Source organism: Ranitomeya variabilis, chromosome 4 (genome assembly GCF_051348905.1).
Source record: "Ranitomeya variabilis isolate aRanVar5 chromosome 4, aRanVar5.hap1, whole genome shotgun sequence".
NCBI classification, from domain to species: Eukaryota; Metazoa; Chordata; class Amphibia; order Anura; family Dendrobatidae; genus Ranitomeya; species Ranitomeya variabilis.
In genome coordinates, this window is record NC_135235.1 from 339,967,600 (window position 1) to 340,255,957 (window position 288,358).

Sequence of the window (288,358 nt, forward strand, 5' to 3'; positions counted from 1 at the left end):
AAGTTGCCTGACACCTTTTCTGGGGACAAAAAATTATTCAGGGTGTTAAAAGAGGGGTGTAAATTGTTTTTCTCTCTGCATTCGCACGCCTCTGGGAATGAAAGCCAGATGGTGGAAATTATTTCTTTATTAAGGGTGGTTCCACAGACTTTGTCTTTTTCTTCCTCCGCTCCAGAACGTACACTACAGTTTAAAAGTTTAGGGTCACCCAGACAATTTTGTGTTTTCCATGAAAACTCATACTTTTATTAATCAAATAAGTTGCCAAATGAATTGAAAATCTAATCCAGACATTGACAAGGTTCGAAAAAAAGATTTTTATTTGAAATAATAATTTTCTTTCAAACTTTGCTTTTGCCAAAGAATGCTCCCTTTGCAGCAATTACAGCATTGCAGACCTTTGGCATTCTAGCAGTTAATTTGCTGAGCTAATCTGGAGAAATTTCACCCCATGCCTACAGAAGCCCCTCCCACAAGTTGGTTCAGCTTGATGGGCACTTTTTGCGTACTATGCGGTCAAGTTGCTCCCACAACAGCTCAGTGGGGTTGAGATCTGGTGACTGCGCTGGCCACTCCATTACAGATAGAATACAAGCTGCCTTCTTCCCTAAATAGTTCTTACATAATTTGGAGGTGTGCTTGGGTCATTGTCCTGTTGTAGGATGAAATTGGCTCCAATCAAGCGCTGTCCACAGGGTATGGCATGGTGTTGCAAAATGGAGTGATAGCCTTCCTTATTCAATATCCCTTTTACCTTGCACAAATCTCCCACTTTACCAGCACCCCCACCCCATCACATTACCTTAACCATGCTTGACAGATGGTGTCAGGCACTCTTCCAGCATCTTTTCAGTTGTTCTGCATCTCACAATTGTTCTTCTGTGTGATCCAAACACCTCAAACTTGGATTATTCTGTCCATACCACTTTTTTCCAATCTTCCTCTGTCCAATGTCTGTATGCCCATATTAAACTTTTCCTTTTATTAGCCAGTCTCACATATAGCTTTTTCTTTGCCACTCTGTCCTGAAGGCCAGCATCCCAGAGTCGCCTCTTCACTGTAGACGTTGACACTGGCGTTTTGCATGTACTATTTAATGAAGCTGCCAGTTGAGGACCTGTGAGGCATCGATTTCTCAAACTACAGACTCTAATGTACTTGTCTTGTTGATCAGTTGTGCAGCGGGGCCTCCCACTTCTCTTTGTACTCTGGTTAGAGCCTGTTTGTGTTCTCCTCTGAAGGCACACACCATTATAGGAAATCTTCAGTTTCTTGGCAATTTCTCGCATGGAATAGCCTTCATTTCTACGAACAAGAATAGACTGTCGAGTAGTGTTGAGCATTCCGATACCGCAAGTATTGGGTATCGGCCGATATTTGTGGTATCGGAATTCCAATACTGAGATCCGATACTTTTGTGATATCGGGAATCAGTATCAGGATCGATATTAATGTGTAAAATAAAGAATAAAAATAAAAAATATTGATATACTCACCTCTCTGACGCAGCCTGGACCTTACTGATGTAACCGGCAGCTTCCGTTCCTAAGAATGAGCGCTTGAAAGACCTTCGATGACGTCGCGGCTTGTGATTGGTCGCGTGAGCAATGCTCCTCTGGGAAATTAAATATGCAAATTGCCTCTTCTGAGTTCCCAGAGGAGCATTGCACGGCGACTAAGCCTCCTTACCTTGACAAGCCAGCTGGTATGTCACTCTCCATAAGGAGAAACATTACCCCTTAGACCCCAGTACAGAGCCTCTCACCTAGCCAAATCAGTTCTCATGCTTCGCACTGACGAGGGCCAACAGCCCGAAACACCGTGTCTGCGAATTGAGATACTGATTTGGCTTTAATCCAAAGTCATATTGCTCGACTCGTTAAAGGGTTGATTGTGACTTGTAGGATTGCTACTTCCAACAGGTGGTGCTATAGAGTTTAAGTCCTCTTTTTCTCAGAAGAGGCAATTTGCATATTTAATTTCCCAGAGGAGCATTGCACGGCGAATAAGCCTCCTTACCTTGACAAGCCAGCTGCTATGTCACTCTCCATAAGGAGAAACGTTACCCCTTAGACCTCTATACACCTATGAAGATATTGCATTACAAATCAGATGTTTGCAGCTAGAATAGTCATTTACCACATTAACAATGTATATAGTGTATTCCTAAATCATTTAATGTTAGCTTCATTGGAAAAACTGTGCTTTTCTTTCAAAAATAAGGAATTTTCTAAGTGACCCTAAACTTTTGAACGGTAGTGTATGTCTGTGGATCTGTTTTTTGAGGCTCTTGTACATATTTATGATGAACCTGATAGAATGTGTCTGGCTGAGGATATGGTGATGAGTGTGACACAGGGGAAGTCATCAGCACAGTGGTTTTGTTCCAAGTTCAGGCTTTGGGCGGTTGAGATATCCTGGAATGATGCGGCCTTAAGAGGGCTTTTCCGCAGAGGCCTGTCCAACCGTTTGCAGGATGCTTTGGCCTTGCATCCTCCCCCGAATACTCTGGAGAACACCATGACCCAGGCTGTCCGCATGGACCATAGGCTCCATACCAGAGGGGTGATGCAGGAGGAAATCCCTTTATACTCCAGGTCAGGAGACACCGCTTCGCCTACAGAACCCATGGAGGTGGGAGCCATCTCAGTCAAAGACAGAGAGAGGAGACGTCGCAGAGATAAACAGCTGTGCTTTTACTGTGGAGCCTCAGGACACTGGAAAAAGGACTGTCCTTCTTGTCCCTCCTCATCTAAGATGTCAGGAAACGCCTAAGTCTGGGTAACAATCGAGGAGGTTGCCCAGACTCCCAGGTACACTTTTCCTCATTTGCTAAAATCCTTTTCCAGGTGGAGATGGAGATTGCTGGTGGTCCCGTTTTGACAACCGCTTTTGTTGACTGTGGATCCACCATCAATTTAATTGACTCTTGTGTTGTGACTCTTTATAAGATAGGGACAGTTAGGCTTGAATCCCACGTCAAGGTGGTGGCTATTGACCCGTCTAGCCAGACCCGTCTAGACCTTTTATCGTGGAGGTCGACGCTTCTGAGGTGGGAGTGGGGGCAGTGTTGTCTAAGAGTCCTGCTACTCTGACCAACCTCACACCTTGTGCCTTATTTTCCAGAAAGTTCTCCTGCTGAGAGAAATTACGATGTGGGTAATAGGCAGGGCCGGACTGGCCATTGGGCAATTCTGGCAAATGCCAGAAGGGCCTGTCTGGGTGTGGGCCGCCTTGTCTGCTACATTGTTAACAGAATCGATGTTCTCAGGACACCCATACTGTTAACAGTTGTGACAAAGCACAAGGTCACTGACTCCGTCACTTACCCCTTGAGGCCACGGGTATCATTTGAAATATTGGCCTTGTGGTAAATCTTTCTTTCCTCCATCCAGGGTAATATTAGTAATATATTCCATCTGGTTCTTGGGGATGGGGACAACATGGGCCTGTGTGATTTCAAATGCCAGGGCTTTTTTTGGAGGGGGCTGTTCATCCGGTCACCGATCATTGATTACAAAAATTTAGCTTATATCGAGTCTGCCAAAAGATTGACCCCCAGACAGGCCCGGTGGTCGCTTATTTTTTCTCGATTTAAATTTTCCATCACCATCCGTCCAGGGTCTTCTCTATGGCATGATCATATTGGCCCCAAAATTATCCCCTGATGAGGACAAAGAAATGCATCGGGAACAAGGGGGGGGGGGGGAAGTATCCACCACCATATTTGGAGCAGAGAGTGTTTGTTAGAACGACATCCATGCGGCTGAGATCTTTCCAATTTGCCATTTATGCTGACTGCTGATGTCATTATAATCCCCTATAGGTTTGTAAGGCGAATAATGGTAGCAATAAAGATGCAATAAGTGAACCTCTTGTAGGAAATGCACCACTGGGGGATTAAACATTGATGACCCTAATTTTGCTGTATTTCTCGTCCTGATGGACATCTGGCTATAGGAGAGGGTCTACGAGTGGCAAACAGACCTGATGTGACTGACTAAAGGTCTATTCTGTAGAGACGGTCAATGGATATTGTGACTAGTCGCATGATGTGGAGGAGTCACTAAAAGGGCGACACTAGGTTGCTTATGATTGCCCATAAAAACTTGATCATATATAGGAGGGCGACACTAGGTTGTTTGTGATTGCCCATAAAAACCTGATCATATAGATGAAGGCTTGTGGAACATATTATATGTTGAACAGAAGTATATTTAAGGATCAGTTTTTTGGCATATAAGGGGTTTATACAGTAAAGCACCCCATTTATTATGTGAACTCCACATTCTTTAGTGTTTTATATCTTATGCACCTTGCACTTGTGTGGTTATTGTTGTTTTTTTGGGGCGTATTTTAGAATATTTACATTAAAAGTTACTTTTTAATCCAAAACGCTGATATAAACTAGTTGATTGGATTATACCACTGGCTAAAATTTCCAACCTAAAACCTTGTGCCTTATTTCAAGAAAGTTTTCCTGCTGAGAGAAATTATGATGTGGGTAATAGGGAACTTCTGGCGGCCAAGTTGGCTTTTGAAGAAAGGAGGCATTTTTTTGGAGGAGGCTGTTCATCTGGTCACCGTGATCATTGATTACAAAAATTTAGCTTATATCGAGTCTGCCAAATGATTGACCCCAGACAGGCCTGGTGGTCCCTTTTTTTTCTCGATTTCAATTTTCCATCACCTTCCGTCCAGGGTCTAAGAATGTTAAGGCATTGTCTCGAAGCTTTGATCCAGTGTCTCCTCCTGAACCCCAGTCCTCCATTCTTCAGCGGTGGTGGCCGAAATCTCATCTGATTTGGAGAGAGAAATTTTTCAGGCCCAGGGTCTGGCTCCCAATAATAAATCTGTGGGAAAATTGTTTGTAGCAGAGCAATTCCATCTTAGACTTCCGCGGGAGTTTCATGAGTCTGTAATGAGTGCTCATCCTGGGATTTTGGCCACTTGGGAGGCAGTTGCTAGGGTTTTCTGGTGGCCCTCTTTGGTTGTTAAAAGGTTTGTGTCTGCATGTGGGGTTTGTGCCCGTTCTAAAAATTCTCATTGCCAGCCGGCCGGGGAATTGGTGCCTTTTATTGATGGGCGAGCACTAAAATGATTGGGTGTTCGTTGCTTGGGTTGAGCAATTTGTAATACTTGGGCACTTGGACAGAACAACTAGCCCAATGTATGTCTATGGGAGACCCGAGCATTTTTACCGCGATCACCCCAGGGGGTCCTTAAGGTCTAAAAACGTCTGAAAATGATTGAAACACTGCTCAAATGACACGGGAACATCATGGCAAATGTCCCTGGAAGCATTTCTGACATCTAGGTCACAGCTGTAAATTATGTTGTCAGAGTTTCATGCTATTTTTACAGGTCTACCAAAAAACATACAAAACTGAAACCAAAATAGATTTTGCTGGGAAATGTGTTAAGGAACATCTTTTCCAGGGTAATGACTTGTATATAAGGTAAAATCATTAACTCCAAACAAAAATATTCCTCCACCACTTTGGCTATGTTCACATGCAGCGTTTTAGATGCATTTTTCAACTTTAGCATTGCTTTCAACCAATACAAATGCATTCACTGGGTATTGTCATTGTAACATTTAACAACCCCAGCTGGCCATGTGATGTGTGAAACATAAACAGACACATCTTGTTTCATTAATGAAGGAAAGACTCTTAGGCCATGTTCACACTTTGCGGTTTTTACCGCGGATATTTTGATGCTGCGGGTCCGCAGCAGTTTCCATAGCGTTTACATTAACATGTAAACCCTATGGAAACCGCTGTGCACATGCTGCGGGAAAAAACGCGCAGAAACGCAGCGGTTTAAAACCCGCAGCATGTTACTTCTTTGTGCAGAATCGCAGCGATTCTGCACCCATAGAAATGCATTGAACCGCTTACTTCCCGCATGGGGCTGTGCCCACGTTGCGGGAAGTAAGCGGATAATGTGCGGGTGGTACCCGGGGTGGAGGAGAGGAGACTCTCCTCCAGGCCCTGGGAACCATAGTGTAAAAAAAAAAAAATAATTAAAACAAAATAAAAACTCTTCAGCGTTTCCAAGTGTTCAAACAGTTGTCTCAGGGCACTCCTCAGCCTCAACTATAATCTAATGACACAATTTGTAGGCCACAGATAGATGAGGCGTGTCACAGAGATTCCAGACTGTTCAATACGTGGCCTGTATTTTTTTATTTTTTACCCCAAAATAGTGTTCAGACCTAGGGTATTAGACAGCCAAAAAAGTGGAATATAGGTCTGAAAAGCAACTATTTGGAGAGCACAGATAGACCAGGAGTCTGACGGAGATAACAGACTGTTCAATATGTGGCCTGTATTTTTTTATTTTTTACTCCAAAATAGTGTATACACCTAGGGTAGCAGACAGCCCAAAAAGTGGAATGTAGGCCTGATTACCAACTATTTGGAGAGCACAGATAGACCAGGTGTCTAACGGAGATAACAGACTGTTACGGCTAGCGGAATGCACCGAATAAATAGAGATGCTTTTATTGATATTGGTGCGTTCGCAGCCCGGGGTCCACCGTGCAGGAGTACCTGCTGCTAGCAACGGCGGCACGATATGGCGGTATGGACTAACTCAGTTACTTCACCGAGTAGTCGTGAAAGAAAAGCACTGTGTCCTGTTAGGCTTCACAGAGGCACAGGCTAACTGCCCACACAGAGAGCAGTCAGTGGTCACGCATGCACACAAAACTCCTCGCCGGAGGTGCCAGCATTCTAGGGGCTTATTTCAGCCGGGTCCCTGAACACACACTCTCGTGACCACACTGGCGCAAAGCACTTAACAAAGAACAATACTAGCGCTTGGCCGTGCGGTCATGCGAACCTTAAATAGCTGCAGCACGTACAGGACCTTCCTAGAAGGACCAATGAGAAGCTACACCAGAGCGTGAGCACCTACAGGACCTTCCTGAAGGAGCCAATGACCTTAGCTGCAGTATCAGATCATGTGACCCTCGATCTCCACTGAGAGATCTTACTCTGGGCATGCTCAGAACGAGCAAAGCAGGACTTAGACCCAGAAGCATCTGCTCGCCGCTGCCCAGCACCGACTTCAATGGCAGAAGCAGGAAAGGCAGCAGTAACTCTTAGCACAGAGTCAGACTGAGCGAGACGCTGGGACCGACGTTTCCACTGAGCAGGCTCCACTGCGGCAGGAGAAGAATCCATTCTTCTAGTGCCAGTTTAATGGCCAACAGTTCTCGACCTCCAATGGTATAATTGCGTTCTGATGCTGAAAACGCTTTACAAAAGAACCCACAAGGAACCATTCGACCCACTGGAGTCTTCTGTGAGAGCACCGCTCCGGCACCCATGGAGGAGGCGTCAACCTCCAGAATGAATGGCTTGTTAATCTCAGGATGGTGCAATACAGGAGGAAAAGGACTGCTTCAGGAGCACAAAGGCATTCTCGGACAAATCTTCGGGTTGGAACCTTTATGAGTGAGAGATGAAAGAGGCTGAATCACAGAGGAGAAATGAGATATGAACTGCCTGTAGTAATTAGTGAATCCAAGAAATCGCTGAATGGCTTCTACCCCATAGGGCCACGGCCAACTGAGAATGGCATTCACTTTCTCAGGGTCCATTAAGTCCCGAATCCGAGATGATGTATACCAGAAAAGGCAGAGAAGTTTGCTTGAAGAGACATTTCTCATACTTAGCATAAAGATGATTCTCTCTCAAACGTTGCAGAACCAAACGAACACTTCTTCTGTGGGTCGGTAAATCTGCCGAAAAGACTAGGATGTCATCTAGATACACCACAACACTGGAGTAGAGAAGGTGTCGGAATATATCATTGATGAATTCTTGGAAGACTGCGGGAGCATTGCAAAGGCCGAACGGTATGACCAAGTATTCATAGTGACCGTCCCGGGCGTTAAAGGCGGTCTTCCATTCATCTCGGCGCGAATATGGACGAGATTGTAAGCACCCCGTAGATCTAGTTTAGTGAAGATTCGAGCCCCTCCAAGCCGATCAAAGCTCCGGAATGAGAGGTAGGGGGTACTTGTTCTTGACCGTGATGTTATTCAGACCTCGGTAGTCTGCAAGGACCAAGTGAACCGTCCTTCTTGACGAAGAAAAATCTCGCACCCGCGGGTGAAGTCGACCTCCGAATGAATCCTTTAGTTAAATTTTCTTGGATGTATTCGGACATAGCCTGAGTCTCCGCGGGAGAAAGCGGATAAATTCTTCCTCTAGGTGGTGTGGAACCGGGAAGAAGCTCGATCGGACAATCATAGGAACGATGCCTTTTTCTTATCAAAGACATCTATGAAGGACCAGTATGGAGAAGGTAACCCGGAAGGGACAGAAACCGCCCGTGGAAGAAAAATAGGACAAACGGACTGTAAGCATTGTTTTTGACAAGTAGATCCCCAACGAAGCACGTCTCCTGAACGCCAGTCAAGGGTAGGTTCATGAATTCGGAGCCACGGTAACCCAAGTAACAGAACATGGGCAAGGTTAGGCAGGATGTAAAAAATGATCTTTTCACAATGTAAAGCCCCGATCCGTAGTTCTACTTCTTCAGTTACCATGGTGATGGAGTCATGCAAAGGTCTCCCATCTACTGAAGCAATCAGACGTGGGGTGTCCAAAGTGAGAACTGGTACGCGAAGCCTCCGAACCGCCTCAAGACTGATAAAATTGCCTGCCACACCAAAATCCACACAGGCGACCTCGGAAAAACGTTTCTGATTAAGAACCTTCAATTCTCCCATTCCCCAAGACCCACAAACAGACCTGGTGGTGGAGTCGGCATACTTTTGTCCCCACAATGCACGTTCCAGGTTATACCCCCAGTTCCATCACTCTCATTCCCTTCTTTTGAGGTCCACACAATCAGGCTCTTCCGTCCCCTCTCCCTCAGAGTAGCGGTCATATACCGGCCCCCAAGCTCACCCACCCACTTCCTGGACCATTTCTCAGCCTGGCTGCCGCACTTCATGTCCTCAGAACTACCAACCCTTATCCTCCCAGGACTTCAACATTCCCATTAACAGCCCCACTTCCACATCTGCATCCCAGCTTCTATCATTAACCACTTCTCTAGGCCTCTCACAGCTCTCAACCTCTGAAACACACAAAGACGGTAACACCCTGGACCTGGTCTTTGTCCGACTCTGTTCAATCTCCTACTTAGATAACTCACCGCTTCCCCTCTCTGACCACAACATTCTCTCCTTCACACTCACAATTCCTCGCCCACCCCAGCACACTCCTGCCTATCACACATTCAGAAATCTACAAGCCATTAACCCTCATACACTTTCAGACTCCTTATACTCATCATTGTCCCCAATCTCTTCTTTTTCCTGTCCTGATCTGGCTGTACATCACTTCAATGACACTCTTAGAAGCACCCTAGACCAAGTAGCTCCCCTCACCCTCAGAACCTCCAAACACAGCGTAAAACAGCCCTGGCTCACATCGCAAACCCAATTTCTCCAGCGATGCTCTAGAAGTGCTGAACGCTTATGGAGGAAAACTCGCACACCAGAAGACTTCACACACTTCAAATTTATGTAAGAACCTATAACTCTGCCCTTCACCTCGCCAAACAGACCTCCTATACCACCCTGATCTCCTCACTATCCAACAACCCCAAGAAACTTTTTAACACCTTTCACTCCCTCCTCAGGCCAAAAGCACAAGACACTATCACAGACATTTGTGCTGATGACCTGGCCTACCACTTTATAGAGAAAATAGACAATATCCGTCAGGAAATCCGCTCCCAGACACCAAGTGCAATGACTCCCATTCCTTCCTGCATCTCCGCTGGCTCACTCTCTACATTCGATCCCATCACAGAAGAAGAAGTCTCCAAGCTCCTCTCCTCGTCCGACTACATGCACCCTGGACCTGGTCTTTGTCCGGCTCTGTTCAATCTCCTACCTAGATAACTCACCGCTTCCTCTCTCTGACCACAACATTCTCTCCTTCACACTCACAATTCCTCGCCCACCCCAGCACACTCCTACCTATCACACATATAGAAATCTACAAGCCATTAACCCTCATACACTTTCAGACTCCTTATACTCATCATTGTCCCCAATCTCTTCTTTTTCCTGTCCTGATCTGGCTGTACATCACTTCAATGACACTCTTAGAAGCACCCTAGACCAAGTAGCTCCTCTCACCCTCAGAACCTCCAAACACAGAGTAAAACAGCCCTGGCTCACATCGCAAACCCGATTTCTCCAGCGATGCTCTAGAAGTGCTGAACGCTTAAGCCATGTGCACACGTTCAGTATTTTTCGCGTTTTTTCGCTATAAAAACGCGAAAAAAACGCTAACATATGCCTCCTATTATTTACAGTGTATTTCGCATTTTTTGTGCAAATGTTGCATTTTTTCCGCGAAAAAAATCGCATCGTGGAAAAAAAAACAACATGTTCATTAAAAATGCGGAATTGCGGGGATTCCGCACACCTAGGAGTGCATTGATCTGCTTACTTCCCGCACAGGGCTGTGCACACCATGCGGGAAGTAAGCAGATTATATGCGGTTGGTACCCAGGGTGGAGGAGAGGAGACTCTCCTCCACGGACTGGGCACCATATAATTGGTCAAAAAAAAAAAGAAGTAAAATAAAAAATAGTCATATACTCACCTTCGATGGCCCCCGGAGTGTTCCCGCCTCTCACCGCTGCATGCTGCCGCTTCGGTTCCTAAAGATGGTGTGGTTCAGGACCTGCGATGACGTCGCTGTCTTGTGATTGGTCGCGCGACCGGTCATGTGACCGCGACGTCATCGAAGGTCCTGAACCACACCATCTATAGGAACGGACGCTGCTGAGGATATCGGCTGTCTGCAGGTGAGTATAACCATTTTTTTTTTATTATTTTTAAACATTCTATCTTCTACTATAGATGCTGCATAAGCAGCATCTATAGTAAAAAGTTGGTCACACTTGTCAAACACTATGTTTGACAAGTGTGACCAACAGTCCGTTTTCCAAGCGATGCTACAGATCGCTTGAAAAACTTTAGCATTTTCTTCAGGAAATTTCTGCAAGAAATCCTGACGTGTGCACATACCCTTATGGAGGAAAACTCGCACACCAGAAGACTTCACACACTTCAAATTTATGTTAAGAACCTATAACTCTGCCCTTCACCTCGCCAAACAGACCTCCTATACCACCCTGATCTCCTCACTATCCAACAACCCCAAGAAACTTTTTAACACCTTTCACTCCCTCCTCAGGCCAAAAGCACAAGACACTATCACAGACATTTGTGCTGATGACCTGTCCTCCCACTTTATAGAGAAAATAGACAATATCCATCAGGAAATCCGCTCCCAGACACCAAGTGCAATGACGCCCATTCCTCCCTGCATCTCCCCTGGCTCACTCTCTACATTCGATCCCATCACAGAAGAAGAAGTCTCCAAGCTCCTCTCCTCTTCCGACTACATGCACCACCGACCCCATTCCCTCACACCTCCTCCAGTCTCTCTCTCCAGTCGTCACAACTCACCTAACTACAATTTTTAATCTCTCCCTCTCCTCTGGCATTTTCCCCTCCTCCTTCAAACACTCTAACATTACTCCATTACTAAAAAAAACCACCCTTGACCCATCATGCACAAACAACTACAGACCGGTCTCCAATCTCCCCTTCATCTCAAAACTCCTGGAGCGCCTGATCTACTCCCGCCTTACCCATTACCTCTCCACTCATTCCCTCCTAGACCCTTCACAGTCCAGTTTCCGCCCCCTACATTCGACAGAAACTGCACTCATCAAGGTGACCAATGACCTTCTGACAGCAAAATGTAATGGTGACCACTCTCTGCTCATTCTCCTCGACCTCTCTGCAGCTTTCAACGCTGTTGACCACCTACTCTCTAGGCTCCAGTCACTAGGCATTAAGGACACTGCTCTCTCCTGGTTCTCCTCCTACCTTTCTGAACGCTCCTTCAGTGTTCTGTTCTCTGGCTCCACTTCATCTCCTCTTCCTCTCACTGTTGGGGTACCTCAGGGCTCAGTCCTTGGCCCCCTTCTCTTCTCCCTCTACACAGCCCCAATTGGAAAGACCATCAGCAGATTTGGCTTTCAGTACCATCTTTACGCTGATGACACACAACTATACACGTCATCCCCTGACCTTACCCCCGCTGTACTACAGAACGCCACTGACTGTCTGCATTCTCCAACATCATGTCCGCTCTCTATCTGAAACTCAACCTCTCCAAAACTGAACTTCTTCTGCTCCTGCCTTCTACTAACCTCCCTAAATCTGACATTTCCCTCTCCGTGGGTGGCACCATAATAACACCCCGGCAGTAGGCGCGCTGTCTGGGTGTTATGTTTGACTCCGATCTCTCCTTCACCTCCCACATACAATCTCTTGCCCGCTCTCCAGAATCCGCCCTTTTCTCAACTTGGAGACAACAAAAACTCTCACTGTCGCCCTAATTCACTCCCGCCTGGACTACTGTAACGCTCTACTAATTGGCCTCCTTGTTACTCGACTTTCCCCTCTCCAGTCTATCCTTAATGCGGCAGCTAGGGTCGTCCATCTGGCTAATCGTTACTCGGACGTGTCCGCTCTTCGCCAGTCGTTACATTGGCTGCCCATTCATTACAGGATACAATTCAAAGTACTTGTTCTCACCCACAAAGCTCTCCACAGTGCAGCACCCCCTTACATCTCCTCCCTCATTTCTGTCTATTGGCCTAGCCGACGACTGCTCTCTGCAAACGACTTTCGACTAACCTCTGCACTAATCCGTACCTCCCACTCACGACTCCAAGACTTCTCCCGTGCTGCGCCAATCCTCTGGAATGCTCTACCCCAAGATATTAGGACCATCCACAACTTGCATAGTTTTAGGCGCTCGCTCAAAACACATTTGCTCAGAGCTGCTTACCACATTAACTAATCAAAGTCATTTTATGTTTGTGTGTGTGTAGCCCATTCACTATCTCCATCTACCCCCCACCCCCTGAAGATGGCTGGACCATCATTGTAAATACACACCTGTACTTTGTATCTCCCCCACCTCATTGTAGCTCACTCGCTCATCACTAGTGCCTTTACCAATTCCGGATAGACCATGGACACATTTGTCCATGGATTTTATCAGTAATCTCCCTCCATCCAGAGGTAACTCCGTTGTGTGGGTGGTGGTGGATAGATTTCCCAAACAAGCTCATTTTGTACCTCTGCCCGCTTTACCGTCTGCTGAAACCTTAGCCAGGATGACTGGTGTGATGCATTACCCATGGAAGAGTTTGCTTTCAACGGTCGTGTGAGTCAGTCCACGGGAATGTCTCCGTCCTGGTCAACTATGGATTTAATCTGCATTTTGGGGAGTTTTCTCGCATGGACTCAGGTTTTCTGGGGGCAGAGAGAACTATGCAATGCTTAAAAGCCCTGTGGGTGGAGGTTTAGCGAAACTTCACCAAGGCCCAGGGAAGGCATACATTTTTTGCGGACAAGAGGAGGGGATCGTGTCCTGCGTTCTGAGTGGGCGAGAAGGTGTGGTTATCCACCTGCAATATTAAGCTTAAGGTCCCCCTGTGGCCTACAGGTTACAGCTTCCCGCCTCCTTCAAAATACCAATGTTTTTAACTGGTCCCTTTTGAAACTATTGGGAGCAGTCATGGAGGACTCCTCGTCCGTTTCTCCTCCTGTGTTGGTGGAAGGTCCTCTGGAGTATGAGGTGGGGCGCATCGTTGATTCTCTGTGGGTACGTTGGAATCTGCACTATTTGGTGCACTGGAAGGGGTATGGTCTGGAGGATCAGTCGTGGGTCTCGGCCGGTTCAGTGCATCGGTTGGTTCGGGCTTTTCATGCCAGGCATCTTGAGAAGTCTGGGGATCCAGTGGCCCCACGTTAAGAGGGGGGTACTGTCATGGTTGTGGACAGGGTTCCTTACCTGACCTCTCGGGGTTAATTTGTATAGCCTCCTTTTGGTTTGGTGAGGGCTATATTTACACGCCTTCGTCTGGGGATCCTTGTCAGTGATACATCTGTCTTAGTTGTGTCTGACCCCCTGGTGTGCTTGCATACGGTTTAGTCCAAATGCTTTCTTGAGTATTACTCGACCTGTTTTTTTTGTTCTGTGCTTTGCCTTGTGACTGTGTGCTTATTGTGTTTCTGGCTTTGACCTTTGACTTTGTTCTCCAACTTCCCTCCTTTCTGCACAGCTATCTTCGGCTCCTCGACCTTTTTGCTACGTCTTGACCATGCTTATGTCTCACCCTTTTGGCACTTCATCGACCTCACGGCTTGACCTCAGCACGCTCAGACTATTCTCCAGCTTCAGTGGTCACCTATGGGAGTGGTTACAGCTACATAATGTGACCAGGGTGTGGGTCACATGGTGAGAGTGTATGGACCTGGAAGGTTCAGAGTGTGAGTCCTGGAATAGCCTGTGTGTTGGATTGTCCTGGGATGGGTTGGATTCCTGAACGCACCTGGTGAGACCATGGACTGATGGCCTGTGTGTTGGAAGTGACTGGGACTGGACTTTCTGAAAAGCGTACGGAGAGGTCGCATCTGCAGAGCCTGTGATGGCTACTGTATTGGGGAAGCTACAGTTCCTTTTTTATCAGCGTTTTGGATTAAAATATAACTTTTACTGTAAATTTACAAAATAAAAAGGTATCAAAGACAATATTTACCACAAAAGTGCAAGGTGTATTGGATATACAACACTAAAAACATGTGGAGTGGAGTGCATATAACTAATGGGGTACTTCTCATATTAACCACTTATATTCAAACAGACTGATCCTTTAATCCACTCCTATATAACATGCAAAATGTTCAGTAATCTTGATTTATACGATCAGATGTATCTGGGCAATCATAAATCAGTTTGTATTACCCTTATTATATCTACTCCACATAATACAGCTATTACAGCATCAATTGAATATTTATACAGAATAGATCCTTTACCAATATTGTCGGGTCCGTTTGCCACACATAGGACCCTCTCCTATAATCAAATGTCGATTATGACTGACGCATAGCAGATTTATAGGGTCATCAAGTGTTAACAATGTTAGATCCCCAGGTAGTGCAGTCTATTAATGCAACAAATCTCTCTAGTGCATCTTTATTGCTCCTACCAATCTCCTTATAGACCTAGAGGGGATTTTATAACGTAAATACTCAACATATATGGCAAATTAGAAGGATATCACCCATATGGATGTCGCTCTAAAAAACGCCCTCCATTCCAAACGTAGCAGTGGATCCTATCCCCCTTTGTTCCCGACGTGTTTCGTTGTCCTCATCAGAGGATATCATTGGGGCCAGTGTGATCATACCATCAGGGAGACGCTGTCATTATGCGTGTATCACCTAGCGTTGACCGGTCTTATAAATGTGCCCTGCATTCAAATGCACACACGTTTCTGGTTCAGGTACTGCGTAGTATCCGGCTTCCGGACCGCAAGCACCAGCCGGATGTATGATCGGTGGAACGCAAGCGTTGACAGAAAATTCAGCGCCCGCGTCCCCGAGCTCATCATAAAGCGCAGGCTCCCAGTCCGCGCATGCGCATAAAGTAATGCACGTTTACCACTCGTCATTGACTGACGGCGGGGTTTCATCAGGTGCCACGCCCCCTACTCAGGGCGATTCAGATTGCGCTTCTATTCCCAGCATTCGTTCTGCTGTGGATGAAGCAACACATCAGAATTCCACTACATTATGTACAGGTTACACCCCACGGGGTACATCATAAAGGACAATTTTGGCCATAAGAGATGGTGACCCATGAAGAAAGAGCCCCTCCCCCACGTATACGCCGTGCTGCACTGTATCTAATTCTATAGTGATGACGAGGTTGAAACAATCCCGGATACGGACACAAAGGGATATAAAAAACACCCGGAGGGGAACAATGTTAAATTTATTAACCCCTTACGCAAACAGACTCAGACCATCCCAGGAGACTGGACGTGCAGAAAAGAAAAATAGAGAATTTAGGGACACGTTGGGGAGGGGCCAAAGCCTATGATCTCCCTAGGTGCCCTATGCTATCTTAACACTACCTAACGCGGAGGTTGGCACCCTAAAACCTGGCGCCCCCACTCATCGATGACTGTCCCTCTCTGCTAACCCTATTGCGTCCTACATTATAGGAAAGAAGAAAAAGAGAGTTGGTCATTAAGACAACTTGGATGTACAGTTTGTAGCCAAAAGATCCATTTACATTCTTTTTGAAGGATCATCTGGTCCCAATTGCCCCCTCTTACTGGGGGGTTAATTCTGTCAATTCCCAAAAGCAAACTCTTCTTTATGTTGCCCTCGTGGTGTCTGTTTACATGATTGGCTATAGAAGTGTCTCTTTTATTAACAATATCTCGAATATGTTCCCCCATTCTCCTACAGAACTCTCTTCTTGTTTTCCCTATATACTCCATACCACATTCACATGTTGCCTTGTATATAACCCCCCCAGTTTGGCAGTTAATAAATTGTCTAATATGATATGTTCTACCCGTGTTATTACTCACAAACGTTTTGCTCGTTTGCAGGGAGCTGCATGCTTTACATTTTCCGCATCTCTAACATCCTGCTGGTTGTGTACTTAACCAAGACTGATTTCTTGGGTTATGATAATGGCTGTGGACTAATCTGTCTCTGAGAGATTTGCCTCTACGAAATGTAATTTGAGGAGAGCAATTAATTGAGTCTTTGATGTCCGTGTCCATATGTAATATCTGCCAATGACGTTGTAGAATGTCTCCAAAATAATCTAGAAAGATTTCAGTTTCATTTAAAGGAACGGAAACATAAATTCTATAATAGGGACCTACTAGAATTTAAAGAGAATAAAGCATACTCCGTGGCTGTGAATCGGAACTTCGAAGTACCAGAGACCGCCATCTCCTCATCTGAAGATGAATTTTCAGATATAGATACGAGGTTTAAACATCAACGGGGAAGAGGAAGAGGTAGAGGGGCATGAGGGGGAGGCAGGGGCGGTAAAAGGTTGACACAGAGGGATTTTTTAGAGCTAAGTTATCCACTCAGGAATCAACAAAACCCGCACAGTGCGCCTTAAAACCTCAAGTCATTAATCTGTCCTCACGACCTATTTCCACAAGCAAGATGTGTGTTGTAAGTAGGGGCTATCCTTCGTATCCACCACGGACTATGATAGTTTTGAGACAATTAAAGACCTTCACTTGCTTGCCCGCAAACTAAGGTGGCAGAAACATTTCATGAAGGAAGAAACAAAGACATCAACTGAGCTGGGAATTCCTGATAACATACTATCAGACGTACTATCAGACAAATGGTCTTAATGACCAACTCTCTTTTTCTTCTTTCCTATAATGTAGGACGTAATAGGGTTAGCAGAGAGGGACAGTCATCGATGAGTGGGGGCTCAAGGTTTTAGGGTGCCAACCTCCGCGTTAGGTAGTGTTAAGATAGCATAGGGCACCCTAGGAAGATCATAGGCTTTGGCCCCTCCACAACGTGTCCCCAAATTCTCTATTTTACTTTTCTGCACGTCCAGTCTCCTGGGATGGTCTGAGTCTGTTTGCGTAAGGGGCTAATAAGTTTAACATTGTTCCCCTCCGGGTATTTTTGTCCGTATCCTGGATTGTTTCAGCCTCGTCATCTCTGTAGAATTAGATACAGTGCAAAGCAAGCAAGGCGTATACATGGGGGAGGGGCTCTTTCTTCATGGGTCACAGTCTCTTATGGCAAAAATTGTCCTTTATGATGTACCCCGTGGGGTGTAACCTGTACATAATGTAGTGGAATTCTGATGTGTTGCTTCATCCACATCAGAACAAATGCTGGGAACAGAAGTGCAATCTGAATCTCCCTGAGTAGGGGGCGTGGCACCTGCTGAAACCCCGCCGTCAGTCAATGACGAGCAGTAAACGTGCATTACTTTATGCGCATGCGCGAACTGGGCGCCTGCACTTTATGATGAGCTCGGGGACGCGCGCGCTGAATTTTCTTTCGGTGCTTGCGTTCCACCGATCATACATCCGGCTGGTGCTTGCGGTCCGGAAGCCGGATACTACGCAGTACCTGAACGGGAAACGTGTGTGTATTTGAATGCAGGGTGCATTTATAAGATCGGTCAATGCTAGGTGATACACGCATAATGATAGCGTCTCCCTGATGGCATGATCACACTGGCCCCAATGTTATACCCTGATGAGGACAACAAAACACGTCGGGAACAAAGGGGGATAGGATCCACCGCTACGTTTGGAATGGAGGGCGTTTTTTAGAGCGACATCCATATGGGTGAGATCCTTCTAATTTGCCATATATGTTGAGTAGTTACGGTATAAAATCCCCTCTAGGTCTATAAGGAGATTGGTAGGAGCAATAAAGATGCACTAGAGAGATTTGTTGCATTAATAGACTGCACTACCTGGGGATCTAACATTGTTAACACTTGATGACCCTATAAATCTGCTATGCGTCAGTCATAATGGACATTTGGTTATAGGAGAGGGTCCTATGTGTGGCAAACAGATGGACCCGACAATATTGGTAAAGGATCTATTCTGTATAAATAATCAATTGACGCTGTAATAGCTGTATTATGTGGAGTAGATATAATAAGGGTAATACAAACTGATTTATGATTGCTCAGATACATCTGATCGTATAAATTAAGATTATTGAACATTTTGCATGTTGTATAGGAGTGGATTAAAGGATCAGTCTTTTTGCATATAAGGGGTTAATACGAGAAGTACCCCATTAGTTATATGCACTCCACATGTTTTTAGTGTTGAATGTCCTATGCACCTTGCACTTTTGTGGTAAATATTGTCTTTGACACCTTTTTATTTAGTGAATTTACATTAAAAGTTATATTTTAAACCAAAACGCTGATAAAAAATTACTGATTGGATTATACCTCTGGCTAAAGCTACAGTTCCTACTGCAGGTCTGGACGATCTGAGGTGCCCTGGTTACAAAGACGGTGACCCCAGTGAGGCAGCTTTTCCCTGGGAACCAGCACTGACAGGAGTCAGTGTGTGGAGCCGGAGCTCCTGTAAGGTAACTCCAGGTAACAGGGGGTTATGGGCAGAGACATATCTGCCATTGGAACAGACTGTCGGTGGTTAATGTGTCCCGTTCATGTATACAATGAACTAATCTGATCAGTTTCTATGAAGAGGTTAGTTCCGGACTGGACCAAGGGAACCCAGTGGATGTAGTGTATATGGACTTTTCAAAGGCTTTTGAAATGGTGCCACACAGAAGGTTGATACATAAAATGAGAATAATGAGGATAGGGGAAAATATGTGTAAGTGGGTTAAGAGCTGGCTCAGGGATAGGAAGCAAAGGGTGGTTATTAATGGAGCACTCTCGGACTGGGTCGCGGTTAGCAGTGGGGTACCACAGGGGTCAGTATTAGGCTGGCTTCTTTTTAACATATTTATTAATGACTTTGTAGGGGGCATACAGAGCAGAATTTCTATATTTGCAGATGACACTAAACTCTGCAGGGTAATCAGTACAGAGGACAGTTTTATATTACAGGAGGATTTATGTAAACCAGAAGCTTGGGCTGTCAAATGGCAAATGAGCTTTAATGGGGATAAATGTAAGGTCATGCACTTGGGCAGAAGTAATAAGATGTATAACTATGTGCTTAATTCTAAAACTCTGGGCAAAACCATCAATGAAAAAGACCTGGGTGTATGGGTGGATGACAAACTCACATTTAGTGGCCAGTGTCAGGCAGCTGCTACAAAAGCAAATAAATAATGGAATGCATTAAAAGAGGCATAGATGCTCATGAGGAGAACATAATTTTACCTCTATACAAGTCACTAGTTCGACCACACTTAGAATACTGTGTACAGTTCTGGGCTCCGGTGTATAAGAAAGACATTGCTGAACTAGAGCAAGTGCAAAGAAGAGCGACCAAGGTTATTAGAGGACTGGGGGGTCTGCAATACCAAGATAGATTATTACATTTGGGGCTATTTAATTTGGAAAAACGAAGGCTAAGGAGTGATCTTATTTTAATGTATAAATATATGAGGGGACAATACAAAGACCTTTCTGATGATCTTTTTAATCATAGACCTGAGACAGGGACAAGGGGGCATCCTCTACGTCTGGAGGAAAGAAGGTTTAAGCCTAATCACAAACGCGGATTCTAAACTATAAGAGCAGTGAGACTATGGAACTCTCTGCCGTATGATGTTGTAATGAGTGATTAATTACTTAAATTTAAGAAGGGACTGGATACCTTTCTTGAAAAGTATAATGTTACAGGTTATATATACTAGATTCCTTGATAGAGCGTTGATCCAGGGAACTAGTCTGATTGCGGTATGTGGAGTCGGGAGCTTACTCTTTGCCACATGGGTTTTTTCTGCCTTCCTCTGGATCAACATGTTAGGGCTTGTTAGGTTAGGCTATGGGTTGAACTAGATGGACTTAAAGTCTTCCTTCAACCTAATGACTATGTTACTATGTTGCTATGTAATGAACTGTTTGTGATGTGGTTTATGACGTTTAATAAACCGGAATAGACTGTTTATGTGGAGAAACTGTGCCTGAGTGCTTTAATCCCGTGCCAAGCAAGTGTCCCCCAACCCACTCAGATAGTGCTGTCACCACAACTGCCCAATGGTCAAAAATTTGGTGAATCACCCTTGGAGTCAACATGCTCACTGCACCCCTTGATGTATTCAATGAAAGATGTAGTTTATAAAATGAGATCACTTATGGGGTTTTTTGCTCTTCTGACAACTCAGGGGCTGTGCTAATGTGACATGGCATCCTGAAACCATTCCTGTAAAATCTGAACTCTTAATATAGTGCATCTTCCCTTCTGAGCTTTGCACTGTGCATCAAACGTAGTTTTCAACTACATATAGGGTATTGGTGTACTCAGGAGAAATTGCAAAACAAATTTTGTGGTCCATTTTCTCCTGTTACCCTTGAGAAAATGCAACATTTGGGGCTAAAAAATATTTTTGTGGGAAAAATGTGATTTATTTTTTTATTTTCATGGCTCAATGTTATAAACTTCTGTGAGGTACCCGGGGGTTGAAGGTGCTCAATACACATCTAGAGGGGTCTAGTTTCCAAATTGGTGTCAATTGTTGGGTGTTTCCACTGATTAGGCACATCAGGGGCTCTCCAAATGCGACATGGCATCTGCTAATTATTCCATCAAATTTCACATTCAAAAAGTCAAATGGTGCTCCTTCCATCCCAAGCGCTACTGTGCACCCAAACAGTAGTTTTCCTCCACATTTGGGGTATCGGTGCACTGAGGAGAAATTCCACAACAAACTGTATGGTGCAATTTCTCCTGTTGTCCTTATGAAAATGCAAAATTTGGAGCTAAAAATCATTTTTGTCTCAATTTTTATTTTTAATTTTCACAACTCAAATTTATATACTTCTGTAAAGCACCTGGGGTTTCAAGGTGCTCATCACACATCTAGATAAGTTTCCTGAGGGGTCTATTTTCCAAAACTGTGTCAGTTGTGGGGGGTTTCTAATTTTTAGGCACATCAGGGGATCTCCAAACATGAAATGGCGTCCTTTAATTATGCCAGCAAATGTTACTTTCGAAAAGTGAAATGCTGCTCCTTCCCTTCCGAGCCCTGCCATGCGCCAAAACAGTGGTTTTCCCTAACATATGTAGTATCTGCATGCTCAGGAGAAAATGCACAACAAATTCTGTGGTCCATTTTCTCATGTTACCCTTGCAAAAGTAAACAAAAATTAGGTCTAAAGGAAAATTTTTATGAAAAAAGTTGAATGTTTATCCCTTCCACATTCCATTAATTCATGTGAAGCACCTGAATGGTTATTAAACTTCTTGAATGTAATTTTGAGCACATTGAAGGGTTCAGTTTTTAGAATGGTGTCACTTTTGGGTATTCTCTGTCATATAGGCCCCTCAAAGTCACTTCAAATGTTAGTCGGTCCCTAAAAAAATGGTTTTGTAAATTTTGTTGTGAAAATGAGAAATCGCTGGTTAAATTTAACCCTTATAACGTCCTAAGAGAAAAATAATGTTTCAAAACTTGTGCTGTTGTAAGGTAGATATGTGGAAATTTTTGTTTATTAACTACTAGCTGTACTACCCGGCTTCGCCCGGGTTAATAACTGCTGTTAGCAAAATAAAATGTGTTAACAAAAATTTATTCTGCACACAAAAACCACAAAACAAAAATAATGGAAATGTAATTATTAAAAGGCAAAAACTCAGCTAGTAGAAACATTTCACAACATATATTTCAACACCAGAGATATCCCACACAGATGTAACAAAAAAAAATTTGTAAAAATAGTTATTAAGGTTGAAGGAAGACTTTAAGGCCATCTAGTTCAACCCATAGCCTAACCTAACATGCCCTAACATGTTGATCCAGAGGAAGGAAAAAAAAACCATGTGGCAAAGAGTAAGCTCCACACTGGGGAAAAAAATTCTTTCCCGACTCCACATACGACAATCAGACTAGTTCCCTAGATCAACACCATAACAAGGAATCTAGTATATATACCCTGCAACATTATACTTTTCAAGAAAGGCATCCAGTCCCCTCTTAAATTTAAGTAATTAATCACTCATTACAACATCATACGGTAGAGAGTTCCATAGTCTCACTGCTCTTACAGTAAAGAACCCGCGTCTGTTATTATGCTTAACCCCTTAATCCCATATGACGTACTATCCCGTTGAGGTGGGGTGGGCCTTAATTCCCACCGACGGGATAGTACGTCATAGTGATCGGCCGCGCTCACAGGGGGAGTGCGGCCGATCGCGGCTGGGTGTCAGCTGACTATCGCAGCTGACATCCGGCACTATGTGCCAGGAGCAGTCACGGACCGCCCCCGGCACATTAACGCCCGGCACACTGCGATCAAACATGATCGCAGTGTTCCGGCGGTATAGGGAAGCATCGCGCAGGGAGGGGGCTCCCTGCGTGCTTCCCTGAGACCCTCGGAGCATCTCTTACCTCCTATCCCTGCAGGCTCCGAATCCAAAATGGCCGCGGGGCTGCATCCGGGTCCTGCAGGGACTACTTCTGGGTCCAGAGCAGGCGCTGGTAAGCCTGCAGCGCTGTAAGTCAGATCGCTGATCTGACAGAGTGCTGTGCAAACTGTCAGATCAGTGATCTGTGATGTCCACCCCGGGACAAAGTAAAAAAGGAAAAAAAAAATTCCACATGAATAAAAAAAAAATAAAAAAAAATTTCTAAATAAAGAAAAAAATATATATATTATTCCCATAAATACATTTCTTTATCTAAATAAAAAAACAAACAATAAAAGTACACATATTTAGTATTGCCGCATCCGTAACGACCCAACCTATAAAACTGTCCCACTAGTAAACCCCTCCAATGAACACTGTAAGGAAAAAAAAAAAAATGAGGCAAAAAACAACGCTTTATTATCATACCGCCGAACAAAAAGTGGAATAACACGCGATCAAAAAGACGGATATAAATTACCATGGTACCGCTGAAAACGGCATCTTGTCCTGCAAAAAACGAGCTGCAATACAGCATCATAAGCAAAAAAATAAAAAAGTTATAGTCCTCAGAATAAAGCGATGCCAAAATAATTATTTTTTCTATAAAATAGCTTTTATCGTATAAAAGCGCCAAAACATAAAAAATGATATAAATGAGATATCGCTGTAATGGTACTGACCCGAAGAATAAAACTGCTTTATCAATTTTACCAAACGTGGAACGGTATAAACGCCTCCCCCATAAGAAATTCATGAATAGCTGGTTTTTGGTCATTCTGCCTCACAAAAATCGGAATAAAAAGCGATCAAAAACTGTCACGTGTCCAAAAATGTTACCAATAAAAACGTCAACTCGTCCCGCAAAAAACAAGACCTCACATGACTCTGTGGACCAAAATATGGAAAAATTATAGGTCTCAAAATGTGAAGACGCAAAAACTTTTTTGCTATAAAAAGCGTCTTTTAGTGTGTGACAGCTGCCAATCATACAAATCCGCTATAAAAAACGCTATAAAAGTAAATTAAACCCCCCTTCATCACCCCCTTAGTTAGGGAAAAATAGTAAAATTAAATTTTTTTTATTTATTTCCATTTTTCCATTAGGGTTAGGGCTTGGGTTAGGGTTAGGGCTAGGGTTAGGGCTAGGGTTAGGGTTAGGGCTAGGGTTAGGGTTAGGGCTAGGGTTAGGGCTCGGGTTAAGGCTTGGCTTAGGGTTGGGGCTAGGGTTGGAGCTAAAGTTAGGGTTGGGGCTAAAGTTAGGGTTAGGGTTGGGGCTAAAGTTAGGGTTAGGGTTGGGGCTAAAGTTAGGGTTAGGGTTTGGATTACATTTACGGTTGGGATTAGGGTTGGGATTAGAGTTAGGGGTGTGACAGTGTTAGGGGTGTGGTTAGGGTACCGTTGAGATTAGAGTTAGGGGTGTGTTTGGATTAGGGTTTCAGGTAGAATTGGGGAGTTTCCACTGTTCAGGCACATCATGGGGCTCTCCAAACGCGACATGGCGTCCGATCTCAATTCCAGCCAATTCTGCGTTGAAAAAGTAAAACAGTGCTCCTTCCCTTCCGAGCTCTCCCGTGCGCCCAAACAGGGGTTTACCCCAACATATGGGGTATCAGCGTACTCGGGAGAAATTGGACAACAAATTTTGGGGTCCAAGTTCTTTTGTTATCCTTGGGAAAATAAAAATTTGGGGGGCTAAAAATAATTTTTGTGGGAAAAAAAGGATTTTTGCAAGCAAGCTGTAGTGAAACACTTGGGGGTTCAAAGTTCTCACAACACATCTAGATAAGTTCCTTGCGAGGTCTAGTTTCCAATATGGGGTCACTTGTGGGGGGCTTCTACTGTTTGGGTACATCAGGGGCTCTGCAAATGCAACGTGACGCCTGCAGACCAATCCATCTAAGTCTGCATTCCAAATGGCGCTCCTTCCCTTCCGAGCTCTGCCATGCGCCCAAACAGTGGTTCCCCCCCACATATGGGGTATCATCGTACTCAGGATAAATTGGACAACAACTTTTGGGGTCCAATTTATCCTGTTACCCTTGTGAAAATACAAAACTGGGGGCTAAAAAATCATTTTTGTGAAAAAAAAAAGAATTTTTATTTTCACGGCTCTGCATTATAAACTGTAGTGAAACACTTGGGGGTTCAAAGTTCTCACAACACATCTAGATAAGTTCCTTGCGAGGTCTAGTTTCCAATAGGTGTCACTTGTGGGGGGGGTTTACTGTTTGGGTACATCAGGGGCTCTGCAAATGCAACGTGACGCCTGCAGACCAATCCATCTAAGTCTGCATTCCAAATGGCACTCCTTCCCTTCCGAGCTCTGCCAGCACCCAAACAGTGGTCCCCCCCCCCACATATGGGGTATTAGCGTACTCAGGACAAATTGGACAACAACTATTGGGGTTCAATTTATCCTGTTACCCTGTTCCTTAGGGGGTCTACTTTCCAAAATGGTGTCACTTGTGGGGGTTTTAATGTTTAGGCACATCAGGGGCCCTCCAAACGCGACATGGTGTCCCATCTCAATTCCAGTCAATTTTGCATTGAAAAGTCAAACGGCGCTTCTTCCCTTCCGAGCTCTGCTATGCGCCCAAACAGTGGTTTACCCCCACATATGGGGTATCGTCGTACTCAGGACAAATTGCGCAACAACTTTTTTGGTCTAATTTCTTCTCTTACCCTTGGGAAAATAAAAAATTGGGGGCGAAAGATCATTTTTGTGAAAAAATATGATTTTTTATTTTTACGGCTCTGCATTATAAACTTCTGTGATGCATTTGTTGGGTCAAAGTGCTCACCACACATCTAGATAAGTTCCTTAAGGGGTGTACTTTTCAAAATGGTGTCACTTATGGGGGGTTTCAATGTTTACGCACATCAGGGCTCTCCAAACGCAACATGGCGTCCCATCTCAATTCCAGTCAATTTTGCATTGAAAAGTCAAATGGCGCTCCTTCCCTTCCGAGCTCTGCCATGCGCCCAAACAGTGCTTTAGACCAACATATGGGGTATCAGTGTACTCAGGACAAATTGCACAACAATTTTTGGGGTGCAATTTCTTCTCTTACCCTTGGGAAAATAAAAAATTGGGGGCGAAAAGATCATTTTTGTGAAAAAATATGATTTTTTTTTTTACGGCTCTGAATTATAAACTTCTGTGAAGCACTTGGTGGGTCAAAGTGCTCACCACACATCTAGATAAGTTCCTTAGGGGCTCTACTTTCCAAAATGGTGTCAGTTGTGGGGGGTTCAATGTTTAGGCACTTCAGGGGCTCTCCAAACGCAACATGGCGTCCCATCTCAATTCCAGCCAATTCTGCGTTGAAAAAGTAAAACAGTGCTCCTTCCCTTCCGAGCTCTCCCGTGCGCCCAAACAGGGGTTTACCCCAACATATGGGGTATCAGCGTACTCGGGAGAAATTGGACAACAAATTTTGGGGTCCAAGTTCTTTTGTTATCCTTGGGAAAATAAAAATTTGGGTGGCTAAAAATAATTTTTGTGGGAAAAAAAGGATTTTTGCAAGCAAGCTGTAGTGAAACACTTGGGGGTTCAAAGTTCTCACAACACATCTAGATAAGTTCCTTGCGAGGTCTAGTTTCCAATATGGGGTCACTTGTGGGGGGCTTCTACTGTTTGGGTACATCAGGGGCTCTGCAAATGCAACGTGACGCCTGCAGACCAATCCATCTAAGTCTGCATTCCAAATGGCGCTCCTTCCCTTCCGAGCTCTGCCATGCGCCCAAACAGTGGTTCCCCCCCACATATGGGGTATCATCGTACTCAGGATAAATTGGACAACAACTTTTGGGGTCCAATTTATCCTGTTACCCTTGTGAAAATACAAAACTGGGGGCTAAAAAATCATTTTTGTGAAAAAAAAAGAATTTTTATTTTCACGGCTCTGAATTATAAACTTCTGTGAAGCACTTGGTGGGTCAAAGTGCTCACCACACATCTAGATAAGTTCTTTAGGGGCTCTACTTTCCAAAATGGTGTCAGTTGTGGGGGGTTCAATGTTTAGGCACTTCAGGGGCTCTCCAAACGCAACATGGCGTCCCATCTCAATTCCAGTCAATTTTGCATTGAAAAGTAAAATGGCGCTCCTTTCCTTCCGAGTTCTGCCATGAGCCCAAACAGTGGTTTACCCCCACATATGGGGTATTAGCGTACTCAGGACAAATTGTACAACAACTTTTGGGTCCATTTTCTCCTTTTACCCTTGGTAAAATAAAACAAATTGGAGCTGAAATAAATGTTGTGTGAAAAAAGTTAAATGTTCATTTTTATTTAAACATTCCAAAAATTCCTTTGAAACACCTGAAGGGTTAATAAACTTCTTGAATGTGGTTTTAAGCACCTTGAGGGGTGCAGTTTTTAGAATGGTGTCATATTTGGGTATTTTCTATCATATAGACCCCTCAAAATGACTTCAAATGAGACGTGGTCCCTAAAAAAAAATGGTGTTGTAAAAATGAGAAATTCCTGGTCAACTTTTAACCCTTATAACTCCCTAACAAAAAAAAATGTTGTTTCCAAAATTGTGCTGATGTAAAGTAGCCATGTGGGAAATGTTATTTATTAAGTATTTTGCGTGACATATCTCTGTGATTTAAGGGCATAAAAATTCAAAGTTGGAAAATTGCAACATTTTCAACATTTTCGCCAAATTTCCGTTTTTTTTCACAAATAAACACAAGTTATATCGAAGAAATTTTACCACTATCATGAAGTACAATATGTCGCGAGAAAACTGTGTCAGAATCGCTAAGATCTGTTGAAGCGTTCCAGAGTTATAACCTCATAAAGGGACAGTGGTCAGAATTGTAAAAATTGGCCCGGTCATTAACGTGCAAAGCACCCTCGGGGCTTAAGGGGTTAAACCTTCTTTCCTCCAGACGTAGAGGATGCCCCCTTGTCCCTGTCTCAGGTCTATGATTAAAAAGATCATCAGAAAGATCTTTGTACTGTCCCCTCATATATTTATACATTAAAATAAGATCACTCCTTAGCCTTCGCTTTTCCAAACTAAATAGCCCCAAGTGTAATAACCTATCTTGGTATTGCAGCCCCCCCAGTCCTCTAATAACCTTGGTTGCTCTTCTTTGCACCCGCTCTAGTTCAGCTATGTCTTTCTTATAAACCGGAGACCAGAACTGTACACAGTATTCTAAGTGTGGTCGAACTAGTGACTTGTATAGAGGTAAAATTATGTTCTCCTCATGAGCATCTATGCCTCTTTTAATGCATCCCATTATTTTTAACTAAATTGGTGTGGTGCGTTTTGAGTATGTGCAAGTTTTGTGTGAGGCAACTTTTGCATGTGTTGCAACTTTTGTGCATGTGGCAATTTTTCCGCGTGTGCAAGTTTTGCGTGTGGCGAGTTTTCCAAGAGGTGAGTTTTGCACGTGTGGCGAGTTTTGCGGGAGCCTAGTTTTGCATGTGGCGAGTTTTGTATGTGGTGAATTTTGCGCGTGGTGAGTTTTGAGTGGCGACTTTTGTGTTTCGACTTTTATGTGGCGAGGTTGGTGTATGTGTGGTGAAATGTGTGCAGAGGGCGGTATATGTGTTCAAACAGGTGGTAGTGTGTGGCGCATTTTTTGTGTGTGTTCATATCCTCGTGTGTGGTGAGTATCCCATGTCGGGGCCCTACCCTAGCAACTAGGTATATACTCTTTGGCGCCATCGCTCTCATTCTTTAAGTTCCCCTTGTTCACATCTGGCAGCTGTCAATTTGCCTCCAACACTTTTCCTTTCACTTTTTGCCCATTATGTAGATAGGGGCAAAATTGGTGAATTGGAACGCGCAGGGTTAAAATTTCGCCTCACAACATAGCCTATGACGCTCTCGGGGTCCAGACGTGTGATTGTGCAAATTTTGTGTCTGTAGTTGCAACGGTGCCGATGCCAATCCCGGACATACACAAATACATACATACATACACACACACATTCAGCTTTATATATTAGACTAGATGGTGGCCCGATTCTAACGCATCAGGTATTCTAAAATATGTATGTATGTACAGTACGTGGTGCTTAGCACAGCCACATAGTATATAGCACAGCCACGTAGTATATAACACAGCCACGTAGTATAAAACACAGCCACGTAGTATATAACACAGACAGACACGTAGTATATAGCAGAGCCACATAGTATATAGCACAGCCACATAGTATATAGGACAGCCACATAGTATATAGCAGCCACATAGTATATAGCACAGCCCACGTAACACAGACAGCCATGTAGTATATAGCACAGCCACATAGTATATAGCACAGCCACGTAGTATATAGCAGCCACATAGTATATAACACAGCCACGTAGTATATAACACAGCCACGTAGTATGTAACACAGCCACGTAGTATAGAGCACAGCCACATAGTATATAGCAGCCACATAGTATAAAGCACAGCCACGTAGTATATAGCAGCCACATAGTATATAGCAGCCACATAGTATATAGCAGCCACATAGTTTATAGCAGCCACATAGTATATAGCACAGCCCACGTAACACAGACAGCCACATAGTATATAGCACAGCCATGTAATATATAGTAGCCACATAGTATATAGCAGCCACATAGTATATAGCAGCTACATAGTATATAGCACAGCCCACGTAACACAGACAGCCACGTAGTATATAGCACAGCCACGTAGTATATAGCAGCCATGTAATATATAGCAGCCACGTAGTATATAACACAGTCCAAGTAATATATAGCACAGCCCACGTAAGTTATAGCACAGCCCATGCAGTATATAACACTGCCCACGTAGTATATAGCAGCCAGGCAGTATATAACACAGCCCATGTAATATATAGCACAGCCTACTTAGTATATAACACAGCCCACGTAGTATATAACACAGGCCACGCAGTATATAACACAGCCCACTGTTGTGAATTCTGCTCTTGGGCTCCCTCCGGTGGTTATAAGTGGTAGCGCTGCTGTCTGTCTTTCACAGCAGTCATCAGGTGTGGCCACTTCAGACTGGGCTATTTAGTCTGGCTTCACCCTTTGGTCAGTGCCAGTTGTCCATTGTTCCTGGAGGATTCACATCCTTTCCTGGTCTCTCCTGCTTGCTGTGCAGTTCATCAAAGATAAGTTCTGGCTTGGCCTTTTGCTGTCCATATGCTGTGGACTTAATAGTTCAGTTCATTTTCATGTTTGTTTTGTCCAGCTTGGTCTGTGCAAGGATTTGTTCAGCCATGCTGGTATCTCTGGAGATGCAGATATACCCTCCATATATTTAGTTAGATGTGGAGCTTTTGTATTTTTCTGTGGTGGATATTTTCTAGTATTTTAATACTGACCGCATAGTACTCTGTTCTTTCCTTTCTATCTAGCTCCTTTGCTAAATCCTGATTTCAGTCTGCGTATATTTTTTCCCTCTCCTCTCACAGTCAATATTTGTGGGGGGCTGTCTATCCTTTGGGGGTTTTCCCTTTTCTTATCTCTAGGGGTATTTAGATCTCCGGCTGTGACGAGGTGTCCAGGGAGTGTTAGATACATCCCACGGCTGCTTCTAGTTGCAGTGTTAAGTTCAGGGTCTGCGGTCAGTACAGGTCCCACCTTCTCCAGAGTGTTCCCCATGCTGCTCCTAGGCCACCATATCATAACAGTACAACTGGCCAACAATGAGTTAACCGCATCTCAGAAGAAGGGAAAGAAAGTGCTGAGACATTTTTTTTTCTGTAGACTGTTGTGTTTTTTTTTCCCTCTTTACCTCTGGGTGGCTCAGGAGTTTGGCGCTGACATGGATGTTCAGGGACTTGCTTCTCGTGTGGATCATCTTGCTGCTAGAGTGCAGGGTATTTCTGATTATATCGTTCAGACTCCAGTTTTAGAGCCTAGAATTCCAACTCCTGATCTGTTTTTTGGGGATAGGTCCAAATTTTTGAGCTTTAAAAATAACTGTAAACTGTTTTTTGCTCTGAAGCCCCGTTCCTCTGGTGATCCCATCCAGCAGGTTAAAATTGTCATATCTCTGCTGCGTGGCGATCCTCAGGATTGGGCGTTTTCACTGGAATCTGGGAATCCGGCCTTGCTTAATGTAGACACCTTTTTTCAGGCGCTTGGGTTATTGTATGATGAACCTAATTCTGTGGATCATGCTGAGAAAACCTTGTTGGCCCTGTGTCAGGGTCAAGTAGCGGCAGAATCGTATTGCCAGAAATTTAGAAAATGGTATGTGCTGACTAAATGGAATGAGGATGCTTTGGCGGCAATTTTCAGAAAGGGTCTTTCTGAATCCGTTAAAGATGTTATGGTGGGGTTCCCCACGCCTGCTGGTCTGAGTGATTCTATGTCTCTGGCCATTCAAATTGATCGGCGCTTGCGTGAGAGCAGAGTTGTGCACACTATGGCGTTGTCTTCCGAGCGGAGTCCTGAGCTTATGCAGTGTGATAGGATTGTGCCTAGAGCTGAACGACAAGGATTCAGACGTCAGAATAGGTTGTGTTTTTACTGCGGCGATTCTGCTCATGTTATTTCTGATTGCCCTAAGCGTGCCAAGAGAATTGCTAATTCCATTACCATCAGTACTGTACAACCTAAATTTCTGTTATCTGTGACCCTGATCTGCTCATTATCATCATTTTCTGTCATGGCATTTGTGGATTCAGGCGCCGCTTTAAATTTAATGGACTTAGAATTTGCCAGACGTTGTGGTTTTCCCTTGCAGCCTTTGCAGAGTCCTATTCCTTTGAGGGGCATTGATGCTACACCATTGGCTAAAAATAAACCTCAGTTTTGGACACAGCTAACCATGTGTATGGCGCCAGCCCATCAGGAAGATTGTCGTTTTCTGGTGTTGCATAATTTGCATGATGCTATTGTGCTGGGGTTTCCATGGTTACAGGTGCATAATCCGGTGTTGGATTGGAAATCTATGTCTGTGACTAGTTGGGGTTGTCAGGGGGTTCATGATGACGTTTCTTTGATGTCAATTTCCACCTCCCCCCCTCGTCTGAAATTCCTGAGTTTTTGTCAGATTTCCAGGATGTATTCGATGAGCCCAAATCCAGTTCCCTTCCACCGCACAGGGACTGTGATTGTGCTATTGACTTGATTCCAGGCTGTAAGTTCCCTAAGGGCCGACTTTTCAACCTGTCTGTGCCAGAACATGTCGCCATGCGGAGTTATGTTAAGGAGTCTTTGGAGAAGGGGCATATTCGGCCATCTTCTCCATTGCAAGCAGGTTTTTTTTTTGTTGCCAAGAAGGATGGCTCCTTGAGACCCTGTATTGATTATCGCCTCTTGAATAAGATCACGGTCAAATTCCAATACCCTTTGCCTTTGCTTTCTGATTTGTTTGCCAGGATTAAGGGGGCTAGTTACTAAGATTGACCTTCGAGGGGCATATAATCTTGTTCGTATTAAGCAGGGTGACGAATGGAAAACTGCGTTTAATACGCCCGAGGGCCATTTTGAATATCTTGTGATGCCATTCGGACTCTTTAATGCTCCATCTGTGTTTCAGTCCTTCATGCATGATATATTTCGGAATTATCTTGATAAATTCATGATTGTATATTTGGATGATATTTTGATTTTTTCAGATGATTGGGAGTCTCATGTGAGACAAGTCAGAATGGTATTCCAGATCCTTCGTGATAATGCCTTGTTTGTGAAGAGGTCTAAGTGCCTCTTTGGAGTACAGAAGGTTTCTTTTTTGGGCTTCATTTTTTCTCCCTCATCTATAGAAATGGATCCGGTTAAGGTTCAGGCCATTCATGATTGGATCCAGCCCACATCCGTGAAGAGCCTTCAGAAATTTTTGGGCTTTGCTAATTTTTATCGCCGTTTCATTGCCAACTTCTCCAGTGTGGTTAAACCCCTGACCAATTTGATGAAGAAAGGCGCTGATGTGACGAATTGGTCCTCTGCGGCTGTTTCTGCCTTTCAGGAGCTTAAACGCCGATTTACTTCTGCCCCTGTGTTGCGTCAGCCGGATGTTTCTCTTCCTTTTCAGGTTGAGGTTGACGCTTCTGAGATTGGGGCAGGGGCCGTTTTGTCTCAGAGGAATTCTGATGGTTCCTTGATGAAACCATGTGCCTTCTTTTCTCGAAAGTTTTCGCCTGCAGAACGTAATTATGATGTCGGCAATCATGAGTTGTTGGCTATGAAGTGGGCATTTGAGGAGTGGCGACATTGGCTTGAGGGGGCCAAGCACCGTATTGTGGTCTTGACCGATCATAAGAATCTGATTTACCTCGAGTCTGCCAAACGGCTGAATCCTAGACAGGCCCGATGGTCCCTGTTTTTCTCCCGTTTCGATTTTGTGATCTCGTATCTTCCGGGTTCTAAGAATGTTAAGGCTGATGCCCTTTCTAGGAGCTTTCTGCCCGATTCTCCTGGGGTCCTTGAGCCGGTCGGTATTTTGAAGGAAGGGGTGATTCTTTCTGCCATCTCCCCTGATTTACGACGGGTTCTTCAGGAATTTCAGGCTGATAAACCTGACCGCTGTCCAGTGGGGAAACTGTTTGTTCCTGACAGATGGACTAGTAAAGTGATTTCTGAGATTCATTGTTCGGTGTTGGCTGGCCATCCTGGGATTTTTGGTACCAGAGAATTGGTTGGTAGGTCCTTTTGGTGGCCTTCTTTGTCATGGAATGTGCGTTCCTTTGTGCAGTCCTGTGGGACTTGTGCGCGGGCCAAGCCTTGCTGCTCCCGCGCCAATGGGTTGCTTTTGCCTTTGCCGGTCCCTGAGAGGCCTTGGATGCATATTTCTATGGATTTTATTTCGGATCTTCCGGTTTCCCAGAGGATGTCGGTTATCTGGGTGGTTTGTGACCGGTTTTCTAAGATGGTTCATTTGGTACCTTTGCCTAAATTGCCTTCCTCTTCTGAGTTGGTTCCGTTGTTTTTTCAGCATGTGGTTCGTTTGCATGGCATTCCGGAGAATATTGTATCCGATAGAGGGTCCCAGTTTGTTTCTAGGTTTTGGCGGGCCTTTTGTGCTAGGCTGGGCATTGATTTGTCTTTTTCGTCCGCATTTCATCCTCAGACAAATGGCCAAACCGAGCGAACTAATCAGACTTTGGAAACTTATTTGAGGTGCTTTGTGTCTGCTGATCAGGATGATTGGGTGGCTTTCTTGCCATTGGCCGAGTTTGCCCTTAATAATCGGGCTAGTTCTGCCACTTTGGTTTCACCCTTCTTTTGTAATTCTGGTTTTCATCCCCGTTTTTCTTCAGGGCAGGCTGAGCCTTCTGATTGTCCCGGGGTGGACTCTGTGGTTGACAGGTTACAGCAAATTTGGGCTCATGTGGTGGACAATTTGGTATTGTCTCAGGAGGAGGCTCAGCGTTTTGCTAACCGTCGTCGGTGTGTTGGTTCCCGGCTTCAGGTTGGAGATCTGGTCTGGTTGTCCTCCCGTCATGTTCCTGTGAAGGTTTCTTCCCCTAAGTTCAAGCCTCGGTTTATTGGTCCTTATAGGATTTCTGAGATTATCAATCCTGTGTCTTTTCGTTTGGCCCTTCCAGCCTCTTTTTCCATCCATAATGTTTTTCACAGATCTTTGTTGCGGAAATATGTGGTGCCCGTGGTTCCCTCTGTTGATCCTCCTGCCCCGGTGTTGATTGATGGAGAGTTGGAGTATGTGGTGGAGAAGATCTTGGATTCTCATTTTTCAAGGCGGAGGCTTCAGTATCTTGTCAAGTGGAAGGGTTATGGCCAGGAGGATAATTCTTGGGTTGTTGCCTCCAATGTTCATGCTGACAATTTGGTTCGTGCCTTCCATTTGGCTCGTCCTGATCGGCCTGGGGGCTCTGGTGAGGGTTCGGTGACCCCTCCTCAAGGGCGGGGTACTGTTGTGAATTCTGCTCTTGGGCTCCCTCCGGTGGTTATAAGTGGTAGCGCTGCTGTCTGTCTTTCACAGCAGTCATCAGGTGTGGCCACTTCGGACTGGGCTATTTAGTCTGGCTTCACCCTTTGGTCAGTGCCAGTTGTCCATTGTTCCTGGAGGATTCACATCCTTTCCTGGTCTCTCCTGCTTGCTGTGCAGTTCATCAAAGATAAGTTCTGGCTTGGCCTTTTGCTGTCCATATGCTGTGGACTTAATAGTTCAGTTCATTTTCATGTTTGTTTTGTCCAGCTTGGTCTGTGCAAGGATTTCTTCAGCCATGCTGGTATCTCTGGAGATGCAGATATACCCTCCATATATTTAGTTAGATGTGGAGCTTTTGTATTTTTCTGTGGTGGATATTTTCTAGTATTTTAATACTGACCGCATAGTACTCTGTTCTTTCCTTTCTATCTAGCTAGTACGGCCTTCTTTGCTAAATCCTGATTTCAGTCTGCGTATGTTTTGTCCCTCTCCTCTCACAGTCAATATTTGTGGGGGGCTGTCTATCCTTTGGGGGTTTTCTCTGAGGCAAGATAGTTTTCCCTTTTCTTATCTCTAGGGGTATTTAGATCTCCGGCTGTGACGAGGTGTCTAGGGAGTGTTAGGTACATCCCACGGCTGCTTCTAGTTGCAGTGTTAAGTTCAGGGTCTGCGGTCAGTACAGGTCCCACCTTCTCCAGAGTGTTCCCCATGCTGCTCCTAGGCCACCGTATCATAACAGCCCACGCAGTATATAACACAGCCTACATAGTATATAGCAGTGTGGGCACCATATCCCTGTTAAAAAAACTAAAATAAAAAATAGTTATATACTCACCCTCCGGCGTCCATCTTCCGCTGTCCCGATGTGCGAGATGCTGCCGCCAGCTTCCGTTCCCAGTGATGCATTGCGAAATTACCCAGATGACTTAGCGGTATCAGACCGCCAAAAAAAAAGTGGAATAACACACGTTCAAAAAGATATAAATAACCATGGTACCGCTGAAAATGTCATCTTGTCCCACAAAAAACGAGCTGCCACACAGCGTCATCAATGAAAAAATAAAAAGTTATAGTCCTCAGAATAAAGCAAAGCAAAAATAATTATTTTTTTATATATAAAAGTTTTTATCGTATAAAAGCGCCAAAACATAAAAAAATATAAATGAGGTATCGCTGTAATTGTACTGACCCGAAGATTAAAACTGCTTCATCAATTTTACCAAACGTGGAACGGTATAAGCGCCCCCTAAAAGAAATTCATGAATAGCTGGTTTTTGTTCATTCTACCTCACAAAAAAACAGAATAAAAAGCGATCAAAAAATGTCACGTGCCCGTATGTGGTACCAATAATCAACTCGTCCCGCAAAAAACAAGACCTCACATGACTCTGTGAACTAAAATATGGAAAAATTATAGCTCTCAAAATGTGGAGACGCAAAAACAATTTTTTGCAATAAAAAACGTCTTTTAGTGTGTGACGGCTGCCAATCATAAAAATCCACCAAAAAAAGCTATAAAAGTAAATCAAACCCCCCTTCATCACCCCCTTAGTTAGGGAAAAATAATAACATTTTAAAAAATGTATTTATTTCTATTTTTCCAATAGGGTTAGGGTTGGGGCTAAAGTTAGGGTTGGGGCTAAATTTAGGGTTAGGGTTGGGGCTAAAGTTAGGGTTGGGGTTAAGGTTAGGAATGGGGTTAGGGTTGGGGCTAAAGTTAGGGTTAGGGTTGGGGCTAAAGTTAGTATTAGGGTTGGGGCTTAAGTTAGGGTTTGGATAACATTTACGTTTGGGATTAGGGTTGGGATTAGGGTTAGGGGTGTGGTTAGGGTTATGGTTGGGATTAGAGTTAGGGGTGTGTTTGAGTTAGGGTTTCAGTTAGAATTGGGGGTTTCCACTGTTTAGGCACATCAGGGGCTCTCCAAACTCGACATGGCGTCCGATCTCAATTCCAGCCAATTCTGCGTTGAAAAAGTAAAACAGTGCTCCTTCCCTTCCGAGCTCTCCCGTGCGCCCAAACAGGGGTTTACCCCAACATATGGGGTATCAGCGTACTCAGTACAAATTGGACAACAACTTTGGGGTTTAATTTCTCCTGTTTCTCCTTGAGAAAATACAAAACCGGGGGCTAAAAAATAATTTTTGTGGAAAAAAAGGATTTGTTTTATTTTCAAGGCTCTGTGTTTTAGTGAAACACTTGGGGGTTCAAAGTTCTCACAAGACATCTAGATAAGTTCCTTGGGGGTTTAGTTTCTAATATGGGGTCACTTGTTGGGGGTTTCTACTGTTTAGGTACATCAGGGGCTCTGCAAATGCAACGTGATGCCTGCAGACCAATCCATCTAAGTCTGCATTCCAAACAGCGCGCTTTCCCTTCCGAGCTCTGCCATTCGCCCAAACGGTGGTTCCCCCCCCACATATGGGGTATCAGCGTACTCAGGACAAATCGAACAACTTTTGGGGTCCAATTTCTCCCCCGTTACTCTCTGGAAAATACAAAACTGGGGGCTAAAATTTAATTTTTGTGGAAAAAAAAAAGAATTTTTATTTTCACGGCTCTGCGTTATAAACTGTAGTGAAACACCTGGAGGTTCAAAGTTTTCACAACACATCTAGATAAGTTCCTTAGGGGGTCTTCTTTCCAAAATGGTGCCACTTGTTGGGGGTTTCAATGTTTAGGCACATCAGGGGCTCTCTAAACGAGACATGGTGTCCCATCTCAATTCCAGTCAATTTTGCATAGAAAAGTCAAATGGCGCTCCTCCTTTTCCGAGCTCTGCCATGCATCCAAACAATGGTTTACCACCACATATGGGGTATCAGCGTACTCTTTTGGGGTCCATTTTCTCCTGTTACCCTTGGTAAAATAAAACAAATTGGAGCTGAAGTAATTTTTTTGTGAAAAAAAGTTAAATGTTCATTTTTTTTTAAACATTCCAAAAATTCCTGTGAAACACCTGAAGGGTTAATAAACTACTTGAATGTGGTTTTGAGTACCTTGAGATGTGCAGTTTTTAGAATGGTGTTACACTTGGGTATTTTTTTTATCATAGAGACCCCTCAAAGTGGCTTCGAATGTGATGTGGTCCCTAAAAAAAAATGGTCTTGTAAAAATTGTGAATTGTTCAAAATTTTTGCCAAATTTCCATTTTTTTCACAAGTAAACGCAGGTAATATCAAAGAAATTTTACAACTATCATGAAGTACAATATGTCACAAGAAAACATTGTCAGAATCATCAGGATGTGTTGAAGCGTTCCAGAGTTATAACCTCATAAAGGGACAGTGGTCAGAATTGTAAAAATTGGCCCTTGTCATGACAGTGCAAATCACCCTTGGGGGTAAAGGGGTTAAATAATAAAAATTGGTAATGTTCTAACATTTACTTGGCAGACAGGAAACTTTCATATAGATTCATCTCTTATGGTATCATGACTTAGAGTTACGTCAGAATGATTGCATAACACATGAGTTCTGCCTCTATAATCGAAGTCCTGGCTCCTGCTACAACAGACATGAGCTTGATAGAGTATGGGAGCTCCATTGCCACTTCTCAACATGATTATGGGCTGAGCCACAGGAGGGCTGAGCCACAGGAGAGCGGGACTGCTCCATCCAATCCCTGCTGCAGTGCAGTATTCTCCCCAGTCACAATCAGGAGCAGCCCAGCCCACTGGTGGTGTGACTGAGCCTGTGTAAAGTGTATGGACTGTGTGATGACAGGTTCCAGTCTAGTCCCTGCAGCAGACGCATTGTCATTGAGTCAGCTGGTGTGCTCTCTGACTGCATCAGCCATACTATTAGCACAGCAGCCGGCTCACCAAGGATGCTGTTATGTCCTGACTCCTGTGTGTCAGCTATAGATCCTGATAAGAGCACAGCACGGTCTGTGCTAGTGACCCCTCCCCCCTCACTTCCTGCAGAGAAACATAGTAACATAGTTAGCAAGGCCGAAAAAATACATTTGTCCATCCAGTTCAGCCTATATTACGTCAGAATAAATACCCAGATCTACATCCTTCTAAAGAACCTAATAACTGTAAGATACAATATTGTAATGCTCCAGGAAGACATACAGGCCTCTCTTGAACCCCTCGACTGAGTTCACCATCACCGTCGCCATCTCCCCAGGCAAGGAATTCCAGATTCTCACTGCCTTAACAGTAAAGAATCCTCTTCTATGTTGGTGGAAAAACCTTCTCTCCTCCACACGCAAAGAATGCCCCCTTGTGACCGTCACCTTCCTTGGTATAAACAGATCCTCGAAGAGATATTTGTATTGTCCCATTATATACTTATACATGGTTATTAGATCGCCCCTCAGTCATCTTTTTTCTATACTAAAGACTCTTAATTTTGCTAATATCTCTGGGTATTGTAGTTCCCCCATCCCCTTTATTAATTTTGTTGCCCTCCTTTGTACTTGCTCTAGTTCCATTATATCCTTCCTGAGAACCGGTGCCCAAAACTGTACACAGTACTCCATGTGTGGTCTAACCAGGGATTTTTACAGAGGCAGTATAATGCTCTCATCATATGTATCCGGACCTCTTTTAATGCACCACATGATCCTGTTTGCCTTGGTAGCCGCTGCCTGGCACTGGCTGCTCCAGGTAAGTTTATCATTAACTAGGATCCCCAAGTCCTTCTCCATGTGAGATTTACCCAGGGGTTTCCCGTTCAGTGTGTAATGGTGATATTGATTCCTTCTTCCCATGTGTATAACCTTACATTTATCGTTGTTCTGTCCACACTAAATGAGGCAGGCTCATGTAGCTATTCAGGCAGCTAAACCGCTATACCAGAATCGAATAAGGAGACTGTGGTTGAATCTGTGTTTTTATTGAACATGTTAGTATATTGGTGCAATGAAACTGTAAAAAATCATATACATACAATCAGTGCATGGTACAGCAGTAATGCATTCTACACATGCTGTACATTATGCATGAACATTTACAAAGCTAGTAACTGACCTAGGGATACAATTGACTAACCTAGGCTAATATTAGAGCAGAAATTGACCATTGAACACATAATACATACCGGCAATGCAATCGCAAGGGAGACTAAAATGGAGATGTTCATTCCTGAAAGCTGAGTGAAGGAGAATGGAGGCTGAGCTACCACAATGCATTGCAAAGGGGAGGAGAATCAGACATAAGAGATAGAAAACAGAAAATAGGACCGCAAACATGACTATGTCCGCTAGAGGGAGCCAAAACGGTACAGACAAATAAAGATTTTGAATATGCAAGTTTCTCTGTACTCATACTAATAACTGCAAAAAAAATAATCAGATATAACAGATTAGATGTCGGAGACAGAGCAATTGTTAAACCGCATCTGCCACCTTTCGGCCCAAGATTCCAACTTATCCAGATCCATCTGTAGCAGAATACTATCTTCTCTTGTATTGACTGCTTTACATAGTTTTGTATCATCTGCAAATATCAATATTTTACTGTGTAAACCTTCCACCACATTGTTAATAAATATGTTGAAGAGAATAGGTCACAACACCGACCCTTGCGGTACCCCACTGGTCACAGCGACCCAGTTAGAGAATATACCATTCATAACCACCCTCTGCTTTCTATCACTAAGCCAGTTACTTACCCATTTACACACATTTTCCCCCAGACCCAGATTTCTCATTTTGTGTACCAACCTCTTGTGTGGCACGGTATCAAGCGCTTTGGGCAAATCAAGATATACCACGTCCAATGACTCACCTTGGTCCAGTCTATAGCTTACCTCTTCATAAAAACTGATTAGATTGGTTTGACAGGAGTGATTCCTCATAAACCCATGCTGATATGGAGTGAAGCAGTTATTCTCATTGAGATAATACAGAATAACATCCCTCAGAAACCCTTCAACTATTTTACTAACAATAGAGGTTAGACTTACTGGCCTATAATTTACAGGTTCACTTTTAGAGCCCTTTTTGAATATTGGTACCACATTTGCTATGCGCCAGTCCTGTGGAACAGACCCTGTCACTAGAGAGTCCCTAAATATAAGAAATAATGGTTTGTCTATTACATTACTTAGTTCTCTTAGTACTCGTGGGTGTATGTTAGGAGTCGAGTTCCCGCTGCTGCACAGGGGGAATCTCGAGCCGTGTCTGCTGCGGTCTCCCATTCTGCATCGGCTGCAGTGAAGCCTGCTCAGCGGAGATGTCGGTCCCAGCGTCTCACTGAGTCTGATACTGTGCAAAGGGTTACTGCTGTCTCTCCAGGCTCTGCTATTGTACCCTGCACTGATCTGCGGCAAGCAGGCTTTTCTGGGACTAAGTCCTGCTTTGCACACACTGAGCATGCCCAGGGTAAGATCTCTCAGTGGAGATCAAGGGTCACATGCTCAGGTACTGCAGCAACTTCCATTGGTCCTCCAGGAAGGTCCTGTACCTGATCAAGTTCTGTGGCAGCCTTCCATTGGTCCTTCTTGGAAGGTCCTGTAGGTGCTGCAGCTATATAAGGTTCTCATGACCGCACGGCCATGCGCTAGTGTCAAATATGTACGAGCTCAGCGCCAGTGTGGTCGTGTGTGTGGTCAGGGACCCGGCTGAAATAAGCCCCTAGAATGCTGGCACCTCTGGCGAGGAGTTTATGTGTGAATTCAGGGCTGGCTAATAGCTGATAGAATTCCGGCTCCACCGGAGAGGAGCTGCGTGTTGGTTGGACTGCATGACCACTGTCAGCTCTACACAATAGCTGTGTCCCCTGTGAGCTACACAGGGCACAGTGTTCTCTTTATTATGGGCTCTGTGAAGTAACAGAGTTCGTTTATTCTAATTTGCTTCGCCGCCTTACTTAGCAGCAGGTTCTTTCCTGCATGGTGGATCCCGGGTTGCGAACACACCTATCCCATCTAATAAATATATTCGGTGCGTTCCGCCAACCCTAACAGTACACTAGTGCCAGGATCTGGCTAAGTAATGGCAGATGAACAGCGATTGCAGGGGTACATCCAGCTGCTGGAGGGCCGGTTGGCGTCTCTTGAGCATGCAACCTCGGCGGTGGATGTTACCGCAATAGCTGTTCAGGCTGCTAGCGTGGCTGCAGCAGCTTTACCCACTGCCACCTCTGTTCCGACTTTATCTCACCTCCCATTGCCTGAGAGATACTCTGGGGACAGTAAGTCCTGTAGGGGTTTCGTGAGCCAGTGTGGTATACACCTCGAGCTCCTGGCTGCACGTTTTCCCACAGAGCGGGCAAAGGTGGGATTCATAATCTCTCTCCTGTCGGACAGAGCGTTGGAGTGGGCTACGCCACTGTGGGAGCGCAACGATCATGTGGTGCGGAGTGTTCCTTGGTTTCTGGACACTCTGAAACAGGTCTTTGTAGGACCTCAAGTCACCCATGATACAGCGCTCCAACTGCTGGCTTTGACTCGGGGTTCAACTATGGTCAGCCATTTTGCCGTTCACTTCCGGACATTAGCGTCTGAGTTGGAATAGTCAGATAAAACCCTCATTCCCGTATTTTGGAGGGGGCTGGCTGACCATGTGAAGGACACTTTGGCCACTAGGGAGATTCCCGCCACACTGGAGGAGCTCATAGCTGTATCAACTCGCATAGACATTAGTTTTCACGAGCGAAGATTGGAGCGAGCCCAGTGTAGGCAGAGGTTTCAGCTGGCTCCCACCTTCGCCAGACCTTTGGAATCTCCAGTCCAGGCGTCCGAGTCACATGAGGCCATAGAAGTGACACGAGCGGGATCCAAGTCCCAGTCCGCTCGTGCACTTAAGGTCTGTCATGTTTGCCGGTAGTCAGGACATCTTGCCTCCAAGTTTCCTCAGCGGTCGGGGAAGCGTCAGCGTCTAGTGGCAGTTGGAGGAGGTACACTAGACACGGCGATGTTTGCCTCTAAGTTGTCCTTCAAGGGGACAATTACCATAGGCCCATCCACTCTTATGGTAGAGCTATGCGTGGACTCTGGGGCGGATGGTAATTTTATGTCATCCGCTTTCGCCCAGCAATACCCCTGGTGATGCTCGCCAAACCAGTAACCGATCGAGTGGTAAATGGGTCGACACTACCCTCACAGATTACCCACCAAACCATTCCTTTCACTCTTTCTGTGTCTCCATCACATCAGGAGATTATCTCCCTATTATTCATTCCTGAGGGAATTGATGAGGTCCTGTTGGGGATACCATGGCTACGCTATCATTCTCCTCATATAGAGTGGTCCTCAGGGAGAATTTTGGGATGGAGTAAATCCTGTGAGGGTAAATGTCAGTGGGAGTGCGTTCAGGTTGCTACTACAGATGTACCCGCAGATCTTTCCTCTCTCCCCAAGCACTATTGGCCCTATGCGGACGTGTTCTCCAAAAGGGCTGCGGAGACCCTTCCGCCTCACCGCCCCTATGACTGTCCTATTGAGCTCCTAGCTGGTGCTGAGCCTCCCCGGGGTCGAGTCCGTTATCTCTCCCGGAGACGGAGGCAATGTCTCAGTACATCCAAGTGAATCTGGCAAGAGGATTCATTAGGAACTCAGTGTCACCTGCAGGGACTGGGTTCTCCTTCGTACAGAAGAAGAGTGGAGACTTACGTCCATGCATAGACAACAGGGGTCTTAACGCCATAACCATTAAGAACAAGTACCCATTACCCCTGATATCTGAGCTTTTTGATAGTCTATGGGGAGCAAGGGTATTTACAAAATTAGATCTGCGGGGTGCTTAAAACCTGATTTGCATCCGTGAGGGGGACGAATGGAAGATGGCTTTTAACACCAGGGATGGGCACTATGAATATCTGGTGATGCCGTTCGGGCTCTGTAATGCCCCAGCCGTTTTCCAAGACTTTGTGAACGACATCTTCCGGGATATTCTCACCACCTCAGTCGTAGTCTATCTGGATGATATTCTCATCTACTCTCCAGATATTGACTCCCATCGGAGAGATGTTCGCAAAGTCTTTGACCTCTTACAGGCAAACTCCCTCTACGCCAAGTTGGAGAAGTGTGTGTATGAAAGTCCTTGCCTTTCCTTGGTTATATCATCTCTGCCCAGGGTTTGGCTATGGATCCTGCCAAGCTACAGGCTGTGATGGACTGGCAGGAACCCCATTCACTTAAAGCGGTGCAGCGCTTTATGGGGTTCATTAATTACTATCGTCAGTTCATCACACACTTCTCAACTTTGGTAGCTCCCTTGGTTGCCCTCACCAAGAAGGGAGCAAATCTCAAGTTGTGGTCAGAGGATGTCTCCAAGGCCTTCCTCTCGGTTAAGTCACACTTCGCTAGCGCTCCCATTCTACATCGCACCGATGTAGATAAGCCATTTATCATGGAGGTGGATGCCTCATCCGTTGGTGTTGGAGCAGTCCTTTTCCAAAAGGATGCTCAAGGTCGGAAGCATCCATGCTTCTTCTTCTCCAAGACCTTCACACCGGCGGAGAGGAATTATTCCATCGGGGACAGGGAGTTGCTAGCCATGAAGTTGGCTTTCTCAGAGTGGAGACATCTCTTGGAGGGAGCTCGCTTTCCCTTCCAGGTTTTCACTGACCACAAAAACTTGGTATATCTACAGATGGCCCAGCGGCTGAATTCTCGCCAGGCTAGATGGTCCCTCTTCTTCTCCCGGTTTCATTTTACTCTTCATTTTCTCTCCGGGGAGAACAACATTCGTGCTGACGCTCTCTCCCGCTCCGTAGTGTCATCTGAGGAGGAGGAGGAGCCTCGGCTTATTGTCCCTTCTGAGAGCCTGAGAACTGTAGCTCCGGTTTTGCTAGAGTCTGTGCCCCCGGGCAAGACTTTCGTGCCAGCGAATTTGCGACCGGAGGTTCTCTCTTGGGCTCACTTGTCCAGAGTGGGTGGGCATTTTGTGACCAAAAGGACATCCGAGCTTTTGGCGAGAACCTACTGGTGGCCTCATATGGCCCGTGATGTCGGGGACTATATTCGGGCGTGCGTTTCCTGCGCCCAGAATCGGTCTCCTCGACAACGGCCTGCTGGGTTGCTTTACCCCCTACCGGTGGCAGACAGGCCTTGGGAAATGGTCGGGATGGACTTCGCGGTGGGCTTACCCAAGTCGCGTAGCCTCACCATTATCTGAGTTGTCACCGATCAATTCTCTAAGATGGTGCACTTGGTGCCGCTTCCACGGTTACCTTTTGCACGGGCCTTGGCGGCGTTATTCATAAAGCACATTTTCCGTTTACATGGAATGCCTGATAAAATTGTCAGCAACCGGGGTCCCCAGTTCGCGTCTCGGTATTGGAGAGAGCTCTGCCGTTTACTCAGCATAAGGCTGAATCTCTCCTCTGCATACCATCCTGAGACGAATGGGTTGGTAGAGAGGACCAACCAGACTCTGGTGACATACTTGCGACATTTTGCCTCTGCTAGGCAGGATGATTGGGCATCTTTGCTACCTAGGGCGGAATTTGCCTTGAACAACGCCGTAGCCGATTCCACTGGGAAGATTCCTTTTCTCCTTAATTACGGCCAGCATCCGCGTGTCCCTGTGCCCATGCCCGTGTCATCCACCGATTCTAGGGTGGCAGACTGGGCGGTGGAGGCAAGTGACATCTGGGCCCGCACACAGGATTCCATCCAGGCCTCCAAGGGGAGAATGAGGGTTTCTGCTGATACACACCGGCGCTCCGCTCCGACCTTTGCTCCTGGCGACTTAGTGTGGCTCTCCGCCCGTAACATCAGGCTGCGAGTTGAGTCCACTAAGTTTGCACCTCACTACATTGGCCCATTTAAGGTTCTGGAACAGGTCAACCTTGTGGTCTACCGTTTGGCTGTGCCTCCACACCTTGGTATCACCGACATTTTTCACGTTTCCCTCTTAAAGCCCGTTCATTTGTCCCGGTTTTCTGAGTTATCTGCTGGGACATCGGGTTCATCCTCGCATGAGTTTGAGGTGAATGCTATAGTGGGGTGCAAGGTGGTATGTGGCAAGAAATTTTATCTGGTGGACTGGAAGGGTCACGGTCCAGAAGATAGAACCTGGGAACCTGTGGAGCGCATTCGGGCTCCGCTGCTCATTGCAGCTTTTGAGCGTAGCAAGGCTCAAGGAGGGGGGGCCCTAGGAGGGGGGATAATGTTAGGAGTCGAGTTCCTGCTGCTGCACAGGGGGAATCTCGAGCCGTGTCTGCTGCAGTCTCCCATTCTGCATCAGCCGCAGTGGAGCTTGCTCAGCGGAGACGTCGGTCCCAGCGTCTCACTGAGTCTGATACTGTGCAAAGGGTTACTGCTGTCTCTCCAGGCTCTGCTATTGTACCCTGCACTGATCTGCGGCGAACAGGCTTTTCTGGGACTAAGTCCTGCTTTGCACACACTGAGCATGCCCAGGGTAAGATCTCTCAGTGGAGATCAAGCGTCACATGCTCAGGTACTGCAGCAACTTCCATTGGTCCTCCAGGAAGGTCCTGTACCTGATCAAGTTCTGTGGCAGCCTTCCATTGGTCCTTCTTGGAAGGTCCTGTAGGTGCTTGTTGTGAATTCCGTTCTCGGGTTCCCTCCTGTGGTCATGAGTGGTACTGTGTGAGTTTGTTCTTGGGCTCCCTCTGGTGGCCTTTAGCGATATGGCTGGTCTGTGGCTGGGCTCAGCTGCTTCATTTCCTGCTATGCTGTTCCTATTTAACTCACCTGGACCTTCACTTGTTGCCTGCTGTCGTTGTATTCAGTCCTGATTCTGATCTCTCCTGGATCTCCCTTGTGACCTGTCTCCTACTAAGAAGCTAAGTCTTGTTGGTTCATTTTGCTCATTATTTCCTTGAAAACGTTTCTTAGTATATATGAGTTCAGTCCAGCTTGCTGTAATGTGATTTTTCGCTTGCTGGTTAGTTCTGGGGTGCAGAGTGCGCCCCTCACATCGTGAGTCGGTGTGGGGGTTCTTGCATTCTCTGCGTGGTTTGTTTTTGATAGTTTTGTACTGACCACACAGATTCCTACCTATCTTCTGTCTGTCTAGTGTTAGCGGGCCTCATTTGCTAAACCTGTTTCATTTCTACGTTTGTATTTTCCCCTTAACTCACCGTTATTATTTGTGGGTGGCTGTCTAAAACTTTGGGGTTATCTCTCTGAGGCAAGTGAGGTCTTTGCTTTCTCTCTAGGGGTAGCCAGTTCCTCAGGCTGTGAAGAGGCGTCTAGGTTTTTAGGTAACGCTCCACGGCTGCCTTTAGTGTGTGTGGATAGGATCAGGATTGTGGTCAGTATAGCTTCCACATCCCCAGAACTTGTCCTAATATTCTGGTTTACAGGTCTGGTCACTTTTGTGATCACTACCACCGGATCATAACAGTACAGCAGGCCACAAAGTGTTAATGCAGCAGAAGAGGGAGAAGAGAAGTCCTGAGGTCATTTTTTTTTTCCTCTACTGTGTGTTTAGCCTCTCTCCTTCCCTTAATCTCTGGGTGGTTCTGAATTCAGCTGCAGATATGGACATTCAGAGTCTGTCTTCTAGTGTGGATCATCTCACTGCAAGGGTACAAGGCATTCAGGATTATGTAGTCCGCAGTCCTATGTCAGAGCCTAAAATACCAATTCCTGAGCTGTTCTCCGGAGATAGATCTAGGTTTTTGAACTTTAAGAATAATTGCAAGTTATTCCTTTCTCTGAGACCCTGTATAGATTATCGCCTTCTACATAAAATCACGGTCAAATTTCAGTACCCCTTGCCACTGTTGTCCGATCTGTTTGCCCGGATTAGGGGGGCCAGTTGGTTCACCAAGATAGATCTTCGAGGAGCGTATAATCTTGTTCGCATAAAGCAGGGCGATGAATGGAAAACAGCATTTAATACACCCGAAGGCCATTTTGAGTACTTGGTGATGCCTTTTGGGCTTTCTAATGCCCCCTCTGTCTTTCAGTCCTTCATGCACGACATCTTCCGAGAGTATCTGGATAGATTTATGCTTGTGTACCTGGATTATATTTTGGTCTTTTCTGATGATTGGGAATCTCATGTGAAGCAGGTCAGGATGGTATTTCAGGTCCTGCGTGCCAATGCCTTGTTTGTGAAGGGCTCTAAATGTCTCTTCGGAGTCCAGAAGGTTTCCTTTTTGGGCTTTATTTTTTCTCCTTCTACTATTGAGATGGATCCAGTCAAGGTCCAGGCTATTCATGACTGGACTCAACCTACATCTGTGAAGAGTCTTCAGAAATTCTTGGGTTTTGCTAATTTTTACCGTCGCTTCATCACTAATTTTTCTAGTGTGTTTAAGCCTTTGACGGATTTGACCAAGAAGGGTTCTGATGTGACGAATTGGTCTCCTGCGGCCGTGGAGGCCTTTCAGGAGCTGAAACGTCGGTTTTCTTCGGCTCCTGTCTTGCGCCAGCCCGATGTCTCTCTTCCCTTTCAGGTCGAGGTTGATGCTTCTGAGATTGGAGCAGGGGCTGTCTTGTCGCAGAGAAGCTCTGATGGCTCTGTGATGAGACCATGTGCTTTCTTTTCAAGAAAGTTTTCGCCAGCCGAGCGGAATTATGATGTTGGTAATCGAGAGTTGTTGGCAATGATGTGGGCATTTGAGGAGTGGCGACATTGGCTTGAGGGAGCCAAGCATCGTGTGGTGGTCTTGACGGATCACAAGAATTTGACTTATCTCGAGTCTGCCAAACGGTTAAATCCTAGACAGGCTCGATGGTCGCTGTTTTTCTCTCGTTTCGATTTCGTGGTGTCATATCTTCCAGGTTCGAAAAACGTGAAGGCTGATGCCCTTTCTAGGAGTTTTGTACCTGACTCCCCGGAAGTTTCTGAACCGGCTGGTGTCCTCAAAGAGGGGGTGATTTTGTCTGCCATCTCTCCTGATCTGCGACAGGTGTTGCAGGAGTTTCAGGCCAATAGACCTCACCGTTGTCCACCGGAGAGACTGTTTGTCCCGGACAGATGGACCAGTAGAGTTATTTCCGAGGTTCATTCTTCGGTGTTGGCGGGTCATCCTGGGATTTTTGGTACCAGGGATTTGGTGGCGAGGTCCTTTTGGTGGCCTTCCTTGTCGCGGGATGTGCGTTCCTTTGTGCAGTCCTGTGGGATTTGTGCTCGGGCCAAGCCTTGCTGTTCTCGTGCCAGTGGATTGCTTTTGCCTTTGCCTGTCCCGAAGAGGCCTTGGACGCATATTTCCATGGATTTTATTTCGGATCTTCCTGTCTCTCAGAGGATGTCTGTCATCTGGGTGGTTTGTGATCGTTTTTCTAAAATGGTCCATTTGGTGCCCTTGCCTAAGCTGCCGTCCTCCTCCGATTTGGTGCCACTGTTTTTTCAGAATGTGGTTCGTTTGCATGGTATTCCGGAGAACATTGTGTCTGACAGAGGATCCCAGTTTGTGTCCAGATTTTGGCGGTCCTTTTGTGCTAAGATGGGCATTGAATTGTCTTTTTCGTCGGCCTTCCATCCTCAGACGAATGGCCAAACCGAACGAACTAATCAGACCTTGGAAACTTATTTGAGATGTTTTGTTTCTGCTGATCAGGATGATTGGGTGACTTTTGTGCCATTGGCTGAGTTCGCCCTCAATAATCGGGCTAGTTCTGCTACTTTGGTTTCACCTTTCTTTTGCAATTCTGGTTTTCATCCTCGTTTTTCCTCGGGTCAGGTTGAGCCCTCTGACTGTCCTGGGGTGGATTCTGTGGTGGATAGGTTGCAGCAGATTTGGAACCACGTGGTGGACAATTTGACGTCACAAGAGAAGGCTCAACGCTTTGCTAACCGCCGTCGCTGTGTGGGTCCCCGACTTCATGTGGGGGATTTGGTATGGTTGTCTTCTCGTTATGTCCCGATGAAGGTTTCCTCTCCTAAGTTCAAGCCTCGGTTCTTCGGTCCTTATAAGATTTTGGAAATCCTCAACCCTGTGTCATTTCGTTTGGACCTCCCAACATCGTTTGCCATTCATAATGTGTTCCATAGGTCATTGTTGCGGAGATATGTGGTGCCTGTGGTCCCTTCTGTTGATCCTCCTGCTCTGGTCTTGGTCGAGGGGGAGTTGGAGTATGTGGTGGAGAAGATATTGGATTCTCGTATTTCGAGACGGAAGCTTCAGTACTTAGTTAAATGGAAGGGTGTTATGACCCCAATGGCGAGGGTCTCAGAGGAACGTGGAAGTCTGCAGAATACAAAAATCCAGCTCATAGGGCAGTGGTAACTGGGTTGACCATATATCTACTCCTAACGCCAACACTAGAAGTAGCCGGGGATCATTCCTACGTTGATTCTAGATGACACGCGCCAGCAGGAGAATCTAGCTACCCCTAGTAGAGGAAAACAAAGACCTTTCTTGCCTCCAGAGAAGGGGACCCCAAAGCTGGATAGAAGCCCCCCACAAATAATAACGGTGAGGTAAGAGGAAATGACAAACACAGAAATGAACCAGGTTTAGCACAGAGAGGCCCGCTTACTGATAGCAGAATAAAGAAAGGTAACTTATATGGTCAGCAAAAACCCTATCAAAATCCACACTGGAAATTCAAGAACCCCCGAACCGTCTAACGGTCCGGGGGGAGAACACCAGCCCCCTAGAGCTTCCAGCAAAGGTCAGGATATAGATTTGGAACAAGCTGGACAAAAATACAAAACCAAAACAAATAGCAAAAAGCAAAAAGCAGACTTAGCTGATATAACTGGAACCAGGATCAGTAGACAAGAGCACAGCAGACTAGCTCTGATAACTACGTTGCCAGGCATTGAACTGAAGGTCCAGGGAGCTTATATAGCAACACCCCTAACTAACGACCCAGGTGCGGATAAAAGGAATGACAGAAAAACCAGAGTCCAAAAAACTAGTAACCACTAGAGGGAGCAAAAAGCGAATTCACAACAGAAGGGCTATGGTAAGGAGGATAATTCCTGGGTTGTCGCCTCCGATGTCTATGCGGCCGATTTGGTTCGTGCCTTTCATTCCGTTCGTCCTGATCGGCCTGGGAGCTCTGGTGAAGGTTCGGTGACCCCTCCTCAAGGGGGGGTACTGTTGTGAATTCCGTTTTTGGGTTCCCTCCTGTGGTCATGAGTGGTACTGTGTGAGTTTGTTCTTGGGCTCCCTCTGGTGGCCTTTAGCGATATGGCTGGTCTGTGGCTGGGCTCAACTGCTTCATTTCCTGCTATGCTGTTCCTATTTAACTCACCTGGACCTTCACTTGTTGCCTGCTGTCGTTGTATTCAGTCCTGATTCTGATCTCTCCTGGATCTCCCTTGTGACCTGTCTCCTACTAAGAAGCTAAGTCTTATTGGTTCATTTTGCTCATTATTTCCTTGAAAACGTTTCTTAGTATATATGAGTTCAGTCCAGCTTGCTTTAATGTGATTTTTCGCTTGCTGGTTAGTTCTGGGGTGCAGAGTGCGCCCCTCACATCGTGAGTCGGTGTGGGGGTTCTTGCATTCTCTGCGTGGTTTGTTTTTGATAGTTTTGTACTGACCGCACAGATTCCTAGCTATCTTCTGTCTGTCTAGTGTTAGCGGGCCTCATTTGCTAAACCTGTTTCATTTCTACATTTGTATTTTCCCCTTAACTCACCGTTATTATTTGTGGGGGGCTGTCTAAAACTTTGGGGCTATCTCTCTGAGGCAAGTGAGGTCTTTGCTTTCTCTCTAGGGGTAGCCAGTTCCTCAGGCTGTGAAGAGGCGTCTAGGTTTTTAGGTAACGCTCCACGGCTGCCTTTAGTGTGTGTGGATAGGATCAGGTGTTGTGAATTTACCTTTTGGCTCCCTCTAGTGGCTACTAGTGATTTTACTCTGGGTATGTCTATCATCCCTTGTATGCTCACCTGGGTCGTTAGGTCAGGGGTGTTGCTATATAAGCTCCCTGGACCTTCAGTTCAATGCCTGGCAACGTTGATATCAGAGCTAATCTGTAGTGCTCTTGTCTACTGATCCTGGTTCCTGCTTGATTAAGCTAAGTCTGCTTTCTTGCTTTTTGCTATTTGTTTTTGTTTGCATTTTTGTCCAGCTTGTACATAATCTGTATCCTATCCTTGCTGGAAGCTCTAGGGAGGCTGGAGTTCTCCGGGCCGTTAGACGGTTTGGGGGTTCTTGAATCTCCAGTGTGGATTTTTGTTAGGGTTTTTGTTGACCATATAAGTTATCTTACTACATTCTGCTATTAGTAAGTGGGCCTCTCTTTGCTAAACCTAGTTCATCTCTGTGTTTGTCATTTCCTCTTACCTCACCGTTATTATTTGTGGGGGGCTTGTATCCTACTTTCGGGGTCTATTCTCTGGAGGCAAGAGAGGTCTTTGTTTTCCTCTTCTAGGGGTAGTTAGTCCTCCGGCTGGCGCGAGACATCTAGCGACCAACGTAGGCATGTTCCCCGGCTACTTCTAGTGTTGGCGTTAGGGAATCTCCATGAATTCCATGGCAGCCCCAACTTGACACTGACATAGCCTTCCAGTCCAAGACTGGATTATGGGTCTGTAACCATGGCAAACCCAAAACAACCAAATCATGCATTTTATGCAGAACAAGAAAACGTATTACCTCCCGATGTTCGGGAGTCATGCACATGGTAACCTGTGTCCAAAACTGCGGTTTATTTTTTGCCAATGGCGTAGAATCAATACCCCTAAGAGGGATAGGATTTTCCAATGGCTCAAGAACAAATCCGCAGCGCTTGGCAAATGACAGATCCATAAGGCTCAGGGCCGCACCTGAGTCCACAAACGCCATGACAGGATACGATGGTAATTTGCAACCTAAATTTATTCTATCTGTAACTTTGATTTGCTCACTGTCATCGTATCCTGTCATGGCGTTTGTGGACTCAGGTGCGGCCCTGAGCCTTATGGATCTGTCATTTGCCAAGCGCTGCGGATTTGTTCTTTAGCCATTGGAAAATCCTATCCCTCTTAGGGGTATTGATTCTACGCCATTGGCAAAAAATAAACCGCAGTTTTGGACACAGGTTACCATGTGCATGACTCCCGAACATCGGGAGGTAATACGTTTTCTTGTTCTGCATAAAATGCATGATTTGGTTGTTTTGGGTTTGCCATGGTTACAGACCCATAATCCAGTCTTGGACTGGAAGGCTATGTCAGTGTCAAGTTGGGGCTGCCATGGAATTCATGGAGATTCCCTGCCCTTGTCTATTGCTTCTTCTACGCCTTCGGAAGTTCCGGCGTATTTGTCTGATTATCAGGATGTCTTCAGCGAGTCTAAGTCCAGTGCACTGCCTCCTCATAGGGAATGTGACTGTGCAATAGATTTGATTCCTGGCAGTAAGTTTCCTAAGGGGAGACTGTTTAATCTGTCGGTACCTGAACATACCGCGATGCGTTCATATATCAAGGAGTCTCTTGAGAAGGGGCATATCCGTCCTTCTTCTTCCCCTCTTGGTGCGGGATTCTTTTTTGTGGCCAAAAAGGACGGATCTTTGAGGCCTTGTATTGACTATCGGCTTTTAAATAAGATCACTGTCAAATTTCAGTATCCTTTGCCGCTGTTGTCAGATTTGTTTGCCCGGATTAAAGGTGCCAAGTGGTTCACCAAAATAGACCTTCGTGGTGCGTACAACCTTGTGCGCATTAGGCAGGGCGATGAATGGAAAACCGCATTCAATACGCCCGAAGGTCATTTTGAGTACTTGGTGATGCCATTTGGGCTCTCTAATGCACCTTCAGTTTTTCAGTCCTTCATGCATGACATTTTCCGGAAGTATCTGGATAAATTTCTGATTGTTTATCTGGATGATATTCTGTTTTTTTCTGATGATTGGGACTCGCATGTGGAGCAGGTCAGGATGGTTTTTGAGATTCTGCGTGAAAATTCTTTGTTTGTGAAAGGCTCAAAGTGTCTCTTTGGTGTACAGAAGGTTCCCTTTTTGGGGTTCATTTTTTCCCCTTCTGGTGTGGAGATGGATCCAGTCAAGGTCCGAGCTATTCATGATTGGACTCAACCCTCGTCAGTTAAGAGTCTTCAGAAGTTCTTGGGTTTTGCTAACTTCTACCGTCGTTTTATCGCAAATTTCTCTAGCGTTGTTAAACCGCTGACGGATATGACCAAGAAAGGCTCTGATGTAGCTAACTGGGCTCCTGCTGCCGTGGAGGCTTTCCAGGAGTTGAAACGCCGGTTTACTTCGGCGCCTGTTTTGTGCCAGCCTGACGTCTCACTTCCCTTTCAGGTTGAGGTGGATGCTTCGGAGATTGGGGCAGGGGCCGTTTTGTCGCAGAGAGGCCCTGGTTGCTCTACTATGAGACCTTGTGCCTTTTTCTCTAGGAAGTTTTCGCCGGCAGAGCGAAATTATGATGTGGGCAATCGGGAGTTGTTGGCCATGAAGTGGGCATTTGAGGAGTGGCGTCATTGGCTCGAGGGTGCTAAGCATTGTGTGGTGGTCTTGACTGATCACAAAAATTTGATGTATCTCGAGTCTGCTAAACGCCTGAATCCTAGACAGGCCCGCTGGTCATTGTTTTTCTCCCGTTTTGACTTTGTGGTCTCGTATTTACCAGGTTCTAAGAATGTGAAGGCCGATGCTCTGTCTTGGAGCTTTGTGCCTGATGCTCCTGGAGTCGCTGAACCTGAGGGTATTCTTAAGGAAGGAGTTATCTTGTCAGCTATTTCTCCAGATCTGCGACGTGTGTTGCAGAGATTTCAGGCTGGTAGGCCTGACTCTTGTCCACCTGACAGATTGTTTGTGCCTGCTAAATGGACCAGCAGAGTCATTTCCGAGGTTCATTCCTCAGTGTTGGCAGGGCACCCGGGAATTTTTGGCACCAGAGATCTGGTGGCCAGGTCCTTTTGGTGGCCTTCCTTGTCAAGGGATGTGCGGTCATTTGTGCAGTCCTGTGGTACTTGTGCTTGAGCTAAGCCTTGCTGTTCTCGTGCCAGCCGGTTGCTCTTGCCCTTGCCTGTCCCGAAGAGACCTTGGACACACATCTCTATGGATTTCATTTCGGATCTTCCGGTGTCTAAGGGCATGTCTGTCATCTGGGTGATATGTGATCGTTTCTCCAAGATGGTCCATCTGGTTCCTTTGCCTAAGCTGCCTTCCTCTTCTGATCTGGTTCCTGTGTTCTTCCAGAACGTGGTTCGTTTGCACGGCATTCCTGAGAATATTGTGTCGGACAGAGGATCCCAGTTTGTTTCCAGGTTCTGGCGATCCTTTTGTGGTAGGATGGGCATTGATTTGTCGTTTTCGTCCGCTTTTCATCCACAGACTAACGGACAAACGGAACGAACTAATCAGACTCTGGAGGCGTATTTGAGGTGTTTTGTCTCTTCTGATCAGGATGATTGGGTGACCTTCTTGCCGTTGGCTGAATTTGCCCTTAATAATCGGGCTAGTTCTGCCACCTTGGTTTCGCCATTTTTCTGCAACTCCGGTTTCCATCCTCGTTTTTCCTCGGGACATGTGGAGCCTTCTGACTGTCCTGGAGTGGATTCTGTGGTGGATAGGTTGCAGCGGATCTGGAATCATGTGGTGGACAACTTGAAGTTGTCACAGGAGAAGGCTCAGCGTTTTGCCAACCGCCGCCGCGGTGTGGGTCCCCGACTTCGTGTTGGGGATTTGGTATGGCTGTCTTCTCGATTTGTTCCTATGAAGGTCTCCTCTCCCAAATTTAAGCCTCGATTCATTGGTCCTTACAAGATATTGGAGATCCTTAATCCTGTATCCTTTCGCCTGGATCTTCCGGTGTCGTTTGCCATTCACAACGTATTTCATAGGTCCTTGTTGCGGCAGTACGTTGTGCCTGTGGTTCCTTCTGCTGAGCCTCCTGCTCCGGTGTTGGTTGAGGGCGAGTTGGAGTACGTGGTGGAGAAGATCTTAGATTCTCGTCTCTCCAGGCGGAGGCTTCAGTACCTGGTCAAGTGGAAGGGCTATGGTCAGGAGGATAATTCCTGGGTGGTCGCCTCTGATGTGCATGCGGCCGATTTAGTTCGTGCCTTTCACGCCGCTCATCCTGATCGCCCTGGTGGTCTTGGTGAGGGTTCGGTGACCCCTCACTAAGGGGGGGGTACTGTTGTGAATTTACCTTTTGGCTCCCTCTAGTGGCTACTAGTGATTTTACTCTGGGTATGTCTATCATCCCTTGTATGCTCACCTGGGTCGTTAGGTCAGGGGTGTTGCTATATAAGCTCCCTGGACCTTCAGTTCAATGCCTGGCAACGTTGATATCAGAGCTAATCTGTAGTGCTCTTGTCTACTGATCCTGGTTCCTGCTTGATTAAGCTAAGTCTGCTTTCTTGCTTTTTGCTATTTGTTTTTGTTTGCATTTTTGTCCAGCTTGTACATAATCTGTATCCTATCCTTGCTGGAAGCTCTAGGGAGGCTGGAGTTCTCCCCCCGGGCCGTTAGACGGTTCGGGGGTTCTTGAATCTCCAGTGTGGATTTTTGTTAGGGTTTTTGTTGACCATATAAGTTATCTTACTACATTCTGCTATTAGTAAGTGGGCCTCTCTTTGCTAAACCTAGTTCATCTCTGTGTTTGTCATTTCCTCTTACCTCACCGTTATTATTTGTGGGGGGCTTGTATCCTACTTTCGGGGTCTATTCTCTGGAGGCAAGAGAGGTCTTTGTTTTCCTCTTCTAGGGGTAGTTAGTCCTCCGGCTGGCGCGAGACATCTAGCGACCAACGTAGGCATGTTCCCCGGCTACTTCTAGTGTTGGCGTTAGGAGTAGATATATGGTCAACCCAGTTACCACTGCCCTATGAGCTGGATTTTTGTACTTCGCAGACTTGCTGATATCTCTGAGACCCTCGCCATTGGGGTCATAACAATCAGGATTGCGGTCAGTATAGCTTCCACATCCCCAGAACTTGTCCTAATATTCTGGTTTACAGGTCAGGTCACTTTTGTGATCCTACCACCGGATCATAACAGGTGCTGCAGCTATATAAGGTTCTCATGACCGCACGGCCATGCGCTAGTGTCAAATATGTACGATCCAAGAAACAAGAGCAAAACATGGCAACACTCACCGGTCCTGTGATGCAAAGCTTGTCTTTATTAAAGCTCATATGAACATGAATCTTCACGGCACGGGGGAGTGTGATGGAGTGAGGGGTGAACAGACGAGGACGACAGCCGTTTCACGCCCGATCGGCACTTCTACAGGTCCATACTGAGAGGAAATTACGCCAGGACTATGAAGGTCAGTAAACACCACCTTCCCCTGCGTCAGACCCAATCAGCATAGCAAAGTGACAGGTGCATTAAAACATACTAAAAACAATGTCGGACAAAATACAAATAAACAATCATCTTTACACATGTCTTTCTATAAATAACGCGCAAAAAAATAAAAATAAAATAAAAATATATCAGAAAACGAAGGAACAGAGCTCAACAACAATCTGTAACCAGCAATCTGACAATCAAGTGCCGCTCTGCGAGATCTAAATTGTTAACCACAGGAGGACCGCTCCTATTAGTCTAATGATAGCTTATTACTCATCGCAGAAAATTTTAATAACATTATAACGATTTAACAACAAACCTACATTCTAGCAAGGATCTACCCAAAATACAATCAAAACGACGTTCAAATACCCCGTTACCTTATCTCAAATTAAATAATTAGCGGAACCAGAGGATCAAACCAGAGAAATGTGAGACCAGTCATAAAAAAACCGACATGTCTATTTTGTCATTCAATCCTGCTGGTCCCGTTGCTCACGTCTTCATAATCCAGATGGCCTCTCTCTGCAGGAGCAATCTCTGTAAATCTCCTCCTCGTTTTGGTAACCTTCTCAATACCCGCAAAGGTTAGTACATCCGGATTATTATCATGACAATCTCTAATGTGCTGAATTAACCTGGGGACCCCTTTTCCTGAGCGGATAGATTTGTAATGTTCTCTGAAAAGTATGAACAGTTTCCGTATCGTCTTTCCAATATAGAATCTCCTGCATGGGCAAAAGATTACATAAACCACATATTCAGTTTTACATGTGATAAGTTGTTTCACATTATGTCTACATGGGCCAATATTTAAAATTGGGTCTCGGATGTGAAAACGGCAATAATTACATTGCCCACAGCGATAGTTCCCTATTGGGGCCGCCTGTTCTAGCCAATTCGTTTTTTCTTTTACTATCTGATTATGTACTAAAATATCTCTCAATCTTCTACCTCGTCTATTAGAAATTAATGGTCCGGCTGCGACTTTATTTCTCAAATCCCTGTCTCTTTCTAAAACATGCCAATGTTTTCTTATAATAGTCCTAATGTCCTCATCCATGGGACTATATTGAAAACAAAAGGCAAAACGCTGTTGAGAACCTTTTAAAGGATCTTTTACCTCCAAATGAGACTGGGAATTAACCTTTTCGACCGCACTATTTAAAATTCCCTCTGGATACCCTCTTTCACGTAGATGCTGGCATAGTTCTTTTGATTGATTCTCAAAACCCTTTCTAGTGTTATTAACCCTTTTAGTTCTTAATAGTTGGCTATAGGGCAATGATTTCTTAATGTGTGGAGGATGAAACTATCAAACCGCAACACCGAATTAACAGCGGTCGGTTTACGGAAAATTGAAGTGCACAATGTACCTTCCTGAATCTCAATCATTACGTCTAAAAATTCAAGTTGCCTATCCCCAAAGTTGTATGTAAAGGACATCCCCATGTTATTAGTTGTATTTAGCAAATCAACAAACTGTATAAACTCCTCCTTAGTGCCATCCCAGATGACAAATAAGTCATCGATATACCTCAAATATAATTTGATATGCTTCAAAAACTTGTTTGCACCAGAGTATACGTAGTCTTCTTCAAATACTGCCATGAAAAGGTTAGCGAAAGTGCATGCAGCTGGGGTCCCCATGGCAGTCCCGGTAGTCTGTCTATACCAGGTATCCAGGAAGGTAAATATATTGTGAGCGAGAATAAACTGAAGACCCTCACAAACAAAATCTCTATAATTCAGACTCTTTCCCGTTGTTTCCAAAATACGTCTGACAGCTCCTATACTTCTATCCTGGGGAATATTGGTATATAGGCTGACAACGTCAATAGATGCCAATGAGAACCCCGGCTGCCAATCAAAGCTACGTACATGGCTCAAGAAGGACTTAGTATCTCTGACATATGATGGTATATCTTTTAACAACGGTTGCAGGAGCCAGTCAATGTACTGGGAAAGGGGCTCAGTCAATGATCCTATCTCAGACACGATTGGTCGTCCTGGAGGGGATGTAATCGATTTGTGCACCTTAGGAAGGTAGTACCAATATGGCTTTGTAGGGAATGGAGGAAGCAATTTTTCTGCTTTTCTTTGAGTAATAATTTTATTCTCCACTGCTTTCCTTAGAAATGTACATAATTCTCCCTTATATTTCTGTGTCAAATCCCCCTGTAATCGCATGTAAGTCGTGGTATCTGATAACTGTCGGTTGGCTTCTGTCAGATATGCCTCTCTGGTTAGCAATACAATTTTACCGCCTTTGTCGGCCGGACGTATGACCACGTCCGTCCAACTAGCCATCTCTTTCAGGGCTTCTCTTTCTTTACCAGTGAGATTCGACGGTGTACTTTTATATATCAGAGCCTCCATGTCCTTCAAAACCAATGCCTCGAACATATCCACCATGTTACCGGGAGATGTAGGAGGCATATACGTAGAGGGTACCCCACCTGTAAACGGGCCAAAATCATTAGACTTAGCACAATCAATATCTACAGGGGAATCAGTAAGACTTAAGAGGAGCATAGCATCTTCACGGCTATCGGCCAGAGCCTCTTTTTGACCATCCGCCATGAATCCTAGAGGTCCTACATGACACGGTTGCTCTCCCTCCAAAGTCATAGGATTTCCAGAATTAGAAAAAAAAGTTTTATAAAGGTGTATCTTCCTCGTCGCTTGGAACAAGTCAATCTGAAAGACGGCAAAATCAAAGTTATCGGGTATGCAGAAGTTAAGACCTTTTGACAATAACGTTAGATGTGCCATATCCAACTGACGTTGGGTCAAATTCAATACATAATCTTGAGAGCTACTATCCACCACCGTTTCTACCTCCAAGACACGAACTTCCTTTTCTGACGCCATCTGGGACCGGTGTCTACCTTTGCCCCTCCGGATCCTCCTCCTAAAGGGATTGAGGAGGTACTCGGGACTTCCAATGCCGTTTCTTCTGAAGAACCCAGGTTATTACTCCCTCCTTCACTTAAACTCGAGTCCGATTCTGTAGTGAAATAATCTTTTCTTACAGATTGTTGGCATCTCTTGAACCTTCGTCTTCTCTGTCTCTGGTTCCCAGTATAAGGGTATGTCCCTTTGTGTTCCTTGTTTCTGTTTTTGTTCCAAGAGAACACGTTACTGGTGTCGTAATCATTTTTATCACGTAAAAACTTGTCTCGTTTCTTTGCTTTAATGTCAGCTTGTATTAGAATGAGTTTAGTATCCATCTTCTTGTTAAATGCTGTCCATTGGCTGTCCGTGAGCCTACTTTTTAACTCTGTCTGTGTTCTGAGTATCTCAGCACTAACTCCTTCATAATTTTGTATATTAGATTTCAGAACCAATTTCAGTAAATCCTGGGAGCATTTAATCAAGATATTCTCCCATTCCAATTTTAACATCAAATGATCATTGAAATGCGACATCTCTTTCCACATGCGTAGTCCTCTAGGGACACGACCATTGTCAATGTATGATTGTAATGAGTTGTTTGTCCAGAACAATCTAATCTCTCTTTCAGAGAGATTAGTCAACTTGTGCTCCAAAGATTTTGTACTGAGCATCTGCACCTCGTCTGTCTGTTCACACTCCTTAAAATAATTGCTGACATCCTCCCGGCCGGCTTGCAAGCTACTTCGCACAGGTGCTGGCTCAGGTTCCATAATGCAGTGCCTAAGTTTCAAAACTTCAGCCTAATTGTGCGTTCACACTACAATCTCAAACAAGGCGTGCATGCCACAAAAGTCCGTGTACCATCAAAAAATAGAAAAAAAGCAAGCAGCACAGTCTATAGAAGACCACATCAATCCATATTCCAGTGTGTCAGGAACCTGGCGCTCACGGGAGGTGCTCGCGTGTAAACCAACAGTGAAAATATCCAAGAAACAAGAGCAAAACACGGCAACGCTCACCGGTCCTGTGATGCAAAGCTTGTCTTTATTAAAGCTCATATGAACATGAATCTTCACGGCACGGGGGAGTGCGATGGAGTGAGGGGTGAACAGATGAGGACGACAGCCGTTTCACGCCCGATCGGCGCTTCTACAGGTCTATACTGAGAGGAAATGACACCAGGACTATGAAGGTCAGTAAACACCACCTTCCCCTGCCTCAGACCCAATCAGCATAGCAAAGTGACAGGTGCATTAAAACATACTAAAATCAATGTCGGACAAAATACAAATAAATAATCATCTTTACACATGTCTTTCTATAATTAACGCGCAAAAAAAAAAAAAAAAAAATATCAGAAAACGAAGGAACAGAGCTCAACAACAATCTGTAACCAGCAATCTGACAATCAAGTGCCGCTCTGCGAGATCTAAATTGTTAATAAGCTATCATTAGAATAATAGGAGCGGTCCTCCTGTGGTTAACAATTTAGATCTCGCAGAGCGGCACTTGATTGTCAGATTGCTGGTTACAGATTGTTGTTGAGCTCTTCGTTTTCTGATATATTTTTTTTTTTGCGCGTTATTTATAGAAAGACATGTGTAAAGATGATTGTTTATTTATATTTTGTCCGACATTGTTTTTAGTATGTTTTAATGCACCTGTCACTTTGCTATGCTGATTGGGTCTGACGCAGGGGAAGGTGGTGTTTACTGACCTTCATAGTCCTGGCGTCATTTCCTCTCAGTATGGACCTGTAGAAGCGCCGATCGGACGTGAAACGGCTGTCGTCCTCGTCTGTTCACCCCTCACTTCATCGCACTCCCCCGTGCCGTGAAGATTCATGTTCATATGAGCTTTAATAAAGACAAGCTTTGCATCACAGGACCGGTGAGTGTTGCCGTGTTTTGCTCTTGTTTCTTGGATGTTTTCACTGTTGGTTTACACGCGAGCACCTCCCGTGAGCGCCAGGTTCCTGACACACTGGCATATGGATTGATGTGGTCTTCTATAGACTGTGCTGCTTGCTTTTTTTCTATTTTTTGATCAAATATGTACGAGCTCAGCGCTAGTGTGGTCGTGTGTGTGGTCAGGGACCCGGCTGAAATAAGCCCCTAGAATGCTGGCACCTCCGGTGAGGAGTTTTGTGTATGCAGTCAGGGACCCGGCTGAAATAAGCCCCTAGAATGCTGGCACCTCCGGCAAGGAGTTTATGTGTGAATTCAGGGCTGGCTAATAGCCGATAGAATTCCGGCTCCACCGGAGAGGAGCTGCGTGTTGGTTGGACTGCATGACCACTGTCGGCTCTACACAATAGCTGTGTCCCCTGTGAGCTAAACAGGGCACAGCGTTCTCTTTACTACGGACTCTGTGAGGTAACAGACTCCGTTTATTCTAGTTTGCTTCGCCGCCTTACTTAGCAGCAGGTTCTTTCCTACACGGTGGATCCCGGGTTGCAAACGCACCTATCCCATCTAATAAATATATTCGCTGCGTTACACCAACCCTAACAGTGTATGCAGTGGCGTAACTACAAAGCTATGGGCCCCGGTGCAAACTTCCAAATGGGCCCCCCCCCACATTCCCCTAGATACGCCTCGGACTGTTGCAGGAATCTCCTGCACTGCAACATGGTGTTGGGTGCCAGCACAGCCCGCACAGTGGTATATCCAGCACAGCCCGCACAGTGGTATATCCAGCACAGCCCGCACAGTGGTATATCCAGCACAGCCCGCACAGTGGTATATAGAGCACAGCCCGCACAGGGGTATATAGAGCACAGCCCGCATAGGGATATATACAGCACAGCCCGCACAGGGATATATACAGCACAGCCCGCACTGGGGTATATAGAGCACAGCCAGCACGGGTATATACAGCACAGCCCACACAGGGATGTATACAGCACAGCCGGCACAGGGGTATATACAGAACAGCCCGCACAGGGGTATATAGAGCACAGCCCACATCTCATCCCACCACCCCCGATAATGGCCCCACAGTCCGGTTAAAAAGAAAAAAAAAAAACACTCTCCTCACCTTTCCTTTTGCCCGCGCTGCTCGTCCCTGCTCCTGTCTCGTGGCTGCAGTCTGCGCAGGACACAGCAGGTGCGCGATGATATGACGTCATCGCGCACCCGCAGTGTACTGTCAGAGGCAGAGCGGGGAATGATGGGAGAGGGAGCGTCAGGAGACGCTCTCTCCGACATCATTGCATTGAACTATACCGGTGTCATAGACGCCGGTATAGTTAAATGCGACGGCGGCACTGGCGGGGGGTGGGGGGGAACAGTACAGCGGGCGGCGCACTACTGGCACCGGCTCTTCTGGCATTTGCCAGAAGTGCCCGATGGCCAGTCCGGCCCCGCAGGTCAGGGGCCGGCCCTGGGCCCCTGACCTGCGGGGCCCGGTCGCAATGGCGACCGCTGCGACCGCGGTAGTTACGCCCCTGAGTGTATGCCATCCGGACCCGGAGATTTATCTATTTTAATCTTATTTAGACAGTTTTGCACCTCTTCTTGGGTTAGATTGGTGACCTTTAATATAGGGTTTTCTTTGCCTCTCGGTATTTTACCTAGCATTTTATTTTCCACCGTGGAGAAGAAGGTCTTTAATATATTAGCTTTTTCCTCGTTATCTACAACCATTATTTCCTCACAATTTTTTAAGGGGCCTACACTTTCACTTATGATTCTTGAAGAACAGTTTGGGATTAGTTTTACTCTCTTTAGCAATGTGCTTCTCTTTTTCCTTTTTGGCAGCTTTAATTAGGTTTTTAGTAGTGTTGAGCATTCCGATACGGCAAATATCGGGTATCGGACGATATTCGCTGTATCGGAATTCCGATACCAAGTTCCGATATTTCTGCGATATCGGAAATCGGAATCGGAAGTCCCCACAGTGCAAAAATCACTATAATGGAATGTGGGTGGTGCGTGGGCGGAGACTGCGTGTCTCTGTGCGGGCGGGGTCTGTGTGAGTGTGCGTGCCTGCCGGGGGGTCTGTGCGGCCTCTCCGGGGTCTGTACTGCCTGCCGGGGGGTCTGTGCGGCCTCTCCGGGGTCTGTACGGCTTGCCGTGGGGTCTGTGCGGCCTCTCCGGGGTCTGTACGACCTGCCGGGGGGTCTGTCCGGCCTCTCCGGGGTCTGTACGGCCTGCCGGAGGGTCTGTACGGCCTCTCCGGGGTCTGTACGACCTGCCGGGAGGTCTGTGCGGCCTCTCCGGGGTCTGTACGGCCTGCCGGGGGGTCTGTGCGGCCTCTCCGTGGTCTGTACGACCTGCCGGGGGGTCTGTGCAGCCTCTCTGGGGTCTGTACGGCCTGCTGGGGGGTCTGTGTGGCCTCTCCGGGGTCTGTACGGCCTGCCGGGGGGTTTGTGTGGACTGCCGGGGGTCTTTGTGTATGTGCAGGCATCGTCCGATGGGACTACAAGTCCCATCGGACTTTGCCTGCTACACTGACAGTGATTGACACATTAGCCAATGATGGGACAGTAGTAGTCCCATCATCCAGCTAATGTGTTGAATGTAAAAAAAAATACATACATACATGCTACATACATACATACATGCTACATACATGCTACATACATACATACATGCTACATACATACATACATGCTACATACATGCTACATACATACATGCTACATACTACATACATACATGCTACATACATACATTCTACATACATACATGCTACATACATACTACATACGTGCTACATACATACTATATACATACATGCTACATACATGCTACATACATACATGCTACATACATACATGCTACATACATACATACCACATACATACATACCACATACATACTACATACATACATACTACATACATGCTACATACATGCTACATACATACATACTACATACATGCTACATACTACATACATACATGCTACATACATACTACATGCTTCATACATGCTACATACTACATACATACTACATACATGCTACATACATGCTACATACATGCTACATACATAAATACTACATACATGCTACATACATACTGCATACATACATCCATACATACCACACACATGCTACATACATACATACAAACTACATACATCCATACATACTACATACATGCTACATACATACTGCATACATACATCCATACATACTACATACATGCTACATACATACATACATACTACATACATCCATACATACTACATACATGCTACATACATACTACATGCATACATACTGCATACATACATACAATACATACATATAGACATACAGTACATTAAACATAGATTACATACTCACCATTACTTGTCACTTTGTTCCCCGAAGCCAGTGTCATCTGTAAAAAATATGAAAAAAACAAACAACCAATATACTCCCTGTCCGCAGAAATCCACGAGTGTCCCACGACGATCTCCCATGGAGAGCAGCAGCAACAGCTGTTGCAACTGCTCTCCAGGGGCCCCAGGAACACAATTACGGGAGGAAGGTATCCTTCCACCACTGTATTCCTCCGCTGCTGTAAAAAAAAAAGTCCCTAGTCTCACTTTATGGCATTGCTGGCCGACAAATTTTCCCAGGCAGCAATTGCCATAAAGTGACACTTTGAACTCAGGTAACCTCAGTGATGCACTGCAGGAGCCATTGTCTCCTGTCAGTGTGTCACTGAGGGTCCTATAGAGCAGTGACATCACCCGATGTCACTGTTCTATAGGGGAGATCGTCGTGGGACACTCGTTATTAATTGCACTACGGCGGGCAGGTAGTATACGGTTTATTATTTTATGTTTTTTGCAGGTGCTGAAGTATGGTAAGTATGGTGAAATGAAGAATATTAAAATACTTTTTTCCTAATGTGTGTGTGTGTTTTATTAACCCTTTTCTTACTATTGGATTAATAACGGATAGGCGTCTTATTGATGCCTCTTCGTTATTAACCCGGCTTAATGTCACCTTACGATAGCTAGGTGACATTAACCCCTTATTACCCCATATCCCACCGCTACACGGGAGTGGGAAGAGAGGAGCTAAGTGCCGGAATTGGCGCATCCTACAGATGCGCCATTTCTGGGGCGGCTGCGGACTGGTATTTGTAGCCGGGGGGGAGGGGGCAATATCCATGGCCCCTCTCTAGGCTATGAATATCAGCCCGCAGCTGTCTGCATAGCCTTTCTGGCTATAAAATATAGGGGGACCCCACGTCATTTTTTTGGGGGGTCCCCCTATTTTAATAGCCAGTAAAGGCTATGCAGACAGCTGCGGGCTGATATTCATAGCAGGCTACAAATATTGGCCCCCGGCCGTCGGCTTTCCCCCTCTGGCGCAGAAAATTGCGTGGGAGCCCACCCCGTTTTTTTCATTTTTTTTTTTTAAATTCAACGCTCATAAAGGCCTCTTTCACACTTGCGTCGGTACGGGTCCGTCGCTATGCCGACGTACCGACGGACGTTGTGAAATTTGTACATAACGTGGGCAGCGGATGCAGTTTTTCAACGCATCCGCTGCCCATTGTGAAGTGCGGGGAGGAGGGGGCAGAGTTTCTGCTGCGCATGCGCGGTAGAAAATGGCGGACGCGACGGACAAAAAAACGTTCACTTGAACGTTTTTTCATGATGACAGTCCACCAAAACACGACGGATCCTTTGCACGACGGACGCGACGTGTGGCCATTCGTCGCGATCCGTCTGTAATACAAGTCTATGGGAAAAAAACGCTTCCTGCGAGCACATTTGCAGGATCTGTTTTTTTCCGCCGGATCCGTTTTTTTCCGTCGGATCCATTTTTTTTCCGCCAGAACTGTTTTTTTTCCACCGGATCCGTTTTTTTCCACCAGATCCGTTTTTTTTTCCGCCAGATCGTTTTTTTTCTGCCAGATCCGTTTTTTTCTGCCAGATCCGTTTTTTTCTCATAGAGTTGTACTAGCGCCGGATTGCGCCTGATGGCCACACGTTTCATCTGTTTTTTGCAGGATCCGTCAAAAAAGCTGTTTCCGCCAGACGGAAAACACATAGGAACGGTTTTTGACCGTTTTTTTCATGCATGTTTCCATTCAAATCATGCACTTTTTCCGTTTATTTATCTTCCAAAAACCTCATCAAAACCTGCATCAAAACTGCACCAAAAACTGCATCAAAAACCGCACCAAAAACCTGCATCAAAAAAGCACTAAAAACTGCATCAAAAACAGCATCAAAAACTGCATCAAAAAGCTACATCAAAAACAGCACCAAAAACTGCATCAAAAACCGCACCAAAAACCTGCACCAAAAACTGCAACAAAAACCGCACCAGAAACCTGCATCAAAAACCGCAGCAAAAACCGCAGCAAAAACCTGCATCAAAAAAGCACCAAAAACTGCATCAAAATCAGCATCAAAAACCGCACCAAAAACCTACATCAAAAACAGCACCAAAAACTGCATCAAAAACTGCACCAAAACTGCACCAAAAACGGCATCAAAAACCGCATCAAAAACCTGCACCAAAAACTGCACCAAAAACCTGCACCAAAAACTTGCATTAAAAACTGCATCAAAAACAGCATCAAAAACCGCATCAAAACTGCACCAGTTTTTTATGCAGGTTTTGATGCAGTTTTTGGTGCGGTTTTTAATGCAGTTTTTGGTGCTGTTTTTGGTGCTGTTTTTGATGTATGTTTTTGGTGCAGTTTTTGGTGCTTTTTTATGCAGGTTTTTGGTGCGGTTTTTGATGCGGTTTTCGATGCAGTTTTTGATGCAGTTTTGATGCAGTTTTTGGTGCAGGTTTTTGGTGTGGTTTTTGAGGCAGTTTTTGGTGCAGTTTTTGGTACAGGTTTGTGGTGCGGTTTTTGATGCAGTTTTTTGGTGCTGTTTTTGATGTAGCTTTTTGGTGCGGTTTTTGATGCTGTTTTTGATGCAGTTTTTGGTGTTTTTTTATGCAGGTTTTTGGTGCGGTTTTTGATGCAGTTTTTGGTGCAGTTTTGATGCAGTTTTTGGTGCAGTTTTGATGCAGGTTTTGATGCGGTTTTTGGAAAAAAATAAACGGAAAATGTGCATGATTTGAATGGAAACATGCATGAAAAACAGATTCAGAGGCCGGATTTATCATTTCACATCTCAGTTTCATACGTTTTTTGCCGGATCCGTCGCTGTGCGTGTTTTCGCCGGATAGAAAAAACGTTCCTCTGTATGTGTTATCCGTCAGGCAGAAACAGCTTTTTTGACGGATCCGGCAAAAAAGCGGATGAAACGTGTGGCCATCAGGCGCAATCCGGCGCTAATACAACGAGAAAAAACAGATCCGGCGGAAAAAAACGGATCTGGCAGAAAAAAACGGATCCGGCGGTAAAACACGGATCCGGTGGAAAAAAATGGATCCTGCAAATGTGCTCGCAGGATGCGTTTTTTACCCATAGACTTGTATTAGCGACGGATCGCGACGGAAGGCCACAAGTCACATCCGTCGTGCAATGGATCCGTCGTGTTTTGTCGGACCGTCGGCACGAAAAAACGTTCAAGTGAACGTTTTTTTGTCCGTCGCATCCACCATTTTCTACCGTGCATGCGCGGCAGAAACTCTGCTACCTCCTCCCCGCACTTCAGAATGGGCAGTGGATGCGTTGAAAAACTGCATCCCCTGCCCACGTCATGTACAAATTTCACAACGTGCGTTGGTACCTCGCCCCGACGCATAGCGATGGACCCGTACGTGTGAAAGAGGCCTCTATGAGCGTTGAATTTAAAAAAAAAAAAAAAAAAAAAAAAACGGCGTGGGCTCCCGCGCAATTTTCTGCGCCAGAGGGGGAAAGCCGACGGCCAGGGGCCAATATTTGTAGCCTGCTATGAATATCAGCCTGCAGCTGTCTGCGTAGCCTTTACTGGCTATTAAAATAGGGGGACCCCCCAAAAAAATGACTTGGGGTCCCCCTATATTTTATAGCCAGAAAGGCTACGCAGACAGCTGCGGGCTGATATTCATAGCCTAGAGAGGGGCCATGGATATTGGCCCCCCCCCCGCTACAAATACCAGTCCGCAGCCGCCCGGAAATGGCGCATCTGTAAGTTGCGCCAATTCCGGCACTTAGCCCCTCTCTTCCCACTCCCGTGTAGCGGTGGGATATGGGGTAATAAGGGGTTAATGTCACCTAGCTATCGTAAGGTGACATTAAGCCGGGTTAATAACGGAGAGGCATCAATAAGACGCCTATCCGTTATTAATACAATAGTAAGAAAAGGGTTAATAAAACACACATTAAGAAAAAAGTATTTTAATATTCTTCATTTCACGATACTTACCATACTTCAGTGCCTGCAAAAAACGTAAAATAATAAACCGTATACTACCTGTCCGCCGTAGTCCAATTAATAACGAGTGTCCCACGACGATCTCCCCTATAGAACAGTGACATCGGGTGATGTCACTGCTCTATAGGACCCTCAGTGACACACTGACAGGAGACAATGGCTCCTGCAGTGCATCACTGAGGTTACCTGAGTTCAAAGTGTCACTTTATGGCAATTGCTGCCTGGGAAAATTTGTCAGCCAGCAATGCCATAAAGTGAGACTAGGGACTTTTTTTTTTTACAGCGGCGGAGGAATACAGTGGCGGAAGGATACCTTCCTCCCGTCATTGTGTTCCTGGGTCCCCTGGAGAGCGGTTGCAACAGCTGTTGCTGCTGCTCTCCACGGGAGATCGTCGTGGGACACTCGTGGATTTCTGCGGACAGGGAGTATATTGGTTGTTTGTTTTTTTCACATTTTTTACAGATGACACTGGCTTCGGGGATCAAAATGACAAGTAATGGTGAGTATGTAATCTATGTTTAATGTACTGTATGTCTGTATGTATTTACTGTATGTATGTATGTATGCAGTATGTATGCATGTAGTATGTATCTAGCATGTATGTAGTATGTATGGATGTATGTAGTATGTATGTATGCATGTAGCATGTATGTAGTATGTATGGATGGATGTATGCAGTATGTATGTAGCATGTATGTATGTATGTAGCAGGTAGCATGTATGTAGCATGTATGTATGTATGTATGTAGCATGTATGTATGTAGCATGTATGTATGTAGTATATAGCATGTATGTATGTATGTAGAATGTATGTATGTAGCATGTATGTATGTAGTATGTAGCATGTATGTATGTAGAATGTATGCATGTAGCATGTATGTAGTATGTAGCATGTATGTATGTAGCATGTATGTATGTAGTATGTATGTATGTAGCATGTATGTATATAGTATGTAGCATGTATGTATTATTATTATTATTTATTGTTATAGCGCCATTTATTCCATGGCGCTTTACAAGTGAGGAGGGGTATACATAATAAAAACAAGTACAATAATCTTGAACAATACAAGTCATAACTGGTACAGGAGGAGTGAGGACCCTGCCCGCGAGGGCTCACAATCTACAAGGGATTGGTGAGAATACAGTAGGTGAGGATAGAGCTGATCGTGCAGCGGTTGGTTGATCGGTGGTTACTGCAGGTTGTAGGCTTGTCGGAAGAGGTGGGTCTTCAGATTCTTTTTGAAGGTTTCGATGGTGGGCGAGAGTCTGATGTGTTGTGGTAGAGGGTTCCAGAGTAGGGGTGATACGCGAGAGAAATCTTGTATACGATTGTGGGAAGAGGAGATAAGAGGGGAGTAGAGAAGGAGATCTTGTGAGGATCGGAGGTTGCGTGTAGGAAAGTATGTAGAATGTATGTATGTAGCATGTATGTAGTATGTAGCATGTATGTATGTAGTATGTAGCATGTATGTATGTAGTATGTATGTAATAATGTATGTATGTATGTAGAATGTATGTATGTAGCATGTATGTATGTAGCATGTATGTATGTATGTATGTAGCATGTATGTATGTATGTATGTAGCATGTATGTATGTATGTAGAATGTATGTATGTAGCATGTATGTATGTATGTAGCATGTATGTATGTATGTAGCATGTATGTATGTATGTAGAATGTATGTATTAGCATGTATGGAGTATTTTTTTTTTTCATTCAACACATTAGCCGGATGATGGGACTACTACTGTCCCATCATTGGCTAATGTGTCAATCACCGTCAGTGTAGCAGGCATAGCCCGATGGGACTTGTAGTCCCATCGGACGATGCCCGCACTGAGACCCCTGCACGCCACACTGAGACCCCCTCACACCGCAGAGACACCCCCCACGCCGCAGAGACACCCCCCACACCGCAGAGACCCCCCCAGCAAGCTGCAGAGACCCCCCACGCTGCAGAGACCCCCCAGCATGCCGCAGAGACCCCCCCACACCGCAGAGATCCCCCCACGCCGCAGAGACCCCCCCCCGCCGCATCGAGCCCTGGCACGCCACATAGAGCCTGGGCAGCCCGGATACAGCGCCACATAGAATTAGATCCCTGGCAGGCCCGCACAGACCCCACCCGCACACACAGACACTCACAGTGGCCGCCCACACACCGCCCACACTCTTCCCCCCTCCAGAACAGCATATAAAAGGACAGAAAGGGCTGATTTACATTCCGATATTTGTGTCCCATTCACTTGTATTGGTATCGGGTATCGGTATCGGCGATATCCGATATTTTTTGGATATCGGCCGATCCAATCCGATACCGATACTTTTGAATATCGGAAGGTATCGCTCAACACTAGTTTTTAGATAAAGTATTTTTCTCCCTATGGTTTTTTAGAGCTTCAACGGTGCCATCCTGCTTTAATAGTTTAAATGCTTTCTTTTTACTGTTAATTACCCCTCTTACTTCTTTGTTTAGCCACACTGGGTTTTTCCCTATTTCTTGTCCTTTTATTCCCACAAGGTATAAACCGCTTACAGTGCCTATTTAGGATGTTCTTAAACATTTCCCCTTTATTATCTGTATTCTTATTTCTGAGGACACTGTCCCAGTCAACCAGATTAAGGGCATCTCTAAGCTGGTCAAACTTTGCCTTCCTAAAGTTCAGTGTATTTGTGACTCCCTGACAAGTCCCCCTAGCGAAAGACAAGTGAAACTGTACAATATTGTGGTTGCTATTTCTTTGGTGCCCAACGACCTGCAGATTTGTTATTCTGTCAGGTCTATTAGATAGTGTTAGGTCTATGAGTGCTGCTCCTTTGGTTGGATTCTGCACCAATTGTGAAAGATAATTTTTCTTGGCTATTAGCAGAAACCTGTTACCTTTATGGGTCTTGCAGGTCTCTGTTTCCCAGTTAATATCCGGGTAGTTAAAGCCCCCCATAACAAGAACCTCATTATGGGTTGCAGCTTCATCTATCTGCCTTAGTAGTAGACTTTCCATATCCAAATATATGTTATATTTTATCCACGATAAAATCCATTGAGATTGATCCCCAAAGCAAGGCCTAGATGGAACTGGAAGAAGTTTAAATCCTAGAGGAGAAAATCGTGGCGTCTTGTTCCGTGCACATGTTAAACAATAAGAAACATGTTTTCTCACATCCTTCCTACAATTAGGCCACCAAAAAAGTAGTAGTTCTTGCATTTTCATTACTCCAGGGTGTCCTACAAGTTTAGAATCATGGAACCGTTTGAGGACTTCAAGTCGAGCAGATTCAGGGACATATATATTTGGTGGTTCTGCATCTAAGATCCCTCCTTAAAGGAAAGATCAATGTCTTTAGAAGGATGGTTAAGAAAGAAATCAGTTTGGTATCTATCTTTAATTTTCCTCAAAAATTCTTTGAAGTCCAGTATTCCACAAAAAATTTTTGGAACGTAGAATGGTACAGTCAGTGCTAGACCTCTTCTGAGGTCCAGGTTCAACAAAAATCCTGGACAGAGCATCAACCTTGCCATTTCTTGAACCAGGCCGATAAGAAATTATAAAATTAAACCTGGAGAAAAATAAGGCCCAACGTGCTTGTCTTGCAGACAACCTCTTAGCTGTATGGATAAATTCTAAATTTTTGTGGTCAGTAAGAACAGTCACCGGATGATTGGCCCCTTCCAAAAGATGTCTCCATTCACAGACGGCAACTTTAATGGCTAAAAGTTCCTTATTCCCAATGTCATAGTTCTTTTGTGCAGCTGACATGGTATGAGAAAGAAATGCACATGGATGAAGCTGCACTTTGTCTCCAACTCGCTGTGATAAAACGGCTCCCACCGCAGAGTCTGAGGCATCTACTTCATCAACAAACAGAAGTTCAGGGTTTGGATGGACAAGTAATGGTGAGGAAGTAAAGAGTCTTTAGTTTGTCAAATGCCATTTGTGCCTCTGGAGACCAAAAAACACTCTGGTTTTCTTTGCGAGTGAAGTAATTGGTAAGATTATCTTTGAAAAGTTTTTAATGAGTCTTCTATAGAAATTTGCAAACCCTATAAAGCGCTGAAAATCTTTTAAATTTCTTGGGGTAGACCAGTCTACTACCCTTCTGATTTTACTGGGATCCATGCTCAGACCTTCTGGGGAGATAATGTATCCCAGAAATTAAGTTCTGGTTTGTTCAAATTCACATTTTTCCAGTTTGATATAGAGATGGTTTTATAGTACATGTTCCAGGACTAACTGGACATGTCTGCGATGCTCCTCCTGGGTATCTGGAAATATAAGAATGTCATGAAGATGAACAACAAAAAACTGATCCAAAAACTCTTGAAAAACATAAATGATGAAGTGCTGAAAAGAAGCTGGGGCATTGCTAAGGCCAAAAGGCAGAACCAGATATTCAAAATGTCCATATCTAGTTCTAAAGGTGGTTTTCCACTTATCTCCAGGGCGGATTTGCTCCTCTTAGGTCGAATTTGGTAAAACGTCTGGCAGAACGCAGTCTCTCCAGCAACTCAGGGATTAAAGGGAGTGGGTAGCGATTCTTAATGGTAATTCCTCATAGATTGTAAGCTTGCGAGCAGTGCCCTCATTTCTCTTGATATCTGTTTTGATCTATGTGTTTATTGTTATGCTGTAATGTTTAATGTCTGTACCAGTCCCCTCTAAAATGTAAAGTGCTGCGGAATATGTTGGTGCTATAGAAATAAAATAATTGTTATTATTATTGATTTCTCTACAATCAATGCACGGCAGCAGGGTTGAGTTCTTCTTTTCTACAAAAAACAAGTGTTCTCCAGGTGGAAGGTTGAATAAAGCTTTTCTCTAAATTTTCGTCTAGGTATTCCATTAATACTTTAAATTCCGGCTCAGAAAGATTGTAAATTCACCCAAATGGAATGGACGCTGCAGGTATCAATTCAATGGGACAGTCATAAGGACGATGAGAATGCAGTTGATCAGCTTTCTTCTTAATGCAGACCTCACTGAACTGCTTGTACTAAGGTGATAGTCTATCAAAATTCTGATGAGAAATCTCAGAAATTTGAATTTGTTTGGAAACAGATACATTAGCATGGCAATTGTTCTTACAGTACTCAGAGGGAAAGGTAATGGTCCTCGATGCCCAGTTGATAGATGGGTTATGAATTGAAAACCAGGGAATTCCTAGAATATCTAGAAATTTTGGAGATCAAGTAAGATTAAAACTAATCATTTCATGATGATTCGGCTCAATACAGATTTCAAGTTCAATTGTCTCATAACGATAAAGGTGATTCATCCACAGTTTCTATATTGATGGGCATGGATTTAGTCCTACTTGCAATGTTATTTTCAAGTGTGAATTGTAAGTCCATGAAATTCCCTCCTGCTCTAGAATCTAACATGGCAGAGCATTGTATTTTTTGGCTCCCAATGATGACCTGTATGGGAACGACAAAATGAGATGATGGTGACTGCTCTTTGCCTTTATCTTGCATTATGGACGAGATGGTCTGCAGAACTGGATCTGGCCATTCCAAGACGTCTAAATCGCTTTCAGTCCTGGCATTTGTAAGGCTATGGTCCTTTTATTAGGACAATTGATGGCAAAATGTCCAGTGCCCCAACAATAGAGACATAGATTCTCTGTATAATGCCCCTCCCTCTCTACTGCAGAGAGAGGTTTATGGTTACATCTTTTTGCATAGGTTCAGGAACAGTATCATTTTCTTGTTGGCTTTTTAATGCTGATTGAGTAAAGGAGTAGTTAGTTAGCGGTGTTTCCAAACACTCACAGCCTTTGCTTTCTTCTTTTTGACTGATCAATTTAGATTCATAGCTGATTAAAGTCCTCCAAATTATCAGGGGTCTGAACCCTTGCAAGTTCATCTTTGATAATCCATGGCGAAATTGACTCCTCAGGGCAGCCAAAATCCATGTGGTGTCTGCGACCCAGCAGCGGAATTCAGAGGTACATTCAGCTCAAGGAAAAAAAAAAGGGTTGTGGTTCCAGCATCTGGTAAAATTAGTTATTTCTTTATTTTAAATCCATTATACCTTGTAAAAATTACAATGGTTGCACAGACAAGGCGGAGGAGCAAGACGAGTTTCAAACACTCACTTGCGTTCTTTATCACAGTTTAGCTACATAATAAAATTTTTTTACTAAAATACTATAGATGTGCCAATGAAGACAGTTGGAACAAGTCACATGACATAATTACATAGTTACATACTGTATTTTCTGGCGTATAAGACTACTTTTTAACCCCTGAAAATCTGCTTAAAAGTCGGGGGTCGTCTTATACGCCGGGTGCCGTCTTGTACGCCGAGTGCAGACACCAATGTGTATATGGTGGGTGGGGGGGGAGTGGTCCCGATGACGAAGAGGGGGCGTCTCACAGGAAAGTGTGAGTGGAGTATCCCCCATTACCTCATTGTAGCTGCAGCATGGGGTCTCTGTGCTGGGGAGAGGCGGCAGCTGCTGCTCCTCTTTGTGCCGCATGGGTGCTGTGCTGTGGGGCGGTGGCCGCCGCCGCTCCCCAGCACCCCACACTGCAGCTACAATGAGGTAATGGGGGATACTCCACTCACACTTTCCTGTGAGATGCCCCCTCTTCGTCATCAGGACCACTCCCCCCCCAAAAGGCACATTAGTCACCGGCCCTATAAGACGACATACGGTGTATAAGAAGACCCCCGACTTTTAAGAAGATTTTATATTTTAACTGGAAAAGTTGGGGGGTCGTCTTATACGCCCAGTCGTCTTATATGCCGGAAAATACGGGTAGTTATTAAGGTTGAAGGAAGACTTTAAGTTCATCTAGTTCAACCCATAGCCTAACCTAACAAGCCCTAACATGTTGATCCAGAGGAAGGCAAAAAAAACCAATGTGGCAAAGAGTAAGCTCCACATTGGGGAAAAAAATTCCTTCCCGACTCCACATACGGCAATCAGACTAATTCCCTGGATCAACGCCCTATCAAGGAATCTATTGTATATACCCTGTAACATTATAATTTTCCAGAAAGGTATCCAGTCCCCTCTTAAATTTAAGTAATGAATCACTCATTACAACATCATACGGTAGAGAGTTCCATAGTTTCACTGCTCTTACAGTAAAGAATCCGCATCTGTTATTATGCTTAAACCTTCTTTCCTCCAGATGTAGAGGATGCCCCCTTGTCCCTGTCTCAGGTCTATGATTAAAAAGATCATCAGAAAGGTCTTTGTACTGTCCCCTCATATATTTATACATTAACATAAGATCACCCCTTAGTCTTCGTTTTTCCAAACTAAATAGCCCCAAGTGTAATAACCTATCTTAGTATTGCAGACCCCCCAGTCCTCTAATAGCCTTGGTCGCTCTTCTCTGCACCCGCTCTAGTTCAGCTATGTCTTTCTTATACACCGGAGACCAGAACTGTGCACAGTATTCTAAGTGTGGTCGAACTAGTGACTTGTATAGAGGTAAAATTATGTTCTCCTCATGAGCATCTATGCCTCTTTTAATGCATCCCATTATTTTATTTGCCTTTGTAGCAGCTGGCTGACACTGGCCACTGAATATGAGTTTGTCATCCACCCATACACCCAGGTCTTTTTCATTGACGGTTTTGCCCAGAGTTTTAGAATTAAGCACATAGTTATACATCTTATTACTTCTACCCAAGTGCATGACCTTACATTTATCCCCATTAAAGCTCATTTGCCATTTATCAGCCCAAGCTTCTAGTTTACATAAATCATCCTGTAATCTAAAATTGTCCTCCCCTGTATTGATTACCCTGCAGAGTTTAGTGTCATCTGCAAATATTGAAATTCTCCTCTGAATGCCCCCTACAAGGTCATTAATAAATATGTTAAAAAGAAGAGGGCCCAATACTGACCCCTGTGGTACCCCACTGCTAACCGCGACCCAGTCCGAGTGTGCTCCACTAATAACCACCCTTTGTTTCCTATCCCTGAGCCAGCTCTCAACCCACTTACACATATTTTCCCCTATCCCCATTATTCTCATTTTATGTATCAACCTTTTGTGTGGCACTGTATCAAAAGCTTTTCAAAAGTCCATATACACTACATCTACTGGGTTCCCTTGGTCCAGTCCGGAACTTACCTCTTCATAGAAGCTGATCAAATTAGTCTGACATGAACGGTCCCGAGTAAACCCGTGCTGATACTGGGTCATGAGGTTATTCCTCTTCAGATACTCCAGTATAGCATCCTTTAGAATGCCCTCCAGGATTTTACCCACAGTAGAGGTTAAGCTTACTGGCCTATAATTACCGAGTTCAGTTTTTGTCCCCTTTTTGAATATTGGCACATTTGCTATACGCCAGTCCTGTGGTACAGACCCTGTTATTATGGACTCTTTAAAGATTAAAAATAATGGTCTATCACTGACTGTACTTAATTCCTGCAGTACTCGGGGGTGTGTCCCATCTTGGCCCGGAGATTTATCAATTTTAGTGATTTTTAGACGCCGCCGTACTTCCTGCTGGGTTAAGCAGGTGACACTTAATGGGGAATTTTTGTTATCACTGATCATATTGTCTGCCATGGGATTTTCTTTTGTAAATACTGATGAAAAAAAGTCATTTAGCATATTGGCTTTTTCCTCATCCTCATCCACCATTTCACCCAGACTATTTTTAAGGGGGCCAACATTATCATTTTTTAGTTTCTTACTATTTATGTAGTTATAAAATATTTTGGGATTATTTTTACTCTCTCTGGCAATGAGTCTCTCTGTCTCAATTTTTGCTGCCTTGATTAGCTTTTTACAGAATTTATTTAATTTTTTGTATTTATTTAATGCCTCCTCACTACCTACTTCCTTTAATTCTCTAAATGCTTTCTTTTTGTCACTTATTGCGCCCCTTACAGCTCTATTTAGCCATATTGGTTTCCTCCTATTTCTAGTATGTTTATTCCCATACGGTATATACTGTGCACATGTCCTGTCCATGATGCTAATAAACGTCTCCCATTTTCTTTGTGTATTTTTATATCGTCCCAGTTAATTGCACCAAGATCATCTTTCATCCGTTGGAAATTTGCCATCCTGAAGTTTAGTGTCCTTGTAACCCCTCTACTACACATCTTATTAAAGGATACATGAAAACTTATTATTTTGTGATCACTATTCCCCAAGTGACCCCCAACCCTTATATTTGATATGCGGTCTGGCCTGTTGGTTAATATTAGGTCTAGCAGTGCCCCCCTTCTTGTTGGGTCCTGAACCAGTTGTGAAAGGTATTGTCTCTCATAGTTGTCAAAAACCGATTACCTTTGCTGGAACTGCAGGTTTCTGTTCCCCAATCTATTTCAGGGTAGTTGAAGTCCCCCATAATAATGACTTCTCCTTGGGTCGCAGCTTCATCTATTTGCTTTATGAGGATATTCTCCATTGATTCCATTACTTTTGGAGATTTATAACAAACCCCTATCAGTAATTTATTATTTTTTTCCCCCTCCCCTTATCTCCACCCACATGGACTCTACATTTTCATTAATTTCACCTATATTATCATGCTGGATGGGTTTTAAGGACGATTTTACATACAGACACACCCCTCCCCCTCGCTTATCTGTACGGTCATTTCTGAAAAGGCTATAGCCCTGTAAGTTAACAGCCCAGTCATGGCTCTCATCCAGCCATGTTTTAGATATCCCCACCATGTCATAATTATGCTCCAACAACATTAATTCTAATTTGTCCATTTTGTTGGCGAGGCTTCTGGCATTAGTATACATGCACTTGATGTTCCTCTCTGTACCTCTATTCTTTCTTAAATTATTAACTGTTCTAACCCCACCCCCCATGCCACCGCCACCCCCAACTTCCTTATTTGTGCCCAGGTCTCTATCTGCACTATCTTCCCCTCCTATAAATTGAATACCCTCCCCCCAATCGCTAGTTTAAACAATCCTCCAACCTTCTAGCCATTTTCTCCCCCAGCACAGCTGCACCTTCCCCATTGAGATGCAGCCCGTTCCTAGCATAGAGCCTGTAGCCAACTGAGAAGTCGGCCCAGTTCTGCAGGAACCCAAACCCCTCCTTCCTACACCAATTCTTGAGCCACTTATTAACCTCCCTAATCTCCCGTTGCCTCTCTGGCGTGGCACATGGTACAGGCAGTATTTCGGGAAAATACCACGTTTGAGGTCCTTGCTTTCAGCTTGCAGCTTAATTCCCTGAAATCATCTTTAAGGACCTTCCACCTACCTCTAACTTTGTCATTTGTGCCAATGTACACCATGACCTCTGGGTCCTCACCAGCCCCTCCCAGTAATCTGTCCACCCGATCAGCGATGTGTCGGACTCGAGCGCCAGGTAGGCAGCACACCGTTCGACAATCCCTGTCTTTGTGACAGATTGCCCTATCTGTTCCCCTAATAATTGAGTCCCCCACTACCAGCACCTGTCTGGCCTGCCCTGCTCTCCTATTTCCCTCCTTACTGGAGCAGTCACTCCTCCGGCTTTCAGAGGACATGCCTGGCTGCAGCAGTGCTACCCCTGTACTGGCACCCCCCTCATCTGCCAACTTAGCAAACTTATTGGGGTTTACCAGATCAGGACTAGCCTCCCTGGCACTCTTCCCTCTACCCCGCTTCCTAAGTGTCACCCAATCAATCAATGAATACATTCATTAAGCAAAAGGTGTATGAAAACAGTCAATAGTGATACATGGTTTCTCTTTTTAGATTAAAACCATTAGGGCTGCTTGAATCCAGATTAAATATCCAATACGCTTCTTTTGTCAATAATTTGCATTTAATATCTCCACGTCTTGCATGTGGAAATAGTTTTTCAATACCTAAAACTTGCAAAGAAGACATGTTACGGTTGGGTTCAATAATAAAATATTTTGCAATAGCAGAGACGTTTCTACTAATGTGATTTGCATTAAGTATAACATTGTAATGTTCATTGAACCTGCTTTTTAATTTACGTGTGGTACAACCTATATGGTGCCATTCATTTTGTATACCACGTTCTCTGAGTCACAATTAATATAGTGCTTAATTTTATACTCCTTTGAATGATCAGAATCATAGAGAACATAACTGCATAATGTGAATGAGCACGTGCAACATCTCTGTGAACCACATTTGAAATGTCCATTTCGCTGCAACCAAGTACTTTTTTTTATTTGTGGGTCAGTAAAAAATGTTGGAGAAAGTGAATTACCTAATGAAGGTGCCTTTTTTGCTACAACATTGCATCTTCAAAAAGTATTGGTAGTTGTTTATTAAACAATTTTTTTTATTTCTGGAAATTGTGCACTGTATTGCAGCGAAATGACAGGTTTATTTTTCAAAAAAGTATTTTTTACTTTAGTATTAGGACCCAAGAGATCAGTTTGTTCTTTGTCAGAAGTTATTTTCTTACCCCTGTCCAATACCCATTGGGGATAACCCCGTTGTTTTAATCTATTTGAGGTTGATATTGTTTCTTTTTTCAACCACTGCGGGATCTGAACAATTTCTGACAATCCTTGTGAACTCACCTACTGGTATAACTTTAGCCACATGCTGTGGTTGGCTGCTGGAAAAATGCATGATGGAGTTACCTGCAGATGGTTTGCGATGAATAGCAGTGGATACAATTTCCCCTGGAATACACATTAGAATCAAATCTAAGAACACCAAAGTTTTAGAATTAGAGGAAACAGTGAAGCGCAAATTAAATGAATTATCATTCAAAACTGTGACAAATCCTGATATGGCAGACTCATCCCCCTAACATATGAATACCTAACATATCATCTATGAATCTACCATACCAGGATAAAATAGAGATGTAAGGATTACTGTCTGAATACAAAAACAATGTTCCCAATATGACATAGTTAAATTTGCAAGAGAAAGTGAAAAACACACATCAAAACACCTTGGGTTTCTAAGCAAAGCATTTTGTCAAAAACAAAATAATTATGATTTAATAAAAAATTGGTTACATCTAATATATATTGTATTACATCAGGATACAGACTGAACGTCTCTAAATGGGATCTCAAAGTGTCTTTGATGTATGCAGGTACACGCTGTACCAAAAGGTTGTAAGACTGAAGCCAACCACTCTCCCAAGCGTTCATTACATGATTCCATTAATCAGTCGCATTGGGGGTGGAAGGATGTCTTTATGCACCTTTGGTACAGCGTGTAATTTAGGTATTACAGGATTTAATGATGTTAAATATTCAGTGATTGTTTTTGTTAAAATGCCTAGTCCTACACCCTCTACTATTAAGATGTTAATTTGTTCTCTAATTTTTTTGGCTGGATTAAATCTTAAGAGGGGATACTGTATGTATTGTCATCAGACAAAAGCTTCAAAATTTGCGCCTTGTAAGTTTTTCAGTGTCTAAAACAACTATCTTGCCACCTTTATCAGCTCTTTTCATTGTGATATATTTGATGGATTTTAACTGATTAAATGCCTATTCAGCTATAGAGCGCCACTCTTGGTTATGCTATTTGGTTTCAGCTGTAGCACAACGATTTGGATCATCAAACACTTGGCCCATAGCAGTGATGAAAGAAACAAAGTCATTTAGGAGGTTAGAGTTTTTCTCCACATAAGGTGAGGCCCATGCAAGAGCCTCATCAGTCAGCAGATTAATGATAAAAAGAACCCTTTTCCTGTCACTGGTAAACGGAGAAGGATGCATCAGGAAATAGATATGGCATTGATTTAGGAATTCACAGTAGTGATAACGATCCTCGCTGAACTTTGCGGGCAGCGGCATGCATGCATTTAGTTCCGGCCAGAGTTGCGCAATTCCAGATGTTACCTCTGCAACTCAATAATTTCCTTTTGCTGACCCAACAACTGTGTCTGCAACTTAGAAAATTTTTCTTGGTAGGTGGTAACAAAAATCTGAAGCTTAGCAACTTGTTGCCTCAGTTGGGCTGCAACGGACTCTATTTTGTGTGTGTGAGTATTCTGTTATGGACTAATCTGGTTGGAGTAGTGATATTGCAACCACTAGTGGCAGCACCGGCAGGTAGCATAGTCTGGGGTAGCCAAGGAGTCAGTACACAGGAACAGCAGTGTTGTTTGAAGGAATAAGCAAGAATCGTAGTCAAACAAACCAGAGGTCGTTACCAGGAGCAGCAGTATTGTTTTAGGGAATAGGCAGGAATCGTAGTCAAGAAAGCCAGAGGTTGTTTACCAGGAGCAGCAGTGTTGTTTGAAGGAATAAGCAGGAATCGTAGTCAAGGAAGCAAGAGGTCGTTTACCAGCAGCGGCAGTGTCATTTGAGAGAATAAGCAGGAATCCTAGTCAAGGAAGCTAGAGGTTGTTACCAGGTTGTTACCAGGAGCAGCAGTGTGATTTGAGGGCATAAGAAGGAATCATAGTCAAGGAAGCCAGAGGTCGTTTACCAGAAGCAGCAGTGTCGTTTGACGGAATAGCAAGTGGAAGGGAGCTTGACTAGAGGCAGGTAGCTCAATAATCCTGGAGGGAAATGAGAGCAAGGCCAGGATTAAATAGGGTGTGCACTCAGGATGAGCCAATCAGAAATTCAGGGTAGTGACCAACAGGAGCTTAGGGTGGAGACATCAGCAACAACACAGGTACAAGTATTTGGGTTAGCACGGAACTGTCCAGCGAGCTAAATTGCTAAGAAGGAAGAGCTGCTGTCTGGTGCACAGGAGTTGCTAGGTTAGAGTCCTGAATATAGCAATGTATGTACTTAAACAATGATTAAAAATTATTAAAAAGCAAAATTATTAAAGCTTGGTGTCCTTTTGTATTTTTACCGTGGCAGCCTAATAAAGTGTAATGGGAGACCTAGGTAGGCAAGAGCTAATAACCCGGGCCCCTGCGATTTCCCTCAGACTAGGGAAACTCTGACTGACCCTCTCCCAGAGTTTACACTGATGGTGCGCATGTCTGGGCCTCCACCCTCACCCTGTCTCCTGTTTCAACCCTAGGCTGAAACCACTACCCACCACCCAGTGAAGAGTCCTCACACCAATACCCACAGGAAGCACAGACAAGGATAACGGAAAAATATGAACCACGCCGCAGTCACACAGGAATACACTATAAGTGCTCAGGGCAAAACAAATACAAATATAGGAAGGAGAAAATACGACAAAGGGAAATACACCACCAGATTAGATACTCCAACTCCTAGCTCACCACTCCAGACCGAGATAACCTAGCACCAGACAGAAGCTATAATCGGCGATGCCCAATGTTCAGAAGAACTATTTAAAGGCAGTGGGCGTGGCCCAGCTTCTAATCCGAGCACCAGCTAAATTAACCCCGGACCAGCTAGATAAAATCTAGCCGACTCCACTGAGCGCATAGTGGACAAAAGCGGAATTACCGCTGTCTGTCGAACGACCTAGTATGAACAGTGTCCGACATGACATTACCCCGCCTTCTACGAGGGACCCCAGGGCCCTCGCGGCTTATAGGACCCGGCTTGTCCGGATGACGGCGATGAAACATTCTGACCAGCCGATCCGCATGAACGTCCGAGGCTGGTACCCAGGACCTTTCCTCAGGCCCATAACCACGCCAGTGTACCAAGTACTGTAAAGTTTGGCGCACTACACGAGAATCTACCACCTTGGAGACTTCAAATTCCAAATTACCATCCACCAAGACTGGAGAAGGCACTGGTGTCGTGTCCACAAGACCCACCACCTTTTTTAGCAACGATCTGTGGAACACGTTGTGTATCTTATACACCGTAGGAAGCTCCAACCGGTACGCTACTGGGTTAATGACAGCGGTGACCCTAAATGGACCAATAAACCGTGGACCCAATTTAAGGGATGGTATTTTGAGTCTTATGTTTTTTGTGGATAACGACACCCAGTCATCCACACTCAGGTCCGGACCTGGCACACGCCTACTGTCAGCCACACGTTTGTACCTAGCACCCACACTCAACAGGCACTGTTTAATTCTCCTCCAGACTGATGATAATTGTGCTCCTAACTGGTCTTCCTCCGGGACACCGGAAGAGCCCCCCTGACTCAAAGTACAAAATTGAGGATGTAGCCCGTAAACACAAAAAAACGGAGACTCCCCAGACGACTCCTGGCGGTGATTATTGATGGCAAACTCAGCCAAAGGAAGGAAAGTCGACCACTCCTCCTGGTTATCAGAAACAAAGCAGCGTAAGTACTGTTCCAAATTTTGGTTCATGCGCTCGGTCTGACCATTAGACTGAGGATGAAATGCCGAAGAATGAGACAACTTGATCCCCAGCCGTGAGCAAAATGCTTTCCAAAATTCTGCCACAAACTGAGACCCCCTATCAGAAACTATGTCAGACGGAACCCCATGAAGTCTGACCACCTCCTGCACAAATACCTGAGCCAGAGTCTTAGCGTTAGGCAACGAAGGCAAAGACACAAAGTGCGACATTTTTGAGAACCGATCAACAATCACCAAGATGACCGTGTTCCCAGCTGAGGAGGGCAAGTCAGTGATAAAATCCATGGAGATTTCCGTCCATGGCTTACTAGGTACCTCGAGAGGAAGTAGTGTGCCAACAGGATGGGAGCAGGGCGTCTTAGCCCTAGCACACGTGGTGCAAGCTGACACGTATGAGACCACGTCCTGTCGGATCTTGGGCCACCAAAACCGACATGACACCAACTACAAGGTACTCCTAAACCCTGGATGGCCAGCCAGGACAGCATCATGATGCTCCGCCAAAACCTTTAAGCGGAGATGAAACGGTACAAACATTTTGTTGATGGGAAGCTCAGATGGTACCTCCTCCTGGGCCTCGGCAATCTCAGCCTCAACCTCGGTAGTGAGAGCCGAAACCACAACACCCTTTTGGAGGATGGGTACTGGATCTTCCCGAGGTTCTCCCCCCGGAAAACACCTGGACAGAGCATCCGCCTTAGTGTTTTTAGACCCAGGTCTGTAAGTGACAACAAAGTTGAACCGCGTGAAAAACAATGCCCAGCGAGCCTGCCTGGGAGACAGACGCTTGGCAGACTCCAAATAAAGCAAATTCTTATGGTCGGTAATAACAGTAACCTGATGAACTGACCCTCCAAGAAGTGTCGCCATTCCTCAAAGGCCAATTTGATTGCCAACAACTCCCTGTTGCCGATATCGTAGTAATTTCGGCGGGCGACAGTTTCTTGGAAAAATAGGCGCATGGACGCAAACCGCTCAAGGATGAGCCTTGTGACAGCACCGCCCCCACACCAACCTCAGATGCATCGACTTCCACAACAAAAGGTTTCGATACGTCTGGCTGTACAAGAATGGGGGCCGAAACAAAACTGTTCTTAAGAAATTCAAATGCGCGCACAGTAGCCTCAGGCCAAACGGAGAAATTGGTACCCTTTTTAGTCATGTCAGTTAGCGGTTTAGCAATGATAGAAAAATCTTTTATAAACTTCCTATAGTAGTTAGAAAACCCAAGGAACCGCTGAAGTGCTTTTAGGTTATCAGGCCGTTCCCAATGCAACACCGCTTGCACCTTAGCGGCATCCATTTTAAAACCAGAAGCAGACACAATATAACCCAAGAAAGGCAACTCCTGAACCGAAAATACACATTTCTCAAGTTTCGCATATAGCTTATTCTCTCTGAGAAGCTGTAACACCTGCCTGACATGGTCTAAATGAGTATCACGGTCGCAAGAATATATGAGAATGTCATCTCGGTACACGATAACGAATTTCCCCAAAACATGCGAGAACACATCATTTATGAAATGTTGAAACACTGCAGGTGCGTTTGTCAACCCAAATGGCATCACCAAATTTTCAAAATGACCCTCAGGGGTATTAAAAGCCGTCTTCCACTCATCACCTTGACGGACTCTTATGAGGTTGTATGCCCCCCTGAGGTCAAGCTTGGTAAACCACTTAGCACCTGCCACCTGATTGAACAAATCCGGTATTAATGGCATAGGGTATGGATCACGAACCGTAATCTGGTTTAACTCCCTGAAATCCAGACACGGGCATAGTCCGCCATCTTTCCTCTTAACAAAGAAGAACCCTGCTGCCACTGGCGAGGATGAAGGTCTGATGTGCCCTTTGCTCAAACTTTCAGCAATGTAATCCTTTAGCGCTTGTCTCTCCGGACCGGAGATGTTAAACATCCTTGCTTTAGGCAATTTGGCCCCTGGTTTAAACCTGATAGTACAGTCATAGGGGCGATGTGGTGGCAACTCTGAACAACCCTTCTCAGAGAACACATCCACAAAATCCAGAAGTGACTCAGGAACGCTTGGAGTCACAGCTGAAACACATGTGGCCAAGCAATTCTCCTGGCAGAATTCACTCCACTGAAAGGTCCTCCAGGTCCACCATAGGATCTGCCTTTGACATGGCCTAATAGTTGGCCTTTCAGCATAATATTGACAGGCAAAAATGCTTTGGAATACTACATTTTCCAAAGCACTAGTTATATACATTAATGTTAATTAAAAAAATATATATAGTTAACTTATTTGTATTGCATATACATCAGATTGAAAATGCTTGCCTGTTTTCCCCATTCTCTTAAAAAAATAAAATAAAATGTGGTCTCTAGATACATTGGAAAAAATATTTTTTCTATAACACTGGTTTCAATACTGGTTTAAATTTAAAAATACACTCGCTTGGCATAGCTGTAAAGTGCAAAAGGACAATAAGTACAAAAAGTACAATTCAAATTCTTTTTACATTTCATGTTTTCCCCTCGGTAAAAATATCAAAGCAGTGTTTTTTTTAATTCTTCTCCAAAAGATTAATGAAAGTTATTCAATGATTATTAAATGTAAAATGGTTGCCATTGGAAAATAAGATGCTGCAAACAAGCGATAATACAGCTAAACAATAGAAATATAGAAAAAACGTTTTTGCTCTTGAAATAAGAAAGTCTAAAGAAAGAGCCAGGAGAGATATTAATTACAAAATTTTAAAACTTACTTTAAATAAATTACATTGTAAATCAGACTAAGACCCATAGAGCAACAAACCATTGAGATGACCTACCTCAATAGCATATTTGTCATTTCAGGATCCTCTACCACATTAGGGCTGTCCCACACGTCCAGATAATTCCGGTACCGGAAAAAATCGGTACCGGAGTTATCCGTGTCCGTGTGCCCGTGAGCTCACGTAGGCCATACGTGCGGCACATGTGTGCCGCCCGTGTGCCGAGTGGGTACCACACGGAGCGTGCAGGAGACAGCGCTAAAGTTTAGCACTGTCCCCTGCATCGTGCTGAAGCCGCAATTCATATCTTCTGTGCAGCAGCGTTTGCTGCATAGAAGATAGGAATAATAGTGTTTAAAAGAAAGATCTATCTGTCCGCCGCCCCCCCACCCCATGTGCTCCCCCCCGCTGTTCTGAAAATACTCACCCGCTTCCCTTGTTGGCTGTCGATGCTTCCTGGTCTGGCCCCATCTTCTCCTGTATGCGGTCACATGGGGCCGCTCATTTACAGTCATGAATAGGCGGCTCCACCCCTATGGGAGGTGGAGCCACATATTCATGACTCTAATCTGCGGCCCCACGTGACCGCATACAGTAGAAGGGGCGGCCAGACCAGGAAGCATCGACAGCCAACGAGGGAAGCGGGTGAGTATTTTCAGAACAGCGGGGGGGCGCACAGGGGGTGGGAGGGCGGCGGACAGATACATCTTTCTTTTAAACACTATTATTCATATCTTCTATGCAGCAAACGCTGCTGCAGGGAAGATATGAATGGCGGCTTCAGCACCATGTGGGTGGGACAGCGCTTACTGTAGCGCTGTCTCCTGCACGCCACACGGACTGCACACAGAGAAGGTCCGTGTGTGGTCCGTGTTTTACACGGACCCATTGACTTTAATGGGTCCGTGTAATACGTGCGCTCCCACGAACACTGACATGTCTCCGTGTTTGGCACACGGAGACACGGTCCGCAAAAAATCAATGACATCTGCACAGATGCATTGATTTTTATGGGTCTACGTGTGTCAGTGGCTCCGGTACGTGAGGAAACTGTCACCTCACGTACCGGAGCCACTGACGTGTGAAACCGGCCTTACATACAGTGGGTACGGAAAGTATTCATACCCCTTTAAATTTTTCACTCTTTGTTTCATTGCAGCTACTTGGTAAATTCAAAAAAGTTCTTTTTTTTCTCATTAGTGTACATTCTGCACCGCATCTTGGCTGAAAAAAACCCCAGAAATGTAGTAATTTTTGCAAATTTATTAAAAAAGAAATACTGAAATATCAAATGGTCATAAGTATTCAGACCCATTGCTCAATATTGATTAGAAGCACCCTTTTGAGCTACTACAGCCATGAGTCTTCTTGGGAATGATGTAACAAGTTTTTTTGTTGGCAGATATGCAACAGATACAGACTTATTTGTGTGCAGGAGGTGTTTACACTTTTATGACAGTAGATGGCGATGTTGTTACTATTATATGCTTAGTTGAATGTAATGCATACTGGGGATCCTCTGCAGATTCTTTGCAGATCCTCTCCAGTTCCGTCAGGTTGGATGCTGAACGTTGGTGAACAGCCATTTTCAGGTCTCTCCAGAGATGCTCAATTGGGTTTAGGTCAGGGCTCTGGCTGAGCCAGTCAAGAATGATCACAAAGTTGTTCTGAAGCCACTTCTTTGTTATTTTAGCTGTGTGTTTAGGATCATTGTCTTGTTGGTAGGCAAACCTTTGGCCAAATCTGAGGTCCAGAGCACTCTGGAAGAGGTTTTTATCCAGGATATCTCTGTACTTGGCCGCATTCATGTTTGCTTCAATGACAACCAGCCGTCCTGTCCCTGCAGCTGAAAAACTCCCCAAACTCCCCATAGCATGATGCTGCCACCACCATGTTTCATTGTTGGGATTGTATTAGTCAGGTGATGAGCAGTGTCTGGTTTTCTCCACACATACCTCTTAGAATTATCACTAAAAAGGTCTATCTTCATCTCATCAGACCAGAGAATCTTATTTCTCATAGTCTGGGAGTCCTTCATGTGTTTTTCAGCAAACTCTATGCAGGCTTTGATATGTCTTGCACTGAGGAGAGGCTTCTGTTGGGCCACTCTGTCATAAAGGCCCGACTGGTGGAGGGCTGCAGTGATAGTTGACTTTGTGGAACTTTCTCTCATCTCCCTACTGCTTCTCTGGAGCTCAGTCACAGTGAACTTCGAGTTCTTCTTTACCTCTCTCATCAAGGCTCTTCTCCCACGATTGCTCAGTTTGGCTGGTGGCCCAAACGTCTTCCATTTAAGGATTATGGAGGCCACTGTGCTCTTAGAAACCTTGAGTACTGCAGAAATTATGTTGTAACCTTGGCCAGATCTGTGCCTTGCCACAATTCTGTCTCTGAGCTCCTTGACCAGTTCCTTTGACCTCATGATTCTCATTTGGTCTGACATGCACTGAGAGCTGTGAGGTCTTATATAGACAGGTGTGCCTTTCCAAATCAAGTCCTATCAGTCTAATTAAACACAGCTGGACTCCAATGAAGGAGTAGAACCATCTCAAGGAGGATCACAAGGAAATGGACAGCATGTGACTTAGGCTAGTTTCACATTTGCGTTTAAATCCGCAGCGTGTAAAACGCATCCGCAAGTGGTGGGAAAAACGAATATATAAAAACGCGTACAAACGCTGCGTTTTTTAGAAGCATGCGGTATCGCATGCGGTTAAAAAAATGCCGTGTTTGTACGCGTTTACATGCGTTTTTTCCTGCGTTTGCGTTTTTGCTGCGCATGTTGTGAAATTTCACAAGAGAAAAATCTAGACAACCAGACACCACCAATGGGACTACAGAGGGCATATATTATGGTATTTCTTTATATAGACCCCAAACAGCTGTAATCTTCAGATTTTGCTCCTGTATCCTGTGTCATGATGGATTTTCGCATGGAGAGCTTTTATTTCAACCTGGATTTAAGCATCAAGCTGTTTCTTGCCTGTGCTTTTGCTTGGGAGCAAGACAGAAATCGCCAAAGATGGAGAAGGAGACAACGTAGGTGTTTTTGGAGACACCCCATTATCGAACTATGTGAGAGCCGTGGAGCCTATCACACGCTGTATGCCGAGCTTAATGCCAACCCGGAGAAATTACATGAATATACAAGGATGTCGCAAGACTCGTTCCGGGATTTGCTTGCTCGTGTCCAAGGAGCCATACGGAGACAGGACACCCAGCTCCATAGAGCGATTCCACCGGAGGAACGTCTGCTGGTTACATTAAGGAACGTTCCAAATCTAAACCAATGACAGTCCAAATTTAGTGTTTTCTGACATGTATGTTTTGGGTATTTTCCTTTCTTTCTTTTGCCTAACCACACCATAAATAGAATAGATTGTAATTTTTTGGGGGTTTGTTTTTCTTACAGATTTCTGGCAACCGGAGAGAGTTTATCATCCCTCCACTTCCAATATCGGCTTGGAATATCCACCCTGTCTGGAATAGTTGCGGACACCTGCCGGGCTTTGTGGAATGTACTCTGGGATGAGTTTATACCCCTACCCACCTTGGACATGTGGCTTGAAATAGCGGAAAAATTCTGGAGTGTGTGTGATTCCCCCAACTGTTTGGGAGCGGTGGATGGAAAGCACATCCACATTATCAAACCTGCCAGAAAAGGATCTGAGTATTTCAGCTATAAAAAATATTTTTCTGCTGTGCTCATGGCAATAGCTGATGCGAACTGTCACTTCATCGCCGTGGACATTGGAGCTTTTGGCCGTGGCAACGATTCCCAGACTTTCAAGAACTCGGATATGGGCCGCCGTGTGTATGGCAAAAATTTCAATTTTCCCCCGCCACAACCTCTCCCCAACACTCAAGGTCCACCGATGCCATTTGTTATGGTTGGGGATGAGGCCTTTCAGATGTGTGAAAACCTACTGAAGCCCTATTCCAGTCGGGACTTGAACCACACTAGAAGGATCTTTAACTACAGACTGAACAGGGCCCGAAGAACAGTAGAGTGTACCTTTGGCGTTCTGGCCTCTAAATGGCGCATTCTTGCATCAGCCATAAATCTAAAAGTGGAAACAGTCGACGAGGTGGTCAAAGCCTGTGTGGTTCTGCACAATTATATAATGGCTAAGGAGCAACCCAACATTGATCTAGATGAACCAGTTGCACACCCACTGCCCGATTTCCAGCACCACCCGCTGCGGTCAACTGCAGCAGTTGGTCACATGCGAGACCAATTTGCTGCCTTTTTTGATTCAGATATTGGATATGTGTCATGGAAGGACAATGTTGTGTAAATGTCCTGTTGTAATTCCATCTGTACCAGTAATTTTCTTAAATAATAATAATATTTCTCTCATTAATAAAATTTAGTTTTGGTTGTGTTGACCGTGTCTCCAATGTTTTTCCTCTACAAACCAAGGCTGTCCTAAAACTAGCAGTATTTGGTCTGTATTTAATATCAGTATTTGTAATCCAAAACCAGGAGTGGGTGATAAAGGCAGAGTTGCAATTAATTATGTTAATATTATAATTTACCTATAATTGTTCCACTCCTTGTTTTGGCATACAATTACTGATATAAAACACTGGCCACATACTGCTAGTGTAATGGCAGCCATGTTGCTTTATTGGTAAGCTTGTTGACGTCATTGCATCCTGATTCTGTTCTGCTGTATCCATTGGACACAGACTGAAGAGACAATGACTGTCACACTAAAGAGATCTATACTCATCAAGTCAGGTGTCAGAAATAATGAATTCATGATGCACATATAACAGCCTCATGAATTCACTATTTCTGACACCTGTGCAGGTGAGCATAGATATGCCGTGTATGACCACCATCATCCCTTCACTTTCTGTGGAACAGATTACATACACAGAAGAGAAAATGGAGGTTATACAAGGCAATTCTCTACTCACCAGGTCAGGTGTCCTAACTAATGAGTTTTTGGACACCTGACCTGGTGAGTATAGTTCTGCATTGTATTGCCGCCATTTTTTCTTCAGACTGCAACACTAGTCACAGACTAAGCAGAAGGAAGAGATTATGGAGATAATACATGAATTAATTTTTTGGCCCACCTCATATCTCTATACCAAAGACACAACAAAGCTGCAGTCTTTTATTTGCTAACTAGTGGAGATATGATGTGGCCAAAAAATATAGTGTGTGGCGAAGTTTATTACTTGGCGCACAGTGTGTGTTGCCGGCAGCGAAAGACACAATAAACCAAACATAATTGGGGCAAAAAAAACTTGTATTTATTTTTTAACAACAAAAATATTTATTTAACTGCGCCGGCTTGGGGTAGAGTGATGTAAACGGGGGGTGTGAAGCACTGAGGCCTGGCTAACCGTGGACGACGCAGAGGTGGCAGGAGAAGGGGCAATGAAACTAGAAGGGTCTGGAAGTTCGGGGATGGGGCTTGACACATGAGAGGCTTGAGACACACTGGAAGGGTGAGACAAACCTGACATTACAGACACATTGGGAGGTGAAGGGGGAGGAATACTAAGAGTCCTCTGTTTTTTTGTTTGTTATTTTGCGTTTGCCGGGTTCTGGGCAGCCTTGGTGGGCTCATATGGCGTGGCGTAGTGGTGGGTGACCTGTCAGGGTCCGGCTGCACCATGACACAGTCCGTAGTGCTCGTAGAGTGTGTAGCCATGCCAGAGTCCATAGTGCTCGTACAGCGTGCAGCCATGCCAGAGTCCATAGTGCTCGTCGTAGAGCATGCAGCCATGCCAGAGTCCATAGTGCTCGTAGAGCGTGCAGCCATGCCAGAGTCCATAGTGCTCGTAGAGCGTGCAGCCATGCCAGAGTCCGTAGCGCTTGTACAGCGTAATGCCATGCCAGGTTCCTGCTGCATCGTGGTAGTGGCGGTACGGAAGGCCATGCCAGGGTCCTGCTGCATCGTGGTGGTGGCGGTACAGAAGGCCATGCCAGGGTCCTGCTGCATCGTGGTGGTGGCGGTATGGAAGGCCATGCCAGGGTCCTGCTGCATCGTGGTGGTGGCGGTACGCAAGGCCATGCCAGGGTCCTGCTGCATCGTGGTGTCAGTGGAGGAGGTCCAAGCAGGAGCAGCGGTTGTCATGGTGGTGGTGGTGGGATGTCCAACTGCACTCGGCATGGTGGTGGTGCTGTAGTGGTGTCCGGCTGTGGAAGGAATTGAGGTGGCCGTGCAGTGGTATACAGCAGAGGTCGGCATTGAGGTCAATCGTGACAGTGAAGGCACAGGTGGATATGCCGACACTGTCTGCTGGAAATACCGACTCTGCTGCATAGCCTGCACGTAAGCAGCATTGCAGGCCTGCATGACGCTCAGCTGGAGATCAGGAGTAAGGTGTTCCGACATGCCCTGCTCAAATTGGTTAAAAAAATGATGTGCTGGCCTCTGGAGGTTGGCTTTCACTTGGTCAAGGCTTTTGCTGACCTCCTGGATACGTGCATTCAAGAGGCTATGTGAAACATCCATTCGGTCACCCACAGCCTTGATTGCTTCATGTAAAACCGAGCTCAAGTGCAAAAACTCGGGCATGAGTGACCTGTCCAAAGCCCTCTGCCGCTGCCGGGAGGAGCCCCCCCAAAAAGAGGCAGTGGAAGAGGACTGCGAAAGGAGAAGACCTGATGGACCAGCTCCCTGGTCTCCAGTTAGTGTGGAAGGCCCACTTGCTGCTGCGCTGCTGGATGGCTGGGACGGGTCCGTGGCTGTCGGATGAAGGACCGCTCCAGAACCTGGGCCAACAGTAGTGCTGTATGTGCTGTGAAAAAAGGAAAAAGAAAATTAATACCCAAAATTAATCAGATGCAAAATCCTGTGGAATATAAAAATACAGATTATGGAAATACAATACAACCAAATGCACGTGATAAATACTTATGTTCTCTGGGCAAGGACCGGTCTTAAAAATGCCAGAACTCGATGGTATTTGTATCTTCTGATCCTTGCTCCTGAACCACTGGGAACACAGCTCTCTTGACGCAGGTCCTTGTTGAAGCGGTCCTTCATCGAACGCCAACGTGTTTTGACTTTGGCCACTGTTAAAAAAAAACATTTGTGGTCAGAAAAAGGACTTTTGGCTGTGCTCACACAACTGTGTGTGATGACAGAAACTCCTGAGAGTTTCTTTCATCACACACAGTCGAGTGAGCATGGCCAAGGTCTCAATTAGACCATCCTCCCGTTGTGAAACCTAAAAATTAAATAAAGTCATTAAAGTTTGCTCAATTAACATAAGGTAAAGAAAGAAAAAAGATGCTGAGAAATGGCATGAATAGGAAAGTCAACATACAAAAGGATTCCAGAAGAAAAAAGTAAAGAAATACGAATGGAAAGAAAGGACGATTCAAGAATATTACACTGAGGATACAGTAAACAGTCAGCCTTGTATACGTACCCGCTGCCGTCTTTCCACCGGACCTTGATTCCGCTGCTCCTGCCCTGTCTCTGCCGCAGTAGAAGAAGAGCTCTATAAAAGAAAAATTCAAATTGTCATGTGTAGATGTGACAGTGAATACTTACCAATCTGACGAGGCAAGTACTCACCTCACTGACATGCTCGACTTCCGACGGCCCAGGAAGAAACTCCTCATGAGAAGAATCTGAAGAAGACATTCTGATGCATGTAGAAAGAAAGAAATCGCAGAAATTAGGACATGTAGAGACAGAAAATAGAAAATAAAGGCATTGGCTAGGATATACTCACATTGTTCAGAGGCTTGTTTTCTCCAAGGTGCTGTGGTCTGTCTGCTCTGCTTGGCTGTCTGCTGGGTAGTGACCTGCAAATGTCCACTACCTCCCTTTATCACCTTGATGGTTGGGGGGTGGCTTATCAGTGTCTAGACATGTTTTTCTCTTGTCAAACGCTTGTGTTCACGAACGCAACCAAACGCATGTGCTTGTGAACGCATGCGTTCATATAGACAGCAATGCGTTTTTTTGTCACAATCCTTGCGCAATCGACCGCATGCATTTCCAGGTGGCAAATTGACGCCTCTAAAAATTACTACATGTTGCATTTCCGCGCCAAGCCGCAAACAACAAAACGACGCATGCATCGTCAAATGCGGCAAAACGCGAAAAATCTAAAACGCATGCGTCCCTAATGTTAAATATAGGAATACACAATGCATGCGGATATATGCGGTACAAACGCTGCGGACACAGCCGCAAATGTGAAACCAGCCTTAAATATGAGTGTCTGAGCTAAAAGGGTAGGAATACTTATGACCATGTGATATTTCAGTTTTTCTTTTTTTTATAAAATTTGCAAAAAAATTCTACATTTCAAGCATACAGCATGCAATACGGAGGGCAGGTGAGACCAAATATATGGCTTGTTATATACATTGTGTACGGCTGTATCAGCCATCATATCAGAGATCCGCTATTTGTATGTATAAATACAATGGAATGATAATAGAGTACATATTGGATAGAGGAATGAAATCAATGGATACTACACCTTTAAATTAAAGCCCAAGATATTACACATCCCAATCCTTAGTTACCTGATATGATATGGCAGCAGTGTCTCCTATGTTCAGTGGGTCTGCCCCTATGCACGTTTCGGATTTCTCCTTCCTCAGGAGTATAGGAAGGAGGGAGCAGACAACCATGATACATGTCAGAGGTGGTCTAGTATTCATGTGTATACAGATATGCATCAGTATGCACAGCTATTCAATAATTATATATAACCATCTTGATTACTTTGGCTGTTACCTCCCCTGACATATCAATGTCGATCATTTATTTATATTATTACCATATTCCAATACAGAAGACTAGTGAATAAAACAAGGAGGTTTTTCTACTTACGACACTTTGATCCTATTTGAAATTACAATCCACAGCATGGGCTGCTGCCAGGAAAGTTTAGGGCTCTGTGTATAATTTCAGAAGCTATTCTTACTTCTATTCTTTGCATGCGAGCATGAAGCACTCATTCCATAATTTTACCTTTTGAACTGTTCCATTTGTAGAATTTCAGCTCCATCAGCATCTCTGTCATGTTCTCCACCTTGTTGTGTAAGTATGTGTTCTCTGTCTGCAGCTCCTTGAGAATATCATGCAGTTGAAAACAGATGGTGGCTCTCCATAGCATGAGGACCGCAAAAAATACAAGCCAGCTCTGCATGCCTCAAATCTGTGCTTGGCTGTATAAGGTTATGGGTAATTCTTGCACAGTTGCAACTTAATTTAACCTGCAATTGTCCACCTCAATTATAAAAAAGGCCAAAATTTATGGCACAAGTTACTCTCCTTGTGTTCAGTAATGGAAGCAATAACAGGAAAAGCCGTTCTCGTGCACACCTAAAAATAATGCCATTGATTTTTCCATGTACAAGGACATTGATAATTATACAAAAGACATGAACTATTCCAGTATCCAGTGAAAGAGGCCTAAGGCACTATTATTCTAAAACGCATAGGCTCACAAACTGCGACACACCCTCCATTAATATTGATGTCCTGCTGTTTTAGTGCCAGTTGTCATGACCAATTCCTCTCAACACACCGCACACTTATTATTCACATTAATTTAACTCTGTTACAGGAACAGAAAATTAACTTGTCATTGACAAGTACAGATGATTTATTAATTTAGTGATGGATTTTTCTAAAGGCATGGGCACTGGGACACGCGGATGCTGACTGTAATTCAGGAGAAAAGGAGACTGCCTCGTAGAATCGGAGGCGGCATTATTTAAAGCAAACTCTGCCCATGGCAGTAGGGACGACCAGTTGTCATGCCTGGCAGACACAAAATGCCGTAGATACATGATCAGTGACTAATTGGTCCTCTCCACCAGCCCATTCATCTCAGGATGATACACCAAAGACAAATTTAACTCTACTGAGCAGGCGACAAAGTTCCCTCCAGAAACGGGATGCGAACTGGGGACCCCGTTCACTGACAATCTTGTTAGGCAACCCATGAAGGTGGAACACGTTTGATAAATAGTACCGCCAGAGCCCGTTCGGATGGTATACGGGGAAGAGGAACCAGGTGTACCATTTTGGAGAAATGATTGGTGATTGCCCAAATTACCTTATTATTATGAGACTTAGGCAGGTCCACAATAAAGTCCATTCCGACCATCTCCCAGGGTCTATCTGCCACAGGCAAGGGATAGAGCAAGCCCGAAGGTGTCTGCCTGGAAGGCCGATTCCTGGCACACTAGACACAGGTTTGCACATAATCCTTGACGTCTCGTGCCAACTGAGGCCACCAATAAGCCCTCTCTAGAAGTTCGGTGGTCCTTTTGATTCTGAAATGACCACCCACTTTGGAGGTGTGTGCCCACGAGAGAAATTCCAGCTGAAGATTAGGTGGTACATAAGATTTGCCTGGAGGTATCTGCTCTAGAGACACCGGTGCCACCATTTGAAGGCTCTCCGAAGAGAATATTAGACGTGGCTAGTCCCCTTCCATGGAGGAGACCACTGAACGGGGCAGAGCATCGGCATGTACATTTTCCCCAGACAAATAATGGATAGTAAAATTGAACCAGGAGAAGAATAAGGACCACCTGGACTGGTGAGAATTCAGCCGTTGGGCAGTCTGGAGATACAGGAGATTTTTATGGTCCATAAAAACCTTAAAGGGATGCCGAGCTCCATCCCGGAAATACCTCCATTCCCAAAAAGGCAATTTCATGGCGAGCAGCTCCCTGTCCCCAATGGAATTATTCCTCTCCGCAGGAGAAAAGGTCTTAGAAGAAAAGAAGCATGGATGTTTCCGACCTTGGGCATCCTTTTGATATAGGACTGCCCCAGCTCCTATGAGGAGGCATCCACATCCAAGATAAAGGGCTTGTCTACATGGGGTCGATGCAGAACTGGCGACCTAGCAAAATGAGACTTCAGGGAGGTAAAGGCCTTGAAGACCTCCTCGGACCACTGCCTACGGTTAGCTCGCTTCTTGGTGAGGGCTACCAATGGAGCTGCTAATGTGGAGAAGTGGGGAATGAACTGGCAGTAATAATTGATTAACCCCATAAAGTGCTGCACCGCTTTAAGGGAATGCGGTTCCTGCCAGTTCAACAGGGTCCATAGCTAAACCCTTGGCCAAAATTATGTACCCAATTTGATTGTGAGCAGAGAAATTTCAGAACACAGAGAAGCGGGATGGTGACGTTATTTATGACATCCATATCCACTCCTGAGGTCTTATGTGTGGAGTCTGAACTGTATACCGATGGCCTTGTTGATGCTGGTAGTCAGCAACTGCCCTCTTCTGCTCACAAATCCTTCCCAACATCTGTAGTGTAGAGTTTTACTTGACAAGCAGATCCGGCAGCTCCAGGTAGGTTTTGAGAAACCGCTCAACCACAAGCATAAGCACATGGGCCAGGCATGGTACGTGTGTGAGCTTTCCTCACCTCAGAGCCACCACCAGGTTCCAGTCATTGTCACACACGACCATGCCTGGCTGTAGGTTCAGCGATGTCAGCCACAGATCTGCCTGCTCTTTCAGAGCTGTCCACAACTCTTCAGCATCGTGCAGTTTGTCACCTAAGCATATTAGCTTCAGCACAGCCTGTTGCTGCTTGGCTAAGGCAGTGCTTCCAGCTTGTGACTGATGTGGTCATTTTGGAGATGGAGGCTGAAGAGGAGGAGGAGGATGACGTGCAAAAGCTGTAGACTGTGGGGGCAATCCTGATTGACCTAGGGCCCGCAATCATCAGTGTCGGGAGGACGTGTTCCATCCCAAGGTCCGACTGGGCCCTGGCTTCCACTATGTTAACCCAGTGTGCAGTCAGCGAGATGTACCGTCCCTGCCCACAAGCACTTGTCCACGTGTCCGTGATTAGGTGGATTTTCCCAGTAACTGCATTGTTGAGGGCATGGCTAATGTTGTGGGACACATGCTGGTGTAATGCGGGGACGGCACACCCAGCTGGGGACTGAGTCCCAAGAATGGCCTCCGCCATCAGGTTGCAAAAAGCTTCCATCTCCATGAGCCTAAAAGGCAAAATTTCGAGTGCAAATAGTCACAGAATGTGGGAATTTAGCAGTGTGGCCTGTGAGGCGTTGGCTGCGTATTTGCACTTGCGTTCCAAGGATTGGGATATGGACAACTGAACACTGAGCTCGGACAAGGACGTGGACATGCTTGCTGATGGTGCTAGTTGAGTGTGTGCAACGAGAGGTGCAGGGCAGGAGGCATCTTCACATTCACCATGAACAGGAGATTGGCTTGAGTGCACAAAAGCGAAAGCAAAGCAGTGGTATCACCCACAGACACTGTTCCTGGACTCTAGGGTTCAGACCACAAAGTCGGGTGCTTTGCTGCCATGTGCCTGATCATGCTGGAGGTGGTCAGGCTGGTAGTTTTGCTACCCCTGCTGGTGCTGGCCTGGCAGGTGGTGCAAATGGCCTTTTTGGGGTTATCTGCAGAGTCTTTAAAAAACAGCCAGACTCGGGAAGACCTAACAGATGGACTGGCATCTTCCATCATGTTGGCATTATGAGAAACGGTTGCCTGCCTTCTGTCTGCAGCCATCACACTGCTTCTTCCTGCCTGTCGGGGGGGGTTCTATGCCTCCTTTACCCTGTGTGCTGCTGTCTTCTCTCTACATGTCCTCCTGCCAGGTTGGGTCAGTTACTACATCATCCACCACCTCGTCTTCCACTTCCACATCCTGGTCCTCTTCCTGACTTTCTGGCAATTGTGTCTCATCATTGTCCACCTCTTGTAACACTTTCCCACCATTGCCTTCCTGTGACTGTGGCTACTCAAATATTTGGCCATCGCTACATGCAATCTCCTCTTGCCCTGCTTGAAGTGGACCAGGCGAGAGGCCCAAATCTATAAATGGAAAAGTGAACAGCTCTTCGGAGTGTCCAAGTGTGAGATCAGTTGTCTCTGGGCACTTGGTATGGTGGGAGGAAGGAAGATTAAGGTGAGGAATATGCGGTCCAGACTCACGGCTACTGAGACTTGACTATGTGGAAGACAGGTTGGTGGTGGCGGCAAAGTGACTGAAAGCATTATCCGCTATCCAACTAACTACCTTTTGAGACTGCTCTGGGTTCAATAGTGGTGTGCTGCGGTCCTCTAGTAATTGGGACAGGAAGGTCGGGTGAGAAGATGTGGGTGTTTGTTGTGGCACAATTTCAGCTTGCCCAGGACCTTGGTCTCTGCATGGACCATCACCATCACGTCCAGTTCCCCGTCCCTTGCCATGCGCCTTGCCCATTTTAAATGGAGGACAATATTTTCCACGTTCACTACAAATGACTGAATTTGGAGTGAACTTATATGTGATCCGTGTGACAGACAAACCACAGTTTGAAATATCTGGCCTGCAGGTAACTATTTTTAACAGCAAACTGGTGTCAATAACTTCGCTTCCACACTCCAACAAAATTTAAATGGAGGCCAGAAATGGCAGAATTTTGAGCGCACTTATATGTGATCCGTGTGATGGACAAACCAAAGTTTTAAATAGATGGATTTTTAGCGCTGTCAATGGGAAGGATCTGGCTGTATTCTGCAGTGCCAACAAGCAAATGGAGCAGAAATACAGTGTTCTCTGGATTGCTTTGTAAGCAAATAATCAGGATTAAGATCCCAAAAAAATATTCCTGGCTCCTGATAAATGGGGCTGTGTCTAGAAATATCTGTAAAGCAGCAGCAGCAGACAGAGATGGAATGGACCTTCTTGCTATATGCATTGCAGTCTGCCACATACACTGCCTGCTTGCCTAGAACTGATATCTATGCAGCTGGATTAGTCCTCAGAAGAACTGTTATTTGAGATGGACATGTGTATAATATACAGTATTGTGGTGTACCTACACTAAGAAACAAGCAAATCTCTCCCTAGCTCAGCAGCACCTCTCTCTACACTGCCTGATTCCGGAGTAGACTGTGAAGAGCATGGCGGTGCCAAGTTTGATATAGACCTGATGATGCTGTGCAGCGAGCCAATCAATGCAATGCCACAACCAACATGGCTGCGGCATTACAGTGTGTGGCAGACAAACCTTGCATGTTCATTGGCTCTCTAAAGAGCGCCAAACATGCAGGGAGGGGACCCGAGCTCCCGCCGAGCAACCCCGGAAATACTCAGTGAGGTCCGAGCATATCGAGCAGTGAGATGCTCGGGCAAGTACCGAGTAGTGGCGAGCATGCTCGCTAATCACTAGTTGCAATGTGTTGGATTGAGTAAATCATGGGATAAGTGTATGAAAGAGGCTGAACCAGCTAATGTGGTGACATGTTTGCAAAGGGTGAAAGTTGAAAGGAACAAGGAATTGAATGCAGTGAGCAGGAGAGGTCAGATTTTGTTACATGCTTATAGGAAGCAGCATGAAGAAGGTATTCAGCTGTTGCAAAAAATGCAAGCATTAGAACAGCAAGTTTGTGAGATGCAGAGTGCTTTGACAGTGGCACAATGCCAGAACAGGCTGCTTATGGATAAATGTGATGGGTATCAACGTGTTGCAGAACAAACAGCCATACGAGTAGCACAGTACAAATATAAAAAGAGACAAGAAAAATTGAATAAGAAAAATGTTGCTTTGGTCATAGCTAAAGCTGGGGTTCAGTGGGATCCTGATCAATGGGATGGTGATGTGTGGGATTCCACTGATTCTGACCCTGATCAGAAGGATGTGTACATCAATGAGGAGAGATTGATCCCCCTACTAACTCAGTGAAAGCGCACCCCATATATCGCAGGTGGATCATATACTGTATACCCCTGTACATACAGGGCCGTATTTGCCACTAGGCACTTGAGGGCACGTGCCTAGGGTGGGATGATGCGGGGGGCGGCACCTGTGCAAGTTTTAAAAAAAATATTATTATTTTTTTTAAGTTCGGGGTCTCCCTGCCCACCCACCTCAGTCCCGGCTGCTGCGAGGGGAGGGGGTCTTGGGCGCAGTGCCACCATCAGGGCATTACTGCCCTGACTACTGTATGGAGCAGAAATGGGTGCTGTACCTTTAAGCAGCAGCAGGCCCAAGTGCATCATGGTCCTGATGCCGGTCATGTGACATGCTGCGTGCTCTTCTTAATGTAGGAGCACTGGAGCAGACTGCAGAGAAGCAGGTCATGTTTGTGGGAGAAGATACTGAAGTCGGCGGTGAGCAGGGAGAGGAGGAGGGCAGTGTGTGAGGACTCAGAGGAAGCTGCAGAGAGGAGTGAGGTGAGAGAGGAGACGGGAGTCTACTGATGTGAGTGAGGAGAGGGGAGGCTGCTAAGGGGAGGAGATGAGAGGCTGCTAAGGAGAGGAGATGAGAGGCTGGAAAGGAGAGGAGATGAGAGGCTGGTAAAGAGGGGAGATGAGAGTCTGGAGAGGAGATGAGAGGCTGGTAAGGAGAGGAGATGAGAGGCTGGAAAAGAGAGGAGATGAGAGGCTGGAAAGGAGAGGAGATGAGAGGCTGGAAAGGAGATGAGAGGCTGGTGAGGGGAGGCTGCTGAGGAGAGGAGATGAGAGGCTGGTAAGGAGATGAGAGGCTGGTAAGGAGAGGAGATGAGAGGCTGGTAAGGAGATGAGAGGCTGGTAAGGAGAGGAGATGAGAGGCTGGTAAGGAGATGAGAGGCTGGTAAGGAGAGGAGATGAGAGGCTGGTAAGGAGAGGAGATGAGAGGCTGGTAAGGAGATGAGAGGCTGGTAAGGAGAGGAGATGAGAGGCTGGTAAGGAGATGAGAGGCTGGTAAGGAGAGGAGATGAGAGGCTGGTAAGGAGAGGAGATGAGAGGCTGGTAAGGAGATGAGAGGCTGGTAAGGAGATGAGAGGCTGGTAAGGAGAGGAGATGAGAGGCTGGTAAGGAGAGGAGATGAGAGGCTGGTAAGGAGAGGAGATGAGAGGCTGGTAAGGAGAGGAGATGAGAGGCTGCTGAGGAGAGGCTGCTGAGGAGAGAAGATGAGAGGCTGGAAAGGAGAGGAGATGAGAGGCTGGAAAGAAGAGATGAGAGGCTGGAAAGAAGAGATGAGAGGCTGGAAAGGAGAGGGGAGGCTGCTGAGGAGAGATGAGAGGCTGGAGAGGAGAGGGGGGGCTGCTGAGGTGAGGAGAGGGGAGGCTGCTAAGGGGAGGAGATGAGAGGCTGCTGAGGAGAGGATATGAGAGGCTGGTGAGGGGAGGCTGCTGAGGAGAGATGAGACGCTGGTGAGGGGAAGCTTCTGAGATGAGAGGCTGGTGAGTAGATGAGAGGCTGCTGATGTGAGTGAGGAGAGGGGAGGCTGCTAAGGGGAGGATATGAGAGGCTGGTGAGGAGAGGGAAGGCTGCTGAGGAGAGGGGATGAGAGGCTGGAGAGGGGAGGCTGCTGAGGAGAGGGGATGAGAGACTGGAGAGGGGAGGCTGCTGAGGAGATGAGAGGCTGGAGAGGGGAGGCTGCTGAGGAGAGGAGATGAGAGGCTGGTCTCATGCTGTATATGGGGAGGCTGTGTGGGGCTCATGCTGTATATGGGGAGGCTGTGTGGGGCTCATGCTGTATATGGGGAGGCTGTGTGGGGCTCATGCTGTATATGGGGAGGCTGTGTGGGGCTCATGCTGTATATAGGGAGGCTCTGTGGGGCTCATGCTGTATATGGGGAGGCTGTGTGGGGCTCATGCAGTATATGGGTAGGCTGTGTGGGGCTCATGCTGTATATTGGGAGGCTGTGTGGGGCTCATGCAGTACATAGGGAGGCTGTGTGGGGCTCATGCAGTATATAGGGAGGCTGTGTGGGGCTCATGCAGTATATAGGGAGGCTGTGTGGGGCTCATGCAGTATATAGGGAGGCTGTGTGGGGCTCATGCAATATATAGGGAGGCTGTGTGGGGCTCATGCAGTATATAGGGAGGCTGTGTGGGGCTCATGCAGTATATAGGGAGGCTGTGTGGGGCTCATGCAGTATATAGGGAGGCTGTGTGGGGCTCATGCTGTATATGGGGAGGCTGTGTGGGGCTCATGCTGTATATAAGGGGCTGTGGGGGGTTTAAAGATACAGTCATATGAAAAAGTTTGGGCACCCCTATTAATCTTAAGCTTAATGTTTTATAAAAATGTTTTTTTTTGCAACAGCTATTTCAGTTTCATATATCTAATAACTGTTGGACACAGTAATGTTTCTGCCTTGAAATGAGGTTTATTGTACTAACAGAAAATGTGCAATCTGCATTCAAACAAAATTTAACAGGTGCATAAGTATGGGCACCCTTATCATTTTCTTGTTTTAAATACTCCTACCTACTTTTTACTGACTTACTAAAGCACGGTCAACTATACAACGCACTTTGCACAAGGAGAAGCTGTATGGGAGAGTGATGCGAAAGATGCCGTTTCTGCAAGCACGCCACAAACAGAGTCGGCTGAGGTATGCAAAAGCACATTTGGAGAAGCCAATTTTTTTGGGGAAGAAGGTCCTGTGGACTCATGAAACCAAGATTGAGTTGTTTGGTAATACAAAAAGGCGTTATGCATGGCGGCAAAAAAACACTGCGTTGTATAGTTGACCGATGCACAGACACCATCTGCAGCAAGTTGATGCTTCAGCTCTCTGGAGATGGTCTGAGGATTGTCCTTGACTGATCTCACCATTCTTCTTCTCTGCCTTTCTGATGTTTTTCTTGGCCTGCCACTTCTGGCCTTAACAAGAACTGTACCTGTGTTCTTCCATTTCCTTACTATGTTCCTCACAGTGGAAATTGACAGGTTAAATCTCTGAGACAGCTTTTTGTTAGCCTTCCCCTGAACAACTATGTTGAATAATCTTTGTTTTCAGATCATTTGACAGTTGTTTTGAGGAGCCCATGATGCCACTCTTCGGAGGAGATTCAAACAGGAGAACAACTTGCAAGTGGCCACTTTAAGTAGCTTTTCTCATGATTGCATACACCTAGCTATGAAGTTCAAAACTCAATGAGGTTACAAAACCAAAAAAAGTGCTTTAGTAAGTCAGTAAAAAGTAGGTAGGAGTATTTAAAACAAGAAAATGATATGGGTGCCCATACTTATGCACCTGTCAAATTTTGTTTGAATGCAGATTGCACATTTTCTGTTAGTACAATAAACCTCATTTCAAGGCAGAAACATTACTGTGTCCAACAGTTATTAGATATATGAAACTGAAATAGCTGTTGCAAAATAAACCATTTTTATAAAACATTAAGCTTAAGATTAATAGGGGTGCCCAAATTTTTTCATATGACTGTATATAGGGGGTGTCAGCATACTTAATTCTGCTCAATATTAAGTGATACAATTAATATTAATTAATATTGAGTAGAATTATTTTCATGCTATTGGTTCGGCCTCCACAACAGTCATGGTCTTTCATCTGGCCCCTCGGGAAAATAAATTGCCCACCCCTGATCTAGAGACATGGAGTGAGAAGCCCACAGACGATAGCAACAGATTAGTCCGTTCTCTCACTAAATTACCCATCCAGCTCTTCATACTATTCCCTCTAAAACATCAGAGCATTCCAGAGATAAACTTCCCTGTTTGCAGCCTGAGTGATGCTGCCCGTGGTTTTGGTAGTATGAATCGACTGAGAGCTTCCCTTTAAAAATCTGTCAGCCAAACCGTGCAACCGTGGCAGAATCAACTGACCATGTACTTTGTATGAGATTCACCATATTCTCACATGACAACTAATGGAAAGGTTTGCTAAGGCTACTTTCACATCAGCGATTTTCTCTGTTCGCGGCAGATACTGCAGTTTTTCCGCATCTGTCGCGTAACATATCACTTACGGGCCGGCAACTCTGCGTTCGGCCTCATTAATTCCCTATGGGACTTGTGGACATGTGCGGCACTTGAGGTGAGACAAAAAAAACACTGCTAGCAGCATTTTTTTTTCCTGTTGCTGCAAGTACCGCATTTGCCGGATCGCAGCAAAACCGCAAGTGCCGCAAGTCCCATAGGGAATGAATGAGGCTGAACACAGTGTTGCCATAAGTGATCCGTTACGGATGCGGAAAAACTGCCGGATCTGCCGCAAATGTCAAAAATCGCTGATGTGAAAGTAGCCTAAGTCACTGCCGATAGTGTCTGCATTAGTCATACTCACCAGTGGGGGAGGCAGCACGAAAAGTGCCTAGGGCAGCAGAAACTCTAAATACGGCCCTGTGTACGTACACAACGGAGAGATGTGATGCAGGATTATAGTCAGCAAAAACTTAATGATCTCCATGATTGTTTTTCTCAAAAAGTCAATGAATCATTGATCACTTGGGCGGTAAGACTGTGGCAGATAGGGGCCCATCGATTACGAGTGGATGTGGTAGATGGTCCCAAGATTGTGCAACTGAGTCATGAACCTGTAGATAAGGAAGCATTCTATACACTGCAGGTTCATTCGCCACATTCGACTTGCAGTATGCTGGATGTTGTTGCTATGGCATTACAGCATAAGTATCCAAAGTATCCATCTGAAGCAGATTGGCCCCTTAATGAGAAGCCATGGTTTACATTAAAACATTGTTCTCAGAGGTTGAAGGAAGAGGTCATGAAAAATTCTATTTCTGCAGGGACCTATGGTGACTACATGGCAGTCCCTGTTAGTGTGTCTGTCAGAAATTGCATAATCAGGGCTGATTTCCCAGCTTATAAACTTAAGGTACCTTCACACGAAGCGACGCTGCAGCGATAGCGACAACGATGCCGATCGCTGCAGCGTCGCTGTTTGATCGCTGGAGAGCTGTCACACAGACCGCTCTCCAGCGACCAACGATGCCGAGGTCCCCGGGTAACCAGGGTAAACATCGGGTTGCTAAGCGCAGGGCCGCGCTTAGTAACCCGATGTTTACCCTGGTTACCAGCGTAAAAGTAAAAAAAAACAAACAGTACATGCTCACCTGCGCGTCCCCCAGCGTCTGCTTCCTGACACTGACTGAGCTCCGTCCCTAACAGCACAGCGGTGACGTCACCGCTGTGCTTTCACTTTAGGGCCGGCGCTCAGTAAGTGTCAGGAAGCAGAAGCTGGGGGACGCGCAGGTGAGCATGTACTGTTTGTTTTTTTTACTTTACGCTGGTAACCAGGGTAAACATCGGGTTACTAAGCGCGGCCCTGCGCTTGGTAACCCGATGTTTACCCTGGTTACCAGTGTAAAACATCGCTGGTATCGTTGCTTTTGCTTTCAAACACAACGATACACAGCGATCGGACGACCAAATAAAGTTCTGGACTTTATTCAGCGACCTGCGACATCACAGCAGGATCCTGATCGCTGCTGCGTGTCAAACGAAACGATATCGCTAGCCAGGACGCTGCAACGTCACAGATCGCTAGCGATGTCGTTTCGTGTGAAGGTACCTTTACTAGATGGTGGCCCAATTCTAACACATCGGGTATTCTAAAATATGTGTAGTAGTATATAGCACAACCCACGCAGTATGTAACACAGCCCACACAGTATATAACCCAGCCACGTAGTATATAACACAGCCTACGTAGTATATAACACAGCCCACATAGTATATACACAGCCCACATAGTATATAACACAGCCCAAATAGTATATAACACAGCCCATGTAGTATATAACACAGCCCACGTAGTATATAACACAGCGCACGTAGTATATAACACAGCGCATGTAGTATATAACACAGCCCACGTAGTATATAACACAGCCCACGTAGTATATAACACAGCCACGTAGTATATAGCACAGCCACGTAGTATATAGCACAGAGACGTAGTATATAACACAGGCCACGCAGTATATAACACAGCCCATGCAGTATATAACACAGCCCAGGTAGTATCTAACACAACCCACATAGTATATAGCAATGTGGGCACCATATCCCTGTTAAAAAAAGAATTAAAATAAAAAATAGTTATATACTCACCTTCGGGCGGCCCCCGGATCCAGCCCAGCCGTTTAGCGATGCTCCTCGCGACGCTCCTGTCCCAAGAATGCATTGCGGCAATAACAAGTGATGATGTAGTGGTCTCGCGAGACCTCTACGTCATCTCCGGTCATTGCCGCAATGGATTCTGACATTGGCGCGGGATTTAAACACTGCTTCGCTGATTGGTCGCGGATGGCCGGCTGCGACCAATCAGCGACATTGGTGCGGGATTTAAACACTGCTTCGCTGATTGGTCGCGGCCAACCGCGACCAATCAGCGACAGACGCAGTCCAGGCGCGAATTGGCATAGGCAGCATCAATAGTAAAAAGTTGGTCACACTTGTCAAACACTATGTTTGACAAGTGTGACCAACCTGTCAATCATTTTTCCAAGCAATGCTACAGATCACTTGAAAAATGCTAGCATTCTGCAAGCTAATTACACTTGCAAAACGCTAGTGTTTAGCGGGAATACGCATGCCAATTCCGCATGCGTTACACCCGTGGTAGGGAGTTGCAGAATTTCCGCAGAAATTTCCGAGGCAATTCTGCAACGTGTGCACATAGCCTTAGGATTTTGGAATACAAAATTACCTGAAGCCGCTCAGCGTTATACTCCCTTTTAATGTCAATTATTGGCATGTTACTGGACATTAATTGATACAGAGCAATTAACAATAGGACATGAGGTAATAATCAGACCAGAGATCCAATCATGCAGTGGATACGCAGCACTCCAAAAAACCATCGCATAGGGCATGCCCAGGACTCATCAGTAACAAAATGGAAATGGTATATTCAGGACCGGGTGAAACCAGGAGTGAGTGGGGTTACATCATTGCATGAGAAAATAGCTAAAGTTCCTATAGGACTTCAGCAGCAAGAGATGGTAGCATGGAGATTTCCTTTTGAACAATTGAGTCCTGAACAGCAAAAACATGCTTGGTTTACTGATGGGTCTGCCAGATGGCAGAGTAATAATCGAGTGTGGAAAGTAGTGGGGTATCAGCCAGCCAGCAACAGGATGCTAGTTACATCTGGTGAGGGAAAGAGTAGCTAACAGAACTTTATGTCCGGATGGCGACGATGAAAGCACCTGACCAGCCGATCCGCATGAATATCCGAGGCTGGTACCCAGGACCTCTCCTCAGGCCCATAACCACGCCAGTGTACCAAATATTGTAAAGTGCGGCGCACCACACGAGAGTCAACCACCCTGGAGACTTCAAATTCTAGGTTACCATCCACCAAGACTGGAGGTGGCATAGGCGCCGCATCCACAGAACCCACCACCTTCTTAAGAAAAGACCTGTGGAACACGTTGTGTATTTTATACACCGTAGGGAGCTCCAGTCGGTACGCTACTGGGTTAATGACGGCGGAGACCCTAAATGGATCAATAAACCGTGGACCCAATTTAAGGGATGGTATCTTGAGTCTTATGTTTTTTGTGGATAACCACACCCAGTCATCCACACTCAGGTCCGGACCTGGCACACGCCTACTGTCAGCCACACGTTTGTACCTAGCACCCACACTCAACAGGCGCTGTTTCACTCTCCTCCAGACTGATGACAATTGTGTTCCTAACTGGTCTTCCTCCGGAACGCCGGAAGAGCCTCTCTGACTCAACGTACAAAACTGAGGATGTAGCCCGTAAACACAAAATAACGGAGACTCCCCAGATGACTCCTGGTGGTGATTAATGATGGCAAACTCAGCCAAAGGAAGAAAGGTAGATCACTCCTCCTGGTTATCAGAGACAAAGCAGCGCAAGTACTGCTCCAAATTTTGGTTCATACGCTCGGTCTGACCATTTGACTGGGGATGAAACGCAGACGAATGAGACAACTTGATCCCCAGCCGTGAGCAAAATGCTTTCCATAATTTTGCTACAAACTGAGTACCCCTATCTGACACGATGTCAGACGGAACTCCATGAAGCCTGACCACCTCCTGCACAAACACCTGAGCAAGAGTCTTAGCATTAGGTAAAGAAGGCAAAGACCACAAAGTGCGACATTTTTGAAAACCGATCCACAATCACCAAAATGACCGTGTTCCCAGCTGATGAGGGCAAATCAGTGATGAAATCCATGGAGATTTCCGTCCATGGCTTACTAGGTACCTCCAGAGGAAGTAGTGAGCCAACAGGACGGGAGCGGGGCGTCTTCGCCCTAGCGCACGTGGTGCAAGCTGACACATATGAGACCATGTCCTGTCGGATTTTGGGCCACCAAAACCGACGTGACACCAACTCCAAAGTACCTCTAACCCCTGGGTGGCCAGCCAGGACAGTATCATGATGCTCCGCCAACACCTTTAGGCGGAGATGAAGCGGTACAAAAGATTTGTTGATGGGAAGCTCAGATGGTACCTCCTCCTGAGCCTCGGCAATCTCAGCCTCAACCTCGGTAGTGAGAGCCGAAACCACAACACCCTTTTGGAGGATGGGTACTGGATCTTCCCACGGTTCTCCCCCCGGAAAACACCTGGACAGAGCATCCGCCTTAGTGTTTTTAGACCCTGGTCTGTAAGTGACAACAAAGTTGAACCGCGTGAAAAACAATGCTCAGCGAGCCTGCCTGGGAGACAGACGCTTGGCAGACTCCAAATACAGCAGATTCTTATGGTCGGTAATAACAGTGACCTGATGTACCGACCCCTCCAAGAAGTGTCGCCATTCCTCAAAGGCCAACTTAATAGCCAACAACTCCCTGTTGCCGATATCGTAGTTACGTTCAGCGGACGACAGTTTTTTGGAGAAATAGGCGCACGGATGCAAACCACTCAAGGATGAGCCTTGAGATAGTACCGCCCCCACACCAACCTCAGACGCATCGACTTCCACGACAAAGGGTCTGAACAACCCTTCTCAGAGAAAACATCCGCATAATCCTGAAGTGACTCAGGAACGCTTGAAGTCACAGCGGACACACATGTGGCCAGGCAATTCTCCTGACAGAAATCACTCCACTGGATTATGTCCTGAGTTTTCCAGTCAATCACCGGGTTGTGTGTAGACAACCATGGAAAACCCAGAACCAATTGTGCCGGAAGACTCTTGAGCACCTTACATGTGACCTGCTCGAAATGAAGAACCCCAATGTGGAGTTTAACCTCAGCCACAAACTCAGTAATCTCCCCCTGTGGAAGAGGAGCAGAATTGATGGTGACCACACGGATAGGATGAGGCAGTTTTTCAATCTTAAAACCAGCAGTGCGCGCAAACTCCTCATCAATGAGATTTGTGGCGGAACCACTATCCACAAAAATAGTGATTGGTATCTCTCTGCCAGCGACAACAACTTTGGCAGGGAACATGCACTGAGAAATCATCATGGAGGATATACATAAGCTCAGATTGGACTCCTCCACACCCTCTGAGCTTAGAAGTTTTCCGCCGTTGCGTTTTTCTTTAACAGCAGAGGACAGATATTAATAAAATGACCAGTTTTACCGCAGAAAAAACAGGCTCCCTGCTTCCTGAGTACAGGGGTACGATTCTTAACATGTGACACCCCTGCGATTTGCATAGATTCCATGGGCTCACCTGCAGCAACCTCACTTGAACCTAAACCTTCACCCACAGGCGGCGTCTCATGATTCCCCTGTCGCAAACGGCGATCAATGCGGACAACAAGACTCATAGTGGAATCTAGTGAAGCAGGAGTCTCGTACATCAGGAGGGCTTTTTTAACCCTATTAGAAACTCCATGAATAAAGTGACTCCGCAATGCTGGCTCATTCCACTGAGTGTCAACCGCCCAGCGGTGAAATTCAGAACAGTAATCCTCTGCTACACGCTCCCACTGGCAAATAGTGCGTAACTTAGATTCTGCTAGAGCCATTCTGTATGGATCGTCGTAAATGTGTCCTAGACCAGAAAAGAAACTCTCCACTGAGTTAAATGCAACAGAATCAGACGGCAACGAAAATGCCCATGCTTGGGGATCCCCGCTCAATAATGACAACACCAGGCCCACACATTGAGCCTCATTACCAGAGGAGATCGGGCGCATACGGAAATACAGTTTGCAAGCTTCACGAAAAGAAACAAATTTACTGCGTTCCCCAGCAAATTTTTCAGGCAAAGGAAACTTGAGCTCATTAACTCCTCCTGTCGCTCCAGCCTGTATATTAGATACTTCTAGTCCCTGTTGCTGCACTGCTCCCTTCAACTCAGTGACCTGTAGGGACAGCGCCTCCAACTGGCGGGTTATGGAAGTCATGGGATCCATGACAAAACACAGAGAAGAGAAAAAAAAAGGAACCCCTTTTTTTTTTTTTTTTTTTGTTAGGCCGATTATAATGTCACGCGGATACAAGGAGGGCGAGAGCTAATAACCCGGGCCCCTGCAATTTCCCTCAGACTAGGGAAACCCTGTCTGACCCTCTACCTGAAGTTTACACTGAAGGTGTGCATGTTCAGGCCTCCACCCTCACCCTGACTCCTGATTCAGCCCTAGACTGAACACCACCGCCCACCACCCAGTGAATGCAATAGACCAATACCCACAGTTATAACAAACAAGGATAAAGGAAAATATACACCACGCCGCAGTCAATCAGGAATACACTATAAAGGTGCAGGGCAAAATAAATACAAATATAGGAAGGAGTAAATAAGACAAAGGAAAATACACCACCAGCAACGATTCTCCAACAACCAGCTCTCCACTCCGGACCGAGATAACTACAGATAAGACAGAAGCTATAATCGGCGACGCCCAAAGATCAGGAGAACCATTTAAAGGAAATGGGCATGGCCCAGCTTCCAATCCGAGGATCAGATAAATTAACCCCGGAGCAGCCAGACGAAAACTAGCCGACGCCAATGAGCAAACAGTGGTCAAACGCGGAATTACCGCTGTCTGTCAGACGACCTGGTCTGGACAGTGTCCGACATGACAAAATGTCGACATCTTGGAGAAAAAGCCACTTATCAATGGGCACAAACCAGAGGGCTGCCCCTCAGGTTAGATGTGATCAAGGAAACAATTATGAAATGTCCAGTGTGTCAACATCCACAACAGAGACCTATTTCCCATGTGGTCAGGAGCCATATAACCCGGGGAAAATATCCTGGACAAATTTGGCAGGTGGATTACATTGGTCCCCTTCCACAAGATGGTGGCTGTGTTGATTTTGTCTATCCAGAAAATGAAGATGATTAAGGGAACAGCCCCCACAGTAATAACGGTCAGAGGACATAAAGGGTTTGGCTCCACTCATTCTTTAAATGATGGTGCAAAGATTTGGGTAAAACAACCTGGGGATAAAGGTCCCCCAGAACCTGCAGACGTGATTGCTAGATGGGCAGACATTGTGCTGATAGTGATGAAAACAGGACAAGAAAAGTGGGAACATGTTCCAACAGGCAGGTGTTATCTCAAAGAATAATTTCAAATTTGGAGATGGTGGCTGATCGGTGTCACAGGTATGGTCCTTTTGGTCTCTGTCATCACCCAACCATTGTATCAACAAAGAGAAGAAGTGCCAGTCAAAGAAAATGTGGCATTGTGAAAAATTAAACAGAACCTATGGAGACCTGGGCACAAATAAGGAAGTTGGGGGTGGCGGTGGCATGGGGGGTGGGGTTAGAACAGTTAGTAATTTAAGAAAGAATAGAGGTACAGAGAGTAACATCAAGTGCATGTATACTAATGCCAGAAGCCTCGCCAACAAAATGGATGAATTAGAACTAATGTTGTTGGAGCATAATTATGACATGGTGGGGATATCTGAAACATGGCTGGATGAGAGCCATGACTGGGCTGTTAACTTGCAGGGCTATAGCCTGTTCAGAAATGACCGTACAGATAAGCGAGGGGGAGGGGTGTGTCTATATGTAAAATCTTCCTTAAAACCCATCCTGCGTGATAATATAGGTGAATTTAATGAAAATGTAGAGTCCCTGTGGGTGGAGATAAGGGGAGGGGGAAAAAATAATAAATTACTGATAGGGGTTTGTTATAAATCTCCAAAACTAATGGAAGCAATGGAGAATATCCTCGTAAAGCAAATAGATGAAGCTGCGACTCAAGGAGAAGTCATTATTATGGGGGACTTCAACTACCCTGAAATAGATTGGGGAACAGAAACCTGCATTTCCAGCAAAGGTAATCGGTTTTTGACAACTATGAGAGACAATTACCTTTCACAACTGGTTCAGGACCCAACAAGGAGGGGGGCACTGCTAGACCTAATATTAACCAACAGGCCAGACCGCATATCAAATATAAGGGTTGGGGGTCACTTGGGGAATAGTGATCACAAAATAATAAGTTTTCATGTCTCCTTTAATAAGATGTGTAGTAGAGGGGTGACAAGGACACTAAACTTCAGGAGGGCAAATTTCCAACGGATGAGAGAGGATCTTGGTGCAATTAACTGGGACGATATCCTGAGACACAAAAATACACAAAGAAAATAGGAGACGTTTATTAGCATCCTGGATAGGACCTGTGCACAGTATATACCGTATGGGAATAAACATACTAGAAATAGGAGGAAACCAATATGGCTAAATAGAGCTGTAAGGGGCGCAATAAGGGACAAAAAGAAAGCATTTAGAGAATTAAAGGAAGTAGGTAGTGAAGAGGCATTAAATAAATACAGAAAATTAAATAAATTCTGTAAAAAGCAAATCAAGGCAGCAAAGATTGAGACAGAGAGACTCATTGCCAGAGAGAGTAAAAATAATCCCAAAATATTCTTTAACTACATAAATAGTAAGAAACTAAAAAATGACAGTGTTGGCCCCCTTAAAAATAGTCTGGGTGAAATGGTGGATGAGGATGAGGAAAAAGCCAATATGCTAAATGACTTTTTTTCATCAGTATTTACAAAAGAAAATCCCGTGGCAGACAAAATGACTAGTGATAAAAATTCCCCATTAAATGTCACCTGCTTAACCCAGCAGGAAGTACAGCGGCGTCTAAAAATAACTAAAATTGACAAATCTCCGGGCCCAGATGGGATACACCCCCGAGTACTGCAGGAACTAAGTACAGTCATTGATAGACCATTATTTTTAATCTTTAAAGACTCCATAATAACAGGGTCTGTACCACAGGACTGGCGTATAGCAAATGTGGTGCCAATATTCAAAAAAGGGGCAAAAACTGAACTTGGTAATTATAGGCCAGTAAGCTTTACCTCTACTGTGGGTAAAATCCTGGAGGGCATTCTAAGGGATACTATACTGGAGTATCTGAAGAGGAATAACCTTATGACCCAGTATCAGCACGGGTTTACTAGGGACCGTTCATGTCAGACTAATTTGATCAGCTTCTATGAAGAGGTAAGTTCCGGACTGGACAAAGGGAACCCAGTGGACGTAGTGTATATGGACTTTTCCAAAGCTTTTGATACGGTGCCACACAAAAGGTTGTTACATAAAATGAGAGTAATGGGGATAGGGGAAAATATGTGTAAGTGGGTTGAGAGCTGGCTCAGGGATAGGAAACAAAGGGTGGTTATTAATGGAGCACACTCGGACTGGGTCGCGGTTAGCAGTGGGGTACCACAGGGGTCAGTATTGGGCCCTCTTCTTTTTAACATATTTATTAATGACCTTGTAGGGGGCATTCAGAGTAGAATTTCAATATTTGCAAATGACACTAAACTCTGCAGGGTAATCAATACAGGGGAGGACAATTTTATATTACAGGATGATTTATGTAAACTAGAAGCTTGGGCTGATAAATGGCAAATGAGCTTTAATGGGGATAAATGTAAGGTCATGCACTTGGGTAGAAGTAATAAGATGTATAACTATATGCTTAATTCTAAAACTCTGGGCAAAACCGTCAATGAAAAAGACCTGGGTGTATGGGTGGATGACAAACTCATATTCAGTGGCCAGTGTCAGGCAGCTGCTACAAAGGCAAATAAAATAATGGGATGTATTAAAAGAGGCATAGATGCTCATGAGGAGAACATAATTTTACCTCTATACAAGTCACTAGTTCGACCACACTTAGAATACTGTGCACAGTTCTGGTCTCCGGTGTATAAGAAAGACATAGCTGAACTGGAGCGGGTGCAGAGAAGAGCGACCAAGGTTATTAGAGGACTGGGGGGTCTGCAATACCAAGATAGGTTATTACACTTGGGGCTATTTAGTTTGGAAAAACGAAGACTAAGGGGTGATCTTATTTTAATGTATAAATATATGAGGGGACAGTACAAAGACCTTTCTGATGATCTTTTTAATCATAGACCTGAGACGGGGACAAGGGGGCATCCTCTACGTCTGGAGGAAAGAAGGTTTAAGCATAATAACAGACGTGGATTCTTTACTGTAAGAGCAGTGAGACTATGGAACTCTCTGCCGTATGATGTTGTAATGAGTGATTCATTAATTTCATTAATTAAATTTAAGAGGGGACTGGATACCTTTCTGGAAAAGTATAATGTTACAGGGTATATATACTAGATTCCTTGATAAGGCGTTGATCCAGGGAACTATTCTGATTGCCGTATGTGGAGTCGGGAAGGAATTTTTTTCCCCATGGTGGAGTTACTCTTTGCCACATGGTTTTTTTTTGCCTTCCTCTGGATCAACATGTTAGGGCATGTTAGGTTAGGCTATGGGTTGAACTAGATGGACTTACAGTCTTCCTTCAACCTAAATAACTATGTAACTATGTAACTATGTTATTTGGCACAATTGATGAACATGAGCCATTTTTGTAGGACAAAGACTGCTACCAATATACTGTACTAGAAACTTGCATGGTCGGTATACCAACACCCTTACAACTGTGGACAAAATTGATAGGGGGGTTGTCCAAGATGAGAAGATTTAAGAAGAAGATGTGATCCAGAATTATACATACAATCCATATTATGCTTGTATAAACTGAACTGGAGAGGATTTTCTTACTGAAGACATGATAACTATAAAGACTCAAAATACTGCATCTGCTGAGTTGTTATCAAATGACTTGTAATCAAAATAATATAGGTAAACGTCATCAAATAAAAATAGACGGTAAAAAAGGCACAATGAAGATAATATCATGCGCTGTTCATGTTCAGAAAAAAATTGTAAGAGAATGAGGGAGCTAAAAAACATGAAGCGTAGGAAAACAGTAATCTCTCCTGAACATATACAACATGTAAAATTGCCCAAGGGATGGATGTTTTCTTGTGGGAATACCACTTATAATTATATTCCAGCTAATATAACAGGTGGGCCATGTATTATTTCTAAATTAGGCCAAATGATGTATCCTTTGTCTCCATCCAATAAAGCTAAATGTCCAAAAAGGGGATTCTCTTGTAATTATAGTGTAAACCTTTTAACTGAATCAGAAATTCTAGGGTTATCCCTTACGATTGTAGGATCTCCTGCCATCGCCACATATGCTGCTAAGGCTGTAGGAAGAATATCTTGTCTTGTGGCTAGATCAATAAATACTACCAGTAGAGCCTTAGAAGATATCTTATTAGATACACAAAGTTACCGAAAAGCTATCTTACAGAATAGAGCAACTTTGTTATTAATTCACCACCATGGATGTCAAGAGTTTGAAGGTATGTGTTGTTTTAACTTTTCAGATCATAGCCAGGATTTGCAGTCTCAGACCAGTTACATGAAGACGTTGATCATATCACACAAAGTAATGGTAAATGGTGGGATTGGTTAATTTCCTGGTTGCCTGATTTGGGTTATTTACGCTATATTTTAGGAGTCATTTTTGCTATAATCTGTGCTTGTATTGCATTATGCTGCTGTATACAATGTATTCCATCTCTCAGATCAATGTGTCGTTCATCTACTGAAGCTATTCCCTTGGGATATGGCATTGCATATAAATGATACATGGCTTCCGGATGGCCATTTTTTTCCTCAGAATTGAGTGACTCTACAATTTTTTCTCTATGCTTGGTTACAAATAGTAACCATTACTGTTTGCCACATTTTTTGTTTTTGATTTCTTTTAGTGTTTCTTAAAGCCAGAAAGCTGCCATTTGAAATAACTTTAGTTTTGTGCCATGTCTGTGATCTGATTTTTTTCTACAAAATTAAACAACTGAATGAACATCCTCCAAGGCCGGTGATTCCATAATTTTTGCCAGGGGTTATATATAATTAATTAGCTAGTCAAACCACAAAAGACCCCGGACCAGCAGCAGAATTACAGGTTTGCTATGAGCGCCGACCACAGGGTACAGCGTACACAGTCAGCCGAGTGATTCACTGCGCCTGCGCGCAATTTGCATAATTATAATAGATCAGCGATTTATGTTATTTCAGTGGAAAATTCAGAATCTACCACTGTGTTACAAAGGTTTTGTCCCTCGGACAATATTGAGTTTTCCTGATAGTTTTTTTCATGCTGATTTCAGAAATGACTTCAGATTTTTTCTATCACGTAAAGTTTTTGAGAAATGATACGAAACATAATATTCTGTTATAATTCTAAAAATTCATATATGAACTTTTTCTGAAACAGTAGATTCTGAATTTTCCACTGAAATAACATAAATCGCTGATCTATTATAATTATGCGAATTGCGCGCAGGCGCAGTGAATCATTCGGTTGACCATGTATGGTGCACCCTGTGATCGGCGTTCATAGCAAGCCTGTAATTTTGCTGCATGGAGGCGATCTGAGCATCACCTCTATGTAGCAGAGGTGATCGAGTAGTGGGTGCTTCTAGTCTCCCATGGAGGCTATTGAAACATGCCAAAAGTTTTTAAAAAAGTGTTTAAAAATCTAGAAAAACATAAAGGTTTAAATCACCCCCCTTTTGCCCCAATCAAAATAAAACAATTAAAAAAAAGTCAACCCTACACATATTTGGTATCGCCGCGTTCAGAATCGCCCGATCAATAAAAAAAAATTAACCTGATCGCTGAAAGGTGTAGTAAGAAAAAAAATCAAAATGCCAGAATTAATTTTTTTCTGGTTGCCGCGACATTGCATTAACCTCTTTACCCCTAAGGGTGGTTTGCACGTTAATGACCGGGCCAATTTTTACAATTCTGACCACTGTCCCTTTATGGGGTTATAACTCTGGAACGCTTCAACGGATCTTGGCGATTCTGACAATGTTTTCTCGTGACATATTGCACTTCACGATAGTGGTAAAATTTCTTCGATATAACTTGCGTTTACTTGTGAAAAAAACGGGAATTTGGCGAAAATTTTGAAAATTTCACAATTTTCCAACTTTGAATTTTTATGCCCTTAAATCACAGAGATATGTCACACAAAATACTTAACAGGTAACATTTCCCACATGTCTACTTTACATCAGCACAATTTAGGAACCAAAATTTTTTCGTTAGGGAGTTATAAGGGTTAAAAGTTGACCAGCAATTTCTCATTTTTACAACACCATTTTTTTTAGGGACCAAATCTCATTTGAAGTCATTTTGAGGGGTCTATATGATAGAAAATACCCAAGTGTGACACCATTCTAAAAACTGCAACCCCTCAAGGTGCTCAAAACCACATTCAATAAGTTTATTAACCCTTCAGGTGTTTCACAGGAATTTTTGGAATGTTTAAATAAAAATGAACATTTAACTTTTTTTTACACAAAATTTATTTCAGCTCCAATTTGTTTTATTTTACCAAGGGTAACAAGAGAAAATGGACCCCAAAAGTTGTTGTACAATTTGTGCTGAGTACGCTGATATGTGGGTGTAAGCCAATGTTTGGGCGCATGGCAGAGCTCGGAAGGGAAGGAGCACCATTTGAATTTTCAATGCAAAATTGACTGGAATTGAGATGGAACGCCATGTTGCGTTTGGAGAGCCCCTGATGTGCCTAAACATTGAAACCCCCCACAAGTGACACCATTTTGGAAAGTAGACCCCCTAAGGAACTTATCTAGATGTGTGGTGAGCACTTTGACCCACCAAGTGCTTCACAGAAGTTTATAATGCAGAGCCGTAAAAATAAAAAATCATATTTTTTCACAAAAATTATCTTTTCGCCCCCAATTTTTTATTTTACCAAGGGTAAGAGAAGAAATTGGACCCCAAAAGTTGTGCAATTTGTCCTGAGTACGCCGATACCCCATATGTGGGGGTAAACCACTGTTTGGGCGCATAGCAGAGCTCGGAAGGGAAGGAGCGCCATTTGACTTTTCAATGCAAAATTGACTGGAATTAAGATGGGACGCCATGTTGCGTTTGGAGAGCCCCTGATGTGCCTAAACATTGAAACCCTCCACACGTGACACCATTTTGGAAAGTAGACCCCTTAAGGAACTTATCTAGATGTGTGGTGAACACTTTGACCCAACAAGTGCTTCACAGAAGTTTATAATGCAGAGCCGTAAAAATAAAAAATCATATTTTTTCACAAAAATGATCTTTTCACCCCCAATTTTTTATTTTTCCAAGGGTAAGAGAAGAAATTGGACCCCAAAAGTTGTTGTGCAATTTGTCCTGAGTACGCTGATACCCCATATGTGGGGGTAAACCACTGTTTGGGTGCATGGCAGAGCTTGGAAGGGAAGGAGCGCCGTTTGACTTTTCAATGCAAAATTGACTGGAATTGAGATGGGACACCATGTCGCATTTGGAGAGCCCCTGATGTGCCTAAACATTAAACTCCCCACAAGTGACACCATTTTGGAAAGTAGACCCCCTAAGGAACTTATCTAGATGTGTTTCGAGAGCTTTGATCCCTCAAGTGTTTCACTACAGTTTATAACGTAGAGCCGTAAAAATAAAAATTCTTTTTTTTTCACAAAAATGATTTTTTAGCCCCCAGTTTTGTATTTTCACAAGGGTAACAGGATAAATTGGACCCCAAAAGTTGTTGTGCAATTTGTCCTGAGTACGCTGATACCCCATATGTGGGGGGAACCACTGTCTGGGCGCATGGCAGAGCTCGGGAGGGAAGGAGCGCCATTTGGAATGCAGACTTAGATGGATTGGTTTGCAGGCATCACGTTGCATTTGCAGAGCCCCTGATGTACCCAAACAGTAGAAACCCCCACAAGTGCCCCCATATTGGAAACTAGACCTCCCAAGGAACTTATCTGCATGTGTTGTGAGAACTTTGAACCCCCAAGTGTTTCACTACAGTTTATAACGCAGAGCCGTGAAAATAATTTTTTTTTTCCACAAAAAATATTTTTTAGCCCCCAGTTTTGTATTTTCCCAAGGGTAACAGGAGAAATTTGACCCCAAAAGTTGTTGTCCAATTTGTCCTGAGTATGCTGATACCCCATATGTGGGGGGGGGACCACTGTTTTGGCGCATGGCAGACCTCGGAAGGGAAGGAGCGCCATTTGGAATGCAGCGTTAGATGGATTGGTCTGCAGGCGTCATGTTGCATTTGCAGAGCCGCTGATGTACCCAAACAGTAGAAACCCCCCACAAGTGACCCCATATTGGAAACTAGACCTCTTGAACCCCCAAGTGTTTCACTACAGTTTACAACGCAGAGCCGTGAAAATAAAAAATCCTTTTTTTTCCCACAAAAATTATTTTTATCCCCCTAAATTTATATTTTCCCAAGGGTAACAAGAGAACTTGGACCCCAAAAGTTGTTGGCCAATTTGTTCCGAGTACGCTGATGCCCCATATGTTGGGTTAAACCCCTGTTTGGGCGCACGGGAGAGCTCGGAAAGGAAGGAGCACTGTTTTACTTTTTCAATGCAGAATTGGCTGGAATTGAGATCGGACGCCATGTCGCGTTTGGAGAGCCCCTGATGTGCCTAAACAGTGGAAACTCCCCAATTCTAACTGAAATCCTAATCCAAACACACCCCTAACCCTAATCCCAAAGGTAACCCTAACCACACCCCTAACTCTAATCCCAACCGTAAATGTAATCCAAACCCTAACCCTAACTTTAGCCCCAACCCTAACCCTAACTTTAGCTTCAACCCTACCCCCAACCCTAGCCCTAACCCTAGCCCTAACCCTAACCCTAGCCCTAACCCTAGCCCTAACCCTAGCCCTAATCCTAACCCTAATGGGAAAATGGAAATAAATACATTTTTTAAATTTTATTATTTTTCCCTAACTAAGGGGGTGATGAAGGGGGGTTTGATTTACTTTTATAGCATTTTTTATAGCGGATTTTTATGATTGGCAGCCGTCACACACTAAAAGACGCTTTTTATAGCAAAAATGTTTTTGCGTCTCCACATTTTGAGACCTATAATTCATGTGAGGTTTTTTTTTTTTTGCGGGACGAGTTGTCGTTTTTATTGGTACCATTTTCTGACACGTGATCGCTTTTTATTCCGATTTTTGTGAGGCAGAATGACAAAAAAACAGCTATTCATGAATTTGTTTTGGAGAGGCGTTTATACCATTCCACGTTTGGTAAAATTGATAAAGCAGTTTTATTCTTCGGGTCAGTACGATTACAGCGATACCTCATTTATATCATTTTTTTATGTTTTGGCACTTTTATACGATAAAAACTATTTTATAGAATAAATAATTATTTGGCATCGCTTTATTCTGAGGACTATAACTTTTTTCTTTTTTCTTTAATGATGCTGTATGGCAGCTCGTTTTTTGCAGGACAAGATGAAGTTTTCAGCGGTACCATGGTTATTTATATCCGTCTTTTTGATCGCGTGTTATTCCACTTTTTGTTCGGCGGTATGATAATAAAGCGTTGTTTTTTTGCCTCGTTTTTGTTTTTTTTTCCTACGGTGTTCACTGAAGGGGTTAACTAGTGGGACAGTTTTATAGGTTGGGTCGTTACGGACGCGGCGATGCTAAATATTTGTACTTTTATTGTTTTTTTTTATTTAGATAAATAAATGTATTTATGGGAATAATATATATATATTTTTTTTCTTTATTTAGGAATTTTTTTTTTTTTTTTACACATGTGGAAATTTTTTTTTTTACATTTTTACTTTGTCCCAGGGGGAGACATCACAGATCGCTGATCTGACAGTTTGCACAGCACTCTGTCAGATCGGCGATCTGACTTACAGTGCTGCAGGCTTACCAGCGCCTGCTCTGAGCAGGCACTTGGTAAGCCACCTCCCTCCCTGCAGGACCCGGATGCCGCGGCCATTTTGGATCTGGGGACTGCAGGGAGAGGAGGTAAGAGACCCTTGGAGCAACGCGATCACATCGCGTTGCTCCAGGGGTCTCAGGGAAGCACGCAGGGAGCCCCCTCCCTGCGCGATGCTTCCCTTTACCGCCAGCACACAGTGATCATGTTTGATCGCGGTGTGCCGGGGGTTAATGTGCCGGGGGCGGTCCGTGACCGCTCCTGGCACATAGTGCCGGATGTCAGCTGCGATAGTCAGCTGACACCCGGCCGCGATCGGCCGCGCTCCCCCCCGTGAGCACGGCTGACCGCATATGACGTACTATCCCGTCGGTGGTCATACGGGCCCACCCCACCTCGACGGGATAGTACGTCCAATGTCAGAAAGGGGTTAAAATGCAATAACAGGCAATCAAAAGATCATATCTGCACAAAAGTGGTATCATTAAAAATGCCAGCTCGGCACTCAAAAAATAAGCCCTCACCCGACCCCAGATCACGAAAAATAGAGACGCTACGGGTATCAGAAAATGGTGCCATTTTTTTTTCTAGCAAATTTTGGATTTTTTTTTCACCACTTAGATAAAAGAGAACCTAGGCATGTTTGGTGTCTATGAACTTAATAATTAATAATAGTAATTAATAATAAGAATCTTTATTTATATAGCACCAACATATTCCGCAGCGCTTTACAGTTTCAAACAACAATCATAGGTAACAATGTTAACAATAATAAAGTAAAATAAGACGACCCTACTCGTGAAAGCTTACAATCTACAATGAGGTGGGGGAGATACAAAGTACAGGTGTGTATTTACAATGACCTGGAGAATCATAATGGCAGGTCAGTTTTAGCATTTAGTGAAGCTAGCAAAAAAGCCAAACAAAAAAACAAGTGCGGGATTCCACTTTTTTTGCAATTTCATAGCACTTAGAATTTTTTTCCCCTTTACACGACATGCTAAAAAGGGGTTAAAAACCTTATGTGATACAGACTCTTGGAGCACGGATTCACTGTATATTGTATATACTATTGTATACACTGTATATCATGAGCAAAACAGAATTCATCATCTTTCCCCCATCTCACGCGACCCCCCCAACGAACCTATCCATTACAGTGCATGGCTGCCCACTCTCCCCAGTTCCACAAGCTCGCTGCCTCGGGGTAATCCTTGACGCTGATCTCTCCTTCAAACCACATATCCAAGCCCTTTCCACTTCCTGCCGACTTCAACTCAAAAATATTTAACAAATCTGTACATTCCTTAACCAAGAATCTGCAAAAACCCTAGTCCATGCCCTCATCATCTCTCGCCTTGACTACTGCAACCTCCTGCTCTGTGGTCTCCCCTCTAACACTCTTGCACCCCTCCAATCTATTCTAAACTCTGCTGCCCGACTAATCCACCTGTCCCCCCGCTATTCCCCGGCCTCTCCCCTCTGTCAATCTCTTCACTGGCTCCCCATTGCCCAGAGACTCCAGTACAAAACCCTAACCATGACGTACAAAGCCATCCACAACCTGTCTCCTCCATACATCTGTGACCTCGTCTCCCGGTACTTGCCTGCACACAACCTCCGATCCTCACAAGATCTCCTTCTCTACTCCCCTCTTATCTCCTCTTCCCACAATCGTATACAAGATTTCTCTCGCGCATCACCCCTACTCTGGAACCCTCTACCACAACACATCAGACTCTCGCCTACCATCGAAACCTTCAAAAAGAGCCTGAAGACCCACCACTTCCGACAAGCCTACAACCTGCAGTACCCACTGATCAACCAGCATGACCAGCTCTATCCTCACCTACTGTATTCTCACCCATCCCTTGTAGATTGTGAGCCTTCGCGGGCAGGGTCCTCTCTCCGGGACATACTAAAAAGAATGAAGAAAAGGAATAAATAAAAAGAATGAATATAACTTATAGCTCCAAAGAGATGGATAGGTGTTATAGATTTCTTATGCATCTTGTAGATGAAATGAACATGAATTATATGTAGACAATTAGGAAATCAACATAGATTCCATATAAACAGGTGTATACTATATTTTCTGTGCTATATAGGTGGGGAATGAAGATGGAATACTTGTAGATAATAGAGAAATGAACACATATCCCATATAAACAGGTGTATATTATATTCCCTGTGCCTCATAGGTGGGGAATGAACATGAAATATATATTGAGAATAGGAGAGTGAACACAAATCCCATATAAACAGGTGTATACTATATTCCCTGAGCCTGATAGGTGGGGAATGAACATGAAATATATGTAGATAATAGAGGAATGAACACATATCCCATATAAACAGGTGTATATTATACTGTATTCCCTGTGCCTCATAGGTGGGGAATGAACATGAAATATATGTAGAGAATAGGAGAGTGAACACAAATCCCATATAAACAGGTGTATACTATATTCCCTGTGCCTGATAGGTGGGGAATGAAGATGAAATATATGGAGAAAATAGGGGAATGATCACATATCCCATATAAACAGGTGTATACTATATTCCCTGTGCGTGATAGGTGGGGAATGAAGATGAAATATATGTAGATAATAGGAGAATGATCACATATCTAATATAAACAGGTGTGTATTATATTCCCTGTACCTGATAGGTGGGGAATGAAGATGAAATATATGTAGAGAATAGGAGAATGAACATATATCCCATATAAACAGGTGTATATTATATTCCGTGTGCCTGATAGGTGGGGAATGAACATGAAATATATGTAGAGAATAGGAGAATGAACACATATCCCATATAAACAGGTGTATATTATATTCCCTGTGCCTGATAGGTGGGGAATGAACAGGAAATATATGTAGAGAATAGGAGAATGAACACATATCCCATATAAACAGGTGTATATTATATTCCCTGTGCCTGATAGGTGTGGAATGAACATGAAATATATGTAGAGAATAGGAGAATGAACACATATCCCATATAAACAGATGTATATTATATTCCCTGAGCCTGATAGGTGGGGAATGAACATGAAATGTATGTAGAGAATAGGAGAATGAACACATATACCATATAAACAGGTGTATATTATATTCCCTTTGCCTGATAGGTGGGGAATGAACAGGAAATATATGTAGATAATAGAGGAATGAACACATATCCCATATAAACAGGTGTATATTATATTCCCTGTGCCTGATAGGTGGGGAATGAACAGGAAATATATGTAGAGAATAGGAGAATGAACACATATCTCATATAAACAGGTGTATATTATATTCCCTGTGCCTGATAGGTGTGGAATGAACATGAAATATATGTAGAGAATAGGAGAATGAACACATATCTCATATAAACAGGTGTATATTATATTCCCTGTGCGTGATAGGTGGGGAATGAAAATGAAATATATGTAGATAATAGGAGAATGATCACATATCCCATATAAACAGGTGTATATTATATTCCCTGTGCCTGATAGGTGGGGAATGAACATGAAATATATGTAGCTAATAGAGGAATGAACACATATCCCATATAAACAGGTGTATATTATATTCCCTGTGCCTGATAGGTGGGGAATGAAGATGAAATATATGTAGAGAATAGGAGAATGAACACATATCCCATATAAACAGGTGTATATTATATTCCCTGTGCCTGATAGGTGGGGAATGAAGATGAAATATATGTAGAGAATAGGAGAATGAACACATATCCCATATAAACAGGTGTATATTATATTCCCTGTGCCTGATAGGTGGGGAATGAACATGAAATATATGTAGGTAATAGAGGAATGAACACATATCCCATATAAACAGGTGTATATTATATTCCCTGTGCCTGATAGGTGGGGAATGAAGATGAAATATATGTAGAGAATAGAGGAATGAACACATATCCCATATAAACAGGTGTATATTATATTCCCTGTACCTGATAGGTGGGAAATGAAGATGAAATATACGTAGAGAATAGGAGAATGAACACATATCCCATATAAACAGGTGTATATTATATTCCCTGTGCCTGATAGGTGGGGAATGAACATGAAATATATGTAGGTAATAGGAGAATGATCACATATCCCATATAAACAGGTGTATATTATATTCCCTGTACCTGATAGGTGGGGAATGAAGATGAAATATATGTAGATAATAGAGGAATTAACACATATCCCATATAAACAGGTGTATATTATATTCCCTGAGCCTAATAGGTGTGGAATGAACATGGAATATATGTAGATAATAGGAGAATGAACACATATCACATATAAACAGGTGAATATTATATTCCCTGTGCCTGATAGGTGCAGAATGAACATGGAATATATGTAGATAATAGGAGAATGAACACATATCACATATAAACAGGTGAATATTATATTCCTTGTGCCTGATAGGTGGGGAATGAACATGAAATATATGTAGAGAATAGAGGAATGAACACATCTAATATATAAAGCTGAATGTGTGTGTGTGTGTATGTATGTATGTATGTATGTATGTCCGGGATTGGCATCTGAACCGTAGCAGCTACAGCCACAAAATTTTGCACAGTCACACGTCTGGACCCCGAGAGCGTCATAGGCTATGTTGTGAGGTGAAATTTTAACCCCGCGCTTTCCAATTCACCAAACAATTTTGCCCCTATCTACATAATGGGGAAAAAGTGAAAGGAAAAGTGTTGGAGGCGTCGCAGCTACAGGCACAAAATTTTGCACAGTCACACGTCTGGACCCTGAGAGCGTCAAAGCTATATTGTGAGGTGAAATTTTAACCCCGCGCTTTCCAATTCACCAAACAATTTTGCCCCTATCTACATAATGGGGAAAAAATGAAAGGAAAAGTGTTGGAGGCAAATTAACAGCTGCCAGATGTGAACAAGGGGGACTTAAAGAATGACAGCGATGGCACCAAAGAGTATATACTGTACAGTTGCTAAGGTGGGGCCCCAACATGGGATAATCACACCACCACGGGGATATGAACACACACACAAAATGCGCCACACACTACCACGTGCTCGAACACATATACCACCCTCAGTGCACATTTCACCACACATACACCAACCTCGCCACATAAAAGTAGAAACACAAAAGTCGCCGCTCAAAACTCGCCACGCGCAAAACTCTCCACATGCAAAACTCGCCACACGTGCAAAACTCGCCACACGCAAAACTTGCACACGCAGAAAAATTGCCACACGCAGAAAAATTGCCACATGCACAAAAGTTGCAACACATGCAAAAGTTGCCTCACACAAAACTTGCACATACTCAAAAGGCACCACACATAAAACTCGCCACGCGCAAAACTCGCCATGCGCAAAACTTGCTGCACACAACTTGCTACACTAACCTGTCACATGCAACTCGACACACAAAAAGTTGCTACACGCATGTCGCCACACAAAACTCATCTCACAAAAGTCCCTACATGCATGTCGCCACACGCAACTCAACACACACAACTTGACACACGAAACTCGCCCTAAAACACACACAAGTCTGGTATCCTTCAAAAATAAAAATCTGATTAATAAGCAGACAAACTACAAGAGCAACAAATGTACCATATAGGAATCCGGCAGCTGTCAGTCACATGACCAGTCTATTATGTGTATGTGTGAGCTAATATATACTGCCAGGGGGTGGGCTTACTGTTGGCTGGGGATTTATCAGGCTGCCATTTTAGCTTACAAATACTGAGGTAAAAATACTGACCAAATAACGTGTGAACGAGGGCTAATACAGGAGGAGATGACATACAGCTATATACTATATACAGGAGATGACACACAGGTATATACTATTTACAGGGGAGATGACACACAGGTATATACTATATACAGGAGGAGATGACACACAGATATATACTATATACAGGAGAGATGACACACAGGTATATACTATATAGAGGAGGAGATGACATACAGGTACATACTACATACAGGAGGAGATGACATACAGGTATATACTATATACAGGAGGAGATGACACACAGGTATATACTATATACAGGAGCAGATTACCTACAGGTATATAGTATATACAGGAGGAGATGACACAGGTATATGCTATGTATAGGAGGAGATGACATACAGGTATATACTATATACAGGAGATGACACACAGATATATACTATATATAGGTGAGATGACACACAGGTATATACTATATACAGGAGATTACATACAGGTATATCTAATATATAAAGCTGAATGTGTGTATGTATGTGTGTATGTCCGGGATTGGCATCTGTACCGTCGCAGCTACAGCCACAAAATTTTGCACAGTCACACGTCTGGACCCCGAGAGCGTCATAGGCTATGTTGTGAGGTGAAATTTTAACCCCGCGCGTTCCAATTCACCAAACAATTTTGCTCCTATCTACATAATGGGGAAAAAGTGAAGGGATAAGTGTTGGAGGAAAATTGACAGCTGCCAGATGTGAACAATGAGGACTTAAAGAATGAGAGCGATGGCGACAAAGAGTATATACCGTACAGTTGCTAAGGTGGGGCCCCGACATGGGATACTCACCACACACGGGGATATGAACACAAACACAAAATGCGCCACACACTACCACGTGCTTGAACACATATACCACCCTCAGCACACATTTCACCACACACACACACCAACCTCGCCACATAAAAGTCGAAACACAAAAGTCACCACTCAAAACTCGCTACATGCAAAACTCGCCATATGCAAAACTAGGCTCACGCAAAACTCGCCACACGTGCAAAACTCACCTCATGGAAAACTCACCTCATGCAAAACTTGCACACACAGAAAAATTGCCACATGTACAAAAGTTGCACCACATGCAAAAGTTGCCTCACACAAAACTTGCACATACTCAAAATGCACCACACATAAAACTCGCCACGCGCAAAACTCGCCATGCACAAATCTTGCTGCACACAACTTGCTACACTAACCTGTCACATGCAACTCAACACACAAAATGTTGCTACACGCATGTCGCCACACAAAACTCATCTCACAAAAGTCGCTACATGCATGTCGCCACACGCAACTCAACACACACAACTTGACACATAAAACTCGCCCTAAAACACACACAAGTCTGGTATTGTCCTTCAAAAATAAAAATCTGATTAATAAGCAAACTACAAGAGCAACAAATGTACCATATAGGAAATACGGCAGCTGTCAGTCACATGACCTGTCTATTATGTGTATGTGTGAGCTAATATATACTGCCAGGGGGGAGGGCTTCCTGTTGGCTGGGGATTTATCAGGCTGCCAATAGCAACCAATCACAGCTCAGCTTCTATTTTGCTACAGTTAATTAACCTGAGCTCTGATTGGTTAATATAGGCAACAAAGACATTCTCAGTATAACAAAGCTAATATATGTTGTGAAATGCTTCTATTTGCTTAGTTTTTGCCTTTTAATAATTACATTTCTATCTATTTGTTTTGTGGTTTTTGTGTGCAGAATAAATTTTTGTTAACACATTCTATTTTGCTAACAGCAGTCATTAACCCGGGCGAAGCCGGGTAGTACAGCTAGTATCCTATATAAACAGGTGTATGCTATATTCCCTGTGCCTGATAGATGGGGAATGAACATGAAATATATGTAGAGAATAGGAAAATGATCACATATCCCATATAAACAGGTGTATATTATATTCCCTGAGCCTGATAGGTGGGGAATGAACATGAAATATATGTAGATAATAGGAGAATGAACACATACCCATATAAACAGGTGTATATTATATTCCCTGAGCCTGATAGGTGGGGAATGAACATGAAATATATGTAGAGAATAGGAGAATGAACACATATCCCATATAAACAGGTGTATGCTACATTCCCTGAGCCTGATAGGTGGGGAATGAACATGAAATATATGTAGATAATAGAGGAATGAACACATATCCCAAATTAACATGTGTATATTACCAAATTAATATGCAAATTATATTTTTCTCGGATTTTCCTAAATGGTTGGTGCAAATGACAGTCAGTTTAATAAAAGTCATTGCCCGTTAGATTATACATCGAATTTTATTGAAGAAACCTCCCAATGATAACAGTATAATCTCCAAAATGAATAAAAACTCAAAATGCAAATTATTAGGCACAGTAAAATTTCTAAACATTTGATATGTTTGAACCCCCTTCCTGACATGCGCCGTACTAGTACTGCTCCGCGGGAACTGCGTTCCCACAAACCACAGTACTAGTACGGCGGCACGATCACGCGGTCTCGTGGTGAGCACCGCGGCGATCACTTGCGGGTGTCAGCTGTATGTGATAGCTGACACACCGCAGCAATGCCCACGATCAGTGCTAGCGCCGATTGTTTGCATTTAACCCCTCTGATGCCGCTGTCAGTAGTGACAGCAGCACAGAGAACAATCGCGCAGAGAGTGGGCTCCCTGCGCTCTCCCTTAACAAAGTGATGCAATCGCGTTGTTCTGGTGGTCTCCATGGAGACCTTGGATGCAAAATGGCCACGGGGCTCCTTCCCGGTCCTTCACTGAGGTGGCTTGCCGTCGCCTGCAGTGCCTGTCAGATCGCTGATCTGACACAGTGCTATGCAAAGTGTCAGATCAGTGACATGACTTTATATAGTAATGTCCCAACCTGGGACAATGTTATAACGTTAAAAAAAATAGAATGTATAAAAAAAAATCCCAAAATAAAGAAAAAATAAATAAATAAATGTTTTCCAAAAAATCCATTTATTTATGTAAATAAAAAAAATAATAAAGTACACATATTTAGCATCGCCATGTCCGTAATGACCCACTTTATAAAACTATCCCACTAGTTAACCCCTTCAGTGAGCACCGTAAAAAGAATAAATTAAAAATGAGGCAAAAAACAACGCTTTATCATCATACTGCCGAACAAAAAGTGCAAAAACGCGATCAAAAAGACGGATATAAATAAACATGGTACCGCTGAAAATGTCATCTTGTCCCACAAAAAAAAGGCACCATACAATATCATCAGCAGAAAAATAAAAAAGTTATAGCTCTCAGGATAAAGCGATGCAAAAACAATTATTTTTTATAAAAAATAGTTTTTATTGTGTAAAAGCGCCAAAACATAAAAAAAGATATAAATGAGTTATCGTACTGACCCAAAGAATAAAACGGCTTTATCAATTTTACCACACGCTGAACGGTATTAACGCCCCCCTAATAGAAATTCAGGAATTGCTGGTTTTTATTCATTTTGCCTCCCAAAAATCAGAATAAAAAGCGATCAAAAAATGTTATGTGCTCGAAAATGGTACCAATAAAAACGTCAACTCATCCCGCAAAAAACAAGACCTCACATGACTGTGGGCCAAAATATGGATAAATTATAGCTCTCAAAATGTGGAGATGCAAAAACTATTTTTTGCAATAAAGAGTGTCTTTTAGCATGTGACAACTGCCAAACATGAAAACACATTATAAAAACCCGCTATAAATAGTAAATCAAATCCCCTTTATCACGCCCTTAGTTAGGGAAAAGTAATAAAACTAAAAAAATGTATTTATTTCCATTTTCCCATTAGGGTTAGTGTTAGGGTTCGGGCTAAAGTTAGGGTTAGGGTTGGGGCTAAAGTTAGGGTTAGGGCTAAAGTTGGAGTTAGGGTTTGTATTATGTTTACGGTTGGGGATAGGGTTGGGATTTGGGTTAGGGATGTGTTAGAGTTAGGGGTGTGGTTAGGGTTATGTTAGGTTTGAGATTAGGGCTGGGATTAGGGTCAGTGTTATGATCCGGTGACCTTGGAGCCGCATGAAACTTTCTCTGGAGTAGGTGGAAACTGTACTGACCGCAGATCCTGAACTAACACCGCAATTAGAGGTAGCCGTGGGGTGTGCCTAACAAACCCTAGACACCTCGACACAGCCGGAGGACTAAATACCCCTATAGATGGAAATAGGAATACTACCTTGCCTCAGAGCAGAACCCCAAAGGATAGGCAGCCCCCACGGATATTGACTGTGAGTAGGAGAAGAAAAGACACACGCAGGCAGAAAACAAGATTTAGCAAAAGAGGCCACTCTAGCTAAATAGGAAAGGAAAGGACAGAATACTAGGCGGTCAGTATTAAAACCCTTCAAAAAATATCCACAGCAGATAATACAAAAAATTCCACAATCTAACTAAAGACGTGGAGTGAATATCTGCAACCCCAGAGAATCCAACAAGACTGAGAAAATACTGACACAATCTAAGCTGGACAAGAAAACACAAAAGAATAGCACTGAATTATGAAGCACACAGCATGTGTGCCACAGAAACAAAACCAGACACTTATCTTTGCTGATTTGGCAGAAAGGCAGGAGGAACCAGGCAGAGGTCCAACACCTCCCAACAACAATTGACAACTGGCAAGGACTAATGAATCCTGCACACCTAAATACCCCAATCAGAACTGCAATCAGCAGATACACCTGACCAGGACTGCAACTCAGGGACAACTGCATTACCACCTACAACCACCGGAGGGAGCCCAAAAGCAGAATTCACAACAGTACCCCCCCTTGAGGAGGGGTCACCGAACCCTCACCAGCGCCCCCAGGCCGATCAGGACGAGCCAGATGAAAGGCACCGACCAAATCAGCAGCATGGACATCAGAAGCAAAAACCCAAGAATTATCCTCCTGGCCATAACCCTTCCATTTGACAAGGTACTGAAGCCTCCGCCTCGAAAAACGAGAATCCAAAATCTTCTCAACCACCTACTCCAACTCCCCATCAACCAACACAGGGGCCGGAGGATCAACAGAGGGAACAATGGGCAACACATATTTCCGCAACAAAGATCTATGGAAGACATTATGGATAGCAAAAGAGGCAGGAAGCGCCAATCGAAAAGACACCGGATTAACAATCCCAGAAATCCTATAAGGACAAATAAACCGAGGCTTAAACTTAGGGGAAGAAAACTTCATAGGAACATGACGGGAAGACAACCAAACCAGATCCCCAACCCGAAGCCAGGAACCAACACACTGACGACGGTTAGCAAAACGTTGAGCCTCCTCCTGAGACAACACCAAATTGTCCACCACATGAGCCCAAATCTGCTGCAACCTGTCAACCACAGAATCCACACCAGGACAGTCAGAAGGCTCAACCTGCCCAGAAGAAAAACAAGGATGAAAACCAAAATTACAAAAGAATGGCGAAACCAAAGTAGCTGAACTAGCCCGATTATTAAGGGCAAACTCGGCCAATGGCAAAAAGGCCACCCAATCATCCTGATCAGCAGACACAAAGCATCTCAAATAGGTCTCCAAAGTCTGATTAGTTTGCTCGGTCTGGCCATTTGTCTGAGGATGAAATGCAGAAGAAAAAGACAAATCAATGCCCAGCCTAGCACAAAAGGCCCGCCAAAACCTAGAAACAAACTGGGAACCTCTGTCGGACACAATATTCTCCGGAATACCATTCAAACGAACCACATGCTGAAAAAACAACGGAACCAAATCTGAAGAGGAAGGCAATTTAGGCAAAGGCACCAAATGAACCATCTTAGAAAACCGGTCACAAACAACCCAGATAACCGACATCCTCTGGGAAACCGGAAGATCAGAAATAAAATCCATAGAAATATGCGTCCAGGGCCTCTCAGGGACTGGCAATGGCAAAAGTAACCCACTAGCATGGGAACAACAAGGCTTGGCCTGCGCACAAGTCCCACAGGACTGCACAAAAGAACGCACATCACGTGACAAGGAAGGCCACCAAAAGGACCTACCAACCAAATCTCTGGTACCAAAAATACCAGAATGACCAGCCAACACAGTGAACCTCAGAAATCACTCTACTAGTCCATCTGTCAGGAACAAACAATTTCCCCACAGGACAGCGGTCAGTTCTGTCAGCCTGAAATTCCTGAAGAACCCGCCGTAAATCAGGGGAAATGGCAGAAAGGACCACCCCTTCTTTCAAAATGCCGACCGGTTCAAGGACCTCAGGAGAATCAGGCAAAAAACTCCTAGAAAGGGCATCAGCCTTAATATTCTTAGAACCCGGAAGATACGAAACCACGAAATCAAAACGGGAAAAAAACAAGGACCATCGAGCCTGTCTAGGACTCAGCCGTTTGGCAGACTCGAGGTAAATCAGATTCTTATGATCGGTCAGGATCACAATACGGTGCTTAGCTCCCTCAAGCCAATGTCGCCACTCCTCAAACGCCCACTTCATAGCCAACAACTCCCGATTGCCGACATCATAATTGCATTCAGCAGGCGAAAACTTGCAGGAGAAGAAGGCACACGGTTTCATCAAGGAACCAACAGAATCCCTCTGAGACAAAACGGCCCCTGCCCCAATCTCAGAGGAGTCAATCTCAACCTGAACCGGAAGAGAAACATCCGGTTGGCGCAACACCGGAGCAGAAGTAAATCGGCGTTTAAGCTCCTGAAAGGCAGAGACAGCCGCAGAGGACCAATTCGCCACATCAGCGCCTTTCTTCGTCAAATCGGTCAAGGGTTTAACCACGCTGGAGAAATTAGCAATGAAACAGCGATAAAAATTTGCAAAACCCAAAAATTTCTGAAGGCTCTTCACGGATGTGGGTTGAATCCAATCATAAATGGCCTGAACCTTAACTGGATCCATCTCCATAGATGAGGGAGAAAAAATGAAGCCCAAAAAAGAAACCTTCTGCACCCCAAAGAGGCACTTAGACCCCTTCACAAACAAAGCATTGTCACGAAGGATCTGAAATACCATCCTGACCTGTTCCACATGAGACTCCCAATCATCGGAAAAAATCTAAATATCGTCCAAATATACAATCAAGAATTTATCAATATAAGTCCGGAAGATATCATGCATGAAGGATTGAAAAACCGATGGAGCATTAGTGAGCCCGAATGGCATCACAAGGTATTCAAAATGGCCTTCGGGCGTATTAAACGCAGTTTTCAATTCATCACCCTGTTTAATACGAACAAGATTATATGCCCCCCGAAGGTCAATCTTAGTAAACCAACTAGCCCCCTTAATCCTAGCAAACAAATCAGAAAGCAAAGGTAAAGGGTATTGAAACTTGACCGTGATCTTATTCAAGAGGCGATAATCAATACAAGGTCTCAAGGAGCCATCCTTCTTAGCAACAAAAAAAAATCCCGCTCCCAACGGTGAAGAAGATGGCCGAATATGCCCTTTCTCCAAAGACTCCTTAACATAACTCCGCATGGCGGTATGTTCAGGCACAGACAGATTGAAAAGTCGGCCCTTAGGAAACTTACTGCCTGGAATCAAGTCAATCGCACAATCACAGTCCCTGTGCGGTGGAAGCGAACTGGCCTTGGGCTCATCGAATACATCCTGAAAATCAGACAAAAACTCTGGAATTTCAGAAGAGGAAGAAGAGGAGATTGACATCAAAGGAACATCATTATGAACCCCCTGACAACCCCAACTAGTCACAGACATAGACTTCCAATCCAACACAGGATTATGTACCTGCAACCACGGAAAACCCAGCACGATAACATCATGCAAATTAAGCAACACCAGAAATCGACAATCTTCCTGATGGGCTGGCGCCATGTGCATGGTCACCTGTGTCCAAAACTGAGGCTTATTGTTAGCCAAAGGTGTAGCATCAATCCCCCTTAAAGGAATAGGGTTCTGCAAAGGCTGCAAGGGAAAACCACAACGCCTGGCAAACTCAAAATCCATTAAGTTCAAGGCGGCCAGTTGTACTGTTATGATCCGGTGACCTTGGAGCCGCATGAAACTTTCTCTGGAGTAGGTGGAAACTGTACTGACCGCAGATCCTGAACTAACACCGCAATTAGAAGTAGCCGTGGGGTGTGCCTAACAAACCCTAGACACCTCGAAACAGCCGGAGGACTAAATACCCCTATAGATGGAAATAGGAATACTACCTTGCCTCAGAGCAGAACCCCAAAGGATAGGCAGCCCCCACGAATATTGACTGTGAGTAGGAGAAGAAAAGACACACGCAGGCAGAAAACAAGATTTAGCAAAAGAGGCCACTCTAGCTAAATAGGAAAGGAAAGGACAGAATACTAGGCGGTCAGTATTAAAACCCTTCAAAAAATATCCACAGCAGATAATACAAAAAATTCCACAATCTAACTAAAGACGTGGAGTGAATATCTGCAACCCCAGAGAATCCAACAAGACTGAGAAAATACTGACACAATCTAAGCTGGACAAGAAAACACAAAAGAATAGCACTGAATTATGAAGCACACAGCATGTGTGCCACAGAAACAAAACCAGACACTTATCTTTGCTGATTTGGCAGAAAGGCAGGAGGAACCAGGCAGGGGTCCAACAGCTCCCAACAACAATTGACAACTGGCAAGGACTAATGAATCCTGCACACCTAAATACCCCAGTCAGAACTGCAATCAGCAGATACACCTGACCAGGACTGCAACTCAGGGACAACTGCATTACCACCTACAACCACCGGAGGGAGCCCAAAAGCAGAATTCACAACAGGTCAGGGCTATGGTTAGGGTTGGGATTAGAGTTAGGGGTGTGTTCGGGTTAGGGGTGTAGTTAGGGTCATGGTTGGGATTAGGGTTAGGGGTGTGTTGGAGTTAGGGTTGGAGTTAGAATTGGGGGGTTTCCACTGTTTAGGCACATCAGGGGCTCTCCAAACGTGACACGGCGTCCGATCTCAATTCCAGCCAATTCTATGTTGAAAAATTAAAACGGCGCTCCTTCCCTTCCGAACTCTGCCATGCGCCCAAACAGTGGACCCCCCCACATATGGGGTATCAGCGTACTCAGGACAGATAGGACAACAACTTTTGCAGTCCAATTTCTCCTGTTACCCTTGTGAAAATAAAAATTTTGGGGCTAAAAATCATTTTCGCGAAAAAAAAAATTATTTTCACGGCTCTGCGTTGTAAACTTTAGTGAAACACTTGGGGGTTCAAAATTCTCACAACACATCTAGATAAGTTGCTTGGGGGGTGTAGTTTCCAAAGTAATTTCACTTGTGTTTTTTTTTTACTGTTTAGGCACATCAGGGGCTCTGCAAACGGAGCATGACACCCGCAGACCATTCCATCAAAGTCTGCATTCCAAAACGTCTCTACTTCCCTTTCGAGCCCCGATGTGTGCCCAAACAGTAGTTTTCTCCCACATATGAGGTATCAGCATACTCAGGATTAATTGGACAACAACTTTTAGGGTCCAATTTCGCCTGTCACCCTTGGGAAAAATACTAAATTGGGGGCTAAATATCATTTTTGTGGAAAAAAAAATATTTTTTATTTTCCCGGCATTATAAACTTGAAAAGTGAAAAACTAGGGGGTTTAAATTTCTCACAACACATGTAGATAATTTTCTTGGAGGTTATAGATTCCAATATGGGGTCACTTGTGGGGGTTTCTACTGTTTAGGTACATCAGGGCTCTGCAAACGCAACGTGATTCCCGCAGACCATTCAACCAAAGTCTGCATTCCAAAACGGCACTCCTTCCCTTCCAAGCTCTGCCATGCGCCCAAACGGTGGTTCCCCCCAACATATGGAGTATCAGCATACTCAGGACAAATTGGACAACAACTTTTGGGGTCAAATGTTGCCTGTTACCCTTGGAAAAATACATATATTTTCACGGCTATACATTATAAACTTTAGTGAAACACTTGGGGGTTCAAAGTTCTCACCACACATCTATATAAGTTCCTTGGGTAGTTTAGTTTCCAATATGAGGTCACTTGTGGGGGTTTCTACTGTTTAGGTACATCAGGAGCTCTGCAAATGTTACGTGACGCCCGCAGACCATTCCATTAAAGTCTGCATTCCAAAACGGTGCTCCTTCCCTTCCGAGCTCGGCCATGCGCCCAAACGGTGGTTCCCCCCCACATATGGGGTATCAGCATACTCAGGACATAGTAACATAGTAACATAGTTAGTAAGGCCGAAAAAAGACATTTGTCCATCCAGTTCAGCCTATATTCCATCATAATAAATCCCTAGATCTACGTCCTTCTACAGAACCTAATAATTGTATGATACAATATTGTTCTGCTCCAGGAAGACATCCAGGCCTCTCTTGAACCCCTCGACTGAGTTCCCCATCACCACCTCCTCAGGCAAGCAATTCCAGATTCTCACTGCCCTAACAGTAAAGAATCCTCTTCTATGTTGGTGGAAAAACCTTCTCTCCTCCAGACACAAAGAATGCCCCCTTGTGCCTGTCACCTTCCTTGGTATAAACAGATCCTCAGCGAGATATTTGTATTGTCCCCTTATATACTTATACATGGTTATTAGATCGCCCCTCAGTCGTCTTTTTTCTAGACTAAATAATCCTAATTTTGCTAATCTATCTGGGTATTGTAGGTCTCCCATCCCCTTTATTAATTTTGTTGCCCTCCTTTGTACTTTCTCTATTTCCATTATATCCTTTCTGAGCACCGGTTCCCAAAACTGGACACAGTACTCCATGTGCGGTCTAACTAGGGATTTGTACAGAGGCAGTATAATGCTCTCATCATGTGTATCCAGACCTCTTTTAATGCACCCCATGATCCTTTTTGCCTGCCTGGCACTGGCTGCTCCAGGTAAGTTTATCATTAACTAGGATCCCCAAGTCCTTCTCCCTGTTAGATTTACCCAGTGGTTTCCCATTCAGTGTGTAATGGTGATATTGATTCCTTCTTCCCATGTGTATAACCTTACATTTATCTTTGTTAAACCTCTCTGCCACCTTTCAGCCCAAGTTTCCAACTTATCCAGATCCATCTGTAGCAGAATACTATCTTCTCTTGTATTAACTGCTTTACATAGTTTTGTATCATCTGCAAATATCATTATTTTACTGTGTAAACCTTCTACCAGATCATTAATGAATATGTTGAAGAGAACAGGTCCCAATACCGACCCCTGCGGTACCCCACTGGTCACAGCGACCCAGTTAGAGACTATACCATTTATAACCACCCTCTGCTTTTTATCACTAAGCCAGTTACTAACCCATTTACACACATTTTCCCCCAGACCAGGCATTCTCATTTTGTGTACCAACCTCTTGTGCGGCACGGTATCAAACGCTTTGTAAAAATCGAGATATACTACGTCCAATGACTCACCGTGGTCCAGCCTATAGCTTACCTCTTCATAAAAACTGATTAGATTGGTTTGACAGGAGCGATTTCTCATAAACCCATGCTGATATGGAGTTAAACAGTTATTCTCAGTGAGATAATCCAGAATAACATCCTTCAGAAACCCTTCAAATATTTTACCAACAGTAGAGGTTAGACTTACTGGCCTATAATTTCCAGGTTCACTTTTAGAGCCCTTTTTGAATATTGGCACCACATTTGCTATGCGTCAGTCCTGCGGAACAGACCCCGTCGCTATAGAGTCCCTAAAAATAAGAAATAATGGTTTATCTATTACATTACTTAGTTCTCTTAGTACTCGTGGGTGTATGCCATCCGGACCCGGAGATTTATCTATTTTAATCTTATTTAGCCGGTTTCGCACCTCTTCTTGGGTTAGATTGGTGACCCTTAATATAGGGTTTTCATTGTTTCTTGGGATTTCACCTAGCATTTCATTTTCCACCGTGAATACCGTGGAGAAGAAGGTGTTTAATATGTTAGCTTTTTCCTCGTCATCTACAACCATTCTTTCCTCACTATTTTTTAAGGGGCCTACATTTTCAGTTTTTATTCTTTTACTATTGATATAGTTGAAGAACAGTTTGGGATTAGTTTTACTCTCCTTAGCAATGTGCTTCTCTGTTTCCTTTTTGGCAGCTTTAATTAGTTTTTTAGATAAAGTATTTTTCTCCCTATAGTTTTTTAGAGCTTCAATGGTGCCATCCTGCTTTAGTAGTGCAAATGCTTTCTTTTTACTGTTAATTGCCTGTCTTACTTCTTTGTTTAGCCACATTGGGTTTTTCCTATTTCTAGTCCTTTTATTCCCACAAGGTATAAACCGCTTACAGTGCCTATTTAGGATGTTCTTAAACATTTTCCATTTATTATCTGTATTCTTATTTCTGAGGATATTGTCCCAGTCTACCAGATTAAGGGCATCTCTAAGCTGGTCAAACTTTGCCTTCCTAAAGTTCAGAGTTTTTGTGACTCCCTGACAAGTCCCCCTAGTGAAAGACAGGTGAAACTGTACAATATTGTGGTCGCTATTTCCTAGCTGCCCGACCACCTGCAGATTTGTTATTGTGTCAGGTCTATTAGATAGTATTAGGTCTAAAAGTGCTGCTCCTCTGGTTGGATTCTGCACCAATTGTGAAAGATAATTTTTCTTGGTTATTAGCAGAAACCTGTTGCCTTTATGGGTTTCACAGGTTTCTGTTTCCCAGTTAATATCCGGGTAGTTAAAGTCCCCCATAACCAGGACCTCATTATGGGTTGCAGCTTCATCTATCTACCTTAGTAGTAGACTTTCCATGATCTCTGTTATATTTGGGGGTTTGTAACAGATATTGTACTATATGCGGCACTTTTTGCACTATGTCACTTTATTTCACTTACACTGCCATAATATATAAGCTGCTCCCGGTTGTAGTTTTGCACATCGTTGGGCCCTGTGCGCATGACCGTGACGTTGGTGTTACGGTGCGTCGCTGCTGGCGTCCATTGGGCTGTGCGTCTGAGTCAGGGTTGCCATGGTTATGGCTCCCTGGCCTCTCGTCCGTCCCGGAGTGCCCGCAGCGACGCTAGTTCCGGCGCTGACGTCACGCGCGCATGCGCCGTATATGGAGTCCTATTATGATTAGCCTCAGGTGCTGAAGTCCTATAAAGTAACGTTTGTTTGGCACACACAGTACGGCCCCCGGAAGAAGCCCACGCGAAACGCGCGTAGGGGCTGGCGCACTCCACACAGACACCACGGCTTATATGGGTAAGGTGCAGTCATGGACTTTGTGTTTATGCTGACTCTGAATGGGTCCCTTATATGGTAGATAGTGTCTTACTACTGATTGAGACTATCACTAGTGCCTGTACTAAATTAATGAATCTGCATCCTTGAGCTGTACTATTTTTTGGTGATGTGTGGGGTATTTTTGTTACCCGTATCCATGTTAGACTTAAGTTTTAATAATTGTTAAACCAGTTTTGATAGTTAAATAATCTGTTGTTATCTAATAAACATTTACCTTTTTACTATAATACAAGTGACAGCTGTTTGACTCCTTTTTCCGCATGTTTACATATTGTATGGGAGTTTGGTCTGTCCAGATGTGGACATATATGTGGCTCTGCTCTAATTTATTATATTCTGTGCCTCTCAGTAGTGAGTCTCCCACCACCACCACTCTTCGTTGCTTCTTGGCTGTACTTTTTGCTGTCACTTGTTGCTGTGTACCCTTTTCTTTTTTGCTTGCTGGTAGTGCTTCATCCTTAGGTGTGCCATCTTCATCCTCTACAAAGATTTGATATCGGTTCTTCAGTTGTGTGGTTGGCGATTTCTCCATGGTCTTCTTGCTTCTTTTGGTCACATGCTTCCACTCATCTGTTTTTGGAGGTTCTCTGACACTTTTTTCACCTTCTGTGACCAGTAGAGATGCTTCTGTTCTGTCTAGGAAGTCTTCATTCTCTTTGAGTTTCAAAGTTGCTATTCTTTCTTCCAGACCCCGCACCTTTTCTTCTAAAAGGGCCACTAGTCTACACTTCTGACAGGTGAAATTGGATTCTTCTTCTGGTCGATCTGTGAACATGTAGCACATGCTGCAGCTCACCATGTAGGTTGTCACATCTGCCATGCTGCTCCTAGATCCTGCTGACTTGCTGTGTGTTTTCCATCTTGTGTAATCTACTCAGCCAAGCTTTCTTGCAATAATGTCCTACAGGCAAAAATTTGTTTGGTGATGCTTTCCAAGCAGCTGGTCCCGGCTGTACCCAACGATCTTCTTCCTGAGGGAGACTCTTCGCTTTTCCCAGAAGGCACCTGGAATATGCAAATTATCCTCCTCAAGCTTGAATCCCTGGTTTGGTGATGCTTTCCAAGCAGCTGGTCCCGGCTGTACCCAACGATCTTCTTGCTGAGGGAGACTCTTCGCTTTTCCCAGAAGGCACCTGGAATATGCAAATTATCCTCCTCAAGCTTGAATCCCTGGTTTGGTGATGCTTTCCAAGCAGCTGGTCCCGGCTGTACCCAACGATCTTCTTGCTGAGGGAGACTCTTCGCTTTTCCCAGAAGGCACCTGGAATATGCAAATTATCCTTCTCAAGCTTGAATCCCTGGTTTCAAGACAAATTGCACAAAAAGGACAAATTGCACAACAACGTTTGGGGTCCAATTTCACCTTTTATCCTTTGGAAAATAAAAAATTTGGGGCAAAAAAAATCATTTTTGTGAAAAAAATATGATTTTTTATCTTTACGGCTCTACATTAAAAACTTCTGTGAAGCACTTGGGAGTGCAAAGTGCTCACCACTAGTGTTGAGCGATACCTTCCGATATCAGAAAGTATCGGTATCGGAAAGTATCGGCTGATACCGGCAAAATATCGGATCTCGCCGATACCGATACCCGATACCAATGCAAGTCAATGGGATGAAAATATTGGAATTAAAATAAACCTTTTCTTTCCTTGTAGGTTCATTCTACATGAAGGAAAACAACTAAGAATAATGTAGGATGTATTGGGGGAGGTGGCGGAGACATTAAAGGCATAGAGGTTTAGCCCAATCAAATAGAATAGCAGGAATTTTAATTTTTTTTAAAGACGTTCGGACTTACAAAGATATTGACTATGTTAAGATTTTTTTTATTTTGTCAGATATTGATGTTTCACTACTTCCACGCCCTTCACCCTCTTTTTTACTTCTCCCACACTTTCTTCTTCATCATCATCAGCATCTTTGACATCAAGTTCTTCTTCACCTTATTCATCTTCTTCTTCATCTTCTACCTATAATTTTTTTTTGTTACATTGTTCATATTCTTTTTATTTAACTATTATTCTTCTTCATATTCAACTTCTTCATCATATTCTTATTTGTGACAGGCATTCCCGTAGTTGTTATCTATAAAAGTTTGAAGATTACACCATCCGTTCTGGCTGTCACAAAACAGATAGATTTGTCCGCGTTCAGTTTGACCTGCAGCATCAGGCTTTATCCAGGGGCACCACGAGGAGGAACGGACTCACCCCCATACACTGCTTAGTCTTCTTCTGCTTATAATTTAGATAATATCTTTTGCTCTGATATTTAGTGTTATGCTTAATGTTCTTCTGCTCTTTGTTCTGCAGCCTCTTGTTCTTCTGCTTCTCGGTCTCCCATGTCGTCGTCGTCTCCAGGGTCGTCGTCATCTCAGTGGTTGTCGTCTCTGGTGTCGTCATCATCTTAGTGGTGGTCTTCCGGGTCATCGTCTTTAGGGTCTTGAACTTGGAAATGTAGCAGAAGGTACAAGAAGGCTGAGAAAATGCCGAGAAACAGCTGATGGAACTGGAACTCGGATGGCTACCCAAAGGTCCAAGAGCCAATGGAACTACCGAGGACCAGCTGACGTTACTGGAACCCGGTTACTAAGCAGGAGGTACCCGTGCCTGAAAGCACTACCAAGGACCACCTGACGTTGGTGGAACTCGGATACCCAGAGGGGGGCACCTAAGCCAAAGGCTCTGCCCGGAACCAGCTGACGGTACTGGAACCAGGATGGGGAACAGAAGGTACAAGAGCAAAAGACACTGCCGAGAACCAGCTGATGGTACTGGAACCCGGATGGGTAGCCAAAGGTCCAAGAGCCAATGGAACTACCGAGGACCAGCTGACGTTACTGGAACCCGGTTACTAAGCAGGAGGTACCCGTGCCTGAAAGCACTACCAAGGACCACCTGACGTTGGTGGAACTCGGATACCCAGAGGGAGGCACCTAAGCCACAGGCTCTGCCCGGAACCAGCTGACGGTACTGGAACCAGGATGGGGACCTATTTAAGCTTGTCTTCTTACAGCCGCAACTAGTGGGGTTGGAGCAAAGGGTCAGCAGGGGGAGCAGAGTGTAGGCCGAAGCCTGCACTGGAGGCATTTGGAGGTCTGTTGTGTCTGCGTGGCATTTGCAGGACACGATGCCGGCTACACAGCAGGGGAACAGCTGGCGTTGCTGAACCCCACTGACACATTGGCGGGTGTTTTTCTCTATGCAGCTAGCACTTCCGGGCACCAACTGGCGGTGTTAGAGCCCAGGGACAGCAGGAGGAGAGGGAGCAGAGTGTAGGCCGAAGCCTAATTGAACCAATTTTAAAGGTAACCTTTAATCCCCCCTCAGGTGTTACAAACTGGAAGAGCCACACCTTGTGCAGCTGTAATGCTGCACAAGTCAAAGGTTGCTCTTTAAGTTTTGAATCTTGCAGATGCTGAATGAAACACGTATAACATTTAGCCCCTTATACAGTCAAACTGTCTTGGAGGCGTGACTTTCCTTCTTAATGAGACGCAGCACAGCTGTCAAAAAACCCACCTTGGTGCTGGGCGCAGTCTCCTGAGCGTCGTTATTAGCTGTACAGGAGTCTGCGCTGTTGTGTTATCCCTTGGCCATGCGCTGTTAGTGCTGCCCGTCTTGTGACATCATTTCATGTCGGCTGGTGCGGTTTGCGATGCCCATGAATCCCAGCCCCGCAGTGTCTTTTCAATAATTCACACTGCGGGGCTGGGATTCATGGCCTTGCGCAGTCAATATGTTCGCCTCTCACTCGTGTCCTTACACCTGCTACAGACTGTGCGGCGTCAGCTGATCCCTTATCGCATGCCACGGCCATGAAGCAGTACAGTCTGAAGAAGGCGGAAGGAGATGAGTGACAACAGGCAAAGATATTCACTGCTCATGCCCGTCAATCACACCCTCGCAGTCAAAATAAATAAGACACCGAGGGACGTTGTGTCGGGCAGGGCGGCCGCAGAGGCGCAGCCAGCCAAACAATGATGTCAGAAGACGGGCAGCGCTACCAAGGGGGGTGCAGCGTGTCATTACAAAGGAAAGTCACACCTCAGGGACGGTTTAATGGTCTCAGGAGACACATTTTAGACGTGTTGCGTTCGGCGTGTGCAAGGAGAGTAACTTAATGAGCCACCTTGTACAAATACAGCATTACTGCAGTACAAGGTGGCTGTTATACACGCCAACGCCTGGGGGGGACAGGTTCCCTTCAATTTCAGTTCTTGTGTCTGCGTGGCATTTGCAGGACACGATGCCGGCTACACAGCAGGGGAACAGCTGGCATTGCTGAACCCCACTGACACATTGGCTGGTGTTTTTCTCTGTGCAGCTAGCACTTCCGGGCACCAACTAGCGGTGTTAGAGCCCAGGGTCAGCAGGAGGAGCAGATAGGAGGTATTGCAGCACACACAGCAGGGGAGCAGCTGACGTTACTGAACCCCAATAACACGGCAGCAAGTGTTAACTGTGCAGCCAGCACTTCCAGGCACCAACTGGCGGTGTTAGAGCCCAGGGACAGCAGGAGGAGAGGGAGCAGGGTGTAGGCCAAAGCCTGCACTCGAGGCAGTTTTAGGTCTGTTGTGTCTGCGTGGCATTTGCAGGACACGATGCCGGCTACACAGCAGGGGAACAGCTGGCGTTGCTGAACCCCACTGACACATTGGCTGGTGTTTTTCTCTGTGCAGCTAGCACTTCCGGGCGCCAACTGGCGGTGTTAGAGCACGGGGTCAGCAGGAGGAGCAGAGTGTAGGCTGAAGCCTGCACTGGAGCAAGTTGAAAGGGAACCTTTAACCCCCACCCCAGGCGTTTGTTGCTGAAAGAGCCATCTTGTACAGCACTAATGATGCAAAAGGAAAAGGTGGCTCTTTTAATTATGCTCCTTTCAAAGGCTGAACTAGACACTTATGAAATGTGTCCCCTCACACCGTTAAACCGTCCCGGAGGTGGGACTTTCCTTTGTAATGTGACGCAGCCCAGCCATCATTCCTACCCCCTTGGCGCCGTGCGCTGCCTCCTCAGCGTTGTTTGATTCTGTCCCGGAGCCTGCGCTGTTATGTTATCCCTTGGCCAGGCACACTTAGCGCTGCCCATCTTCTGACATCATTTGGAGTCAGGCTGGCTGCGCCTGTGCGGCCGCGCTGGCCGAGATCCCGCCTCGCAGTGTCGTCTAATGTAATCCCACCGCAGGCCTGGGATCCGTGGCCATGCGCAGTGCATATCCTCGCCTCTCACTCCCCTCCCTCCGGCTTCTTCAGTGCGGTGCGGTGTCACGGCCGTGGCATGCTATTAGGGATCAGCTGACGGCGCACAGTCTGAAGAAGGTGGAGGGAGATCAGTGAGAGGCGGAGGTGAAGATATGCACTGCGCATGCCCATGGATCCAAGGCCCACAGTGCGATTAAATCAGAAGACACTGCGAGGCGGGATCTCGTCCAGCGCGGCTGCACAGGCGCAGCCAGCCTGACACCAAATAATGTCAGAAGACGGGCAGCGCTAAGTGTCTTGCCAAGGGATAAAATAACAGCGCAGGCCCCGGGACAGAATCAAAAAATGCTGAGGAGGCGGCGCACGGCGCCAAGGGGGTAGGAATGACGGCTGGGCTGCGTCACATTACAAAGGAAAGTCCCACCTCCGGGATTGTTAAACGGTGTGAGGAGACACATTTCATAAGTGTGTTGTTCAGCCTTTGAAAGGAGCATAATTAAAAGAGCCACATTTTCCTTCTGCAGCATTACTGCTGCACAAGGTGGCTCTTTCAGTAACAAATGCCTGGGGGGGTGGGGGTGGGCAGGTTCCCTTAATTTTGAGTTGTGCCAGCGTGGCGGTCGCATGACACGTTGCCGGATACACAGCAGGGGAGCAGCTGACGTTACTGAACCCCACTAACACATTGGCGAGGTGTTTGGCTCTGTGCAAACAGCACTTCCGGGCAGCAACCAGCAGTGTTGGAGCCCAGGGACAGCCGGAGGAGCAGAGTGTAGGCCGAAGCCTGCACTGGAGGCATGTAAATGTCTGTTAGTTATGCCAGCGTGGCGGTCGCATGACACATTGCCGGATACACAGCAGGGGAGCAGCTGACGTTACTGAACCCCAATAACATGGCAGCAAGTGATAACTGTGCATCCAGCACTTTCAGGCACCAACTGGCGGTGTTAGAGCCCAGGGACAGCAGGAGGAGCAGATAGGAGGTATTGCAGCACACACAGCAGGGGAGCAGCTGACGTTACTGAACCCCAATAACAGAGGAGCGACTGTTGACTGTGCGGACAGCACTTCCAGGCACCAACTAGCGGTGTTGGAGCCCAGGGACAGCAGGAGGAGCAGATAGGAGGTATTGCAGCACACACAGCAGGGGAGCAGCTGACGTTACTGAACCCCAATAACAGAGGAGCGACTGTTGACTGTGCGGACAGCACTTCCAGGCACCAACTAGCGGTGTTAGAGCCCAGGGACAGCAGGAGGAGCAGATAGGAGGTATTGCAGCACACAAGGCAGGGGAGCAGCTGACGTTACTGAACCCCTATAACAGAGGAGCGACTGTTGACTGTGCGGACAGCACTTCCAGGCACCAACTAGCGGTGTTGGAGCCCAGGGACAGCAGGAGGAGCAGATTGGAGGTATTGTAGCACACACAGCAGGGGAGCAGCTGACGTTACTGAACCCCTATAACAGAGGAGCGACTGTTGACTGTGCGGACAGCACTTCCAGGCACCAACTAGCGGTGTTGGAGCCCAGGGATAGCAGGAATTGCAGAGGAACACCGTTTAGGCCGAAGCCTGATTGGAGCAAGTCGAAAGGGAACCTTTAACCCCCACCCCAAAAGGCGTTTGTAGCTGAAAGAGCCAGCTTTTACATCACAAAGTGTGTCCACTGATACCGTAAAACCATCTCGGAGGTGGGACTTTCCTTAGTAATGTGACGCAGCCCAGCCATCATTCCTACCCCCTTGGTGCCATGCGCCGCCTCCTCAGCGTTGTTTGATTCCGTCCCGGAGCCTGTGCTGTTATGTTATCCCTTGGCCAGGCGCACTTTGCGGCGCCCGTCTTCTGACATCATTTTGTGTCAGGCTGGCTGCGCCTGTGCGGCCGCGCTGGCCGAGATCCCACCTCGCAGTGTCGTCTAATGTAATCCCACCGCGGGCCTGGGATCCATGGCCATGCGCAGTGCATATCCTCGCCTCTCACTCCCCTCCCTCCGGCTTCTTCAGACTGTGCGGTGTCACGGCCGTGGCATGCTATTAGGGATCAGCTGACGGCGCACAGTCTGAAGAAGGTGGAGGGAGATCAGTGAGAGGCGGAGGTGAAGATATGCACTGCGCATGCCCATGGATCCCAGGCCCGCAGTGCGATTAAATCAGAAGACACTGCGAGGCGGGATCTCGTCCAGCGTGGCTGGCTATGTCAGAAGACGGGCACCGCAAAGTGTGCCTGGTCAAGGGATAACATAACAGCGCTGGCTCCGGGACAGAATTAAACAACGCGGAGGAGGCGGCGCACGTTGCCAAGGGGGTAGGAATGACGGGTGTGCTGCGTCACATTACAAAGGAAAGTCCCACCTCTGGGATGGTTTTATGGTATCAGTGGACACACTTTAAAAGTGTTAAGTTCTGCGTGTGCAAGGAGCTAAACAAAAATAGTTACCTTTTCCTTGTGCAGCATAACTGCTGCACAAGGTGGCTATTTCAGTAACAAACGCCTGGGGGGGGGACAGGTTCCCTTACATTTCAGTTGTTGTGTCAGCGTGGCGGTCGCAGGACACATTGCCAGCTACACAGCTGGGGATCAGCTGACGTTACTGACACCCAATAACACTGGGTCGTATGTTTTGACTGTGCAGACGGCACTTCTGAGCCTCAACTGGCGGTGTTGGAGCCCAGGAATTACAGTTCAGGTGGTAGAAAGATGAACACAACAGGAGACCTGGATACTGTAGACAGTCACCTAATTATTTAATAAGGAAGAGGAGTGGCAAATTCCTGCGAGATCCAGGCCTGGTTCATTTTCAGGAAAGTAAGCCGGTCAACGTTATCGGAGGATAGTCGCATGCGACGGTCAGTTAGTACACCACCTGCAGCACTAAAGACGCGTTCCGATAATACACTAGCCGCAGGGCAAGCCAGCACCTCCAATGCATACTGGCTTAGCTCGGGCCATGTATCCAGCTTAGAGACCCAAAACTTGAAAGGGGAAGAGCGGTCTGGGAGTACAGCAAGAGGGCAAGACATGTAGTCTGTCACCATCTGACGGAACTGTTGCCTCCTGCTGACTGGAGCCGTCTGTGATGGTGTAGACATTTGTGGCGGGCACACAAAACTGTGCCACAGTTGGGTCATACTGGTCTTGCCTTTTGCAGAGGCACTGCTTCTGCTCCCTCTTTGTGCAGAGCCTCCTCCACTGCCTGGACGCACTGAGCTGCATTGTAAAGCACTAGCAGCACTTCTCTCAGTTGGACTGGAGAAGATGATGGAATTCACCAGTGTGTCTTGGTACTCCCGCATTTTACGCTCCCGGTTCAACGGTGTGATGAGGCTTTGTACGTTGTCCCGGTAGCGAGGATTGAGGAGGGTGAACACCCAATAATCAGACATGTTGAGAATGTGGGCGATGCGGCGGTCGTTTCTCAGGCACTGCAGCATGTAATCAACCATGTGCTGCAGACTGCCAAATGGCCAAGAACCGCTGTCCCCTGCTTGAGGCGTGATCTGTGATCTCTGCCCGCTCGTCATCACCCCACCCTCGCTGTACACACTGACTACTGGACAATTGTGTAACTCCCTCCTCTGGACGGATGTCTTCCTCCTCCATTGGCTCCTCCTCATCCTCCTCACAAAGTGTCCCCTGCCTACGCGTTTGTGAGGAACCACGTGGCGCTGGCTGTCCAGAAGATGATGGAAATGGTGAATCCTCATCCTCCACCTCTTCCACAACATCATCCCTTAGCGCTTGCAGTGATTTTTCAAGCAAGCAGATAAGGGGGACAGTCATGCTGACTAGTGCATCATCTGCACTCGCCATCCGCGTGGAATAATCGAAAGGACGCAAAACCTGGCAGACGTCCTTCATAGTGGCCCACTCTGTAGTTGTGAAGTCTGAACGGCGCGGAGTGCGACTTCTTTGCGCCTGATGCAGCTGGTACTCCATTACTGCTTGCTGCTGCTCACACAACCGCTCCAACATATGTAACGTGGAATTCCACCTGGTAGGTAGGTCACATATGATGCGATGTTCCGGAAGGCGGAATCGGCGCTGCAGAGCCGCAATGCGCGATTTTGCCGTGCTGGAACGCCGCAAGTGAGCACACTCTAGGCGGACCTTGTGCAGCAGTGCATCAATATCCGGATAGTCCTTCAAAAAACTCTGCACGACCAAGTTGAGCACTTGTGCCAGACATGGGATGTGAGTGAGGTTGCCGAGGCCCAGAGCTGCCACCAGATTTCGGCCATTATCACACACTACCATGTCTGGCTGGAGATTCGCTGCCACAAACCACACATCGCTCTCCTGCTTGATGGCATTCCAGAGCTCCTGCGCTGTGTGGCTTCGATTTCCCAAAGAAATTAATTTCAAGACGGCCTGTTGACGTTTGGCCACGGCTGTGCTCATGTCGGTCGTAACAGGTAAACGTTCACGGGTCCATGTGGAGGTGGACTGTGGCGGCTCCTGCAGCGATGATTCTGAGGAACTTGTGTAAGAGGAGGAGTCAATGCATACAGACTGGATTCCTGCAATCCTTGGAGTGGGCAGGACACGTCCTGCGCCACTCGCACGATCTGTACCCAGCTCAACAACATTAACCCAATGGGCAGAGAGGGAAAGGTATCGCCCCTGTCCATGTTGACTGGTCCACGCATCGGTGGTGAGGTGGACCTTGCTACTGACGGCATTCAGTAGCGCGTGTTTTATGTGTCCCTCCACATGCTTGTGCAGGGCAGGGACGGCTTGCCTGCTGAAATAAAAGCGGCTGGGCACATTGTACTGTGGGACTGCCAATGACATCAAGTCACGGAAGCTGTCAGTCTCCACCAGCCTTAATGACAGCATTTCCAGTGACAGAAGTTTGGCAATGCCTGCAGTCAGAGCCTGTGCTCGTGGGTGGTTTGCCGAGAAAGGCCGCCTTTTCTCCCACGCCTGTACTACCGATGGCTGTAGACTGGGCTGGGAGTGTGAGGATGACTGGGAACGTGGTGCTGCGGGTGGAATTAGAGTGGGTCTCTGGACAACAGTGCCAGAGGTTCTTCCATGGCGATCCTGGGAGGAAGCCGAACCAGCTGTGTGTGAGCTGGAGGAAGAGGCAACACGAGCTGAAGAGGTGGTAGCTGCCGCTGTTGGTTGGCCTAGCTCTTCAGTGTGTTTCTGTAACTCCGCCGCGTGCCTGGTCCGCACATGTTTCCACAGGTTGGAGGTATTGAGGTTGCTGACATTTCTCCCTCTTTTGACTTTGTGATGACACACCTTGCATTTGACATAGCAAATGTCATCTGCAACTGTGTCAAAAAAGGACCAGGCACTGCAAGTCTTGGGAGCGCCCTTTTTGGCTGTTGGAAGAGACACGCTCCTAACGGGTGCCAAAGTGGAGGCTACAGGATCTGCAGTCTTCCCCCTCCCTCTCCCTCTTTGGCCCGTTCGGGGAATCTCTTCCTCAGAGCTGCTCCCACCACCTTCCTGTCCCTCACGCAACGATGGGTCAAGGACCTCATCATCTACACTACCATCTGCCACCAACTGCTCCTCCTGGGTAGTCTCAGCAGCAGAGCACGCACCAGACAGTGGCACCTGAGTGTCATCAGCGGATGCGTTCTGCGGTGTGGTGACCGGAGGCACTGGCCCACCCGCCTCTTCAGACTCAGAGAGAAAAAGCTGTTGGGCATCACTGCACACTGCCTCTTCTTCCATTTCTCCAATGCTGCTTGGCTGGCCCCCTGTTTCCAAGCCAAGAGATTCACAGAACAGAAGTAGAGACGGCTCCTGTCCTGGGCTCTCTGTCTGCCTGGGCAATTTGGCAGGTGGCACTAATTGAAGTCGATGCGTTAGCTGCCATCCATCCGACAACGGCTTCAATTTGGTCTTCACGCAGCAGCGGTGTACGGCGCTCTCCGACAAAGCTGCGCATGAAGGACTGTTCCCTGCTGAAACTGGGTGATGATGAGTCACTGGTGCCCGCAGCAGGCACAGAATCCCCACGTCCTCTCCCTGCTCCGCGCCCACGCCCACGTGCCTTACTCCCTGCCTTCTTCATCTTGGTTGACTGATAAAGATAAGCAGAAAAGTACTAACGGCTTAGTGTGCTTATTCCTGAACAGCTCCTAACAGGTATAAGAAACACTAATTTTCTAAAGTGTGGACTAGACTTTAATATGAGCTAATGTGGCCTACACAACTGTAAAGTGGTGTGTTTGGTGAACTTTATTATTTATTTATTTTTGGGGGGCTGAACTGACAACAGGGAGAGCTGCACTCACACGGAGACCGTGCAGGCAGCCGTAAACGGCGCTGCAAGGCCCCAAAAACCTCCTCTACGTTATCCTATGTAGTGTTTTTCCACAATTTAGCTGGATACGGGTGGAAAGCCACTAATAGGAATTATTTGAAAAAATGTGCAGCGGGCTGCACTATTTGCAAAAAAGGACAATGGAATGGATAGAACTGTATGAGTCAGTGAACCACCCTGAGCTGGATACAACCGGCTGTGGCTGCACACAGACTACAGGGCGAGCTGCACTCACACGGAGACCGTGCAGACAGCCGTAAACGGCGCTGCAAGGCCCAAAAAAACTACTCTAGGTTATCCTATGTAGTGTTTTTCCACAATTTAGCTGGATACGGGTGGAAAGTCCCTAATAGGAATTATTTGAAAAAAATGTGCAGCAGCCTGCACTACTTGCAAAAAAGGACAATGGAAAGGATAGAACAGTATGAGGCAGTGAACCACCCTGACCTGAATACAACCAGCTATGGCTGCACACAGACTAGAGAGTGGGCTGCACTCACACACACACAGAGACCTTGCAGATCGCTGTGAAAACAGCGCTGCAAGGCAAAAGCGGTTGCTAAATTAGCCTGGGAAAAGCACAAGGAACCAAATCGCTATCTCAACTGGCCCTCAGTCCGAACACAGCGTCCTGTCACTAACTGAATTCACAGCAGAGTGAGCCAGAAAGGGCAGCAGCGTTTTTTATAGTGCATCATGACATCATTTCAGCAGCCAATCACAGCCTTGCCAGTAGTTACATGCCCACCATGCTGAACAGGATGTGCCCACACTTGGAATCTTTCCTCATTGGCTGAATTCGTGCAGTTTGAATCCTGGGAACTTCCGATTCCGGTATCCGATATGCAGCAAGTATCGGATCTCGGTATCGGAATTCCGATACCGCAAGTATCGGCCGATACCCGATACTTGCGGTATCGGAATGATCAACACCACTCACCACACTTCTAGATAAGTTCCTTAGGTGGTCTACTTTCCAAAATGGTGTCACTTGCATGGGGTTTCCACTGTTTAGGCACATCAGGGGCTCTCAATAGACGACATGGCGTCCGATCTCAATTCCAGCCAATTTTGCATTGAAAAGTCAAATGGCGCTCCTTCCCTTCCAAGCTCTGCCATGCGCCCAAACAGTGGTTTACAAAACTTTTAAACAGTTAACTTTTAACTATTTGCAGTCATATTCTTCTTATTCACTTTGGCTGTCTCCAAGGCAATATTTGGCATTGGTTGCTTCCTGGCCTGGGAACAGCTTGAGTTAATGTTACGCCTGCTGCCAAGTAAGCGTCATGTGTTTGATCCTCATGTACAGTCAAGTCATGTCCTGCAATAAGAGTCTGCGTAGCCTGGGTACGCGTGATGATTGGTGAGGTTGCCACTGCTGTTTCAGTGGTGGTTATTGTGCACACTGTTGTTTTAGTGATGGCTTTAGAGGCTGGTGTCACAGTAGGAGTAGTAGTGGTTGCGGCTACTTTGGCACTAGGTGGCGCTACTGGTTTCTTTGGTCTGGTTTCCTTTACTTTTGGAACAGTGTCTCTGAGTTTTCTGACGTTTAAGGCGTACCACTCTTTGTCACCAAAATCCCTGGTGTAAGTCACAGTATCCCCTGGGTACAGGTCCCTGTCCGGGTGTCCTTCTATGAGATGGGATTCCACGTCTCTCATATTGACAGCCATTATTTTCACGCCGTGCAACTAGTCCCCGCCCACGATGGTGCACTTTTCCAGTGCTCCTTGTGGTGCTATAATGGTGGCAGTTTTGGCTGCAATTCACAAGTAACAGTCTCTCAGCACAACATAGTCTCTTAGGCGCACATGACCCGATTCTCAGGGTCGGTCCATCCTGTTCGTGACGCCAAGATGAGTTGCCCGCCAGGGCCGTGGGGTACCCGGTACCGGGTCCGGTGTTCACAGGGGGATGTCATGGTGGTGACCCGGTCCGTGGCCCTGGGCGCCCATGTAAAAGGGAAATTGAATAAAGTTTATGTTCGTGACGCCATCTGTGGTGTTCGGCCAGTGGGGACCGACACTGCTTTAAGGGGTCCTCTGGGGTGATGTTATGGCAGCTAGATGGTATACCTTCCCACAGGTTAAGTATATCCCCAGGGCTCCCGGTGTGTAGATGGAAGATGGTGAATGGCGCAGTAAAGAACGAGGACACAGGTTTGCAGTCTCTTTACCTGGTTTACTGTAGGCTTCAGGTAACTGCTGTCCAGGGCACCAGATCACAGGTACAGGCAGGGTCCGGCCAGCTTGGAAGCGAATCCAGAGTCCCCTTTACCAGGCGGAGTTAAAAGCCTTCCTCTAGCGTGGTGGTGTTGTAGTCCCTTACTGCCTATGGCGTCTGATAAGGTCCTCACAGCTCTTCTCTGTCCCCTATATAGGATTTGGACAATATCTGTACGACAGTTAACTCAAGCCTTTTTACAGGGACTCTATCACGCCCCGGGCTCTATGTGTTACTGTGTCTTCAGGTGTGTGTTGCGGACAGGTAACTTGCAGTTCAGCTGTCCTGCCGGTCTCTGCCGTAAGTCGTACAGTCCCTTACAACCTCGGTGTTCCGGCTACCGTTATCTGCGCCTCAGAGGGAGGCAGCCCGTTCACAGCTGGTCTCCCCTGATATCACTCTCTTGTGCTTCGCTCTCCTTCACTCTCGCTACAATCTGTTCTGCTTTCGGTATTACCTCTGTCCAGGAGCTGCAGCACTTTCTCGTGGCTGCACAGCTCCTCATATGTTCTCCCTGCCTCAGACTGCTCCAGTCTGCTTCGTTGCACTTTCTGACTGAAAACTGCCTTTTCTTTCCCTCCAAACCACAATATATATAGGGGAGTTACCTAGGAATAGGATCAAAAGCTCCCCCTTGTGGCCTGTAGTGTGAACATGTTGTGTGCATTGTGGTTACCTGATAAAGGGATATCCTCCATCGCTTCCAAGCGTAACAGCACTCTCCCCGTGAGGAAAGCAATGTCACTGTGATGACCAGGACCCTGGGGCGCCACACTTCCAAATTATATAGTGCACCCTTCCATAATCCTCAATACAGTGTAATGTGCCCACCATAGTCCTCCATACAGTATAATGCACAGCCCATAGTAATCCATGTAGTATAATGCACAGCCCATAGTCTTCCATATACTATAATACACAGCCCATAGTCATCCATATAGTATAATGCACAGCTCATCCTGGTATATGTTCTTCATCCTGGCCCCATCCTGGTATATGTTCCCCATCATGGTATATGTTCCCCATTCTGTTATATGTCCCCATCCAACAATATGACCCCCATACTGGTATTTGTCCCCATCCAACAATATGGCCCTCATCCTAGTGTATGTCCACATACTATAATGCACAGCCCATAGTGTTACATGTAGTATAATGTACAGCACAGTCATTAATATAGTATAATGCACAGCTCATCCTGGTATACATGCTTCATCCTGGCCCCCATCCTGGTATATGTCCCCATCCTACAATATGGCCCTTATACTGCTATTTGTCCACATCCAACCATATGGACCTCATTCTAGTATATGTCCACATCCTGTTATATGGCCATCATCCTGGTATATTTGCCTCAACCTGGTATATTGCCCTCATCCTGGGTCTCATCCTGGTGTATGTCCCCAATGTAGGTATATGGCCCTCATCCTGGGCCCCATCCTGGTGCACATCCCCATCCTGGTATATGGCCCCGCTGTTGTTCCAAACACAGAAAAAAACACTCCTACTCACCTTCCCAGTTCTCCCATGCCACGTGGCGTCCACTTCTGAAGCCAGCAGCTGACTTTCGCTTGCGACATCACTGTCATGTGCCCCCGGTCACGTGCACGCTGATGTCAGTTGCCGGCCTCTGATTGTATTGTGATGTACGGACCTGATGGGTCTGTCCGCTGCAATACACTTCAGATGAATGTGCATCCATACACTGGACGAAGAAGACGGGTATCGTTGTCGCAGTCTGTTTTTTCTTAGCTGGTTATTAAAAATAGGGGTGACTCCACAACATTTTTTTTCTTGAAAATACACATTACACATTGCGCTAATTAGATATCTCACGGACATCTTTCTATTTAGCTATCTATTATCCATCCATCTGTCTTTGCACATCTAAAGGTACCGTCACATCTAGACAACGATGCCGATCGCTGGAGTGTCGCTGTTTCGTCGTTGTGTGGTCGCTGGAGAGCTGTCACACAGACAGCTCTCCAGCGACCAACGATGCCGAAGTCCCCGGGTAACCAGGGTAAACATCGGGTTACTAAGCGCAGGGCCGCGCTTAGTAACCCGATGTTTACCCTGGTTACCAGTGTAAATGTAAAAAAAAAAAAACACTACATACTTACATTCCGGTGTCTGTCGCTTCCCCCGGCGTTCTGCTTCCCTGCACTGTAAGCGCCGGCCCTAAAGCAGAGCGGTGACGTCACTGCTGTGCTTTGCTTCACGGCCGGCCGGCACTGACACAGTGCAGGGAAGCAGAACGCCGGGGGAAGTGACAGACACCGGAATGTAAGTATGTAGTGTTTTTTTTTTTTTTACATTTACACTGGTAACCAGGGTAAATATCGGGTTACTAAGCGCGGCCCTGCGCTTAGTAACCCGATGTTTACCCTGGTTACCAGTGAAGACATCGCTGAATCCGCGTCACACACACCGATTCAGCGATGTCTGCGGGAGATCCAGCGACGAAATAAGGTGCTGGCCTTCTAGCTCCGACCAACAATGTCACAGCAGGATCCTGATCGCTGCTGCGTGTCAAACACAAAGGATATCGCTATCCAGGACCCTGCAACGTCACGGATCGCTAGCGATATCGTTGTTAAGTTGTTCAGTGTGAAGGTACCTTAACACCTAAACATCTGTAATTTCTATTCTGCATTCTATTCCAGTACAAGTCACACGGACGGCCCACGGATGACGCATTTATGTAATTCGTGTGTGGAACGTATTGGCGTCCGTTCTGCTGAAAAATATGGACAGGTGTGGGTCACACAGACACACTGTCCGTGTGAACACACGGATATATGTGCAGCCCTATAGATTTAAAAGGGTCTACATTTGTATTTAAATCATATAAAAGAAGAAAAAGGCAGCAACACTTCCGTTGTGTGATGATCAAATGCTATATTGAGTTACTTACTGGTAAAATGGGGATCCTTTTACTTGCACTGACCCAGCTCGCATTACCTTGTCCATGAATATGTATCGGAAATAAAGGAATCTCAGTGCCATTCACTTTTTCTTCTTCTTTGGACCTACATTTGTATTTAACTCATTCTATCTCATGCATTGAATCGTGCATGTATCCAGCTTTACTAGCCATTTTAGCAAGCATATGTTATGGTATATAGCCATTTCAACTTACTCTGCTTGTCCCCTTATGCTGTCAGGTCATGTAACTTTGTTCAAAGAGGTTTATGATCCATGTAGGCCTGGACACTTGTTTATCTGTTCACTACATTTATTGTGTCCTGCTGTCTCAACTTAGTTTTGATTGATTGCTAACTAGGTAAATTAGTGAGAGATCTTAGAGCTACCCTCCTATATTTTGAGACATAGTCTGGGGAAGCATTTATGCAGGGGGGCATTTATGCACATTTAATCTAAGTACATTTTATCAAAGTACTGGCAGTTATTCCATGGCAGTTAGACAGGACAGGAGACAGGTAAGACAATTAAACAAACCTTTTCCCAGTACATTTGGAATGCAACAAATATTCACCATATGCATCATATGCATTTGTATCATTTATACCCTGGTTGCTGCATTCATTCACATCCACCATCCTTGCATTAACTCTTTTAATACATCTATATCGGCCCATCACTCCTCTCCTATGTATAGCAATCATGCTCTTTTCACATTGCTAAACTGCACAGATCCACTCAGTCCCACCATCCAACTCAAGAGACGTTTTCACAAAACACTTATCCATCTGCTCACTCTTTCTATCCTCCTTCTCCGATTCGCAGGAGATATCTCTCCCAACCTTGGCCCACCATGTTATAGCAAGTCCAACCACCCAACTGCTACACTCTGAAACTCCTCTAACCTTATTAAAACTCCCTGCACACCTTCTGTCTCTTTTAATTGTGCCCTTTGGAATTCTCGCACAGTATGTAATAAACTCTCCTTCATCCATGACTTCTTCCTTTCTAATTCGCTTAACCTCCTGACTAGTGTTGAGCGATACTTTCCGATATTCAAAAGTATCGGTATCGGATTGGATCGGCCGATAATCAAAAAATATCGGATATCGCCAATACCGATACCCGATACCAATGCAAGTCAATGGGACAATAATATTGGAATTAAAATAAACCCTTTCTTTCCTTGTAGGTTAATTCTACATGAAGGAAAACAACTAAGAATAATGTAGGATGTATTGGGGGAGGTGGAGGAGACATTAAAGGCATAGAGGTTTAGGCAAATCAAATGGAATAGCAGGATTTTTTTATAAACATTCGGAGTTACAAAGATATTGACTATGTTAAGATTTTTTATATTTTGTCAGATATTTATGTTTCACTAATTCCATGCTCTTCACCTTCTTTTTTACTTCTCCCACACTTTCTTCTTCATCATCCTCAGCAGCAGCATATTTTTCATCAACTTCTTCTTCACCTTATTCATCTTCTTCTTCTTCACCTTCTTCCTATTCTTTTTTTTTTACATTCTTCATATTCTTTTTATTCAACTATTATTCTTCTTCATATTCTACTTCTTCATCTTCTTCATATTCTTCTTCTTCATCATATTCTTATTTGTGACAGGCATTCCTGTAGTTGTTATCTATAAAAGTTTGAAGATTACACCTGTTCTGCCTGTCACAAAAGATTTACAACAGGATTTGTCCGCGTTCAGTTTGGCCTGCAGCAGCAGGTCTTTTCCAGGGGCACCACGAGGAGGAACGGACTCACCCCCATACACTGCTTAGTCTTCTTCTGCTTATAATTTAGATAATATCTTTTGCTCTGATTTTTAGTCTTATGCTTAATGTTCTTCTGCTTTTTGTCTGCAGCTTCTTGTTCTTCTGCTTCTCGGTCTTCAGGAACGTCGTCTCCGGCGTCGTCATCTTCTTCAGGGTGGTCTTCAGGGTCATCGTCTCCAGGGTCGTCGTCTCAGGGGTCGTCGTCATCTACGGGGTGGTCTTCAGGGTCATCGTCTTTAGGGTCTTGAATTTGGAAATGTAGCAGAAGGTACAAGAAGGCTGAGGAACTGCCGAGAAACAGCTGACAGTACTGGAACCCGGATGGCTAGCCGAAGGTACAAGAGCCAATGGAACTACTGAGGACCAGCTGATGGTACTGGAACCCGGTTACTAAGCAGGATGTACCCGTGCCAGAAAGCACTACCAAGGACCACCAGACGTTGGTGAAACTCGGATACCCAGAAGGAGGCACCTAAGCCAAAGGCTCTGCCCAGACCCAGTTGACGGTACTGGAACCCAGGGGGACCTTTTCAAGATTGACTTCTAAAGAACCAGCTAATGGTGCTGGAACTCAGATATTCAGCAGAAGGTCCACATGAACAAAAAATTGCAAGGCCGCGAGCCGGCCAGAGTTACCGAAACCCACAGTCCTGCAGGGGGTGCTTGTCCTATTGGCACTACGGAACCAGCCTTCATTGCCAGATACCGCAGCCCACATAAGAAACACCTAAACTGCAGGCACCATAGAGTCGGCGAACCTGACCGCAACATGACAGGACAACGGATTGGTGGCAAACTGACTTGGACACTGCCCGGAAACAGCTGGCGTGCTGGAACCAGGCTGGGCAAGAGGGAGTACCCGTGCCAAAGACACTTCTGAGCAGCAACTGGCGGTGTTGGAGCCCAGGGATTACATGAGAAACAGAGTGTAGGCTGAGGCCTAATTGGAGCAAGTTGAAAGGGAACCTTTAACCCCCCCAGGCGTTTGCAACTAAAAGAGCCACCTTGTGCAGTACTAATGCTGCACAAGGAAAAGGTGGCTCTTTTAATTATGCTCCTTGCACATGCTGAAGTTAACACTTATAAAATGTGTCCCCTCATACTGTGAAACCGTCCCGGAGGCGGGACTTTCCTTCTTAATGAGATGCAGCACAGCCGTCATTCGTACCCCCTTGGTGCCATGCGCCGCCTCCTCAGCATTGTTTGAATCTGTCCCGGAGCCTGCGCTCTTATGTTATCCCTTGGCCATGCGCAGTTAGCGCTGCCCGTCCTCAGACATCATTTGTTGTCAGGCTGTCTAAGCCTATGCGGCCACCCTGCCCAGGATCCCGCCCCGCAGTGTCTTCAGATTTATTCACACTGCGGGGCTGGGATTCTGGGGCATGCGCAGTGCATATCTTGGACTCTCACTCATCTCCTTCCGCCTTCTTCAGACTGTGCGATGTCAGCTGATCCCTAATCACATGCCACGGCCGTGACGCGGCACAGTCTGAAGAAGGCGGAAGGAGATGAGTGAGAGGCCAAGAAATGCACTGCGCATGACCAGGAATCCCAGCCCCGCAGTGTCTTCAGATTTATTCACACTGCGGGGCTGGGATTCCGGGGCATGCGCAGTGCATATCTTGGACTCTCACTCATCTCCTTCCGCCTTCTTCAGACTGTGTGGTGTCAGCTGATCCCTAATCACATGCCACGGCCGTGACGCGGCACAGTCTGAAGAAGGCGGAAGGAGATGAGTGAGAGTCCAAGGTATGCACTGCACATGGCCAGGAATCACAGCCCCGCAGTGTGAATAAATCTGAAGACACTGTGGGGCAGGATCTCGGGCAGGGCAGCCGCACAGGCTCAGCCAGCCTGACAACAAATGATGTCAGAAGACGGGCAGCACAAACCGTGCATGGCTAAGGGATAACATAACAGCGCAGGCTCCAGGACAGATTCAAACAACGCTGAGGAGGAGGCGCCCGATGCCAAGGGGGTATGAATGATGGCTGTGCTGCGTCTCATAAAGAAGGAAAGTCCTGCCTCCGGGATGGTTTCACGGTATGAGGGGACACATTTTATAAGTGTTAACTTCAGCGTGTGCAAGGAGAATAACTAAAAGAGCCACCTTGTCCAAATGCAGCATTAGTGCTGCACAAGCTGGCTCTTTTAGTTACAAATGCCTGGGAGGGGGGGACAGGTTCCCTTTAATTTCTGTAGTAGTGTGAGTGTGGAGGGAACAGGAGCAAATGCCGGATACACAGCAGGGGATCATCTGACGTTACTGAAACCCTATATCACTGGGTCATGTGTTGACTGTGCAGACGGCATTTCTGAGCAGCAACTGGCGGTGTTGGAGCCCAGGGATTGCAGTTCAGGTGGTAGAAACATGAACACAACAGGAGACCTGGATTCTGTTGCCAACCAATTATTTAATCTGGAAGAGGAGTGGCAAATTCCTGCGAGATCCAGGCCTTGTTTATTTTCAGAAAAGTAAGCCGGTCAACTTTATCGGAGGATAGTCACATGCGACGGTCTGTTAGTACACCACCTGCGGCACTAAAGAGGCGTTCCGATAATACACTAGCAGCAGGGCAAGCCAGCACCTCCAATGCATACTGGCTAAGCTCTGGCCATGTATCCAGCTTAGAGACCCAAAACTTGAAGGGGGAAGAGCCATCTGGGAGTACACTGAGAGGGCAAGACATGTAGTCTGTCACCATCTGACGGAAACATTGCCTCCTGCTGACTGGAGCCATCTGTGATGGTGTAGACATTTGTGGCGGGCACACAAAACTTTGCCACTGTTGGGCCATACTGGTCTTGCCTTGTGCTGAGGCACTGCTTCTGCTCCCTCTTTGTTCAGAGCTTCCTCCACTGCCTCGACACACTGAGCTGCTTTGTAATGCACTAGCAGCACTGCTCTCGATTGGACTGGAGAAGATGATGGACTGCACCAGTGTGTCTTGGTACTCCCGCATTTTACGCTCCCGGTTCAACGCTGTTATGAGGCTTTCACAGTTATCCCGGTAGCAAGGATCTAGGAGGGTGTACACCCAATAATCAGCCGTGTTGAGAATGTGGGCGATGCGGCGGTTGTTTCTCAGGCACTGCAGCATGAAATCAACCATGTGCTGCAGACTGCCAACTGGCCAAGAAACACTGTCCCCTCCTTGAGGTGTGATCTCTGCCTGCTCTGCATCATCCCACCCTCGTTCTACATACTGACTACTGTAGATTTGTGTAACTTCCTCCTCTGGACGGATGTCTTCCTCCTCCATTGACTCCTCCTCATCCTCCTCACAAACTGTCCCCTGCCTAGGCCTTTGTGAGGAACCACGTAGCGCAGACTGTCCAAAAGCAGATGGCGTTTGTGACTCCTCATCCTCCACCTCTTCCACAACCTCATCCCTTAGTTCTTTCAAGCAGGCAGATGAGGGGGATAGTCATGCTGACTAGTGCATCATCTGCACTCGCCATCCGCGTGGAATCATCGAAGGCACGCACAACCTGGCAGATGTCCTTCATAGTGGCTCACTCAGTGGTTGTGAAGTCTGAACGGCGCACAGTGCGACTTCTTTGCGCCTGATGCAGCTGGTACTCCATTACTGCTGGCTGCTGCTCACACAACCGCTCCAACATATGTAACGTAGAATTCCACCTGGTGGGTAGGTCACATATGATGCGATGTTCCGGAAGGCGGAATCAGCGCTGCAGAGCTGCAATGCGCGATCTGGCAATGCTGGACCGCCGCAAGTGAGCACACTCTAGGCGGACCTTGTGCAGCAGTGAATCAAAATCCGAATAATCCCTCAAAAAACTCTGCACGACCAAGTGGAGCACATGTGCCAGACATGAGATGTGAGTGAGTTTGCCTAGGGCCAGAGCTGCCACAAGATTTCGGCCATTGTCACACACTACCATGCCTGGCTGGAGATTCGCTGAAACAAACCACATGTCGCTCTCCTGCTTGATGGCATTCCAGAGCTCCTGCGCTGTGTGGCTTCAATTCCCCAAAGAAATTAATTTCAATATGGCCTGTTGACGTTTGGCCACAGCTGTGCTCATATCGGTCTTAACAGGTAAGCATTCACGGGTCCATGTGGAGGTGGACTGTGACGGCTCCTGCAGCGCTGATTCAGAGGAACTTGAGTATGAGGAGGAGTCACTGTGTACAGACTGGATTACTGTAATCCTTGGAGTTGGCAGAACACGCCCAGCGCCACTGTCACGATCTGTACCCGGCTCCACAACATTTACCCAATGGGCAGTGAGGGAAAGGTATCGTCCCTGTCCATGGTGACTGGTCCACGCATGGGTGGTGAGGTGGACCTGGCTACTGATGGCGTTTAGTAGCGCATGTTTAATGTTTCCCTCCACATGCTTTTGCAGGGCAGGGACGGCTTGCTTGCTGAAATAAAAGTGGCTGGGCACACTGTATTGTGGGACTGCCAATGTCATCATGTTACGGAAGCTATCAGTCTCCACCAGCCTGAATGACAGCATTTCAAGGGACAGCAGTTTTGCAATGCCAGCATTCAGAGCCTGTGCTCGGGGGTGGTTTGCCAAGAATGGCTGCCTTTTCTCCCATGCCTGTGCTACCGATGGCTGTAGACTGGGCTGGGAGTGTGAGGATGACTGGGCACGTGGTGCTGTGGGTGGAATTACACTGAGTCTCTGGACAACAGTGCCAGAGGTTCTTCCATGGCGATCCTGTGAGGAAGCCGAACCAGCTGTGTGTGAGCTGGAAGAAGAGGCTACAACACGAGCTGAAGAGGTGGTAGGTGCTGCTGTAGGTTGGCCTAGGTCTTCAGTGTGTTTTTGTAACTCCACCGCGTGCTTGGTCCGCACATGTTTCCACATATTTGTGGTATTGAGGTTGCTGATACTTTTCCCTCTTTTGACTTTCTGATGACACACCTTGCATTTGACATAGCAAATGTCATCTGCAACTGTGTCAAAAAAGGACCAGGCACTGCAAGTCTTGGGAGCGCCCGTTTTGGCTTTTGGAAGAGGCATGCTCCTAATGGGTGCCGAAGTGGAGGCTACAGGCAACGCAGTCTTCCCCCTCCCTCTCCCTCTTTGGGCCGTTCAGGGAATCTCTTCCTCAGAGCTGCTCCCACCACCTTCCTGTCCCTCACGAAATGATGGGTCAATGACCTCATCATCTACACTACCCTCTTCCACCAACTGCTTCTCCTGGGTAGTATCGACAGCACAGTACGCACCAGAAAGTGGCACCTGAGTCTCACCATCATCAGATGCGTACTGAGGTGTGCTGACCAGAGGCACTGGCCCACCCGCCTCCTCAGATTCAGAGAGACAAAGCAGTTGGGCATCACTGCATACTGGCTCTTCTTCCATTTCTCGAATGCTGCTTGGCTGGCCCCCACTTTCCAAGCCAAGAGATTCAGAGAACAAAAGTAGAGATGGCTCCTGTCCTGGGCTCTCTTTCGCAGGTGGTGAAGAGACAGATGGGTGCTCTGTGCCTGAGAGGATGTGGCACTAATTGAAGTCGATGCGTTAGCTGCCATCCATCCAACAACGGCTTCAATTTGTTTGTCCGGCAGCAGCGGGGTTCGGTGAGCTCCAACAAAGCTGCGCATGAAGGACTGTTCCCTGCTAAAACTGGTGGATGATGAGTCACCGGTTCTCGCAGCAGGCCCAGAATCCCCACATCCTCTCCCTGCTCCACCTCCATGCCCACGTGCCTTACTCCCTGCCTTCTTCATCTTGGTAGACTGATAAAGATAGGCAGAAAAGTACTAAGGGCTTAGCGTGCTTATTCCTGAACAGCTACTAACAGGTATAAGAAACACTAATTTTATCAAGTGTGGACTAGACTTTAATATGAACTAATGTGGCCTACACAACAGTAAAGTGGAGTGTTTGGTGAACTTTATAAACTTTTTGTTTTTTTTCCCAGAACAGACCACAGAGTGAGCTTCACTCACACAGAGACCGTGCAGACAGCCATGAACGGCGCTGTAAGGCCAAAAAAAGCTCCTCTATGTAATCCTATATAGTGTTTTTCCACAATCTAGCAGGATACAGATGGAAAGCCACTAATAGGATAAATTTGAAAAAATGTGCAGCAGGCTGCACTAATTGCTAAAAGGACAATGGAACGGTATGAGGCAGTGATGCACCCTGAGCTGGCTACAACCAGCAGTTGCTGCAGACCAGACTACAGAGTGAGCTGCACTCACACAGACACCTTGCAGACAGCCGTGAACAGCACTGCAAGGCAAAAAAAAGGTTCTCACACAGCGGTTGCTAAATTAGCCTGGGTAAAGCACAATGAAGCAAATCGCTATCTCTAAACTGGCCCTCAGTCAGAACACAGCATCCTGTCCCTAACTGAATTCACAGCAGAGTGAACCCAAAATGGCGGCGGAGACTTTTATAATGCATCATGACATCATTTCAGCAGCCAATCACAGCCATGCCAGTAGTTACATGCCTAACATGCAGAACAGGATGTGCCCACACTTCTAATGATTCCTCATTGGCTGAATTCTGGCTCTTTGAATTATGGGAACTTCCAATTCCGGTATCCGATATACTGAAAGTATCGGAACTCGGTATCGGAATTCCGATACCGCAAATATCGGCCGATACCAGATACTTGCGGTATCGGAATGCTCAACACTACTCCTGACTCTTACTGAAACTTGGATCCAGCAGTCAGACACCACCGCTGCTGCTGCTCTTTCATATGGTGGACTATACTTCTCTCATACCCCAAGATCGGAAAACAGAGCAGGTGGAGGTCTGCTCTTATCACCCAAAAGTACTTTCCAGGTTATCCCTCAAGTACCCTCACTTGTTTTCGCTTCTTTTGAGGTCCATGCTGTCAGACTCTTCATCCCCTTCTCCATTCGAGTGGCAGTGGTGTGTCGTCCGCAAGGCTCCTCCCATCAGTTCCTGGATCATTTTGCCACCTGGCATCCACACTTTCTCTCCTGTGATATCCCCACCCTCATCACGGGTGATTTCAACATCCCCATTGCTTTTCCCTTCTCCCCATCTGCTACTCACCTTTTATCTGTAACCTCCTCCTTCAGCCTTTCGCAGCTTACTAAGTCTCCAACGCATGAAGACAGAAAGTCCCTCAACTTGGTCTTCTCTCGGCTTTGCTCATTGGATGATTTCACAAACTCCCCTCTCCCGCTCTCTGACCACAACCTTCTTTCATTCTCCATCAATAACTGCCATCCTGCTCAGGTCACCCCTAATTTCCAGACATATAGAAATATACAGGGCATTAACACCCATAAACTCATGAAGAACTTGCAGTTATCACTGGCCCCTATCTCATCCCTCTCATGTCCTGATTCTACACTGAAGCATTACAATGAAACACTGCAACATGCCCTGGATGAAGCTGCACCTCTTATACATAGAACATCAAAGCACAGATGCCAACAACCCTGGCACATGCTGCAAACAGGTTTCCTGCAGCGGTGTTCTAGGTGCACCGAATGTCTGTGGAGAAAGTCCAATCTACCCAAAGATTTCATCCATTATAAGTTTATGCTTAAAACATACAACACTGCCCTTCACCTCTCCAAACAAACCTATTTCAACACCCTCATCACCTCAATATCCAATAACCCGAAATGTCTCTTTGACTCTTTTCATTCCCTACTCAAACCAAGAGTGCAGGCCCCAACCACGGATCTCAGCGCTGATGATCTGGCCAATCATTTCATAGAAAAAATTTATCATATCCGACAGGAAATTATCTCCCAATCCCCTCATACCATGCACTGTCCTCCCTCCCCAACTGCATCTAGCTTACTCTCTGACTTTGAACCAGTCGCAGGAGAAGAAGTAATCAGGCTCCTTGCATCTTCTCGCCCAACCACTTGCACCAATGAGCTCATTCCGTCACATCTCCTCCAGTCCCTTTCTCCCTGCTGTCACCACTCATTCAACAAAAATATTCAACCTCTCTCTCTTCGGGTATCTTTCCCTCCTCATTTAAGCATGCCATCATACATCCATTACTTAAAAAAACATCCCTCGACCAAAACTGTGCCGCTAACTATAGACCTGTCTCTAATCTTCCCTTTATCTCTAAACTCCTGGAACGCCTTGTCCAGTCCCATCTTATCTGCTCTGTCTCAGATAACTCTCTTCTCGACCCTCTACAATCTGGTTTCCGCTCTTTACACTCTAGAGTCTTGAATAATCTACTAACAGCTAAATCTAATGGTCACTACTCCATGCTAATTCTCCTGGATCTCTGCTGCATTCAACACTGTGGATCATCAGCTCCTCCTCACTATGTTCCGTTCCATCGGCCTCAAGGACACCGTTCTCTCCTGGTTCTCCTCCTATCTATCTGACCGCTCCTTAACTGTATCTTTTGCTGGCTCCTCTTCCTCTTACCTTCCCCTTACTGTTGGGGCTCCTCAAGGATCGGTTCTAGGCCTCCTCCTCTTCTCTTTGTATACTGCCCCTTTTGGTCAAACAATCAGTAGATTTGGTTTCCAGTACCATCTCTATGCTGATGACACCCAATTATACACTTCTTCTCTTGATATCACACCTGCCTTTTTAGAAAACACCAGTAATTGTCTTTTCACAGTCTCTAACATCATGTCCTCCCTTTATCTGAAACTGAACCTGTCAAAAACTGAACTCCTTGTGTTTCCTCCCTCTACTAATGTACCTACGCAAGACATTGCAATTTCCGTGTGTGGTTCCACCATTACTCCCGGTCACGAATCCCACTGGATATGTCAGGGATCCCACCAATATGTCACAGATCATGGGGAAGATACCTTTATCATACCCACCACTCACACCAATTTGTCATGAACCGGGGTTGTTTGATTGCCCCTGGTTCTTTCTGAAGGGGATTTATCTACTGTATATCCCACTTCCCAGTTCCGGTTTGGAACTTGCAGCTCTCTGGGCCCCCCTTACCCTCAGGTCAGTCAGGGTACTGCACCAAGGATAATTAGTCACCAGAAAGGCTGCCTGCTATGTACTGGCGATTGGGCACGCTGCAGCGAGGGCGATATAACTACTCCCACTCAGGTGGGAACAATGATTATCAGCGCCGCCGGTCACTGCAAAGACTCCCAAGTGCACAGGACAAATTCTGCTGCCACCAGCTCCGATTCTCTTAATTGTTAACGGGTCTGGAGCCAACCCAAATCAGTAGCGTAATTCACCTCAGAGGATGTGACAGTTCGTTATAGAACAAGGAGAGACAAGCTAGTAATTTTATATTTTACACCACAAAAAGGTAGGCAGTGTTTACAGAGGTATAAAAAGATATTATAAAGGAGACAAATCATATGTACAATACAATTACAAATAAAAAAAAGGATTAAAATTGAAAAGAACAGTTACAGGTCGTTATGTCATTTCATCATCATGGCTGGCCGTGTGCTGAGGAGGAGGGGCTACATCTAGATGCTTCACACATCTGTAAAGCAGCTAGACTCCAGACAAAAGACACGTGAAGACTGTTTGCTTCACTACTTATTTCCTAGCCTAAAACCCAGGCACTCCCCCTGTGGTGACCTCATTTAGAGGCTGAAAATCTCCCCTTTTACTTAGTGTTATGGCAATCAGTTTTCTACCTAGCTCGCTGTATGAATCTCGTATACAAAATACACCAGGATCACAAGGTGCACCACGTCGGGGTGATTCTTTTTAGCATAAATACGGCATAGTTACATGACCCGCTTACAGAGAAACCAGCACTTTGCACTCTTTGGGTTTAGCTTCTAGCTATTTCAGGGAGTTATAGATCCCTCGATGGACATCCGAAATATATAATTCTTATATCTCTAGCCCGGATCGGTGCCCCTATATATCACTTTAATAGACCAAAGAATTTCATGCTTTCTATACTAGTTTTGGCCAGTACCAGGTGGGAGAGGGAATGAGTAGTGTTCACAGAGTCTGGTATTTGCAGCATAGAGCTATATAAATTCTTGTGGGAGGAGGGAAACTGAGGGGTTTTGAATTACACACACAGGCAGCAGGCAGAGAAGAGGGGGGGGGGGTCGGAATGGCCCACAGCGTGTGTTTGCCATGGAACCTTCTAGAACTAAACTCACAATATATGGCACAATATGGCATTTTTGCTTTCATTCACCCCCACATCCAATCACTGGCTCGCTCTTGTTATCTGCACCTCAAAAACATTTCTAGAATTCTACCCTTTCTTACTTTCGATTCTGCAAAAACTCTCACTGTTACTCTTATTCATTCTCATCTGGACTATAGTAACTCTCCACTATTTGGCTCCCTCTTACCAAACTCTCCCCTCTCCAATCTGTCTTGAATGCTGCAGCCAGGATCATATTCCTCACCAATCGTTACACCGATGCCTCTACCTTGTGCCAGTCATTATACTGGTTACCCATCCACTCCAGAATCCAGTACAAACTTATTACCCTCACCCACAGAGCACTCCATGGCTCAGCACCACCCTACATCTCCTCTCTGGTCTCAGTCTACCACCCTACCCGTGCTCTCCGTTCTGCTAATGACCTGAGGTTAGCAATAATCAATAATTAGAACCTCCCACTCCCGTCTCCAAGACTTTTCACGTGCTGCGCCAATTATTTGGAATGCACTACTCAGATGCATATGATTAATCCCCACAGTTTTAAGCGTGCCCTAAAAATGCACTTGTTCAGACTGGCCTACCATCTGAAAGCATTAACCTAACTATCCCTGTGTTGCCCATTCAAAATTTTTACCATTACCAGATTTCTTGCATCATGTTCTCACATACTTTATGCATTTAATAGCCCTCTGTGTCTGTACTGTTACATACTAGGCTGATAACCAGTTCATGCAGCTTTACATGAACACCTGGTTCTTACACTTTGGCTGTTCCGAACAACGAAAGCAATTGGTACCATCCACCTTTTGTGTATCCCCTTTTCCTCACAGATTGTAAGCTTGTGAGCAGGTCCCTCATTCCTCTTAGAGTCTGTTTTGATCTATGTGTTTGTTGTCATGCTGTAATGTCTATTGTACGTACAAGTCCCCTCTAAAATGTAAAGTGCTGCGGAATATGTTGGCGCTATAGAAATAAATTTATTATTATTATTATTATTATTATTATTATTATTATTATGTGTAAGTGTCTCAAGTAGGCATGCAAACTGTTACCATATGTACTGGAGACACTGATATATGAAGAGGACCATAGAATAGGAGTGCATGACATTTTGTGGACCATGGGCCACATTTTCATACTGAACCAATTTAAAGGGGTTCTTACATGAATATATCAACAGAACCACCATCAGTACATTAATAATACACCACCAGAAGTTTTGAGTATTTGAGGATGATTTGAAGAGTTTCTGCTACAAAAAAGTTTTTTGAGCAGACATTGAGCAGAATTTCACCAAATTCTTCTACAAATCTTTATAATAATTAATAAGTTTTGAGGTTTTTTAAAGTTTTAGCACAGCCATTATGTGATTTATTTTACTCACTTACAGTAGTGTTCAAAATTAGAGATAAGTGAATATTTCAATGTTCGGTTCAGATTACGTTTGCAGAATTTGCAATATTCGCCAATTAATTCAAATATCAGTTTTCTAGACTATCATTGTCAGAAAAATTTAAGGATAGTAACATGGGTAGTTATGTCCAAGGATGTGGAGGCCTGACGGTCTCGGAGGCCTACTGCTACAGGCAACACGCATGACGGAGACCCAACCATGAGTGTTCACATTTCCAAAAATTATTGGCAGACACCACTCAGCTGTGTGCCTCTATGTTCACGCCAACTGGGATTTAACACCTCATCATCATCATCCTGTGTGTTATCACATTCCTTGCCATTGAAGTCACCCTCCTCTTCTTGCCCTGACAGCACAGTACAGTCCGTGTGAGCCTCAGATATTTGAGTCTCATCAGGATCACCCGCCCCCCCAGGAGTTAACGTCTGATGACGAGGGTCAGGATGCTGTTTGCACCATACATCTTCCTGCCCCGGATCCAAGCTAAAAATATTTTAGGCATCGGTGCAGATTTCCTCCTCTTGACTCTGTGAAGCTTTTGCGTACACTTATGATGAACATGACTTAGAATGTGTGAACAGCTCTTCAGACTCACCCATCTGTGGTTCCGTACAGTCAGTTGAACGTTTGGATAATTGGGACGCTGGGGAAGCAAGGGGAATTTGGGTGCCACCACAGTGGCCTGTACTGGGTGTGAAGTTGAGGTGGAGGAAGAGGAAAGGCCACTTGAAGCTGCACTTGCCATCCACTCGAGTACATGCTGTTTTGGGGCATCATCAACAAGGCGTACCACTGTGTGTCTGCCAAAGAAAGGTAGTGGTGTAGCCTGTCCAGTAACATAAGTTGTCAGTTGTCTTTGCATAGAACGTGATGTTGCTTCACTAGTGCTTTCACAAACATTATCACCTACCCCACGAACACCTTGAACACCTAGCCTAATTCCCCTTCCACCACGACCTTGCTTTTTCCCAGTCATGTTGCTCAGATAGTGTGGTTGGAGCTCAGTATTAATAATCAAAAATTAGATTTTAAAGTCTTCACCACCTCTGCAAGCAGCTGAATTTCAGCGACAGTAAATTCAAAGTTGAAATATGGCATGCTGTATTGTGTTAGTCACAGAAAAAATATTTTATTTTAGGACAAATGATCAGGGCTCTATAACACACTAGATGCTACAAACTATTTTTAAACTCATGTCCCTTACTGTAGGACATTAATAACAGAAGAATTTGTTTGTGGAATATGTATCAGGCCTCTATAACACACTAAATGCTACAAACTAATTTTCAAGTCAGGTCCCTTACTGTATGACGTTAATAACAGAAAAATTTGCTTGTGGCCTATGTATTAGGCCTCTAGAACACACTAGATGCTAAAAGTATTTTTCAAATCAGATCCCTTACTGTATGACATTAGTAACACAAGAATTTTTTGTGGCCTCTGTATCAGGCCTCTAGAACACACTAGATGCTACAAACTATTTTTAGACTCAGGTCCATTACTGTATGAGATTAATAGCAGAATAATTTGTTTTTGGCCTTGAAATTGTGTGGTACAGCGGGTTGTCTAACTTTTTGTAACTGAAAATTTTTTTTAATGTGCCTTAGGTCTGCAGACCGTTTCATATCAATGCCACAAAATGACTACGTGGGATACAGCAGGTTGTTTCACATTTAGCCACTGAAAAAATTGTAACTTTTTTTTTTTAATGTGCCTTAGGTCTACAGACAGTTTAATTTCATTCTCCTATTCTCTACATATATTTCATGCTCATTCCCCACCTATCAGGCACAGGGAATATAATATACACCTGTTTATATGAGATATGTGTTCATTCTCCTATTATCTACATATATTCTATGTCCATTCCCCACCTATCAGGCACAGGGAATATAATATACACCTGTTTATATGGGATATTTGTTCATTCCCCTATTATCTACATATATTTCATGTTCATTCCCCACCTATCAGGCACAGGGAATATAATATACACCTGTTTATATGTGTTCATTCCCCTATTATCTACATATATTTCCTGTTCATTCCCCACCTATCAGGCACAGGGAATATAATATACACCTGTTTATATGGGATATGTGTTAATTCTCCTATTATCTACATATATTCTATGTTCATTCCCCACCTATCAGGCACAGGGAATATAGTATACACCTGTTTATATGGGATATGTGTTCATTCCCCTATTCTCTACATATATTTCATGTTCATTCACCAACTATCAGGCTCAGGGAATATAATATACACCTGTTTATATAGGATATGTGTTCATTCTCCTATTATCTACATATATTTCATGTTCATTCCCCTCCTATAAAGCTCAGGGAATATAATATACACCTGTTTATATGGGATATGTGTTCATTCCTCTATTACCTACATATATTGCATGTTCATTCCCCACCTATCAGGCTCAGGGAATATAATATACACCTGTTTATATGGGATATGTGTTCATTCTCCTGTTCTCTACATATATTTCATGTTCATTCCCCACCTATAAAGCACAGGGAATATAGTATACACCTGTTTATATGGGATATGTGTTCATTCCCCTATTATCTACATATATTTCCTGTTCATTCCCCACCTATCAGGCACAGGGAATATAATATACACCTGGTTATATGGGATATGTGTTCATTCTCCTATTCTCTACATATATATTTCATGTTCATTCCCCACCTATCAGGTTCAGGGAATATAGTATACACCTGTTTATATGGGATATGTGTTCATTCCTCTATTACCTACATATATTTCATGTTCATTCCCCACCTATCAGGCACAGGGAATATAGTATACACCTGTTTATATGGGATATGTGGTCATTCTTCTATTCTCTACATATATTTCATGTTCATTCCCCACCTATCAGGCTCAGGGAATATAATATACACCTGTTTATATGGGATATGTGTTCATTCCTCTATTATCTACATATATTTCATGTTCATTCACCACCTATCAGGCTCAGGGAATATAGTAAACACCTGTTTATATGGGATATGTGTTCATTCCTCTATTATCTACATATATTTCATGTTCATTCACCACCTATCAGGCTCAGGGAATATAATATACACCTGTTTATATGGGATATGTGATCATTCTCCTATTCTCTACATATATTTCATGTTCATTCCCCACCTATCAGGCACAGGGAATATAATATACACCTGTTTATATGGGATATGTGTTCATTCTCCTATTATCTACATATATTTCATGTTCATTCCCCACCTATCAAGTACAGGGAATATAATATACACCTGTTTATATGGGATATGTGTTCATTCTCCTATTATCTACATATATTTCATGTTCATTCCCCACCTATCAGGCACAGGGAATATAATATACACCTGTTTATATGGGATATGTGTTCATTCCTCTATTATCTACATATATTTCATGTTCATTCCCCTCCTATAAAGCTCAAGTAATATAACACACACCTGTTTATATGGGATATGTGTTCATTCCTCTATTATCTACATATATTTCATGTTCATTCCCCACCTATAAAGCACAGAGAATATAATATACACCTGTTTATATGGGATATGTGTTCATTCCCCTATTATCTACATATATCTCATGTTCATTCCCCACCTATCAGGCACAGGGAATATAATATACACCTGTTTATATGGGATATGTGTTCATTCCTCTATTATCTACATATATTTCCTGTTCATTCCCCACCTATCAGGCACAGGGAATATAATATACTACTATTATTATTATTATTTATTTATATAGCATCATTGATTCCATGGTGCTGTACATGAGAAGGGGTAACATACAAATTACAGATATCACTAACAGTAAGCAAACTAACAATTACAGATTGATACAGAGGGGCGAGGAACCTGCCCTTGCGGGCTTACATTCTACAGGGTTATGGGGAAGGAGACAGTAGGTTGGGGGTTGCGGGAGCTCCGGTGTTGGTGAGGCGGTAGCTTCGGTAGTGATGATATACACCTGTTTATATGGGATATGTGTTGATTTTGTAATTGTCTACATACAATTCATGTTCAGATTATATCCAAGATGCATAAGAAATCTGTAACACCTCTCCATCTCTTTGGAGCTATCAGTTATGATGTTCATTCTTTTTATTTATTCCTTTTCTTCATTCTTTTTAGTATGTCCCCGTCTCCTCCTGTACCAGTTATGACTTGTATTGTTTAAGATTATTGTACCTGTCTTTATTATGTATACCCCTCCTCACATGTAAAGCGCCATGGAATAAATGGCGCTATAATAATAAATAATAATAATATATCGCGCCGGGACCTGGCAGCGGATCCTACCACTGTGCGGGGAGGCTAATTAGAGGCTCATACCATTATACAGGCTGCGGGGGGGACCTACTGGCGGATCCTACCACTGTACAGTGTGCGGAGTACAGCGGAGGGAGCTTATCAAATGTCCGTACACTCTGAGCTCAATAATGACGTAATACCCAATGAGGGTTCGTTACGGACAGGAAATAAGCCACGACTCCGCCCCTTTCTCTCCCTTTCCTTCCTGTGGCTCGGCGGAGAAAGGTAACGTGGTGCGGCCGCTGCTGTGATACCGGCTATAATTTGCCTCAATTGGGGGGGAAAACGGCGCCGGAGTTTCCCCGTGCCCGCGCTGTGCGGCTCCAGGGGTGGATGGCGCGTTCTCACGGTGTCTCCCACGTGGGATGTAGACGCTGAGGCCGCATGTCCGAGGCTCGGGTTTGGCCCCGGTGCCGCCGCAGTGCTGCTACTTTGTGTCAGGGACACTGCGCGCACAGCTGGACGCCCCTGGTGTTACACCCGCCTGTGGTGCACGGGTGCGCCGGTGATTGCGGCCTGTTCCCGCAGCGGTCAGCCATTCCTCTGACCGGGTATAGAGGCGGGACAGTCCTGTATAGGAACCGACTGTGATCACCACATAACCTGATGCGACTGTGACACTTGTCTGTGATTGCAGCAGGAGGTGTGCGGCCCCGGTGTATGCGGCCCCGGTGTATCCTGCCTGTGTGTATGTAGCGTGTTCTAACTGTATGTAGGGTGCCGTGTCGTGTCTGCCCGGGTGTATGTAGGGTGCCGTGTCGTGTCTGCCCGGGTGTATGTAGGGTGCCGTGTCGTGTCTGCCCGGGTGTATGTAGGGTGCCGTGTCGTGTCTGCCCGGGTGTATGTAGGGTGCCGTGTCGTGTCTGCCCGGGTGTATGTAGGGTGCCGTGTCGTGTCTGCCCGGGTGTATGTAGGGTGCCGTGTCGTGTCTGCCCGGGTGTATGTAGGGTGCCGTGTCGTGTCTGCCCGGGTGTATGTAGGGTGCCGTGTCGTGTCTGCCCGGGTGTATGTAGGGTGCCGTGTCGTGTCTGCCCGGGTGTATGTAGGGTGCCGTGTCGTGTCTGCCCGGGTGTATGTAGGGTGCCGTGTCGTGTCTGCCCGGGTGTATGTAGGGTGCCGTGTCGTGTCTGCCCGGGTGTATGTAGGGTGCCGTGTCGTGTCTGCCCGGGTGTATGTAGGGTGCCGTGTCGTGTCTGCCTGGGTGTATGTAGGGTGCCGTGTCGTGTCTGCCCGGGTGTATGTAGGGTGTCGTGTCTGCCCGGGTGTATGTAGGGTGTCGTGTCTGCCCGGGTGTATGTAGGGTGCCATGTCGTGTCTGCCCGGGTGTATGTAGGGTGCCGTGTCGTGTCTGCCCGGGTGTATGTAGGGTGCCGTGTCGTGTCTGCCCGGGTGTATGTAGGGTGCCGTGTCGTGTCTGCCCGGGTGTATGTAGGGTGCCGTGTCGTGTCTGCCCGGGTGTATGTAGGGTGCCGTGTCGTGTCTGCCCGGGTGTATGTAGGGTGCCGTGTCGTGTCTGCCCGGGTGTATGTAGGGTGCCGTGTCGTGTCTGCCCGGGTGTATGTAGGGTGCCGTGTCGTGTCTGCCCGGGTGTATGTAGGGTGCCGTGTCGTGTCTGCCCGGGTGTATGTAGGGTGCCGTGTCGTGTCTGCCCGGGTGTATGTAGGGTGCCGTGTCGTGTCTGCCCGGGTGTATGTAGGGTGCCGTGTCGGGTCTGCCCGAGTGTATGTAGGGTGCCGTGTCGTGTCTGCCCGGGTGTATGTAGGGTGCCGTGTCGTGTCTGCCCGGGTGTATGTAGGGTGCCGTGTCGGGTCTGCCCGAGTGTATGTAGGGTGCCGTGTCGTGTCTGCCCGGGTGTATGTAGGGTGTCGTGTCTGCCCGGGTGTATGTAGGGTGCCGTGTCGTGTCTGCCCGGGTGTATGTAGGGTGCCGTGTCGTGTCTGCCCGGGTGTATGTAGGGTGTCGTGTCTGCCCGGGTGTATGTAGGGTGTCGTGTCTGCCCGGGTGTATGTAGGGTGCCGTGTCGTGTCTGCCCGGGTGTATGTAGGGTGCCGTGTCGTGTCTGCCCGGGTGTATGTAGGGTGCCGTGTCGTGTCTGCCCGGGTGTATGTAGGGTGCCGTGTCGTGTCTGCCCGGGTGTATGTAGGGTGCCGTGTCGTGTCTGCCCGGGTGTATGTAGGGTGCCGTGTCGTGTCTGCCCGGGTGTATGTAGGGTGCCGTGTCGTGTCTGCCCGGGTGTATGTAGGGTGCCGTGTCGTGTCTGCCCGGGTGTATGTAGGGTGCCGTGTCGTGTCTGCCCGGGTGTATGTAGGGTGCCGTGTCGTGTCTGCCCGGGTGTATGTAGGGTGCCGTGTCGTGTCTGCCCGGGTGTATGTAGGGTGCCGTGTCGTGTCTGCCCGGGTGTATGTAGGGTGCCGTGTCGTGTCTGCCCGGGTGTATGTAGGGTGTCGTGTCTGCCCGGGTGTATGTAGGGTGTCGTGTCTGCCCGGGTGTATGTAGGGTGTCGTGTCTGCCCGGGTGTATGTAGGGTGCCGTGTCGTGTCTGCCCGGGTGTATGTAGGGTGCCGTGTCGTGTCTGCCCGGGTGTATGTAGGGTGCCGTGTCGTGTCTGCCCGGGTGTATGTAGGGTGTCGTGTCTGCCCGGGTGTATGTAGGGTGTCGTGTCTGCCCGGGTGTATGTAGGGTGTCGTGTCTGCCCGGGTGTATGTAGGGTGCCGTGTCGTGTCTGCCCGGGTGTATGTAGGGTGCCGTGTCGTGTCTGCCCGGGTGTATGTAGGGTGCCGTGTCGTGTCTGCCTGGGTGTATGTAGGGTGCCGTGTCGTGTCTGCCCGGGTGTATGTAGGGTGTCGTGTCTGCCCGGGTGTATGTAGGGTGTCGTGTCTGCCCGGGTGTATGTAGGGTGTCGTGTCTGCCCGGGTGTATGTAGGGTGTCGTGTCTGCCCGGGTGTATGTAGGGTGCCGTGTCGTGTCTGCCCGGGTGTATGTAGGGTGCCGTGTCGTGTCTGCCCGGGTGTATGTAGGGTGCCGTGTCGTGTCTGCCCGGGTGTATGTAGGGTGCCGTGTCGTGTCTGCCCGGGTGTATGTAGGGTGCCGTGTCGTGTCTGCCCGGGTGTATGTAGGGTGCCGTGTCGTGTCTGCCCGGGTGTATGTAGGGTGCCGTGCCGTGTCGTGTCTGCCCGGGTGTATGTAGGGTGCCGTGTCGTGTCTGCCCGGGTGTATGTAGGGTGCCGTGTCGTGTCTGCCCGGGTGTATGTAGGGTGCCGTGTCGTGTCTGCCCGGGTGTATGTAGGGTGCCGTGTCGGGTCTGCCCGGGTGTATGTAGGGTGCCGTGTCGGGTCTGCCCGGGTGTATGTAGGGTGCCGTGTCGGGTCTGCCCGGGTGTATGTAGGGTGCCGTGTCGGGTCTGCCCGGGTGTATGTAGGGTGCCGTGTCGGGTCTGCCCGGGTGTATGTAGGGTGCCGTGTCGGGTCTGCCCGGGTGTATGTAGGGTGCCGTGTCGGGTCTGCCCGGGTGTATGTAGGGTGCCGTGTCGGGTCTGCCCGGGTGTATGTAGGGTGCCGTGTCGGGTCTGCCCGGGTGTATGTAGGGTGCCGTGTCGGGTCTGCCCGGGTGTATGTAGGGTGCCGTGTCGGGTCTGCCCGGGTGTATGTAGGGTGCCGTGTCGGGTCTGCCCGGGTGTATGTAGGGTGCCGTGTCGGGTCTGCCCGGGTGTATGTAGGGTGCCGTGTCGGGTCTGCCCGGGTGTATGTAGGGTGCCGTGTCGGGTCTGCCCGGGTGTATGTAGGGTGCCGTGTCGGGTCTGCCCGGTCACTACTGAGCCTGTACATAAAGTGCAGCACAGACTCAGATCAGGAACAGAACAGTCATTTATAGGACATTTCATAACTCCAACCCCACAGCACTGGTCACTACTGAGCCTGTATATAAAGTGCACCACAGTTTTTCCGTGTTCGTTTTTCGCTCCCCTCCTTCCCAATGCCGTAACTTTTTTATTTTTCCGTCACTTTGGCAATGTGAGGGCTTATTTTTTGCGGGACGAGTTGTACTTTTGAACGACATCATTGGTTTTACCATGTCGTGTACTAGAAAACGGGAAAAAAATTCCAAGTGCGGTGAAATCGCAAAAAAAGTGCAGTCCCACACTGGTTTTTTGTTTGGCTTTTTTGCTAGGTTCACTAAATGCTAAAACTGACCAGCCATTATGATTCTCCAGGTCAGTACGAGTTCATAGACACCTAACATGACTAGGATATTTTTTATCTAAGTGGTGAAAAAAAATTCCAAACTTTGCTAAAGAAAAAAAAAATTGCCCCATTTTCCGATACTCGTAGCATCTCCATTTTTCATGATCTGGGGTCGGTTGAGGGCTTATTTTTTGCGTGCCGAGCTGACGTTTTTAATGATAGCATTTTGGTGCAGATATGTTCTTTTGATCGCCCGTTATTGCATTTTAATGCAGTGTCGTGGCGACCAAAATAACGTAATTCTGGCGTTTAGATTTTTTTCTCGCTACGTTGTTTAGCAATCAGGTTAATGCTTTTTTTTTATTGATAGATCGGGCGATTCTGAACGCGGCGATACCAAATATGTGTAGGTTTGATTTTTTTTTTTTTTTTTTTATTTTTTTTTTTTATTTGGGGCGAAAGGGGGGTGATTTAACCCCTTCACCCCGAAGCCTGTTTTCACCTAACTGACACGGCCAATTTTTACAATTCTGACCACTGTCACTTTATGAGGTCATAACTCTGAAACGCTTCAACGGATCTTGGTGATTCTGAGATTGTTTTCTCGTGACATATTGTACTTTATGATAGTGGTAAAACTTCTTCGATATGACTTGCATTTATTTGTGAAAAAAACAGAAATTTGTCAAATTATGAAAATTTCGCAATTTTCAAATTTTTCGTTTTTATGCCCTTAAATTAGAGAGTTATATCACATAATGTAGTTAATAAACAACATTTCCCACATGTCTGCTTTACATCAGCACAATTTTGGAAACATAATTTTTTTTTGTTAGGGAGTTATAAGGGTTAAAAGTTGAAAAGCGATTTCTCATTTTTGCAACAAAATTTGCAAAACCATTTTTTTTACGGACCACATCACACTTGAAGTGACTTTGAGGGGTCTATATGACAGAAAATGCCCAAAAGTGACACCATTCTAAAAACTGCACCCCTCAAGGTACTCAAAACCACATTAAAAAAGTTTATTAACCCTTCAGGTGCTTCACAGGAATTTTTGGAATGTTTAAAAAAAATTGAACATTTAACTTTTTTTTCACAAAATTTTTACTTCAGATCCAATTTGTTTTATTTTACCAAGGGTAACAGGAGAAATTGGACCAAAAAAGTCGTTGTACAATTTGTCCTGAGTACACCGATACCCCACATGTTGGGGTAAACCATTGATTGGGCACATGGCAGAGCTCGGAAGGGAAGGAGCGCCATTTGACTTTTCAATGCAAAATTGGCTGGAATTGAGATCGGAACCCATGTCGTGTTTGGAGAGCCCCTGACGTGCCTAAACAGTGGAAACCCCCACAAGTGACACCGTTTTGGAAAGTAGACCCTCTAAGGAACTAATCTAGATGTGTGGTGAGCACTTTGAACCTCCAAGTGCTTCACAGAAGTTTATAATGTAGAGCCGTAAAAAAAAATTAATATTAATTTTCACAAAAAATTATCTTTTTGCCCCCAATTTTTTATTTTCCCAGGGGTAGCAGGATAAATTGGACCCCAAAAGTTGTTGTGCAATTTGTCCTGAGTACGCAGATACTTCATATATGGGGATAAACCACTGTTTGGGCGCATGGCAGAGCTCGGAAGGGAAGGAGCGCCATTTCACTTTTCAATGCAAAATTGTCTGGAATTGAGATCGGAACCCATGTCGTGTTTGGAGAGCCCCTGACGTGCCTAAACAGTGGAAACCCCCACAAGTGACACCATTTTGGAAAGTAGACCCTCTAAGGAACTAATCTAGATGTGTGGTGAGCACTTTTAACCCCCAATTGTTTCACTAAAGTTTAGAATGTAGTGCTATGAAAATTAAAAAAAATTTTCTTTCCACTAAATGATGTTTTAGCCCGCAATTTTTTTCCCCCAAGGGTAACAGGAGAAATTGGACCACAAAAGTTATTGTCCAATTTGTCCTGAGTACGCTGATACCCCATATGTGGGTGGGAACCACTGTTTGTGCGCACGGCAGAGCTCGGAAGGGAAGGAGCGCCGTTTGAAATGCAGACTTAGATGGATTGGTCTGCAGGTGTCTTGTTGCATTTGCAGAGCCCCTGATGTACCTAAAAAGTAGAAACCCCCCACAAGTGACCCCATATTGGAAACTAGACCCCCCACGGAACTTATCTAGATGTGTTGTGAGAACTTTGAACCCCCAAGTGTTTCACTACAGTTTATAACGCAAAGCCGCGAAAATAAAAAATATATTTTTTTCCACGAAAATTATATTTTAGCCCCCACGTTTTTATTTTCCCAAGGGTAAGGCTGGTTTCACACTTGCGTTTTTATCTAAATGCGTTTTTTTAAAAACGCATGTAAACGCAGTAAAACGCATGCGTTTTTATAGAAAAACACAAGAAAACGAGAAAAAAACAAAAAACCCTAACCCTACCCCTAACCTGAAATACGTGGCACTGAAATGCGTGGCACTGAAATACGTTTATATACGTATATAAGTGCCACGTATATAAGTGCCACGTATATAAGTGCCACGTATATAAGTGCCACGTATATAAGTGCCACGTATATAAGTGCCACGTATATAAGTGCCACGTATATAAGTGCCACGTATATAAGTGCCACGTATATAAGTGCCACGTATATAAGTGCCACGTATATAAGTGCCACGTATATAAGTGCCACGTATATAAGTGCCACGTATATAAGTGCCACGTATATAAGTGCCACGTATATAAGTGCCACGTATATAAGTGCCACGTATATAAGTGCCACGTATATAAGTGCCACGTATATAAGTGCCACGTATATAAGTGCCACGTATATAAGTGCCACGTATATAAGTGCCACGTATATAAGTGCCACGTATATAAGTGCCACGTATATAAGTGCCACGTATATAAGTGCCACGTATATAAGTGCCACGTATATAAGTGCCACGTATATAAGTGCCACGTATATAAGTGCCACGTATATAAGTGCCACGTATATAAGTGCCACGTATATAAGTGCCACGTATATAAGTGCCACGTATATAAGTGCCACGTTATTTCAGTGCCACGAATATAAGGTAAATGCCACGATATTTCAGTGCCACGTATATAAGGTAAATGCCACGATATTTCAGTGCCACGTATATAAGGTAAATGCCACGATATTTCAGTGCCACGTATATAAGGTAAATGCCACGATATTTCAGTGCCACGTATATAAGGTAAATGCCACGATATTTCAGTGCCACGTATATAAGGTAAATGCCACGATATTTCAGTGCCACGTATATCACTGAAATGACGTGGCACTGAAGTGACGTGGCACTGAAGTGACGTGGCACTGAAATGACGTGGCACTGAAGTGACGTGGCACTGAAGTGACGTGGCACTGAAGTGACGTGGCACTGAAGTGACGTGGCACTGAAATGACGTGGCACTATGACTGTCAGAAAATGTTCATTAAACGGTTAGGGGTGAGTTTAGGGGTAGGGGTAGGGTTAGGGTTTGGATCCCTTTATCACCTTGGTGGTGGGTGACTTCAGTGTGTGTTCTGTTTTTTTTCTATAAAAACGCATGCGTTTTTAACGCAAACAAACGCGTTGAGATCGGACGCCATGTCGCGTTTGGAGAGCCCCTGATGTGCCTAAACAGTGAAAACTCCCCAATTCTAACTGAAACCCCAACCCTAACCCTAGTCCTAACCCTAGCGCTACTTTCACACTAGCGTTTTTTTGCATACGTCGCAATGCGTCGTTTTGGCGAAAAAATGCATCCTGCAAAGTCATCTGCAGGATGCGTTTTTTCCCCATAGACTAACATTAGCGACATATTGACACACGTTGCAAGCGTCGTGCGACGGTTGCGTCGTGTTGTGGCGGACCGCCGGCAGCAACAAACGTTACATGTAACTTTTTTTGTGCCGACGGTCCACCATTTCCGACCGCGCATGCGCGGCTGGAACTCCGCCCCCACCTCCCCGCACCTCACAATGGGGCAGCGGATGCGTGGAAAAACAGCATCCGCTGCCCCCGTTGTGCGGCGCTTGCACAGTATGCGTCGGTATGTCGGGCCGACGCAGCGCGACGGCCCCGTACTGACGCTAGTGTGAAAGTAGCCTAACGGGAAAATGGAAATAAATATATTTTTTTAAATTGTATTATTTTTCCCTAACTAAGGGGGTGATGAAGGGGGATTTGATTTACTTTTATAGCGGGTTTATTAGCGGATTTTTATGATTGGCAGCCGTCACACACTAAAAGACGCTTTTTATTGCAAAAAATAGTTTTTGCATCACCACATTTTGAGAGCTATAATTTTTCCAGATTTTGGTCCACAGAGTCATGTGAGATCTTGTTTTTTGCGGGACGAGTTGACGTTTTTATTGGTACCATTTTCGGGTACATGACATTTTTTGATCGCTTTTTATTCCGATTTTTGGGAGGCGGAATGAACAAAAATCAGCAATTCCTGAAATTCTTTTAGGGGGGGCGTTTATACCGTTCCGCGTTTGGTAAAAAGGATAAAGCAGTTTTATTCTTCGGGTCAGTACGATTACAGCGATACCTCATTTATGTAATTTTTTTATGTTTTGGCGCTTTTACACAATAAAAACTATTTTATATAAAAAAATAATTTTTTGCATCGCTTTATTCTGAGAGCTATAACTTTTTTTTTCTCTAGTAGCCTTCCACGACAGCCACCAGGAGGTTGTCTCCATACCCTAATGGGGGACAGGAAGCACGAGAGGTTAAAAGCCCCTCCCACCTCCCATTAACCAGTGTCTTTCCTGTCCCCCATGGGGCATGGAGAGGTTTCTGGTGCGCTGCAGCGGCGGCTCTGAGCAGTGTACCTGGTTATTATGATGCCGGGCACTAATGGTCGGGTCCCTCGGGGCTTCCTCCTACGCTGTGCCTCCCGTCTCCTCCGGATTCTGGGACCGCGTTCCCGGTCCTCCTGCGTCCTCTTGCGGGGACAAAGCTGGCTGGTGTGTGCCCCCCAGAGGCCTCCCTGAGCTCTCCGGCGTCTCCCCCTCCTGATGCACGCTGTTCGGCGACCCGGAAGTCAGGTGATCCTCCACTTCCGGGTCGGCGCTCCTGCACAGGAGCGATACAGACCAGATCTGTGGATTACCGAACGGCGTGCGAGGCACGCTGCATCCTCGCACGCCTGCCTGGGACTACGGAGGGGGAGGGGCAGCGAAATGCCTCGCGCTGGTGCAGGCTTATTTTCTATATAAGCTGCGAAGACGTCTCAGGTAAGCTGCTGTAAGCATGGATTCGTCTTGCCCTGCAGCTGCAGAGCCCAGCGCTCCTCAAGCCCTAGTAAGTGTGGCAGAGATGGGTCCCATTCAACGGTAGTACCTTATACACCTTCTTATACTGCTCCCTCTCTCTTTGCAGGCAGTGAAATCTGGCCCTAAAAACATTTCCAAGCGCAAGTGTGCTACTTGTAATGTAAAAATGCCGCTAGATTGGGAGAAAAAGCTGTGCCAGCCGTGTACAGATAAAATTGTCCGGGCGGAACACCCTTCATTAATTGAGGAGATCCGCTCCCTGGTTAGGCAGGAGGTTCAGACCTCTCTGGCCACGCTCGCCCCACCTCCACCGCCACCACCATCCTCACCTGGTCCATCACTCCCCAAAAAGAGAAAAATCCAGGAGTATTCTGAGTCAGAGTCTGAGGGATCTTATACGTCCTCTTCTGTCAAATGGGAGGATGTGTTACCCCACAAATCTGCGGGAATTAGAAAATATCTTTTTTCCTCTGAATACATTGAGGAATTGGTATCTGCAGTGAGGAACACAATGGGGCTAAAAAAGGAATCAGTTCCTCAGTCTATACAGGACGAACTTTTTGGTATACCTACTGAAAAACATCCTGGGTTTCCCGTCCATAGAAGCATAATAGACATGATCAATAGTGAATGGGAATTGCCGGAGAAACGTCTAACAACTCCTCCAGACTTCAAACATCGGTTTCCTCTTGATGAGGACGCAATAAAATGGAACATTCCAAAAATTGATGTTCAGGTGGCTAGAGTGGCTAAAAAAACGGCTTTGCCGTTCGAGGATTCCTCCCAGTTGAAGGACCCCTTAGATAGAAAGATTGAGAGTCTTCTCAAAAAATCCTGGGAGACGTCTACCTCAGCCCTCAGATTCAACATCGCATCCACCTGTGTGGCCCGCTCCCTCTTCCGCTGGATAGAAGAGCTAGAAAATCACATCTCTCAGGGTACCCCGAGAGAAGAGGTTCTGGACTCCCTGCCTATTTTGCACAGAGCGACCGGTTTCCTCGCGGACACCTCACTAGAAACTATCCGGGTAGCGGCCAGGTCCTTGGTCCAGACAAACTCAGCCAGAAGAGCTCTCTGGTTAAAAATGTGGTGCGGAGATGTCACTTCCAAAATAAAACTGTGTTCTATTCCCTTTAAGGGTGACTATGTGTTTGGGCCCTCATTAGATGACATCTTAGAGAAAGCCACAGACAGAAAGAAAACTCTTCCTGAACAGAGGCCTCCCAGGAAGCGTTTTTTTCGAGCCTCCCAGTCCCAGCCCTCCCAGGGTAGAGGAAAAGGGAAAACCGGGAGGTGGAGTTATGCTAAGGGGAAGCCTAAAAACATCCTTATTCCCCAGCAAGCTCAACAAGAAAAGCAATGACTCCGATCCGGTGGGGGGGAGGCTTTCGAACTTTGTTCACAGTTGGCAGAATATCTCCAACAGCCCCTGGGTGGTCAGTGTTATACAACAGGGGCTTCTGATAGAGTTCGATGCACCTCCCCCCAGGATCGTAAGAGTCACCTCCCCGTCATCTCGGGAGACTCAGAAACTGATGATGGCTGGAATTCAGGACTTGCTAGACTCGAGAGCTATCTCCCCGGTCCCGGTGAACGAGCAAGGGAAAGGGCACTATTCCCGTATCTTCATAATAAAAAAGCCTTCCGGGCAATCTCGGATTATAATAAATCTGAAAGCTCTCAACAAAGTTATAACCTACCGCAAGTTCAAGATGGAGTCCGTAAAAACAGCCATCCCTCTAATAGCTCCTCAATCATATATGGCAACAATAGACCTCAAAGATGCCTATTTCCATATTCCAATGCATCCTCATCACAGGAAATATTTAAGATTTGCGGTCCAATTCAATCAAAAAATCTTACATTTCCAATACAATGTTCTCCCCTTCGGGATCTCCTCAGCCCCAAGGGTGTTTTCCAGAGTTATGGCGGAAGCAGTAGCCCATATCAGGAGCCAAGACATCGCTATAGTGCCATACTTGGACGACCTTCTAATAATTGGTCCTTCCGCCGAAATTCTCAATCAGAGAATTTCCAAAACTCTAAACATTTTACAAAATTTGGGTTGGATACCAAATCTAAAAAAGTCTCAGCTGTCGCCATCAAAGGTGAGGAAATTCCTCGGGGTCCTCTTGGATTCGGAGAATCAGAAATCTTTCCTACCAGAGGAACACCGAATGAACCTGGTTTCCAAAGTCTCAGACTTCAGAAAACAACGTTCTCCGACTCTACGGACTGCAATGTCTCTCCTGGGGTCGATGACTGCCTGTATACAATCAGTCCGGTGGGCTCAGAGCCACTCAAGAGTACTGCAGGCACACATCTTAGGGAACTGGAACGGGAATCCAAATTCCCTGAACAGGAGAGTGTACACTCCTGGGAAGGTAACGGTCTCGTTAACCTGGTGGGCGACACAATCAAACCTGCTAAAAGGAGTAGACTGGGTACAGGATCCTCTAATCACGGTGACAACAGATGCCAGTCAGAAAGGTTGGGGGGAGCAGTGGTGTCGCAGATCCCATTCCAGGGTCACTGGAACCAAAGAGAAAGTTCCAGTTCTTCCAACTCCAGAGAATTGATGGCAGTGGAGAAAGCCCTCCTGGCGGCCAGCAGTCTCATTATAGGTCAACATGTCAGAATTTATTCGGACAATATGACGACTGTTGCGCATCTAAAACACCAGGGAAGTCCAAAGTTCAACCAGCTGAGAGCAATATCAAACAGAATATTTTGCTGGGCAGAGAAACATCTCCTCTCACTATCGGCGATACACCTCAGAGGGTCAGTGAACATTCATGCAGATCTCCTAAGTCGTCACGACTTACATCCAGGAGAGTGGAGCCTGAAGGCGGACATTTTCAGAATGTTGACAGACAGATGGGGACTTCCCGATATAGACCTTCTAGCATCAAGTCACAATGCACAGGTCGAGAACTACTTCTCCCTGAACCCCAAAGACAGGTCTCAAGGAGTAGATGCCTTCGCTCACACATGGAGGTTTCATCTAGCGTACGCATTCCCTCCAATACCGTTACTGGCGAAGACCCTCCGGAAGATCCGGGACGATCAAGTCCAAACTATCTTAGTAGCACCGACATGGCCGAAAAGAAGCTGGTACCACCTCATAAAGGAACTGAAGGTGGATGGTCCAGTTTTTCTTCAAGCAGAAGATCTTCTCCGCCAGGGCCCCTTTTATCATCCGGAACCACAAAGGTTCAATCTGGCAGCTTGGCTATTGAAGCCCAGGTACTAAGGGCTAAAGACCTTTCGCAGTCGGTAATTTCTACCCTACAGAAATCTAGAAAACCTATCACCAATGCCATATATGGAAGAATTTGGAATAAATTCTCATCATGGTGTCACCCTCATAATCCTGACCCTTTCTATCCTAATATCTCCCAGATATTAGATTTTTTACAAAAAGGTTTGGAGTTAGGGCTGAAGCCAAGTACCTTGAAAGTCCAAGTGTCAGCCTTGAGCTCTGTCTTCGATCAAGACCTTGCAAATCATCGGTGGATAAAGAGGTTTATGGTCGCAGCATCAAGGCATTGTCCAAGAAAACAAATTTTTGTACCACCATGGGACTTAAACATAGTTCTAAAGGGCCTTATGGCTCCTCCGTTTGAGCCATTGTCATCTTGTTCCTCGCAACTTCTGTCCTGCAAAGCGGCCTTCTTGGTTGCAATTTCTACTGCAAGACGAGTGGGAGAAATAGAAGCCCTTTCAGTTAGAGAGCCTTATCTTACCATAAGAGATGACTCCATCGTGTTCCGGCCTGATCCATGCTTTCTCCCGAAGGTAGTGTCAGAATTTCATCGATCACAGGATACAGTCCTCCCATCATTCTGTCACAATCCTTCAAATCCGGAGGAACACAGATTTCATACTTTGGATGTACGACGTATAGTGTTGTACTATTTGGAACATACTAAATCGTTCAGGATTGACAAAAATCTCTTCGTTCATCTTTCTGGCAAAAACAAGGGCAAGAAGGTAGCGAAGAGTACCATCGCCAACTGGATAAAGAAAGCCATTACTGAAGCATACCTAACTCAGAATATTGCTATTCCTGCGGGCCTAAAAGCTCATTCCACCAGATCTACGTCTGTCTCTTGGGCTGAAAGGGCTGGTGCTTCAACAGAGCAGATTTGCAGGGCAGCAACATGGTCTTCCTTGCACACTTTTACTAAGCATTACAGATTGGACTTCTGGTCCAACCGGGATCTTGCCTTTGGCCGAAAGGTTCTTCAGGCTGTAGTCCCCCCCCCTAAAATACAGAATTGGTTGGCATTCCTCCTGGTGGCTGTCGTGGAAGGCTACTAGAGAAAATAGAATTATTCTTACCGTTAATTCGGTTTCTAGGAGCCTTCCACGACAGCATTAATTCCCTCCCGATGTTCTTGGATACATTTTTTCTGAGAACCTAAAAGGTAACCGGTGCTATGGGTTCAGTTGTAAGTCACTGGTTAATGGGAGGTGGGAGGGGCTTTTAACCTCTCGTGCTTCCTGTCCCCCATTATGGTATGGAGACAACCTCCTGGTGGCTGTCGTGGAAGGCTCCTAGAAACCGAATTAACGGTAAGAATAATTCTATTTTTCTGCTGATGACGCTGTATGGCGGCTTTTTTTTTGCGGGACAAGATGACGTTTTCAGCGGTACCATGCTTGTTTATATCCGTCTTTCCAGGACGTCATCCTGACAGCACTATGGAGGACGTCCTCCTCCCCCTTGCTGGGACAGGAAACACACGAGAGTTCAAAAGGTCCGGTCCCACCCCCATTCCTCAGTGTTTTTCCTGTCCCTGCAAGGGACACATGAGAGAAAGCTGCACTGCTTACCGGAGCTCAGGGGGATCATGCGGCTCGTCCAGATCCTTCCCCCTGTCAAGAGGCTCAGGGCCGAAACCCTCCAGAGGGGGGTCCCTCGGTCCCAAAGACCAGCGGCCGCTCCCCCCGGTGGGGGGGCTCTCGGCTGCGGACGCGGTCCCTGAGGTCAGCAGCCTCCATGCGGCGTGAACGCCGGGCTCTGACTCTTCCAACGGAAGTTCCGGGGACCGCGTCACTTCCGGTTTGCGCCATTCGTTGCCGGCACTTCCGGTAACGCCGGAGATTACAGGGGAGGCGTGCGCTCCAGCGAGAACTCAGGAATTACAGCGCTCAGGCAGACGCTGACAGCCGCAGGGAGCACCAGTACTCCGGAGCTATGGAAAGCATGCCATGTCTGAGATGAGGTCCTTAATAAGAGAAGAGGTCCAAGCATCTCTGGCCACTTTGACGGAAAAGTCCAGCCCTATGCCCAGCAGGAAAAGGGCCAGACGGGAGGTGGATTATAGTTCGGACGACAGGTCCGATTCTGAAGAGCCTATCTCTGAGGAAGAGGGCGAGCTTCCATCTGGAAGCCAGGACCATCAGAGGAAGTACCTTTTCCAGGCGGAGGACACAAACGAGCTGGTGCAGGCTGTAAGGTGCACCATGCAAGTGGAGGAGGCATCTAAGCCGCAGTCCAGGCAGGACCTGATGTTTGGGGGACTTATGTCGCGTCGGCAGACCGTCTTCCCAGTTAGTGAACATATCAAGGCTATGGTGCTTGAAGAATGGAAGGAGGCAGAACGACGGCTGACTCTGTCTAAAGAATTCAAAGCACGCCTACCCTTTGAGCCGGATGACGTGAAACTTTGGGACGAGATACCCAAGGTGGATGTCCCGGTGGCGAAGGTCGCAAAAAAGACTGCTATCCCTTTCGAGGACTCATCAAGCTTGCGCGATCCGATGGACAGAAAGGCGGATATATTGCTAAAAAGAGCCTGGGAGTCTTCTGCGGCTCTAATTAAGACCAACATCGCAGCTACCTCAGTTGCCAGGTCTATGCACCTCTGGATGGGTCAATTAGAGGAGCACCTCTCTAATAAGACCCCAAGATCAGAGATCCTAAACTCTCTCCCAATAATGAGATCGGCTACTGCCTTTCTATCTGACATGACTGCCGAGTCAGTAAGATTTTCAGCCAGAAATGGTTCATTGTCTAATGCGGCTAGAAGGGCAGTCTGGCTAAGGTCTTGGTCGGGTGATTAATGCGTCCAAGACAAAATTGTGTTCAATCCCCTTCTCAGGCGCAAGGGTGTTTGGTCCTTCCCTCGACACTATATTAGAGTCAGCTTCGGACAAGAAAAAAGGCTTCCCAGAGGACAAGCCTAAAAGGCCTCAGTCCTTTCGGAGAGGGTTTCCCTTTAGGAGACAGTCTGACTACAGGTCCAACTTCCGAGGGGGAAGGTCCAATAGAGGCTTTAATAGGGGTTCCCGTGGTCACAGCAGTAAGAACAGGAGTTTCTTCTTCAGCCCCTCCTCTAAGTCCAAATCACAATGACGCCACTCTTATAGGGGGGAGGCTTCGCCATTTCGCGGTAAACTGGAGCAGAGTCACGCAGAATCAATGGGTCCTCCGCACTGTATCAGAGGGCTACAGTATAGAGTGCTACTCCCCTCCTCCAGACAGGTACATCGTACCCACGGTGGTTATGCAGGACTCTCCCATGCTAAAAGACTTAATGGACATGCTGTCCTCAAGAGTCATAATACCAGTACCACCGCTAGAGCTAGGACAGGGACACTACTCTTCCCTGTTCTCCATAACAAAACCGTCCGGCGACTCACGCACAATCGTAAACCTGAAGCCTCTAAATGCCTGGGTCAGGTACAAGAGGTTTCGTATGGAGTCCATCCGTTCTGCAATCCTCCTTATAGATCAGAACGCGGTAATGTGCACTCTCGATTTGAAGAGTGCCTATTATCAGGTTCCTGTCCACCATCTATCTCAGAGGCTTCTGAGGTTCGCGGTAGTCCTGCCGTCCGGGACCTGTCATTACCAGTTTCAGTGCCTGCCGTTTGGTCTTGCCTCAGCACCTCGTGTATTCACAAAGCTGGTGTCGGAGATTGTAGCGTTCCTAAGAAATCAGGGGATTGTTATAGTCCCGTATCTCGACGACTTTCTCCTGATAGCAAGAACACCAGATATCCTGTTGGACCACAGGAACCGAACCATCGCGGTATTGGAGCACTTGGGATGGATTATAAACTGGCAAAAATCAGACCTAATTCCGGAGCACAAGAAGGTCTTCCTGGGTGTCTGTCTAGATTCTGCAAACAGAATATCCTTACTACCCGAATCCAAGCTGGAGGCAATTCAGATCAGACTCCTACTAGAACGCAGAGTCTCGATAAGGATGGCTATGAGAGTGCTTGGCCTAATGACGGCATGCATACCATGCGTAAGATGGGCGCAGTTCCACTCAAGATCTCTACAGAACCTAATCCTCTCCAAGTGGGACCGTCGTCAGTCTTCTCTAGACAATACTTTACATCTACCAGATCCGGTACGAAGTTCCCTCCTGTGGTGGACAGACCCGGAGAAGCTAAGAACAGGAGTTCTATGGACTACCGACCCTTATGTAGTAGTTACTACAGATGCCAGCGCCTGGGGCTGGGGAGCTCACTTAGAAGGAAGGATCCTCCAGGGAAGGTGGCCTCCAGACGTCGCTCGCAACTCATCCAACTTCAGAGAGCTGTATGCCGTCTGGGAAGCCCTGAGAAGGAATCGTTGCATTCTAAAGAATCGTCACGTCAGAGTATTGTCCGACAACGTGACAACTGTCTCCTTCCTAAAACACCAAGGAGGCCCAAGACACCATCTTCTCCAAGAGCTGGCAGGGAGAATATTTCGCTGGGCAGAGAGGTCGATCCTTTCCATCTCGGCAATCCACCCAGAGGGCTCCCAGAACGTTGTAGCGGATTACCTGAGCAGAAGAAGAGTGTTTGCAACAGAGTGGGAACTCAACCAGGACATCTTTCAGGAGCTGTGCCGGCGTTGGGGCACTCCCAGTATAGACCTCTTCGCAAACAGGAGAAACTCGAAGGTCTCAAGGTTCTTCTCGCTGAACCCTCAAGATCTGCCGGAAGGGATAGATGGTCTAAGCCAGAGGTGGACGGAGCCCCTCTCGTATGCTTTCCCTCCTCTAGCTCTAATCCCGGCTGTTCTCAGGAAAATCAAGGAAGAACAGGCCCGAGTGATGTTGATAGTTCCATACTGGCCAAGAAGGAGTTGGTTCTCCCTACTGGTAGACCTGGCGATAGAAAGTCCAGTGGAGCTCCCTCTCAGACCAGATGTAATCCACCAGGGCCCAGTGTACCATCCGGACCCAGAGAAGCTACATCTCTCAGCCTGGATCCTGAAAGGAACATCTTGAAGGCAAGAGGTTTGTCTGACCAGGTCATATCCACTATCAAGGCTAGCAGGAAGCCAGTCACGTCAGCAATCTACCTGAAGATTTGGAGGCGTTTCTGTCTGGAGGGCGGCAGGTCCGAGGTTGCGGCAGGCACTCCCGACTTACCCAGAATTCTGGATTTTCTGCAAGCTGGGTTTGATAAAGGGCTTAGACCGAGTACATTGAAGGTGCAGATCTCGGCACTTAGCTCCTTTCTAGACTATCCCCTGGCAACACACCCTTGGATAGTTAGGTTTATCAGAGCCACCCAGAGGTTGCGTCCAACTATCAGACAATTATCTCCTCCTTGGGACCTTAACCTTGTCCTGAGATTCCTCTGCAAAAACAATTACGCCTCGGCAGATAACGTGTCCATTTCAACCCTGACGCGTAAAACGGCATTCCTAGTGGCGATCACCACGGCTAAGAGGGTGGGGGAAATTCAAGCCCTGTGCACTCGGGACCCGTACCTTCAAATTAGAGATGATAGTGTGGTCCTCAAATTAGATCCTTCATTTGTTCCAAAAGTGGGTACTCTAAAAAATAGGAATCAGGAGATAGTGCTTCCATCCTTTTGCGGTAACCCTTCCAATTCTAAAGAGGAAGCTCTGCATTCCTTGGATGTCAGACAGGCGGTCATCGACTACCTGTCAGCCACCAACCCATGGCGCATCGACCCAAACCTGTTTATTTTGTTCGCCGGTAAAAATAAGGGAAAAAAGGCCTCGAAGGCCTCCATTGCTCGCTGGATCACTTCTGTGATCTCTGAGGCTTATCAGTCGGAGGGCATCCCTCCTCCAAAAGGTCTTCATGCACACTCCACTAGAGGGATGGCTACTTCCTGGGCCGAGAGGGCGGGCGCCTCTCTAGAGCAGATTTGTAAGGCCGCTACATGGGCTAGTGCGAATACCTTTTGCAAACATTATAAACTCGATGTTTTGTCCGGTCAACATACTGCATTCGGGAGAAAAGTTCTCCAAGCGGTAATCCCACCCTGAGGAGGTGCTTTGGTACTCTCCATAGTGCTGTCAGGATGACGTCCTGGAAAATAGGTATTAAGCTTACCGTTAATTATGTTTCCAGGAGTCCATCCTGACAGCACGGGTAATTCCCTCCCTGTTAATATAACTATGTTTGATAACATGAGCCTGACATGTCTGTAGTATGTTCCTAACATATGATGTAATATGTTCATAATATATGTGGTTATGTTCTTTACTATTAAATATTATTTTTTGCATCTCCCTTGAGGCGGTTCTTGTTACAACACTGAGAAATGGGGGTGGGACCGGACCTTTTGAACTCTCGTGTGTTTCCTGTCCCAGCAAGGGGGAGGAGGACGTCCTCCATAGTGCTGTCAGGATGGACTCCTGGAAACATAATTAACGGTAAGCTTAATACCTATTTTTTCAGCGTGTTATTCCACTTTTTGTTTGGCGGTATGAGAATAAAGCGTTGTTTTTTTTTTTGTTTTTTTTACGGTGTTCACTGAAGGGGTTAACTAGTGATACAGTTTTATAGGTGGGGTCGTTACGGGCGCGGCGATACCAAATATGTGTACTTTTATTGTGTGATTTTTTTTTTTTTTATTTAGATAAAGAAATGTATTTATGGGAATTTTTTTTTTCTTTTTTTTCTTTATTTAGGAATTTTTTTAAATTTTTTTTTTACACATGTGGAAATTTTTTTTTTTAACTTTGTCCCAGGAGGGGACATCACAGATCGGTGATCAGACAGTGTGCACAGCACTCTGATCACCGATGTGACAGGCACGTTCCACAGGCTTGCCGGCGCCTGCTATGAGGATTCTCAGCAGATGCCGGCAAGCAGGGTCATCTCATGACCCGGAAGGAGTCCCGCGGCCATCTTGGATCCGGGGACTCCTTCCAGGTCACCGGAGCAGCGCGATCTCATCGCGTTGCTCCGGTGGGAGAGCGCAGGGAGCCCCCGTCCCTGCGCGAACCCCCTCTATGCCGCTGTCACTATTGACAGCGGCATCAGAGGGGTTAAATGCCCGCGATCGGCGACAGCGCCGATCGTGGGCATTGCTGCGGGGTGTCAGCTGTCATATACAGCTGACACCCGCAACCGATCACCGCGGCGCTCAGCGCGAGACCGCAGTGATCGAGTCAGTAATGCAGTGCCGGCAGCGCAGTACTAGTACGGTGCATGTCGGGAAGGGGTTAAACTTTCAGATTTTTTTTTATTTATTTTTTTCACTTTTTTTTTTACTTTTGCCATGCTTCTATAGCCTCTATGGGAGGCTAGAAGCTGGCACCACTCGATCGGCTCTGCTACATAGCAGCGATCTGATGTTCGCTGCTATGTAGCAGAAATGCAGGTGTGCTGTGAGCGCCGACCACAGGGTGGCGCTCACAGCTGCCGGGATCAGTAGCCATAGAGGTCTCAAGGACCTCTATGGTTACAATGCTGAAGCATTGCCGACCTCCGATCATGTGACGGGGGTCGGCGATGCGATCATTTCCGGCCGCCCGGGCCGGAAGCGGTAGTTAAATGCCGCTGTCTGCGTTTGACAGCGGCATTTAACTAGTTAATAGGCGCGGGCAGATCGCGATTCTGCCCGCGCCTATTACGGGCACATGTCAGCTGTTCAAAACAGCTGACATGTCCTGGTTTTGATGCGGGCTCACCGCTGGAGCCCGCATCAAAGCGGGGCTTCTGACCTCGGACGTACTATCCCGTCCGAGGTCAGAAAGGGGTTAAGAACAGGACAGACAATTATAGGACATTTCATAACTTTCCCAAATTATTCTGAAAACATTTACAGCACATCCTGCATTGTACTACTGCATCCAATGTATGATATATTTTAGGAGTCTGTCCGTTTTATAGTGACTGCGGCTCCATAGTCCTGCTCCTAAGGATGGCAGGAGCAGCGGGCAGTAGCTAGATGCTCTTTTCTCATGATAGATGAAGGATGATTCCTGGCATTTTATCTACCATGCTGGTAAGATTCCTGTGGACCTTTGCATTGTGTTTAGCGCTTCCGGTAGGTTCTTTGCCACACCAGAGCACTATGAACCTTATACCTGCATCATCCGCTGCTGCTCTTCTGATTAGTCGGCCCCTCATTGTCATTACATTGTGGCACAATGTCTTCTGGCCCTTGTAATCAGAAGAGGTGAAGGGCTCTGGTGTGGTGGCCACAGACTGCTGACATGGCCTCTGGACCAGTTATATGCATATCTTTGTGTTCAGCTGTTATCTGTCCTGTTTTATGTACACGTTCACAAATGCCCACTTGTTATGGAAACTCTGGTTTGTATATTGACATGTAATGTTTGTGTTGTAGGTACTTAACAATGTCGGCTCACTTGCAGTGGATGGTTATAAGGAACTGCTCCAGTTTCCTAATTAAGAGAAACAAGCAAGTGTACAGCACTGTGAGTATGACAGAGGGGGGGGCACTAATGAACCAGCATGCGCCAATACTAATATGAAGGGAAGCTATCCCAAGCCATTATCTAATCAGGGGGGCTCTAAAGGGAATCGGTCATCTAATTTTACAATACTTGCTTGCGCTATATGTTAGCCCTAATTCAGATGTCCGTGATATTTCTCGTAAATACATGTTTTGATTCCTCTTTTCATCGGTGTTAAGGCAATTTTTGCCATCAGTGTTTCTGAAAAATCAGTGATTTTTATGTTTGGGGAAAAAGACAAAGCGTCTCCTATCCATTGTATGCCAATCACGGACTCCATCCATTTGATGACAGTGACTTGCATCAGTCACATCTCTATGGCATTTTTGTGGCTCACTCTGTCCACAAACAACCCCATAGCTTGAGTGGGTACATGTTCTGTTCATGGAATTTAAGGATAGTACACGTATGTGACCACGGACATCTGGTAACTGGAGTGTAAACCTGCTGATACTGGTGTACTGAGTGTGATACTTGATATTAGATTGACTGCATATTCCTGAAATAAATGGCATTTTATAAGTCACAGAAAGCTCTCATACAGGATTCTTAATATATTCTTGGACTGATCAAGTAAGTGCACCAGGATCATCAAGTCTGTAAGCTACCGTATATACTCGAGTATAAGCCGAGATTTTCAGCCCAAATTTTTGGGCTGAAAGTGCCCCTCTCTGCTTATACTCGAGTCATGATCGGTGGTGGGGTCGGCGGGTGAGGGGGAGAGAGGACTGTCATATACTCACCTAGTCCCTGCGCTCCTGTCGCTGTCCCTGCCTGTCACACGGTCTTCGGGTGCCGCAGCTCTTCCTCTGTCAGCGGTCATGTGGTACCGCTCATTAAAGTTATGAATATGGACTCCACTCCCATAGGGGTGGAGCCGCATATTCATTCCTTGTAATGTGCGGTAACGGTGACCGCTGATAGAGGAAGAGGCTGCGGCACCCGGAGACCATCTGTCCGGGAGAAGGAGCCAGGGACTGCACCGGAGCAGGTAAGTATGTCATATTTACCTGTCCACGTTCCACACGCCGGGCGCCGCTCCGTCTTCTTGCTCTCCGACCTCTTGCTCTGACTGTGCAGGTCAGAGGGCGCGATGACGTACTAGTGTGCACGCCGCCCTCTGCCTGAACAGTCAGTGCGGAGAAACGGGACGCTGAGGAGCAGCGGGCAGCAAGAGAGGCGAGTATGTGTTTTTTTTTTTTTTTTTTTTTTTTTTATTACAGCAGCAGCATTATATATGGCACAGCTTGAAATTGAGTATCTTATGGGGCAATAATGAACGGTGCAAAGCATTCTATATGGCACAGCTTGAAATGGAGCATCTTACGGGGGAATAATGATCGTTATAGAGCATTCTATATGTCACAGCTTGAAATGGAGCATCTTATGGGGCAATAATGATCGCTATAGAGCATTATATATGGCACAGCTTGAAATGGAGCATCTTATGGGGCAATAATGATCGCTATAGAGCATTCTATATGGCACCGCTTGAAATGGAGCATCTTATGGGGCAATAATGATCGCTATAGAGCATTATATATGGCACAGCTTGAAATGGAGCATCTATGGGGGTAGCTGCTGCATTTCCTACCCTAGGCTTATACTCGAGTCAATAAGTTTTCCCAGTTTTTTGTGGCAAAATTAGGGGGGTCGGCTTATACTCGGGTCGGCTTATACTCGAGTATACACAGTATATATTATATGTATTGTGAAATCTGGTGACAGACCATGTTGCCATGTACAAAGACTCCATTTATTTTTGGTTTGCACCAAATATGCAATAGCCGTCTGTTTATTGCACTTTGCAGCACTTTTTGGTCAGTTTTGAGGCATTTTTTTCTTTTAGAGTATATGCAGTTTTTAACTTTTCAGGAACTCCATAAGTCTGGAGAGTGAAAAATGCACATTTCAATAGTGTCTTTAAACACAGTTGTCATGGAATCGCATCCACTTTGTATAAATGACATAAGACATGCATTTACGTGTGAACATGGCCTTACAAAAGGCGTTCACAGTTCTCAGAGGATTTGGTCCCATTCTGGGCACTAAATATACTCTTCCCGTCTGCAGAACCTAGGATTGATGAATGTTGTTTGTAGTCTTAAGATTATTCACTTACCCTCTCCTATTTTCTTGTCTTTCTTGGCTTTTATAGGAGCCCAACAATCTGAAGTCCAAAAATTCTTTTCGTTACAATGGACTTATCCACAGAAAAACAGTCGGTATTGAGCCTGCTTCTGATGGAAAGGGTATTGTTGTCGTCTTGAAGAAGCGTGCAGGTAAGTTGCTGGAGGGATCAGTATGAGTTAATGGGTTGTATTTGTGGTGTTAGTATTTACATGAGTATTACTGATCTGCACTAAAATCCTGCTTGCAACTGTGTTTTACAGCTAGGTGACTCTCATTTTAATGTCCACTTTAATTATTCCATCTACCGTTGTGTTGTATAACGTAGATTTATATATTTCATATTTAAGTCTGTTATTTTTATTTTATAGGGCAACGTAAACCTGCTACATCATATGAAAAAATCACCATCAATAAGAACTCACGTGCCACACTTAATAGTGTGCGCCACCTTATCGGCAAGAATAAGTACAGGAAAGACCTCCGTATGGTAGGTGAATCACATTGCTTGCTATTATGTCATCTTGACTGTAAGGGGTTCTTCAGTCCCTTTCTCCTGCTTGTTTTGACATTGTGCATGAGGTGGATCTGCGGCCACAAGACCGGATCACTTACAAGAAAACTGTCCAATTTGCAGCGAATGTTATACCTGTCCTATCAGTTCAAATTAGTTTGTGAGGTCAGCAATTGTCCTGGGTTTGCATTCAGTAATCTTTTGTGTGATTCTTCTTAGGCTGCACTTCGTCGTGCTAGCGCCATCTTGAAGAGTCAGAAGCCAGTTGTGGTGAAGAAGAAACGTACCCGGGCTGCCAAGAATGCATAAAGCTTCCTGCAGACTGTTTAATAAAAGAACTGAACACACACTAGTATCCATTTTAGTATTTTATTTTCATGTTGATCAGTTTTGTAAACTGGGTAGAACAAGAGCTTCTTTATAAGAAAATATTAGCACCTTGGCTGTCTCGTCTGCTTTGGCCAAATGGAAAGTGACATCCCTTCCATGTAGAAATCTGAATTATTAGGTGATTGGAAACCACCAATGTGGGTGGGGTTATTTCTTTTCTGCTCACAGTGCCCAATCATTTTCTGTCAGTTTGGCTTTTTACCCTTGGGATATAGATACTCAAAGTCTCATCATTCACTTCAAAAAATTACTGGCTCTGGATGGTGACAGAACTCTGTTCTAGAGCTGACTAATTTTTGTATGACCTGATGTCTCAGCTGTGGTCAGGACTCGTGCGGCAGAAGTGAGGGGCCAAAGATATCTTGGTAGCATTCTGAAATCATCAGGCAGTGACGAGATGGGATCCATCTTGTCTCCAGTTAATATCAGTTTGGGAATGCTTGGTTGATAAAGTGCATGAAAGGCCCAGGCCTGTGCAGCGAAGTGGGAGATTCTCTTCCGCAGTTCATTTTAAGCCTAGTTAAGCTCTGATCGCTGAACACAGGAACAAGCTGCCGTGCTCACTGGAGACCATCGGAGAAGCGGGGACTTGCAGAGACTGTGCCGGGAGGGTGAGCCATGCGATATTCATCTGTCCCCCATTCCACCGTCGGGGCTCCATCTTCCGCGTCCTCTGGCTGTGACGTTCAGGTCGGAGGGCGCGATGACGTGGGTAGTGTGGGCCTTCTGCCTGAACAGTCACTGCAGAGAGACGGAAGTGGAATGGGGATAGGTGAATATCGCAAATGCCGGGGGCCTGAGCCAGTGGCGACACCGGCACCTCGCTCCCAGTGATGAGAGGTGAGTGTCTTTTTTTTTTTTTTTTTAATCGCAGCAGCTTATGTGGTTATATTATTGTGTGGAGCAGCATATGGGGTTATTCTATGGAACATCTTATGGGGGCCATCAACCTATATGGGGCATATTATTCTATGGAGTACCTTATGGGGCCATCATTAACCTTTTATGCAGCATTACATGGGGCATATTAGTCTATGGGGCATCTTATGGGGCCATAATTAACCTTTTATGCAGCATTATATGGAGCATATTTTGTATGGAGCATCTTATGGGGCCCCATCTGCATTATATGGGGCTCCTGATTCAATATACAGTTATATGAAAAAGTTTGGGCACCCCTATTAATCTTAAGCTTAATGTGTTTTAAAAAATAGTTTTTTTTGCAACAGCTATTTCAGTTTCATATATCTAATAACTGTTGAACACAGTAATGTTTCTGCCTTGAAATGAGGTTTATTGTGCTAACAGAAAATGTTCAATCTGCATTCAAACAAAATTTGACAGGTGCATAAGTATGGGCACCTCACCAGAAAAGTGACATTAATATTTAGTAGATCCTCCTTTTGCAAAAATAACAGCCTCTAGTCGCTTCCTGTAGCTTTTAATGAGTTCCTGGATGAAGGTATTATTGACCATTCCTCTTTACAAAACAATTCCAGTTCAGTTAAGTTTGATGGTCGCCGAGCATGGACAGCCCTCTTCAAATGATCCCACAGATGTTCAATGATATTCAGGTCTGGGGACTGGGATGGCCATTCCAGAACAGTGTAATTGTTCCTCTGCATGAATGCCTGAGTAGATTTGGAGCGGTGTTTTGGATCATTGTCTTGCTGAAAGATCCATCCCCTGCGTAACTTCAACATTGTCAAGAATCTGCTGATACTGAGAGGAATCCATGCGTCCCTCAACTTTTAACAAGATTCCCGGTGCCGGCATTGGCCACACAGCCCCAAAGCATGATGGAACCTCCACCAAATTGTACTGTGTGTAGCAAGTGTTTTTCTTGGAATGCTGTTTTTTTTTTTGCCGCCATGCATAACGCCTTTTTGTATGACCAAACAACTCAATCTTGGTTTCATCAGTCCACAGGACCTTCTTCCAAAAAGCAAATTGTCTTCTCCAAATGTGCTTTTGCATACCTCAGCCGACTGTTTGTGGCGTGCTTGCAGAAACTGTTTCTTTCTCATCACTCTCCCATGTATCTTCTCCTTGTGCAAAGTGTGTTGTATAGTTGACCGATGTTCAGTGACACCATCTGCAGCAAGTTGATGCTGCAGCTCTCTGGAGGTGGTCTGAGGATTGTCCTTGACTGATCTCACCATTCTTCTTCTCTGCCTTTCTGATGTTTTTCTTGGCCTGCCACTTCTTGCCTTAACAAGAACTGTACCTGTGTTCTTCCATTTCCTTACTATGTTCCTCACAGTGGAAATTGACAGGTTAAATCTCTGAGACAGCTTTTTGTATCCTTCCCCTGAACAACTATTTTGAATAATCTTTGTTTTCAGATCATTTGACAGTTGTTTTGAGGAGCCCATGATGCCACTCTTCAGAGGAGATTCAAACAGGAGAACAACTTGCAAGTGGCCACGTTAAGTAGCTTTTCTCATGATTGCATACACCTGGCTATGAAGTTCAAAGCTCAGTGAGGTTACAAAACCCAAAAAAGTGCTTTAGTAAGTCAGTAAAAAGTAGGTAGGAGTATTTAAAACAAGAAAATAAGGGTGCCCATACTTATGCACCTGTCAAATTTTGTTTGAATGCAGATTGCACGTTTTCTGTTAGTACAATAAACCTCATTTCAAGGCAGAAACATTACTGTGTCCAACAGTTATTAGATATATGAAACTGAAATATCTGTTGCAAAAAAAAACAATTTGTATAAAACATTAAGCTTAAGATTAATAGTATTGCCCAAACTTTTTCATATAACTGTAGATATTCAAAAACACTTGACCTACTGCTATCTCAATTAATTTTACTTTTATTGGTACCTATTTTTATTTTTGAAATCTACCAGTAGCTGCTGCATTTCCCACCCTAGGCTTATACGCGAGTCAATACGTTTTCTCAGTGTTTTGTGGCAAAATTAGGTGCCTCGGCTTATAGTCGAGTATATACGGTGTATATATATTTATACATACATACTATACATAGTTACATAGTCTAAAAAAGGCAGGGATCAAATTCAACCTTCAATCAATTATGCATAAAAGTATTTAGAGCCCACAGTGCCATATGTTATGAAAGGTCTCCAGGAAAAATAAATGTTAACCCCTTCACTAATGGAGCCGTACATATACAGCAGCATGGGAACTGCGTTCCCGTGAACAGTCTTTCATGTATGGGACAATAATCCCATCGGCTTACTTGAAGAGACATTACAATCATCAATGGATGTTGGCGATATATTTATTATAGCGCCATTTATTCCATAGTGCTTTACATGTGAGGAGGGGTATACATAATAAAAAAACAAGTACAATAAACAGGAGGAGAGAGAACCCTGCCCGCGTGGGCTCACAATCTACAAGGGATGGGGGGATGCAGTAGGTGAGGGTAGAGCTGGTCATGTAATGGTTTGGTGGATCGGTGGTTACTGCAGGTTGTAGGCTTGTCGGAAGAGATAAGTCTTCAGGTTCTTTTTGAAGGTTTCCACGTGATATCATAGTTGACACCCTGCAGTAACTCCCATCAATCTTGGCTAGTGCTAATTGCGAGTGTTTAACCCCTGTGATGCCGTTGTTAAAGGCAACAATGGCATCAGTCTGCTTACAGAGGAAAGAAGCTCACTCTGCTCCAATTGGCACAGTGATGATCCCAGGCTGAAAGATGGCAGCAGAGTCACGCGGGACTGCAGGACCTGACATGTCTCCTGTGTTTGACACCCTTAATGTCCTTAACTTTTAATCCAAAAAGCTAGTAAAAACCATAACCACGTGTAGTCCAGCTGGACAAAAAGTGCAGAAAATAGTGCAAGATGTAAACAGCAATAACCCCTGTACATGTGATATCAGTACTGACCAACATATTGGACTCTTAAATCCTGGCAGGAAACAAATAATGACACCATGTAAGCAAAATATTAGCCGACCTGGTCAGATAGCAATGTGTCATAAATCGTTCTTGGTAATCACAATTACTCATTGATTGACTGGCAATCTGACCTAATAGTCATGCAAAGATCGGCATGTATTAAACAAGGACACAACACGAAATGCTCTCACCCGTTCAGGTGACATGTGCTGTCAGTTATCCATTGGGGATGTGAAGCAAAATAACGTGCGCTCCTCCCAACATCTTTCCTTTGGTGGTGAAAGGCTGAACTTGATGGACCTAGGTCTTTTTTCAACCTATTTAACTAGAGAGAAAAAATGCTTGGCGACATTTCACACATGCTGCACACTCTGAGCGGGCTAAAGATGTCTGGCATAGCAGCGTGGGCTTCTCCATAGCACACTTCAGCAATTCAGTCACATGGTATAGCAAAGCCAATCGGGCTAAAACAGTATAAAACTTAGGGATCCACCAAGGAACACCATTTTGTGCCTGTACTGTGTAGGGATAGGAGAGCTCATAGCATACAGGATACGGAGAGATAAAAACCTAATGCAACTGTGATGTACTACTTAAGTGCTGATGTCTCAGATTGACAATGGGAATGATAGTCTCATTCAGAATAGATACCAAAGATACAAGTGATGTAAGGTGAACTGTTGTAGCATCGCATCATCACCACTCAGTGTAACTGGGAATAATCTATTATAATTATACAGTAGTATAATAGCTGTTTTTTTCACAGTGACAGCGAGCAAGGGTGGTATTAACCCTTTAATGACCTTTGACGTACCCATACGTCATGGTCGGACACGGCTTCCCAAACTTTGATGTATGGGTACATCATGACGATAAGCTGAACTCCTGTGCCATGCATTATGTGACAGCTGAGACCTGGCTGTCACTGCCAGGAGCATTGTCCGCACCACCCCTGGCTGTTAATCCCGTACGTGCCACGACTGGTATTGATAGAGGCATTTGTGAGGCTAGGAGAGGGAGGGTGCTCTCCCGTCCGATTGGTGCCCCCGTGAAGTCATTGAAAGGGCCCAGTGGTTGTTATGGCAATCTGAGGTCTGCCAGTGATGATGGCCTGCTTAGACTTTTTCTAAGAGGCTACTGTCAGTGACATATTGATGGGTATAATGCAATAAAAGTTTAAGTCCCATAGAGGGACTTAATAAAAAAAAGTTAACAAAACACATATAAAAAAAATAAAATTATAGCAATAAATAGGTATATTTATATAAAAATTAAAAAGGTACACACATTTGCTATTGACACATCCGGAATGACCCGACCTATAAAAATGTCATATCAGTTAACCCCTTCAGTGAACACAGAGTCAAATAGCTCTTCATCCTTCCCGAGTCTTGCCATGTGGCTAAAGGTACTTTCACACTTCCGTCTTTTTTGGTCCGTCGCAATCTGTTGTTATGGGCAAAAACCGGATCCTGCAAATGTGCTTGCAGGATGCATTTTTTGCCCATAGACTTGAATAAGCGACAGATGGGCACACGTCGCATCCGTCGTGCGACGGATGCGTCGTGTTTTGGAGGACGCGACGCACAAAAAAAGTTCAATGTAACTTTTTTTTGTCCGTCTGTTCCGCTCTTTCCGACCGCACATGCGCAGCCGGAACTCCACCCGCCCCGCTCATCACACTGGGCAGCGGATGCGTCGTAAGACCACCACATATGGGGTATCAGTGTACTGAGGAGAAATTGCACAGCAAATTGTAATATCCTTTTTTGCCTTTTATTCCTATGAAAATGAAAAATTCGCTAAAGCAACATTTTTGTGGGAAAAATTAGATTTTTAATTTTTACATCTCACCGTTGTAAAATTCTGTGAAGCACTTGCAGGTTCATGGTGCTCACCACACCTCCAGATAAATTCCTTTTGGGGTGTAGTTGCCAAAATGTGGTCACTTGTGGAGAGTTTCCACTGTTTAGGCACATCAGGCTCTTTAAACAGGACATGGTGTCCGCTCTCGATTCCAGCCAATTTTGCTTTCCGACAGTTGAATGGTGCTCCATCCCCTTCTGAGCCCTGCTGTGTTCCCAAACAGCCCATATGTAGTACAAAACTACTATCTGTACCAATATTTTTTGTGGCAAAAAAGTAAGAATTTCATTTTTTGCTTCCACGTTGCTTTAATTCTGTTGAAGCCCCTAAAAGGTTAATAAACTTGAATGTGGTTTTGAGTACTTTGAGGGGTGTAGTTTTTAAAATAGTGTCACTTTTACGTATTGTCTGTCGCTGTCATGAACCGGGGATGTTTGGTTGCCCCAGTTCTTCAGGGATTTATTTATAGCCTACTTCCCAGTTCCGGTTTGGAACTTGTAGCTCTCTGGTGCCCCCCCTTACCCTCAGGTCAGTCAGGAAACTGCACCTAGGATAAATAGTCATCAGAAAGGGAGGGGCTGGTGAGGACCCAGCGGTCATGGTGTACATTGGCACAAATGACAAAGTTAGAGGTAGGTGGAAGGTCCTTAAAGATGATTTCAGGGAATAAGGCTGCAAGCTGAAAGCAAGGACCTCCAACGTGGTATTTTCCGAAATACTGCCTGTACCACGTGCCACGCCAGAGAGGCAACGGGAGATTAGGGAGGTTAATAAGTGGCTCAAGAATTGGTGTAGGAAGGAGGGGTTTGGGTTCCTGCAGAACTGGGCCGACTTCTCAGTTGGCTACAGGCTCTACGCTAGGGACGGGCTGCACCTCAATGGGGAAGGTGCAGCTGTGCTGGGGGAGAAAATGGCTAGAAGGTTGGAGGAGTGTTTAAACTAGGGATTGGGGGGGAGGGTATTCATTTTATAGGAGGGGAAGATAGTGCAGATAGAGACCTGGGCACAAATAAGGAAGTTGGGGGTGGGGGTGGCATGGGGGGTGGGGTTAGAACAGTTAGTAATTTAAGAAAGAATAGAGGTACAGAGAGGAACATCAAGTGCATGTATACTAATGCCAGAAGCCTCGCCAACAAAATGGACGAATTAGAATTAATGTTGTTGGAGCATAATTATGACATGGTGGGGATATCTGAAACATGGCTGAATGAGAGCCATGACTGGGCTGTTAACTTGCAGGGCTATAGCCTTTTCAGAAATGACCGTACAGATAAGCGAGGGGGTGGGGTGTGTCTATATGTAAAATCGACCTTAAAACCCATCCTGCGTGATAATATAGGTGAATCTAATGAAAATGTAGAGTCCCTGTGGGTGGAGATAAGGGGAGGGGGAAAAAATAATAAATTACTGATAGGGGTTTGTTATAAATCTCCAAAAATAATGGAAGCAATGGAGAATATCCTCGTAAAGCAAATAGATGAAGCTGCGACTCAAGGAGAAGTCATTATTATGGGGGACTTCAACTACCCTGAAATAGATTGGGGAACAGAAACCTGCAGTTCCAGTAAAGGTAATCGTTTTTTGACAACTATGAGAGACAATTACCTTTCACAACTGGTTCAGGACCCAACAAGGAGGGGGGCACTGCTAGACCTAATATTAACCAACAGGCCAGACCACATATCAAATATAAGGGTTGGGGGTCACTTGGGGAATAGTGATCACAAAATAATAAGTTTTCATGTCTCCTTTAGGCTACGTTCACATTCGCGGCGGGCGCCGCAGCATCGGGCGCCGCAGCGGCGCCGCATGCGTCATGCGCCCCTATATTTAACATGGGGGCGCATGGACATGCGGTGCACTTGCTTTTTGCGCCGCATGCGTCCCTGCGGCGCCCGCGTCGGGGCGCAGAGGACGCAGCAAGTTGCATTTTTGCTGCGTCCAAAATCAATGGGAAAAAGGACGCATGCGGCGCAAAAAGCAGCGTTGTGCATGTGTTCACATTTGCGCTGTGCGTTGCGGCGGCGACGCTGCGGCGCACACCGCAAATGTGAACGTAGCCTTAATAAGATGTGTAGTAGAGGGGTGACAAGGACACTAAACTTCAGGAGGGCACATTTCCAACGGATGAGAGAGGATCTTGGTGCAATTAACTGGGACGATATCCTGAGGCATAAAAGTACACAAAGAAAATGGGAGACGTTTATTAGCATCATGGATAGGACCTGTGCACAGTATATACCGTATGGGAATAAACATACTAGAAATAGGAGAAAACCAATATGGCTAAATAGAGCTGTAAGGGGCGCAATAAGGGACAAAAAGAAAGCATTTAGAGAATTAAAGGAAGTAGGTAGTGAGGAGGCATTAAATAAATACAAAAAATTAAATAAATTCTGTAAAAAGCAAATCAAGGCAGCAAAGATTGAGACAGAGAGACTCATTGCCAGAGAGAGCAAAAATAATCCCAAAATATTCTATTAACTACATAAATAGTAAGAAACTAAAAAATGATAGTGTTGGCCCCCTTAAAAATAGTCTGGGTGAAATGGTGGATGAGGATGAGGAAAAAGCCAATATGCTAAATGACTTTTTTTCATCAGTATTTACAAAAGAAAATCCCATGGCAGCCAATATGACTAGTGATAAAAATTCCCAAATAAAGGTTACCTGCTTAACCCAGCAGGAAGTACGGCGGCGTCTAAAAATCACTAAAATTGACAAATCTCCGGGCCCAGGTGGGATACACCCTCGAGTACTGCAGGAATTAAGTACAGTCATTGATAGACCATTATTTTTAATCTTTAAAGACTCCATAATAACAGGGGCTGTACCACAGGACTGGCGTATAGCAAATGTGGTGCCAATATTTAAAAAGGGAACAAAAACTGAACTCGGAAATTATAGGCCAGTAAGTTTAACCTTTACTGTGGGTAAAATCCTGGAGGGAATTCTAAGGGATGCTATACTGGAGTATCTGAAGAGGAATAACCTCATGACCCAGTATCAGCACGGGTTTACTAGGGACCGTTCATGTCAGACTAATTTGATCAGCTTCTATGAAGAGGTAAGTTCCGGACTGAACCAAGGGAGCCCAGTGGATGTAGTGTATATGGACTTTTCAAAAGCTTTTGATACGGTGCCACACAAAAGGTTGTTACATAAAATGAGAATAATGGGGATAGGGGAAAATATGAGTAAGTGGATTGAGAGCTGGCTTAGGGATAGGAAACAAAGGGTGGTTATTAATGGAGCACATTCGGACTGGGTCGCGGTTAGCAGTGGGGTACCACAGGGGTCAGTATTAGGCCCTCTTCTTTTTAACATATTTATTATTGACCTTGTAGGGGGCATTCAGAGTAGAATTTCAATATTTGCAGATGACCCTAAACTGCAGGGTAATCAATACAGAGGAGGACAATTTTATATTACAGGATGATTTATGTAAACTAGAAGCTTGGGCTGATAAATGGCAAATGAGCTTTAATGGGGATAAATGTAAGGTCATGCACTTGGGTAGAAGTAATAAGATGTATAACTATGTGCTTAATTCTAAAACTCTGGGCAAAACCGTCAATGAAAGACCTGGGTGTATGGGTGGATGACAAACTCATATTCAGTTGCCAGTGTCAGGCAGCTGCTACAAAGGCAAATAAAATAATGGGATGCATTAAAAGAGGAATAGATGCTCATGAGGAGAACATAATTTTACCTCTATACAAGTCACTAGTTCGACCACACTTAGAATACTGTGCACAGTTCTGGTCTCCGGTGTATAAGAAAGACGTAGCTGAACTGGAGCGGGTGCAGAGAAGAGCGACCAAGGTTATTAGAGGACTGGGGGGTCTGCAATACCAAGATAGGTTATTACACTTGGGGCTATTTAGTTTGGAAAAACGAAGGCTAAGGGGTGATCTTATGTTAATGTATAAATATATGAGGGGACAGTACAAAGACCTTTCTGATGATCTTTTTAATCATAGACCGGTGACAGGGACAAGGGGGCATCCTCTACGTCTGGAGGAAAAAAGGTTTAAGCATAACAGACGCGGATTCTTTACTGTAAGAGCAGTGAGACTATGGAACTCTCTGCCGTATGATGTTGTAATGAGTGATTCATTACTTAAATTTAAGAGGGGACTGGATACCTTCCTGGAAAAGTATAATGTTACAGGGTATATATATTAGATTCTTTGATAGGGCGTTAATCCAGGGAACTAGTCTGATTGCCATATGTGGGGTCGGGAAGGAATTTTTTTCCCCATGGTGGAGCTTACTCTTAACACATGGGGTTTTTTTGCCTTCCCCTGGATCAACATGTTAGGGCATGTTAGGCTATGGGTTGAACTAGATGGACTTAAAGTCTTCCTTCAACCTTAATAACTATGTAACTATGAAAGGTTGCCCGGTTGTGTTCTGGCTATTAGGCATGCTGTCTTGAGGGTGATGTAACTATTCCCAGCCGCAGCCAGACAATACTCTTTTAAACCCCTTTCCGTCACTGCCGGCTATACCAAACTGCCGTACAAACTGCGCCCGCAAAGTGCATCATGACGTAATCTTTCATTGCATGCACTTCAGTAGTGAACACTGTGTGTGCTAATTGAGCAAGAATAAATTCATGACCTGGTTGTAATCAAAATACAGCTCTCTGCCCAAGAATGCGGTCCATGATAATCTGCTCGGGGGCCTAATAAAAGGTCATCGAAGGCCATAAATGGCCCTGGGGCCTGAGGTTCCCCAACACTGACTTAGAGCAAGGAAAACAAAGCTATTAAATATAACTTACTCCAAAAAGATAAGGCAATGTTTACAAAAGCAAAAAAACGATATTGCAAGATGAGACAATCTAGTATGTACAGACCAATCACAAAATAAATGGGATTAAAGTTAAAAATAAACTTACATTTGTCTTATATCATGGCTGGCCATGCAGCTGGGGGCAGTGTTTACAAAAAGCATAAAAAACGATATTGCAAGATGAGACAATCTAGTATGTACAGACCAATTACAAAATGAATGGGATTAAAGTTGAAAATAAACTTACATTTGTCTTATATCATGGCTGGCCATGCAGATGGGGGAAGGGCGATATATCCCAATGCATCAGATCAGATTGCACAGTTTCTGTTAGCTGGCAAAGACCCACTCATATCTCAGCAGGTTTAAGATATACCCTCTGGTCGTGACATCACTGAGTGGGCTGAGTTATGAAATGCACGCCTCTTTTCTCAGAGGGACTGAAGCGTACTGAAAATTCCTAACCGTTGTAGCTCAGGGATGGCACCCCATATAGGGACAACGGAACTACCATTCTTCTGGGCATGAGCTGGGCATTAATTTGAGCAGAAACATGATGTACCTGAATTACCCGGTAAAGTAGCAATCCATTTCTCGGAATCTGCTGGTACAGGAAACCAGAAAACGCATTGGTGTGTAGCACCATTTCTGCACATCCCAAATATGCAACCTTCCCACCTATACCACTACTTGGGGTTGAGTTATTCCATCTTGAATAACTCATACGCAAATGGAAGCACATGGCTACAAACAAAGAACTGGTCTCTGATCACTCACGCATTCTTGAGGGAGGGGGAAGAAGCACAGGATTGCACAGGAAGGCAGGGTGAGAAGGAGAGCTTTGTGTCTAAAACAGCAACCCTAATGGATGTAGCAGAGCTCAGTGTGCATGATAATAAAGAACCAAATACGTCATATTTCCTGACAGTCGCATAGGCTTCTCAAAGTCACTTCAAATGGAATGTGGTCCATAAAATTTTTTTTTATATTTTCATAAATAAACCCAAGTCATATCAACCAAAATTTACCACTAGCATGAAGTACAATATGTCACGAAAAAACTGTGTCAGAAGTACTGGGTTATGTTGAAGCATTCCACAGTTATAGCCTCATTCATAAACTTGGCCTGGTCAGGAAGGTGAAAACAGGATGGAGGTTTAAAGGATTAAACTACTCATTGCAGATTCTGCAACTAAATCCAAATTCTGAATTCAAAGATTGTTTCTGTTTTTAAATGAAAGCACTATCCCTGTGTTTTGAGATCTCTGTTTTTCTGAAACTTAAACACAAGTTACCTACAACCATTATTGTCACGTATTATCGGTCATAAACCTACATTTCACACCAACTACTCAGTAAACTAACTTTGCCCTGTTCGCTCCCTCCAAATATTACTCTGAATCTGCACCCTACTATTCATCTGTCTCCACACCCTCCATGCACACGATTAACTGCACTTGATACTTGACTATTGCACTTAAACACACGGGCTGATGACCGGATCATGCAGCTTTGTATGAAAATCCCTATGTATTATAATTGCCAGACCTGAAATAACAAGCACTTTTCACCTATTGTGTCCCCCCATTTCCTTGTAGATTGTAAGCTTGCAAGCAGGGACCTCACTCCTAATGTCACTGTTTAAATTGTCCTAACTCGTACCGAATTTATTGTTTGTACATGTCCCCGCTTAATTGTAAAGTGCTGCGGAATATGTTGGCGCTATATAAATAAAAATTATTATTATTATTTCACAACTGAACATTTTAGGTTTCAAGCACCACTCCAGCAATTTTATTGACCCCCGGAGTGATATCACTTATGAAAGTTCCCTGCTTCTAGTAGTATAATTACCAACTGCCACCTTCTGCTCTCGGCACCACTCCAGTCATTTTCTGCAGTTTGTGACCTGCTAGATCGCTCCAGTGTTTGGGGAAGCCGGAGGTCACTTCTCAATGTAAATATACAGTTACGTCCATATATATTTGGACAGAGGCAACATTTTTCGAATTTTGGTTATAGACATTACCACAATGAATTTTAAACAAAGCAATTCAGATGCAGATGAAGTTCAGACTTTCAGCTTTCATTTGAGGGTATCCACATTACAATTGGATGAAGGGTTTAGGAGTTTCAGCTCCTTAACATGTGCCACCCTGTTTTTAAAGGGACCAAAAGTAATTGGACAGTTGACTCCAAGGCTATTTCATGGACAGGTATGGACAATCCCTTAGTTATGTCATTCTCCATTAAGTAGATAAAAGGCTTGGAGTTGATTTGAGGTCTGGTGCTTGCATTTGGAAGGTTTTGCTGTGAAGTAAACATGTGGTCAAAAGAGCTCTCCATGCAGGTGAAACAAGCCATCCTTAAGCTGCGAAAGCAGAAAAAACCCATCCAAGAAATTGCTACAATATTAGGAGTGGCAAAATCTACAGTTTGGTACATCCTGAGAAAGAAAGAAAGCACTGGTGAACTCATCAATGCAAAAAGACCTGGGCGCCCACGGAAGACAACAGTGGTGGATGACCGCAGAATAATCTCCATGGTGAAGAGAAACCCCTTCCCAACAGCCAACCAAGTGAACAACACTCTCCAGGAGGTCGGCATATCAATATCCAAATCTACCATAAAGAGAAGACTGCATGAAAGTAAATACAGAGGGTTCACTACACGGTGCAAGTCACTCATAAGCATCAAGAATAAAAAGGCTAGACTGGACTTTGCTAAAAAAAAAAACATCTAAAAAAGCCAGCACAGTTCTGGAACAACATTCTTTGGACAGATGAAACCAAGATCAACCTCTATCAGAATGATGGAAAGAGAAAAGTATGGTGAAGTTGTGGTACCACTCATGATCCAAAGCATGCCACATCATCTACACGGCAGAGGCAGTGTGATGGCTTGGGCATGCATGGCTGCCAGTGGCACTGGGTCACTAGTGTTTATTGATGATGTGACACAGGACAGAAGCAGCCAAATTCTGAGCTATTCAGAGACATACTGTGTGCTCAGATACAGCCAAATACAGCAAAACTGATTGGTAGTCGTTTCATACTACAGATGGACAATGACCCAAAACATAAAGCCAAAGCAACCCAGGAGTTTATTAAAGCAAAGAAGTGGAATATTCTTGAATGGCCAAGTCAGTCACCTGAACTCAACCAAATTGAGCATGCATTTCACTTGTTACAGACTAAACTTCAGACAGGCCCACAAACATGCAGCAACTGAAAACCACCGCAGTGAAGGCCTGGCAGAGCATCAAAAAGGAGGAAACACAGCGTCTGGTGATGTCCATGAGTTCAAGACTTCAGGCAGTCATTGCCAACAAAGGGTTTTGAACCAAGTACTAAAAATGAATATTTTATTTAAAATTATTGAATCTGTCCAATTACTTTGGGTCCTTTTAAAAACAGGGTGGCACATGGTATGGAGCTGAAACGCCTAAACCCTTCATCCAATTTTAATGTGGATACCCTCAAATGAAAGTCTGAACTTCAACTGCATCTGAATTGTTTTGTTTAAAATTCATTGTGGTAATGTCTATAACCAAAATTAGAAAAATGTTGTCTCTGTCCAAATATAAATGGACGGAACTGTATGAAAGCCAGAATGATGATGTCATATGATTACATTGAGAGATTGTGAGCGTTACCTCTGACTCCCGGTCAGTCAGAAGCTGCGGTAACAATATGGTGGATTGGGACCAGAGCGGTGTCGGGAAAAGTAGAAGACGGAAGCTTTATATATTTCTAATGGCAGGGAATATAGATTAGTGATACCACGCCAGTGGTGAAATATGAGAGGGTAAGGTTTGCAAATGTTTGATTAGTCACATTTGGCAATTATAGGTGCCACAGAAATACCACTGGCTGTTGCAAATTACGTTCCATACCTTTACTTACGTAGCGACCTCTTTATTCAGAGTTAAGCTTTTTTTTTCTATCAAGGGTGGGAGCATTTTAAACCCCAAATTGGTTAAACTTATTAACAAAGTTTCTAAACAAATTAAACATTATACCTTTGTCCAAAATCCAAGCATAGCACAGGTGACACACTTGGCAGGGCGATAGCAAAAAAGCTAAATATCACAGATAAGAATGTAGCTGCCACTAGTAACAGCTCCAACTCCACTTGTTGTGCTGGTAGCAACTGTTCTAGCAGTAGTAGTACTAAACAAGTCACATTTGGTCTTCTTTGGAATCTCTGTCATGTGTATGAGCGGGGATGAAACAGGTTGTAATGAAGTACTGTATATGTCCCATCACTGATCTCAAGCACAGCAGATGGATGTAACCCCTGACAGCAGCACCATCAGGTGCAGTCAATGTTCTGCTCAGTCCACTTCCTCTGCCGATATAACAGTTAATGCTGTACAGAGCAGAATTTACAATCCATCAATGACACCTGTTTCTATTCTGCCCAAATTCCCCTACCCCCCAGCACCCTGGGGCTAAGGAACATCACCAGAAAAATATCTTCCAATAGATATTTTGGAAGACATGAACAGTCAGTCTTTGTTCTCAGAAGACGTGCCAGAGGAGATGGAATTTAATGCCAGTCTGTATTGCAGATTCTGTGAGCCTAGTTGATAGGACCTCTTGTCTGTGGTAATAGCAATCTGAGCCAGGGAAAATCGCACAGTGCGAATAAGGAAGGGTGGCAAGGAGCGATAGCCATTTCACACCAATGCCACCTGTCAGCCGAATTATGGATGACGATGAAGATTATAATGATACTGTTACATAGTTACATAGTTATTAAGGTTGAAGGAAGACTTTAAGTCCATCTAGTTCAACCCATAGCCTAACCTAACATGCCCTAACATGTTGATCCAGAGGAAGGCAAAAAAAACCCATGTGGCAAAGAGTAAGCTCCACATTGGGGAAAAAAATTCCTTCCCGACTCCACCTACGGCAATCAGACTAGTTCCCTGGATCAACGCCCTATCAAGGAATCTAGTGTATATACTCTGTAACATTATACTTTTCAAGAAAGGCATCCAGTCCCCTCTTAAATTTAAGTAACGAATCACTCATTACAACATCATATGGCAGAGAGTTCCATAGTCTCACTGCTCTTACAGTAAAGAATCCGCATCTATTATTATGCTTAAACCTTCTTTCCTCCAGACGTAGAGGATGCCCCCTTGTCCCCGTCTCAGGTCTATGATTAAAAAGATCATCAGAAAGGTCTATTGTACTGTCCCCTCATATATTTATACATTAAAATAAGATCACCCCTTAGTCTTTGTTTTTCCAAACTAAACAGCCCCAAGTGTAATAACCTATCTTGGTATTGCAGACCCCCCAGTCCTCTAATAACCTTGGTCACTCTTCTCTGCACCCGCTCCAGTTCAGCTATGTCTTTCTTATACATCGGAGACCAGAACTGTGCACAGTATTCTAAGTGTGGTCGAACTAGTGACTTGTATAGATGTAAAATTATGTTCTCCTCATGAGCATCTATGCCTCTTTTAATACATCCCATTATTTTATTTGCCTTTGTAGGAGCTGCCTGTCACTGTTACTGTGTTGAAAAAAACCTGGGAACTAGATGGGTAATGGAAAATTTAGGTAATTAGAGGAGGAGGATGCTAGTATTGGCGATACACAGCAAGAGCGATGTGCGTCAAAAACATCCTCTGGGGCCAAATCAACTTTTTAGTGCAGTCAGCATCTGGAGCAAGTAATGCCAAACATCCTGTTGGTGGAGAAGGCTGTACAACATCACCGATGCACCCAATTATCTGCTGGTTTGCCAGCTAAACTCGCATCTTGTCAAGTTGCTGTGTGGACATTACACGTGTGCTGTGGGCCACCATGTGCATATACGTATATCTACTATATAATTGTCTAAGGGTCACTTCAGTCTGTCTGTCATGGATATTCATTGGTCGCGGCCTCTGTCATGGAAATCCAAGTCGCTGATTGGTTGCGGCAAAACGGCCACGACCAATCAGCGACGGGCACAGTCTGACGGCAAAATGGCCGCTCCTTACTCCCTGCAGTCAGTGCCCGCTCCATACTCCCCTCCAGTCAGCGCTCACACAGGGTTAATGGCAGCGCTAATGGACCGCGTTATGCCGCGGGTAACACACTCCGTTACTGCTGCTATTAACCCTGTGTGACCAACTTTTTACTATTGATGCTGCCTATGCGGCATCAATAGTTAAAATATCTAATGTTAAAAAAAAAAAAAAAAATTTTATATACTCACCGTCCATTGGCCCCTCGGATCCAGAACCGGCCTTTCCCGCTCCTCGCGACGCCCCGGTGACTCCTCCATGCATTGTGGTCTGGCGAGATGATGACGTAGTGGTCTCGTGAGACCGCTACCTCATCATCTCGCAAGATCGCAATGTACTCTTGGGACCGGAGCGCGCGAGGAGCGTCGGTAACCGCGTCGCCTGGATCTGGGGCCAACGGAAGGTGAGTATATAACTATTTTTATTTTAATTTTTTTTAATGGATATGATGCCCACATTGCTATATACTGCGTGGGCTGTACAATATACTACGTGGGCTGTGCAATGTACTACATAGGCTGTGCAATATACTACGTGGGCTGTGCAATATACTACGTGGGCTGTGCAATATACTACGTGGGCTGTGCAATATAATATGTGGGCTGTGCTATATACTACATCGCTGTGCAATATACTACGTGGGCTGTGCAATATACTACGTGGGCTGTGCAATGTAATACGTGGGCTGTGCAATATAATACGTGGGCTGTGCAATATAGTACGTGGGCTGTGCTATATAGTACGTGGGCTGTGATATATACTATGTGGGCTGTGCAATTTACCACGTGGGCTGTGCAATGTACTACGTGGGCTGTGCAATGTACTACGTGGGCTGTGCAATGTACTACGTGGGCTGTGCAATATACTATGTGGGCTGTGCTATATACTACGTGGGCTGTGCAATATACTATGTGGGCTGTGTTGTACACTGCGTGGGCTGTGTTATACACTACATGGCCTGTGTTATAGACTATGTGGCTGTGTTATACACTACGTGGGCTGTGTTATATACTGCGTGCGTGGGCTTTTATGTACTACGTGAGCTGTGTTATGCTACGTGGGCTGTTATAAACTACGTGGCTGTGTTATATGCTATGTGGGCTGTTATACACTCCATGGGCTATGCTTTATACTCCATGGGCTGTGCTATATACTATGTGGCTGTGCTATATACTACTAGGCTGTGCTATATACTACGTGGCTGTGCAATATACTATGTGGCTGTGCTATTTACTTCGTGGGCTGTTATATACTACACTCCGTGGGCTGTGCTATATACTCAATGGGCTGTGCTATATACTACGTGGCTGTGCTATATACTACGTGGCTGTGCTATATACTACGTGGCTGTGCAATATACTACGTGGCTGTGCTATTTACTACGTGGGCTGTTAAATACTACATGGCCGGCCGCGAACAATCAGCGACAGGCACAGTCCGGCCTCGAATTGGCGCGGAATTTGAACCACGCTTCGCTAATTGGTCGCGGCTGGCCGACTCCTGTGTATTCAATGTACTATTCTAAAATCGTCATAAATAAACAACATACATATTCTAGAATATCCAATGCGTTAGAATCGGGCTACCATCTAATATAAATATATATATATGTATGTATGTATGTATGTATATATATATATATATATATATATAAAGCTGTCAGGTCATCATACTGTATATAGAGAGCTGTGTGGGCCCCATAATGTATGAATAGTATTGCAGGGGCCATTTTACTGTGGTTATGTGGCTATGGGGTGATCATGCTGTATACAGGGAGCTGTGGTGGATATCATGCTGTATATAGAAAGCTGTGGGAGCGCACTTCTGTATATAGGTGGCTGGGGGAGGCATACTGTATGTAGTGCACTCTGGCATCCCTCATGCTGTTTATGAGAAGCTGTGCATGCCCCACACTGTATAAAGGGAGTTGTGAGGGCCATTTTACTGTGTTTGTGGTACTGTTGGGGCCATCATGCTGTACATAGGGAGCTGTGGTGGATATCACACTATATATAGAAGCTGTGAGGGGTCCAATGCTGTATACAGGTAACTGGGAAGACAGCTTACTGTATATAGTAGACTTTAGGGTCCCATACTCCCAATACTGTATATAGGGAGCAGTGGGGACATTATATACTGTATATGGTGGATGTGTGAGTCCTATCTCTTGGGTCTATTATACTGTGTATATAGGGCTGTGAGGGCCATTGTATTTTATACAGAGATGTGGTAGACCTATAACTGTTTGAGCCATATACTGTATATTAAGCTTTGAGGATCATTAAACTGTGTACAGGTGCATGTGGGGCTATCATACTGTATATACAAGATCAAAAAAAAAGTTCCAGCAACAGACATCCAAAATCAGTTTATTGAGTGGACGTTAAAAACTTAATTTTCCTATCGCCATGACAGCACTCACTACGAGAGAGGGGATTCGCCCACCATCAGGACATGAACCTACAGGTTAAAAAGGGGCGGTCCCCCTCGCCTCTCCAGTTTGGGTTCCTGCCCTGCACGGGAGCCTGCAGGTTGAAGAAACTCACCCAGGTCCATCAAGCCTCTGCGTGGTCTCTGCAGGAACGACAGAGTCGGGGGCACTGGAAGCAGTGTCAGGGGTGTACTGCTCGCAGACCCCCCTCGTCTGGGCATATGGATGTCACGATCCCAGGGGTCGAGGAATGCCGCCCTGGGTCGCGTGAGCGCGGCGCTACTCAGGCGCTCATCCCGAGAATATAAGCGCTCGTGACCCGGAAGTAGTTGCAGTACTTCTGGGGGAGGCTGGGAGGAGGCGAGCGGCACTTTCTTAAAACAGCCGCAGCAGGTGAGCAGTGTGCGGCAAGATGTCCTCTGTGAGGAACGCAGAGCACCTTCAGGCGGAGGTGCCCGAGCAGCACAGAAAGCGGTAGTAGCCGTTCAAGGAGCAGCAGCGTTGTGGTACGGGGGCGGCAGAGTTCAAACACCCTGGCGTCACGTGGCAATTCGCTTCCTCCGGAACCGGTACTCCTTTGACCAGCCTTGGGTGAGTGTGTGATCTACACCTGGTAGCTGATGTGTTTCGTTTTCTTGTGTTTTGTTTTAGGTTAAAAAAAACAGCAAAAACTAAACACAAGCAATGTGCATTATGCACAGTACCCCTGCCAGACAGCTATGTTAAAAAGCTGTGTCAGGCGTGTATTTGCCGTACTTTAGAGGAAGAAGCTCCCCTCCGTACATCGGACTTAAGAGCGGATATCAGGAAAGAAATCAAATGTTCCCTTAAAAACAGACGGCATGAAAAACCTAGTATGGACATATTGTCTGATTCCAGCCCGTGTCTACAGGAAGGTGAATGTTCAGACTCTTCATTACCATCCTCGGATGAGGAGGGAAGACCATGCTTCTCTGTAGAGAATATGGATACGTTAGTAAAGGCAATTCGCACGACTATGGGAGTCGCAGATAATAAAGAACCTAGGTCCACCCAAGATATTATGTTTGCAGGGTTATGTCAGAAAAATCGCAAATCCTTCCCCGTGGTGGACACAGTTAAAGATCTTGTTAGGCGTGAATGAGATAAACAGAATAAGGGGTTTTTACCATCATCCGCAAAAAGGAGATACCCCTTTGATGATGAACTTTTGTCTCAGTGTGTTAAAGTCCCTAAAGTAGACGCAGCTGTGGCTTCTACATCAAGGTCAGCCACTCTACCACTGGAGGATGTAGGCCTTAAGGACCCATCTGACAGAAAAGCAGACATGTTCTTAAAGAAGGTTTGGGAATCGTCATCTGGAGCATTTAAGACTGCGATTGCCAGTACCTGTACTGCCAGATCTATTATGGTCTGGGTAAGTCAGCTGGAGGACCAACTTAAAACTAAGGTTCCTAGAGATAAACTGCTAGACTCTCTAGCTCAGATTCATGAGGGGGTAGCCTACCTGGCAGATGCATCGGTAGACTCTTTGAAGTTAGCAGCCAGATCGGCAGGTCTTTCGAATGCTGCCCGGCGAGCGCTCTGGCTAAAAACCTGGAAAGGTGATGCTCAAGCTAGAGCAAAATTGTGTACTATTCCATGCAGGGGTGAGTACCTATTTGGCCCTGTGCTGGATGATATCCTTGCAAAGGCAGAGGATAGGAAAAAAGGATTTCCTAAGGTATTTAATCCGACTTTACAGAAATGCCTTCAGAGGATGAATGCCTTTCGGAGATCTCATTCAGACCGCGATTGGGAACCAACGGAGCAAAAGAAAAAAGGTGCATACTTCGGGGGCTCGTCATCATCATCAAGACACAAACGCAACTATAGATAAGACTGATCTCCCAGTAGGGGGTAGATTGAAATATTTCTTTAACCAATGGGCCAAAATAACATTTAGTAGCTGGATCTCAGGTATAGTTGCATCAGGGTTGAAACTGGAGTTTGAGAAAATGCCTCCAATTCATTATGTATTGACTACTCTTGATTCTTCGGACCAACAGCAGGCCTTAGAAATAGAAATTCAGCAGTTGAGAAAGAAGCACGTTATTGTAGAAGTTCCAAAGGATCAAGAAAGGGAAGGGTTTTACTCTCTATTTTTGATTTCCAAGCCTGATGGATCCTTTAGGACCATCATAAATTTGCAGAAATTAAATAAATTTCTACAATATCATGCCTTTAAGATGGAGTTCATTAAGTCGACGACTAAACTTCTATTTCCCAGGTGTTACATGTCTGTGCTGGATCTAAAAGATGTGTACTATCATCTACCCATTTACAGGGATCACCAGCAGTTCCTCAGGATGGCGGTGCAGCTAAACGATCAGGTTAGGCATTTTCAGTTTGCAGCAATGTCTTTTGGCCTGTCCATGGCCCCGAGGGTATTTACTAAGATAATTGTGGAAGTAATGGCCTATGTTAGAGAAAAGGATACCCTCGTTGTACTCTTCTTGGACGATTTCCTGATAGCTGGAAATTTGGTGGTCCAATGTAAGGCCCGCTTAAACTGTATAATATCATCTCTACAGGACCTTGGTTGGTTGATCAACCTAAAGTCAAAACTAGAACCCTCAACGTGTCAAGTTTTCCTCGGTATTCTTCTAAACTCGGAGGATCAGTCATGTTTTCTGCCAGAAGACAAAAAACAAAGGATTATTCACAAAGTCAGGGTAGTGAGGAAAAATCCAGATCTAACATTAAGAGATGCAATGTCCCTGCTGGGGTCATTGACATCATGCATACTGGCTGTTCAATGGGCTCAATCCCATACTTGGGTACTGCAATCCAAGATCCTCAAGGCAGAAAGAAAGCTTCAAGTTCGCCTAAGTGGAAAACTCAGGCTATCAACTGCTACTCTCTGCGACCTAAAGTGGTGGCTGGACATGTACCATTTGTCAAAGGGGGTTCAATGGGGAATCATACCGGACAATGTAGTCATGACCGATGCGAGCCCATTTGGTTGGGGAGCTCACATGGGGGATGTTGTGGCCCAAGAGTGATGGTCAATCCTAGAATCCCAAAGTTCCTCAAACCTGAAAGAACTCGCAGCAGTCAGATATGCGCTCCTTCACTTGCTACCGTACTTGCGGGGTTCACATGTACAGGTGCAGACCGACAATATGACAGTAGTGGCCTACCTCAACCATGGACAAGATCTCAATCCCTAATGTCCACCACTGCAGAGATACTCACTTTAGCCGAAGCTCACTTCCTTTCCTTTTCAGCAGTTCACATAAAAGGGGAACTCAATGTGGAAGCAGATTATCTCAGCCGACATTGTCTACACCAGGGGGAATGGTCTCTGGACCGGCAGATATTCAAACAAATAGTCAGGATCTGGGGTTTACCAGTTATAGATCTGTTTGCTACAGGGAGAAACAGACAGGTCAGAAAGTTTGCATCACTTCAGGTAGCAGACAGACCATGCATAGTAGACTCCCTTCAGGTCCGTTGGGATTTTCCCCTAGCATATGCGTTTCCCCCAATGTGCTTGATTCCTCTAGTTCTCAGGGAGGAGAAGGCGAGAGTAATTCTAATTGTCCCCTTCTGGCCCAAGAGACCATGGTTTTCTCTACTCAGAGCGATGTCAGTAACCGATCCTTGGGTGTTACCTGTGAGTCCGGTGCTCCTTTCTCAAGGTCCATTTCATCATCCCAATATGGAGAGTCTTCATTGGACGGCGTGGAACTTGACAGGGAGTTACTAAAACAGAGAGGATTTTCAGAAGCCTTAATATCTACCTTGTTAAATAGCCGAAAGGAGGTTACAACAAAAATTTATTCTAAGGTCTGGAACTAATTTCTTGCATTTCATCAGCATCCCCAGACAGACCATGTTCCAATTCCGGCTCTTCTGGAATTCTTGCAGAAAGGCTGAGAATTGGGTTTGGCAGTTAATACTCTTAGGGTTCAAGTGTCAGCTTTAGGAGCCCTATATAACAGCAATGTGGCAAGAAATAGACGGATTTCTAGGCTTATTAAAGCTACTGAGTGTAGTAACCCAGTTCATATTGCTAAATTGCCGCCATGGGATCTAAACTTGGTGTTAGATGCGTTAACACAACTCCCTTTCGAACCATTAGATTGTGCCTCAATTAAGATTCTAACCCTGAAGACAGCTCTTCTGTTAGCCTTAACTTCTGCTAGATGGGTGTTATGACCTGGTGGTTAAGGAGCAACACTGATATGACCTGGTGGTTAATAAGCAACATGGGACAAGCTCTGAGGAGGTGGTATCTTTACTGACCGCAGTTCCTAATCCTAACACCAACACTAGTAATAGCCGTGGGATGTTCCTGTCACTCCCTAGACACCTCGTCACAGCCTGAGAACTAACTACCCCTAAAGATGGAAGCAGAAAGCTATCTTGCCTCAGACAAATTCCCAAAATGAAAGATAGCCCCCCACAAATATTGACTGTGAGTGGAGAGGGAAATGACATACACAGAAATGAAAACAGATTTTAGCAAAGGCGGCCAATACTAATCTAGATAGACAGAATAGGAAAGGATACTGTGCGGTCAGTATTAAAAACTAAAAATCCACGCAGAGTTTACAAAAATAATCTCCACACCGACTCACGATGTGGAGGGATAAATCTGCTTCCCCAGAGCTTCCAGCTGGCCTGAATATATCATAATGACAAGCTGGACAAAAAGAAACATAACATGAGCTGAGCAATAAAGTCCAAAAGAAATAGACAACCAAAAGAACTAGCAATGACTTATCTTTTGCTGAAATGGACAGGCCATCAGAGAAATACAAGGAGAGATCTGAATCCAACCCAGAAACATTGACAGCTGGCATGAACTGAAGACCAGAGCCAGGTTAAATAGCAAGGTCAGGAGAGACGATCAGTGAAAGCAGCTGCTAAAGCTAAACTCAAGGAGCAGCAGTTCCACTCGAAACCACCAGAAGGAGCCCAAGGGCAGAACTCACAAAAGTACCATTCACAACCACAGGAGGGAGCCCAAAAACGGAATTCACAACAGTACCCCCCCTTGAGGAGGGGTCACCGAACCCTCACCAGAGCCCCCAGGCTGATCAGGGTGAGCCAAGTGAAAAGCACGAACCAAATCAGCAGCATGGACATCGGAGGCAACAACCCAAGAATTATCCTCCTGGCCATAACCCTTCCACTTGACCAGATACTGAAGCTTCCGCCTTGAAAGACGAGAATCCAAAATCTTCTCCACCACATATTCCAACTCCTCCTCAACCAACACCGGAGCAGGAGGATCAACAGAGGGAACCATGGGCACCACATATCTCCGCAACAAAGATCTATGGAAAACATTATGGATGGAAAAAGAAGCTGGAAGAGCCAAACGAAAAGACACCGGACTGATAATTTCAGAAATCTTATAAGGACTAATAAAGCGAGGCTTGAACTTAGGGGAAGAAACCTTCATAGGAACATGACGAGAAGACAACCAGACCAAATCCCCAACACGAAGCCGGGGACCAACACACCGACGACGGTTAGCAAAACGTTGAGCCTTTTCCTGAGACAACATTAAATTGTCCACCACATGAGTCCAAATCTGCTGCAACCTGTCCACCACAGAATCCACACCAGGACAGTCAGAAGGCTCAACCTGCCCTGAAGAAAAACGAGGATGAAAACCAAAGTTACAAAAGAAAGGCGAAACCAAGGTAGCCGAACTAGCCCGATTATTAAGGGCAAACTCGGCCAATGGCAAGAAGGTCACCCAATCATCCTGATCAGCAGACACAAAGCATCTCAAATAGGTTTCCAAAGTCTGATTGGTTCGCTCCGTTTGGCCATTTGTCTGAGGATGAAATGCTGAAGAAAAAGACAAATCAATGCCCATTCTAGCACAAAAGGACCGCCAAAACCTAGAAACAAACTGGGAACCTCTGTCAGACACAATATTCTCCGGAATGCCATGCAAATGAACCACATGCTGAAAAAATAATGGAACCAAATCAGAGGAGGAAGGCAACTTAGGCAAAGGTACCAAATGGACCATCTTAGAAAACCGGTCACAAACCACCCAGATGACAGACATCTTCTGAGAAACAGGAAGATCAGAAATAAAATCCATGGAAATATACGTCCAGGGCCTCTCAGGGACCGGCAAAGGGAAAAGCAACCCACTAGCATGGGAACAGCAAGGCTTAGCCCGGGCACAAGTCCCACAGGACTGCACAAAAGAACACACATCCCTCGACAAGGAAGGCCACCAAAAGGACCTAGCAACCAACTCTCTGGTACCAAAAATCCCAGGATGACCAGCCAATACTGAACAATGAACCTCAGAAATTACCTTACTAGTCCATCTATCAGGAACAAACAGTTTCCCCACTGGACAGCGGTCAGGTTTATCAGCCTGAAACTCCCGAAGCACCCGCCATAAATCAGGAGAGATGGCAGAAAGAATCACCCCCTCCTTGAGAATACCAGCCGGCTCAAGGACTCCCGGAGAATCAGCCAAAAAACTCCTAGAGAGGGCATCAGCCTTCACATTCTTAGATCCCGGAAGATACGAGATTACAAAATCAAAACGGGAGAAAAACAGAGACCATCGAGCTTGTGTAGGATTCAACCGCTTGGCAGACTCAAGGTAAATCAGATTCTTATGATCGGTCAAGACCACAACGCGATGCTTGGCTCCTTCAAGCCAATGTCGCCACTCCTCGAATGCCCACTTCATAGCCAATAACTCCCAATTGCCGACATCATAATTACGCTCAGCAGGCGAAAACTTTCTGGAGAAGAAAGCACACGGCTTCATCAAAGAGCCATCAGAACTTCTCTGAGACAAAACGGCCCCTGCCCCAATCTCAGAAGCGTCAACCTCAACCTGAAAAGGGAGAGAAACATCTGGCTGACGCAACACAGGGGCAGAAGTAAAACGACGTTTAAGCTCCTGAAAGGCCTCAACAGCCGCAGAGGACCAATTCATCACATCAGCGCCTTTCTTCGTCAAATCGGTCAGAGGCTTAACCACACTGGAAAAATTAGCAATGAAGCGGCGATAAAAATTAGCAAAGCCCAAAAATTTCTGAAGACTCTTCACAGATGTGGGTTGAGTCCAATCATGAATAGCCTGGACCTTAACAGGGTCCATTTCAATAGCCAAGGGAGAAAAAATGAACCCCAAAAAAGAAACCTTCTGAACTCCAAAGAGGCACTTAGACCCCTTCACAAACAACGCATTAGCACGAAGGATATGAAATACCATCCTGACCTGCTTCACATGAGACTCCCAATCATCGGAAAAAAAACAAAATATCATCCAAATATACAATCATGAATTTATCCATATAATTCCGGAAGATATCATGCATAAAGGACTGAAACACAGATGGAGCATTAGAGAGCCCGAATGGCATCACAAGGTATTCAAAATGGCCTTCGGGCGTATTAAATGCTGTTTTCCATTCATCACCCTGTTTAATACGAACCAGATTATACGCCCCTCGAAGGTCGATCTTGGTAAACCAACTAGCCCCCTTAATCCGAGCAAATAAATCAGAAAGCAAAGGTAAAGGGTACTGGAATTTGACCGTGATCTTATTGAGAAGGCGATAATCTATACAGGGCCTCAAGGAGCCATCCTTCTTGGCAACAAAAAAGAACCCCGCTCCCAATGGTGACGAAGAGAGGCGAATATGCCCCTTCTCCAAAGACTCCTTTACATAACTCCGCATAGCGGCATGCTCTGGCACAGACAGATTGAAAAGTCGGCCCTTAGGGAACTTACAGCCAGGAATCAAGTTAATAGCACAATCGCAGTCCCTATGAGGAGGTAGGGAACTGGACTTGGGCTCATCAAATATATCCTGGAAATCCGACAAAAACTCAGGAACTTCAGAAGAGGGGGAAGAGGAAATTGACATCAAAGGAATATCACTATGTATCCCTTGACAACCCCAACTAGTCACAGACATAGATTTCCAATCCAGCACTGGATTATGTACCTGTAACCATGGAAAACCCAGCACAACAACATCATGCAAATTATGCAACACCAAAAAGCGAATATTTTCCTGATGTGCTGGAGCCATGTACATGGTCAACTGTGTCCAGTACTGAGGTTTATTCTTGGTCAATGGCGTAGCATCAATCCCCCTTAAGGGAATAGGGCTCTGCAAAGGCTCCAAGGAAAAACCACAGCGTTTGGCAAATTCTAAGTCCATTAAGTTCAGGGCAGCGCCTGAATCTACAAATGCCATAACAGAAAAGGACGACAATGAGCAAATCAGAGTAACAGACAAGAGAAATTTAGGCTGTACAGTACTAATGGTAACAGACCTAGCGACCCTCTTAGTACGCTTCGGGCAATCAGAAATAGCATGAGTAGAGTCACCACAGTAAAAACACAGCCCATTCTGACGTCTGAATTCCTGCCGTTCTGCTCTAGTCAAAATCCTATCACACTGCACAGGCTCAGGACTCAGCCCAGAGGACACCGCCATATGGTGCACCACCTTGCGCTCGCGCAGGCGCCGATCGATCTGAATGGCCAAAGACATTGATTCGTTCAGACCAGCAGGAGTGGGGAACCCCACCATAACATCTTTTAGGGCTTCAGAAAGACCCTTTCTGAAAATTGCTGCCAGGGCATACTCATTCCATTTTGTGAGCACAGACCACTTTCTAAACTTCTGGCAGTATACTTCTGCCGCTTCCTGACCCTGACACAGAGCCAGCAAGGTTTTTTCTGCCTGATCCACAGAATTAGGTTCATCATACAGCAATCCGAGAGCTTGAAAAAATGCGTCTACATTGAGCAATACAGGATTCCCTGGCTCAAGGGAGAATGCCCAGTCCTGCGGGTCTCCACGTAGCAGAGAAATGACAATCTTCACCTGCTGAATGGGGTCACCAGAGGAACGGGGTCTGAGAGCAAAAAACAATCTGCAGTTATTTTTAAAGTTCAAAAATGTAGATCTATCCCCAGAAAACAAATCAGGAATAGGAATTCTAGGCTCTAAAACCGGAGTCTGAACAACATAATCTTGGATACTCTGTACCCTTGCAGCGAGTTGATCCACATGTGAGGACAGACCCTGAACCTCCATGTCAGCACCAGAATCCTGAACCACCCAGAGATTAAGGGGAAAAAAAAGACAAAACAGGCTACAAAGAAAAAGAAAAAAATGGCTCAGAACTTTTTTTCCCCTCTTTTGAGATGCATTCAACACATTGCGAGCCAGCTGTACTGTTATGACCTGGTGGTTAAGGAGCAACACTGATATGACCTGGTGGTTAATAAGCAACATGGGACAAGCTCTGAGGAGGTGGTATCTTTACTGACCGCAGTTCCTAATCCTAACACCAACACTAGTAATAGCCGTGGGATGTTCCTGTCACTCCCTAGACACCTCGTCACAGCCTGAGAACTAACTACCCCTAAAGATGGAAACAGAAAGCTATCTTGCCTCAGACAAATTCCCAAAATGAAAGATAGCCCCCCACAAATATTGACTGTGAGTGGAGAGGGAAATGACATACACAGAAATGAAAACAGATTTTAGCAAAGGCGGCCAATACTAATCTAGATAGACAGAATAGGAAAGGATACTGTGCGGTCAGTATTAAAAACTAAAAATCCACGCAGAGTTTACAAAAATAATCTCCACACCGACTCACGATGTGGAGGGATAAATCTGCTTCCCCAAAGCTTCCAGCTAGCCTGAATATATCATAATGACAAGCTGGACAAAAAGAAACATAACATGAGCTGAGCAATAAAGTCCAAAACAAATGGACAACCAAAAGAACTAGCAATGACTTATCTTTTGCTGAAATGGACAGGCCATCAGAGAAATACAAGGAGAGATCTGAATCCAACCCAGAAACATTGACAGCTGGCATGAACTGAAGACCAGAGCCAGGTTAAGTAGCAAGGCCAGGAGAGACGATCAGTGAAAGCAGCTGCTACAGCTAAACTCAAGGAGCAGCAGTTAGACTCGAAACCACCAGAGGGAGCCCAAGGGCAGAACTCACAAAAGTACCATTCACAACCACAGGAGGGAGCCCAAAAACGGAATTCACAACAGACGGGTTAGAGATATTCAAGCATTATCAGTGGATCCTCCCTATCTAATGGTCTTTCAGGATAAAATTGTTTCGAAACCAGACCCAGCATACTTACCAAAGGTAGCTTCTAGGTTTCATAGGAGTCAGGAGATATATTTACCATCCTTTTACGATAATCCAGTCACAGCAGAAGAGCAGAAATGTCATACTCTAGATGTTAAAAGAGCAGTATTAGAGTATTTAAATAGGACACAAAGCTGGAGGCAGGGTAGGGCTCTGTTTGTTTCTTTCCAGAGTCAAAAGAAAGGTTGGAGTGTCACAAAAGGTTCGATCGCCAGATGGATCAGGTATGCAATATGTCTTGCCTATTCCGCGAAAGGGGAAACACCACCAAAAGGCATCAAGGCCCACTCCACTCGAGCTATGGCCTCATCCTGGGCAGAGAAGGCGGAAGTTCCCATTGATATATGTAAGGCAGCAACGTGGTCATCTCCTTCCACCTTTTATAAACACTATCGCCTTGATCTATCAGCCAATCCAGCCTAGACTTTGGGCGTTCAGTACTTAGTGCTGTAGTCCCTCCCTGATAAATTTTCTCTGAAAGTCTCTCGTAGTGGGTGCTGTCGTGGCGATAGGAAAACCGGTTGTTACTTACCGGTAATAGGATTTTACAGAGTTAACGACAGCACCCGCACATTCCTCCCGTAGTTATTCACTAGTTTCCTGCACTCTTTGGAAGGTGTGTGGTTCAGTTTTTCACTCTGTAGAGGTGATGGTATTTAGTGTTGTTTAAGGAATGATGATCATGTACTAATTCATTGGCGGTATCCCTTGTACACTGGAACACAAACTGGAGAGGCGAAGGGGACCGCCCCTTTTTAACCTGTAGGTTCCTGTCCTGATGGTGGGTGGATCCCCCCCTCTCGTAGTGGGTGCTGTTGTGGACTCTGTAAAATCCTATTACCGGTAAGTAACAACCGGTTTTATTGCAATGCCTTTAAAAACATGCTGTTAAAATAGTGAGTGATGGATTACGCATTTAGAACGAAAGTGTTATTAATCACAACCAAGATCATGTTTATGATTAAGAACCCTTCCCTGGGGCAGAATGAAGATATGAAGCAGAGTGGAGAGACAGGGGGCTTGATGGAGACATAGGGGGCAGGAGGGAGACATAGGGGCAGAATGGAGACACGGGGCAAGATGGAGACAAGGGGCATAATGGAGACATCACCTTCCACGACAGCATCATCGTAGGATGTCTCCCTGCCCTAATGGGGGACAGGAAACAGAAGAGGTGAAACACCCCTCCCCTTCCTACAACCTCCAGTGTTTTTCCTGTCCCCTATGGGGCATGAAAAGGTTATTGATGGTGCTGCCGTGACCAGCGATCTGGAGCACCCCACTTTACCTTTCAGTGCTGATCAGCTGAGGTCGGGGGCTCCGCTCTCCTCCTGTGATGGCTGCTCTCATCTCCACGTGCCCCGTGTGACTCGGGACCTTCCCACCCCTCCTGCACTCCCTCGAGCAGTAAAGTGGGGTGGAAATGTGCGGCCGGGGTCCTCCTTTAGCTCCGCGACATCCTTCTCCTTCGTGCTTCTGATCCCAAAGTTCGCATGCACCGAAATTGACATGAACCCGAACTTCCGGTCCACTTCCTGTGCATTCCATGCTGGAGTGCACGCACGCGCCTGCGGTAGGGTTGAGCAAAACGGATTGGACAAATTGAAAAATCGCCAACTTTTGGCAAAGTCGGGTTTCATGAAACCCAACCAGATCCCAATGTGGGATCGTCCACGCTGTCGGCGATCTTCGCGCCAAAGTCGCGTTTCCTATGACGCTTTCAGCGCCATTTCTCAGCCAATGAAGGAGGACGCAGAGTGTGGGCAGCGTGATGACATAGGTCTCGGTCCCCACCATCTTAGAGAAGGGCATGACAGTGATTGGCTTGCTTTCTGCGGTGTCACAGGGGCTATAAAGGGGCGTGCACACCGACCGCCATCTTCTGCCGATCTGAGCATAGGGAGAGGTTGCTGCAGCTTTGTCAGAAGCGGGGATATACTTAGGGAGGGAAGATTTCTTCAGGGACAATGGAGGCTAGATTTTTGTGCATCAGCTCTGTAGCTTATTAGGCTGCCTTGTAAGGCTCCCTGATAGCTGCATTGCTGTTTGTACGCCGCTGTGCAAACCAACTGCTTTTTTAAAAGCAAAAATCCTGTTGCTCCTTTCTGCATAGTTCTATTGTTTATTTGTCCACACTTTTGTGTGCAGCAGTCCTTTTTATTGCTGGCTGCCATACTTGTCCTGAGATCATTGTAGGGAGATTGTTATTGTAGTACAGTCCCTTTTTTTAAAATATATATCTTCCAGCCACGTTCTGCCACTTACATTGTGTAGTGTAATACACTGGGCATGATTGTTGCAGCAGCCTCCCACACAAAAAAGGGAGATTTAAATTGCCACTAAGTGGATCTGCGTCAGTTCTGTTTGTGGCATATCTGCCAGCCACTTTCTGCCACTTACATTGTGTAGTGTAATACAGTGGGCCTGATTTTTGCAGCAGTCTCCCACACAAAAAAGGAGATTTAAATTGCCACTAAGTGGATCTGCGTCAGTTCTGTTTGTCGTATATCTGCCAGCCACGTTCTGCAACTTACATTGTGTAGTGTAATACAGTGGGCCTGATTTTTGCAGCAGTCTCCCACACAAAAAAGAGAGATTTAAATTGCCACTAAGTGGATCTGCGTCATTTTTATTTGTCGTATATCTGCCAGCCACGTTCTGCCACTTACATTGTGTAGTGTAATACAGTGGGCCTGATTATTGCAGCAGTCTCCCACAAAAAAATGGGAGATTTAAATTGCCACTAAGTGGATCTGCGTCAGTTCTGTTTGTCGTATATCTGCCAGCCACGTTCTGCCACTTACATTGTGTAGTGTAATACAGTTGGCCTGATTTTTGCAGCAGTCTCCCACACAAAAAAGGGAGATTTAAATTGCCACTAAGTAGATCTATGTCAGTTCTGTTTGTCGTATATCTGCCAGCCACGTTATGCCACTTACAATGTGTAGTGTAATACAGTGGGCCTGATTTTTGCAGCAGTCTCCCACACAAAAAAGGGAGATTTAAATTGCCAACAAGTTTATATACACCTTCTACCTTGTTTTACAGTACCATATAACGGTTGTTAGTTTGGTTACAATTTCACAAAAATGAGGAAGTCTGGTGGACGAGGCCGTGGGCAGTCATTGCCAGCTGGTAATGATGGTGGTGGTGGTGGTGGAGCATCTGGTGGTAGTGGGAAAAGCAAAATAGCACCTAAGGCTCAAGTTGTTCAGACAGCGTCATCGTCTGGCTACACAAGGCCTCGAAGGCTACCTTATCTGGGAGTAGGAAAACCGCTTTTAAAGCCGGAGCAGCAGGAACAAGTTTTGGCTTTCATTGCTGACTCAGCCTCTAGCTCTTTCGCCTCCTCTTCAGAAAGTTTGAAATATAAAAGCAGCGAGTCGTCAGTGGATGCTCCCGGTCAGGAACAAGTTGCTTCCTTCTGTCCTTCACCCAAAGCAAAAGTGAAGGATGCTACAGGCGACACTACAGTTTACTCCATGGAGCTCTTTACACATACCGTGCCAGGGTGAGAAAGGGAAATAGTTCACAGCCACAGCTAGATTATTATGCTGTTCCATTGACTCAGATCAATACATTGCCCTCGCAGTGTACTGAGCCAGAATCTGACCCTGTTGAGACTATGATGCCCCGTCCCGAACGCTATAACACCTTACACGGTGACACAGAGGAAGGTGCACATGACATTGAAGAGGAGGTGATAGATGACCCAGTTGTTGACCCAGATTGGCAGCCATTGGGGGAACAGGGTGCCGCTGGCAGAAGCTCTGAAGCGGAGGAGGATGATCCGCAGCAGGCATCAACATTGCAACAGCTTTCATCTGGCAGGCCCGTATCAGGCCAAAAACGTGTGTCTAAAACAAAAACAGTTTTAGGACAGCGTGGCCATCCGGTGAAAGTAGCATGGCGTGCAATGCCTGAAAAGGTATTCAATAGTAGGAAGAGTGCAGTGTGGGAATTTTTTAACCAAGATCCGAATGATCAGTGCAAAATTATCTGTAAGATGCTGAAAGACCTTTAGTAGAGGGAAGAATCCCCTAAATTTAAATACAATGTGCATGCGTAGACATTTAACCAGCATGCACTTGCAAGCCTGGACTAACTACCAAACGTCCCTTAACGTTGGTGCACCCGCTCAGAATGAAGGTAGTCAGCAACGCTACATTGCTTCCCTCACTGTAAGCACACCGTTTAGGACACCACCTGCAGCAAATGTGGAGGTATCGTCGCAAGGCCAAGGCAGTCAGGGAATCACCAGGTTCTTGGTAGGAAACACTGTATGTAGGCCAACATCAAGAATACCATCACCAACCCTCTCTCAATCTGCCATGTCCACCACCACCCCTGCTAGTTCCACCATATGCAGCTCTCCAGTCCAGCTCACCCTACAAGAGACTCTCGTTAGGCAAAGGAAGTACTCATCCTCTCATCCGCGTACACAGGGTTTGAACGCCCACATTGCTAGACTAATCTCGTTAGAGATGATGCCCTACCGGGTGGTTGAAAGTGAAGCTTTCAAAGCCCTGATGGCCTACGCAGTACCACGCTATGACCTACCCAGTCCGCACTTTGAGAGAAAAGCCATCCCAGCCCTCCACCAGCATGTCAAAGACCGCATTGTCCATGCACTGAGGCAATCAGTCAGTAGAAAGGTGCACCTCACAACAGATGCATGGCCAAGGACGTTATGTGTCCATCACGGCACACTGGGTTAATGTGGTGGATGCAGGGGACAGCCATAGTGGGACAGTTCTGCCTAGCCCATGGTCTAGGAAACAGTTGGCAGTAGGCATTCGACACCCCTCCTCCTCCAGAAGCGAAAGCTCGTCCACAGAGCGCAGTCGCCCTATCACTCCATCCGCAGCTGCCAGTGTTGCACACGAGGTGTCCCATTATGGAACAGCTAGTGGTAAGCGTCAGCAGGCTGTGTTAGAAATGAAGTGTTTGGGCGACAACAGAGGAAACCAATATGGCTAAATAGAGCTGTAAGGGGCGCAATAAGGGACAAAAAGAAAGCATTTAGAGAATTAAAGGAAGTAGGTAGTGAGGAGGCATTAAATAAATACAGAAAATTAAATAAATTCTGTAAAAAGCAAATCAAGGCAGCAAAGATTGAGACAGAGAGACTCCTTGCCAGAGAGAGTAAAAATAATCCCAAAATATTCTTTAACTATATAAATAGTAAGAAACTAAAAAATGACAGTGTTGGCCCCCTTAAAAATAGTCTGGGTGAAATGGTGGATGAGGATGAGGAAAAAGCCAATATGCTAAATGACTTTTTTTCATCAGTATTTACAAAAGAAAATCCCATGGCAGACAAAATGACTAGTGATAAAAATTCCCCATTAAATGTCACCTGCTTAACCCAGCAGGAAGTACAGCGGCGTCTAAAAATAACTAAAATTGATAAATCTCCGGGCCCGGATGGGATACACCCCCGAGTACTGCAGGAACTAAGTACAGTCATTGATAGACCATTATTTTTAATCTTTAAAGACTCCATAATAACAGGGTCTGTACCACAGGACTGGCGTATAGCAAATGTGGTGCCAATATTCAAAAAAGGGGCAAAAACTGAACTCGGTAATTATAGGCCAATAAGCTTAACCTCTACTGTGGGTAAAATCCTGGAGGGCATTCTAAGGGATGCTATGCTGGAGTATCTGAAGAGGAATAACCTCATGACCCAGTATCAGCACGGGTTTACTAGGGACCGTTCATGTCAGACTAATTTGATCAGCTTCTATGAAGAGGTAAGTTCCGGACTGGACCAAGGGAACCCAGTGGACGTAGTATATATGGACTTTTCCAAAGCTTTTGATACGGTGCCACACAAAAGGTTGTTACATAAAATGAGAGTAATGGGGATAGGGGAAAATATGTGTAAGTGGGTTGAGAGCTGGCTCAGGGATAGGAAACAAAGGGTGGTTATTAATGGAGCACACTCGGACTGGGTCACGGTTAGCAGTGGGGTACCACAGGGGTCAGTATTGGGCCCTCTTCTTTTTAACATATTTATTAATGACCTTGTAGGGGGCATTCAGAGTAGAATTTCAATATTTGCAGATGACACTAAACTCTGCAGGGTAATCAATACAGGGGAGGACAATTTTATATTACAGGATGATTTATGTAAACTAGAAGCTTGGGCTGATAAATGGCAAATGAGCTTTAATGGGGATAAATGTAAGGTCATGCACTTGGGTAGAAGTAATAAGATGTATAACTATGTGCTTAATTCTAAAACTCTGGGCAAAACCGTCAATGAAAAAGACCTGGGTGTATGGGTGGATGACAAACTCATATTCAGTGGCCAGTGTCAGGCAGCTGCTACAAAGGCAAATAAAATAATGGGATGTATTAAAAGAGGCATAGATGCTCATGAGGAGAACATAATTTTACCTCTATACAAGTCACTAGTTCGACCACACTTAGAATACTGTGCACAGTTCTGGTCTCCGGTGTATAAGAAAGACATAGCTGAACTAGAGCGGGTGCAGAGAAGAGCGACCAAGGTTATTAGAGGACTGGGGGGTCTGCAATACCAAGATAGGTTATTACACTTGGGGCTATTTAGTTTGGAAAAACGAAGACTAAGGGGTGATCTTATTTTAATGTATAAATATATGAGGGGACAGTACAAAGACCTTTCTGGTGATCTTTTTAATCATAGACCTGAGACAGGGACAAGGGGGCATCCTCTACGTCTGGAGGAAAGAAGGTTTAAGCATAATAACAGACGCGGATTCTTTACTGTAAGAGCAGTGAGACTATGGAACTCTCTGCCGTATGATGTTGTAATGAGTGATTCATTAATTAAATTTAAGAGGGGACTGGATACCTTTCTGGAAAAGTATAATGTTACAGGGTATATACACTAGATTCCTTGATAAGGCGTTGATCCAGGGAACTAGTCTGATTGCCGTATGTGGAGTCAGGAAGGAATTTTTTTCCCCATGGTGGAGTTACTCTTTGCCACATGGGTTTTTTTTGCCTTCCTCTGGATCAACATGTTAGGGCATGTTAGGTTAGGCTATGGGTTGAACTAGATGGACTTACAGTCTTCCTTCAACCTTAATAATAACTATGTAACTATGACACACCGCGGAAGTACTGGCAGAGTACTTGCAGCAAGAAACTCAGTCATGGCTGGGCAGTGTACATCTTGAGGCAGGCAAGGTAGTCAGTGATAACGGAAGGAATTTTATGGCTGCCATAGCCCTTTCAGAACTGAAACACATACCTTGCCTGGCTCACACCTTGAACCTGGTGGTGCAGTGCTTCCTGAAAATTTATCCGGGGTTACCAGCCCTGCTCCTGAAGGTGCAAAGACTTTGCTCGTACATCCGCCTGTCGCCTGTACACTCCAGCCGTATGCAGAACCATAAGCGATCGCTGAAGCTTCCCCAGCACTGCCTAATAATCGACGTTGCAACAAGGTGGAACTCCACACTGCACATGCTTCAGAGGCTGTGCGAACAGAGGCATGCTGTAATGTATTTGTGGGAGGATACACATACACGGGCAGGCAGTTGGATGGCAGACATGGAGTTGTCAGGTGTGCAGTGGTCGAAGCTACAAGACCTCTGTCAAGTCCTTCAGTGTTTTGAGGAATGCACATGGCTGGTAAGTGCAGACGACGCCATCATAAGCATGAGCATCCCACTAATGCGTCTGCTGATGCAAAGTTTGACGCACATTAAGGAGCAGGCGTCTACAGCTGAGGATGAGGGAAGCCTTGATGACAGTCAGCCATTGTCTGCTCAGGGAGCTCTCCTGGACGAGGTGGCGGACGAAGTGGAGGAGGATGATGGGGATGAATATTTATGGGAGGAGAATGCTTCTCAGGGGGCAATAGAAACTGTTGGCATTGCAAGGTCAGATACAGGGTTTTTGCGGGAGACAAGTGATGTTGATTTGCAAGAAAGTGCTCCTCAACCCAGCACAAGCAATGAATTGACACCTGGAACATTGGCCCACATGGCTGATTATGCCTTGCGTATCCTAAAAAGGGACCCCCGTATTATAAAAATGATGACCGATGACGATTATTGGTTGGCCTGCCTCCTGGATCCACGCTACAAAGGGAAATTACAAAATATCATGCAACATGAGAGCCTTAAGCAAATATTGGCTACCAAACAAGCAACTCTTGTAGACCGTTTGGTTCAGGCATTCCCAGCACACAGCGGCGGTGATGATTCTCACACGAGCTGCAGGGGGTAACATGGAAGAGGTGTTAGAGGTGCACAAATCAGAAGTGGCGTTGGACAGAGGGGTTTTATGACCAGGTTGTGGAGTGATTTCGCAATGACCGCAGACACGACAGGTACTGCTGCTGAATTCAAAGTGACAGGAGACAACATTTGTCCAGTATGGTTACGAACTATTTTTCCTCCCTTATCGATGTTCTCCCTCACACGTCATTCCCCTTTGATTACTGGGCATCTAAAATAGACACCTGGCCTGAATTGGCAGAATATGCATTACAGGAGCTCGCTTTCCCAGCTGCTAGTGTGCTATCAGAAAGAGTGTTCAGTGCTGCTGGTTCAATACTGACCGAAAAAAGGACTCGTCTGGCTACTGAAAATGTTGATGATCTAACCTTCATTAAAATGAACCAATCATGGATTTCAAATTATTTTGCCCCACCTTCCCCTGCTGACACATAGCTTGCCTGAAAAATGTCTTGCTTTTGGCCTCCTCTTACTGACTGCTCCAATTCCTCCATTTGCAGCTGCTAATGTCCACCATAGGCCATTTTTTTACCTCCCTAAATGGGCTGACTCCCCCCACAGGGCCGTGGTCACCACCTAGCGCAAGCACCCGTGCGAGTGCCGTTTGCCTGGACAGGTGGGTGTGCCCACTCTTGGGCAACGGCACTGGCACAGGGTCCCTCATAGTACAATGAAGTGTCTCTGACGGTGGTGGTGCCCAACCAACGTCAGACACACCGCCGTAATATGAGGGGCCCTGTGCCAGTACTGCCGCCTACGAGAGTGTTCCCCCCCCGGTCGAACAGTGCTCTACCACTTGCAATACTTACCTCTCCCTGCTCCACCACTGTGTAGTCTGTGCTATAAATCCTTCAATGGCACTGCCAATACAAATTTGTTGAAATAATAGATGATAGTTAAAATATACAGGGGCCCTGGCCTCCATTTAGACCATTTAATACTTTGCGCCAACTACCACTGTCTGCTACTCAGCAGAGGAGCCCACCCCTGTACGTAGCTATGCCACCTGTTTATTTTTGAAATTTTTTTTGGCAGACATTTACCTCACTTTATTATTTTGGCCTACTAACTGTGTCAGCCACTCCTTACGGTTGTCCTCCACTGAACAAAGCTATGCCGCCAGTTTACTGCTGTTACCAATTTTGAACTGCATTTAGCCTACTTATTTTTTTGGGCCTACTAACTGTGTCTGCCACTCCTTACAATTGTCCTCCGCTGAACAACGCTATGCCGCCAGTTCACTCCTGTAACCAATTTTAAACTGCATTGACCCTACTTTTTTATTTTAGGCCTACTACCTGTGTCTATCTGCGCCACTCCTTACAATTGTCCGCTGAACAACTCTATGCCGCCTGTGTATCCCTGTAACCAATTTTAAACTGCATTGAGCCTACTTTTTTGTTTTAGGCCTACTAAGTCTGTCTGCGCCACTCATTACAATCGTCCTCCGCCGAACAACGCTATGCCACCTGTGTACCCCTGTAACCAATTTTAAACTGCATTTGGCCTACTTATTTGGTTGGGCCTACTAATGGTGTCTGCCGCTTCTTGTTGTTCTCCTCCACTGAACAAAGCTGAGCTTCAATTTTCAGCCTATATCAAATATTAAACTGCATTTGGCCTACTTGTTTGGTTGGGCCTACTAGCGGCGTCTGCCGCTGCTTGTTGTTCTCCTCCACTGAACAAAGCTTAGCTTCAATTTTCAGCCTATATCAAATATGAAACTGCATTTGGCCTACTTGTTTGGTTGGGCCTACTAACGGTGTCTGCCGCTCCTTGCTTTTCTCCTCCACTGAACAAAGCTTAGCTTCAATTTTCAGCCTATATCACATATTAAACTGCATTTGGCCTACTAGTTTGTTTGGGCCTACTAACGGTGTCTGCCGCTCCTTGCTTTTCTCCTCCACTGGACAAAGCTTAGCTTCAATTTTCAGCCTATATCACATATTAAAATTCATTTGGCCTACTTGTTTGGTTGGGCGTACTAACGGTGTCTGCCGCTGCTTGTTGTTGTCCACTGAACAAAGCTGAGCTTCAATTTTCAGCCTATATCAAATATTAAACTGCATTTGGCCTACTTGTTTGGTTGGGTCTACTAACGGTGTCTGCCGCTCCTTGCTTTTCTCCTCCACTGAGCAAAGCTGAGCTTAAATTTTCAGCCTATATCAAATATTAAACTGCATTTGGCCTACTTGTTTGGTTGGGCCTACTAACGGCGTCTGCCGCTGCTTGTTGTTCTCCTCCACTGAAGAAAGCTGAGCTTCAGTTTTCAGCCTATATCAAATATTAAACTGCATTTGGCCTACTTGTTTGGTTGGGCCTACTAACGGTGTCTGCCGCTGCTTGTTGTTCTCCACTGAACAAAGCTGAGCTTCAATTTTCAGCCTATATCAAATATTAAACTGCATTTGGCCTACTTGTTTGGTTGGGTCTACTAACGGTGTCTGCCGCTCCTTGCTTTTCTCCTCCACTGAACAAAGCTGAGCTTAAATTTTCATAATATATCAAATATTAAACTGCATTTGGCCTACTTGTTTGGTTGGGCCTACTAACGGTGTCTGCTGCTCCTTACTTTTCTCCTCCACTGAACAAAGCTGAGCTTCAATTTTCAGCCTATATCACATATTAAACTGCATTTGGCCCACTTTATTACTTGGCCCTACTAACTGTGTCTGCCACTCCTTACAGTTGTACTCCGCTGAACACAGCTATGCCGCCAGTTTAGTCCTGTTACCAATTTTGAACTGCATTTAGCCTACATACTTTTTTGGGCCTTCTAACTGTGTCTGCCACTCCTTACAATTGTCCTCCGCTGAACAAAGCTATGCTGCCAGTTTACTCCTGTTACCAATTTTGAACTGCATTTAGCCTACATACTTTTTTGGGCCTACTAACTGTGTCTGCCACTCCTTACAATTGTCCTCCGCTGAACAAAGCTATGCTGCCAGTTTACTCCTGTTACCAATTTTGAACTGCATTTAGCCCACTTTATTATTTGGGCCTATATCTGTGTTTCCTCCTCATCCTGCCCATTGCCCAGCCACTGCTAGATGAGTTTGCTGGTACATTGACCCAGACCACTACATTCCCCTTGCATTCTACACAGTCAGAATCTGACCCTGCTGAGAGTCAGGTTCCCCTTCCCGCATACTATACCACCTTACACGGGGACAAACGGGAAGGTGCAGATGAAAGTGCAGGTTCCTTCATCAGGTGGGGGGGCATACTCATTGGCAACGTCACTGGCACAGGGCTGTTATGATCCTTAGTGGTTGAGGATCACAAATTACTCCAGCTAAGTAACAAACAAGCTCTAGGGAGGTGGCAAACTGGACTGACTGCAAATCTGAACCTATCCAAACACACTAGAAGTAGCCGGTGAACGTGCCTAAAAATCCTAGACGTCTCGAGCCAGCCTGAGGAACTAACTACCCCTAGAGAGAAAGAAAGACCTCTCTTGCCTCCAGAGAAATAATCCCCAAGATATAGAAGCCCCCAACAGATAATAACGGTGAGGTAAGAGGAAGGCACATACACAGGGGTGAAAGCAGATTCAGCAAATGAGGCCCACTAATACTAGATAGCAGAAAATAGAAAAGGGAATCTATGTGGTCAGTAAAAAACCCTTACAAAATATCCACTCTGAGATTTCAAGAACCCCCACACCAACTAACGGTGTGGGGGGAGAAACTCAGTCCCCTAGAGCAACCAGCAAGCGAGGAAATCACATTTTAGCGAGCTGGACTAAAAACATAATGAACACTGATAATCAAAAAATGATCAAACAAAAACTTAGCTTGTCTTAGAGAGACTGGGAGCAAGGTAGCCACAAGGAATCTGAAGAGCACTGAATACATTGATAGCAGGCAAGGAACTGAGTCTCCAGGTGAGCTAAATAGGAAACCAACCAAGGATAACGAACCAGCTGATGCAGCCAACCTGCAGAAAGACAACACTACACAGTACTGCTTGTGACCACTAGAGGGAGCCCAAAATAGAATTCAAAACAGTACCCCCCCCCTTGAGGAGGGGTCACCGAACCCTCATCATGACCCCCAGGGCAATCAGGATGAGCCGCGTGGAAGGCACGAACCAAATCGGCCGCATGAACATCAGAGACGACAACCCAGGAATTATCCTCCTGACCATAGCCCTTCCACTTAACCAAATACTGAAGCCTCCGTCTAGAGATACGAGAATCCAAAATCTTCTCCACCACGTACTCCAATTCGCCCTCGACCAGCACCGGAGCAGGAGGCTCAACAGAAGGAACCACAGGTACCACATACCTCCGCAACAAAGACCTATGGAACACATTATGAATGGCAAACGATGCTGGGAGATCCAAACGAAAAGACACCGGGTTAAGGATTTCCAAGATCTTATAAGGACCGATGAAGCAAGGCTTGAATTTAGGAGAGGAGACCTTCATAGGAACACACCGAGAAGACAGCCACACCAAATCCCCAACACGAAGTCGGGGACCCACATCGCGGCGGCGGTTGGCAAAGCGCTGAGCCTTCTCCTGTGACAACCTCAAATTGTCCACCACATGGTTCCAAATCTGCTGCAACCTATCCACCACAGAATCCACCCCAGGACAGTCAGAAGACTCAACCTGACCCGAGGAAAAACGAGGATGGAAACCAGAATTGCAGAAAAAAGGTGAAACCAAAGTAGCAGAACTAGCCCGATTATTAAGGGTAAACTCGGCCAAAGGCAAAAAAGTCACCCAATCATCCTGATCAGCAGAAACAAAACATCTCAAATAAGTTTCCAACGTCTGATTAGTTCGTTCGGTTTGGCCAATAGTCTGAGGATGGAAGGCCGACGAAAAAGACAAATCAATGCCCATCTTAGCACAAAAAGTCCGCCAAAACCTGGACACAAACTGGGATCCTCTATCAGACACAATATTTTCAGGAATGCCGTGCAAGCGAACCACATTCTGAAAAAATAGAGGAACCAAATCGGAGGAAGAAGGGAACTTAGGCAAGGGCACCAAATGGACCATCTTGGAAAAACGATCACACACCACCCAGATGACAGACATTTTCTGAGATACTGGAAGATCCGAAATAAAATCCATGGAAATGTGTGTCCAAGGCCTTTTCGGAACAGGCAAAGGCAAAAGCAAACCGCTGGCACAAGAACAGCAAGGCTTAGCCCGAGCACAAATCCCACAAGACTGCACAAAGGAACGCACATCCTGCGACAAGGAAGGCCACCAGAAGGACCTAGCCACCAAATCTCTGGTACCAAAAATCCCAGGATGACCCGCCAACACCGAAGAATGAACCTCGGAAATAACTCTGCTGGTCCATCTATCCGGGACAAACAGTCTCTCTGGTGGACAACGGTCAGGTCTATCTGCCTGAAATTTCTGCAGCACTCGTCGCAAATCTGGGGAAATGGCAGACAAAATCACTCCCTCTCTGAGAATACCAGCCGACTCAGAAACTCCAGGAGAGTCAGGCACAAAACTCCTAGAAAGTGCATCAGCTTTCACGTTCTTCGGACCAGGCAGGTATGAGACCACGAAGTTGAAACGGGAGAAAAACAATGACCAACGAGCCTGTCTAGGATTCAGGCGCTTGGCAGATTCAAGGTAAATCAGATTTTTGTGATCAGTCAAGACCACCACACGATGTTTAGCTCCTTCGAGCCAATGTCGCCACTCCTCAAATGCCCACTTCATAGCCAACAACTCCCGATTACCAACATCATAATTCCGCTCAGCAGGCGAAAACTTTCTTGAAAAGAAAGCACATGGCTTCATCACAGAGCCATCAGAGCTTCTCTGTGACAAAACAGCCCCTGCTCCAATCTCAGAAGCATCAACCTCGACCTGGAAGGGGAGAGAGACATCTGGCTGACATAAGACTGGAGCTGAAGAAAACCCTTGCTTCAGCTCCCGAAAGGCCTCCAGGGCCGCAGGAGACCAATTAGTCACATCAGAACCCTTCTTGGTCAAATCCGTCAAAGGTTTAACCACGCTAGAAAAATTAGCGATGAAACGACGGTAAAAATTAGCAAACCCCAAGAACTTCTGAAGACTCTTAACAGACGTGGGCTGAGTCCAGTCATGAATAGCCTGGACCTTGACTGGGTCCATCTCCACAGTAGAAGGAGAAAAAATAAAACCCAAAAAGGAGACCTTCTGTACTCCGAAGAGGCATTTTGAGCCCTTCACAAATAAAGCATTAGCACGCAGGACCTGAAACACCATCCTGACCTGCTTCACATGGGACTCCCAATCATCAGAAAAGACCAAAATATCATCCAAATAAACAATCATAAATTTATCCAGATATTCTCGGAAGATGTCATGCATGAAGGACTGAAGCACAGAAGGAGCATTAGAGAGTCCAAAAGGCATCACTAAGTACTCAAAATGGCCTTCGGGCGTATTAAATGCTGTTTTCCATTCATCTCCCTGCTTAATGCGCACAAGGTTATACGCACCACGGAGATCTATCTTGGTGAACCAACTGGCACCCTTAATCCGAGCAAACAAATCAGACAATAGTGGCAAAGGATACTGAAATTTGACTGTAATTTTATTCAGAAGACGATAATCTATACAAGGTCTCAAAGAACCGTCCTTCTTGGCCACAAAAAAAAATCCTGCACCAAGAGGGGAAGAGGATGGGCGAATATGTCCCTTCTCCAAAGACTCCTTTATATAACTCCGCATCGCGGCATGCTCTGGTATAGACAAATTAAAAAGTCATCCCTTAGGGAATTTACTACCAGGAATTAAATTTATAGCACAGTCACAATCCCTATGAGGGGGCAGGGCACTGGACCTGGGCTCATCAAATACATCCTGGTAGTCAGACAAAAACTCAGGGACCTCAGAAGGAGTGGAAGAAGCAATAGACACCAATGGAGTATCGCCATGAATTCCCTGACAACCCCAACTTGACAAAGACATAGCTTTCCAATCTAAAACTGGATTATGAGCTTGCAGCCATGGCAGACCCAAAACGACAACATCATGCAAATTATGCAGAACGAGAAAGCGAATCACCTCCTGATGTACAGGAGTCATGCACATGGTCATTTGCGTCCAATACTGAGGCTTATTCTCAGCCAATGGCGTAGCATCAATTCCCCTCAGAGGAATAGGAAATTCCAAAGGCTCCAGGACAAAACCACAGCACCTGGCAAACGACAAATCCATCAGATTCAGGGCAGCACCCGAATCCACAAAAGCCATAACCGGGTAGGACGACAAAGAACAAATCAAAGTAACAGACAAAATAAATTTAGGCTGTATAGTACCAATGGTGACAGGTTTAGCGATTTTTTTTTAAGCGTTTAGAGCATGCTGAGATAACATGAGTAGAATCACCACAGTAGAAGCACAACCCATTTTGACGTCTATGACTTTGTCGCTCAATTCTGGTCAGAGTTCGGTCACATTGCATAGACTCAGGTCTCTGTCCAGAAAATACCGCCAAAGGATGAGCAGATTTGCGCTCCCGCAAACGCCGATCAACCTGAATGGCTAAAGCCATAGAATCACTCAGACTTGTAGGGGTGGGAAACCCCACCATAACATTCTTAACGGCCTCAGAAAGACCTTCTCTGAAATTTGCAGCCAGGGCACACTCATTCCACTGAGTAAGCACCGACCATTTCCGAAATTTTTGACAATACACCTCTGCTTCATCCTGACCTTGAGAGATAGCCAGCAACGCTTTTTCTGCCTGATTCTCAAGATTAGGCTCCTCATAAAGCAGTCCAAGAGCCAGAAAAAATGCATCTACATTAAGCAAAGCAGGATCTCCTGGCGCCAGAGAGAAAGCCCAATCTTGAGGGTCGCCACGCAACAAGGAGATAACAATTTTAACTTGCTGAGCGGAATCACCAGAGGAACGAGGTCTCAGAGATAGAAATAACTTACAATTATTCTTAAAATTTTGAAACCTAGATCTATCTCCAGAAAACAACTCAGGAATGGGTATCTTTGGTTCTGACATAGGGCTACGAATAACAAAATCCTGAATACTTTGCACCCGTGCAGTAAGATGATCCACACTAGAAGTCAGAGTCTGAACATTCATGTCTGCAGCTGAGCTCAAAACCACCCAGAGTTCAAGGGGATGAAAGAAGCTAAACAGACTGCAGCAAAGGAAAAGCGGGAGGAAAAAAAAAAAAATGTACTCAGGTCTTCTTTTTATCCCACTTCTGCGATGCATTAAACACTTTTTGGCCTGCTATACTGTTATGATTCTTAGTGGTTGAGGATCACAAATTACTCCAGCTAAGTAACAAACATAGGACAAGCTCTAGGGAGGTGGCAAACTGGACTGACCGCAAATCTGAACCTATCCAAACACACTAGAAGTAGCCGGTGAACGTGCCTAAAAATCCTAGACGTCTCGAGCCAGCCTGAGGAACTAACTACCCCTAGAGAGAAAGAAAGACCTCTCTTGCCTCCAGAGAAATAAAATTCCCAAGATATAGAAGCCCCCAACAGATAATAACGGTGAGGTAAGAGGAAGGCACATACACAGGGGTGAAAGCAGATTCAGCAAATGAGGCCCACTAATACTAGATAGCAGAAAATAGAAAAGGGAATCTATGCGGTCAGTAAAAAACCCTTACAAAATATCCACTCTGAGATTTCAAGAACCCCCACACCAACTAACGGTGTGGGGGGAGAAACTCAGTCCCCTAGAGCAACCAGCAAGCGAGGAAATCACATTTTAGCGAGCTGGACTAAAAACATAATGAACACTGATAATCAAAAAATGATCAAACAAAAACTTAGCTTGTCTTGGAGAGACTGGGAGCAAGGTAGCCACAAGGAATCTGAAGAGCACTGAATACATTGATAGCAGGCAAGGAACTGAGTCTCCAGGTGAGCTAAATAGGAAACCAACCAAGGATAACGAACCAGCTGATGCAGCCAACCTGCAGAAAGACAACACTACACAGTACCGCTTGTGACCACTAGAGGGAGCCCTGTTGTGAAATTGGTTTCTGGGCTCCCCCGGTGGTCACTGGTGGTACTGAACTTGTGTGCTTCATCCCCTCTGTTCACCTGTTTCCATCAGGATGTGGGAGTTTTCTATTTAGCCTTGCTGCTCAGTCATTTCTATGCCGGCCAACAATGTTACCAGAAGCCTTTCTGTTGCATGTTCCTGCTCCTAGACTACTATCAGCTAAGTTGGACTTTTAGTCCTAAGTTTGTTTTGCATTTTTGTTCCAGTTCTCTGTGATTGAATATTTCTGAGGCTGGAAGCTCTTGTGAGCTGAAATTGCCACTCTGGTGTCATGAGTTGATATTAGAGTCTTAAAGTAATTTCAGGATGGTGTTTTGAAAGGGTTTTCAGCTGACTGTGTAGTTCCCTTTTCTGTCTTCCTACTATCTAGTAAGCGGACCTCAATTTGCTAAACCTATCTTCATACTTCGTATGTCAATTTCCTCTAAAATCACCAACAATATATGTGGGGGCTACTGTCTGCCTTTTGGGGAAAATTTCTCTAGAGGTAAGCCAGGTCTGTATTTTCCTCTGCTAGGGTCAGTCAGTCCTCCGGCTGGCGCTGGGCGTCTAGGGATAAAACGTAGGCACGCTACCCGGCCACTGTTAGTTGTGCGGTAGGTTTAGCTCACAGTCAGCTCGAGTTCCCATCTTCCAAGAGCTAGTCATTTTGTATGCTTTACTACGTTCTCTTGCCATTGAGAGCCATGACAGTTTGGCCGGCCAAGGGTTAAAATAATTGGCAGAAGAAAGGAGAGAAAAGAAGTCTGCAGAGAATTTTTTTTTTTTTTTTCTGAGTTTGCTCATTAGTTGATTCACTTGCATCTCTGCTTACTGCAGCCTTCGTCTCTCTCTCCTTCTAATCCTTGAATGGTTCTGATTTCACCTGATTAAAATGGATCCTCAGAGTTTAGTTACAGGTTTGAATAATCTCGCTATGAAGGTTCAAAGTTTACAGGATTTTGTAATTCATGCTCCTATATCTGAACCTAGAATTCCTTTACCTGAATTTTTCTCCGGGGATAGATCTCGCTTCCAGAATTTCAAACATAATTGTAAATTATTTTTGTCTCTGAGATCTCGCTCCGCTGGAGATCCTGCATAGCAGGTCAGGATTGTAATTTCCTTGCTCCGGGGCGACCCTCAGGATTGGGCATTTGCTTTGGCACCAGGGGATCCTGCGTTGCTCAATGTGGATGCGTTTTTCCTGGCTTTGGGGTTGCTTTATGAGGAACCTCATTTAGAGATTCAGGCTGAAGAAGCCTTGATGGCCCTGTCTCAGGGGCAAGATGAGGCTGAAATATACTGCCAAAAATTTCGTAAGTGGTCTGTGCTTACTCAGTGGAATGAGTGCGCCCTGGCGGCGAATTTCAGAGAGGGTCTCTCTGATGCCATTAAAGATGTTATGGTGGGGTTCCCTGTGCCTACAGGTCTGAATGAGTCCATGACAATGGCTATTCAGATTGATCGGCGTTTGCGGGAGCGCAAACCTGTGCACCATTTGGCGGTGTCTACTGAGAAGGCGCCAGAGATTATGCAATGTGATAGAATTCTGTCCAGAAGCGAACGACAGAATTTTAGGCGAAAAAATGGGTTATGCTTCTATTGTGGCGATTCAACTCATGTTATCTCAGCATGCTCTAAACGTACTAAGAAGGTTGATAAGTCTGTTTCAATTGGCACTTTACAGTCTAAGTTTATTCTATCTGTGACCCTGATTTGCTCTTTATCGTCTATTACCGCGGACGCCTATGTCGACTCTGGCGCCGCTTTGAGTCTTATGGATTGGTCCTTTGCCAAACGCTGTGGGTTTAATTTAGAGCCTCTGGAAGTTCCTATACCTCTGAAGGGTATTGACTCCACGCCATTGGCTAGTAATAAACCACAATACTGGACACAAGTAACTATGCGTATTAATCCGGATCACCAGGAGATTATTCGCTTCCTTGTGTTGTATAATCTACATGATGTGTTGGTGCTTGGATTGCCATGGCTGCAATCTCATAACCCAGTCCTCGACTGGAAAGCAATGTCTGTGTTAAGCTGGGGATGTCAGGGGACTCATGGGGACGTACCTTTGGTTTCCATTTCGTCATCTATTCCCTCTGAGATTACGGAATTTTTGTCTGATTATCGTGACGTTTTTGAGGAGCCTAAACTTGGTTCACTACCTCCGCACAGAGATTGCGATTGTACTATAGATCTGATTCCGGGCAGTAAGTTTCCAAAGGGTCGTTTATTTAATCTATCTGTGCCTGAACATGCTGCTATGCGGGAATATATTAAGGAGTCCTTGGAAAAGGGACATATTCGTCCTTCGTCATCTCCCTTAGGAGCCGTTTTTTTCTTTGTATCTAAAAAAGATGGCTCTTTGAGGCCGTGTATTGATTATCGGCTTTTGAATAAAATCACGGTTAAATATCAGTATCCTTTGCCACTGCTTACTGATTTGTTTGCTCGAATAAAGGGGGCCAAGTGGTTCTCTAAGATTGATCTTCGTGGGGCGTATAATTTAGTGCGAATTAAGCAGGGGGATGAGTGGAAAACCGCATTTAATATGCCTGAGGGGCATTTTGAGTATTTGGTAATGCCTTTTGGTCTTTCAAATGCCCCTTCAGTCTTTCAGTCTTTTATGCATGACATTTTCCGTGAATATTTGGATACATTTATGATTGTGTATCTGGATGATATTTTGATTTTTTCGGATGACTGGGACTCTCATGTCCAACAGGTCAGGAGGGTTTTTCAGGTTTTGCGGTCTAATTCCTTGTGTGTAAAGGGTTCTAAGTGTGTTTTTGGGGTTCAAAAGATTTCGTTTTTGGGGTACATTTTTTCCCCCTCTTCCATTGAGATGGACCCTGTCAAGGTTCAGGCTATTTGTGATTGGACGCAACCCTCTTCTCTTAAGAGCCTTCAGAAGTTTTTGGGCTTTGCTAATTTTTATCGTCGATTTATAACTGGTTTTTCTGATGTTGCTAAGCCGTTGACTGATTTGACTAAGAAGGGTGCTGATGTTGCTGATTGGTCCCCTGCTGCTGTGGAGGCCTTTCGGGAGCTTAAGCGCCGCTTTTCTTCCGCCCCTGTATTGCGTCAGCCTGATGTTACTCTTCCTTTTCAGGTTGAGGTCGACGCTTCAGAAATCGGAGCTGGGGCGGTTTTGTCGCAGAAAAGTTCCGACTGCTCCGTGATGAGACCTTGCGCGTTCTTTTCTCGTAAATTTTCGCCCGCTGAGCGAAATTATGATATTGGTAATCGGGAGCTCTTGGCTATGAAGTGGGCTTTTGAGGAGTGGCGTCATTGGCTTGAGGGGGCTAGACATCAGGTGGTGGTATTGACCGACCACAAGAATTTGATTTATCTTGAGTCTGCCAGGCGCCTGAATCCTAGACAGGCGCGCTGGTTGTTATTTTTCTCTCGGTTTAATTTTGTGGTTTCTTACCTGCCGGGTTCTAAAAATGTGAAGGCGGATGCCCTTTCTAGGAGTTTTGAGCCTGATTCCCCTGGTAATTCTGAACCTACAGGTATCCTTAAGGATGGAGTGATATTATCTGCTGTTTCCCCAGACTTGCGACGGGTCTTGCAGGAGTTTCAGGCGGATAGACCTGATCGTTGCCCGCCTGGTAGACTGTTTGTTCCGGATGATTGGACCAGTAGAGTCATCTCGGAGGTCCATTCTTCTGCGTTGGCTGGTCATCCTGGAATCTTTGGTACCAGGGATTTGGTGGCTAGGTCCTTCTGGTGGCCTTCCCTGTCGCGAGATGTGCGAGGTTTTGTGCAGTCTTGTGATGTTTGTGCTCGGGCCAAGCCTTGTTGTTCTCGGGCTAGTGGATTGTTGTTATCTTTGCCTATTCCGAAGAGGCCTTGGACTCATATCTCCATGGATTTTATTTCTGATCTCCCTGTTTCTCAGAAGATGTCTGTCATCTGGGTGGTGTGTGACCGTTTCTCTAAGATGGTCCATTTGGTCCCCTTGCCTAAATTGCCTTCCTCATCCGAGCTGGTTCCTCTGTTTTTTCAAAATGTGGTTCGCTTGCATGGTATTCCGGAGAATATCGTTTCTGACAGGGGAACCCAATTCGTGTCTAGATTTTGGCGAGCATTCTGTGCTAGGATGGGCATTGATTTGTCTTTTTCGTCTGCTTTCCATCCTCAGACTAATGGCCAGACCGAGCGAACTAATCAGACCTTGGAGACTTATTTGAGGTGTTTTGTGTCTGCGGATCAGGATGATTGGGTTGCCTTTTTGCCCTTGGCGGAGTTTGCCCTCAATAATCGGGCTAGTTCTGCCACCTTGGTTTCTCCTTTCTTCTGTAATTCGGGGTTTCATCCTCGTTTCTCTTCCGGTCAGGTGGAGTCTTCGGATTGTCCTGGAGTGGATGCTGTGGTGGAGAGGTTGCATCGGGTTTGGGGGCATGTGGTGGACAATTTGAAGTTGTCCCAGGAGAAGACTCAGCAGTTTGCCAACCGCCGTCGTCGTGTTGGTCCTCGTCTTTGTGTTGGGGACTTGGTGTGGTTGTCTTCTCGTTTTGTCCCTATGAAGGTTTCTTCTCCTAAGTTTAAGCGTCGGTTCATCGGCCCGTACAAGATATTGGAGATTCTTAACCCTGTGTCCTTTCGTTTGGACCTCCCTGCATCTTTTTCTATTCATAATGTCTTCCATCGGTCATTGTTGCGCAGGTATGAGGTACCGGTTGTGCCTTCCGTTGAGCCTCCTGCTCCGGTGTTGGTTGAGGGTGAGTTGGAGTACATTGTCGAGAAGATCTTGGACTCCCGTGTTTCCAGACGGAGACTTCAGTATCTGGTCAAGTGGAAGGGCTACGGTCAGGAGGATAATTCTTGGGTGACAGCCTCTGATGTTCATGCCTCCGATTTGGTCCGTGCCTTTCATAGGGCTCATCCTGATCGCCCTGGTGGTTCTGGTGAGGGTTCGGTGCCCCCTCCTTGAGGGGGGGGTACTGTTGTGAAATTGGTTTCTGGGCTCCCCCGGTGGTCACTGGTGGTACTGAACTTGTGTGCTTCATCCCCTCTGTTCACCTGTTTCCATCAGGATGTGGGAGTTTTCTATTTAGCCTTGCTGCTCAGTCATTTCTATGCCGGCCAACAATGTTACCAGAAGCCTTTCTGTTGCATGTTCCTGCTCCTAGACTACTATCAGCTAAGTTGGACTTTTAGTCCTAAGTTTGTTTTGCATTTTTGTTCCAGTTCTCTGTGATTGAATATTTCTGAGGCTGGAAGCTCTTGTGAGCTGAAATTGCCACTCTGGTGTCATGAGTTGATATTAGAGTCTTAAAGTAATTTCAGGATGGTGTTTTGAAAGGGTTTTCAGCTGACTGTGTAGTTCCCTTTTCTGTCTTCCTACTATCTAGTAAGCGGACCTCAATTTGCTAAACCTATCTTCATACTTCGTATGTCAATTTCCTCTAAAATCACCGACAATATATGTGGGGGCTACTGTCTGCCTTTTGGGGAAAATTTCTCTAGAGGTAAGCCAGGTCTGTATTTTCCTCTGCTAGGGTCAGTCAGTCCTCCGGCTGGCGCTGGGCGTCTAGGGATAAAACGTAGGCACGCTACCCGGCCACTGTTAGTTGTGCGGTAGGTTTAGCTCACAGTCAGCTCGAGTTCCCATCTTCCAAGAGCTAGTCATTTTGTATGCTTTACTACGTTCTCTTGCCATTGAGAGCCATGACAGAGCCCAAAAATAGAATTCACAACACAGGGCCCCTCATAGTATGCAAAAGTGTCTCCGCCGGTGGGAGGCGCCCCTGCCATCAAACACACCGCCGTACACACCAAGGGGCCCTGTGCCAGTGCCAATGCGAACGAGTGGGCCTCCCTGCTTGCTCAGGATCACAGCACTTGCAAAGTTGAAATACTTACCTCTCACTGCTCCACCGCTGTGACGTAGTCCGCGTTTCCTGGGCCCACTAAAAACCAGCCCTACCCCCCCACAACTTTAGCCAAATGACCCCCAATTTTCAATTCCTAACTATTATTATAAAGTAAATTAAGATTGACAAGCTTCAGTAATAAGAATTGATATTTTTGGCATTAAAATAGACACTGTAGGTGTTTTCCTGTCCTCCACTCTCTGCCGACTTTGATTCCCCGTTGACTTGCATTGGGTTTCATGTTTCAGTCGGCCGCCGGCTTTTCGCAATAATCGGCCGATTTCACCCGACCCGACTTTTGACAAAGTCGGGTTTCGCGAAACCCGACTCGATCCTAAAAAAGTAAAAGTCACTCAACTCTAGCCTGCGGGTACCGAGTCCTGGGGATCAACGGCCATATTGGGGCAAACCCTTTGTCGTTACCCCCACTAGACCTGGGGGTAGGAGCACAGAATTACACTGGGACCTCAATTTTTCTTAAAATCCTGGTCGAGGATGCTGCCAGGTAAGTCTCTTTGTCTATGTACCCTGTGACTGTGGACACACTGACATGGACAGCTGTCATGATCTCTGCAGGCAGAGATCATAGCAAGCCTATAGAGGGACAAGCTCTCGGAAGATGGAACTATACTGACCATGAACTAAGCCTGCCGCGCAACTAGAAATAGCCAGGTAGCATTTCCTATTTATCGCTAGATGCCCAGCTCTGGCCTAAGACCTAAATAGCTAGCAGAGGGAAATATAAGACCTGGCTCACCTCTAGAGAAATATTCCAAAGAAGACAGTAGCCCCCCACATATAATGACGGTGAGTTCAGATGAAACAACAAACGCAGCAGGAAAATAGTCTTAGCAAATTTGAGGTCCGCTTACTAGATAGCAGAAGACAGATAGTATACTTTCATGGTCAGCAGAAAAACACTAACAAAACACCATCCAGAGATTACCTTAAACTCTGGCATTAACTCATAACGCCAGAGTAGCAATCCCTGATCAACGAGAGCTTTCCAGACACAGTAACAAAACTTCAGCTGTGAACTGGAACAAATAGGCAAAACAAAACATGGACAAAAGTCCAACTTATCTAGTAGTAGTCTAGAAGCAGGAACAAGCACTGAGAGGCATCAGATAACATTGTTGACCGGCAAGAAACCACCAGAGAAATGAGCTTAAATAGCGACACCCACTACTGATGGAACCAGGTGAAACAGGAAAGAGGATGACAAGTCCAATTCCACAAGCGGCCACCGGGGGAGCCCAGAATCCAAATTCACAACAGTACCCCCCCCTCAAGGAGGGGGCACCGAACCCTCACCAGATCCACCAGGGCGACCAGGATGAGCCCTATGGAAGGCACGAACAAGATCAGAAGCATGAACATCAGATGCATTGACCCAAGAATTATCCTCCTGGCCGTAACCCTTCCAGTTGACCAGATACTGGAGTCTCCGTCTGGAAACACGAGAGTCCAAAATTTTCTCCACAACGTACTCCAACTCACCCTCAACCAACACCGGAGCAGGAGGCTCAACTGAAGGTACCACAGGTACCTCATACCTGCGCAATAACGACCGATGAAAAACGTTATGAATGGAAAAGGACGCAGGGAGGTCCAAACGGAAAGAAACAGGATTAAGAATCTCCAATATTCTATAAGGGCCGATGAACCGAGGTTTAAACTTAGGAGAAGAGACCCTCATAGGGACAAAACGAGAAGACAACCACACCAAATCTCCAACACAAAGCCGAGAACCAACACGACGATGACGGTTGGCAAAACGCTGAGTCTTCTCCTGGGACAACTTCAAATTGTCCATAACCTGCCCCCAGATGTGATGCAATCTCTCCACCACCGCATCCACTCCAGGACAATCCGAGGATTCCACCTGACCGGAGGAAAATCGAGGGTGAAACCCCGAATTACAGAAAAACGGGGACACCAAGGTGGAAGAGCTGGCCCGATTATTGAGGGCGAACTCTGCCAATGGCAAAAAAGCAACCCAATCATCCTGGTCAGCAGAGACAAAACACCTCAGATATGTCTCCAGGGTCTGATTAGTCCGCTCGGTCTGGCCATTAGTCTGAGGGTGAAAAGCAGATGAAAAAGACAAATCTATGCCCATCCTAGCACAGAATGCCCGCCAAAATCTAGACACAAATTGGGTACCTCTGTCAGAAACAATATTCTCAGGAATACCGTGCAATCGGACAACATTCTGAAAAAACAGAGGAACCAACTCAGAAGAAGAAGGCAACTTGGGCAGAGGAACCAAATGGACCATTTTAGAGAAACGGTCACAGACCACCCAGATGACAGACATCTTCTGGGAAACAGGCAGATCTGAAATAAAATCCATCGAGATGTGTGTCCAAGGCCTCTTAGGAATAGGCAAGGGCAACAGCAGTCCGCTAGCCCGAGAACTACAAGACTTGGCCCGAGCACAAACGTCACATGACTGCACAAAGACTCGCACATCTCGTGACAGGGAAGGCCACCAGAAGGATCTTGCCACCAAATCCCTGGTACCAAAAATTCCGGGATGACCTGCCAATGCAGAAGAATGTACCTCAGAGATGACTCTGCTGGTCCAATCATCCGGAACAAACAGTCTATCAGGCGGACAACGATCCGGTCTATCCGCCTGAAACTCTTGCAAGGACCGCCGCAGATCAGGAGAAACGGCCGACAAAATTACTCCCTCCCTAAGGATACCTGTGGGTTCAGAATTACCAGGAGAGTCCGGGTCAAAACTCCTAGAAAGGGCATCTGCCTTAACATTCTTAGAACCCGGTAGGTATGACACCACAAAATTAAAGCGAGAAAAAAATAAAGACCAGCGCGCCTGTCTAGGATTCAGGCGTCTGGCAGTCTCAAGATAAATCAAATTTTTGTGGTCAGTCAATACCACCACCTGATGCCTAGCCCCCTCGAGCCAATGGCGCCACTCCTCAAACGCCCACTTCATGGCCAAAAGCTCCCGATTCCCAACATCATAATTCCGCTCTGCGGGCGAAAATTTGCGAGAAAAGAAGGCACAAGGCCTAATGACGGAGCAGTCGGAACCTTTCTGCGACAACACTGCCCCAGCTCCGATCTCCGAAGCGTCAACCTCAACCTGAAAAGGCAGATTCACATCAGGCTGACGCAACACAGGGGCAGAGGCAAAACGGCGCTTAAGCTCCTGAAAGGCCTCTACAGCATGAGGGGACCAATTAGCAACATCAGCGCCTTGTCTGGTCAAATCAGTCAGTGGTTTAACGACATCCGAAAAACCAGCAATAAATCGGCGGTAAAAGTTGGCAAAGCCCAAAAATCTCTGAAGACCCTTAAGAGAGGAGGGCTGAGTCCAGTCACAAATAGCTTGCACCTTGACGGGATCCATCTCAATGGAAGAGGGAGAAAAAATATACCCCAAAAAGGAAATTTTCTGGACCCCAAAAACGCACTTAGACCCCTTCACACATAAAGAATTAGACCGCAGAACCTGAAAAACTCTCCTGACCTGCTGGACATGAGAGTCCCAGTCATCAGAAAAAATCAGAATATCATCCAGATATATTATCATAAATTTATCCAGAAAATCGCGGAAAATATCATGCATAAAAGACTGGAAAACTGAAGGGGCATTAGAAAGACCAAAAGGCATGACCAAATACTCAAAGTGGCCCTCGGGCGTATTAAATGCGGTCTTCCACTCATCCCCCTGCCTGATCCGCACCAAATTATACGCCCCACGAAGATCAATTTTAGAGAACCACTTAGCACCCTCTATACGAGCAAACAAATCAGTAAGCAATGGCAATGGGTATTGATACTTAACAGTGATCTTATTCAGAAGCCGATAATCAATACATGGTCTCAAAGAGCCGTCTTTTTTTGAGACAAAGAAAAACCCAGCTCCCAAGGGAGAAGAAGATGGACGAATATGTCCCTTTTCCAAAGACTCCTTTATATATTCCCGCATAGCAGCATGTTCCGGCACAGACAGATTAAACAAACGACCCTTTGGATATTTACAACCCGGTATCAAATCTATGGCACAATCGCACTCACGGTGCGGAGGTAACGACCCAAGCTTGGGTTCGTCAAAGACGTCTTGATAATCAGAGAGGAACTCAGGGACTTCAGAGGGAATGGACGACGAAATAGAAACCAAAGGTAAGTCCCCATGAATACCCTTACATCCCCAGCTCAACACAGACATTGCTCTCCAGTCCAAGACTGGGTTGTGAGACTGCAACCATGGCAATCCCAGTACCAAATCGTCATGTAAATTATACAGCACCAGGAAACGAATAATCTCCTGGTGATCCGGATTGATACGCATGGTTACTTGTGTCCAGTATTGTGGTTTATTATTAGCCAATGGGGTGGAGTCAATCCCCTTCAGAGGAATAAGAGTCTCCAAAGGCTCTAAATCAAAACCACAACGATTGGCAAAGGACCAATCCATAAGACTCAGAGCGGCGCCAGAGTCAACATAGGCGTCCGTGGCAATGGATGACAAAGAGCAAATCAGGGTTACAGACAAAATAAACTTAGACTGAATGGTGCCAATGGAAACAGACTTATCAAGCTTCTTTGTACGCCTAGAGCATGCTGATATAACATGAGTAGAATCCCCACAATAGAAACACAATCCATTCTTCCGTCTAAAATTCTGTCGCTCGCTCCTGGACAGAATTCTATCACACTGCATACTTTCTGGCGTCTTTTCCATAGACACCGCCAGATGGTGCACCGGTTTGCGCTCCCGCAGACGCCTATCAATCTGAATAGCCATTGTCATGGACTCATTCAGACCTGCAGGCACAGGGAACCCCACCATAACATCCTTAACGGCATCAGAGAGACCTTCTCTGAAAGTTGCCGCCAAGGCGCACTCATTCCACTGAGTAAGCACAGACCATTTACGGAATTTTTGGCAGAAAACTTCAGCTTCGTCTTGCCCCTGAGATAGTGCCATCAAAGTTTTTTCTGCCTGAAGTTCCAAATGAGGTTCCTCATAAAGCAAGCCCAAGGCCAGAAAAAACGCATCCACATCGCGTAACGCAGGATCCCCTGCTGGCAATGAGAAGGCCCAATCTTGAGGGTCACCCCTGAGCAAGGAAATCACAATCCTAACCTGCTGAGCAGGGTCTCCAGCTGAACGAGACTTCAGGGACAAATAAAGCTTACAATTATTTCGGAAATTCTGGAAGCTAGCTCTATTCCCTGTGAAGAACTCCGGCAAAGGAATTCTCGGCTCAGATACCGGAGCATGTACCACAAAATCTTGTAAATTTTGTACTTTCGTGATGAGATTATTCAAACCCGCAGTTACACTCTGGAGATCCATTATTGTCAGGTGCACACAGAGCCATACAGAGATTAGGAGGAGAGAGAGAAAAAAGACTGCAGCAAGGCAGACTGGAGGAAAAAAAAAAAAAAAAATTCCAGCAGACTTCTTATAACTCTCCTTTCTCAACCTGGGTCTTTAACACTTTATTGGCCGGTCAAACTGTCATGATCTCTGCAGGCAGAGATCATAGCAAGCCTATAGAGGGACAAGCTCTCGGAAGATGGAACTATACTGACCATGAACTAAGCCTGCCGCGCAACTAGAAATAGCCAGGTAGCATTTCCTATTTATCGCTAGATGCCCAGCTCTGGCCTAAGACCTAAATAGCTAGCAGAGGGAAATATAAGACCTGGCTCACCTCTAGAGAAATATTCCAAAGAAGACAGTAGCCCCCCACATATAATGACGGTGAGTTCAGATGAAACAACAAACGCAGCAGGAAAATAGTCTTAGCAAATTTGAGGTCCGCTTACTAGATAGCAGAAGACAGATAGTATACTTTCATGGTCAGCAGAAAAACACTAACAAAACACCATCCAGAGATTACCTTAAACTCTGGCATTAACTCATAACGCCAGAGTAGCAATCCCTGATCAACGAGAGCTTTCCAGACACAGTAACAAAACTTCAGCTGTGAACTGGAACAAATAGGCAAAACAAAACATGGACAAAAGTCCAACTTATCTAGTAGTAGTCTAGAAGCAGGAACAAGCACTGAGAGGCATCAGATAACATTGTTGACCGGCAAGAAACCACCAGAGAAATGAGCTTAAATAGCGACACCCACTACTGATGGAACCAGGTGAAACAGGAAAGAGGATGACAAGTCCAATTCCACAAGCGGCCACCGGGGGAGCCCAGAATCCAAATTCACAACAGACAGCGACAAACACTCCCTATCTGCATCTGAAGAACCCAGCATTCCCCCTCCTACTGTAAGAAGTGGGTGATGGTCCCCTGCTATCCAGGTACTTGTAGCCCATGGGTTACTTATTATACCCTCTCTCTCTTGTTAGGGAGAAAAGATCCCTGCCCTGAAGAAGAATAAGATGAGCCGCAAATGTGGTATATGCGCCTCCAAGCTCTCTTCCACACATAAGAACAATCTTTGTCAGCTGTGCACGAATGAGGTGTTACTGTCATGCCGTCAGCCGCAGGCCCGGTCTCCACTGCGCAGGGAGACCGGCGTCTATCACACTGCCTTACCCTGTCCATGGCTCCAGATGATCAATGGCTCCTTTCTCTGCTAAGAACCTGCATCCTCTTGGCAGGTCTCCTGGAAATGCTCTTAGGAGCCGGGCCCCGCCTCCTGCACATACTTAAAACAGCAGAGCACCTGTTCTCTATTAGGGCTGTCTGTGCTATGATGGTCTGCATAAAAAGCATCCTCCCCTTAAGGGAGGTGCCTGGGCAAGGTGTTCATTCTCTGGTATTGTTGCCTTAGCTTCAGGCCATGCTCTTCTGTGCTCTGCAGTATTCTTACATCTCTATTTTCACAGAGTCCTCTTCTGGCGATTGCTACCTTGGATTCCTCTGTTCTCTCCGGTTCCCACTCCAAGTTGGCTTAGCCTCTCCTCACGGAACCCTCCAGATACTGCTACTGGTGGGATCAACCTTTCTTGGATTTCATGGAGCTTCCGGGATTCTCTCCACCAGCAGAGCCAAATATTCCACAGTGTTTCTAGTCTGTCAATACGGGTCATCCTCGTCCTGGATTCACGGCATTCAGGCCTCCTGGTGTTGTGATGGGGGAATCTCTGTATAGGGGTACACTTTGCCCGGCTCTCCACTACATGGTACAGTGTCCTGATCCAGAAGTTCTTTCCCTCTGATACCTTTTCCCTTTTTGTTTAACCTTGTTAATAAATATCTTTTGATTTATGATATCCACTCTCCTGTCTTTTGAGTATCGGGTATACAGCCGCCACTGTATGAGTAAGTAAGAAAAAAAATCCAGCTCCGGATTAAAAGTCATCAATTTTATTTCCACATATTTAACCCCTTTACCCCCAAGGGTGGTTTGCACGTTCATGACCGGGCCAATTTTTACAATTCTGACCACTGTCCCTTTATGAGGTTATAACTCTGAAAATCTTTAATGGACCCTGATGATTCTGACAATGTTTTCTCGTGACATATTGTACTTCATGATAGTGGTAAAATTTCTTTGATATTACCTGCATTTATTTGTGAAAAAAATGGAAATTTGGCGAAAATTTGGAAAATTTCGCAATTTTCCAACTTTGAATTTTTATACAAATAAATCAGAGATATGTCACACAAAATACTTAATAAGTAACATTTACCACATGTCTACTTTACATCAGCACTATTTTGGAACCAACATTTTTTTTTGTTAGGGAGTTATAAGGGTTGAAAGTTGACCAGCAATTTCTCATTTTTACAACACCATTTTTTTTTAGGGACCACATCTCATTTCAAGTCATTTTGAAGGGTCTATATGATGGAAAATACCCAAGTGTGACACCATTCTAAAAACTGCACCCCGCAAGGTGCTCAAAACCACATTCAAGAAGTTTATTAACCATTCAGGTGTTTCACAGGAATTTTTGGAATGTTTAAATAAAAATGAACATTTAACTTTTTTACACAAAAAATTTACTTCAGCTCCAATTTGTTTTATTTTACCAAGGGTAACAGGAGAAAATGGACCCCAAAAGTTGTTGTACAATTTGTACTGAGTACGCCGATACCCCATATGTGGGGGTAAACCACTGTTTGGGCGCATGGCAGAGCTTGGAAGTGAAGGCCCGCCATTTGACTTTTCAATGGAGAGCCCCTGATGTGCCTAATCATTGAAACCCCCCACAAGTGACACCATTTTGGAAAGTGGACCCCCTAAGGAACTTATCTAGATGTGTGGTGAGCACTTTGACTCATTAAGTGATTCACAGAAGTTTTCAATGCAGAGCCGTAAAAATAAAAAATAATATTTTTTCACAAAAATGATATTTTCGCCCCCAATTTTTTATTTTCCCAAGAGTAAGAGAAGAAATTGGACCCCAAAAGTTGTTGTCCAGTTTGTGCTGAGTAAGCTGATACCTCATATGTGGGGGTAAACCACTGTTTGGGCGCATGGCAGAGCTCGGAAGGGAAGGAGCGCCATTTGACTTTTAATAATAATAATAATAATAATAATAATTTTTATTTATATAGCGCCAACATATTCCGCAGCGCTTTACAACTTATAGAGGGGACTTGTACAGACAATAGACATTACAGCATAACAGAAATCACAGTTCAAAATAGATACCAGGAGGAATGAGGGCCCTGCTCGCAAGCTTACAAACTATGAGGAAAAGGGGAGACACGAGAGGTGGATGGTAACAATTGCTTTAATTATTTGGACCAGCCATAGTGTAAGGCTCGGGTGTTCACGTAAAGCTGCATGAACCAGTTAACAGCCTAAGTATGTAGCAGTACAGACACAGAGGGCTATTAACTGCATAAAGTGTATGAGAACACGATGCAAGGAACCCGATTATGTGTTTTGTTTTTGTTTTTTTCTATTTTTAATAGGCCACACAGGGATGGTTAGGTTAATGCGTTGAGGTGGTAGGCCAGTGTGAACAAATGCGTTTTTAGGGCACGCTTAAAACTGTGGGGATTGAGGATTAATCGTATTAACCTAGGTAGTGCATTCCAAAGAATCGGCGCAGCATGTGTAAAGTCTTGGAGACGGGAGTGGGAGGTTCTGATTATTGAGGATGCTAACCTGAGGTCATTAGCGGAGCGGAGGGCACGGGTAGGGTGGTAGACTGAGACCAGAGAGGAGATGTAGGGTGGTGCTGAGCCATGGAGTGCTTTGTGGATGAGTTTAGTAGTTTTGTACTGGATTCTGGAGTGGATGGGTAGCCAGTGTAATGACTGGCACAAGGTAGAGGCATCGGTGTAACGGTTGGTGAGGAATATGATCCTGGCAGCAGCATTCAGGACAGATTGGAGCGGGGAGAGTTTGGTAAGAGGGAGGCCAATTAGTAGAGAGTTACAATAGTCCAGACGGGAATGAATAAGAGAAACAGTAAGAGTTTTTGCAGAGTCGAAAGTAAGAAAAGGGCGAATTCTAGAAATGTTTTTGAGATGCAGATAAGAAGAGCGAGCCAGTGATCGGATGTGGGGGGTGAATGAAAGCTCGGAATCAAGGATGACCCCAAGGCAGCGGGCATGTTGCTTTGGAGTAATGATTGAACCGCACACGGAGATGGCAATGTCAGGCAAAGGTAGGTTAGTAGAGGGAGAGAACATGAGGAGTTCAGTTTTTGACAGGTTCAGTTTCAGATAGAGGGAGGACATGATGTTAGAGACAGCGGTAAGACAATCACTGGTGTTTTCTAAGAAGGTCGGAGTGAAAGCAGGAGAAGAGGTGTATAATTGGGTGTCATCAGCATAGAGATGGTACTGTTAACCAAATCTACTGATTGTTTGTCCAATAGGGGCAGTGTACAAAGAGAAGAGGAGGGGGCCTAGGACTGATCCTTGAGGAACCCCAACAAAAAGGGGAAGGTGAGAGGAGGAGGAACCAGCAAAACATACAGTGAAGGATCGGTCAGAGAGATAGGAGGAGAACCAAGAGAGAACGGTGTCCTTGATGCCGATGGAGCGGAGCATTGTGAGGAGGAGCTGATGATCCACAGTGTCGAATGCTGCGGAAAGATCCAATAGAATTAGCATGGAGTAGTGACCATTAGATTTAGCTGTTAGTAGGTCATTAGAGACTTTAGTGAGGGCAGTTTCAGTAGAGTGTAAAGAGCGGAAGCCAGATTGAAGAGGGTCGAGAAGAGAGTTATCTGAGAGATAGCGGGTAAGACGGGAGTGGACCAGGCGTTCCAGGAGTTTAGAGATGAAGGGAAGATTAGAGACAGGTCTATAATTAGCGGCACAGTTTTGGTCGAGGGAGGGTTTTTTAAGTAATGGATGTATGATGGCATGCTTAAATGAGGAGGGAAAAATACCGGAAGTGAGGGAAAGGTTGAATATTTTTGTTATGTGAGAGGTGACAGCTGGGGAAAGGGACTGGAGGAGATGTGACGGAATGGGGTCACTGGTGCAAGTGGTCGGGCGAGAAGATGCAAGGAGCCTGCTTACTTCTTCTTCAGTAACTGGTTCAAAGTCAGAGAGTGAACTAGATGCAGTGGGGGAGGGAGGACAGTGCCTGGTATGAAGAGATTGGGAGATGATTTCCTGTCGAATGTGGTCAATTTTTTCTTTGAAGTAATTGGCCAGATCGTCAGCGCGGAGATCTGTGGTTGGGGCCTGCTCTCTTGGGTTGAGTAGGGACTGGAAAGTGTCGAAGAGACGTTTAGGGTTATTGGACAGTGAGGTGATGAGGGTGTTGAAATAGGTTTGTTTGGAGAGGTGAAGGGCAGAGTTGTATGTTTTTAGCATGAACTTATAATGGATGAAATCTTCGGGTAGATTAGATTTTCTCCACAGATGTTCGGCGCACCTGGAGCATCGCTGCAGGAAGCGTGTTTGCAGCGTGTGCCACGGTTGTCGCCGTCTGTGTCGAGTTGCTCTATGTATAGGAGGAGCAGCTTCATCCAAGGCACTTTTCAATGCAAAATTGACTGGAATTGAGATGGGACGCCATGTTGCATTTGGAGAGCCACTGATGTGCCTAAGCTTTGAAACCCCCCACAAGTGACACCATTTTGGAAAGTAGACCCCCTAAGGAACTCATCTAGATGTGTTGTGAGAGCTTTGAACCCCCAAGTGTTTCACTACAGTTTATAACGCGGAGCCGTGAAAATAAAGAATCCTTTTTTTTCCACAAAAACTATTTTTAGCCCCCAGTTTTGTACTTTCCCAAGGGTAACAGCAGAAATGGGACCCCAAACTTTGTTGTCCTTATTTGTCCTGAGTACGCTGATACCCCATATGTGGGGGGGAACCACCGTTTGGGCGCATGGGAGAGCTCGGAAGGGAAGGAGCGCCAATTGGAATGCAGACTTAGATGGATTGGTCTGCAGGCATCATGTTGCATTTGCAGAGCCCCTGATGTAACTAAACAGTAGAAACCCCCCACAAGTGACCCCATATTGGAAACTAGACCCCCCAAGGAACTTATCTAGATGTGTTGTGAGAACTTTGAACCCCCAACTGTTTCACTACAGTTTATAATGCAGAGCCGTGAAAATAAAAGATATTCTTTTTACACAAAAATTATTTTTTAGCCCCCAGTTTTGTATTTTCCCAATGGTAACAGGAGAAATTGGACCCCAAAAGTTGTCCAATGTGTCCTGAGTACGCTGATACCCCATATGTTGGGGTAAACCCCTGTTTGTGCGCACGGGAGAGCTCGTAAGGGAAGGAACACTGTTTAACTTTTTCAACGCAGAATTGGCTGGAATTGAGATCGGACGCAATTGGAGAGCCCATGATGTGCCTAAACAGTGGAAACCCCCAATTCTAACTGAAACCCTAATCCAAACACACCTCTAACCCTAATCTCAACTGTAACCCTAACCACACCCCTAACCCTGACACACCCCTAACCCTAATCCCAACCCTATTCCCAACCATAAATGTAATCCTAAGCCTAACTTTAGCCCCAACCCTAATTTTAGCCCCAACCCTAACCCTAACTGTAGCCCAAACCCTAACCCTAACCCTAGCCCTAACCGTAACCCTAACCCTTGCCCTAACCCTAGCCCTAACCCTAGCCCTAACCGTAACCCTAGCCCTAACCCTAACCCTAATGGGAAAATGGAAATAAATACATTTTTAAATTTTTTTTAATTTTTCGTAACTAAGGGGGTGATGAAGGGGGGTTTGATTTACTATTTATAGTGCATTTTCTAGCGGATTTTTGATTGGCAGCCGTCACACACTAAAAGACGCTTTTTATTTCAAAAAATGTTTTTTGCATAACCACATTTTGAGAGCTATAATTTTTACATATTTTGGTCCACAGAGTCATTTGAGGTCTTGTTTTTTGCGGGACGAGTTGACATTTTTATTGGTAACATTTTCGGGCATGTGACATTTTTTGATCGCTTTTTATTCCGATTTTTGTGAGGCAGAATGACCAAAAACCAGCTATTCATGAATTTCTTTTGGGGGGGACGTTTATACCGTTCGGCGTTTGGTAAAATAGATAAAGCAGTTTTATTCTTCGGGTGAGTACGATTACAGCGATACCTCATTTATATCATTTTTTTATGTTTTGGCGCTTTTATATGATAAAAACTATTTTATAGAAAAAATAATTATTTTTGCATCGCTTTATTCTGAGGACTATAACTTTTTTATTTTTTTGCTGATGATGCTGTATGGCAGCTCCTTTTTTACGGGACAAGATGACATTTTCAGCGGTACCATGGTTATTTATTTCCGTCTTTTTGATCGCATGTTATTCCACTTTTTGTTCGGCGGTATGATAATAAAGCGTTGCTTTTTGCCTCGTTTTTTTTTTTTTTTTTTTTTCCGGTGTTCACTGAAGGGGTTAACTAGTGGGACAGTTTTATAGGGCGGGTCGTTACAGATGCGGCGATACTAAATATGTTTACTTTTATTGTTTTGTTTTTTTTATTTCGCTAAAGGAATGTATTTATTTGAACAATAAATTTATTTTTTATTATTATTTATTTAGGAATTTTTTTTTTTTTTTTTGCACGTGATTTTTTTTTTTTTTTTTTTACTTTGCCCCGGGAGGGCATCACAGTAAAGTGACAGATCGCCAATCTGACACTTTACTATGCACTGTGTCAGATCGGCGATCTGACGTGCACAGCAGGGAGGCTCTGAGCAGGTGCTGTGACGTCACCTCCCTGCAGGACCCGGATGCAGCCCCGCGGCCATTTTGGATCCGGGGACTGCAGGGAGGAGATGCTCGGTACAAGGTGAGCACATCGCCTTGTACCGATAGTCTCAGGGAAGCCCGCAGGGAGCCTCCTCCCTGCGCGATGCTTCCCGGTACCGCCGGTACACTGCAATCATGTTTGATCGCAGTGTGCCGGGGGTTAATGTGCCAGGGGTGGTCCGTGACCGCTCCTGGCACATAGTGCCGGATGTCAGCTGCGATAGTCAGCTGACACCCGGCCGCGATCGGCCACGCTCCCCCCGTGAGCGCGGCTGATCGCGCTGGACGTACTATTCCGTCCTTGGGAATTAGGGCCCACCCCACATGGACGGAATAGTACGTCCAATGACAGAAAGGGGTTAAAATTCGGAAAAAGCTGCTTGCAAATAACTGCACAACTATTCCAGAAAATCAGCCATAAGTTAGCTGAACGCGTTTCGAGCACGCATGGTGCTCTTTGTCCACAGCATAAGCTTGAATAGCCGCCACTGCACCATCAGTGGTCTAGTGAGTCCACTATACTTTGTCACGTCCTGTGGCATAACAGTTACGTTCGGAGCAGCCCTCCCTCCTGGATAGCATCAAGACCCAAATAAAACAGGAGGTCCAATCCTCTATGGCTACTTTTTCCCAGGCCCCAGTACCACATCCCCCTCCTCCTAAGAAAAGGAAGATGGCACCTGTGGAATCAGACTCGGGTGAAATCCATACCTCGGGTTTGGAGGATATTTTGGAGAATGAGGGTTCCACTTCAACTCCTCAGTCAGAAAACAAGAAATATTACTTTTCTTCCAAAGATATGGAAGAACGGATTAGTATGGTAAGAGGCACCATGGGGGTTGAGGAGAAGGAAGTAAGACACTCTGTACAAGACTAAATGTTGGGGGGCTGAAACCCAAAGATCAGAAGGGGTTTCCTATACACGAGAATGTGCAGAACCTTATCCTTCAGGAGTGGGGCCTCCCTGAAAAAGGTCTTAGTGTCCCTTTGGAGCTAAAAAAATCATTTTCCCCTGGACTGGGATAGTTCCTTATAGGAAATCCCTAAATTGGACATGCAGGTGTCTAGGGTAGCCAAAATGATTGCTCTTCCCTTTGAGGATTCTTCCCAGCTCAAAGATTCTATGGACCGGAAAATCGAGAGCTTGTTAAGGAAATCCTGGTACACCTCCACCAATCTGCTTAAAACAAACGTGACCTCAACATGTGTTGCCAGATCTTTATTCCTCTGGCTACAGATGTTGGAAATTCACCTTACTCAAAGTACATCTAGAGAGGAGATCCTGAACTCCCTTCCCCTCCTTCAGAAGGCCACCCAGACAGACTCAGCAGAAGCGTCAGCCAGGAACGCTGTTGTTCCTGGCTGATGCTTCTGCTGAGTCCGTCCGGGTGGCAGCGAGATCTGCCATCCTCTACAATTCATCTTGGTGAGCACTATGGCTAAAGTCTTGGGGGGGGGCACTTTACTTCCACATCTAAACTGTGCACTATTCCCTTTGAAGCCCACTATGTGTTTGGCCCAGTCCTGGATGATATCCTAGATAAGGCTATGCATAAAAAGAAATCCCTTCCCAAGCAGAAAAATTCTAGGAAATGTTTTCTCACCCCCGGGACCAACCCTCGCAGAGGGAGTTCAGGGGGAAGGGCAAAACAGGGCAATGGAGTTACTTCAAGGGTGGCAAAGGCAAGAGCATTCTGATCGGGGGTCAACTCTCGCATTTCCTCATCTAGTGGCAATCCATCTCCACAAACCAATGGGTTCTCCATACCATATGGGACGGACTGAAGTCAAAATTCTAGAGTCCTCCCCCTCAATGCCTGAATATTATCTCCTTGCAGTCTCCACATCTCCAAGAATCCCTGCTGTCAGATTTGCAGGACCTCCTTCAGACGGAGTGATCTCTCAGGTTTCACAGCAGGAGATAGGCAGAGGCCATTATTGTCTATTTTTCATAACGAAACCCTTGGGGAAACACGGTTATCATAAATCTTAAACCCTTGAATTAAGTGGTCAGATATAGATGATTCAAAATGGAATCAATCAGGTCAGCAATCCCACTCATCAGATGGAATTGGGTAATGGCTAGTGTTGAGCATTCCGATACCGCAAGTATCGGGTATCGGCCGATACTTGCGGGTATCGGAATTCCGATACCGAGATCCGATACTTTTGTGGTATCGGGAATCGGTATCGGGATTAATATCAATGTGTAAAATAAAGAATTAAAATAAAAAATAGGGATATACTCACCTCTCCGGCGGCTCCTGGACTTTACCGCCGTAACCGGGAGCCGTTGTACCTAAGAATGCGCGCTTGAAGGGCCTTAGATGAGGTCACTGCGCTCTTATTGGTCCGTAGCGGTTGCGTGACCGCTACCCAACCAATCACAAAGCAGTGACGTCACCTAAGGTCTTTCAAGCGCTTGAAATACCTTAGAAGACGTCACTGCTTTGTGATTGGTCGCGTAGCGGTCACGTGACTGCTACGCGACCAATCAGAAGCTGCGGACGTCTTCTAAGGTATTTCAAGCGCTTGAAAGACCTTAGGTGACGTCACTGCTTTGTGATTGGTCGCGTAGCGGTCACGCGACCGCTACGGACCAATCAGAGCGCAGTGACCTCATCTAAGGCCCTTCAAGTGCGCATTCTTAGGTACAACGGCTCCTGGTTACGGCGGTAAAGTCCAGGCTGCGTCGGAGGGTGAGTATATCCCTATTTTTTATTTTAATTCTTTCTTTTACACATTGATATGGATCCCAGGGCCTGAAGGAGAGTTTCCTCTCCTTCAGACCCTGGGAACCATACAGGATACCGTCCGATACTTGGTGTCCCATTGACTTGTATTGGTATCGGGTATCGGTATCGGATTAGATCCGATACTTTGCCGGTATCGGCCGATACTTTCCGACACCGATACTTTCCAGTATCGGACGGTATCGCTCAACACTAGTAATGGCTACACTAGATCTGAAGAATGCATACTATCATGTGCCTATCCATCCGGACCACAGAAAGTTCCTCAGATTTGTGGTTTCCCACTGTCATCGGGTCAGCCATTTCCAGTTCAATGTCCTACCCTTCGGCATTCCTTCAGCGCCGCCGGTGTTTACCAAGATCATGGCGGAGGCAATGATCTTCATCCGATGCCAGGGAGTGTGCATTATCTCATATCTAGATGACTTTCATATAGTTGCACCATCTGTCCCTCATCTGAATCTAGATGTAGCAAAGACCCTGGAAATCCTGAAATCCCTAGGCTGGATTCCGAATTTGGGAAAATCAGATCTTTGACCTTCCACAAGGAAAAAGTTTCTGTGAATCCTTTTGGATTCAGAGAAGAGGACATCCTTCCTACCCAGGGATCGTCAACTTGACCTCGTCCAAAAAAATTACAGAATTAGAGATCAGAGGTCACCAACCTTAAGGGATTCAAAGTCCGTCCTGGGATCCCTGACTGCGTGTACCAAGGCGGTATCCTGGGCTCAAGCTCATACACGATTCCTTCAATCTCACTGTCAGGACTCTGAACATTTTTTACCTTTTGTGCATTACTGCCCTTTTCCAAGATGGCGTCTTTAGTCTCATGTGCACTGTGTCTTCCTGCTATAAAACTCCACCCCAGCCTTCAGTCTGTTCTAGAGTATTCTGCCTTGCATCCAGCTCCTGACCTCTAATTACTCCCTGGCTATACACCTGCTCCTGTGAACCTGTGTTGTGATCCTGCTACTCAGCTCTGAGTTCCTGCTGCATACACAAGTTTCCAGTAATCCTCCTTCATCTGCTGTTCGTGTTTACTTCCATCTGCATTTTCTGGACATGTAAGCTGTTTCTGCTTTGCAATAACCTCAGACTATTAACCAGGCCTCCCTGGTTGAGCTAAGATATGATTTGAACTGCCTAATAAGCATATCTATCTGTGCCTGGACTAAGACAAGGATTTATACGTGTCAAGTATCCTCAAGAATAACTGCTTCATAGACTTTCTGTTTGATTGCATTTTCCTCTGAAGTTTCCTATAGACTGCTGAGCTGCGTTTCTTATTTGCACCAAGTGTTGTGGACTTGAGTTCTCTCTGCACCTGTTCGAATCACTGTGTGATAATATAGACATTACCACTTATAAAACTGTGTCCCGTAGTTGTCTTGTTCCACACAAAGAATCTCTTGAGTTATCCCCTATAATTATTACAGGATACTCTAGCCTAAAAAAAAAAAAAAAAGGAGACTGCTGGAACAATGACTGCAGAAAGCAAATTAGAGCAGGAGTTTTCCATAATTAGATCACAGTAGAAAGATGTGGAAGGCCTGCAAAAGAAGTTTGGAAGCTTTGAACACAATCGACAGGTGCTTGGACAAACTTTGCAGGACTTGAGCAACCGGATGGCAGCCCAGGAAAACAAATTTGCTGGCATAGAGTCCCAGTATGGACGGGCTTTTCCGGACATAAGCACGCAAATAGCTGCACAAATGACTTTACCCTCTGTGCAACCGCCACCAGCTGGCCCACCTAAGTTGCCCCCATTCAGATTTAATGGTGATCGCGACAAATTTCGTGGCTTTGTGAATCAATGTATGCTATATTTTGATGTGCATGCTGACCGTTTCCTACTGATAGATCCAAAGTATTGTGTGTAATAATGCTACTGACCTCACGAGTGCTCGCCTGGGCAAATCCGATGATTGAGTCTCGTGACCCACGGTTAAATGACTTGGATGATTTCTTGGCCGCTATGGCATTGATGTTTGATGACCCTAATCGCCGTGCAACCGCTGAATCTGCTTTGTTGTCTTTAAGCCAGGCTAAACGTTCTGTTATTGAGTATGCCACTGAATTCAGGAGATTGGCGGTAGATACCAATTGGGACAGTTGTGCACAATTGCCTATTTTTGAAAGGGGTCTGTCTAGTATTGTAAAAGATGAACTAGCCCGCTCTGAGTCACCACAAGAGCTAGAGACATTTATACAGCATTGTGTGCGCATAGACATTCGCCTTACTGAGCGTAGGCAGGAGAAATTTGCTGCATATAGCCATGTTTCTAACTTTTCCCTTCCTTCCAAAGAGCCTGCAGGTAAAACCTCTCGGGAGGTGGAGGAGGTGCCCATGCAAATTGATTCTGTTCAGAGGCGCGAGATCAATGAGCGCCGGGAGCATCGCCTTCATGAAAGTCTATGTTTCTACTGCGGCCAGTCTGACCACTTCTTGATCAATTGTCCTAAGTGTCCTAGACGGCCTAACAAGGTGCTAGCAGCAGTAGGGGAGTATGACAACTGTGATGATGAATCTGGCATCTCTGAATGTAGCCTGCCTTTAAACGCTGTATTCCATTCACTTTTTATGACTTCACCCCCCAAGGAGCTGAAGGAAAAGAACTCTCACTGTTCTCTCCCTATTAAGATCCTGTGTTCAGGACAGTGGATTTCCAATTCAGCTATGATTGACTCTGGTGCAGGTGGCAATTTCATGGATGTCGCATTTGCCAAGGAACATGGTATTAAAATTCAGCAAAGAGCCTCTCCAATTACCATGGAAACAGTGGATGGGTCACCGTTAATCTCTGGGCCTGTGGATCAGGAGACCGTACCCCTTGAAATTTTGTTGGAGCCTAATCATCAGGAGCAACTTTCTTTCTTGCTAATTTCTTCTCCTCATTTTCCTGTGATCTTAGGCATTCCTTGGTTGTGTTCTCAGAACCTATTATCAACTGGGAGACCAAGGAGATTATCTTCACAACAAGGAGCAACTCAGCGTTAACAGAAGCTGTCCCTGAGTCTACGGCTACGGAACCACATGTACAGGTATTTTCTTTACCTCCAGCTTATAAAGAGTTCTCTGACATCTGTGACAAGAAGAATGCAGATCAGCTTCCTCCACACAGGACTAAGTCAAGGATTTATTCATGTTAAGTATCCTCAAGAATAACTGTGCTTCATAGACTTTCTGCTTGATTGCATTTTCCTCTGAAGTTTCCTATAGACTGCTGAGCTGCGTTTATTATTTGCACCAAGTGTTGTGGACTTGAGTTCTCTCTGCACCTGTTTGAATCACCGTGTGATAATATAGACTTTACCACTTATAAAACTGTGTCCTGTAGTTGTCTTGTTCCACGCAAAGAGTCTCCTGAGTTATCCCCTATAATTATTACACTCACGTACTTCTATATTCAAGAAAATATCAGGGTCCATTGAGCAAGAGAATTCCACTTCTCAGCCATGTGAAATCAGCCCTGTTGTGGTGGCTGGACTACCAAAACCTTCAGCTGGGAATTAGCTGGGATCAGCTTCCCCAGAAGTTACTCCGTTCAGGTGCCAGTCAGAGAGGCTGAGGTGCAGTAGTAGAAGGATCTATTCAGACAACATGACCACAGTGGCCTACCTCTGAAACCCGGGGGGCACGAAATATGCCAAACTAAACTCAATCACGGCAAGGATTTTTTCTTGGGCAGAAAAACATCTGTTGTCCATATCGGCAGTACATTTAAAAGGATCAGACAATATTCAGGCAGACATCCTCAGCAGGAAAAACAACTATCTGGGGGAGTGGTGCCTGGACCAAGTGGTGTTCTTGTCCATGATCTCGAGATGGGGGAGTCCCGATGTAGACCTGTTTGTCAGTAGCCAGAATGCAAAAATGAAGACGTTCTTTTCCCTCTGTCCTGCAGGCAGTTCGAAAGGGATAGATGCCTTCTCCCATCCTTGGAACTTTAACCTGGCATATGCATTCCCACCAATACCAATGCTAGCGAGAACACTACAGAAGATTCGAGCAGATCGAGGTCCTAGGATCTTAATTGCTCCAATGTGGACAGGGAGCAGCTGGTACGGTACCTTGCTGGACATGGCTCAGGAGGGTCCTTTGCTACTGCCTCAGAAGATCGACCTCCTTCACCAGGGTCCCCTTCTATATCCGGACCTAGGCAAATTGAGCCTTGCGGCCTGGCTACTGAAACCAAAATCTTAAAGGCTAAAGGACTCTCGGATAAAGTAATCCAAACTCTTCAGAAAAGTAGAAAGCCAGTAACTAATGCCATCTACGGCAATGTCTGGAAGTGATTCTCATCTTGGTTCTTCCCAAACACTCCTGATCCCTTCCATCCCAATATAGTGCAGATTTTAGAATTTCTGCAAAAGTGGTTGGAGCTAGGATTACACCCAGGACACTGAAAGTGCAGGTATCAGCTCTTAGCTCTTTCTTTGATCAAGACTTAGCTGGCCACCGCTGGGTTAAACGCTTTATGGCCTCTGCAACTAGAATTCGTCCTAGGCTCTGTAATCAGATTCCCCTTGGGATTTTAATATACAGTAGCTCTTAATAGTCTACCTCGAGATCCATTCGAACTTCTATCATCCATAATCTTAAAGAACCTGACCCTCAAAACCATCTTCTTAGTTGCGATCACTACCGCCAGGTGCATAGGAGAATTACAAACCCTGTCAATACAGGAACCTTTTCTAACTGTCACTACAGACAGTGTTATCCTTAGGTTAGATCCCTCCTTTATGCCTAAGGTAGTCTCAGACTTTCACAGAGGTCAGGATATTGTGCTACCCTCATTCTGCCCAAATCCTGCTAACACAAAGGAAGAAATCCTTCACACCCTTGATGTCTGCAGGGTGGTTCTATATTACCTCCAACAAACTGAAGATTGGAGGATTGACTAAATCTTATTCATTTTGTTCGCGGGACGGATCAAAGGCAAGAAGGCGGCAAAGAATACGATTGCTAACTGGATCAAGCAAGCTATCTGCCTGGCATATTCAACACAGAATCTTTCTCCTCCTGCTTCACTAAAGGTGCATTCTATGCGTGCAGTTTCTACATCATGGGCAGAGAGAGGGAAGGCATCTTCTGAGCAGATATGCAGAGCCGCTACCTGGTCATCTGTCCATCTGTCCACACGTTCACCAGACACTATAGACTAAATTTCAATAGGGATCCCTCCCTAAGAAATGAGTTGGTGGTATTACTCCAATGATGCTGTTGTGGAAGGTGACTGGAGAAAATAGAATTAGTCTTAACGGTAATTCGGTTTCTAGGAACCTTCCATGACCGCACTAATTTCCCTCCCTATCTGATGTACTTATTGGATGATTCCTTCACCTTGATGGTAACTATACATGCTGGGGTATTCAGAAAAAACACTGAAAGTTGTAGGAAGGGGAGGGATATTTAAACTCTTTTGTGTTTTCTGTCCCCCATTAGGATGGGGAGACATCCTCCGATGATGCTATTGTGGAAGGTTCCTAGAAACCGAATTACCGGTAAGACTAATTCTATTTTTTTTCTTCATCTGGTGTAGTGTTGAAGTTGGGGGAAAAAAGTTATATGTTCTGAAAGTGGTGCTCTAGACAACTGTGTTATTTTCTGTAGAGACAAGCCCTGGCTGGAAGAAGTGATGGCGGTCTGTGCTGGATGAAGGTGAAAAGTGAAGATGGAAAACTTCACCTAGTGACGTCAGTGGTGAGTCAGTGTGTTACCTGTACACTGACAATATACACTGTATACTATATACAGAGGTCCTGTGTACAGTGTCACCAGTGATCACTGTATTACCTTTACACTGACACTATATACAGAGGTCCTGTATACAATGTCACCAGTGATCACTGTATTACTTTTACATTCACACTATATAGAGAGCTCCGGTGTATAATGTCATTGATTACTGTATAACCTGTGCACTGATACTCTATACAGAGCTCCTGTGTATAATGTCACTGGTAATCACCGTATTACCTGTACAGTATACACTATATACAGAGCTCCTGTGTATAATGTCACCGTTAATCACTGTATTACCTTTACCAGGACACTGCATACTAAGTACAGATCTCCTGTGTATAATGACACTTATAGTGATATTAGTATTGTTTTTTTTAATTAATGATCAGTATTGTAGGTTCAGTCACTATGTGGAGGTAATATGCTGTCTGGCCATGGTGTGGCGATATTTGTTCCTTGAATGTGCTGTTATTTGGTCACTATGCAGTGGTAATATGTGGTCTGGTCATGGTGTGGTGGTATTTGTCCCTTGTATGTGCTATTATTTGGTCACTGTGGTAGTAATATGTGGTATGGTCATGGTGTGGTGGTATTTGTTCTTTGTATGTGATATTATCTGGTCACTGTGGTGGTAATATGTGATCTGGTCAAGGTGCAATGGTATTTGTCCCTTGTATGTGATATTATTGGTCATTTTAAAAATTGAAAGATAAATAAAAATATACCTTAATTGTTTTGCATATTTTAACAAATATTTAATAGGATAGAGTAGAGTAGGGCCCAGCCAAAAGAGTCTACCTTGTTGTGGTGGCAGCTTAAAAAATCTTTTGGCCAAAACAAAAGCTGCTGGCTATATGTGTGATCTAGTGATGTGAACTGTTAATGTGTGAATTGGTGAGGACGTGGTGCAGATGTAGAGTTTTTCTATGAGTGGGCGGTGGGACTGTGGAAGGTTTGAGGGGTGGAGGCGGGGCTGGGGTGGAGCTTGGGCGGAGTCTCATGTAAATAACATGGGGTACTTAGATGAGACTATTTTGACCAAAAGAGTATAAAAGCCATCCCACTACAACAAAGTGTACCCAATCAGGATGGTCCTGAACTCTAGTATCTATCCTTGCTGTGCCAGCAGCCCTCAAAATAGACGGGCGGCAGAGCAGGACCCAGTCCTGACTGTTTGGTATCTACCTGCGGAAAGCTAAATATAGAGGGTGCACAGTCAAAAGGGGAATAGGACCTTCCTCAATCGTACCTTGTTTCATTGGTATTTTGCAGACAGCATAATGTTTGCAATTTTTAGTTTGCAATGGGGAAGTTATGAATAATTTTGATTGCCAATTTACTTATAGAGTTGTGTTTAGTTACTTAAGATTTGTTATCAGACTATTGAAAATCAAGTAGGACAGTGAACATATTGTAAGCAACAGACTTGTATTATCCTGAGCACATGTCTTAATAGGTTTATACAGTACATGCTGTGCTACTTTGGAGGTCATTCCATATTAAGCACAAGCTTCTTACATAAGGTTCTCTTCACCCCATTGAGAGGCAGATTATATCCATTAACTAACTGGATTTTAAAAGCCCAGCTAATTGTGAGTACACATACATATCCTATTTTAGATCTCAATCCAATAATGCAGTGTCTTAACTGTTGCTAATAGTTACTGGAATGATCTTTTTTCAAGTCAGGTTTACGTTTGCTGTTTTTATTGCATTCACAATTTTTATGTACAATGTACAGTTGTGTTCAAAAGTTTATGAAGCGACCCCCAGACGCAGGACAACGGGGTACTCGGTACCGGATCTCTCGGTTCTGAGAATGTCACAGTTGCCTGACCCGGTCCGTGATCCTGCTAAGGGGCGCCCAATAAAAGGTGTAGGTGGTGGTGTAGGTCGCAGTAAATAACGAGGACACAGGGTTGCAGTCTCTTTACCTCTTTACTGAAGGCTTCGACATCCGCAATCCAGAGCACTGCTAACAGGGCTGGCTGAGACCGGCCGGTCTGAAGGCACATCCAGAGTTCCCTTTGCAGGTGGAAATCAGTGCCTACCTACTAGCGCCTGGGTGTTGTAGTACTTCCCTGCTGAGCACCACGGGATAGTCCTCACAACTGTGGTGTATGTTTCTGTTCTTTCTCTCCGTCCCCCAGATGATATGGATAGGACGCACCCGTATGACGGGGTAGGCCTGGAGTTATTTTATAGGGACCCTAGAGACGCCCCTCTCCCACAATTGCCTCCGTTGTCTTCATTAGGTGATTTAGGTGAGGCAGCCAACCTAAAATTAACTGCCCTGCCCTTGGTTTGAAGTAATGCGTAGAGCCCAATACTTCCTCGGCGATCCGGCCACCGGCTATGCGCCTCAGTAGGATGTTGCCGATCTCGGGGCACGACTCCTACTGGTTCTTTCGCCTTTGTGCAGTGATCTCGTTTCTCACTTCTCCACAATAAACCTCGCTTCTTATCCTTTCTTAAGAAGCCGCCGCAATGAAGTGCAGGTGCGGCTCCGTAACGATCTGTCTTTTCGCTAGGCCTCTGTCAGGATCCCACCCCTGACAGGGACCCCCCTGAATCTTGCCAAGCAACCTCTTCTCTCACTAGGTGTTGCCTGGGCAAAACCCAGTCAGCTTCTTCCTAACTTCCTATCCAGACCCCAGTTTTACCAAAGTGTGAGGAGTGGCCAAATACATAGAACCCTTTGCTCCCCCTGGTGGCCAGAGTGTGAAGTGTAGTGTGTGACTGTGATACCTGGTCAGGTGAACTCCTTAAGTGCCATCAGACGTACCAACACTCCCATTAGTGGCGGAGCGACAGTACTGCAACGACCAGGACTCTGGGGCGCTGCACTCCCCCCCCCCCCCCGGTTAAATCCAGTACTCCCGGACTGGGAAAGAAGAACAACAATACATGTCAGCAAAAAGACATACAAAATTTTGAAATGCAATAAACAAGTAAATTTAACAGTGCTTCCCTTTTATGGGAGGTGAGGACACTTGAACGTTACAAACTAAAACATATTTACATAGTGCTTAAGATTTTAAATAACACTTATTAAGTTACTGACTTTAAATAACCATTATTACCCAGCCGAGCATTCTATCTACTAAGTGCAAATTCTGAACAATAATTTAACTTTTCCTTTAAGGGCGTAAGGCAGGTACCCACTAAAGGCATACTACAAGACTAAAAGTGCAAATCAACATTTTCCTGAGCTATCTTTCTCCTATGCAGGACTCTTTAGTCTACCCCCACGGGCCTACTGCATCTTTCCATGGCTCTCTATCATTAGTTCCGATAATCACTTTAACTTCAATTTTATTCACATGTCATTATCAACATTTCTATTCTTTATCACTATCTCTCTATCTACATACTACTACTATATAAAACATTATTACTGTCTAACCAACTACATACTATTCCTATGTAACATTATATTTTGGCTAAGTGCAACAGTAAACAACCCCTTTAAGAGGGACATTCCAAGTCTCTTTGAGGCAGTGCAAATCTTAAGTTGCAAGTCTGCAATAAACAAGAGCTTCGGTGCTGTATCCAGGAACAGTCTCTTCAAAAAGCTCTTTTCCTTTGTAAAACCAGTAGGGGGCACCTTTAAGAAGGTGCAACTATTTACAGCAACAGTTTGTGAATCATTCACCGTCCATGATTCGGCAGTCTTTTTAAAACACTGATGAACAAAAATTTAAAACAATAGGGATCCCGGGTAAACAAAGGGATCCCTTTAAGAACTAACCCTGGTCGGGTTTAAAGCAGCATGGAAAACACACAGTTAACTATTTACAGTTTCGTTGTTCCAAGGTTTATCCTCATAGTAGGTTGCAAGACACCAGCCGGTAGCGAACACTTCCTGACCGGGGAAGCTCCGGTTCCCTGTTCTCGGCTGATGCGGTGTCAGTATCAGTGATTCGTCTCTCAGGTGCGGTCAGGTCACCCGGTGTCTGGATTCGAATGTCAGCTTTGGTTGCAAGTTCAGTAGCAGCAATAATGCACACAGTGGTGATAGTAGTAGAATTTGTCAGGTCCGAGTTAGTCGTAGTCAAGGCAGCAGGTGGCGCCACTGCAGGCTCGCAACGCTGGACGTTCCGAGTGCACCATCCTTGCGCACTCCGATGGCGAGTGTAGCTCACCTGGTCTCCTTTACATAGTAGTGGATCGTCACATCTGTTGCGGAACGAGGTCTTCACATTGTAGCTGGTTAAGAAGATTTCAGTCGGCAGTCCCGCTTCTTGTATAGAGCCCTAACCCCGTTTCGGGTGAAAGGCTAGTACAGTCCCCTGTTTCGCCAAGTTCCTCTTACCACGTTCAGTCTTTGGGTTTTGTACTTTCGGTGGGTCATTTTGCTCAGTCTCTTTTCGGTTTTTCCAGTGTAGGATTAAGCATTGTTTATATTGTTCCCAGGTGAGCACAGCAATGCTGAGGCCCTCCTGCCTGGCCCCGTCTGGCCCAGTCCTTGGGGTATCCCATTGAAAGATCACCCCCTCCGAGCTCACATCTAGTGGTTCCCCCATAGTTGTCGGTAACGGAGGCACCAGCTTCTCCATAGTGTCGGGGGTTACCACTACCAGCTCAGCGGAGAGGAATCGGTCACTGTCGGGACGGGGAGCCGTCGCGGGAGCAGGATCGGTCGGGAGAGCAGGGGCACTTTCCATACCTGCATCTGATGTGGTTCCATCGATGCCGATCGGTTCCACTGACGAGGACACTGGAGTCGGCAGCAGCTCGGACCACGGTTCTTCCAAGGCGTCCCTCCGGCACGGCTCCGACATCCATTGCTTCACATCTGCTCTGTCATGATCTCTGCAGGCAGAGATCATAGCAAGCCTATAGAGGGACAAGCTCTCGGAAGATGGAACTATACTGACCATGAACTAAGCCTGCCGCGCAACTAGAAATAGCCAGGTAGCATTTCCTATTTATCGCTAGATGCCCAGCTCTGGCCTAAGACCTAAATAGCTAGCAGAGGGAAATATAAGACCTGGCTCACCTCTAGAGAAATATTCCAAAGAAGACAGTAGCCCCCCACATATAATGACGGTGAGTTCAGATGAAACAACAAACGCAGCAGGAAAATAGTCTTAGCAAATTTGAGGTCCGCTTACTAGATAGCAGAAGACAGATAGTATACTTTCATGGTCAGCAGAAAAACACTAACAAAACACCATCCAGAGATTACCTTAAACTCTGGCATTAACTCATAACGCCAGAGTAGCAATCCCTGATCAACGAGAGCTTTCCAGACACAGTAACAAAACTTCAGCTGTGAACTGGAACAAATAGGCAAAACGAAACATGGACAAAAGTCCAACTTATCTAGTAGTTGTCTAGAAGCAGGAACAAGCACTGAGAGGCATCAGATAACATTGTTGACCGGCAAGAAACCACCAGAGAAATGAGCTTAAATAGCGACACCCACTACTGATGGAACCAGGTGAAACAGGAAAGAGGATGACAAGTCCAATTCCACAAGCGGCCACCGGGGGAGCCCAGAATCCAAATTCACAACAGTACCCCCCCCTCAAGGAGGGGGCACCGAACCCTCACCAGATCCACCAGGGCGACCAGGATGAGCCCTATGGAAGGCACGAACAAGATCAGAAGCATGAACATCAGATGCATTGACCCAAGAATTATCCTCCTGGCCGTAACCCTTCCAGTTGACCAGATACTGGAGTCTCCGTCTGGAAACACGAGAGTCCAAAATTTTCTCCACAACGTACTCCAACTCACCCTCAATCAACACCGGAGCAGGAGGCTCAACTGAAGGTACAACAGGTACCTCATACCTGCGCAATAACGACCGATGAAAAACGTTATGAATGGAAAAGGACGCAGGGAGGTCCAAACGGAAAGAAACAGGATTAAGAATCTCCAATATTCTATAAGGGCCGATGAACCGAGGTTTAAACTTAGGAGAAGAGACCCTCATAGGGACAAAACGAGAAGACAACCACACCAAATCTCCAACACAAAGCCGAGAACCAACACGACGATGACGGTTGGCAAAACGCTGAGTCTTCTCCTGGGACAACTTCAAATTGTCCATAACCTGCCCCCAGATGTGATGCAATCTCTCCACCACCGCATCCACTCCAGGACAATCCGAGGATTCCACCTGACCGGAGGAAAATCGAGGGTGAAACCCCGAATTACAGAAAAACGGGGACACCAAGGTGGAAGAGCTGGCCCGATTATTGAGGGCGAACTCTGCCAATGGCAAAAAAGCAACCCAATCATCCTGGTCAGCAGAGACAAAACACCTCAGATATGTCTCCAGGGTCTGATTAGTCCGCTCGGTCTGGCCATTAGTCTGAGGGTGAAAAGCAGATGAAAAAGACAAATCTATGCCCATCCTAGCACAGAATGCCCGCCAAAATCTAGACACAAATTGGGTACCTCTGTCAGAAACAATATTCTCAGGAATACCGTGCAATCGGACAACATTCTGAAAAAACAGAGGAACCAACTCAGAAGAAGAAGGCAACTTGGGCAGAGGAACCAAATGGACCATTTTAGAGAAACGGTCACAGACCACCCAGATGACAGACATCTTCTGGGAAACAGGCAGATCTGAAATAAAATCCATCGAGATGTGTGTCCAAGGCCTCTTAGGAATAGGCAAGGGCAACAGCAGTCCGCTAGCCCGAGAACTACAAGACTTGGCCCGAGCACAAACGTCACATGACTGCACAAAGACTCGCACATCTCGTGACAGGGAAGGCCACCAGAAGGATCTTGCCACCAAATCCCTGGTACCAAAAATTCCGGGATGACCTGCCAATGCAGAAGAATGTACCTCAGAGATGACTCTGCTGGTCCAATCATCCGGAACAAACAGTCTATCAGGCGGGCAACGATCCGGTCTATCCGCCTGAAACTCTTGCAAGGACCGCCGCAGATCAGGAGAAACGGCCGACAAAATTACTCCCTCCCTAAGGATACCTGTGGGTTCAGAATTACCAGGAGAGTCCGGGTCAAAACTCCTAGAAAGGGCATCTGCCTTAACATTCTTAGAACCCGGTAGGTATGACACCACAAAATTAAAGCGAGAAAAAAATAAAGACCAGCGCGCCTGTCTAGGATTCAGGCGTCTGGCAGTCTCAAGATAAATCAAATTTTTGTGGTCAGTCAATACCACCACCTGATGCCTAGCCCCCTCGAGCCAATGGCGCCACTCCTCAAACGCCCACTTCATGGCCAAAAGCTCCCGATTCCCAACATCATAATTCCGCTCTGCGGGCGAAAATTTGCGAGAAAAGAAGGCACAAGGCCTAATGACGGAGCAGTCGGAACCTTTCTGCGACAACACTGCCCCAGCTCCGATCTCCGAAGCGTCAACCTCAACCTGAAAAGGCAGATTCACATCAGGCTGACGCAACACAGGGGCAGAGGCAAAACGGCGCTTAAGCTCCTGAAAGGCCTCTACAGCATGAGGGGACCAATTAGCAACATCAGCGCCTTGTCTGGTCAAATCAGTCAGTGGTTTAACGACATCCGAAAAACCAGCAATAAATCGGCGGTAAAAGTTGGCAAAGCCCAAAAATCTCTGAAGACCCTTAAGAGAGGAGGGCTGAGTCCAGTCACAAATAGCTTGCACCTTGACGGGATCCATCTCAATGGAAGAGGGAGAAAAAATATACCCCAAAAAGGAAATTTTCTGGACCCCAAAAACGCACTTAGACCCCTTCACACATAAAGAATTAGACCGCAGAACCTGAAAAACTCTCCTGACCTGCTGGACATGAGAGTCCCAGTCATCAGAAAAAATCAGAATATCATCCAGATATATTATCATAAATTTATCCAGAAAATCGCGGAAAATATCATGCATAAAAGACTGGAAAACTGAAGGGGCATTAGAAAGACCAAAAGGCATGACCAAATACTCAAAGTGGCCCTCGGGCGTATTAAATGCGGTCTTCCACTCATCCCCCTGCCTGATCCGCACCAAATTATACGCCCCACGAAGATCAATTTTAGAGAACCACTTAGCACCCTCTATACGAGCAAACAAATCAGTAAGCAATGGCAATGGGTATTGATACTTAACAGTGATCTTATTCAGAAGCCGATAATCAATACATGGTCTCAAAGAGCCGTCTTTTTTTGAGACAAAGAAAAACCCAGCTCCCAAGGGAGAAGAAGATGGACGAATATGTCCCTTTTCCAAAGACTCCTTTATATATTCCCGCATAGCAGCATGTTCCGGCACAGACAGATTAAACAAACGACCCTTTGGATATTTACAACCCGGTATCAAATCTATGGCACAATCGCACTCACGGTGCGGAGGTAACGACCCAAGCTTGGGTTCGTCAAAGACGTCTTGATAATCAGAGAGGAACTCAGGGACTTCAGAGGGAATGGACGACGAAATAGAAACCAAAGGTAAGTCCCCATGAATACCCTTACATCCCCAGCTCAACACAGACATTGCTCTCCAGTCCAAGACTGGGTTGTGAGACTGCAACCATGGCAATCCCAGTACCAAATCGTCATGTAAATTATACAGCACCAGGAAACGAATAATCTCCTGGTGATCCGGATTGATACGCATGGTTACTTGTGTCCAGTATTGTGGTTTATTATTAGCCAATGGGGTGGAGTCAATCCCCTTCAGAGGAATAAGAGTCTCCAAAGGCTCTAAATCAAAACCACAACGATTGGCAAAGGACCAATCCATAAGACTCAGAGCGGCGCCAGAGTCAACATAGGCGTCCGTGGCAATGGATGACAAAGAGCAAATCAGGGTTACAGACAAAATAAACTTAGACTGAATGGTGCCAATGGAAACAGACTTATCAAGCTTCTTTGTACGCCTAGAGCATGCTGATATAACATGAGTAGAATCCCCACAATAGAAACACAATCCATTCTTCCGTCTAAAATTCTGTCGCTCGCTCCTGGACAGAATTCTATCACACTGCATACTTTCTGGCGTCTTTTCCATAGACACCGCCAGATGGTGCACCGGTTTGCGCTCCCGCAGACGCCTATCAATCTGAATAGCCATTGTCATGGACTCATTCAGACCTGCAGGCACAGGGAACCCCACCATAACATCCTTAACGGCATCAGAGAGACCTTCTCTGAAAGTTGCCGCCAAGGCGCACTCATTCCACTGAGTAAGCACAGACCATTTACGGAATTTTTGGCAGAAAACTTCAGCTTCGTCTTGCCCCTGAGATAGTGCCATCAAAGTTTTTTCTGCCTGAAGTTCCAAATGAGGTTCCTCATAAAGCAAGCCCAAGGCCAGAAAAAACGCATCCACATCGCGTAACGCAGGATCCCCTGCTGGCAATGAGAAGGCCCAATCTTGAGGGTCACCCCTGAGCAAGGAAATCACAATCCTAACCTGCTGAGCAGGGTCTCCAGCTGAACGAGACTTCAGGGACAAATAAAGCTTACAATTATTTCGGAAATTCTGGAAGCTAGCTCTATTCCCTGTGAAGAACTCCGGCAAAGGAATTCTCGGCTCAGATACCGGAGCATGTACCACAAAATCTTGTAAATTTTGTACTTTCGTGATGAGATTATTCAAACCCGCAGTTACACTCTGGAGATCCATTATTGTCAGGTGCACACAGAGCCATACAGAGATTAGGAGGAGAGAGAGAAAAAAGACTGCAGCAAGGCAGACTGGAGGGAAAAAAAAAAAAAAAAAAAAAAAAAAAAAATTCCAGCAGACTTCTTATAACTCTCCTTTCTCAACCTGGGTCTTTAACACTTTATGGGCCGGTCAAACTGTCATGATCTCTGCAGGCAGAGATCATAGCAAGCCTATAGAGGGACAAGCTCTCGGAAGATGGAACTATACTGACCATGAACTAAGCCTGCCGCGCAACTAGAAATAGCCAGGTAGCATTTCCTATTTATCGCTAGATGCCCAGCTCTGGCCTAAGACCTAAATAGCTAGCAGAGGGAAATATAAGACCTGGCTCACCTCTAGAGAAATATTCCAAAGAAGACAGTAGCCCCCCACATATAATGACGGTGAGTTCAGATGAAACAACAAACGCAGCAGGAAAATAGTCTTAGCAAATTTGAGGTCCGCTTACTAGATAGCAGAAGACAGATAGTATACTTTCATGGTCAGCAGAAAAACACTAACAAAACACCATCCAGAGATTACCTTAAACTCTGGCATTAACTCATAACGCCAGAGTAGCAATCCCTGATCAACGAGAGCTTTCCAGACACAGTAACAAAACTTCAGCTGTGAACTGGAACAAATAGGCAAAACGAAACATGGACAAAAGTCCAACTTATCTAGTAGTTGTCTAGAAGCAGGAACAAGCACTGAGAGGCATCAGATAACATTGTTGACCGGCAAGAAACCACCAGAGAAATGAGCTTAAATAGCGACACCCACTACTGATGGAACCAGGTGAAACAGGAAAGAGGATGACAAGTCCAATTCCACAAGCGGCCACCGGGGGAGCCCAGAATCCAAATTCACAACACTGCTCACTCCGTATTCGGGATAGGTCGACTCGGCTCCCCCGCCGGCAGCTCCAAGAAGTCCAGATCCTCCAGCTGCGGTGGGTTCGGATCCGCCTCCGGGCGGTGGGGATAGTCCAGTATCACTCCGTCGTCGTTCAGGTACTCGTTGGTCACCCTCGCTGTTCTGCAGTCGACAGCTGCACATGCACCTGGCTCCGCCATTTTCTCGGGGTGGAGCTCCTTCTTGTCTTGGTTCCCGCCACAGCAAATCAGGGGGTGGTTCTCCTCTGCTTCGGGTCAGGTCGTCTTCTCGCAGCAGTAGTAGGGGCGGTCGCCACTTTTGGCGCCACTTTGATAGTCTCCTCCCATGGTACGCCCTTCTTCTTCTGCGCTCCTCGTGGCGCTGTAATGGCGGCGATTTTGGCGGGAATTTTTGGCGGCAAATAGCAATACACAGTCTTTGCAGTAAATCACGATCCAAGCGCAATTCAGTTACAGTTCCATGGCACACATGACCTGATTCTTCCGGCTTAAGTAGATACTGTTCGTGACGCCAAGTTGAAGCGACCCCCAGACGCAGGACAATGGGGTACTCAGTACCGGGTCTCTCGGTTCTGAGGATGTCACGGTGGAGTGACCCGGTCCGTGGTCCTGCTAAGGGGCGCCCAATAAAAGGTGTAGGTGGTGGTGTAGGTCGCAGTAAATAACGAGGACACAGGGTTGCAGTCTCTTTACCTCTTTACTGAAGGCTTCGGCATCTGCAATCCAGAGCACTGCTAACAGGGCTGGCTGAGACCAGCCGGTCTGAAGGCACATCCAGAGTTCCCTTTGCAGGTGGAAATCAGTGCCTACCTACTAGCGCCTGGGTGTTGTAGTACTTCCCTGCTGAGCACCACGGGATAGTCCTCACAACTGTGGTGTATGTTTCTGTTCTTTCTCTCCGTCCCCCAGATGATATGGATAGGACACACCCATATGACGGGGTAGGCCTGGAGTTATTTTATAGGGACCCTAGAGACGCCCCTCTCCCACAATTGCCTCCGTTGTCTTCTCTAGGTGATTTAGGTGAGGCAGCCAACCTAAAATTTACTGCCCTGCCGTTGGTTTGAAGTAATGCGTAGAGCCCAATACTTCCTCGGCGTTCCGGCCACCAGCTACACGCCTCAGTAGGATGTTGCCGATCTCGGGGCACGATTCCTACTGGTTCTTTCGCCTTTGTGCAGTGATCTCGTTTCTCACTTCACAATAAACCTCGCTTCTTATCCTTTCTTAAGATGCCGCCGCAATGAAGTGCAGGCGCGGCTCCGTAACGATCTGTCCTTTCGCTAGGCCTCTGTCAGGATCCCACCCCTGACAGGGACCCCCCTGAATCTTCCCAAGCAACCTCTTCTCTCACTAGGTGTTGCCTGGGCAAAACCCAGTCAGCTTCTCCTAACTTTCTATCCTGCCCCCAGTTTTACCAAAGTGTGAGGAGTGGCCTAATACATAGAACCCTTTGCTCCCCCTGGTGGCCAGAGTGTGAAGTGTAATGTGTGACTGTGATACCTGGTCAGGTGAACTCCTTAAGTGCCATCAGACGTACCAACACTCCCCTTAGTGGCGGAGCGACAGTACTGCAACGACCAGGACTCTGGGGCGCTGCATTTACATACCCCGGCAACATTTTTGCTTTCTTGTCCTTTTTTCAGAGAATATGAATGATAACACCAAAACTTTTTCTCCACTAATGGTTAGTGGTTGGGTGAAGCCATTTATTGTCAATCTACTGTGGGTTCTCTTTTTAGAATATCATTCTAAATCCAGACCTCCAAGGGATATTAATTTTGATTTACATTGATCATTTTTATGATTTATTATTCTCAACGTATTTCACTATTTAATGAATAAAGATTTGCAACTGCAGTGTGATATTGATATGATAGGATATGATATTTTAGTGTTCCCTCTATTTTTTTGAGCAGTATATATAAATTACAAAAGTTGACTCCTACTGTTTCTGGATGATGTCCCGCCTTTTTTATAATTAAAAAAGAGGAATAAAAATCCTTAAAAAATTCAAGCATTAATGCAGACAAAGGGGCAGCAGTGTTTATTGGTTTGCTGCATCCTAAGAGTGCATTAGTTCTGAGACCTGGGCAGGTAAACACTTCTGACCCTTTTTTGCTACATTAATTTTCGAATTTTTGGAGGATTTGCATATGTCTTTTTGCGGCTTTGCTTTTAAATTTTACAAAGTCTCTCAACTTTTTTGGGAGAATTAGGGTTATATATATTTTGTCCATTTAACCCCTTAACGACCGCCGATATGCCTTTTAACGGCGGCAGTTAAGGGTACTTAAACCACAGCGCCGTTAATTAATGGCGCTGTGGAAAAAGTGAATAGCGCCCCCCAGAGTCGGATTTTCTCTGGGGTCTCGGTTACCGGGGGTAGCCGAGACCCCAGAGAACATGATTCGGGTTTTTTTTACCGACCCCCGAGTTGCGATCGCCGGTAATTAACCGTTTACTGGCGGTCGCAAAACCCCCCAAAAAAACGTGATTTCCCATTTAATTTCTCTGTCCTCCGATGTGATCGCACATCAGAAAACAGAGAAATGGGGTCCCCGATCACCCCCGATAGCCCCCCAATACTCACCTGTCTCCCCCGGTGCTCCTCGTGGCTCCCGATGGGTGCCGCCATCTTCTTCCGGCAAAAAAATGGCGGGCGCATGCTCAGTGCGCCCGCCGGCCGGCACCCGGGAGATCTTTGGGGTCTCGGCTGCCGGGGGTAGCTGAGACCCCAAAGAACATGATCGGGGTCGATTTTTACCGACCCCTGTTTTGCGATCACCGGTAATTAACTGTTTACCGGCGACCGCAAAAAAAAAAAAGCGATGTGTAATTCTCTGTCCTCTGATGTGATCGCACATCAGAGGACAGAGAAATAGGGGGATTCGGGGACCCTATCATACTTACCGGTGTCCCTGGGTCCTCCTGTGTCCCCTTCTGGCCGCCGGCTTCTTGCTTCGGTAAGAAAATGGCGGGCGCATGCGCAGTGCGCCCGCCATGATCTGCCGGCCGGCAGCTAGAGGAGTTGGGGCTAAATTTAGGGTTAGGGTTAGGGCTAGGGCTAGGGTTAGGGTTAGGGCTAGGGTTAGGGTTAGGGTTAGGGCTAGGGTTGGGGTTAGGGCTAGGGTTGGGGCTAAATTTAGGGTTAGGGTTGGGGCTAAATTTAAGGTTAGGGTTGGGGCTAAATTTAGGGTTAGGGCTGCGGCTAAATTTAGGGTTAGGGCTAGGGTTAGGGTTGGTGCTAAAGTTAGGGCTAGAGTTAGAGTTGGGTCTAAATTTAGGGTTAGGGTTGGGGCTAAAGTTGGGGCTAGGGTTGCGGCTAAAGTTAGGGTTAGAGTTGGGATTAGGGTTTGGATTAGGGTTGGCATTAGGGTTATGTTTGGGATTAGGGTTAAGGTTAGGGTTGGGATTAGGGGTGTATTGGGATTAGGGTTAGGTTTGAGGTTAGGGTTGAGATTAGGATTAGGGGTGTGTTGGATTTAGGGTTCTGATTAGGGTTATGGTTGTTTTGCGGTTAGGGTTGCGATTATCCTTAGGGTTGTGATTAGGATTTGGATCGGGTTGGCATTAGGGTTAGGGGTGTGTTGGGGTTAGGGTTGGAGTTAGATTTGGAGGGTTTCCACTGTTTAGGTACATCAGGGGGTGTGCTCAAAAAGTCAAATGGTGCTCCCTCCCTTCCGAGCT

The 288,358-nt window shown here is 45.4% G+C and overlaps 1 protein-coding gene and 1 long non-coding RNA gene across 4 annotated transcripts; both read left to right on the forward strand.

Moving 5' to 3' along the window:
- The first annotated feature begins 17,993 nt into the window (after positions 1-17,993).
- LOC143764744 (uncharacterized) lies at positions 17,994-173,326 on the forward strand. Of its 3 annotated transcripts, none has more exons than XR_013213261.1 (4): positions 17,994-18,073; positions 18,936-19,048; positions 117,393-117,460; positions 173,271-173,326. It is a non-coding gene; the product is annotated as an uncharacterized LOC143764744 (long non-coding RNA). The 3 variants fall into 3 exon arrangements; XR_013213259.1 differs by having other exon boundaries at positions 18,041-18,280; positions 18,936-19,058; XR_013213260.1 differs by having other exon boundaries at positions 18,041-18,280.
- A 2,847-nt stretch (positions 173,327-176,173) lies between these two features.
- On the forward strand, positions 176,174-200,185 carry RPL28 (ribosomal protein L28). Its single transcript, XM_077250667.1, has 5 exons — positions 176,174-176,240; positions 197,063-197,153; positions 199,351-199,474; positions 199,694-199,812; positions 200,056-200,185. Exons 2-5 carry the CDS (start codon positions 197,073-197,075, stop codon positions 200,143-200,145), a joined length of 414 nt encoding a protein of 137 aa, XP_077106782.1. The 5' UTR covers positions 176,174-176,240; positions 197,063-197,072; the 3' UTR covers positions 200,146-200,185.
- The last annotated feature ends 88,173 nt before the right edge of the window (positions 200,186-288,358 follow it).

Excerpts from the sequence above, each read along its gene's own strand:
- RPL28 (XM_077250667.1), top strand. The coding sequence starts at position 197,073 with ATGTCGGCTCACTTGCAGTGGATGGTTATAAGGAACTGCTCCAGTTTC. Across the intron at positions 197,154-199,350 it reads ACAAGCAAGTGTACAGCACT|GAGCCCAACAATCTGAAGTC; the intron begins GTGAGTATGACA and ends TGGCTTTTATAG. Across the intron at positions 199,475-199,693 it reads CGTCTTGAAGAAGCGTGCAG|GGCAACGTAAACCTGCTACA; the intron begins GTAAGTTGCTGG and ends TTTATTTTATAG.